General features: G+C 44.6%; 4 protein-coding genes, 1 long non-coding RNA gene and 2 other non-coding genes across 14 annotated transcripts; 5 read left to right on the forward strand and 2 right to left on the reverse strand.

The window, feature by feature from the left end:
* Positions 1 to 37,851: 37,851 nt before the first annotated feature.
* On the forward strand, positions 37,852 to 37,956 carry LOC118590466. The gene has a single exon (XR_004945768.1). It is a non-coding gene; the product is annotated as a U6 spliceosomal RNA (small nuclear RNA).
* A 293-nt stretch (positions 37,957 to 38,249) lies between these two features.
* LOC118590502 lies at positions 38,250 to 38,379 on the forward strand. The gene has a single exon (XR_004945796.1). It is a non-coding gene; the product is annotated as a small nucleolar RNA SNORA70 (small nucleolar RNA).
* Positions 38,380 to 40,916: 2,537 nt separating this feature from the next.
* Positions 40,917 to 50,790, forward strand: Cdkn2aipnl (CDKN2A interacting protein N-terminal like). Its single transcript, XM_036197231.1, has 3 exons — positions 40,917 to 41,230; positions 43,259 to 43,358; positions 49,255 to 50,790. The coding sequence occupies exons 1-3, from the start codon at positions 40,992 to 40,994 to the stop codon at positions 49,264 to 49,266; spliced, it is 351 nt and encodes a 116-aa protein (XP_036053124.1). The 5' UTR covers positions 40,917 to 40,991; the 3' UTR covers positions 49,267 to 50,790.
* Positions 50,791 to 59,497: 8,707 nt separating this feature from the next.
* Ube2b (ubiquitin conjugating enzyme E2 B) lies at positions 59,498 to 78,526 on the reverse strand. Of its 2 annotated transcripts, none has more exons than XM_036194494.1 (7): positions 78,481 to 78,526; positions 74,130 to 74,198; positions 71,825 to 71,905; positions 68,887 to 68,912; positions 64,689 to 64,778; positions 62,386 to 62,474; positions 59,498 to 60,803 (listed from the first exon to the last, which is right to left on the reverse strand). In XM_036194494.1, exons 2-7 carry the CDS (start codon positions 74,171 to 74,173, stop codon positions 60,675 to 60,677), a joined length of 459 nt encoding a protein of 152 aa, XP_036050387.1. In that variant the 5' UTR covers positions 74,174 to 74,198; positions 78,481 to 78,526; the 3' UTR covers positions 59,498 to 60,674. The 2 variants fall into 2 exon arrangements, with proteins under 2 accessions (XP_036050387.1, XP_036050388.1); XM_036194495.1 differs by lacking the exon at positions 78,481 to 78,526 and adding an exon at positions 74,600 to 74,617.
* On the forward strand, positions 78,493 to 165,125 carry Cdkl3 (cyclin dependent kinase like 3). 7 transcript variants are annotated; one of them, XM_036194489.1, is made up of 14 exons: positions 78,493 to 78,727; positions 79,337 to 79,519; positions 85,427 to 85,621; positions 94,284 to 94,462; positions 95,548 to 95,660; positions 99,569 to 99,708; positions 101,451 to 101,539; positions 103,105 to 103,264; positions 103,355 to 103,683; positions 105,845 to 105,938; positions 109,306 to 109,468; positions 110,521 to 110,618; positions 143,617 to 143,726; positions 162,142 to 162,200. In XM_036194489.1, the coding sequence occupies exons 2-13, from the start codon at positions 79,355 to 79,357 to the stop codon at positions 143,683 to 143,685; spliced, it is 1,794 nt and encodes a 597-aa protein (XP_036050382.1). In that variant the 5' UTR covers positions 78,493 to 78,727; positions 79,337 to 79,354; the 3' UTR covers positions 143,686 to 143,726; positions 162,142 to 162,200. The 7 variants fall into 7 exon arrangements, 6 of the variants coding, with proteins under 6 accessions (XP_036050382.1, XP_036050381.1, XP_036050384.1 ...); XM_036194488.1 differs by having other exon boundaries at positions 79,340 to 79,519; XR_004945587.1 differs by lacking the exon at positions 143,617 to 143,726 and adding an exon at positions 164,949 to 165,125 and having other exon boundaries at positions 78,494 to 78,727; positions 79,340 to 79,519; positions 162,142 to 162,262.
* Positions 165,126 to 174,947: 9,822 nt separating this feature from the next.
* On the reverse strand, positions 174,948 to 176,947 carry LOC118589341. Its single transcript, XR_004945662.1, has one exon. It is a non-coding gene; the product is annotated as an uncharacterized LOC118589341 (long non-coding RNA).
* Ppp2ca (protein phosphatase 2 catalytic subunit alpha) lies at positions 176,330 to 202,511 on the forward strand. Its single transcript, XM_036196547.1, has 7 exons — positions 176,330 to 176,787; positions 192,115 to 192,324; positions 196,349 to 196,522; positions 197,050 to 197,139; positions 197,454 to 197,615; positions 198,626 to 198,744; positions 200,954 to 202,511. Exons 1-7 carry the CDS (start codon positions 176,686 to 176,688, stop codon positions 201,024 to 201,026), a joined length of 930 nt encoding a protein of 309 aa, XP_036052440.1. The 5' UTR covers positions 176,330 to 176,685; the 3' UTR covers positions 201,027 to 202,511.
* Positions 202,512 to 230,826: the final 28,315 nt, after the last annotated feature.

Raw genomic sequence — 230,826 nt, forward strand, 5'->3', positions numbered from 1 at the left:
GGAAAATTTAGGATTATGGTCAAGTCCTGAGTGGAATATTCTGTGAGGCTGGATCATCTCAGCCAGCAGCTTTGAAGTTGTTCTGGATACAGAATTCAGAGGAAATTGCAACATTGAATATTGAAAATGTTGAAAATCTGAAACATTGAATATCCTGGGCCATCCATTCCCATCAGAGATTATGCAGGGGATCTTCCTCAATCAAACATTAACCCAAAATGAATCCAGAGCCCCTCATTTCCCGTGGAAATAAAAGCAGAACCTCTTTCCCACAGTAACATATCTTTTGACTTAAATTTTGAAGTCAAGATTTTTTTTAAATATATAGGTTGGTTTAATCTAGCAGCTTTCATAATGAAATGTCTCTTAGCAGTTATCATTTGATCATTAGCAGTCAAAAAAATTTAAAGATGTGGGCTGGAGAGATGGCTCAGTGGTTAAGAGCTCTGGCTGTTCTTCCAGAGGTCCTGAGTTCAATTGCAGCAACCACATGGTGGCTCACTACCATCGGTAATGAGATCTGGTGTCCTCTTCTGGCCTGCAAGCATGCGTGTAGGCAGAACACTGTATACATAATAAATAAATAAATCTTAAAAAAAATTTAAAGATGTACAGTGTCCAGACTGTGAATTTTCCATCTTTTTTTTTTTTTTTCAGAGCTGAGGACCAAACCCAGGGCTTTGCGCTTGCTAGGCAAGCACTCTACCACTGAGCTAAATCCCCAATTTTACATGGTTTATTCTATATCTTCGTTCGTTCCTTTCTTTCTTTCTTTCTTTTTTTTTTTTTTTTTTTTTTTTTTTTTTTGAGACAGGGTTTCTCTAGGTAGTTTTGGTGCCTGTCCTGGATCTTGCTCTATAGACCAGACTGGCCTCCAACTCACAGAGATCTGCCTGGCTTTGCCTCCTGAGTGCTGGAATTAAAGGTGTGCACCATCACTGCCCAGCTATATTTTTTTAATATAAGACTGTATACATTCTTTTTTTTTGTTTTGTCAAATGCAAATGGACTGTATGTTGTTAATGTAATTCTTGCCTGTATATGTATGTATATAGTTATTGTACTTATTGTATAGTTTTTTCTATGTTAGTTAAAACATTCACTTTTTATTTAGACAAAAAGGGGGAAATGTTGTGTGACATTTTGATTGTGTTCTGAGAAATAAAGCTTGCTTGAAGTCAGAGGGCAGAAACTAAATAGGATCTCTTGAAATGTTATGTGAATTTAGAATTTGTTTTAAATATTTATATTATGTCTATAGGTGTTTTGCCTGCGTGTTTGTGCATCATGTGCATGGCTGGTGCCTGTGAGAGCTGGAAGAGGGCATCAGATGCCTTGGGACTAGAGGTATAGGTGGTTGTGATCCACCACGTGGGTTCAGGGAACCCAAGTGTCCTCTTCAAGAGCAGCAGTGCTCTTAACCACTGAGCCATCTCTCCAGTCCCAATTTTTTTTTTTTTTTTCGAGACAGGGTTTCTCTGTGTAGCTTTGCACCTTTCCTAGATCTCACTCTGAAGATAAGGCTGGCCTCGAACTCACAGAGATCCACCTGCCTCTGCCTCCCGGGTGCTAGGATTAAAGGCATGCGCCACCACTGCCCGGCCAGTCCCAAATTTTCAGATGGAATTATATATTTCTGAAAACTTGAGATTTTTGGTGTTTGTTTTTGTTGTTAAAACAGAGTCTCATGTAACCTAGGTGGGCCTTGAACTCTTGATCCTACCTGCCTCTACCCCTTCAGTACATCCTGATGTCCAGTTTGCATTTGGGGTTTTGACAATGATTTGACAGTGATGATATTCTCCTGTGTAATTTTAAGGAGAGCCCAGACTAGCTAAGGTACTCCAAAGTAGCCATGAGGGAAATGAGGGTGAATTGTGGTCTGAGCGGATGGGGAAGGTTCAGCCTTGGCACATCATGGTGTGATAGCAAAGGGCTGTCCTTTAGGATGCTCAAACCTCTGGGGTTTGCGAGACTTCCTCCATCAGAAAGGGGGCTGAGGGTGGGAGATGGCCAGGAGATTGTCATCATCATAATGAACACTGTGTGCCTATCATTTTCCTCCCTTTATCCGGTTCTTCAGCTCTTCATGTTCCTTGTTGGTACTGGAACGAGAGCTTCCTGTCTAGGCTCTCAGAACTGTGAGTGAACACCTGACAGCAGCAGCAGCTGCTAGGGAGGCTTTCCTTGCATCCATGGTTTAAGAGTGCATAGTCTACTACGGCAGGGAAGGCATGGTAGAGTTCTTGACAGCAAGAGTGTGTGACTTAGATCTCTCACATGTTGATGGATCAGGAATCAGAATATTTGGGCTGGGGATAGGTTGGGTCATGTCTTAGTTAGGGTTTCTATTGATGTGAAGAGACACCATGTCCATAGCAACTCTTACAAAGGAAAACATTTAACTGGGGCTTGCTTACAGTTCAGAGGTTTAGTCAATTATCATCCTGGCAGGACATAGCAGCATGCAAGCAGACATGGTGCTGGAGAAGGAGCTGAGAGTTCTACATCTTGCAGGCAACAGGAAGTAAACTGAGACACTGGATGTGGCTTGAGCATATATGAGACCTCAAAGCTAACCCCCACAGTGACACACTTCCTCCAACAAAGCCACACACATAGTGCCACTCCCTTTAGTGACCATTTTCTTTCAAACCACTACAGATTATAACCCTCAAAGTCTCATCCTTAGAGAACCACCTCCACCAAATCAGACCTTACTCTCCAGAGGTCTCATCACCTCCAAAGCCAGGACTACTATTGCACTTTGTGTTCAACTGTGTGAGCCTGTGAGCAACCCTTCACAATCAAATCACGACAGTGACCCTAGCAGTGTGTTTGACGTGGATGGACATTCTGTGATACCTCTAACCTTTAGGTCATTCCTGTAGTCAGCCAGCTGCCTTGCATGTCTCCTCAAGATAATGGAGGAGGCTGGCGTGACCTCCATGAGAGAAAACTTGATCTACCTGTAAGAGGTCCTAGATTCCATCTCCAGCACAGGATGAACACACACACACACACACACACACACACACACACACACACACACACACACCACTATCAGCTCCTAACCCTGACAGAGTGAGCCAGGAAGAATCACTTGCTGAAGAATCAGACAGGTAATAGTATCATGGTGTGTGTGTGTGTGTGTGTGTGTGTGTGTGTGTGTGTGTGTGTGTGTGTGTGTGTGTGTGCATGCCAGAAATGCAAGTGGACCTCACATTTGCTAGATATTTACTACAATGGATCTCTACCCCCTAGCCCCTGGGGTGTCTTGTAGGATCTCATTAGGTGATGCTTTCCTGCGGTAGTGAAAGGAAAGGTTGCCACAGGTGGCCTTGTACACCCTATACTCTTGGGAGATGACTCACCAGGCCCTAAGCCAGACCTCTGGCTCAGCTTCAGAAAAGTTGCAACACAGCCAACACACTTAAGAGGCAGAGGTCCATGACCTACACCATAGGCTGAGGGCGTAGCTCAGTCTCAGAGTGCTTGCCCAGGATGTGTGAAGACCAGGGTTCCAGCTATTTTAGACACGGAAGTAGAGCATCAAGCATTCTCCCCAATTCAGAATGAACCAATGGTGTTGTGGAATATTACTTTAACTATGTAATGATGTGTTATATTTGCTTATATTATGGGGTATTTGTTTAACTGGTCAGAGATGTGTTTTATTTGTTTATGCTGCATTTGTTTAACGGTGTAAAGATGTGTTGCTTTGCCTGCCTAAGGCACCTGATTGGTCTAAAAAAAAAGCTGAACAACCAATAGCTAGACAAGGGAAAGATAGACGGGGCTGGCAGGCAGAGAGAATAAGTAGGAGAAGAGAATGAGAGAGAAAGAGAAGGAGATGCCCAGGGCTGGCCAGCCAGGCAGATACAAAGTAGGATATACAGAATGAAAGAAAGGTAAAATGCTGCCGACGGTGGTGGCTCATGCCTTTAATCCCAGTACTCGGGAAGCAGAGCCAGGCGGGTCTCTGTGAGTTCGAGGCTAGCCTGGGCTACAAAGCGAGTTCCAGGAAAAGCACAAAGCTACACAGAGAAACTTTGTCTCAAAAAACTAAAAAAAAAAAAAAAAAAAAAAGAAAAGAAAGAAAGAAAGAAAGAAAAGAAAAGAAAAAGAAAAAGGGGGGTCGGGTTGGGGATTTAGCTCAGTGGTAGAGTGCTTGCCTAGCAAGCACAAGGCCATGGGTTCAGTCCTCAGCTCTGGAAAAGAAAAAAAAAAAAAAGAAAGAAAGGTAAAATGCCCCAAAGCAAAATGTAGATGATTTAAGTTTTAAGAGCTAATGAGACAACCATAAGATAAGACTAAACATTCATAACTGATAGTAAGTCTCCATGTAAGGATTTGGAAGCTGGTTGGTAGCCCAGAAGAAAGCCTGCTATGCTTCAGCGCAGATCTAGAAAATTCTCACTTGGGGGAAAAGAAACCTGTCCAGTTGAGCTTTCTGTTTCTCTTTCATCTTTCTTCTTCTCTTCCTCCTCTTCTTCTTTTCTTCCTTCCCCCTCTTTTTTTCATTTTAAATTGAGGCAGTCTCTCTGTGTAGCTCTGGCTGGCCTGGAATTCACTATGTAGACTCGAAGAGATCCATCTGCCTCTGCCTCTTCAGTGCTGAGATTAGAGTGCACACCACGCCCAGCCTCCTTCTCCTTTTCCTCTTTTTAATATATTTTAATTAATTCTTTGAGAATTTCATACAGTGTATTTTTATCACAGTAACCCTAACTCCCTCCAGACATACTCCCACTTCCCCACCCAACCCCCAATTTTGTATCCTCTATTTTCAAATAATCCATTGAATCTGGTTTGTGCTGCCCATACCCTCCCCAGTGTGGGGCATCCACCAGAGTGTGCTGAACCTACTAAGGGGCTACATCCTTAAAGAAATGATCACTCGCTCCCTCAGAAGCCACCACCTGTTTCTCCATGGTTAGGGGTGGGGACTCATGACGCCCTTCTTCCCCCAGCTTGACCTTGTACAGGTTTTACACACCACAGTTTCTATGAGTTCATGAGTGCAGTGTCTTCTTTTTTTTTTTTTCAATTTAATATTTCTTTCTCTTTTTTTACAGTTTTTGATTCTTTTGTGGGGGGGGGGGGGGTTGTATGTACACATGCACCACAGCAAACACAAGGAGGTTGGAGGACAACTTTTCAGTTCTCTCCTTCCACTATGTGGATTCCAAGGATTGAACTCAGGTCTTCAGGCTTGGCAGCAAGTGCCTTTACCTGCTGAGCCAGCTTCTTGGCCCAAGCCCTTTTATTTTCTCAAATGCAATCTGTCCTTTGGTTTACCTGTTTACTCAGTCATTCATTCAATGTCTTCACCAGGGACAAATCCCTCCCCCCTTATCAGGTCCTGGGGATAGAGGTGAGTAGGTTGGGGAGATAGCAAGCCAGTGGACCACCTTGGTGAATGGGAGGAAGTGATAGAATATGGGACTTTTTTTTTTTTTCTGAGACAGGATTTCTCTGTGTAGCTTTGTGCCTTTCCTGGATCTCACTTGGTAGCACAGGCTGGCCTCAAACTCACAGAGATCTTCCTGGCTCTGCCTCCGGAGTGCTGGGATTAAAGGTGTGCGCTACCACTGCCTGGCTAGAATGTGGGACTCTTGACTCATAGCCTCTGACCTAGGAAGCCAGTGAGCTTTTTCTTGGAAAAGCACAAAAGGTAAGGATAAGCATGTACCCTGTAGACAAAGAAGAGAAAGACATTGAGTAGAGAGTGTGAGCAAAGGCCTTGGGGCTAGAGGTAGAGGCCTGGAGAGGAAACCATATCAAAATCACTCAGGGAACTAGAGACTTGGAGACTTTCATACTTACAGCCAATGCCACAATTTTCAGACAGCATCTGTTGGAGCCTGTTGACCAGTCAACTGAGTTGAAGCATGTGGATTGTAGAGAAGATAGAAAAGAGTTGAAAGGTCTGCCAGTCAATGTTGGGTAGCCTCGAGTTTATTTCACAGCCAGTTTATATACAATTTTGAAGGACAGAGGTAGAACAACGCACAGCACAGGCATTCAACTACTATTTATCCTACCTTGCATCAAGGAACGGGCAGTTTCATTTTCTATCTCAATGTACCTCTGGCCGGCATCAGCAGCCTGCATGTAGCTAGATAGTATGGTCCTTCCTGTGTGCTAATCAGGACTTTCTCACAGCCCTTCAAGGAGACTCTTGTGGGCTAATCAGGACATTTTCCCAGTTCTGGAGTAAACAAGCTCTATTGAACTCTATTGATTCAGAATAGACTTCAAAATCAGATTGGGAAACGGAGTCAGTTGTGGGCTCCCACAATTCCTCCCTTTTTATTTATTTAAGATTCCACTGAGTCTCTCAGATGATCATGCCTGTCTTAGTTGTTTCCTTACCACATTCCAATTTTACCCGTCTTGGGAGCATGAATTCCATCATTCACGTCCTGTCTTAAGTTGAAAGGAGGCAAAGAAAACTTACCCGTCTTTGGCTACCAGCCTCTGGTGTCAAGTTAGAGGACTGTATGGAGTTTTATTGAATGGAATCTGAGTCCAATCTCCATAACAAGTTCAAAATCAGCTTGAAAATCATAGGCAAACAGATTATGCCTACTAAGACACATGCTCCAATAACTACAACACTACCTAAGAGCAAAGTAAATGATGACCATGATGGGATAGCCTTTTTGACTTGTTCTGGAATATCTTCAGCTGTTTTAACTGCATCAAAATCCAATTTAGCCTTTTTTCATTTCTATAATCTCTTGATGTTATTTAGCCAAATTTAAGGATTCATTGAAATCATGCCAAATTCCTTTAAGATGTGCCTTAACCCTTTCCTATCCAATAGCACTTTCACTATACATAGAAGACTAACATAAATCCATTCATAATTAAAATTACATTTTAAATGTACTCTAGTTTTCAGGCTTTGGAGCTCATCTCCCAGAAATTGTACCACATCATACAAAGCATTCAATTTATGTTCCATTTTACATCTATATCTTCTTGAGTCTCTAATGTCATAGAAACATTCATAGACAATTGATTAAAAAACCCTGCTGTCTGAATGAATTGAGAAAAAGCCACTGAAGCAACAGTGATAGTAGCAAGTATAGTAACAAGAGCTACAATTCCTGCTATAACTAATCCAGCAACATGATTCTATCTGTTTAAAGCTTTCTTCATTTCTTCAATCACTTATCATCAAACCATGGATCATACATATATACTGGCAATATTACAAAAGAAGGTTGTTTTACCATTATTACACAAGTGTGACTGTCCATTTGAGAAATACAATTGGTCAGAATGCAATTATGATACAATACATTAAACAGAACTAGTCATAGAAATATTTGCTTAATGCTTCTGTGGGTCTAGGATCTATACCCTCATCCATAAAGCCTGAATCCTCTTCATTTCTCCCCTTCCCTTGCATGCTATATTGAATTCTAAGCTGGGACCCTGGTCTTGGCCACCACTTTCATTTACCTAAATTTGTCAAGCTTTTCTTGATGAATCTTGATCATTGGGACCAAGTTTTGACCTCTTGACTTGGCAGAGAAGGTATACATACCCCAATAGTTAACTCCACTTAATCACATCCTGAATTTCAGTTTCTACAATGTCTGTGGCCTCTCTTGCAGGAGATGCTGCCAACCCCTCATTGTTGTTGTTCTTGTTGTGTTTCTCTGTGTAGCCCTGGCTATTCTGGAACTCACTCTGTAGACCAGGCTGGCCTCGAACTCACAGAGATCTGCCTGCCTCTGCCTCCCGAGTGCTGGGATTAAAGGTGTGCGCCACCACCGCCACCAGATTATCCTCCCCTCTTCTTGGTCACTCTGCTTACTTCTCTTTTAAGTTTTAGTTGAGATGCTAACACCTTGGTTGAGCCTTCCAGGCCATCTTTAAGCTGGGGTAGAGTGACCTAATATGGTATTAATATAGTTCAGTCCCTTCTCCCTGGGAGAAGGACATGCCAGCACAGCTATGGTTCTTACATCCTCTCCTAAAGAACCTGCCCTTCTCCATCTCACCAAGTGACCACAATGAGAAAGCGGCCGAACTTAGAGTCAGCTCTGCCTAGGCTTGTTCTGGCTGGCTACACTACGCCAAAGGCATTCTCTGGAGACCTGTGTGCTTTTTGAACTTGAGTTTCTGGCTCTTGGATGAATTAGAATGCTTATTCCCACACGAGCTAGGAATGCCTCCCTGGGGCTCTGCGCTTTGAACTGTCTTGTAAAAGAAATCAAGGTCCCAAAGACTGACCTTGAGGGTTTTCTAAGTCAACCCATATCACCACACTCTGGAAGCTTCCACTGACTGATCACTTCCACCTACTCTGTTGTCCCACATCAAGTAGTTAGGGAAGGTCCCCAAGAGACCACCAGTCCCCATGTGTATATTCAGCTAACTGCAGTGAGTGCTAGGGAAAAGGAGGTCAGAATGACACACTTGTTTTACGGAGCACGCATCTGTAATGTGGGAATGTTTTTACAAGCCTGTATGGCTCCTGTAATTAAAGATGCAAATCCAATAAAAGCTCCAGCCCTTAGGCCATGGGTTCAGAGGACAGAGGATGACAAGAAAAACTTGGTAGGTGAGACAGTGCTAGAGCTGGGCCTGGTCAGGGGGGACAACTGATGCCAACAGTAACAAGAGTGCAATTAGACGTGATAAAAGAAAATTCAGGGCTCTGGGTGAATATGGGAGATCTTGGGGGAGGGGGAGGACAATAAACAAACAAAAGTTAATGCCTGGCTCAGCCTCAACACAAGCTCAGAGTCCAGCCCTGGAGTGCACATAACAAACCAGGAGTGGTTGTGTGCACTTGTAATCCCAGAAGTGGGAAGGCAGAGATAGGTGGATATCTAAAGCTAATTGGCCAGTCAGCCTAGTCAGAAATTCCAGATAAAAATGAGGGACGCTATCTCAAAAAACAAGGAAAAGGGTGGAGAGTGACTGAAGAAGCTACTCATGGTTGACCTCTGTTCTCCATATGCATTTGTGTGCGTACACACACACACACACACACACACACACACACACACACACACACGACTGCAGAAAGAGAATATGGGGTACTGGTGAGGTTCATAGGACAGCAGGTAAGGCCTTCAATTTGTTCCTGATTCAGAGGGATGGAACCTGCCCAGGGCCGCCAAGAGGCTGATTGCACATCCCAGTGAGAAGAACAACAGCCAAAAGAGGTTTTCTAGATGTCCAAGGGTGGCTCTAGTCTCACCTGCCCATCTTGACTCTCAGAGGACCTGGTGTCCTCTGGACCTCTTTCATTCTCTAAAATGATTTCTGAGAAGCCCTTCAGGTTGAAGTCATCTGATCACTTACCAGCATCTCACTTTCCTGGGTCTTGGAAGGAAAGCAAGCTTGCACAGCATATAAGGCTAGAATGTGTTAGCATGGACCTGGTCCTTTTTGTACTGTAGAACTGGCTGCAGGGGCCAGGGGGTTTGCATGGCTTCTTAAGGGACCTGAGATCTTGGGGACTGGATCTGATGACAAGAAGTAGGTCACAGTGGCTCATCTAATATACCTTCAAGCTTTGTCTCCTGTACCATTAGAGGTGGCTGTGCAGTTGGGCCTGAGAGTCTGTCTAGGTCCCTTGGGTGACTTCTATGGTGAAGGACTAGAACTCAGGAAAATTCCCCAAGAACAGATTCATCCCACAACCTTTTAAATTTACAGGTTCCTCCACCATCATGGTCAGATACCAAAGATCCAAAGACAACAAGAAGCCCAGCTGATAATGACAGACCATTTTCACCTTTGCCCCTCCCTTGACCCTGTTGGGTTGCTCAATGGCAAAAGATCAAGGGCACACTTACCCCCAGGGAACCAGAGACTTCAGAGAGCAAGGAACAAGGCAGGTCTGGGATTCCCCTAACCTCTGCCCTGGGGTGTTTGCAGGTGCAGGGATGCATGCTTCCTTAGATGCTGGTCTTTCCTGCAGGTGTCAAGTCCTCTGGGCTTCCTTCCCTCGCAGCTTCCCCAGTACAGATCCACCATTTGGGGGGCCTTGCTCTTAACCCATCTCTACATGTTACATTCTCTACTGTTTTCCTTTGTTTATGTGTCTGTAGTGATGATGATGTCATAGAGTTTTCCTCTATTCTGGGTCCCCAGGATATAGGATGTGGCTATTGTCTTTATCATTGAACAGGTGCTGTATAAACATTGGTGCAACAGAGCTGTAGACAGCAAAGGCCAGTCTGGGCTCTTTGCTCTCCTTCTCCATAGCTCAACTGCAACACTCTGCCAACTCAAGCACCCTACAACCTTCCGTTTTGCTTCTCCACAAGGTTGGACTCAGCCATTGACTGCATCTCTCTCTCTCTCTCTCTCTCTCTCTCTCTCTCTCTCTCTCTCTCTCTCTCAGTATCATATAGCTCAGGTTGGTCTCAAGTTTGCTATGTAACCGAGGATACCTTGGCTTTTTTATACACCCAGGTCCTGAGTGCTGGGATTACAGGCATGCACCCCATTCATGTGGAGCTCAGGATAGAACCCAGGACTTTACGCAAGTGAGGCAAGCCCTCTTCCAACTTAGCTTCAGCTCCAGCCTCCATAGCGATCTCTCTTGAAAGGACAATCTAATGAGAAGTCCACAGAGGGCCTCCAAACCTTGTTGGTGAACATGGGACATTGAGCAAGACAGAGGAAGAAGGATGGGAGAATGTTTGCTGTGGTGATTGACAGCCCAGTGTGTTGGGAAGTGCAAGTTTGGCCCAAGCAAACAGGGGAATACAGGACCTGACACAGATAGCCAGTTGGGGATACAGGACCCAGGACCTCATCTAGCTTGGGCCACCTCCCTCAATTATGGACAAGGAGCGTGGGCACAGTCAGGTAGGTAGAACACCCCACACTATCTTCCATACAATGAATATCACAGAGTCCTCACTCAGTCCATCCTCTTCACCCTCATCTTCAGTTAGCTTCCCAATGTTCATGCGCCCATAGCAGGACAACTAGCAGATCCACCAGAAGTGCCTCACCAAAGATCCTGCTGCCCTTTGGGTGCCAAAACTAAGTTTTCTGTCTGCAGATTTTGCTTTTTTCTAAGCCAGGGGGTTGCCGTCACTGGCCAGTCAGTGAAACCAGAACCTGGTCATCCTCCAGCTATCAGAGAAATAAAGAGCTCATCCTCTGTGTGGCCAGGCTTTGGTGTCTTGCACCGTTCCTGGTGGAGTCAGGCTGCTAGGGTCCTGGCTGTGGCCTCCAGAAGGTCTCAGGGCAACACTACTGCTCAGCTCTGAGCTTGCCTGCATTTGGTCTTTTTGGTTCATTGATCAGGAATCATATGATCTTTTTTCAAAACACAGCTGGTGGAACTGCCCATCTGCGCTTCTGCATTTGGATCTGTTACTTGGCAGCCTGGAATTTATTTAAACCTGCAGTTGTGAGTATACAAGGAAGCTGCTTTCACCAGGCCTCCTGTGATGGGTTTTCATTTGGGGAGCTGCTGCATATTTAGGACTACCCTGGGGCTGGGCTTCAAGAACTGGGTCTGTTTTGTTTTCATTGTGTGTGTGTGTGTGTGTGTGTGTGTGTACTTGCCATAACACCCATTTGGAAGTGTAAGAACAACTGGTAGAAGTCAGCTCTCTCCTTTCACCACGTGGGGCCCAAGGATTAAAATCAGGTCCTCAGGACTGTTGGAATCACCTGTGTCCTCTGAGCCATCTTGCCCTTCCCTTGTTTGTTTTTCATGCTCATTTGTCTCCTCTTTACATCAAGATTCATGAATTACTAATATGTACTTCTCTAACACACACATGCGTGTACACACACACACACACACACACACACACACACACACACACACACACGCCAAGAAAGCTCATAAATTCTTATCCAGGTCAGAAACCCAAGGTCTTTGATGTTCTTTCTGTCCCCCACCCCCTAACCTTGTAATCTACTCTGGAACACTGCCAGTGTGGCAGAGACTGACACTTGTCCTCTAGTGTATGGACTAGCCAAACATAGACTCTCCAAGAATAAATACTAAATTTTCCAGCCTCCTTTGCAGCTGTGTGAACAAATTCTGATTAATAAGATACATGTAGCATGTTGTGTCCAACATCTAGAAAGTGTCCTTAAGAGAAAAAAATGGTATGTCCTGCCTTCTTTCTTCCTTGTTCACCTTAATTGCAAAGCATTGTCTGTGACTGACAGCTAGAATGAGAGCAGCCATCTTGGAACTCTAGGTAGAAACTTCCTTTTGAGGATAGCAAATATGGTTGGCAGTTTCTAAGTTGACTCCCGGTGACCCTTGGTTCCTGATACTCTTTCTTATTCCGTTCTCCTCTCCATTCAGTAGGACTGGCCTGTGTAACCAATAACCTGAGCTATCACAGAAAGATAACCACAGAAAGTAGAGCATGTTACTTCTGTAACAGTATCATAAAATACATTAATTAGTTTTGCTTTTTCTCAGATTGTTTGCTCTAGGCCAGCGAAGGCCAGGGGCCATGCTTTAGGTTCACTCAAGTGAATGCTTGGATGAAGGTCGCAGGGAACCCAGGCTCCTGCCAACAGCAAAGACCAACTTCTCAGCATGTTGTAGCCCGACTCAAGCCTTCAAATGACCACAGTCCCCATCCTGACTGAAGCCTCTTCACACACACACACACACACACACACACACACACACACACACACACATGCCTAAGTCACTTCCGAATCCTAAGTCCACAGGAAGTGTGAGGTCAGTGATGTTTGGTCCTATTTGGAGGCCCTGACGTGCTCTCTTCTTTTGCAGGCTGGGATGGAAGCAGAGCCGGTGTGTGTTAGGCAAATGCTCTGCTACCAAACCACACCCAAGCCCACACCAGAGGGGTTAGGTTTTGAGACAAGACCTCCTGTAGTCCAGGCTGGCCCGGAGCTCACTGTGTAACTGAGTTCCTGATCCTCCTGACTCTACCTCCCAAGTTCTGGGAATATAAACATGGGCTACTACTATTTGTGTGTGTGTGTGTGTGTGTGTGTCTGTGTGTGTTTGCATATGATACGTGTGTGCATGCATGTGTGTGTGAATTCGGGCTCGTGCATGCTGTGGCACTCGTGTGGAGGTGAGAGCACAATCTTGGGTGTCAGTCAGTCCTTGCCTTCTCTCCTAGCTGGTCTGTGATGTTCTGGGGACTCTCCTGTCAATACCTCACAGCTTGCTATAAGAGCACTGGGTGGAGCGCTGAGGTCACGTATCCATGATATTGCTTCTGGCAAAATGCAGATTCCCAGAATCTGACTTCAGGTCCTCACGTTTGCACAGCAAGTATTTGACACACTGAGCCGTCTCTCCAGCAGTTTTTTTTTTCTTTGCTTACATTTATTTATTTACTTATTTTGTGCATGTGTGCTCATGCATGTCCCAACACACATGCCACTCACAGCACATGTCTAGAGGTCAGAGTACAACTTTAAGAAATCAGTTCTTCTCTCCATCTGCCATGTGGGTCCCAGGGATCAAATACAGGTCGTCACACTTGGCGGCAAGCCACCTCCCCCACCCTTGCCATGGTAGCCCAGTTTTTAGTGAGAAGTAAAATATAAATTTTTGTTTATAGCCGGGTGTTGGTGGAGCATGCCTTTAATCCCAGCACTCGGGAGGCAGAGGCAGGCGAATCTCTGTGAGTTCGAGGCCAGCCTGGTCTACAGAGCGAGATCCAGGAAAGGTGCAAAGCTACACAGAGAAACCCTGTCTCAAAAAAATAGAATGTGTTTCTGCCACTCTTTTCCTGTTTATATGGGGCAATACTCACTGTAAACTTCTAACAGTTCACACCTGCAAAGTACCCTTGACGGGCTGTCTCAGCTACCCTTCTGTCCATAGCGCATGGAAGCCTGCGTGTTTCTAAGATGAAGGCCTGTGTAGGGTTTTGTTTTGTTTTGTTTTGTTTTTTGTTTTTAATGTATTTGCAGCTGCAGTTCTAGTGCTTGGGAGGTTGAAGCAAGAGAATGATGAGCTGGAGGCCAGTCTCAACTATATTGTGAGATCCTGTCTCCAAAACAACTGGGGATGTAGTTCAGTTGGTAGAGTGCTTGCCTACCATGCACAAAGCCCTGGGTTCCGTTCCCTAACACTGCATAAAACCAGGCATGGCAGAGTATTCCCGTAATCTCAACACTCAGGAGGCAGAAGGATCAGAGGTTTAAGGTCATCTTCTGATATTATAGTGAGTTCCAGGCCATCCTATGACACAGGAGACCTTGTCTCAAAACCCAACAACAAGAGACTAAGAAGATGGTCCCGTGGGTAAGAGAAAACATGAGGATTTGGGTTTGAATCCTCAACATTCACAAGGAAAGCTGGTCATGGATGCACTGAAAAGCAGAGATAAGCCAGGAAGTGGTGGCCTACTCCTTTAATCCCAGCACTCGGGAGGCAGAGGCAGGTGAGTTCGAGGCCAGCCTGGTCTGCAGAGTACATTTCAGGACTGCCAGGACTACACAGTGAAACCCTGTCCCGTAAAACAAAAACAAACAAAAAACAGAGAGATTCTGGGAGACCCTGTCTCAAGACACTACATCCAATTCTAAAATCATGTGATTCTTTTTTTTTTTTTTTAATGGAAAAATGTACCAAATAAACAAAACTACACCTTCATATGTTGCTCCAAATTGTCCGTGGCAGTCACAGGGGTGGGGGGGTGGGGGGGCTACTACCTGTTGTGGCGTGCTGCCTGGATTCTGGTGAGACACTCAGGCCCTGACAGTCACCCTGCTGAATGAGCGACTGTGGTGGCAGGGTTTCCTCCCTGCTCAGTGCTGGCACAACAGCTGGCAGCCCAGAGCAGGGAACACCCCACAGAGGATCACACAGGAGTGGGAAGATGAGTCCACCTGCCCCTCCTCCTCCCGAAAAGCATCCTGCCCTGAGCAGCTTGCAGCTGAACCGGAGGATCACTGCCAAACCGCTGCTTGCGCAACAGCCCACTTCCGAGGAGGTACACCAAATATTTGTTGACTGAGTTGTGTCTTCCTCCTGACTTACACGATGGTCCAGATATGTGCTGGCATCCGCGCTTCGGGGGTAGGTCAGCAGCTGGGAAGGGCTCCAAGCACTTCCTAGTCCTCAGTCTTCCTAAGCAACCTACAAGACAGTATTTATTTTAGTCACTCATGGTGGTGCTGTCGTTAATCCCAGCACTCGGGAGGCAGAGGCAGGCGGATCTCTGTGAGTTTGAGGCCAGCCTGGTCTACATAGGGAGATAGGGAGACCTTGTCTCAAAAAAAAAGAACACCTTCCCTCCTTCCAGGAATTTCTTCATCAGACAAGCTGACATGCTCTTTGTCTCTGCCATTGTTTGATGCTTGCTTGCTTTGGCTTGTTTATTTATATTTTTGTTTTTTAAGATTTAATTTTTTTTTTTTTTTTATGTGTTTGCCTGTATGTATGTTTGTATGCCACTTGCATGCCTACTGCCAAAGGATGACAGAAGAGGGTGTCAGATGCCCTGGAACTGGAGTTACAGGCTGTTGTGAACGTCCATGTAGGTGACGGACGTTCAATCCGGGTCCTCTGGAAGAGCAGCTGGCACTCCTAACCATTGAGCCCTCTCTCCAGCCCCTTGTTCTGTTTTTAAATGTAATTTTTAAAAGGGATTTTTATTTTGTTTGTAATTACATGTGTGTGTGTGTGTCTCTGTGTGTGTGTGTGTGTGTGTGTGTGTGTGTGTGTCTGTGTCTGTGTCCGGTTCTGTGTACTGTGTGCAGGGACCCAAGGGGTCCAGAAAGGAAGTTGGATCCTCTGGAGATGGAGTCATGGGCAGTGGTGAGCTGCCTAATGTGGGTGCTGAGAACCAAACTCAGGTCCTCTGAAAGGCTGAAAACGTTCTTGACTGCTAGACCACATCCCCTTTTTGTAGGTCTTTCCAACTCTCTATATAGCTAAGGGTGACCTTGAACATCTGATTTCCCTGCTTCTTGATATCCATGTCCAGATTGTGCAGGGCTTCTGTATGCCAGCCAAGAACTCTATCAGCTGAGCCACATCCCCAGCCCCTCTGCGTGTTTTTTTTTTTTTTTTTTTTTTTTTTTTTTTGTGAGTAGCAATTTGAGAAGTTAGCTCTACTCACAGCAGCGAGACCCGCCCCGCCCCCCAGAAGCCTCTCTCCACCTCTGTGTTGCTGCCCCACCCACATTCGGTATCTCTGGTTATGGGTACTTAGATCATGAAGTCCTCTTGGTCAAAGCAGACAGAAAAGAAAGAACGTATGGCCAGGACTTACCCTTGCTGGCCTCTGCTCTCTGCTGCATGTTAGGTTTCCGATGCAATGACCCACCAAGTACAGAGCCTCCACACCTCCTACCTAGGGAATGGTGCAAAATGTGTGGGGAGGGAGAGTCTTAAACTTGCAGACACTCCTCAAGGATACTGGAGCCCAGACCGCCCTACCCCCCACCTCCAGCCCGCCACCCCATTGTCTGAGCACTTCACTCTCTCCTATAAGGCTTCCAGAGACTCCCAATTGCTTCCAGGATGCTGTCCAAGCTGCAGGTCTGGCCTCAGCGTCCTCGCCTCTTTCTCAATTTGGTCCTGGCTCTGTCTCTGGCACTACCTCTCTCCACCACTGTCTAACTATCCATTCACCCTGGAGTCCAACTCATGCATTGTCTAAAGGCTGCTTTCCAACTCCTCAGAGCTGCCAGCAATGCCTCCCTCCAACGGCAGGCAGCCTGTCTCTTATTAATGGATGCCATCAGGACGGCGTTCCGGAAGATGCTGACGCAGGCAGCACCCAGCTGGTTCAAGCACAGGGCCCCTCCCTGGGGCTCACACTGCCCTGGGACTGCACCTGGACAAATCTCATGCAGATTGATTTCCAGAATGGCTCCCTCCAAGGGAGCAGCTGCAGACCCCTCCCACCTCCCAAGAGCTCTGCTGCAGAGCAGAGGCGGTTGTATTAGGACACATCACAGCATCTTGCTGCCAAAGTGACAGCTACAATTATGCTTTGGCCGACAGCTGGAGATGAGAGGATGTACAAGCAGTCCAGGCCTCACGAGTGTCCATGAATCAGCAGTTCGTGCTGTGTACCCAGCTAGAGGTGGGGTGGGCTCCTCTTGCTCCTCTCCAGGTCCTCTGCTGGCTGACACTGTGTTGCCTACAGAACTCAGGGAGCACCTGGAATCCTCAGGAGAAGAGTAGAAGCTGCCCCAGGACCCAGGGGAGCAGAAGAGTGGGTCGTAAACCCCAGACAAGACACAGACCTGAGGGAGCAGGCACTTGGTTCCTATACAAAGCCAAAGACAGACCAAGCATGTCAGGCAGCCTGACGTGGGTGCAAAGGTCAAGTCTCCGCTGAGGCTCCATCATCAAGCCTGACCCTGTGCTATACACTTACAGCTCACAAATGTATGCACGTGTGTGTGTGTGTGTGTGTGTGTGTGTGTGTGTATGTATTATGTGTGTATATGTATTGTGTATGTGTATGTGTGTGTATATGTGTGTCTGTGTGTATGTATTATGTGTGTATATGTATTGTGTATGTGTATGTGTGTGTGTATATGTGTGTCTGTGTGTATATGTGTATACGTATTATGTGTGTGTCTGTGTCTGTGCCTATGTGTATGTGTATATATATTTAGTGTGTGTGTGTGTCTGTGAGTCTGTGTGTGTGTCTGTATGTGTGTGTGTGCCTATGTGTATGTGTATATATATTTATTGTGTGTGTGTCTGTGTCTGTGTGTGTGCCTATGTGTATGTGTATATATATTTATTGTGTGTGTGTGTTTGTGTGTCTGTGTGTCTGTGTGTGTGCCTATGTGTATGTGTATATATATACTTATTGTCTGTGTGTGTGCGCATGCGCGCATGCGCGCGCTAGAATGCACAGAAGCCGAAGGACAGCACTAGATCCTTGCTCAATCATCTTCCCGCTTATCCCGAGACTTGTCTCCCTGAACTGGAGGCTGCAGTTTTTCAGCTACACTGCGGCCAGCAAGCCCCATAAATCTCTCCCTGAGGCCTCATAGCACTGGGGTTACAGGCACACGCGGTCACCCCTAATTTTTCATCTGGGTTCTGGGGACTCAGACCTAGGTCTTCATGCCTGTGTGGCCAGTGCTCTACCCACTGGGCCACCATCCCACACCACCTGCTCTTTTCTCTTTACCACACCCCAATGGTTGGTTTGTAACTGTTCCCACTGTGCCAGTGAGGAAGAGACCAACAGCATCACGCTAATTTGTTCAATCTGGCCTTGAACTTGTGATTCTCCTGCCTCGGCTTCCTGAGTAGAATGGATTTTTTTTTTTCCTAAAGAAAAATTAAGGCTTGGCATTGGTGGTACACACCTTTAGTCCCAGCACTCAGGAGGAAGAGGCAGGTGGATCTCTGAGCTCAAGACCAGCCTGATCTACAAAGCAAGTTCCAGGACAGCCAGGGCTACACAGGGAAACCCTGTCTCAAAAAACCAAAATAAATAAACAAGTAAGTAAATAAATAAATAATATAAATAAAATCAACCCAAACATAAACAGATAAAAAGCATAGCTGTTTTAATCTATTTTTTCTTTTCTTTCTTTTTCCTTTTGGTGTTTTGAGGGTCTCACTGACCAGACTGTCCTCAAACTCACAGAGATCCACCTTCCTCTGCCTCCTGAGTGCTGGCATGGTGGCCCAATGCCACCATGCCCGGCTTGACTCAGTTTTTCTTAATGATCTTCAGATTTATCTATTTATTTATTTTGTGTATGAGTGTTTTGCCTGCATGTGTACACGTGTGTGCCTGTGAGTACCTGGTGCCTGTAGAGGACAGAAGACAGTGTTGGGCTAGGCATTGGTGGCGCATGCCCTTAATCCTAGTGCTCAGGAAGCAGAGGCAGGTGGATCTCTGTGGGTTAGAGGTCAGCCTGGGCTACAGAGCAAGTTCTAAAACAGGCACCAAACCTACACGGAGAAACCCTGTCTCGAAAAATTAAAAAAGAAGAAGAAGAAGAAGAAGAAGAAGAAGAAGAAGAAGAAGAAGAAGAAGAAGAAGAAGACGACGACAGTGTCTGGTCATCTGAAACTGGAGTTGTGGATGTTTGTGAGCCACCATGCGGGTGCTGGGAATTGAACTCAGAGCCTCTGGAAGAGCAACAAGTGCTCTTAACTGCTGAGCTGTGTCCCTAGGCCCAGCTTTTCTTTGAAACACGGTCCCATTGTAGCTCACGCTGTCCTGGAAAGCATGGCATTGCTCTGGCTTCTACCTCCAGAGACCTGGATTCCAGGAGTCCAGCTCGGTGCCTCGCTCTGGTCTCTGAGTTTGGTTTGTGATTCCTTGTCCTTCTTTGGCCCTTTGAAAGCCATCTTGGGTGCAGGGAAGGGGGAACCATCCAATGCAGCCTCATGTTGGGTGAGAAGAGAAGAGGAGGGCCTCCAGGAGGACATTGACCTGGGAGGGAGATGTGACCAAGGGCAATCAACAAGCTAGTTCGGGTGACAGGTTCGGGGCCGTGGAACTGGAAAACGGTTTGGTACATGTTTGTGTGTTCAGTATTTACAGGGCTCTACAGGATGCTCTGTAACCTGTGTCCCCTGAGGGGACAAAAACCAGGAGCCCTTTCTCTCTGTCTCCCCTGCCCTGTCCCTCTGGGATGACCTCTTAATTTAGACCCAGGTTCTAGCCCCAGTGTCTGGAGGAGATGGGCTGAGGTCCCCAGAGCCACCCCAGAACTGCACAGAACCAGCACAGACAGCCTAGGTTGTGACAATATTCTTCTCAACCCTCCTCCCAATGGGTGTGAAAGGCCTGCGGGGTTGGAGAAGCAGGAGTGTGTTTGGATTTCAGCTGGCGGCTGCCCATGAATCACCAATTTCATTTTGTGCTCTCAGCCTGCAAAGGCATCATTTCCACCCAGCCTCACATGGAGCTGGCGGCCAGAGCCTCTTAGTGGGGCTATAAATAGCAGATCATCAACTCACCTCTTCTGAGCTCATCGTAGGCTCCATTTACTGTGCGTCTTCCAGCTGCCTGCACGTCACCTGTCACTCAGATTTCCCAGGTGAAGCTTGCCTGGGAGACTCGGGGCATGCTCTAGGTTTGGAGACAGGCTTTGGGTTCAGGGTGACAGCAAGGGCAACAGCAGACTTTTGAAGAGCTTGACATTTAAAAACGTCTTAATTACAATCTCGGGTCTGTGTGCTCCTCACCAGTTAAATGCAGCAGCAAGGGACTGTCATTTCTCTCTAAATCCTGGAAATCAAAGTCACCAAACTTACACCTAGAAAAAGCCACAGAGACAGAGAGGAACAAGTGAAAGGGTTTATGCTTTCCTGGGGACTTCTCTCCTAGTGCTGAACAACGGAGACATGACTCTGGCTTCTGCTGCGACATGACATTTCTCAGAATCCTTCCTAGCATGACCGTGCAGGGTACTCCCTGTGGGTCAGGCACCATGCCCGGCATCTCAGAGAATCATCACAAAAGCCAGATGAAACTAACAGCTTGTAGACTTTGCATTGGGCGGGGAAGAATCTGCTGTGCGTACAGGTGATTCATTCACTCACAGACAACATTGCAGTCCAGCTGGAGAGCCTCAGCTCCATACTGCCATCCTCTCTACCTCCTGGGGATGAGGGCTGTGTGTGTCTGCCTGTGAGAGACCCCAGAGAGTTCTACACACTCATGACGGCAAGTGGGAATGAGATGCCCACAGATTCATCCAGTCCACCTTGGCATCCTTAACATCCCGCACCATCATTTTCTCCCAAATTTGATTCCGTTCTGGCTTTACATGCAGGAGAGGCTCCAGTCTCCCTATCCAGAGTCATACCCCGTGTTTGAGGTGAGATGTTTCCAGAATGCAGATTCCGAGTCTCCTCCAGACCACCTGCAAGACAATCTCAAAGCAGCATCAGGCAGGTGTGGTGGTGCAGGCCTCTAATCCCAGCACTCAGGAGGCACAGGGAGGTGGATCTCTATGAGTTAGAAGCCATCCTGGTCTACAAGAGAGACAGACCAGTCTGGTCCGCAAAGTAAGTACCTGTCAGCCAAGGTAACACTGTGAGACCCTGTATTAAAAAAAAAAGTAAGTGTGTGTGTGTGTGTGAAAAGAAAAGGATGAACAAGAAAGAAAATCTCAAAGGGTAGAAACTAGGATCCAGATCCTTGTGTCTGTGTGTCTCTCTGTGTGTGTATACCTGTGTTGGGGTAGGGGATGCACTAGTGCACACAGGCGCACATTCATGTGTGTACCTGAATACGTGGAGGTGTGTCATTCTCTGGAAACACCCACATTGTGTTTCGAGACAGGTGCTTTCACTGGGTTCACTGACTTGGCTAGGTTTGTTGGCCAGGAGCCCCAGGGATCCTCCTGCCTCCACCTTCCCAGCGCTTTAGAAGCATCCACTACCACCCCTGGGTACTAGAGATCAAACTCCAAGGTATCTCCTTAGCTCCAAGGTCTGGATCTTTAAAAAGCCCTAGGAGCTGTCTAGTCAGGAAACCCCTTTATCTAATTGCTCTCCTAAGCCTGGTCTTTCCCATTCGGAACCTCTGGTCCAGTAGAACTTTCTTAAAGAACAGGCTGTCTTGTCAAATGGCTTGGGTAGCTCCCTGCTGCCCGAAGGTAAGCCGAAGCCATTGGTGTGGCATTCCAGGCCCTCCACTCTCCCCTCCAAGCCTCTCAGGCTGGGTTCTGCATGCCTGGGTTCTGCATGCCAGCATCCTTTCCCTGTTAGAGCACATGGCCTCTCCTTTCCCTCCCCAGCTTCTCTAGGCTCCAGGCTGCACTGCACACGGTGGCGTACAGTGGAACACTGGTGTTCCCTTCTAAAACTCTGAGACCTCAGTGCAAGGCGTAAGGAACCACTGCAGAAATACCCTTGTGCTGAGCACTGCATGAAAGCCTATGATGTCATCACTGGGGAGGCTGAGGCCAGTGTGGCTGACAAGTACAGGGAGTTCAAGGTCAGGCTAGCTGCATAGCAAGACCCTGTCAAAAACAGAAAAAAAGTTCTTCCTTAGTCTTGAGTCACATGATCAAAGGGACTCCCCAGGCAGACAAGGCACCAGAGCAGGAGTGAACATAGGAGGGGGGCATGGAAAGGACTCCACACTTCCACTTCAAAACCCCTCTCAAGCTCCAAGCTCCTCCTCTTCTCAGGTGGATGCCACTGTGGGTTTTGTTACTGTTGTCCAAAATGTCCTGTGACTTTCTAATACCATTAGTCACTGGCGCCATTACCAGACATCTACCCAGAAGAATGAAAGAGAAACTTTGCAACAGGCATGTCGGCGTTTAATCCCAGCACTTGGAGGCAGAAACAGGGAGATCTCTGTGAGTTCAAGGACAGCCAGGGGTACACATGTATGTACGAACGTATGTACGCTCATATGTACATAGTGAGACCCTGTTTCAAAATTTAAAAGAAGAAAAAAGAAAAGAAAAGGAAGGAAGGAAGGAAGAAAAAAGAAAGACAGAAAGAAAGAAAGAAAGACAGAAAGAAACGAAAGAAAGAGAAAGAAAGAAAAAGAAAGAAGGAAGAAAGAAAGAAAAAGAAAGAAAGAAGAAAGAAAGAGAGAAAAAGGAAAAGAAAGGAAGGAAAAGGAAAAGAGAAAGCCTTGCTGACTGAAAGCCAGAGTTCCCGCACAGCAGGCCCTGGAAGTGATCTCTATGAAATGAGTACAAAGCGACCCTAAAGGACTTCTGAATAAGAGGCCAGGACCGTGGGTGAGCTGATGGAGTGCTCCCAAGCATGAAGCCCAGGTTCCATCCCCAGCACCTCATAAACTAGGTGTAGTAGTACAGGTCTATCATCCTAACACTCTGCAGGTGGATGCAGGACAATAAAGATTTCAAAGTTGTCCTTGGCTATGTAGGAGAGTTTGAGATCATCCGAGCTTAAAAACAAAAACAAAAACAAAAAACAAACTTGTTTCAGTTAGGTTTCAAACCTGGGACAAATGGCTGAGGTGCCTGTTTAACATATCAAAGCAGATGCTGGCTGCCAGGTTCTCCAGCATCCCCCAGTCCCTACCTGTTCCAGGGCTCTCCTGGATGGAACATCCTGCCCCCTACCCTGAATTCTCCAACTCTGCGGCTGGACTGCCCTTCTCTATATAGCCAGTCATTTTGATTACCTGGTCCCCCCACCCCACCCCGCCCCTCCATCTACTCTCTTTTGGGCTTTCTGGCTGCTGCACCTGGTTCCCCTCCCCCACATGGCCCAGCTCAGTCTGGTCACATCTACTCTGGACTCTGCCAGATGTCCCTGCCTCTGGCTATACTCTCCCATGTATATGTGATAAACTGTGTCCTCCACCATACCTAGGAGCAGTCAGGCTTCTTTTCCTCTTCCTTTTTTCCTTCCTTCCTTCCTTTTTTTTTTCTTCTCATTCTTCTGTTGCTGAAAACCTGGGAGCAGTCAAGTCCTCTTCTTTTTTTGGCAGATGGGGGGATGCCCCCCTTTTTTCTTTTTTCATTCAGTTTCAAAAAAAAGGGAAACTTTCAATTAAATATAGCAGAAGTGTGCCCTGTGAATCTGACTGTTCTGTCCCCAAACCATACTAAAAAAACAATCACAAAGGAATCAAAAGAGAACTAAATCACATGACCTTTGAAAATAGAAAAAGAGGGGTGGCAAAGATGTCAATCCGGTTTTCGATGTCGGAAGGGGACACCGTAGTGACATGCACAGCATCCAGGAGGGAGCAGAGGCCTGTGGTTTGCAGAGGGGTTTGTGGGGGACTGCTGGGAAAGGGGAGCAGGGCTGTAAACAGAGGACTGGTGGAGGTTGGGAAGGCCAGTGAGAACAGCAGGGGGCTGCTCCCTAGGGAGCCTGGATCTGTACATCAGGTGGGTGAGGGGCAGGGGTGGTAGAGAGCAATGGAAGGGCTGAAAACTCAGCCTGGATCCCTGTTCATGCCTCCCCCAGGCTGCAGGACCAAAGAGCCCTTTTCTGTAAGACCAAGGAGACTCCAGGAAAGACCTATGGGGGCAGACTCGGGACGTCCCCAGTGGAGAAGCAAACTGAAGATCACTGCCCTTGGCCAGAAGGCTCCATCAGACAAGCTCCACCCAGGGGACTAGCCATCAGTCGCTCACCTGACAGTCCTACAGTGTGGCCGGGGCCGGAATCTCCAGACTTTTCAGGAATGCCTGGGAGCCAGGGGTGTGCCTGTGTGTGAACGGTGGAGGCAACAGAGGAAGAACTCATAACTTCTGGAAGAAACTTTAAAGTGGTATAAAACCCTCAGAGAGACAATTGGACATCTCAAGCTTCACTATCAAAAACAGCAGGGATTAAAGAAAAAAAAAAAAAAAAAAAGACCCGATTAGCGTCGAGAGTTCCAGGACAGCCAGGCCTACACAGAAGAGAAGAGGAGAGAGAAAAGGACACTGGTGGGTGATGTGCTGAGGCCCCCAGAATCCACATGAAGACAGACATACAGTAGTGCATCTCTGTGGTCCCAGACCTTTGGCAAGATGGGAAACAGACTCTTCTGGAAGCTCATGAGCCAGCAGCCATCCTGGAGCAATGGAGAAGAGATTCTGTCAGACAAGCTGTGGTGAGGACCAGCGGATGAAGCTGTCCTCTGACTGAACGTGAGCTTTGTGGCTCACACACCTGCACCCCAAATTCAAGGAAAGAAGAAAAGCAGGCACAGAAGGAAAAACAATGAAGGGGAAGGGTGTCTGGAGGGATGGCTCGGTGGTTAAGAGCACTGGCTGCTCTTCCAGAGGACTTGGGTTCAATTCCCGGCACTCACATGGCAGCTCACAGCCCTTTGTAACCCCAGTTCCAGAGGATTTGATGCCTTTGTCTGCTCCACAGGATCACCCCAATGCATGGGGGGTACACAACCACACACACACACACACACACACACACACCCCTAAAAATAAAAGATAAATAAATAAATCTTTTTTAAGGAAGAAGAGTGGCACATAGCTGTAATCCCTGCACTCGGGACGCTGAGACAGGAGGATGACAAAGAGTTCAAGGTCAGGGCTATAAACCAAGACTGTCTCAAAAAAACGCAAAAAGCAAAACCAAAAGTGAGGCCGTTTACTACCTACCAGTAACACCAACTTACTTACAGTCTAAAGGAAAATACATGCAGTGTAAAAATATGGAAAAACCATAGCTACGATCAAGGAAACAGAGACCTGATTTTGCTGGTGACATAGCATGGGGGTCTAATGAGACCTGATTTTGCTGGTGACATAGCTTGGGGGTCTAATGCTCGACTGGCATGCTCAAAGCCCTGGGCTGGATCCACAGCACTGCCAGTGTCACCGACTTCACTGAAGATGGCAGTGCCCAGTGTTGGGAGGGCAGTGAAAGGAAATAGATTCTCACAAACTGGGGCTGGGACTGTAACTCAGTAAATTGGGCAGACACAGTCCTTGGGTTCAATACCCAACATAAAAATCAGTTCTTTAAAACAGAGTAAGTAGGCCAGGCAGTGGTGGCACACACCTTTAATCCAGCACTCTGGGTTGAGTTCCAGGACAGCCAAGGCTACACAGAGAAACCTGTTTGGAAAAACAAAAACAAACAAACAAAATTTAATTATTAAAATATTAAAACAGGGACTGGAGAGATGGCTCAGCAGTTCAGAGCACTGGCTACTCTTTCAGAGGTCCTAAATTCAATTCCCAACAACCACATGGTGGCTCACAACCATCCGTAATGAGATCTGGTGCCCTCTTCTGGCATGTAGGCAGACATACAGGCAAATATTGTATACATAATAAATAAATAAGTAAACAAACAAACAAATAAATAAAATATTAAAACAGAATAAATAGGTGAATATTCCCATCTCCTATAACAAAAAGAAAATGATCAATGTTTCTTAAGCTATCAGTCTGACAAAATAGTAGTATAAAAGTGGAGTTTTAAGGTCAGGCATGTCAGTGCACATGTTTCATCCCAGCACTCTGAGGCAGAGGCAGGTGGATCTTTGGAAATCTGAGGCCAGCCTGGTCTATAGACCAGTCAGGGCTACAAAGTGAGATCCCTGTTCTAAAGAAAAGGAAAGCACAGTGGTGTAGCGGTTGGGCAGGTCTTTAATCCCAGGGAGGCAGAGCCAGGAGGATCTCCGAGTGTGAGGCCAGCCTGGTCTACAGAGAGAGTTTGAGGACAGCCAGGGCTACACAGAGAAACCCTGTCTCGATAAACCAAAAAGAAAAGAAAAGCACCATATTTAGAAAAGAGAGGGAGGCTAAAACTGAGGGAAATAGTTGAAATGGTTGAGTACTGACTTGGGCATCTCTGGGGATCAGAGAGAGCGCCAAGTTGGCAGGATAGAAAACTGCTGTCCCACTGTGTGCTTTTAGTGATGTTCAGCTCTCTCTCTCTCTCTCTCTCTCTCTCTCTCTCTCTCTCTCTCTCTTACACACACACACACACACACACACACACACACACAAAACTATTCAATGTTTTCATAAGTGATTTTTTTTTTTTTACTTTTTCTCCCCCTACCACACAGCGGTAAAGATTAAACCCAGCCTTGGGTATACTAAGTAAACACTCTACCACAGAAGTAGCCCAAAAAGTCAGTTTTAAAATAAAAATGAATTGAATAGTTGCCTAATGTACACAAAGCCCTGAGGTTAGTCCTCATCTCCCGCCCCCTGACTCTAATTAATTTTCTTAGAAAAAAAAGGGGGGCCTAAAGAGATTGTTGTGAGTTAATTATCTCTAGTTTGGTGTGCTGCTGCTGCTGACCTTGTCTGTCAGCTTTCTAAAGAGGCCACACTCTCTTTAGGGCTCTCTCAGGCTGATGGATGGATCAGAATTTGTGTGACTGAGGAGAGCTGGAATGTTCCACATGGAAAGCCAACATTATCTTGGCCTATCTGAAGTCTTCCTAATAGCCATTGGTTGCCCAAATCTGCATCTAACCTAACATCCTTTTGATCATCAAGTGAAAATGTTTGGAATGTCTTCTTACCAAACCGGGCTTCAAGATAGTGTCTGTAGCCAGCTGTGGTGTCTTATGCCTGCAACTCCAGTACTTGAGAGGCTGAGACAGGATTGTTGGTTGAGGGCCAGCCTGGGCTACAGAGTGAGACCATGCCTCAAGAAGACAAAACACCACAAAAATGTAGCATCTGCAACCTATAGCAGAGACTTCCCTGCTTTGCACCAGGTCCCTACCAACATATTTAATAAATGCCTCCATATGTGGTTTCCTTTTGTTTTGTGACCTAAAAGTTCTTGTGACTGCTTCTGTGGTGGCCTGTGTTATTTAGAGAAACCCAGGTCCTCATTCAGGGCCACAGTCACTCAGTTTTGGCCCAGAGTAAAATCTCTTATATTCCCTTTGGGGGTGAGAACTGTTTTACGTCAACATCTCTGTCTCTGTTTATTTTCTTTCTTTCAAAGACTAAATCTTGACTGGAAAATGAGGTAACATTGCCAGATAAAATACACTTGGGATATTACTTACACTAAAAAAATTATCACTGCTTATCTGAAATTCAAGTTTAACTGTGCTTCAGCAGCATGTAGACTTCAGTTGAAATGATACAGAGAAATTTATGAAGTGTTCCGTATTTTAAGTTAACTGAGCCAAGCATGATGATACATGCCTTTAATCCCAGCACTCGGGAGGCAGAGGCAAGAGGATCTCTGTGAGGTAGAGAAACCAGCCTGGTCTGCAGAGTTCCAGGACAGCTAGACCTACACAGTGAGACTCTGTTTCAAAAAAAGTAAAATTAAATTAAATTAAAATTAACTGAGCCAAGCATGGTGGCACATGCCTTTAATCCCAGTACTAAGGAGACAGAGGCAGGTGGATTTCTGAGAGTTTGAGGCCAAACTGATTTATATAATGAGATCCAACACATTTAGGGACAGAGATCCTGTTCCTAAAAAGAAGGAGAAGGAGAAGGAGAACCTGAAGTGGTTTTCTTTGGGGAGGGGCATGGGGTGGTGTTAGTGATGGAAGCTGACACGAAGAGGGTAATCTGTTACTGAGTGATGTCCCTAGAGCCCATCCTGTAGTCACACTGGATACATCAGGCTGTAAAGGCAGGAGGTGCCTTCACTAGCCCCACAGGTTAGAACTGTGACCAAAAAAGAGGACAAACTGCCAAGTTTCACTCTAGTAAACACTCACCATGTGAGAGATGTGGACAGAAACTGGCCCACTCCTGGTCACGAGCTGATGGTGATTTGGGATCGTGACTGGAACGTTAGCTCCTGCTACAAGCGCCGCTGCTGATTTCCCATCAACAAAAAAATCGGAGTTAGGCATGGGGGCCAGTGATGGAGCCAATCTCCAGCACCCTGGGGGTGAAAGTCTGGGGAGACAGACCTACCTCTGAATATGTGAAGCCAGATAGCTAGTCAGATGTAAGTAACTTGAAAGTCCTTAGGATGGGCCCCTTCCTTGCAATCAGTGGCTAACCAACTGAGGCCCTAAAACAGCAAGACTTGATTGCTGGTCCAAACAGGGGCATGTGAATTGTATCTCTGTTCTGGGTGGAGATGTGACGTTCTGAACAGTCCAAAAGATCGGAGATCTGTACCCAGCAGGAAGCATACCTTGTCTCCTCCCTTAAGAGTTAAGGCAAATGTGCACAATGTGGAGTTTGCACCCTGTACACACACACACACACACACACACACACACACACACACACACACACACACATTTAATTTAAGAGAGTTACGGCGAATGGGACTGTCAATCTCATGGAGAAAAGAATGTTTCCCAGGAAAGTTGTGGATTCTACAGATTTCAGCAGAAATGTAAATCCTACCTAAATAGAGTTGGCACAGTGACTTACCCAATGCCCATCCTCACCCTGAGAATCTGTCCTCTATACTATGTATCTCACTGGGATTTTTTTTTCTCTTTACCCCCCTCTTTTTTTAAAATAATATATTTATATTTATTTTATGTGCCCTAGTGTTTTGCCTGCCTAGTGTATGTCTGTTTGAGAGTGTCCAGTCTTGGAGTTATAGACAGCTGTTAGCTGCCATGTGGGTGCTGGGAATTGAATCCTGGTCCTCTGGAAGAGCAGTCAGTGTTCTCAACCTCTGAGCCATCTTTCCAGCCTTCTCTTTTCTGGATCTCACTATGTAGCCTTGGCTAGCCTGAAATTTACTATGTAGACCAGGCTAGCCTTGAATGAAAGATCCATCTGCCTGAAGAGTGCTGGGATTGAAGGGCTCTATCACCATGCACAGCTGTCTGAATTATTTGGATGGGATCTGGGTGGAGTGATGAGGACATAGAGTGAGATCTGGGTGACAAAACCATCTCTAAATATGTAAAATAAAAATGCCTTGGAAACACATAGATGCAGACAGAGAAGCAGCTACAATCTAGATTTTGTTTTTGTTTTTCAAGACAGGGTTTCTCTGTGTAATAGTCCTGGATCTCGCTCTGTAGCCCAGGCTGGCCTCGAACTCACAAAGATCCACCTGCCTCTGCCTCCCGGGTGCTGGGATCAAACGTGTGTGCCTACATACCTGACCTTAAAACTCTGCTTTTATACTGCTATTTTGTTGGACTGGTAGCTTAAGAAGCATTGACTACTTTCTTTCCATTATAGGAGATGGGGAATATTCACTTATTTATTCTGTTTCAATATTTAAATTTTTTTGTTTGTTTTTGTTTTTCTTTTCTTTTTAGTTTTTTCTGGAGCTGAGGACCGAACCCAGGGCCTTGCGCTTGCTAGGCAAGTGCTCTACCACTGAGCTAAATCCCCAACCCCAGTTTTTGTTTTTCAAAACAGCTTTTCTCTGTGTATCCCTGGTTGTCCTGGAACTTGCTCTATAGACCAGACTGGCCTCGAACTCACAGAGATCTGCTTGCCTCTGCCTCCTGAGTGCTGGGATTAAAGGCATGCACCACCATTGCCCAGCTTGATATTTTAAAATACAGAAGAGGGCTGAGGTTGTAGCTCAGCTGCCAGTGTGCTTTTCTACATACATGAAGCCCTGGGTTCGATACCAGAACCACTCACACTGAACATCGTAGCACACATGTAATCCCTGTACTTAGGAGGTGGAGGCAGGAGGATCAGAAGTTTGAAGTTGGATAGCAAGATAGTTCTGTGGGAAAAGGCATTTGCTGTCCTAGGATGTAAGTTCGAGACCTGAGTTCACATGAGAATGAAAGGTGAGAACAGACCCACACAAGTGTCCCCTGACACTTGCACTCCTTGGCATGTATGCCTCCCCACACATCACACACGTACACACATGCATACACACATGACACACACAAAGCAACAAAAACAGGCAGAAGAGCACAACTGTGAAGCATCTTTAGTGTTTATTAAATTTATTTTTTAAAATTGTGTTTGTTTGTATGTTCACGACACGTGTGTAGTGACCTTGAAGGCCAAAATAGGGAGTCAGATCTCCCGGAAATGGAGTTACAGACAGTTGTGAGCTGCCATGTGGGTGCTGGGAACTAAACTCAGGTCCTCTGGAAGAGCAGCCAGCTCTCTCCAGCCCCTAGATCTACTTCTGGTATGCATTCATTTCAGAACTGCAGGTTAACATCCAGTGATGGGATGGAGAAGTGGGAATGAGGGTGAGAGGTATGTGCAGTGGGGGTACGGGGAAATTCAATGTAGGCGTCATTTTATATTTTCGGATAGTTCTAATTGTTTATAGTTATTTAAGTCTCTTTATATTGGTGGGTATATGGGTTGGTGCTCCCATGCGATCCCACTGATACAAATGCTGAAGCCGGGGGATACCCTCTAGTTCAAGGCCAACCTGGGCTACAAAGTGTGGAAATGTAAAATGGAATGGCCTGTCTTTGGCCAGGACTCTGACCAGTCAGTGAGGCTCAGGAGCTCTTTGTTTTAGGAATAAAACCCAGTGGGACCCTACCCTGGTTGCTTGCTGTCAGGGTGTGCTTGCTTGCTGAAATACAGCCCTGCAGGCTCCTGCGGAACGAACACTTTGTCTTGCTGAAATAGTTTGGATAGTATAGTTCTTTTCTCTGGATTCAGACCCATTTCTAGTAACAGTGAGTTCAAGGCCAGCCAGGGCTACATGGGGAGACTGCCGCAAAATAGCACAAAATCCAGACAAGGTGGCATACACCAGCACTCAGGAGGCAGAGGCAGGTGGATCTCTGTGAGTTTGAGGCCAGCCTGGTCTAGGAGGAAGCCTTGTCTCTAAAAACCAAACCAAGCCAACCAAAAAAACAAACAGCCCCCACACAATAAATAAATTATAAAGATATAGGCTACTCAAGGAGTGGGGGGTGGTGGGGGATAGTGGGGGATGGCACATCATCTCCTTAGTATGCAGAAGTCCTTGACTTTGATTTCCACACCACGACCAGGAAGGAAGGAAGGGAGGGAGGAAGAAAGGAAGAGACAAGATCTGGCTTCATAGAGCATGCGCTGGCCCTCTGCTTGCCTTGAGGAGTGATGGGGAACCAACAGCTCTTCAAAGCTTCTCTCATTAGGTCCTCTGCCCACTTGTAAGCCAGCTCCGCTTCCCCTCCTCTGAGTACTTCAGTTCATCAGTGCTGTGCTTAAAATAAGACACTCAGTCTGAAGTTCCCCTGGTACGGCCCCAGGCAAGCAAAACAGTAAGGCAGCTTCACTCCCTCTGATCACCAGGATGAAGGAGGCAAGCAGCAGCAGGCACTAGCTCGATCTTCTAAGAACACCCTTGTGGGGTTCTGGTGGAGAGAGACTTGTGTAACCCAACAGAAAGACAGTTAAGTTTGCATTTGCAAAGGTTGAACCAAATGTCTGACCAATTTGATACTGAAAATGGCATCTTTATTTATAAAAATTATTTCATGCACATTGGTGTTTTGCCTGCATGTATGTCTGTGTAAGAGTGTTGGATCCACTGGTACTGGAGTTACAGACAGTTCTGAGCTGCCATGTGGGTACTGGGAATTGAGCCTAGGTCCTCTGAAAGAGCAGCCAGTGCTCTTAACCTCTGAGCCATCTCTCCAGCCCCTGAAAAATGACATCTTATTAGAAAGTAAACAATGCTTTACAGGATGTTGCTGGCAGAGGGTCCTCAAATCTAAACCTCAGACCTGTGCTGTAAGAAGCAGACAACCAAGTAAAATCAACAAACAAATGAGCAGAAAACAGAGAAGAGTTGAAAGTACTGGGGATAGATAAAAGCGAGCTAGCCTCATGTTTCAGTGTTAGAGCCTCTGGGCCACAACAGAAAAGATAGGCTGAATGACCCTGGATGGTCAAGAACATGAGACCAGTGACTATTGTAACTATTCACCGGCTTTAAAGGGAAAGCCACAGTCCATAGCTATGGAAACACTGGCATCAGCTTTTTAAAGTGGGACTTGTCAAAACATAGCAAAAGCTTTGAAATCAGAGAGAAACCAAATTTATCAGGAGGAAAATACTCAGTAGGTATCCATAGAAATGTAGTTGAAACTATGACTCACAGAGGTCTTGATAATGGTGTTAATGATGGCGATGATGATGGTCATGGTGATGGTGTTGATGATGGTCATGGTGATGGTGTTGATGATGGCCATGGTGATGGTGGTCCATGATGATGGTGGTGGTGGTGATTCCCATTATTCCTGTTATTATCATCATTATTTATTTTCTGCAGTACTAGGGGTTGGACACAGGGCCTAGCCTATGTTTCACTGTTTCCAGCTGCTGGCACTATTTAAAAGATGGAGTCTTGTTGCAGGAAGCAGGTCACTAGAGGTAGACCTTTGAAGGTTTTGTTAGTTTCTGGTATGTGCTGAGTTTTCTGCTTCTTTATTGGTCAAGATATAAAAAGCTACTACCACTGCAAGCTACTACCACCAAGAACTCATGTGTTATGCTTGGCTGTCCCTGCCATAATGGATGATCTGAGGCCCTATAGAACCATGAGCCAAAATAAACCATTCTTCCCAAGTTGGTTCAGATCAGTATTTTGAAAATAAGGACAAGAAAATAAATCTATAAAAAGTCCTTTATGGACAACAAAGGGTGGTCCTCCTTGACTCTTCCAGATCAGAGGAACCCATCACTCCCTGGGGCATCAAAACAGGAGTTGGGCCTTGCTAGGATGGCTGCATACAGTTAAATAAGGCACTGTTAATGGTAATGATAGGCCTTCATTGTTAGCTCTCTTTTGAATGCCTCTCTCTCTCTCTCTCTCTCTCTCTCTTTCACTAAGATGCTTGTGGCCAGGGCAATTTGACTTTCTAATTGACAGTTGTTAGAAGTTTCCCTTCTGCCCAGGCTGCCTTGAGCCCAGGCTTGCTAGCCAAGCAGCCCCTATTTGGCAGCCAGCTGGACAGCCCTCATGCCAGCAGGCTGCTTTGAACACTTCACGGATGTCTTGAGCAAGCTACACTGCGACCACAGCTGCTTGCTGCCAAAGCATGGCCCCAGCTCCAAAAGGCACTCTTCCAGATACTTCTGTTTCAGACAGCTTGGGCCAGATTCTTTGTCACAGCAAGCCTTGGTGAATCCTCAGTTGTTTGTACCCAGGCTAGAGGGTTAATGCTTCCTGTAGGCATAGAAGAAGGCTTGTGATTGGTATAATCGTGGTCTTTCATCTGAATGAACTGTGCTGTGATTGGTGCAAATACAGTCTTTCATTTGTATGAGAGGTTATGCCACACTGCAAACACTTGTCCATCCCTTTCTGGTTATGTGAGCAGGCTGTTCAGTATACTTTTGAGTTGGCCAAGAGATCCCCTTCTGTGCTGCCCCCTGGTGTTGCGACATTAGGCCCATTTTTAAAAAAAAAAAAAAAACTCTCTTTTTTAAAAAATAATTTATTTATTTTTATTTTATGTGCATTGGTGTTTTGCCTGTCTATATGATTGTATGAGGGTGTTGGATCTTGGGAGTTAAAGACAATTTTTAGATGCCATGTGGGTGCTGGGAATTGAACCTGGGTCCTCTGGAAGAGCACTCTCAATGCTATTAACCCCTGAGCCATCTCTCCAGTCCCTTCTCTCTCTCTCTTTTTTAAAAAATTGTTTACTTTTTGTTTTGTTTTGTTTCTTGAGACAGGGTCTCACTATGTAGCTCTGGCTGTCCTGGAACTAACTATGTAGACCACACTGGCCTTGAACTCATCCATCTGCTCTGCCTCATGAATGCTGGGATTAAAGGCATGTGCCACCACACCCTGCTTGCTTGGTACTTTTCAACGTTAAACAAATGAAATGTAGATTTACATGCCTGTTTGTATGTATGTGTGTGTTTCTGCCATGGGTGTTCAGGTGTGCTCAGAAACCCGAGGAGAGCACCAGATAACCTGGAACTGAAGTTGAAGGTGGTTGTGAGTGCGCTGACCTGGCTGCTGGGACCTGAACCTGGGTCTTCTGAAAGAACAGGAAGTGCTCTCAACCCCTGAGCCATAGCTGTCTTCCACCTTTAAACAATTTATTTACGTGCACGGGGGTGGGGGGTGGGGGGTGTTTTACACATATTGTGTTTTGTGTGTGTGTGTGTGTGTGCAGAAGCAACACTCATATACATAAAAATAAACAAAGATTTAAAAAATATTTATTTAGTTTACATCTCAACTGGTTTCTCCTCTCTCCTCTCCTTCCAGCCCCTTCCTGCACCTACCCTCTGCCCACCTCCCATCCACTCCTCCTTCATTTCTATTCAGAAAAGGGCAGATCTCCCATGGATATCAACAAAACATGGCATATTAAGCTGCAGTGAGACTAAACATCTCCCCTTGTGTTAAGGATGGACAGGGCAATCCAGTATGAAGAGAAGGGTTCCAAAAGCCATCAAAAGAGTCAGAGACAGCCCCTGTTCCCACTCTTAGGAGTCCCACAAGAAGACCAAGCTACATAACTGTCACATATGTGCAGAGGGCCTAGGTCAGTTGTTGGCATAGTCTCTGTGAGCTCCTATGAGCCCAGGCTTGTTGTAGAATATTATTTTAAAATGTGTTATACTCATTTATGCTGTGGAATATTTGTTTAATGATGCAAAGATGCCTTACATTCTTTTATGTTGCATTTGTTTAACTCTGTGAAGCTGTGTTACTTTGCCTGCCTAAAACACCTAATTGGTCTAATAAAGAGCTGAATGGCCAATAGTTTTACAGGAGAGGGATAGGCAGGGCTGCCAGGCAGAGAGAATAAATCAAAGAGAGAAGAGAAAGGAGAGAAAAAGAGAAGGAGAGGCAGACTTCAGGGACCAGCTATCCAGCCACACGGCCAGCCCAGAGTAAGAAGGAAAGAAAGGTAAATAGAATAGAGAAAGGTAAAATCTAAGAGGCAAAAGATAGATGGGATAATTTAAGAAAAGCTAGCTAGAAACAAGCCAATCTAAGGCTGGGCATTCATAAGTAAGAGTAAGCCTCCATGTATTTGTTTGGGAGGTGGGTGGTGGGCCTCCAAAGAGCAAAAAGTAAAAAAATAAAAAGTAAAAAAACCAACTACACAGGTTAGTTGTTTCTGTGGGTTTTCTTGTGATGTCCTTGATCTCTCTGACTCCTAAATTCTCCCTCCCTCTCTCCAGCAGGACTCCCCAAGCTCGGCCTAACGTTTGTCTGTGGGTCTGCATCTGCCTCCATCAGTTGCCAGATGGTGCCTCTCTGATGACAACTGGGCTAGACACCAATCTATTAGTATAGCAGAGTATCGTTACATATCTTTACATTGACATTTCCCCCCAGTTTTGTTTAGTTCAAAATACAAGTGACAGCTCATGTTGGAGAGGATGTGGAACAAGGGGAACATTCCTTCATTACTGGTGGGAATGCAAACTTGTACAGCCACTTTAGAAATCAATATGGCAGTTTCTCAAAAAATTCGGGATTCAATCTACCTCAAGACCCAGCTATACCACTCTTGGGCATATACCCAAAGGATATTCAATCATACCAGAAGGATGCTTGCTCAACTATGTTCATAGCAGCTTTATTCATACTAGCCAGAACTTGGAAACAACCTAGATGTCCCTCAACCAAAAATTGGATAAAGAGAATGTGGTACATTTACACAATGGAGTATTACTTACCTGTTAAAAACAATAACATCATGAAATTCACAGGCAAATGGATGGAATTAGAAAAAAAAAAAAAAATCATCCTGAGTGATGTAATCCAGACCCAGAAAGACAAACATGATATGTACTCACTTATAAGTCAATATTAGCTGTAAAGTAATGGATAACCATGCTACAGTCCACAGCCCCAGAGAGGAGAAAGACAAAGGAAAAGGGGCTGCATTTCGGGGTCAAGATTGAAACCTGGTGCAAGAGAAACTCTCAAGAATCTGCAAGGATGACCCCAGCTAAGACTCCTAGCAACCGTGAATATGTAGCCTGAACTGTGGCCAGGCTAGACTTCCAGTGGAAGGAGTGGGACACCAACCCAGTCATACAACCTTTGACCTGTCTGTCCTACCTATGGGATGTGCTGGGTTAAGGGTGGCACAGAGATTGTGGAAGTGGCCAACAAATTAATGGTCTACCCTGAGACCCATGCCACAAGAGTGAGACCACCCCTGACACTGCCTGGAGCACCAGGACCCAGAGGCTGGATGACCCAGAGACCTCAGATAGAACAAATAGTTTTTATTTTTATTTTTTGGTTTATTTTATTTTATTTTGAGACAGGGTCTCATTATGTAGCTCTGGCTGTCATGTAACTAACTCACTCTGTAGACCAGGCTGGCCTAGAACTCATAGAGATCTGCCTGCCTCTGCCTCCCAAGTGCTGGGATTGATAGTGTTTGACACCCACCACATTCAGCAGTGAATCTTTAAAAAAAAAAAAAAATTGAAGTGTGGTCTGGAAAGGTAGCTCAGCAATTAAGAGTACTTGTTCTTATGGAGAACCCAGGTTCAATTCCCAGTACCCACATAACAGCTCGAAATTGCCTCTAACTCCAGTTTCAGGGGACCTGACATTGTCTTCTGCCTTAAGCAAACACTCATACACAACAAGATTTTTTAAAATTTAAAAAAAAAAAAATTGAAGTCTAAAACTTTGCATTCTGAAGAAGCCTGTGTGTGCTACCAAATGTCCAAAACAACAATAAACAGTGTGACCAACAGAAAAAGATTAGCTTCTAATCTGTCTCCTAGAATCAGCTCTGGGTTTTCAGGTCTGCAATCCAAAGAACTGGTGAGAATATTCTAGAAGATAACCTTGGGAGAAAGAGAAAGACAAAAAAGAGAAGGAGTAGGAAAAGAAAAAAGGAAACAAAAACAAAGCAAAACAAAAACCCTAAGGCTGGTGAAGCCTAAAGTTCAGTGGAACACTACATAACCAAGGGTGGTGGTACATATCTGAATCCCCAGCTCTTGGGAAGCAGAGGCAGCAAGATCAAAAGTCAAGGTCATTTTTTACTATACAATGAGTTAGGGGCTAGCCTAGGCTACATAAGACCCTGTCTTAAAATAAAAATTAAATTTAAAGTCGGGTGGTGGTGGCACACGCCTTTGATTCCAGCACTCGGGAGGCAGAGCCAGGCCGATCTTTGTGAGTTTGAGGCCAGCCTGGGCTACCAAGTAAGTTCCAGGAAAGGCGTAAAGCTACACAGAGAAACCCTGTCTCAAACGCCCCCCTCCCCCAAAAAATTAAATTTAAATAAGTAAAGGAAGTAAGATTTTTGTTTTTAAATTTTGTTTTTGAGACAGGATCTCACTTAAAAACCTCTTTCTGGCATAGAACACCATATGTAGATCAGGCTGGTCTTGAACTCACAGAGATCCATCTGCCTCTATCTCAGTGTTGTGATTAAAAGGATGTTTGAATATTAAATTTTCAAGTACAAAGAAGATAAAACCAGCTAGGTGGTGGTGGTCCATGCCTTTAATTCCAGGACTCAAGAGGCAGGTGGATCTCTGTGAGTTTGAGGCCAGCCTGGTCTACAGAGCTAGTTCTAGGATAGCTAAGGCTACACAGAGAAACCCTAAAAGGAAGAAGAAAGAGGAAGATGAAGCTGCCTTTGCTTGGGCAATATACTTGCTAAAACTGGAATGGATACAGAGATGATTAGCATGCCCCTGTGCAAGGGTGACATGCAAATTTGTGAAGTCTTCCGTATTTTTGATTTGTTACTAAGGATTCTTCTTTCGAAACTGATAATGCTGACTATCTTAAGTGACATGTTAAGCCTACTTTGTCCGTTAATGTAATGGAACTTAAGAAGATCGTGTAAGAAAAGATACATTACTGCTTTTCCTACTTTGATCATTTCCAGTGAGTAAATAGATGTTCTGAATAAAATTTTAAAAAAAGACAACAATCCAGATGGTGTAAAAGATATGTGTAAGGAATAACAAACAGGTGGGAATGGGTGTGTCAGTCCAATGGCTCATGAGACTGTCAAAATACACTACCTCTGCAGCCAACTCAGCCAAGCAGCTTCTTCTCCTCATGGGGCCTATGTGCAACATTGCAAGCAGCAGCCTCCTTGGGAGTGTGCAGCCTGTACCTTGTTTGGATTGCCCCAGTGGGCCTTTGAGATAGATTTTTCTGGTGGAAATTAATGTCTCTGAGCTCATGCTGTCCCTCCTCCATGCTCCAGACCTGACCCAGTGGCCAGTTTCCCACAAGCCAGGTCATCATGTCCATCTGCTTCAAGCTGCAGAATAAGGAACATATTTTTGAGGCTCTGGGAAAGGTCAGGTTCAGGTTCCCTGGCCACCAGGAGATCCACGTCTCAAAGAAGCAGGGCTTCACCCAGTTTAATGCATATGAATGTGAAGACGTAGCTGAGAAGTAGTACATCCCTGATGTCTGTGGGGTCAAATGCATCCCCATTCATGATCACCTGGACAAGTGGTGGCCCTGCACTCCTGAGGGCTACCGCTGTGCTGAGTTCCATATTCTGCCAACATGTTTGCTAACAACTCTTACATCCAAGACAAACCAACCAACCATAAAGACAGATGTAGTGGCTCATGCCTGCAATCCTAGCACTTGGTACGTGGAGGTGGAAGGATCAGTATTTCAAAGCCAGTCTCAGCTACAAGAGGAGTTCAAGGCCATCCTGGGCTATGTAAGACCCTACTTTTAAAAAGTGCTCCTGCGCGCGCACACACACCACAACAGTTACACAGAATTTAGAAAGTTAAGGCAGGAAGGTTGAGGTTTCAAGGACACTCTGAGCTGCAGAAAGAGACCTCCATCTCCAAAACTAAGTAAATAAAATAACAGTAAAGAAAACTATATACACACTAAGCCTAAATAAATGGAGAGATATATTATTATCATGTTTGTAAACTAGAAGATTCAACATGATAAAATTTTAATTCTCCTCAAATTGATCTATATATTTAACATAACCCCCCAAGAAATATCAACAGTCTGTTTTTCTAGAAGTCAACAAAGAGATGTTAAAATTTATATCAAAAGTCAATATCACAGAGGAGCACTCTTAAAATAACAGCACTGAGGAAGCTGAGGCAGAAGGATCTTAAGCTTATGTCTTCTATTATTGAGAAAGAAACAACAAGTCACTGTAGTTATGGATGGTTGTAAGCCACCATTCAGGTGCTGGGAACCAAACCCAGCTCCTCTACAAGAGCAGCCTGTGTTCTTAATGGCTGAACCATCTCTCCAGGCCCTGTGTTCCATTTTCTAGACCAACCACTGCAGTATACAAGCAAGGGACCAAGAATGTGTAGCTCAGTGAACCCCAAACAATGTTTTTAAGAGATGGTCTTTCTGTGATAAGGATGGCTGCAAACTTTCAGGCTCAAGTATTTCTCCTGCCTCGAATATGGAGTAGCTGGGACAAAAGGTGTCTGCCATTGTGCCTGGCATGGTGAATGTTTTCAAAGTCTGGTCCGCTGAATTTAGAATCAGAATTACCTAGAACCTTGACCCTGAATGTCCAAGGGTTTACGTGGGAGTCTGCCACTGCAATGAGCTTGTCAGGGCATGTCACCTGCACTTTGGGAACTCAGCTCTGGTTACTGTTATCCTTAGGTCCCTGATTGCTGGGGAGAAGTTGCTTCTGTCTTTGGGTTCTCATTTTTAGTTCAGATGCTCCTTGCCAGAGTGTAAATATCATGCCTTCCTAAGATGAAATGGATGTATATCACCCAGCATGGTGCTGGTCCTTCACTACTCTGGCATTGTGAACTACATGGCATTTCTACCTGCTGGGGTCCTAACAGTGAAATAGAAGCTGTAGGAAAAGCAGTGTAGGCCAGCCTGTGCTATGCAGTGTAAGATCCTGGTGGAAGAGGACATCTGCAGTAACAAACATTATATAACGAATTCTTACCCTGGGGCCCATTCACCACTTAAGACCTTCATTGGAGCTTGAGATCTAGGCTTTCCTCTCTACCCAACTTTATATTTTATATATTCACATTTATTTATTTATTTGTTTGTTTATTCTCTCTCTCTCTCTCTCTCTCCTGTGTGTGTGTGTGTGTGTGTGTGTGTGTGTGTGTGTGTGTGTGGTGTGTGTGGACACCCACGTACACAGCTTGCATGTGGAGGTCAAAGGACAATTTTCAGGAGTTGGTTTTCTCCTTCCACTACGTGGGTTCCAGAGATTAAACTCAGGCGCTCTTCAGTTCTCCAACCACCACTTCCATACCTCCAAGACCGGAGCGGTCAGTCCCTTGCTTCTTCAGGCTGTGGCAACCTGACTTCTTTAATGATTTGCCAACGTCCCATTTACTTGTTCTTTCACGAACATTCTTTAGAGCGAAGCCGGCTGAGCATCAAAGTGCTTGGTAGGTAGGTACTCATTGGATGGATGCCTCTGCAGGAAGGCAGGGCATGAGCTGATACCACAGTCGATCACTCTCCAGGGAGATCCACAGAACTTAGGGCAAGCCTCAGCTGTAGCTGAGGATACAGAGGTGCCTTGGGAACACCCCAGGGCAAAGGGGTACCGCAGAGCCCCAGCGGGTACTTGTGGGCCTCAGTTTCCCAGCAGTTGACCCAGCGTCGGCCCTTGAAGCCCTGGGTCACACTTAGGCCTCCGTGCCCCTCGAGGGCGCTCCAAGTCAGTCCTCCGGAGCAGTCGCGTTCAGCCGCGGCCGCTCTAGCCGCGCGGTGGCGGCGCGGGGCGTGTCGGGAAGGCGGCGGGCTAGTGCTACCTTTGGTGGCGGCGGGAGCTATGGTGGGTGGCGAGGCCGCCGCCTCAGTGGAGGAGCTAGTTTCCGGGGTGCGGCAGGCGGCCGACTTCGCCGAGCAGTTCCGCTCCTACTCGGAGAGCGAGAAGCAATGGAAAGCGCGCATGGAGTTCATCCTGCGCCACCTGCCTGACTACCGAGACCCACCCGACGGCGGCGGCCGCCTGGACCAGCTGCTGTCCCTATCCATGGTCTGGGCCAACCACCTCTTCCTGGGTTGCAGGTGCGGACCCCCGCCGGCCGGCTGACCCTGTCCCCATCTGCCGAGCCTCAGTTTGGCCACACCCTGCCCCACGCTGCACGCGGCCCAGCCCCCTACTGCCTTGGCTGATCCCCCCCCTTTCCGTTCCCTCGGGGAAGATGGAGCTCTTCTCTGAGCCTCGCTTTCCTCTGGCGAATGAGTGGTTGTGATGGAGAGTGCAGTGTAGGCGGGCTCGGAGAAGGATGTGTTGCTGTGGTCATTTTTTATTACTGTTTATTAGCCCAGAAGATTGCCTTTGCCGAGTGTGTTTGAAGTCATTAGTTCCTGTCACCCACGTGGCAAAAGTGCCGACAGAAACTGAGACTTTCCCCTCCCCCTCTAGGTGAAGACACCTAGCAAGAGGATGTGATGTATCGCACCGTTGGTTGGTGGATTTAACCGCGAAGGCAGGATGTGATTTTTACCTCCTCATTTTCCTCTTTGTTTTCCCTCTTAACAAAGTAACGATTTCTTCTTGTTCCTGCCCCAAAGCCCCCCTGAACCTTTTCGATCACACCAGGAGGGCAAGAGACTGGCCCTGAGATTCCTGGCAAGGCGTTCCCTTTACTTCACCGGGGAGAAGCACCAGGTTTTTACACTCATTTATGGTTTTTTATTTCATTTTCATTTTTCAACTTTTAAGGCAATCGCCCTTTATAACTGAGGCTGGCCTCTAGTTTTTATGTAGCCAAGGTAATGCTGGAACTCCATATACTGAGATTATGCATGCATCTCCAAGCTCCTATAGGCTTCTAGAGTTTCTTGAAGTTGTGTTAAAATAGGAAAACCTGACTCAGATCTGATTTTTATATCCTCTAGCTGGTCACATGGCCCCTCCAGGACAAACTACTTGGTTTGCTTTTGGGATTTTGTGCTAGGGATGAAACCCAGGCCCTTGCACATATCAAATAAGTACTCTACCACTGAGCTACCTCCAGCCCTGAAGGTACTTGGTTTCAGATCTTGGGATATTTGTTAGAACAAAATGTGGGGGAACTGTACCAGACATACTCATCATGCACGTATGCCCATCCTCCCTTCTGCCTTCTAGGTGCCCTCTAAAATCCTAGTTTACAGGAGCCAAGTTCAGTCAAATAACAGAACTAAACAAAGGAATAAATGATGTTGTTTTCATTAGACCAATATTCTGTGTGTTTTAAAAATAATCAAATTTTTGGCCCTCAAATCTCATCTATGAATATGCACTACCAGATGTATGGTGCTCCTGTTTTATAATTTTATTTATTTATTTACAGCTATTTTAAACTTTATATGTATGGGTGTTTTGTCTACACGTACTCCTGCACCCCATGAGTGCCTGATAATGGTGGAAGCCAGAAAAGGGCATTGGACTTCCTGGGACTGGAGTTGCATATGATTGTGAGCCACCATGTGGATGCTGGGAATCGAAACTGAATCCTCTAGAAAAACAGCAAGTGCTCTTAACTGCTCCTGCTTTTGTAATTTAAAAAAACAAAAAACAAAAAAAAACAAAAAAACAAATTTTTTATTTTGTATGTATGGATATATAACAAATATGTGCCCAGTATCCTCAGACTCTAGAAAAAGGCATCAGATCTCTGAGAACTGAAATTATAACTATGTAGGAACTGAACCCAGGTCCTCTGCTAGAGCCTCAAGTGCTCGTAGCTGCTGAGCCATCTCTCCAGTCCCTGTTTTCATAATTCTTCAAATATCTGCTATATTGGCATTCTTCAAGCCCTGTTCTGTACCCAGAGGCAGGGGGAGCCACTTGTCAACCATGTGCCGAACACGGTAGTTTCCCCTGCTGAAGCAAAGCAGTAACTTGCAGAACTTGATAGTGGTGTGTGTCCGTAGTCCCAGCTACTAAGAAGGCTAATGTGAGCCTTGCTTACACCTCAGATGGCCTAGTGTGATGTCACCAACGATCAAACAGGTCTGTCTTCTAGGAGTTGCCTTGACACTTTCTTATTAACTCATGACAGTGCATCTTCCCAGGGTTTTACCTTACTGCTTTTTATTGTGCAGTTACAATAAAGACCTCCTGGACAAGGTGATGGAAATGGCTGATGGGATTGAAGTGCCAGACCTGCCACAGTTTACAACCAGAAGTGAATTGATGAAAAAGGTAATGAGAGGAGATGACAGTCCCAGCTTCGACACTGGGGCATGTTGGTTTTGAGCATTCTGGTTCCTGCTCCACAGCCTTAAGCCCTTTTCATTATTGCTCACAGTTGGTGTAAACCTTTTCATAACTAGGTAACAACTCAGCATGATAAATTATGCATTGTCAGTGGAGTAACACACAGGCTCAGCCTCTGGTTCGTCTAGAACACTTTTGGTGTCAGGGATTGGACTCAGGTCCTCTATCTGGATAAACTGGGACTCAGTAAGGAGGATCCTCAACAAACGGAAGGCATTTTCCAGCTGTACTGCTCCTGGAGGACAGAGTGAATGTAGCAGACTTTATACATCGGTGTTTATTGCTGTGCTGTTCACAGTAACCGGCCTCGGTGTCCATCACTAGACGGGTGGATACACACAGTGAAGTTGCTGCGGGCTGCAGGAATGTATCGTAAGAACTCAGCTGGTTATGGCAAAGTCACTACCTGGAAGGATCAGGGAATTCCTCCAGAGGAATCCAAATTCCAAGGAGTTTCTGGTGTTACTTGGCTTGTTATCTATCAGCTGTCTTCTGTTATGAAAATCATGTGTGCCTTCATAGTTTTCCCAATTGACTTTTCCCTAAGAAGGGCTAACAGTGTGGACTGATCACTCTCTGGACATACATTTTCCAGGTATTTGGAGAACAGCCTCAGGAAAGGCTTTCTCTGAAATTAGATATCTCCCTTGGCCACTTTCAAGGACTAGCAGTAACAACAGTCCACATGCAAGTCTCCTGATTTAAGGTAAATTCCACAAGGAGACACTGCTTAGGTCAGGTGGACGTTAAGTAATAGCTTTACACAGTTTAGCTCAGACCCTCCTTTCTTACAGCCCTACTAACTTTATAGACCTTTAATCCTTACCTAACCACTTCTCGGAATATTTAGATAACCTTCTGCGCTGACAGCTATACCCAGCCAGAACCCCAGTTCAAGTCTCCCTGTAATTATCATCATTGGCAGCATCTGGCCAGGTTCATCCCCAGATGGAGGAAAGTACCTTATCAGAGATACCTCTGTACTCTCTAAGAACAGACTTAAGCATCCAGGCTACCTGTTTGAGAAGGCCTGGCGGATGTGCCAATTAAACTTTACTTCCTCCTTTCCCAAATCTTACCTCTAGTTCCAGATCTCCCTTTAACTATCACCAGAGGCTTTACACAGGTTGCCTAGCGACTGAGCACACTTTCCCCCACCCTGCAGAAAAATGGCAGATAGCTTGCAACTTATAGATTCTTAACATTTTCTACTAATCACGTTTAAGGCTATCGTTGAGCACATAAGATCCCTCTTCTTAGATATTACCCGAATTTAGCCTTTAGTTAATTCATTTCCCCATTGGTCATTTCCCTTTGGGGTTGCAAATGATAATTAACGGTTATTGCCCCTCTGTGTGATTCTTATCACCCCTCCGTTTGACCCTGGAAGCCTGGCTTCGCACTGTCAAGGGATTACTGCTTGTAAGTGTATATATACCAGGACTTCCAGGGCACAGGGGGACAGAGAAGAGAAAAGAGAATGGATGAACTAGATGGGTAAGAACTCGAGAGGAACAAACTGAGATGGGGAAGAACTAGATTGAAGGACTAGAAGAGAGTACTAGAGGAATGAGATGGAAGATGAGGAAGAGGCAGATGAGGCAAGAGAAGGAGATGGGAGAGGAGATGATATGGGAAAGAACAAGATGGATGAGAACCTAGAAGGGGCAGAACTAGATGAAGGAATTTAGATAGAACCTGGAGGGGAACCGCAGATAAGTGTAGAGAGAAATCAGGCAGAAAGGAGCTGAGTATGAGAGCAGAATAGAAGCTTGTAACTGACACAGAATAATGAAGTGTGTGGACTTAGGAGTTTCATGTACACAGATTCATTTCTTTTCATCAAAGATTCATTATCAGCTGGTTGTAGATTCTTCCCAGACCCTGGGAGGGAACTATCGAGGGGCTGGACCCCTATAGTCTCCGATATGAAGTTCTGTGCAGCTGTGAAGAAAGATGAAATTGGATGTTCATGGATAGAAATGGAGATCGTTATGTTGAGCAAAGTAAGCTAGAGTTCAGAAAAACAAGCATCATGTTTTCCCTCAGGTAAAATGTAGGGTTAAGTGCATCTGTTACTTTTGTGTTAGCGAGAATTGAACCTAGAGCTTTGTGTGTGCGAGGCAGGTGCTCCTCGCCTGAGCTGCACAGGTTTTCTTTTTACTTTTCACACAGAGTCTTGTCCAGGCTGACCTTGAGCTTCAGTCCTCCTGCTTCTGCACCCCCCGCGTGGCCTGGCAGCCAGATCTGCTCCCAGGAACAGCTAGCTTGGCGTGTTCATTATTTATTCATTCATTCAGTTCTTTTTGTTTGTTTTGGTTTTGGTTTTTTGAGACAGGATCTTGCTCCACAGCCTTGGCTGGCCTGGAACCCGATGTGTACACGAGGCTGTTCTCAAACTTGGTATGATCCTCCTGCCTCGTCCTCCCTAGTTCTGGGATTGTAGGAATAAGCCCCCAGATTCGGCTTATTTTTTTTTTTTAATCTTGTTTAGAGTGCTAAAGTTAGAAGTCTTTCATTTTAGACTAATTCACACAGAGTATCTCTGCTTCTGAACCAGACTGGTGTGGACTGTCTGACTTGCTGATAAGGAATGTGGTGGGGTAATGTAATGTCCAGACACCACAGCTGTGCTCTGCTCTTCAGGGCTTAGTCTTATGGCTGTGGCCTTGTACACAGTGAGCTTTGCCCTAGAGTTTTATGTCTGGATCATTGATCCCTGGGGCCACGGAGAGGCAGAAGGAACTTTGGAGGATGGGGCTGTCCGTCCCAGGTAAGTACTCCAGAATATTCGTTTTTCTCACATCTGTCCTTGGTCTCTCCAGGCAGTAGATTGCTCCCTTGTTTCCTAAAGTCCCTTTGATATCTATCCAGGCCTTTTATATAAAATTTCAAGTTATTTATTTGGGTAGAGTATAAGATTCACTGCTGATCATGATTCAGGAGATAGTGTAGCCATATAGGAACCAAGAGTTCAGGACCTGCCACGATACCACAGATGTACGTGGCTGCTGACCTGCTCTTCAGTCACCAGGTCTTCAGAGTTCCTTGCATTGAACTTGGTAAAGCTCCACTTGTGTCGGGTGTGGGTTTTCTAGCAGTTAGTGAAATTGAACTTGACCTTATGCAGTGCTCCCATCACATGCACCTTGTTCTTAACTTAATGCAGAGGGACATGATGACCTAGCCAGTGTGAACCCAGGCCACTGTGTCCTGGGGCTTCCCAGAGGCATCCCAGGTATCTGTCTGGAGCCTGGAAGCCCCAACATAGAACAGCAAGTCAACATCTTGTAGATACGGATAATGTGGAAAGGGTGGACTCATGCTCACATGTGAAAGCCATATTTGTACAAACATACTTGACACTTGGACTCCAGGGCTTTGAAGGAGACAGTATGTGGAGATGAAATGGGAATTCTTCCACTTGTCTTAGGCCTGTGAGATAAAGGTTCAGCAGATAAAGATGTTTGCTGGCAAGCTTGATGACCTGAGTTCAATACCCAGAACCCACATGGTAGAAGGAGAGAACTGACTCCTGAAAGTTGTCTGCTAACCTCCACACATGTGCTGTGGCCTGCACACATACATGAGCACACAAATGGAAATAAATAATAACAGTGTAAACTAAACAAGAGATTCTTCTAGGAGGCTGGGGATGTGGCTCAGTGGTAGAGTGCTTGCCTAGGTTTGGTACTGTCTAGTAACCCCAACAAAACAAAAACTGTGTAGATAAGCCCCTCCTGAGACAAGTCATCTATCTGTACACTGACTGGTTTGCATGCTATTGAAAGCCGCTCCTGAGAGTCCTCTGCAGAGAGCCCGGGGTCTTCCAGTCGTGTGTCCTTCAGTTCATGTCAGAGGAAGCTGAAGAGTAGTAGGCCAGAGTTCTAAAAGCCCCACATTGTGCCAGCCAGAATCGATCCTGAGCTCTAAAATTAGAGTTAGCTGGGTTTTAGAGTTAGCTGGTGTGTGGAATTGAGTCACACAGCATCATTGGCACCTCGGGTCCAGACAAGATGATAACGTAGACATAAGCTCTGTGGAGTAAAGTTTTAAAATACATTTGCCCTCCTGCAGCTTTTGGGCAGGTGTATGTCTGTCTGTCCAACTCTCTTTCTTAGTCTGAGGAATGAGTGTGACAGAGAGGATTTGCTCAACAGTTGGAGTGTGCTATTTTCTGGAAGGGGCATTCGGCACAAGTATATTGAGCAAACTTTGCCTTGGCCATCTAAAAACTACCCCAAGATCCACCTGCAGCCTGCAGCCCCGTCACTGAGTTGTCAGGTGTGGTAGCCTTTAGTCCCAGCACTCTGGAGGCAGGTCGATCTCTGGGAGTTTGACGTGAGGTCAGTCTATATATCTAGTTCCAGGTCAGCTAGGAGACTCTGTCTCAAAAAAAGCAAAACCAAACCAAGAATGACGGACAAAGAAGCCATCATTGTTGGTTCACAGCGGAAGTTGTTAGCATCTCATTGTGGTTCTGTGAACCCCGAGAACATCTGTATCCCATGAGGGAAGTCAGCAGTGTGAAAGTGACCATAGGTAACAATGGGAAAATCATCTGTACAGTCCTGGCCAGCTCTGAGGCCCTGTTTTCATGAAAGCCATAACCAGACATGAGGTAGATACCTTTAACCCCAGCACTCCGGAGGTAGAGGTGAGAAGGTCAAGGTTCACAGTCGTCAATGACTACAAAGCCAGTTGGAGACAATCTTGGGCTGTGTAGATCCTGTCAAGGGAGAGGGAGAAGGAAGAACTAGATCCGACCCTGTGGACCAGTCTTGTCCTGAGTCCAAGATATGTGGATCACCCAACAGCACTGTGTGGAAAAACTGTAGCCTGGATCTGTCCAGTTGAAAATCTAGCAGGGGCTCAGTGGTTAAGAGCACTGGTTGCTCTTCCAGAGGCCCCGGGTTCAATTCCCAGCACCCACATGGTGGCTCACAATCTTTTGTAACCCTAATCCCAGGTATCTAACTCCCTCTCCTGGCACCTCCTCAGGCATACACAGGATGCACAGATATGCAACACCTATATACATGAAATAAATAATTTTTAAAGAGAAAACCTAAGTGAGATGGCTTGGGATGTCTCCCCTGGACTGCAGGTTGTTTCTTTGGTCATACTGCATTCTCCTGAGAGGAGAAAGACTGGTATTTTATCTTTACTGAGGATTTTTGGCTTAGCTAGAAAATAGGTCATACCTTGAAATCTCTGATTACTAAAAAGACTTTGTTGCTTCCCTCACGCTGCTCAGTGTTAAGGGAATCCATTCAAACACAGGGTGACAGTCAGTGATTTCGTCACATGCTCCTTGAAAGTTTTCTGAAGCTAAGTTTAAATTTACCACAAGTGTTAGAGAGCGCCCGGAAGGAATCTGTGGGCTCCAGGTCACTGGTTTGCAGACTCACTTTTTTTTTCAGTTTCCAGTCGTGTGAACTCCAGAAATCTGTAACCTTCACATCTCCTAAGTGCCCTGACTCAGTGTGGAGTGCTGCGAATTGCCACCTGAATGTGGCTGTGTTGGATTTAGAACAGGGAGTGTCTGAGAGCAGAGGCCGGTGAAAGGAGTAGCGTTTTAAGTATCTCCGTTATCACTTTAAATTGTGAACACTTATAGACAGCAAGCCACAGAGTCTGGATCGTGCGGTCAGTGTTGAGCTGTATATTCTTAGGTAGTAAAATATTAATAATTTCTTGAGTAGACTTGCCATCTGGGTCGAACATAAATATTCCATTACTGCTTTATTTGAATGTGTGAAAATAAACTTGATTCATGGGACTCGACGGCTGGGTAACTTCTTCTTCTCTCTTTCCCCAGCATCAGAGCTAAGGCCACATTGCCACCCCTAGGGACAGGCCTAGAAAGGAGGCCGGGGTGGAGGTGACTGAGCCGCGGCAGCTCTTGAGCTCCTGCTGTTTGCAGCACAGAAGCATCTGGAATGGAAGGGTGTGTCTACAAGGGCTCCAAAGAAGTCTCGGCCCTTCCAGAAGCTGTTGCTGTAAAAATACATGTGCATGTTTATGTATCCATAAATGGCGAACTCTCCGAAATTTTATCAGCTTCGTCCAAGCCAAAACTTTGTTTGAAATGCCTTTTATGTTGTTATAATAATGACAGGTGATGAATTTTATAATTGGATTTTTTTTTTTTAGCGGAGTACCTTTAACTGTAATTCTGGCTTTTGCCCCACCCCCACCCATTTTTGTCCTGAAGTAAGCCAGATTCTCCTTACTTCTATCTGAACCCACTCTATACTTGGACCTCACTGCCGATAGCCACCGAAGGACTGTGCGCTAACCAACTGCATCACCGGAGCACCCCTACTGCTGGACTCTGAGATCTTTGTGTAGGAAATGGGAGTCATGCTACAGGCCTGAAGTAGCCGAGCTAGCTCATAGGAAGGAGGAAGCTCACACAAAATCATCTGGCCTCATTTTACAGTTCACTGAGAGCCAGAGATGTAACTCAGTGGGAGAGTGCTTGCTTAGCATCTTGAGATCCTGGGCTTGGTCCCCAGTATGGCAGAAAGACAGAGAAAGAAATAGCTAGTCAGATGATAAATGCCTGGGAGTTTATACAGCTTTGTTCAGCCGGCTAGCTGATTTCTAGACTCTAGGTCTCCTAGGCTGCTCACATGCCTGCATTCTCTTTGTTTCTAGAAGGCTTTCAGACTTGAACTGCCTTGCACATCGCCTCTAGATTGTAGTGCAGTCTTGCTTTGCTCTGAGATGTGTTGATATTCCACCTGACAGCTGATCTGTCTGTTCTGAACCCCCTTCCAGTTCCTCTAATTGGTCTCCCCATCAGGTAAATGCCCGAACTGGGCGGCAGTGGAACAGTGTACCACAGCAGGACTCGTCAATGTCAGGCCCATTATGGTCAGTAAGACAGTGGGGTCTACCTTGGCTTTATCTTCTGGATACAGGAAATTAGATACTCAGAAGCGGGGCCAATGGTGTCTGGTGTCAGAGCAGTGGGATGACATTCTTGTTGGTGACTTGAGATGAAGGCCACATCTTTGTGCGGTTCCTAACTCCAGTCCCCAGTGACCAGGATAGATCAGTAGTCAAGATCATTGATCTGCAACCTTGGACAAACTCCCCAGGCAATGGAGGTCAGGTCACAGGTTACAGAGGCCTTGGCAAGGTAGTGACTGATAGAGCTGAACTCTGTACTCACTGAGACTTAGCTTTGTCTCCTCCTCAATGCATCCTTGTCCTCTTCCATTCTGATTGTCAGATTTGTGAGCAAACAAAATGAGCAATTGTGATGGTTCACTTTAAAATGCACTTTCCATAGCTTGGTGATTTTATTTTCTGTATACAACCCCCAATAAAACAGCTTTTCCTTAAATGGCTTGAGTTGTGTGATTTCATCCCATGCCCCTTCAGTTTCCTTACTTACATGTAGGTAGGTGGACAGCCAGAATCCTGGGAAGCGGAGCTGGCTTGCAGGCATGAAGTTTTGGGGCCAGCATAGCCCAGTTCTGTCACCTTGCAGTCTCTCTTCCTCCCTCCAGCCTTCTCTTTTTTTCTTTGTTTCTGGTGCTGATGATCAAACTTAGAACCCCACATGCTAGGCGAGGGCTCCATCATTGAGCTACTTGCCCAGGTCCCCCAGGTTAAATTTTCTGGTTATATTAGTGAGTTTTCTCCATTTTCTCAGTCAGGCTGCCTGCCTTTCTTCTGTCTTTATTTTTACCACTCATTGGCTGACTCACCTATACAATTAACTAGTATTTTTTCTTTATGTACTTCTTCCCAAGCTTGAAGTGAGAATGTATGAGCTCGTTCAGAGCATGCCCAGGAGAGGACTTTCTCTGAGAGTGTGTATCAGGCCACGGGAAGTGAGCACCAAAGCTTGAGAGACGCTCAGATTGGTCATGCTGCACCCAGGAAGCTGCTCTTTCCAATATGCCAGAGAAGCCTGGGGCGCAGCACAGGCTGGGCGTGTGGCTCAGTAGTGGAAACCCTGGGTGTGCTCCCTAACACCTTATAAACTGGATATGCTGGTGCATCCCCGCAGTCTCAGCACTAGTGCAGACCATTCTCAGCTGATACTGAGTTCAAGTCTAGCCTGGGCTACATGTGACCTTGTCTTAAAAAAAAAAAGTCCACCTGATGATGTCGTTAAAGGTAAGGATTCCCTCTGTGCTTTTCTAGGATCAATGTGGACTACTGGCTCACCTGTGTGAGCAATGGCAGAAATAACTGCCTACCGGAGAACTCTTTGCAATGTGTAGTAAAATGTTGCCCTAGCTGAAGCTAGACTCCCGTGCTGCCCACTTGAGCTCTGAAGGATCCTGTCTGGACGTTAGTCATGGTGGCACCAATCAAGGAGATTCAGCCTGCTATCTGAGGTCTGAATGCTTCATGAAACCCAGTAACATGGCCATCATGGTTAGTGATACCAGTTACTTTGGGAGAGTACACAGAGATCTTGAGAAACAATGATTTCAGATCACAAACCATAGTCATAGAGAAGTTGCTTCCCTCAACAAATGCTGAGTGCACAGTGAAAAAGGACCCTCTTCCTTGTGTATATGAGTGTGTATGTGAAATGAACTCATTCTTCCTTTCTGAAAGATCATACTCTTGGGTCAGGTGGAGGAAAGGTGGCTGCCAGCAGCTGGGCAGTCTGTGGCATGTGCTCGTCAGTGATGGAGGGGACCTCCACTGCATCATCTGAACAGATTCAGAGTCGGGCAAAACCACAGACTAGAAACTAAGGAGGAGTCTGCTGCTCCTGTGGACTTGTGCTGCTCTGTCCTAGAAGTGAGCATGTGAGCCGGACATGGATGCCTAAATACAACCCAGCAGCTCTTCTGCTTTCCCAGCCTTGGTAGGCTAAGGCTTAAAAATCCTTCACTGTGGCCTTCCAATCTCATTTGCCTGGAGGGATGTCACTGTTGCCACTGTTAGGGGGTTAAGACCCATCCCAGTCTTTCTCTGGTTTAAATTATTAATATTAATATTATTATTATTTGTCTTTCAAGATAGGGTTTCTCCATGTAGACCTGGCTGGCCTGGGACTCACTCTGTAGACCAGGCTGGCCTCCAACTCACAGAGATCTGCCTGCCTCTGCCTCCTGGGTGCTGGGATTAAAGGCGTGTGCCACTACTGCCTAGCTTAAGTTTTTGTTGTGTTTGTTTGTTTGTTTTTTGAGACAGGTTTCTCTGTGTAGCTTTGCACCTTTCCTGGAACTCACTTTCTAGACCAGGCTGGCCTCCAACTCACAGAGATCCGCCTGCCTCTGCCTCCCGAGTGCTGGGAATAAAGGCGTGTGCCACCACCGCCTGGCCCAATTTTTTTTTTTTTTTTTTTTTTGTTTTTTTGTGTGCGTGTGTGTGTGTATGGATATTTTGTCTGCATGTATGTCTGTGTACCACTTGCATGCCTGATGCTCTTGGAGGTCAGAAGAGGGTGTTGGATCCTTGGATCCAATCTCCTGGAACTGAAGTTACAGACAGGTGTGAGCCGCCATGTGGGTGCTGGGAATTGAACCCAGGTCCTCTGGAAGAGCAGCCAGTTCTCTTAACCACTGAGCCAGCCCTACTTCCCTTGGTTTAATAAAGGAGCAATTAGAGGTCATCCTTGCGCTGTGTGGGGATGGTGACGTAACAGCTTTGCTGTTAAAATTGACATCAAAATGTATTAATCTTGGGCCGTGTTCCCTTCACTCTTGACGGTTTTTGTTTGAGTCTTGCTATGTAGGTCCTGGCCAGCCTGGTGCTCCACCTGCCTCAGCCTCCCACGTGGTTAGGGTGACACATGGGATTCATCAGAGGTTCATTCAGCCATCCACAGTGAGTGTGACTGTAGACACTTCCCATGGGCAGTGCCCTTGGTGGAGGCATCTGCCAAGTAGGACTCCCCTTATTGGAGGGTTCTGGGGAAACCAGTGTCCACTCATGCTTGGCATGAGTGTATCTCTGCTTCTGTCCTGTCCTAGTTTCCATGGAGGCCAAGCTGCAACATGTTGGAACCAAAGCTTTTGACAAACTTGGGCTCACACAAAAGAAAAACAAGTTTCCACAGGAGCCCTGCTCTCCCACCCCCACCGCAGGGCTGCAAGAAGAAGGACCTTCCTCAGGAGAGGGAGTAGCATGTTTCTGGCCCTCAGCTACTTGAGGCTGACAGATGGTGGGAGGTACTGAGCAACAGGCCAACCACCAAATACAAACCCTCCAAAGTGGTAAGTCTTCGCTAAAGCTCTGGTGGCCACGTGCAGTCCCCAGCTCCAAACACTGGGTATCCTGGGACCTGTTAGCTCTGGGTCTAGGATCTAGAGCTCCTGTGGTGTCTCAGCATGCTCCTGCCCTGCGCTGTGTGCACAGCCTGTGACAGGAGGCCTGTCCCACACAGTCCTGCAAAATGCCAGATTTCCCTTTGTGGTGATATTTTGTTCCTACTGAAACAAATAAAACTTGCCTGAAGATCAGAGGGGAAGGCCAGCCATAAGTAGTTCACCACAGAGGCCAGGCAGTGGTGGCACACACCTTTAATCCCAGTACTCACTCTCTCTCTCTCTCTCTCTCTCTTTTATGGTGGCTGGAGCGACAGCCATGGGTGCTGGGAACCAAACGCCTATATTTTTGGTTGTGAGCCTAGCCTTTAATGGCAGAGCCATCTCTCCAGCTCCCAGTACTTGGGAGGCACATGCCTTTAACCCCAGCACTAGGGAGGCTGAGATAGGAAGTACTATGCCCGGGCGAAGACAGGAATATAAGGTGAGAGGAGACAGGAACTCAGTCCTTTCCGCTGAGGAGTTGGTGAGGTGAGAAGTCTCTCTAGTGGCTGGCTCTTTTACTGATCTTTCAGCATTTACCCGGATATCTGGCCCCAGCTTTTTATTATTAAGACTAATTAGGATTGGTGCTACACCTGGCTAGAGTTCTGGGCTGACCTGACTTCTGCTTAAACCATCGGTTTTCAGCATCTCAGGTGCTAAGTTGGTAATCTGTGAACCCTCTACTTTATTTATCTTGTTAAATTCTGTTGTTGTTGTATTGAGACAGAGCCCCACTCTGTAGACCAGGCTGACCTCATAGAGATCTCTCTGCCTCTGCCTCCTGAGTGCTGGTATTAAAAGTGTGCACCTTGGACCCCAAAAATCCTCTGCTGTCTTCTAGGCTTCCTGTCCAGCCAAGTCTGTGCCTGCAGAGACCAGCTGCAAAGAAAGCGATTCCTTTGGTATACCAGATCCTTGATGCTGATTGTGGCTACTTTTCTTTCTTTCTTTTTTTTTTTTTTTGAGCTGAGGATCGAACCCAGGGCCTTGCGCTTGCTAGGCAAGCGCTCTACCACTGAGCTAAATCCCCAACCCTTGTGGCTACTTTTCAAGCTGCCCTGAGTTCATCCCCAGCAGTGTGTAAGCCAGGTGTGGTGGTGCACACCTATAATACAAGCACTTAGGAGAGGGAGGCAAGAGGATCATTTTTATTTTTGTAAGATTTTATTTATTTATTATGTATGCAGTGTTTATTATGTATACATGTATGCCTGAACACCAGAAGAGGGCGCCAGACTCATTACAGATGGTTATGAGCCTCCATGTGGTTGCTGGGAATTGAACTCAGGACCTCTGGAAGAGCAGCCAGATGCTCTTAACTGCTGAGCCATCTCTCCAGCCCCAGGATGAGACATTTAAGGTCATCCTTGACTGTATACCAAGTTCAAGGCCAGTCTGGGCTAAGACTATCTCAAAAAACAACAAAAAGTGGGGCTGGAGAGATGGTTCAGTGGTTAAGAGCACTGGCTGCTCTTTCAGAGGACCCGGTTCAATTCCAAGCACTCACATGGTGGTTAACAACTGTCTCTAACTCCAGTTGAAGAGGATCTGATGATGCCTTCTTTTGGCTTCTGCAGGCATCAGGCACGCAAGTGTTACAAAGACGTCTGTGCAGGCAAAATACCCATACATGGAAAAACAGCAATGTAGCTCATAATGATAGCATCATCAAGATGATGGCACCGGCTATTACTAGCACTTGGAAGTTTGAGGCAGGAGGATTCTAAGTCTGAGGCTATCAGAGTTCTAGGTTTGCCTGGGTTGTAGGAGACTGTTTCTAGCACACACACTCAAATAATTGTGTGATGACAAAGCCAGGAGTGAGCATCAGTGTTGGCCTTGCAAGTGCTGCTGGCTTGCAGAGGACCCCAGGGAAGAGCCCTCATGCCCAAGGAAACCTTTCCGTTCCCATTCTGCTTGATACCTCATCTTTGTGTGTATACAAGGGGGCATTTCCAGGACCAAGGCCTGTCACAGCACAGTAGGATGCAGGCTTCTCTTCTATTTTTCTTTTTTTTTTCTTTTCTAAGTTTTTAGTTTTTGAGATAGGGTTTGTGTAGCTCTGGCTGTCCTGGATCTCACTCTGCAAACCAGGCTGGCCTCGAACTCACAGAGCTCTGCCAGCCTCTGCCTCCCGAATGACAGCTTTTCTTGGTATAAGCATGTAGCTGAAGCTGGTGACCGGCTGGCATCTCCAGAGGCCTCCATTGTCTCTGGTGGTATGTAAGTTATCAATCAGGTCAAGCAAACACATCTTTTTTTTTTTTTTTATGGAAAGGGAGAATAACTCTCAGGCTTGGAATGAGGTGGTAGGTAGGTGAGGGCTTTCCTGTTTCTGGTTTTCTCTGAACCAAATTAGAGAAAGTTATGCTAGAAAATTCCCAACTCTGTTTTCTAAAAATGACTTTGTGCGGACCAGCCAGAGCTTCAAGCCTCTTTATTTGACACTCTTTAGAAGCGCCACTGTGCCAATTCAGCTGGTGGGCAGTGGTATTCTTGGCAAAAGATCTTGTTTGTAAAGGGGCAACTTTCTCCTCCGGGCTTCAGAAAGGCAGCAGCTGTGGGAAGCCTTTGCTCTGAAGAGTTCTGCTGACAGAGCAACGCCTATTCCAGCAGCTTTCAAGACATGGTGAAGTCCTTCTCAGATTCTAAGGATGGTGACTAATGAGTTCATGGACACTCCGATCCTCTCTGAGTTCCCAGCCCAACCACATTTTAGGGACTGACTTCCATCTGAGCTAAGCAGCATAGTATGTGTAGGCTGCCGGGGATCACCCACATCCTTAGACTAGCTCCAACAGGTGCTCTACCAGCGACCCACACACCCAGCCCACAGGTGCTGTTTTGTAACCATCACTCTGTAAATTCCTTCTCTAGTAAGCTTGGCTATCTGCTCTCCCCAAGTCACTGTCAGGTAAGTGCCATGTGGCCAGAGCGTTAGTTATGTAATAAATGGCAGTTAAGTCCTTCCACAGGCAAGTTCCTCATCCAGGTCTGAACCTTCTAGATACCAAGGAGGATGCCTGGAGCTCATGTTGAGCTGTGTGTGGACTGCCAACATACCCATTTGTAAAGGACACAGGCCATTCATCTTTTTGACCCAACTACAGTTCCCTAGCTGTCGTATGAGCAGAAACATTAAAACCTCAAGACTTTACTAAGATTATTTTCTAAAACTTTACTGTGATTATAAGTTATCATAATGATGTGAAGGATTTACTAAAAATGGCACATGTATTCAATTATCTCTTCTTTCCTCAAAGAATAGAGGAAAGGCCAGTCCTTTCAGTCAAATGACTTCTGGTATCTTTGCTTTGTCACATACTGGAACAGAGAAGAATCTCTATTGGACAACAGCTCATTTCCTCCCTAACTAGATGGAACTAAGCATAACCCTGGCACAAGTCTCTCTCCTGACAATTTTGCACAACTTCAACTACTAGATTTCTATTTACACATTTAACCCATATGGCACATCCCATGGCTGGACACAAATAGAAAGAACTGTGACCCACACTGTCTACTCCCAAAATTAGGAAAATTGAATCAAATCATCCTGGGGCTAGGCAATACAGCTTTCTGACAGAACACTTGCCTAGCATGCCTGAGGCCATTTTGACTTCCAGTACCTCAAAATTTGAGTCCAAATGTTTCTTTCTAGAGGCAGGGACTCTGTGTAGTCTGGCTAGCCTCAAGTTCATGGTAATGCTCCTGCCTTGGCCTCCCAAACACTGAACTATAGACATGAATCATACCACACATATTATTATACCCATGTTCTTTTAAAATCTTCACATATGTATGTGTCCATGAGGGCTGGTGCCCATGGGTCAGAAGCTTCAGGTCTCCTGGAGTCACAAGTGGGATACCTAGTGTAGGTGCTGGGAACTGAATTCGAGTCCTCTGCAAGAGCAGTGTGTGATCTTAACATTGGGCCATCTCTCCAGCCTCCAGTGTTATTTCTACAACTAGCCAATAGGAACTAGGTGTGTAACTCATAAGTATAATGCTTATCTGGTACTCACAAGGACCTTAGTTCAATCCTCAGTTCCTCCAGAAAACAATTCACTGAGTAGGTGTTCACTGAGCACAAAACAGACCATTAGTAATCAGAGCATCCCTCTTAGCTTTCTTCAACACTTTCCAGAGTTTAAAAATCAGTCCTCAAAGACCTTAAATTACATTGGTTTTGTATTTATGTGTATGAAAGCACGTGCCATGTATGGTTAGAGGTCAGAGGACAACTTACAGGGTCCCTGAGATCAGACTCTGGCTGCCAGGTGTCAAGCACCTTCACCTGCTGAGTCATCTCAGCCACTGGAAGTTATTTACATTAATGGAACCATTTTGTTGTGAAGAGGGTGAGGCTTCAGCAGCTCACCTCAAGGATATTTCCTGGAGGAGGGAAATGGTTTATTGAGAAACTGGTCCTTTATATAGAGACCTGGGAAGTTTCTATATCCAGACTTTTTAACATGAGGTATATGTGTGAAGGTGGAAAATGAGGACAAAGAGAACTTGCCCACTGGATAGTCCCTGTGGGCTATCAAGCAAAGTTATTTCTCTATAAGTGAAATCCCCTGAATATTACTTAATGGTCCCAGGGTCGGACTACTCCAAAGCCAGCTAATTTCCAACTGGTTGACCTGAGTGAGACACCTCGTCTATGTGTACTTAGTTCCCTGATCTATAAAGAAACGAAGTACTGGGAACAGTGCCATGTGGGCAGCTCTCTGCCAGCCATTCCCGAGGAACTGCATCAAAAGGACATCTAAACCCCAATGTAAATCTACCTCAATTACTTCTAGTTTCTTGCCATACAAATGTAGAGAGTAAAAACAAACATTTAAAAAAAAATTTTATTTTATGTGCACTGGTGTCTTGCCTGCGTGTATGTCTGTGTCAGATCTTGGAGTTACAGATACTTTGGACCTGCCATGTGGGTGCTGGGAATTGAACCCAGGTCCTCAGGAAGAGCAGTCAGTGCTCTTAACCACTGAGCCATCTCTCCAGCCCCAAAAACTTATCAGTCAGGCCATGGTGGCACATGCCTTTGATCCCAGGACTTGGGAGGCAGAGGCAGGTGGATTTCTGTGAGTTCGAGGCCAGCCTGGTCTACAGCGTGGGTTCCAGGACAGGCTCCAAAGCTACACAGAGAAACCCTGTCTCAGAAAAACCAAAAACTGAAAGAGAATAAATCTGGTGCTGACACAGTATTAAGGAATAGTCTTTAGCTAAATAGGAGAGTGCCTCACAGGTATTGCTTACTGTCCAGGTCACTGGAGGGAAAGAATTTGTTTTAGAGCTAAACACGTGGGTCTCTATGTAGCCCCCAGTGGCCTGTGTAGACCAGGCTCAAACCCATGATCCTCTCCAGCCTCCTGAGGATATGTGCCACCATGCTCTGCTTAATAGCTGGAAATTTTTTGTAGTAATTTTCATTAGGTGTGCATCTGTGTATGTGAGTGCTAGTGTCGGAAGCTTTGGATCCTCCCAGAGCTGGAGTTACAGGTAGCTGGGAACTGTCTGAAGTGGGTGCAGGGAAACAAGCTTGGATTCTTGCAAAAACAGTACACGCTATTAACCACTGAACCATCTCTTCAGCCCCTCAGAGTAATAACTTCTGAAGGGAAGTACCGTTCTTATCCATCCCAGCTTTAAACTTTGCTTGTAAGCAGAAGCCATGGTCATTCTGCAACCCAACTTTCCAGCAGCCAGGCTCCAGAGCACGTCTCTCGAAGGCTGGTATGGATGACAAGAGACTCAGGCTCACTGCAATAGCTGTTCCAACTACCAGAGAGACTACACAAGTGGTTCAACAGAATTTACTGGTATATTTTCCATTTTCTATACTATTTGAAGGCATAGGATAGCTTCGTAGTAGCTTTCTACAATACTGTGTTTTAAATCTATCCAGTAAACTAAGATGCAGTACAACTGGTATACAACTGAGGAGGTGAGAAGCAACTCGGCAGGCCCTGGTGCTCAACAATTCCAGAATAAACAGGTAGCGCGCAGCTGCATTAAAAGGTAGTTTGCAAATATTCAAGTCACACCAAGATTCCTTCCAAATATCTGCCTTGCTCAAACCAATGCAACCGGCCATTGCTAATACTGTGGCACGGTATTTAGTAAATGATGATGCTTTTACTTTCTTCTTAATCAAAAGCCTGTGAAGGTGCTGCCACGCAGCAGAGTAAAGCAGCTCCGCTTGTGGTCGAGGTGCCAATTGTGAAGTCACATTAGGTACAAGTTTAACATGAGAAACGCACGTTAACAAGTGGCCCAAATACAGAGCTGGACAGAATCAGACCAGTAAGTCTATAATTACTCAACTGAACTAACATAAGTACATTCAAAATAAAGCCGGAGATCAGAATTGGTTTAGATTCAAATTTGCAGACTTTCTTGATAAACTAGAAGTATGCTCTTCTGCAGTTGGAAATGAAGCTCTCACCTGGCAGAGAGCTAGAGACTTCTCAGTCCCTCCTGCACAGATAAGGAAATAAGTGACAACGTCTCTTGCACTGAAGTTATGTATTTTAACAGCTTTACATGTAATATTCATATATAAAAAACTTTAAGTGCTTTTCTCCAATTTAAAAATCTAAAGAATTCAAAAATAAGGCATTCAATATTTGAAAAAAGTACAGATTTACAAAATGTGTATATTCTGTCATGAAAACTCCACACCAACATTATACACTTGGAAAAAAATACAAACAGGATATATTACAAATTTATGCAGCAATAACTTAGTTCACACCATGCAATAAAAAGTACATTAATCAAGATACACAAGCTTTTGTAGGTTCTAAACTGAAGGACTTTTTCTTTTTTCTCTGCAGAATCCTTAAAACCCGTGGCACTTAAAACTTGCTAGCCTTTCTACTGGGAGGTAAATTATACACAACAACGATGAAAAGATGAACAGACCAGATGTCTATTAGGAATCATTCCAGCTTTGCTCAACAATGGCCGAAACTCTCTTCTCATATTCCCGTTTGTTTTCCTGATAAAGCTGTGCTGCTTGGCTATTCGCTGGACTGTTTGGATTCGGTTCATCCAACAGAGACTAGAAGAGAGAAGAAAATGCTTTTCAGTTTTGTGTTATATTAATAGGGCTCAGATGAGGACAAAAAATTACTCAAAATAACAGAATTATTTGGAAGTTCCTATGTCATCTTTTAGATCTCAAAACCTTCAGAAATGGCATGAAACAGGTTTCTGCTGCTAAAGAACTTCCACTTCCAAAACAATTCCAAGCTGCCTTGAGACCTCCCATTTCAAGGAAATCAGCCAAGAACAATGTTCATTAGCAAATAAGAACTTCCTCACCAGGAAATAAACAGCTGTATTTGGTTAAACTATAATGCCTGTAAATACCTTAGTAATTGTTATTTTCATAAATTTTTACTGCTCCTAACATTTTTTTGGTGGTGCTCAGGTCTCCAGCATGCTAGTTTCTTAGTAATTTACTCCTAACCACACCCCCAGGCCTAAACATTATGGTTTAGGTTACTGAGCAAATCTGTAGGCAGGCTTGCTCCTTTGATAAATAAAACACGTATGTTTAGCAGGGAATGAAATAGTAAAGGTGATCGGAGTGGGAAGGGACGAGCATGGAGTAATGAGTAACCAAGGGAACAGCTGCTCTTCTATGGAGACTAGACCTTTAAACACATGGAACATGGGAACGGAAGTGGATTATGGCAGAGGGTTATGGGGGGAGGAGGACACAACATACAGGGATGGGACAGATGGACACAGTGAGCAGGACAGACAGGTAGTGGGGAAGCAGGTATGAATAAGGGTCAATGACACAGTATGAAACATCATAAATGACATTCTCTAGAGATGAGCAGAACTAACAGCAGAGTAAAAGACTCACAAAGATGAACATAAATTGAAACATTTTGTGCTACTCTCAAAATCAGCACAGCTACTACAGCAGTCTCCCAAGACTCACTGGCAAACAGTTCCTGCCTCTCTCTCTCTTTTTTTTTGTTTTGTTTTTTTGAGACAGGGTTTCTCTGTGTAGCTTTGGAGCCTTTCCTGGATTAGCTCTATAGACCAGGCTGGCCTCGAACTCACAAAGATCCTCCTGCCTCTGCCTCCCGGGTGCTGGGATTACAGGCGTGCGCCACCACCGCCCAGCCTGCCCCTCTTTTACACACACACTTTCCTGGATGGGACAAACATGGTTCTTTGACTCAGCAGTTCCTAAAGGTCCCTATGGTTTTCTAAGCAATCATCTTTACTTCTCCACAGATACCATGTGGATGTGAGTAAGTCTGACCTGTGAGAATGTGTAGCACATGATTAGGGAACAATTGTGACTGACTAGGCGTGGTGGCACATAGGCCTGTACCTGCAGCACTCGGGAGAGAGGCCGGAGGATCAGAGGTTAAAGTCATCCATGGGTCAGCCTAGGCAACAAGAGATACCACCCCGACTTCCAGAGGAAACAGGTTGTGGATTAGACCTCATATGTCAACTAACGAAGTGCAGAGGAGTCTAGGGTTCTTGTCTGAGTGCTGCACTAGCTCCTGGATGCTGGCTGGTGGTTTGTTTCCTTGGTTGCTAGACGGTTCTAAGTAACTGGTCATGTCCCACCGAATACAGAGAAGTTGTGATACTTTTGAAGACACACGTACCTGAATTGAAGTTAAGATGGAAGAGACATCGTATGTGGGACTCCATCGATTCTGCAGGATATCTAAACATATGCTACCATCAGCATACACTGCAAAGACAACACTGAATTAGTTACACCACCAGCTCACATCCTAGTTAAGGTAACTTGTCAACACACACACACTACCTGACCAAGTCACACATCTAAACTCTTTCCTTCCATCTTATGGGGAGACTTGGTTTTAAAAGTCACGTCTGTCTCACTTCAGAAGGCTGAGGGAGAGATTTTTTCCAAGCACAACATATATTAATCACTCCATTTCAGGTCCAAGGTTGTAGCTCAGTGGTAGAGTGACTCCCCAGCACCCACACAAAACTACCCCACACTTAGGTCTCATACAGAACTCTTAAAAACCCTACTCCTAGAGATTATTCTCAGGAGATTATTAAGAATACATAAGAGGAACAGTAAACTCCCTTATGGTCCAAAACAAAAAGTGTCTGGCTAAACAATAGCACAATCCTGCCTGGAGGTGGAGCTTTTATACTCATGGACAAAGTCCTGGGTTAGGTTCCCAGCATCCTAAGAATAGTAAATGATGACACATTCAAGGAACATTACTAGTGTAAACATCATAAATGGCATCTAGCTACTGTGTTTGTCATAAAAACAAGAGGTTTTGTTTGTAGACAGGTTCTTACTAAGTAGCCCTGGCTGGCCTGGAACTCATTACATAGGTTGGCCTTGAACTCATAGAGACTGGCCTGCCTCTGCCGGAAAAAAATCTAAAAATTTTATCTAGTAATTCTGTATTTTGTTTTTTAAAAAAAGTATATAAATACCCTTATTTTGAGTAAATGAAGTAACAAATATTTGTAAAATTATGTCAAAATATTAGCAGTTAAGACCGTCAGCTGACTTTTACCCTTCCCTGTAGTACACCCCACCCCCCAACCCCTGGTCACACACAAGTGGAAGAAAAAGACAGAATCTAACCACCCAGGACACACCTTCTACCTCCTAGGCCAAGGTTACAGGTACTGCCAATGTACAGGACTTTTCATTCTTTTAGAAGAGTCTCATGCAGCCCAGGCCTGCTGTGGAGCCTAGGACAGCACTGCGTTTCTAAGCCTCCTGCCTCTCTCTACCACCCAAGTGCTGGAATTATAAGCATGCTCCACTACTCCTGGCAATATTGCCAAAATTGCCAAACCGAAAAACCCCAGAACCATGATGTTCTCCATAGCAACAGTGTTAAGGAGTGTGTGTGCCTTTCCTCAGGGCTTCATCCTAGGGTTTCTCTTCTTTCCATCCCCATTGTTCATCTCTGGGCAATAGTATTTACCCTTTTGGCCTCACCTTGTTCTCTGTGTGCTCAGTATTATTAACAGCTAACCTCAGTCTAGATCTTTGGGCCTGAAAGTACAAGTCAGCCACTTCTCATCTGTCCTACAGAACCAAATGTCACACCCCCAAGCCTCCCCTCCCTAAGTAGCATTTGGTAATTTAAAGTTTTAAACTAGTTTTGATTTTTTTGAGATGCCAAAAGGAAACTTGAATCCAAATGTCCATCCTTTGATCAACAGGTAAACAGAATAAATCCACATAGTAAAACATTATTCAAGCAATGAAGACAAAGTACAGTTATAAGGCTGGGTATGTAGTTCAAGCACAACAGACAAACCAAAAGGTTTATGTAGGCAGAAAAGTCAGTAAAGAACCCATTAACACAAAATATCCAGACTGTTGTTATCTCACAAGAGAAAGGGAGATTGGCCATTTTGATGGTTTTACTGTGTCTGTGACTTTATCAAAACTGATTTTGAGGTTGCTAAGTAGCTGAGGATGACCCTGAACTCCTTATTGCCCATCCCCTGGCTTGCATATGTGGTTTTGTTTGTTTGTTTTTGAGACAGGGTTTCTCTGTAGCTTTGCGCCTTTTCTGGATCTCGCTCTGTAGACCAGGCTGGCCTCGAACTCACAAAGATCCACCTGCCTCTGCCTCCCGAGTGCTGGGATTAAAGGCATGCGCCACCACCGGCTGGCCGCATGTGTGGTTTTTAAGAGCCAAATTTCAGGTGAAATTTTTGTTCTTTAAGCAAATAGATGTTTATTACTTTTAAATCAGATGTTATTACAATTACTTTACCTCACACATGGAACCTTGTTGGGATTCTAGCAACAAAACTGTGGCTAACATGGGTATGGAAGTGGTATCTGAAGACAGGCCCTAACTATAAGAATAAACTATACCCAAGGGGGGGGGGAACCCTCCCACACCCTCACCCACCACTGACAAAAATCTAAGCAGCTGCTACTTACCATTTGGATGAAACATTTTGGATAAAAACCTAACTGTTGGTGGTTTATTTGGATATTCTTCAGAAAATTCTATGACTAGTTTAAAAGTACCTAGGTAGAAAACAAACCAAATTACAGTAAGGTCACACATTACTTTTAAACATCTTCATCAAATAATTCTTAATTCCATATCAGATTTTGCACACCCACAGTTGGCTGGAGAACTCCGATTTAGCATGTAAAATATCTAACACACTTCTGTGTAGACTGTGGACAAGTGATCTGACAAGCACTTGGAAGACAAGCACTTTCCTGGGCTACCACACGAGTGTGGAAGTGGTAATGGTCCTATCTAGCTAGCTGACTGACTGGGGGTGTGTGTAGATTTGTGTGTGCAGACGGGCATCGCACCAGGGGGGGTGTGTAGATTTGTGTGTGCCGACGGGCATCGCACCAGGGTGTGCGTGTGTAGGTCAGTGGTCAACTTCATTCTGTAGTTCCTCCCATCTTTACCAAAGTTCTGGGAGTCACTCAGGTTGCCAGTTTGTGGGGCAAGCTCCTTTACCCTCTGAGCCATCTCACCAGCCCCAACTGTCATTATTTTTGAAAGGTAAATGGACTCTAACTACTAAAAATTTTAAAAATTCACGTTTAAGGAACTAGAAAGTTTTTTATAGCATAAATGGAGGATGCCAAAGGATTCTGAAAGAGCTGACTACCACCTGACAAAGGGCAGCTTAGGCCTGGGTGCTGATGGGAAAGTAGTTCTGTCTCTTTCATTGGAACATGCTAAAAACAAATTGGATAGTTTCCATCTTTACTCATCACAGATTTGGAACACAATCTCCATTTCTTTACTTTTTGTTGTTGCTGTTGGTGGGAAATTTGGCTAAAGATATAAGCCAAACAAACCTAAGTTCTATTTCCTATGTGCACATATAATAGAGGTAACTCAGACAGTTAATGAAGTTAGCCTTAACTAACTACTATCCTGAGGATTAAACCAAGGGCCTCACATGTATCTCAAGCATACACTGTTTGCTGATGTACACCTCAAGCCCTTACATATTTTAAGTTTACATTTTCATTTTTGCAATAATAAAAACAGCTGGACCATATACAATTTCAAGAGCAAGTATGGGATGGTTAATCTTAAACTTTTTGGTCTCAGGACCACTTAGCAGTATTAATCCCACTATGGGCAAGAAGTGGATTCATAAAACTAAGGTGTAGAGAACAGCATACACTACGATAACTCACCATGGCAACAGACACAAGAACTCTAAGAGCCCGATAGTATCAAGTGGCAGAACAATTAGAAAACAACTTTGTGGTTCAATCATCACCACCTTCTGATTTCTAGAATGTTGGTTTTTCGAGACAGGGTTTTTCTATGTAACAGCCCTGTCTGTCCTGGAACTCACTCTAACTGTAGATCATGTTGGCCTTGAACTCACAAAGATCCACCTGCCTCTGCCTCCTGAGTGCTGGGATTGAAGGCATATGCCACCACTGCCCAGCTAAAACGTTGTTTTTAAAAGCAGCATTTAATTAGAATAGTGGCTGCAAAACTCTCTGAGATTTCAACAACTGGCTCTTATGTTTCTGTATATACTGCCTCCAGTAAGACACTGGTGACATCTACTTGTACTTGTACTAGAAATTGTCATTTGAGAGCTGAGGACATAGTCAGTGGCAGAACACTTGCCTAGTGAGTGGGTACAAGGCCTGGGGTGGAGTGCATGGGAATTGTAACCCCAGCTATTCAGGCAGCTGAGACAAGAGGATCTCAGGTTCTACGCCAGTCTGAGCAACTCTGCCAATACCTTGTCTCAAAGTAGAAAGGGGTTGAAGCAATGTCAGCTCAGTGAAGAGAGCTAGCCTGACACACTTGGGGTCATTCTCCAGCTATCAAAAACAGAATAACTGAGAAAATCCTAGAGTTCATCAAAAAGTAACTGAGCCTTATTATATATTAACCTAAATAATATACTTAAGAGATGTGCTAAATAATCTACTTAAAGACATGCTAGCGATAGTTATATCATTATTCTTCATTTTTTTACAATTCTCTTTAAGGCTTAGTTTAAAGAAGACAGCTGGGTTCTCTTATCTACACGCAATCTGTTGCAATATATTGGTTTTGTGTTTTGTTTTTTGTTTTTTTAGACAGTGTTTCTCTGTAGCTTTGGAGGCTGTCCTGGAACTTGCTTTATAGACCTGGCTGGCCTTGAACTCACAGAGATCCACCTGCCTCTGCCTCCTGAGTGCTGGGATTACAGGCATGAACCACCACCGCCCGGCTGCAATATGTTGTTTGATTGAAGTATAGTACATGAAGAAAATCTGGCCTCACACAATATGTAACTGAAAATTTTCATAGCCCTTTTGGATAACTAGACTGGTCTGCTATTGCACAAGATCTGTTTAAAGGTTTGTTGCAATGGAGCATCTACAATCTTAACAATAAACATCCTGTGCTCAGTTATATTCAACTCTGCTGTACTCTGGATAAAGTTTTGTTCTGCTTTTGTCTTCCTTTGACAATGCTAGACTAGACCCAAGGCCATGCCAGGCACAAACCCCACCACCTAGCTACTTCCCTTGGCCCGCCAGTCCTTCTTTCAAGTAAAGATCTCCATGATAACCAACTCCCAAGTGCACAAGTGCTTTTGTCATGTTCCTCTGTCACACACACACCAAGGAGCAGACTGAGAGTCCACACTGAATGACACTAGCAATTCCAACTGTCGCCAAACATTTTAACATGCAGAGAACACAGCGACTGTTAGTATAGTGTGGATCAAGGTCTCAACTTAGTCTTAGATACTCGCTTACTTAGGTAGACTTAGCTTGGACTACTTCTGTACCTGCAAAGGTCAACAAACACTGGTATCAAGATGGTCACACGGTCTCCTGAAAGGGGACTCAAGATAGCCTGAAGGATTTGTGGACTGAACACAACTGAGAAGTCCTGAGATAGCTAAAAAACAATCTGCTAGAGTCATTCAGTACCTCCTTGGATTCCTATCTAGAAGTGTGATGACAGTGTGCCATGTGTCTCTGACACATGCATACATGTTAGTGCCATGTGTCTCTGACACATACATACATGTTTAGTAAAAAAAGATAATCCTAGCACTTAGAAGGCAGAAGCAGGATTTTCTGTGAGTCCAGGCCAATAGAAGGAGATCCACCTCAAACACAGATTTAGATGATTCTACAGGATTTCTGTCTAAGACTTATGCCCAGATGAGCTTCATTATTCAACAGGTAATATTTCCAAGTACAGTACCCCCTGCACATTAGGCTTTCAGGTTACCCCTGGACAAATAGTCCATAGTAGTTATTCTTGTCAAATATGTTAATAGATTAAATCCTGAAGTCATGTGATAATTACAGCAAAGCTGTTTAATTTTTAAAGATCCACTGTAATTAGGAAAAATCTTGCAGTACCTGCTTAAAATCAATTTAATAAACTTAATTGTGATTATAGATTAGAACCATTCTCCCATTTCCCTGGCTCCTGTTAGAAAGACCCAACTTGAGATGCAAATGATTGTGCAGAATGCTTTGGGTGTTACATGCTAAGTAGGGAAGCTACTGGGAGCTATGGACTCAGGACTTGTGGAGAGCTTGTTTAGAACACACAAAGCTCGGGGTCTGATTCCTAGCACTGGGAAAAAAAAAAGACAAAAAGAGAAGCTTTTATCACAAGACCATTATCATGTAGACAATAAGTAGAAAACTACAATTATCCTCTTGGTATTACGTCAAGAACACCTTCCACCAGGCTGCCCAAACATAAACTACTTGTGACACAGACCCACTACCTAGTCCCACAGCTCTACAGGCCAATCATGCTAGACAGGATGATTGGCAGAGGTGTTCAAGCTGATCTGCAAGAAAGGATCCTTAAGCCAGGCGGCGGTAGCACACACCTGTAATCCCAGCACTCGGGAGGCAGAGGCAGGTGGATCTCTGTGAGTTCGAGGCCAGCCTAGGCTACAAAGCAAGTTCCAGGACAGCCTCCAAAGCTACAGAGAAACCCTGTCACGAAAAAAAAAGATCCTTGTCAACTATAAATTTTCATTCGCTTGCTTAGTCTCCATGGAGTTTATTAAGAGTAAAACCTGACTTCAAATAGGTGTGCTGGTGTTTGAATCTGACTTAAAAGCACCTTTTAATATCCTATAGAAAAAAATTAAGAATTACTCACCATCTTCAAAGGGTGTCCCTTCTGGTCTGAAAACAAGAAGATTTCTGATTAAAACAATTTTTTTAAAAGATTATTTATTTATTACATATACAGTGTTCTGTTTGCATGTGTCCCTGCAGGCCAGAAGAGGGCACTAGATCTCATTATAAGTGGTTGTAAGCCACTATGTGGTTGCTGGGAATTGAATTTAGGACCTCTGGAAGAGCAGTCTCTTAACCACTGCTCTTAACCACTGAGCCATCTCTCCAGCCCTAAAACAATTTTTTTACTCTGTCTTTTCTGTCTTCAAGGAAGGAAGGATAAACTGGGAAACCAGAAAAGACCACAGTCATCCTTTATTGCCTGGAAAGCTGTACAAACTGCCGCTGAGGGCACAGTACAGTCTTAGCTTTTCACTGATAGAGCAGAAATGACTTTGAATGTTCAAGTCTATCCATCCACCCCCACCCGCCAAGTATAATTTTACTCAACAAATCTGTCTATGATTTTGCTCCGAAAATAATACAGTGCAGCTAGGTCTCTGAGTTCAAGGTCAGCCTGGTCTACAGAATGAGTTCCAGGATAGCCAGGACTATACAAAGAAACCGTCTCAAAAAACCAAAACCAATACCAACCAAAACAACAACGACAATACCCAGAACAAGAGTATACAAGTGGGCATGGTGCCACACACTTGTAAACCTAGATACTCAGGAGACTGAAGCAGGAGGATGTCAAGTGTGAGGCTTGCTTGGCATACATGAATGGTGAGTATGAGGCCAGCCTGAGCAACTTGGCAAGACCCTGTCTCAAACTAGAATTTAAAAAAGGGATGGTATAACATACACAGGTAAAAAATAAAAAAAAATAAAAAATGAAAACTGGGTATCACAGCCCAGGCTGGCTTGACCCTGCAGCAACCCCCCTGCCTCAGATTCCTGAATGCTAGGATTAATAAGTATGAACCAATACACCTAACTATTTTGATTTTCTTCAGACAAGGTCTTGCTAAATAGCTAAAGGTTGGCTTTTGTGATCCTTCTGCCTCATCTTTCCAAGGTGTATGATTACAGATGACTGAGCCCAAGGCCTCTAGAATGCTAGGCAAACACTCCATCAACTGAGCTATGTTCCTAGTCTGCCAGCAGGCTTTCAATGTAGACTCTCCTGCTGTACGGTGGTGGTGCACGCCTTTAATCCCAGCACTAGGGAGGCAGAGCCAGGCGGATCTCTGAGTAGGAGGCCAGCCTGGACTACAGATCGAGATCCAGGACCAGCACCAAGACTACATGGAGAAACCCTGTCTTGAAAAAGCAAGTGTACACTCTTCTAAGCTGGTTCAGTGATCGAAACTCTTACAGGAGTGCCCAGCACCCTCATCAGGTAGTGCACAACTCTACAGCTTCAGAGCTAACCCCCCACCTGCCTGTATTCCACAGCACCCCTTCAAACCCTAGGGTTTTGGTTTTGATTTTGTTTTTTTCGAGACAGGGTTTCTCTGTGTAGCCCTGGCTGTTCTGAAACTCTCTTTGTAGACCAGGCTGGCCTCAAACTCACAGAAATCTGCCTCACTCTGCCTCCCGAGTGCAGGGTTTAAAGGCATGCGCCACCACCGCCTGGCCCAAACCTAGTTATTAGTCAATTACCTAGACTGACTGTAAAATACCACAGCCTGCTGTAGTGGCTAATTCCCACAATCTCACTTATCAACAGACACACGTCATCAAAAACAAGCGTTTAAGTTTTAAATAAAAAGGATATGCAGGTCTAGCAAGACAGTCCTTCAAGTACAAGTGCTCGCCACATTCTCCCTGGAACCCATGGTGGAGGGAGAAGCGACTCAATAGTTGCCATCTTACCTTTACATTTGTACTGTGGGTTACAGGCACCTACACTCACTCACAGTCATTCAGTCACATACACCCCCACATCAAGAAACAAGAATTTAAGGAAGTATTAAGTATGGCGGTCCTTGCCTGTGATTCCAGCACTAGGGAAGTGGAAGCAAGAGGATCCTAAGTTTGAGGACAATTTGGGAAATTCATGGAGATTTTTTGCAGTTTTGTTTTGTTTTTGTGACACAGGGCCCCACTGGACAGCCTGGACCTTATTTTCCAATGTTTAATCAAAGGGTTGCACCCCAACCCTTGTCAACAGTCCACCTCAAAATAAAATTTTAAAGGGGCTGAGTGTAGCTTGGCGATAGAACACCTGCCTACAATGTGGAACGAGCTCCGGTTCAATCCTACCAACACGCAAAGTAAACTACACAGATGATTTTTAGCTGAAATTCTTGTCACAGCAAAGTTCTCATTATTTTGGTTCCAAGCTTTTTACAGCTCTGATTTGTGCATAAGAACTTACTTGCATGGCACATTTTGCATGAGATAATTTATTTCATCTCCTTTATTTAACTTAAAATATTTACTTATTTTTTAGTGCTGGGGATCAAACCCAGGGCCATATGCATGGTAGGCAAGCATTCTACCAATCAGCTTCAGTCAAAGCCTTTGAGCTCGAGTTTTTATCAATTACCTGGAATGGCTGGAAAACCATCATAGCCAGGTACGGTGTCATACTCCCACAATCCCAGGTACTGGAGGGCCTAAAACAGGAGGATCCCTGCAGCTCAGTTCAAAATCACCTGGGCAACATTTCAACACCCTGGCTCAAGTGAAAGATAACCAAATAGAACTATATATAACAGCAAGGAGTAAGTCGATTTTATATAACTGTCCTAGACTCAATAAAATGTTTCAGGGGTTGAGTGTACAGCTTAGTGGTGGAGCACACATGAGGCCCTGGGTTCAATCCTCAGCTTCTCAAAAGTGGCACCCCCCCCCCCGACCCTGTCCAGTGAGCTCCAGACTCTACCTCCACCTCTTTCCTCAGTGCTTATATACTTACTTTTCTGAAGGAGTCCCCACACACCTATCACCCAGTAACTATTTCAACTCACCCAAATATAACTGCGTTCCACTGCATGATGTTGTTTTCAGATGGTGCACCACTGACCCCCACCGGTGGGTCCTCCTGCAATCTAGAAATCCAGAGTGTCATTTTCAGAGTTGAACATAAAGGTCAGTGAGGTCAAATTCTACTGACTTTATTCCAAGAGAATGACTAGACTGACTTTGTTATTGTTGGAGCTGGAATGAACCACATTAAATGAATCAACCAGGTTAACACACTTGTGGTATTACCACAAGTGATCTCTAAGTCCAAAGGGCTAAGAGATCATCTCTCTTCAAACAGCAAAATTTAAGATACCATCTCCTGAAGAACTCATGTTTTCAGACTGCACTCAACCCATTAAAGGTTTGCAATCTCAGCAGTAAAAACTACTGCTAGAGAATCAGCAACTTATCCTGGGCAGTGGTGGTGCAGGCCTTTAAACCCAGCACAGAGGGTTTAAAGGGAAGGCAGAGGCAGATGGATATCTTGTGAGTTGGAGGCCAGCCTGGTCTACAGAGTGAATTCCAGGACAGGCAAGGCTACACAGAGAAACGGTCTTGAAAAACAAAACCATAACAAAAGAGAGAACCTCCAACCTTCCTACCTTAATCATGCAAGGCTCACTAGTCCTAACCACAGACACTGCACAATACAAAAATGTAGTAAATCTCTGTATACTGTAAATGACTAAAACTCACATTCAATTTAATCAGAAAGCAAGTTTTACTTTATGCTCTGTGCTTCAGACAGTGGCTTTCCAAAGTGGCCAGAAGCTCCAGCTAGTTTTTCTGGCAGCTTCTTTTAAAAGCTGTTCGAAGGCTAGATCTACCTCTCAGACCAGGAGACTTCATAAAAAGCTTCCAAGAGATGCCATCACCAAATTCTTGTAACCTGAAGACCCTTGGAAACTCACCAAAGGCATTGTGTATTCAACTCAGAAGCAAGTACAGGAATTGCAAAACCGAACAAACAGTAACAATGGACGTGACTGGGAAGATTTATTTGCATTTTTGGTCAGAGCTAATCAAATATAGTGACTTCAGGCCTTGGGTGACTTTTGCACCAAAAAAGGGCATCCTTGCCTGTCAGATTAAAACAACAACAAACCCTCTCCATTTAACACACAGAAATATGTTATTTCCAGGTGGTAGGGCATTTGGCAATCAGTCCACATAAGAAGTGTACTGTTTCGTCAACATCAAGCAGATTAGGCCGCTGACGGGAACTACTTACTGCTCGTCTCCCCACTTTTTAGTGGCTAAAAGCAGCAACGAATGAATTAAACGATGACGCTGTCCAGGGCGCAAGACAATGGCTTCCAAATGCCTCACACAGGGCTCTATCATGGCCAAGTTAAGAGGTTACTTCCTGAACGGCAAATCTAAGTTTTTCTATTACAGATTTGTCTCAATCACGGCCAGGTCTGCCCCAGAAAACTTAAGAATATCTCGACGCTGGACTTCAGGTACTGTGTCTGCACTTGTACGTTTCCAAGGAAATAAAGAATTGGAAGAGGAGGGGAGAGGTCATTTTCTTCCTCCAAGCCCCGTATTTCCTAACAAACCCGTATTTTCCAAAAGGAGGCCCAGGTGGAGTATCAGATTAGCTCCGGGCTGAGGGAAGGCATTTTTCCAGGCTGGGGAGGCTATAGATAGGCCTTTATTCCGCGGCCAGATCTCGGTTCCAGAAGGCACTGGCAGCACGAGTGGCCATCTCCCTCCCGGTCCAGGTTTCCTGAGCCAGTTCTCAAGGTCCTTCCAGGTGGGCGGGGGCAGGGTCGGGTTTCGGGGGGATGGGCTAACTACCTCCGGACCTCGCGCTGCAGACCCCACCCTCATCCTCTGCAGAAAGGGAAGGGACGTGGGGCAGTGTTCACCCGAACCCGGCTCCAAACCGGAGGCGGCGGGGCGCTGTAACAAAGCTGGACGGGTCGGCCCGGCGCGGCCCGAGCCTCCGGCGGAGCTCCCTCGCACCGGCTGGGGAGGGGACGCCTCAGGGTGCAGAGGCGGGAGACGAGGCGTCGGCAGCTGGCCTAGGTGGGCCTTGGGACAGCTAGGCCCAGCGATGGCCCCCTTCCTACTTTGGGTATGGGGGGAGGGCAGGAAGCAGCATTACCGACCATCTTTACTCAAAGGGAGGTACCAGGCAAGGGAGTGGGAGCCGCCGGTAAGCCGGGGCTGCCGCGGATCCCGCAGGCCCACAGTCCGCCTCCCCAGGGTCACCAGGGGAAGATGTCCCGGCTCGCCTCCCTGCAAGGCCCGCGGATTCGGGAAGGGGCCGTCATCCTGGACTAAGGCGAGGGCCCTTACCGCTTGAAATCCCGCATGAGCCTCCTACGGGCCGGGGTCGACATGCTCCGCAGCTGCCCCGCGGTCAGTCTGAAAGAAAAGAGTCCCGTTCGGCCCCCCCACCCCCCGGCACAGCGGCCGAATCACTGTGGGTCGCCGCCGCCGCCGCCGCCGAGACTGCACAAACAACCCTGCAATGACGTCTCCCTCCGCCGCCTCCAGATCCCTCCGCCCTCCGCCAGTACCACCGCGGGAGGAGGGGGGAAGGGGCGGGGCCAGCGGGCGCGCGCGCAGCTCCGGCCCGCGCGAGGGGCCGTCTTCCGGGCTGGTTTCCTGCGGGGCGTTGCGGACCGTCCGCTCCCTGCTCACGCTGGACACGGCAGGCCCCAGGCCGCCGCGGGCCACACTCTACCTTGCCTCTCTCTCTCTCTCTCCCTCTCTCCCCACCCCCCACCCCCCACGCCCGTCGCTAGTTTCAGATTCGGCCGGACCGGGAGAGTCGGGCGCATCCGGAGCCGGAGCTTTCAGGGAAAGGAGGTGGGATGACGTCGGGTCACGTGGCCGCCAGCGGCGTTGTCAACAATCCACCCCCTGAGGGGGAGGGAAGCGAAGTCTCTAGAACCACGTGTCCCTGTGACGCCATTAGAACAGGTCACGTGACAGCGCCACCTGGCTCCGGGGTTGGGGTCTAACGAGGCAGGTCGTTGAGTTTAAGGGCTTGACACCTCGAGTCATACCTTGTCCTTTCGGTCCCAAGTACAGGGATTTAGCCTAAGGAGACGTTGTGGAAGGAGCCGCTTGCGTTCTAAGTCTTTAAAACGGAACAACAACAAAAAAAGAATCTGGATTTAATTCTCTGTTTCCAGTGACTTAGCAACTCGGGGACGTGGGGCAGGTACCGAAAAGGTCGCGTAGACTTAATAATAAACAGCTATGAATTGCTAAGGCCGGCACACCCGGGCTCGCGGGCATTGGGACCAGTAACCTTGTTCCTGCTAGTGGGATTTCTATACTTCCCTACGGAAATGAGAATGGAATAAATTGTCCGAGCCTTAAAGACTGCACAGAACTAAGGAAATTGGAATCTGAATTTGCCTGCGTTTGAGGCACAGTTGTATTTCTAGAGAAATGTGGGGGTGGGATTTTAGAGCGTATCAATGGGCTGCTGGTTGTCAAACCTACAAGATGATTCAGATGGGGGAGAGACCCTGCAGACCTGAGATAACTCATTACAGGTTTTGGATAGTGGCAAGGAGGGTGCCAAGTGTCTGGTCATCGGGTGGTGATGTGCAGCAGGTCCAGAAGCCTAGACCCTGCAGGCTCCTCCTTTTCCGAGTCACAGAATACTTACTCACCCTCAGCTTCTATCTCCAGTTGTGAGGATTTGTTAGTCTGGGGTACCCAACATTTTAGTAGATGCGGAATTCTTAGCTCTAGAAGGAGGAAGGGAATAGGAATCCACCTCTCCACTCCTGCCCATATTTCCTTGAAACCAGGAAGGGTTTACGTTTCCCACTGTCCTTATCCATCCTTCTTCAAACTCTGAATAATTTTGACTTAAAAAGTAACCTGGAAGGGCTGGAGAAATGGCTCAGAGGTTAAGAACATGGCTGCTCTTCTAGAGGTCCTGAGTTCAATTCCCAGCAACCACATGGTGGCTCACAACCATCTGTAATGAGATCTGATGCCCTCTTCTGGCGGGCAGGCATACATACAAGCAGAACACTGTATACATAATAAATAAATAAATCTTTAAAGAAAAAAAAAAAGTAACCTCGAGAACCCGATGTCTTGGTGCATTCTGCTAATCCCGCCATCAGGTAGTAGAACGGATCAGGAGTTTAAGAGTAGCCTTGGTGACGGTGAAACGGTGGCCATCCTGGGCAGCCTGAGGTAGTCTCATCCTTCCATCCCCACCCCCCCCCCCTTACCCCTCCTACCCCACCCCCCAGCCCCGGAAAAAAGTAACCTTGAGGATTGTTAGGTAAGTCTAACTCCCTAGCTGCAGCTGTGCACTCACAATGTGCCTAAGATAAAAGTTAAATATTGGCTGGAGAGATGGCTCAGTGGTTAAGAGCACAGGTTCAATTCCCAGCACCCACATGGCAGCTCACAACTGTCAGTAAACTCTAGTTCCAGGGGATCTGACTACCTCATACATACATGCAGGCAATACACTAATGTACATAAAATAAAAATAAAGAAAAAAACTAAATGAAAAATAAATATTAAAGAAAAGTTAAGCATTCTCACCTTTGAGTTTTTTCCCTCCCTGTTAAGTATGCCAAAGAACACCAGGGTTTAAATTTTATTGAGCGGGATGGATAGTACACACGAAACCTCAGCACCAAACAGGTGGTGGGAACAGGATTGCCAATTCCATGAGGCCCTGAGCTACATGGAGAGGTTCTGTCTCAGGACAAAACAGTGAGACAGACTCCTTAAGTTCCCCAGGCTGGCTGGCCTTAACTCCCTCTGAGTAGCTGGCATAGGTAACAAGTGTCTTGCCTTTTTTTTTAAAAAATTTGCCATCCAGCCATACCAATCCTAATATTCCACATGGTTAAGAAGGAAGGCAGACGGGGGCCTGTAATCCCAGCACTCGGGGGGGGGGGGGGCAGAGGCAGGTGGATCTCTGTGAGTTCGAGGCCAGCCTGGACTACAGAGCTAGTCCAGGACAGGCTCCAAAAAGGACCAGAAACCCTGTCTCGAAACCCCCCCCCCCAAAAAAAAAGAAAAGAGAAAAGGTAGGCAAATGTGGGGTTGCAGTGAAAAGCTAAAGAGACTGTAATTTTTTTTTTTAAAATCTCACTCTGTTGCTTATCTAGTAATTTATAACTTAGAACTGGATGGGCTAGTTTGTTTTTTTCCAAAATAAAATGTTTTTACATACTCCATGTACTTCCCAAAGCATTAGAGGGCAGAATGTTAACAAAGTCTACATCAGTTCTTGATTAGGAGGCTCTCTGGAAACCTACAACCATAGTCTTAGAACTTAATTTTTTTTTTTTTTAAAGGGGTATGTGTAGCTCAGGCTGGCCTGGAACTTGCTATGTAGACCAGGCTGGCCTCAATCTCAAAGAGCTCTGTCTGCCTCTTTCCAAAGTACTGGGATTAAAATGGGCATCAGTGACTTTGTAGCTTTGTGAGTTAAGAGATGCCAGGAACTCAGTCTGGTTCATGCTTTGCTCCTTGCAAATATTTAGTTCATAACAAATAGTAAATAAACATAAAGCATAGTATTGTAAGACTTAATTATGGCATTTTGTTTTTCAAGACAGTGTTTCTCTATTTTACTGCCCTGGCTGTCCTTGAACTCACTCTGCAGACCAGGCTGGCCTCAAACTCAGAGATCCTCTTGCCTGCCTACCGAGTGCTGGTTCCAAAGGTATGCACTGCCATCACCTGGCTGACATTTTTTTTTTTTTTTTTTGGTGGGGGGATCCGGATGGGACGGACCTGAGGACAATGACAGGGACACAGGACAAACCCAAACCAGGTACCCACTCCTCCTTACTCTCATGCTCCAAAATCCAAGCTCTAACAGGATAGACAGGAGAGTAGCAAAATGAGATGCTTCTAAAGTGTTTCTTAAAAAAGCAAACTAGTTTCTCTTTTTTACATACACTACTCAGCACACTTCTTGTGCACATTCATTTATTTTTGTGTGTGGGTCAGAGGACAAGTTGGAGGAGTTGGTTCTCTTTCCACCAAGCAGACCCAAGAGATTGGTCTCAAGTCGTCAGGCTTTATAGCCTTTTCCAGTTGAGCTATCTTGTTGACCTAGTTACTATTCTCCTGGTTAAATCGGGATCTCTGGAAGTGGACCCATTTAAAAATTTCTTCGGGTTATTTAAATGTATATTCCGAAGTGCCCTTGAATATCACTCAGTCCAGTGGATTATTTGCTCTCCTAAAAAGTGTTGAGTTTCACAAGTAGTGAGAAATTTTTTTAAAGGACTGCTAGGGCTGGGCACGCCTCAAAGCAGGCAGATGAACTCTTGGGAGTTCAAGGCCAGTCAGGGGAGTAGGGAATGCTGAGTTTGTGGCTTACCCCTGAGCTATGCCCTGTGCCTAAGAACCACCTTGTCCCTGTTTACCGATCGGAATCAGGTGTATGGAATATTAATGTAGCGTTGGCAAACTGTAGTCACTCGGGGCTGCTTTGGATCAGTTGTCTCTACTGACAACCTCTTTAGGACCGGGCACAAGCAGGTGACCAGCAGTCACCCTGGCGACAAAACGCTCTTCTTTCCCACTGTGCAGACCAAGCCCTCGAGGGCGTTCAATCTGCGACAGAAACCGCCTCCCCCATTCTGCAAGCATGCGGGACTCCGGCACGTGCCCCCTCCCCCGCCCGGTCCCCACTTACATGTAGCTTCCGCTTCGTGTCACTTTCCCTTCCGGGTCGGGACCCCAGCGATTTCCAGTCTTGCGTACAGCGGTTCGAACGCCCCCGGCCCCGCCCCCGCCCCGTTGCCAGGGCATCCGGCGGCCCAGAGCCGGCAAGGTCGGCCGGGAGAGGAGGCGTGGTGTCCCGTGGCCGGCTGGGACTTCGTGGAGCCGAGCCGCCGGAGGACTACAGGATGGGCTGAGGCGGCAGCGGTTCTCAGGACGAGGTCGACAGCGGGAGGCGCGACTCGGGGCGGGGTTGCTGAGACTGGGGGTTTGAGGAGAGGGAGGGAGTGGGCGGCAGCACTACCCAGAAGGGGGTTCCCAGGCCTTTTAACTAGGGACCCGTAGTGTTTTTAGTTTTTGTTTTGTTTGGTTTTTGGTTTTTGGTTTTTCGAGACAGGGTTTCTCTGTGTGACAGCCCTGGCTGTCCTAGAACTCACAGAGATCCGCCTGACTCTGCCTCCCAAGTGCTGGGATTGAAGGCATGTGCCACCACCGCCCCTTGTTGGTGGGACTTTCTAAACCTGGCTTTCGTTGTAGTTGCTGTTCTCTGAAAGGGGACCTCGTATTCTAAATCCCGTATTCTAGAAGGATTCCTGAATTAAGCGCGAATCAAATCTCCCTTTAATTTTTCAGTCCCCAAATGCCTGATTAATGCGGGACACTGTCCCCTTCTCCGACAACTCAAGAGTTCCCACGAACAGGCTGTGCTATAGCCCGCTCTCCTAGTTTTTGTTCTTGTATCTGAAAGCAGGGGGTTATCGACTCTATACATTATCCAGCTTGGAAAAATTAAAGTATGAACTTTTAACATTTTCTTTATTTCTATGAAGCAGAAGCCAGGCTTGAAAATGGAGATGTATGAAACTCTTGGAAAAGTGGGAGAGGGAAGTTACGGAACGGTCATGAAATGCAAACACAAGGATACTGGGCGGATAGTGGCCATTAAGATATTCTATGAGAAACCAGAAAAATCTGTCAACAAAATTGCAACGAGAGAAATAAAGTTTCTAAAGGTTTGTTTCTTTTGCCTTTTATTATATATGTATTTAAAAAAAATTTTTTTTTCCCACTGGTACTCATCTTGCTATGAAGCCCAGGCTGGCCTGGAACACTTATTTTTTCCAGTGCTGAGATTTACAGACTACATTACAACCCTGGGTTTCTTTTGCCCTGAATGTGTAAGTCAAGAGAGAAATTGTTATAGAAGAATAGAAATAAAATGTATGAAAGAACATTTCCATTACATTAACAGATATACTAAGTAAGACCTGCATAGAGAAATCCTCATTGTCAACAGTTCCTAATTTTTTTAGTGATAAAAGATCTGTGTGCTTGTGTATAACAGAATTATGATAATATTGTGAAGTCACTCAAAACTACTCAAGTTATAATACCTAAAGAGGTCCCCTTTGTACAGGGGATTGTGGAAGAAGGTAAGACTAGAAAGAAGTAAAAATTTGTTCCTTAATGGCTTATAACTAGGCAGGAGGGTATATAAAAAATAATCCTGAATAAGAGTGACTCATGCTGGTCCAGGGAAATGGCTCTGTGGTTAAGAGCACTTACTGCTCTTGTAGAAGGCTAGAGTCAGTTCCCAGGACACACAGCAGGAGGCTCACAACTGCCTGTAATTCCAGCTCTCAGGGATCCTACTCCCACTTCTGGCCTCCAGGGACACAGTTGTTGTTGTTGTTGTTGTTGTTTTTAAATGATTAATATTAAATTCCAAAAATTTCTGTTTGGCAGGGTAGGTTTTTTTGCAGAAAGTATGGTATGTTTTTGTCCTTGAAGGATGTGTAGAATTTGGGTAAAGTGGAATTACTGCTGAGTTCCAGGTTAGGGGAACAGCATAAGCTCACAAAGACTAAAACAGACAGAGCAAGAGTGGAAAGGAAAAGAACAGATATTGCCTTGAGTTTCTTGTATAGAATTAGAAAGAGGTGTGATTAGTGCAGTAAATTGGAAGTAGATTTTTAAAGTCAAAACTTGGTTTGGGGGCTTGATCTGTAGTGGTTCAGTTGGTAGAGTGCTGGTTAAGCATGTGTGAAGCCCTGGGCTTGATCCCTAGAACCACATAAAACTGAGTGTATGCAACCCTGTCACCATCCTCTGCTTTGTATTGAGTTCCAAGCCAGCTTGACACATGACAGCCTGTCTCAAAGCACAAACCTGATTGTAGAGGGAGGTTTCTCTGGTCCTGCCAGGCCCTTTGGTCGGGACGAATCTCTCCCACCTGCATCCTGCAGCTGCTTGGTCCTAAGTGAACACACAGAGGCTTATATTACTTACAAACTGTATGGCCTATGGCTCAGGTTTCTTGCTAGCTAGCTCCTATAACTTAACTCAGTCCATTTCTATTAGTCTGTATGTTGCCATGTGGCTGTGGCGTTACCGGTCTGTGGGCATCTTGTTGCTCCTTGGGCAGCGAACTGGCGTCTCCTCTGACTCCACCCTTCTTCCTCTCGTCTTCAATTCGAGTGTACCGCCTAACCTTATCCTGCCCTGCCATAGGCCAGTGCAGCTTTATTTATCAACCAATCAGAGCAACACATATCCACAGCATCACAAAGACATCCTGTAGCACCTGTTTTTTTTAAGAGCTGGAAAGTGAAGGATTGAGTTTGTTGTAAAGAATTCCCGTTAAGTATTAATCTCCAGTGCTCTGTAGAATGTATCAGAAGACTGAAATCTAAAAGGGTCTGATGAGAATTTAATCCTGCTATGATATCATGAGGCCTCTTTTAGAATTCAGCAGTATAAATAGTATATAGAAAGGAGTCAGACGCCTTTGAAGTTCCGAAAATGCTGCAGTTGGTGTAAGTTGGGAGAGAAATTGAGAACTAGTTCAGTTTTGGGAATGTTGTCTTGGAGATGACTGGAATATTGAAGTAGAGACTGTTAGGCTTCTACAAACAGTGACAGTATCAGGAGAGATCAGGGCACTGTAGGTGTGATAGACAAAGAAGTGAGGAGGAGAAAAGGGAATGTGAACAGTCCTTGGGCACTGGGTCCAAAACTAGAGGCTGAAAACACTAATACAGGTGTTGTGTTTCACGGGAGTCTAGGTGCTGTAAGGGTTCTCTCCTTGACAGTGGAGCTCAGATGTCTTATATGTGAAGAAGAATACAGCTGTTCTTGCCCATCTTTATCTGGTATTGAAGAAGCATTTTCTTTCTTTTTGGTTTTCAAAACAGGGTTTCTCTGTGTAGCCTTGGCTGTCCTGAATCTCGCTCTGTAGACCAGGCTGGCCTTAAACTCACAGAGATCCACCTGCCTCTGCCTCCCATGTGCTGGGATTAAAGGTGTGCGCCACCACCGCCACCGCCTAGCTGTTGTTTGTATTTTAAGACAGGGTCTCACTATATAGTCGTAGCTGCCCTGGAACTTCCTATGTAGAACAGACTAACCTCTAACTTTGAGAGAGATCTGCCTGCTTCTGCCTCATGAGTGTTGGAATTAAAGGCCTGTGACATCATTACCACGACACTTTACTCTCACTGACTTAGTATGGGATGTCCCAGCTGCTTTCCCTCTCTCTCTGCCTTTCTTCCTTTAAAACATTTTTGTGGGGGGAGGGGAGGGGACTTTCAAGACACGGTTTCACTGTATAACATCCCTGACTGTCCTGGATCTCGCTCTGTGTACAAGGCTGACTTTGAACTCATAGAGATCCACCTGCCTCTGCCTTGCCAGTGCTGGAATTAAAGGCATGCACCATCACTGTGCCCAGCTACAGTAGTTTTTAGACTTAAAGATTTTCATTTTATGTCTATGGGTGTTTGTACTGTGTTGGTGCAGTGCCCACAGAGGACAGAAGGTGGTGTTATGTTACCTGGAACTGGAGTTACAGAGCTGTGAGCCTGAGGGTTCAGGACCAGAGCCCTAGGGGCTGGAGAGTTGACTCAGCAGTTAAGGGTACTTGTTGCTCTTCCAGAGGACCTGGGTTCAATTCTTAGAGCCCACATGGAGGGATTTGATTTTTCTCTACTGACCTCCCTGGGCACCAGGCATGGATCTGTGTATAGACATTATATGCAGGTAAACTCATACATAAAATAGTAAAATCTAAAAGAACTAGAGTCCTCTGGAAGATCAGCCAGTTCTATTAATTGCTATTTCATCTCATTGTATGGCTCAGGCTGGCCTCAAACTCTTCCTCATTCTGCTTCAGCCTCTGGAGTCCTGGGGTTACAGCCACATGCCACCACATACCACTTTTCAACTTAACATAATATAATAGGAGATTTCTTGGATTTGTTAATACTCTTAAATATCTTAACATGATAACTCAACTAAATTTTTATGGTAAACTCTGATTACCAACAGAGCAGTTAGAATATGTATGGAAAAATTGTCTAGTAATAGAGAAAAATATAATTAAATACATTAAAAAAGAAGTTCCTGGGGTTGGGGATTTAGCTCAGTGGTAGAGAGCTTGCCTAGCAAGCACAAGGCCCTGGGTTCGGTCCTCAGCTCTGAAAAAAAAAAAAAGTTGCTGCTGTTTTTGTTGGCTCCTTACTGCCTCCTAAAGACTAAGGTCTGGAGAGATGGCTCAGCTGTTAAGAGCACTTCTTTCACAGATGGCTCACAACCAACTGTGAGTCCAGTTCCAGGGGTGAGCACCAGCCACGCACATGTGTATAGACATGCAATGCATGAAGATCAGACACCTACACACATAAACAAACCTATCAAAGCTATAAAATGAAGACCAGCCTGTAGCTGGAGAGTTCCTCTCCAGATCCCGTCAAGCCTCAGCAGTCCTACCAGACAAAGCCAGTCGTGTTCCTTAGCTGGGCCGTTCTTTTGGCGCCCAAGAGCACTTCACCCTTCACTATCTCTGGGTGGCTGCCAGTGTCCGTTGCTGCAGCAATGCTGGGGCATCTTGTGGAACAGGGAAGTTGAGAGCAAACATAGGAAAGGAACCTGGCTTTGCATTTTGGCAAAAATTTCTACCAGTCATGTTTCAAGGATTTTAGTTTTTGTTAATCACAGGAAAGTGGAAAACCTGACATTGCACCACTGGAATAAAAGCATTTAAAAAAAAAGTTATAGTTTGCTAGTGAATCTAATCATGAAAATGCATTCATTTTTATCCAAATTTAGAAATATTTTTGCTAATTTAAAAAAAAGTTAAATATTTCAGAGTTGACTGTAGTAAGGACAATAGTAGCTTATTCTGCATAAAATGTTAAGCTTCATTTGTGTCCTGCACTGATACATGGTAATTATTTAAAAGCATTTGTTTTGTGTATGTGTTTGTGCGAAGTGCATGTGTACCTGGATGTCAGAGATCCATGTTGGGTGTCCAGCTCTTACCACTCCCTACCTTATTTCTGAAACAGAATCTGTCATTGAATTTGAAGCCATCAATTGAGCTAGGAATGGCCAAGCAGTGAGCTGCCCCTCCATCCACCCATCTCCACCTCAGTCAGTGCCAGTCACAGGCACTCACTGCTGTGTCTGGCAATCTGTGGTTGCTGGGGATTGAACTCAGGTTCTCGTGTGTGCATACCAAGCACTTTCCTACTGAGCCATCTTCCCAGCTCCTTAAAACCATTTTGACCGTGGTTGATAGGAGTACAAAAAGGATTTTTGTTTTATTTTTTAAATTACTTATCTAATTTTTGTTTGGATGCAATAAAGAGCTCACCCTGTTGCCCAGGCTGGCCTTAGATTTATCTTCCTGTCTCAGCCTCCCAAGTAGCTGAGACAAAGGGTGCCTTGTGGTTAGTAGAATTATAGAATAGACAATGAATAAAAATACCATCAATATCTGCATATTTATGTCGTTTCTGTGGTTATAAATTATTTCACATATTTGAAGTTTTTAAAAAACATTTTTATATTCTTTTGATTATCAAATGAATCAATAAATGACCCCCAGAACTTATGGTTTATTCTCTACAGTTTAAGATCAAAATTAGAGAGTACGTTGTGTAAATTTATAGCACATGCTTAAAATGTTGTTTGAAATATATGCTTGGGCTGGAGAGATGGCTCAATGGTTAAGAGCACTTGTTCTTACAGAAAATCCAGGTTTGCTTCTTAGCACCCATGTGGTGGCTCATAGCCATCCATCACTCCAGTTCTAGGGGAGCTGACATCATCCTCTTCTGACCTCTGGGTACATGTAGACGGTGCACATATATACATGTAGACCAACACTCACACATACATTTTTAAAAATGTGAAAATTCACGTTCACTTGAAAACATGAGGACCTTGGGGCTAGACACCTTCATGTCAGCGTGTAAGAGGATCTCACGTTCAGTTCCCGGAGAACAAAACAGCTACAGACTGAATATGGTGCCTGTCTCTTTAATCTCAGCACCCAGTACTCCAGAAATGAGACAGAGAGGTGGTGAGTTCTGGTCTAGCCTGGGATACCACCGCAAGCCAAGTAAGAACAATAGCTACAAAAATAACAAACATGAAACAAGGTGCATTTTATTTTATTGATTGATTTTTATTTGTTTTGTTTTGAGACTTGCTCTCGCTCTGTAGCTCTGCCTAGCCTGGAACTCCGTATGTAGACATTGAACTCAGGGATTGGCCTGCCTCTGCCTTCCAGTACTGGGATTAAAGGCTCATGCCACTATGCCTGGCCCATGAAGTCCTGTTAAATTGTTAAGTACAAAACAAATTAAAAGATAGCAAAAACATTTCTTATTGCATTGTGGTACATTAGTTCTAAATTATTTTAATAAACCATCATGTCAACATGTCTTACCTTTACAGAGAGCAGGAAATCACTTCGAGTAATTTGGACACATTAAGAATGTGACAGATCACTTGAGACATTTCTGTTGAAAGAAAAGAAGTTGAAACTTCCTATTTTCTTTCAAAATTATATAGGTGTTTGAATGAATTACTGTTTGAAACAGTTTTATTTAAAACTCTGTTTCTTTTGTTAATAGCAATTTCGGCATGAAAACCTGGTCAATCTGATTGAAGTTTTTAGACAAAAAAAGAAAATTCATTTGGTATTTGAATTTATTGACCACACAGTCTTAGATGAGTTACAGCATTACTGTCACGGACTAGAGAGTAAGCGACTGAGAAAGTACCTGTTCCAGATTCTTCGAGCAATTGAGTATCTTCACAATAATAATGTAAGTGCTTCCGAGAGAGCCCAGCTGGGACGGGTATGACTCACCAGTGCCATTTGAATAGTTCTATTTTTATGAAGCTTGTTAAGATTTTTCTCTGTGTAATACTAATAGACTTCCTGAAAATGAGAAGGGGGGATTGCCTTTCAGTTTATTTGCAGAACCCCAAAGCATTTATTTAGTACTTAGTTATTGTAATGACAAGGTAGACTGAGTCTGAGGTACTGTTTCCATAAGCTGTGACCAGAACTACTGTGAGGACAACTTAAAGGGAGGAATTACTGTCTTGCCTCATGACTTCAGAGGTTTCAGCTCATAATTCTCTTCGAGCATCATGGCTGCAGGGGCATGAGACAGTGTGCTTGTCTCATGGTAGACAAGGAACAGAAAGAGAAAGGGTCCCAGACAAGGTATATTCCCTCCAGGACATGCCCTGGTGACCCACTGACCCACTTCTAGCTAGAAACCCTCCTGAAGTTTCCCAAGCCACCTCCAGCAGCAGCAGCAGCAGCAGCAGCAGCAGGAATATACCCTCCCATGAGCCTTTTCGACACTTTATCAGTGGCAGATGCTAAAAGCAGCATCAGTAAAGAACTTCTCTGAGAAATGCCTCAGAATGTTGAAAGTCAGAACTGTGCTTTCATGGAGGAGTCCTTTCAATGAAGGGAGGTTTGGGGTTGGGGTGGATATTAGGTAAGAGAATGGCAAGTCAGTGGATGCCTTTTGGAGAAGAAGGCAGAGCCAAGTGTCCATCACTCAACCTGTAAAATATATGTAAAGTCAACTCTCCTGATTACTATTTTAGTACTGACTTCAGTAGTATTTAAATAGTAATGTAGCACATCAGTTTTTTTATAGCCTTGAACTTTTTTTTTAAAGATTTATTTATTATGTATACAGTGTTCTGCCTACATGCATGCTTGCAGGTCAGAAGAGGGCACCAGATCTCATTACAGATGGATATGAGCCACCATGTGGTTGCTGGGAATTGAACTCAGGACCTCTGGAAGAAGAGTCAGTGCTCTTAACCTCTGAGCCATCTCTCCAGCCGTGCATCAGTTTTTTTGAGACACAACTTCTATGTAGTCCTGCCTGTCCTGAAACCTGCTAGGTAGACCAGGCTGGCCTTGAACTCACAGAGATCCTCATGCCTCTGCCTCCTGAATGCTGGGGTTAAAGACATGCCACCAAAGCTCAGCCTAGCTCAGAAGTATTTTGTGGCAATTTATTATTTTTTTTTCAGATGGCTGTACTTTCTTGAAAGTACATATAGTCAGGAAATAGCAATAAATTATATGTCCAGGAAAAAGTCATAATATCCTCAAAAAATAATTTTGTTTTTTGAAACAAGGTTCTCAATGGGTAGTCCAGGCTAATGCCAAACTCACTATGTAGTCAAGGTTAGCCCCAAGTTCCAGGTCTTTCTGCCTTAGACTTTAGCATACTGGGATCATAGTGTGAGCTGCTGGCTTGCATTTCAGAGATCATTTTGTTATGAAGTTGATACTAGTACAGCTGATTTCTCTGATGGCTTCTACTGCTTTGATTTGCTAATAATGCCACATATTTCATGGCTTTGAAAAGTATTGTGATACCAATTGGAGTTCACATGGTGATGTCCTTGCCAGCTAGATCTGCGAGGAGGCAGTTATGAGGTCATCAGGAGCATCTAGAGCTGGGCATGTGGTGCACACTGCACTCAGCTGGCCAAGGCAGGAGGATCACTGCAAGTGCGGGCCAGCAGACTCCATGACAAGACCCTGTCTCATGAAATAGCATGTACAGCCTTAAATCACACTAACCAATGTTTCACCACATGTTATCTCTGAAAACCTATGGGATTTGTGGAACCAGAGCTGACAGCTTTGAGATTCCATATCCTGGGGATTTAACATTCTTTGTTTCACATGTTTGTTTTGAGAAAAGATCTCTTCACATAGTTCTGACTGTCTGAGAACTCTGTCTGCAGACCAGGCTGGCTTCAAACTCACAGATCTGCCAGCCTTTGCTTCCTGAGTGCTGGGACTAAAGGCCAGCAACAGAACACTTGTCAAGACTTAACCTTCTTAAGCTTCCCTTTCTTGTTTGTAAAATACCACGACTTTGCCTCACTGACTTTAAAATACCAAATAACCAGCCAGGTGGTGGTTGTGCATGCCTTTAATCCCAGCACTCAGGGGGCAGATGAATCTCTGAGTTCGAGACCAGCCTGGTCTACAGAGCAAGTTCCAGGACAGCCAGGACTACACAGAGAAAACCTTGTCTTGAAAAACCAATAGTAGTAGTAGTAGTAGTAGTAGTAGTAGTAGTAGTAGTAGTAGTAGTAATAATAATGATAATGATAATAAAAAATACCAAATAGGCTGTAGGTAGAATGTGTGCACCCCCTTCACACACACACTCCAGGTAAATTGAGAGTGTCATGCATGGTGTCTCCAGGGAGTGGGACAAACAAACAGTGATAGCTTGAGGATGGGGTGAAGTAGCTAGGAACTCATTAGAGAAGGGTACACAGGTTGCTACTGGAAGATGGAAGTCGACCTGAGCGGGGGACTTAAGACTTGAGTGGTGATAAATCAGGGGGAGGAGACGACAATTTCACAGTTGCCCTGGACAGGGTGTGCTCCAGAGCACACACACGGGCACACAACATAAATGAAAGTAGATAAACATTTTCAAAGTCATGAGGGACAGTGAAGATGGCCTGCTGGGTAGCAGCACTTGCTGCCAAGGCAGACACAATTCCTGATGTCCTCTCGCACACTGGCACACATACACCCTTCCACACACAGACTCACTAAAAAAGGAGTGTCCTGACGTTCTGCTTTAATCCCAGTGCTCTGGAGGCAGAGGCAGGCAGACCTCAGCTTGGTCTGTATAGCTAGCTAGTTTCAGGACAGCCAGCACTTCAAGTGAGAAGACCCTGTTTCAGAAGACAAAAGAATGTCATAATGAGACCCACTATTTTATCCAAGTGCTATATGCTAACAAAAAAGGAATAAATAAGTAAGCTGATTCAAAGACTGTTCAGCAAGTACAGTGTTGGCATTTTGGAAATACATCGACTGAGTTACTGAGTGCTGTTTCCTGATTTTTTTTTTTGCATGCTCCTAAGTTTTTGTTAAAAACAGGATATTTAAAATAATGTGGCAATTACAGGATTAAGAGTTTTCCATCCCTCTCTGGGCTTAACTCCCCTCCCTACACACACATACATCCCTGCTAAGTAGATGTGGCTGGTCTGGAACTCATTATGATGATCAGGTTGCCTGTCACTTGCTGAGATTCTCCTGCCCCGTGTATCCAAGTGCTGGCATGATAGGAAGGTGTGAGTCATCAGACCCCACTCTGCCTAGGTTTTTCAGTTAATTTTCCTGCACTTTAAAGTTACTTTTTTTTAAATTTTATTTATTTCTATTTTAGGTATGAGTGTACTGCATGTATACCTTTATGCCAGAAGGGGGCAGCAGATCCTATTATAGATAGTTGTGAAGCACTGGGTAGGTGCTGGGAATTGAACTCAGGTCCTCTGGAGGAGCACCAGTGTGCTTAACCTCTGAGCCATCTCTCCAGCCCCACTTTAAATTCCTGAGTCTGCAGTCTTTGTGGTGTCTACTCAGTTCAGTGGTCAGCTAATGAGTGGACAGGTTTTTTTTTGTTTTGTTTTTGTTTTTGTTTTTTGTTTTGTTTTTGGAGCTGAGGATCGAATCCAGGGTCTACCACTGAGCTAAATCCCCAACCCATGAAAATTTTTTATAAATACATAAAAGCAAACAGTGAACAGTCTTGCGCATGGCTTCCTTTACCTTAGTGCAGAATCCAGAGTCATCTTTGTTGGGACGTGTATGGGTGCTTTGTTCTGCTTAGATGCTGAGTGCTGCTCTGCAGTGTGGATACAGCATACACCAGCTGTATGGTGGTGGTGCTTGTTTTAAAGAAACTGACACTGGGCGATGGTGGTGCATGCCACACCACCAACACTCAGCACTTGGGAGGCAGAGGCGGGCAGATCTCTGTAAGTTTGAGGCCAGCCTGGTCTACAGAGAGTTCTGAAGAAACTCTGTTTTGAGGGGGAAGAAAAAGAAAGAAGGAAACTGCCCGGCTGTTCCCAAGTGACAGGGTCATTTTGGTGTTTTGGCGCTGGAGCTCGACCCCAGTCTTGTGTGTGCTGAGCGGGGTGGGGTGGGGGGGGTGAGAGGGTGGGAGGGTGAGGGTGGGGTCTGTACCCAGCCCTGGGACTGTCACTTTTATTAGAGCTAGTGTAGTAGTTATGACATGGCGAAGTATACTGTCTCTATTCGCAGATAACATGTTCATTTACGTAGAATATTCCCACAACAAGACTTTCTGGATTGTAGGAGACAAGATGAACATTCCTATATTCCCAAATCCGTTGTTTTTCCTCCCCCTTTCTTCCATTTCTTTCTTTCTTTCTTTCTTTCTTTCTTTCTTCATTCATTCATTCATTCATTCATTTATTTACATTTATTTATTTTTTGTTTTTGTTTTTTGTTTTGTTTTTTGTTTTTTCGAGACTGGGTTTCTCTGTGTAGCTTTGCACCTTTCCTGGAGCTCACTTGGTAGCCCAGGCTGGCCTTGAATTCACAGAGATCCGCCTGCCTCTACCTCCCGAGTGCTGGGAATAAAGGCGTGTGCCACTACCGCCTGGCATATTTTTTGTTTTTTCAAGACATGAATTCTCCGTATAGCCCCAGCTGTCCTGGAACTTGCTCTGTAGACCAGGCTGGCCTCAAACTCAGAGACTCTGCTGCCTTTGCCTCCCAGGTGCTGGAATTAAAGGTGTGTGCCATTACTGTCTGGCTGTTTTTCTATACATTAGCAACAAATAATCAGAAACTAGAATTTTTAGGGTACAATTATGGCCTGGTAATGTCCATTAATTGGTAGAGTGCTTGCATGTGTTTGGTTTGATCCATTCCAACACCACATAAAACTGAGTGTGGTGGCACACTCCTGAAATCCTAGCACTTATGAGGTGGAGACTGGAGAATCAGAAATTCAGCATAACCTTGACTACATAAGGATAGGATACCCTGCCTGAAGTAAAATAAAATGCCATTTATAACATCAAAATATTATATAACCTAAGAAACACTTGACAAAAGATGTGTGAGATGTGTACATTGAAAAGTAAACATTGGGATTCGCCTATAGAAAAATGTCTGCTGTAAATCAAACAGTGAAGGGGAAGATGAATAGGAATCTCACTTCCACAACTTAAGTAAAACACAGCTCTCTGAACAGATGAAGATAGGTCTCTTCTGTATCCCAGAATCTAATCAATATTTATATGTATAATTCAGCTATCATTTGGCTTAAAAGTGCTTATTGGGAAATATCGTTTTTACTATTTTCTACAGAGAAAATATTTTACTGTTTAAAATAACCCTGGACTTTTGAATTATATCCTGTTTTTATGTTCAAAAAAAAAAGAAAGAAAGAAAGAAAAGAAAACATTGTAGAGAAATACTAAAGATAGTCTAACCAAATGGAAAGACAATTTTTAAAGGACTGTCAATGTGACAAATGACAGACCAAAGTTTCTAAAGTCCGTGAACCATATTCAAAGTCAACTTAAAAGTGAGGCTAATGCTGAAACAGTTCTGTGACACTATGGGGCAAAGATTCCCTCCCTCCCTCCCTTCCTCCCTCCCTCCCTCCTCTTCTTCTTTCCTTCTCTCCCTTTCTCTCCCCTCATTCCCTCTCTCCTTTCTTTCTTTGTGAGATAAACCCAAAGCACACGTAGGAAAAGCAAAAACAGACAATGAACGAAGATGAGACCAAGCTGAAAAGCTTGTGTGTAGCCAGAGGAAAGATGTACAGCATGAAGAAGCAGCTTCCAGAATGGGAGAGAAATGGGAGCCAATACAGAGCTCAAATAACTCAGTGTAAGTAAACAGAGTGATTAAAAATGAGCAAAGGGCCGGGCAGTGGTGCACGCCTGTAATCCCAGCACTCGGGAGGCAGAGGCAGGCGGATCTGTGAGTTCCAGGCCAGCCTGGTCTACAAAGCGAGTTCCAGGACAGCCTCCAAAGCTACAGAGAAACCCTGTCTCGAAAAACCAAAAAAAAAAAAAAAAAAAAAAAACCAAAAAAAAAAAAACAAAAACAAAAACAAAAAAAACCAACCAACCAACCAACCAAACAAACAAACAAAAACAAAGGAAAGCTGCATTTTGAAGTAGACTAGGTATATGAAGGTAGGCAGGTATATGAAGAAATGTTCAGTCATTATCAGAGAAATGTAGATTAAAATGATGGATGTCACTGCTCAAATGAAGATTTCAAAGGCAGAAATTAGAATGTGGAGGAAAGGAACCCTTTGCAGACTGCTGCTGGTAGTGTAAATTACTTGGACATTATGGGGAACCGTTTGCAGGGTCCTCAGTGATTTAAAGCTAGAACTGTCGGTAAGCCAGCAGTAACTTGTGGGCAGGTATGGAAAGGGAACAAAGTGAGTTTGTCTGAGATATCTGCAAGTTTGCATTCACTAGAGCATCATTCACAGTGGGCAGAGCGTGCTGCCGTTGATCTAAGTGTCCAACCATAGATGAATGGGCCCAGAAAATACAGCCAAGAAAATTTGGTGTACATACAGTACTGAGACTTGGCATAGGGTACAATACCATCTGTGTCGTGGGTAAGTTGCGCAGATGTTACATGTAAAATCTAAAAGAGGAGGCTGAGAGATTTCTGTCAAGGTTACCAAGTTTCAGATAGGAGTAAGTTCAAGAGATTTTTTTTTTTTTTACAACATGGTAACTATAGTTATTGACTATTGCGTTATTTAAATTGCTGAGAGTAGCCGGGCAGTGGTGGCGCACGCCTGTAATCCCAGCACTAGGGAGGCAGAGCCAGGTGGATCTCTGTGAGTTCGAGGCCAGCCTGGGCTACAAAGCAAGTTCCAGGAAAGGTGCAAAGCTACACAGAGAAAACCTGTCTGGAAAAAAAAAAAAAAAGAGGTTAGTCAGTCTAATTCCTTGGTCGGAGCTTTGGGTTTGGGTCCTTTTTTTTTTTTTTTTTTTTGAGGCAAGATATCTCTATTTTAGTTTTGACTGTCCTGGAACTCACTGTGTAGACCAGGATGGAATCTAACTAACAGTGATCCTCCAGTCTCGACCTCACAAGTGCTAGAATTAAAGGCATGTGCCACAGCTTTGTTGTTATATTTTAATAAAAAAATTAATTAAATATATGAAATTAATATGTATTTATGTCAGTTAAAGTATTTTCCTTTAAAAAAATTACTAAAAAGAGGGGTGCTGAAACTGAAATGGATCAGTCAGTAGGTGGGAAGAAACACATGGGTTTGTTGATCTCCAGAACCAAGTGATGAAAATGGTCCATAGCTCGAGACAGAGAGAGCTGAGTGTGGTCGTGAGCCTGTGATCCCAGAAGACCAGGAGTGGAAAGTTATGCTATGCTTGCCTACATAGTTGAAGGATAGACTGGACTCCATGAGACCCTGTTTTAAAACAAAACAACAGAAAACCAGGGTGGAGGGCAGAAGGAGGGAGAGAGAGAAGAGCATGGGGTTAGAGAGGGGAAGTGGGAGACAGTCCTACATTTAAGGGGTAGAGAAAGGAACTTCTAGGGCAAGAAAAGACTTTTTGGCTGGGCAGTGGTGGTGCATGCCTTTAATCCCAGCACTCGGGAGGCAGAGCCAGGCAGATCTCTGTGAGTTCGAGGCCAGCCTGGGCTACCAAGTGAGTTCCAGCAAAGGCGCAAAGCTACACAGAGAAACCCTGTCTCAAAAAGCCAAAAAAAGACTTTTTGGTCCCAGGACTGCAGAATAGAGGAGTGTTTGGTAACATCCTTACACTAAGAAATCAGTGAGGTAAAGGACTGAGAGGTATCCATCAATGTGCCAGTAGCATTGATGACTTTGTCCAGGGCAGTTGAACACAGCATGGGAAGCAGAGGATGGGCTAGTATACAGTATTTTTGCAGAAGATTGGCTGTGAAGACAGTGGATACCAACTGGGTCAAGGCAAAGTTGAACCTTTTCTTACTAGATCCCTCTGATCTTAGAGTGTGACTTATGTAGCAGGCTTTCTTGGACTGCCAGCCCCCAGATCATGACACAGAGACTTATTGTTAATTATGAATGCCCAGCCTTAGCTTAGACCTGCCCCACTAGCTCTTATAACTTAATTTAACCTGTTTCTCTTCACTTATATTTTGCCTCAGGGCTTTTTACCTTTTTCTCATTCTGTATGTCCTGCTTTTCCTGCTTTTTCTGTGGCTGGCTGGCTGGCCCTAGGTGGATCCCTCTCTTTCTCTCTTGTTTTCTCCTTTCCCTTCATGAGCCTAGATTCCTCCTCCTGCTTACTACTTTCTCTGCCCTACAGCCCCTTCTATCCCTCTCCTGCCTAGCTATTGGCCATTCAGCTTTTTATTAGACCAATCAGGTGCCTTAGGCAGGCAAGATAAAACAGCAACACATCTTTACATGATTAAATAAATACAACATAAAATGTAACCCATCTTTACATAGTTCAAGTGACCTTCCACAACAGATTTACCCTTTCACTGTCTGTTTTGGCTTCATTCCATTTGGAAGTGATGGATGGAGACTATGGAACATTTTACCTGTGATTAGGAAAACCCTGTTTCAATATATTAAATTTTCTGTTTGTTTTTAGATTATCCATCGAGATATAAAGCCTGAAAATATTTTAGTCTCCCAGTCAGGAATTACTAAACTCTGTGACTTTGGGTTCGCAAGGACACTGGCGGCTCCTGGGGATGTCTACACAGATTATGTGGCCACACGCTGGTACAGAGCTCCGGAACTGGTGTTAAAAGACACCTCTTACGGAAAGTATGTATACTTTGGGGACCCGCCTAGCTTCTCCCAGGTGTGTTATTTTTTTCTCTACTCCTGACACTCCGCCATCTGTGTCTGGCTTTGGTCAAATAAGAGGGACACCTTTGAAGGTACCTGGAAGATGTGGGCACCTGATCTGCTGGCGGCCCTGTCTGTGCAGACACTGGAGGGTGTAATGGCTGCAGCAGCTGCTGGAGCCTGTGCACATGTCCTCACATTGTATCCAGGCTTGCTTGAGGCTGTGCCACACCTCTGCAGTGCGGCCTCCTCTGTTGATGTTCTGCTCCTGTGTTCTGCAATGGTTAAATGATTTAGAGTTTATTTATTTATGGGGTGGGGCCCATGGAGGCATGTGGGGTCAGAGGACAACTTGCAGGAGTCAGTTCTTCCCAACTATGTTTGTCCCTGGGATCCACCTCAGGTTTCAGAACCAGTGGCCGGTACCTTTGCCTGCTAAGCCATCTTGACAGCCCCTCCAAAGACTCTCCAATCATTTAGCATAATTCTGTGTTGAAATAGGATCTACCAAGTTTCCTGTCTGATTGAAAAAGTCACATCTTCCTTATAAAGACTGAAAGTAATGATTTTTTTTAAAATTGTGTTCTAGATGGCTCAAAAAGGAGCACAGTCTCATAATTAGTGAATATTCTTCAGTGGAGACTTGTAAATAACACCACTTAAACGTTATCTCCCCTGCCCCCCACTGGTTTTGAGATAGGGCCTCACTGTGTAGCTTTGGCTGGCCTGGAACTCAATATATAGACCAAGCTGGCCTCAAAACCACAGATATCTGCCTGTTTCTGCCTACCGAGCACTGAGATTAAGACATGCACCATCACTTGTGGCTGTCCCCCTTTGGGGCTGTATTAATCAGATAACATAATGGCATATATCAGGACGTTTTCTTGCACGTACAGTTTGATCATGGTCGTCTGCCTTAGTTCCCTCCTCCTCCCCACTTCTGCTGGCAGACAGCCTTACTCTTTAGCTTTGATCTGATATAAAATGTGTTTAGACTAGTTACCACATATATTGGTGCCTGACAAAGTAATTTACCTCTTTTTTGTTTGTTTTTTCAGACCAGTGGACATCTGGGCTTTGGGCTGTATGATCATCGAGATGGCCACTGGTAATCCCTACCTTCCTAGCAGTTCAGATTTGGATTTGCTCCACAAGATTGTTTTGAAAGTAGGTAGGTGGTACTGAAATACTCTGCTGTGTGTCTAAGTGACTTCATCAGTTGTGCTCAGTGCCCATGGGTAGGGAACGAACACTGAGGAAGCAAGCACCCTGTGAGGCCAGTGATGGCAGATGGGGTTCCATGCTGGTAAAGAAGGCAGAAAATTGTTTTGACAAATGACATTTTCTTTGCAGGAACTCAAAGCCACATGTTAATCATTGCTGCTAAGAAAAGTGATATAGTAGTAGTCTACTTCACTGAGTTAAGTCTCCAACCCCACTACTCTGTTTTCTAAAAGCTGTGCTCTTCTAGAACTAAAAGTTGGCCTCTGCAAATACTTGCTCTTATAGACAAGGGCTTTTAATAATAAAGTTGAGTCAGATGCTTTTTAAAAGTATTGGAGATAGAAAATCAATTATTTGCTAATAAATTATTTTATTTTTAATAAGATCTATTTTGTTTTAATTGTGTGTATATATGCATCTGTGTGTGGGTATGTGCATTTAAGTGCTGGTGCCCAGAGACCAGAGGTGTTGGATCCCCTGGAGCTGGAGTTACAGCAGTCAACTGTAAGCCACCAGAGGTGGGTTCTGGGAACCACACTTGGGTGCTGTGGAACTGCAGAGTGCCCTTAACCCCCGAGCCATCTCTCACAATCCTCTTAAATCACCCACTGTATCAACAACCACCATAAACCACAGTAGAAAACCATGTAACTACATAATGTATTTGGTAATATAGTTGATGAAAAGTAACATTTTAAAGTATACTTGATAAGAGTTTAATTATCTTACAATCTGTTTTAACTACTGTTAGTATTTATTTGGCGCTAGGAACATATCCCGAACACGACAAAACCACAGAAGAGTTTTATTAAAGAGGATAGAGGGGACAGGCCTGTGTGAAACACACATGGGTGAAGAGATAAGGAGAGAGAGAGACTGAGAGACTCATGCAAGATGGCACCGGCTTTACACAACCACGTAAAGCCACAGAGTCCCAGTCCTGTGAGATGTCTGACCTGGAGATGGCTATTTTGAACCGGAAATAGGCGGTCCGCCAGGCAAGCCCAACCGTGTGGACATGTAATTATCTATCAACTACTGTCTCAGATGCTTTTCTTGTTGCTCTGATAAAATATCTGATGAAGCAACTTGAAGGCAATCAGGGTTATTTTGGCTCACAGTCCCAGGTTCTAGTCCCATCATGGAACTAAAGTCACAACCGGAGCTTGAGGGACTGATTACATCACACCCACAATCAGGAACAGACAGTAATAAATATATTCATGTTGCTTGCCTCCCTTCTTCCATCTTTCTTTCTTTCTTTATCTATCTATCTATCTATCTATCTATCTATTTATTTACTTATTTATTTTTGGTTTCTCTGTGTAGCTTTGCACCTTTCCTGGGACTCACTCTGTAGCCCAGGCTGGCCTCAAACTCACAGAGATCCGCCTGACTCTGCCTCCCGAGTGCTAGGATTAAAGCAATGCACCACCACCCTTCCTCCATTTCTACAATCCTGGACCCAGCCAGGGAGCCATCCACAGTAGGAGGTCAATTAATGTAATTAAGATAATTCCCCAGGGCGTCCCCGAGGCTTCCAGGTTGACAATTTACACTGATCACCATAACTACTTAGACATTTTGGTAGTTAGCTTTGCACATGGTATTTTAATCCGAAGGAGGAGCTTGAGGAGCCCCAAGTGTGCTGGGGAAACTCTTCATAAACACATAATTGCAGGATTCTGAGGAAGAAGGTACAGTGAACAGTCATTAAAGCAGTAAAACCTGGATTAACATTGATTGAAGATGACTTAAGATTAATAAAAGACAAGTCGAGCCTTGAAGCATCCATTTTATGTGTCTTTTTAAAGCCCTGTTCTGAGACTGTGTTAGAAGAGAGCCTGGAGGTGATGACATTAACCCTGTCGTCTTACAGAGGGAACCAAGCCATGAGTGACGAAGAGCTTTGCTCCACGGCACATTATTAGTGGCGGTGAAAGGTGCCAGAGCCTGGTCTCCATGAGCGTTTACAGTTCTTTGCTTCTCACCTTCCTGAGACTGCCGCCCTTTGATAGAGTTCCCCATGTTGTGGTGACCCCCCACCCCCCCATAACATTGTTTCCATTGCTACTCCATAACTGTACTTTTGCTGCTTTGATGAATTGTAATGTAAACATCTGTATTTTCTTATTTTCTGATAGTCTTAGGCAACTCTCTTGTTTGTTCAACAATACCAAGGGATCACAGCCCACAGGTTGAGAACCACTATTCTACACAATACTTTGGTTTCTTTACTGTATTTTTGGGTTTTTCAAGACAGGGTTTCTCTGTGTAGCTTTGGCACCTTTCCTAGGACTTGCTCTGTAGACCAGGCTGGCCTTGAACTCACAGAGATCCACCTGCCTCTGTCTCTCGGGTGCTGGGGTTACAGGCATGCACCACCACTGCCTGGCTAAAGACTTAACTTATTTTTATGAATATGAGTGCTCTGTCTGCATGTGCAACTTCATGCCAGAAGAGGGCAGCAGATCCCATTATTCATGGTTGTGAGCCACCATGTGGGTGCTGGAAATTGAACTCAGGACCTTTGGACATGTGGCCAGTGCTCTTAACCACTGAACTATCTCTCCAGTTCTTTACTATGGTTTTTGTTTGCTCTGTAGACCAGGCTGGCCTTGAACTCAAAGATCTGTCTGCCTCTGCCTCCTGAGTGTTAGGATTAAAAGTTATATGCTACTGGGCTGAAGAGATGGCTCAGAGGTTAAGAGCACTGGCTGTTCTTCCAGAGTTCAATTCCCAACAACTGCATGGTGGCTCACAGCCATCTATGATGAGATCTGATGCCCTCTTCTGGCGGGCAGGCAGAACACTGTATACATGGGGTAAATAAGTAAATCTTTTTTTTTTCTTCTTTTGGTTTTTTGAGACAGAGTTTCCCTGTATAGCTTTGTGAAGTTCCTAGAACTCACTCTGTAGCCCAGGCTGGCCTCGAACTCACAGAGATCTGCCTGGCTCTGCCTCCCGAGTGCTGGGATTAAAGGCATGTGCCACCACCGCCACCCGGCTGTAAATAAGTATATCTTAAAAAAAAAAAAAAAAAAAAAAAAACTACCACCACCTGGCTCTATTGTTTTAGCTGCTTTGAGTAAGGTTTCAGTCTGTAAGGATGATGAACACTTGACAGTTAAACCATTAAGATACAAATAGAGAAACGTCAAATTTTAAAGTTCTTTTGATGGTAATTATTTACTATGCCTTAGAGTTTGGGGGTAAAAGAGCCATATGGTTTTATGTATTTTGCTGTCTGTCAGCAGCTTACTGGAGGAAACTTCAACTTATTTATTTATTTATTTATTTATTTATTTGGGTGACATAGTTTTTTTTTTGGGGGGGGGGTTTCAAGATAGGGTTTCTCTGTGTAGCTTTGACTTTGAGCTTTTCCTGGAACTTGCTTTGGAGACCAGGCTGGCCTCGAACTCACAGAGATCTGCCTGCCTCTGCCTCCCAAGTGCTGGGATTAAAGGCATTCGCCACCACCGCCTGGCTCTTTTTTTTTTTTTTTAAATTAAAAATTTTTCTATTAATTTTACATACTAACCACAGATCCCCTCCTCTCACTCTCCAGAAACTCCAGTTTTTAAAACTTTTTTTTTTTTAAACAGAGTTAGAAACTGAACCTAGGGCTTTACACTTGTTAGACAAGCACTCTACTGCAGAGCTGTGTCCCTAACCTAGAGCCTCCGTTTTTATGACATATTTAGATATTTTCTTTCCACTGTAAAAATTGGTGCTCTTCCCTTTCTCCACATTCATAACTGAGAGTGGATGGCGTGCGGTCCTCACTGAGAGCGGATGGCGTGCGGTCTCCACTGAGAGCGGTTTCCTGACTCAGACACCTGGTTCTTGTTGCAGGCAATCTGACGCCGCACCTGCACAACATCTTTTCCAAGAGTCCCATCTTTGCTGGGGTGGTTCTTCCTCAAGTTCAACACCCAAAGAATGCAAGAAAGAAATACCCAAAGCTCAACGGATTGCTGGCAGAGATAGTTCATGTATGTTAAGACATTAAGAACAACTAAGAATTTGCAGAAATCATAATAACACTGAGTCTTGTCTGCTCTTTGGTGTTAGAAATGGAGCACACAGCTGGGCGACCATTCTATCCCTGAGCCACACTCCCAGCATTGATACAGTTTTAAAATGTTACTTGAAAGAGATTCCAGAAAGACTCCTAAAGTGATATTAACATGTTACATACTATGTAGAAATTAATAGAGAGAAATTAAAATTTAAGATACTGAGGGATAAATTGGGAACACTTGAGGGACTTTCTATGTTTCCTACCTCCTTCAGCATCTGGTCTACCAAGCTAGGCTGTTTTTTGTCCTGTGCTGTCCTAACTTTCTACAGAGGCATCTGTTGGCACCTATCATTTGAATGTTACTGAGAGTACACCAGTACCCAAATTATATATTAGAGAAAACAAAAACTTTTTTTTTTTTGCTTTTTCGAGACAGGGTTTCTCTGTAGCTTTGGAGCCTGTCCTGGACCAGCTCTATAGACCAGGCTGGCCTCGAACTCACAGAGATCCTCCTGGCTCTGCCTCCCTAGTGCTGGGATTACAGGCGTGTGCCATCTTATGTATGTTTGTGTTTTGCCTGCCTGTATGTGTGTGCATCATGTGTGTAGTGTCTGCAGAGGCCAGAGACAGGTGGAGCTCCTGGGACTGGAATTAGAGGTGGTTGTGAGCTGCCATCTGAGTGCTGGGAACTGAACCCGGCTCCTCCGAAGAGTGTTCTGAGCTGCTGAGCCGTCGCTCCAGCTCCAGAAGAGCTGCTTTAACGCTGGGCTTTTGGAGGACTGAGAGTTGCAGTATACACTGAGCTGCCCTATGCCACAAAGGGCACAGCATTAGGAGTCAGCTGATACAGGTTCAAATCCCCATTTGACCAATCATGCTTCTAGATCCGCACAATATAAATTATTCCCTGTGAACTTCTCCCCTATACAGGGCTGACAGAAGAGCAAAGCTAAATTATTTCTGTTAACCTAATGCAACTTTATGATTTTATTACTGCTTGTTTGTAAGAGAGATGCTAGGGATTGAACCCAGAGCCCTAGCTCTGGTGGGCTAGCACACCACCTCTAAACTGTACCCTCAGTTCCTAATTTCTGCTAACTACAGCACCAGCAGGCTGATTTTATTTTGGCTAGGATCATGTAACTTTTAACCTGTAATAAAAGTTTCATGGCTGGTTAGATGGCAGCTGGTAGAGGCACTTTAATACAGGCCTATTGACCTAAATTCAATCCCCAGATCCTACAAGGTCTCAGGAGAGAACCAATAACAGAGTTGTTCTCTGGCTTCCCCATGTGCCTGTGGCATACACATATACAATATAACTTTTAAAATAAGTTTCGTGAGAGTAAATTTCTTAGAACTTAACTGTTGGAAATCTGCATATTTCAGGCAGATCTCTGTGAATTCGAGCTAGCCTGGTCTACAAAGTGAGTTTCAGGACATCTAGGGCTGTTACACAGAGAAACCCTGTCTCCATAAAACAACAACAGAGAGAGAGAGAGAGAGAGAGAGAAGGAAAGAAAGAGAGAGAAAGAAAGGGAGGAAGGAAGAAAGAAAGGAAGAAAGAAGAAAGAAAAGGAAAAGAAACTTGCCTGTTCTGTTAGCACTGAATAATTACTTTGTCATGTGTCAAGTCAGTTTTTTACCTGTTAAAGACTTAATTTTAGAGCAGAGCCCAAAGCTCATCTTGTATTAAACCTTTTTCTTTTCTAGGCTTGTTTACAAATTGACCCTGCAGAGAGGACATCATCTACTGATCTTTTGCACCATGATTACTTTACTAGAGATGGATTTATTGAGAAGTAAGCATGTGTGCTCTTTCTAGAAGGGGAATTGCTAGGTAGAATAATGTTGCAAACCAAAAATATTGAGCTTAACAGAAAGTTAACAGTTACTGCACCAGGTATTGATCAGGTACATGGTAGTCTGGCAGGTGACATGGGTGAGAGATTTAATGCCAGTAATTGCAACCAGCATTCATTACAGGGATATGGGACTATAGGCAGTGTAGCAAGATCCCATTCTACAATTGCAGCCTCACCTCAGATCAGAGGTCACGTTTAATACAAGAATTAAGGATGTATTTTCTTTGTATGTATGTGTATGTGCATGTTTGTGTGGGTGCCTACAAAAGTCTGAAGAACAGTAGATGCCCTGGAGGTGGAGTTACAGGCAGTTGTGAGCTGCCTGAGTGGTGGGAAACAAGCTCTATGTAAGTCCAGAGATACAAACATGTAGATGTAATTCTAAACAGTCTTATTAAATAAGAAACACAGAGCCAAATAAAGAGTTAAAAGCCCAAGAGGTCAGAGCACTAGCAAATAGCCTTTAGCTTACCAGTCACTGCCGTCCTTCCCCTCAGAGAGAGACCTCCTGTGTGTCTGTATTTTTATTGCCTTTCTGGTCTGCCTTCTCATTGCCTGTAAACCCAACCACATGACTTCCTCATCACTGCCTGTCTATACAGACCTCCAGGTCTCTGTGGTTGGTATTGGGATTAAAGGCGTGTGTCTCCATGCTGGCTGTGTCCTTGACCACACAGAGATTCTGCCTGCCATGTGATCAGATTAAGGGCGTGTGCTACCACTGCCAGACTTCTGCTAAATGGCTTGCTATTAGCTCTGACCCCCTGGCAACTGTATTTGTTAACATACAAATAAAATCACATTTCAGCACAAAATATCACCACAAACAGCTTCTGTATTAAAACCCAAATTGACAGTTCATTAAATTCACATCTCAAAGGGAATCTCATGTAAGTCTGTTCTGTAAGTTTGTTTTTGATCTATTTTTTGAGACAGGGTTTCTTTATGTAGCCCTGGCTGTCCTGGAACTAGCTTTGTAGTCCAGGCTGGCCTGGACCTCACAGAGATCCACCTGCCTTGGGTTTTTTTGTTTTGTTTTGTTTTTTGTTTTTTTGAGACAAGATTTCTGTGTAGCCCTGGCTGGCCTGGAACTCTTTTTGCAGTCCAGACTAGCCTCCAGCTTGGAGATGTGCCTGTATCTGCCTCCAAGTGCTGGGATTAAAGGTGGTGTGCTACCACCACCTGGCCTGTTTTGTAAGTTTTATGTGGTAAATTTCCATAGCAAAATGTCTACAATTATTGTTAGGTAAATATTTACACCATCTTGGGCAAGTATGGTATGGTAATGCCTGTTATCCTAATACTCAGGAAGCTGAGGCAGAAGGATTTTATGCTTGACACCAACTTGGGCTACACAGTGATATCCTGTCACAAAACAAATCAAATAGTGCCATCTCTTGGCATCAGTTATTATAAAGCACTGTTTATACTTGAAAAATGCTTCTAGTAAGATAAATCATGTAAGTTAAAAGATGATGGGTGAATATTGCTTGATTCGTCAGATTCATACCAGAGCTGAGAGCTAAGTTATTACAAGAAGCAAAGGTTAATTCCTTCATAAAGCCAAGAGAGAATTTTAAAGAAAACGAACCTGTTAGAGATGAGGGGAAACCAGTTTTTACCAACACGCTGCTTTATGGAAACACGTCACTTTATGGAAAGGTGAGCTGCACCTAGCTTTTTGTTTCAGCCTGTGTAGTTAGGTCCTAGTTAGGTCTCTCATGACTCAGATTCTCAACGTACCTATTTCAGGAAATGGACAAAGACAAAAGGCCCAAGGAGATCAAAGTCCGAGTTATTAAAGTCAAGGGAGGGAAAGGAGATGTCCCAGACCTGAAAAAGATAGAGTGTGAAGGTGACCACCGCCAGCAGGGCCCAGCCGATGACATGCACAGCTCGTCTCAGGACAGAAAGCCTGCCGTCACCGAAGTGCCAAATCCTGTCAACCCCAGCACGAACTCTGATGGTGTCAAAGAGGACCTGCATGCTGGAGGCTGTATGATAATGCCACCCATCAACCTGACAAGCAGTAATCTGATGGCTGCTAGTCTCAATTCAAACCTCTCCCACCCCAGTTCACGGTGAGCAGAGAAGAGGCCCAAATAAAACAGCTTCCTGTATGATGGCATTTCAAAGAGTACTTCTGTGATGTCAGTGCAGACTGAATTTGAAAAAGATCTGTTGAAATTACAATCATATAGCAGGGCATTCACTGAGTAGTTTTGGGGAATGCCATATGAGAAGTTTTTTCCTAGCTATATAGGTATTTAATTTTTTTTTCTTTTTTTTGAGACAAATTGCCACAGAGCTCAACTAACCTAGAACTTGGCTTTGTAACCCAAGCTGGCCTCCTACACATGGTCTGCCAGGCTCAGCCTCTTCAGTGATTAGATTGCAGATGTGTACCGCCACAACCAACTTAGATGTTTAATTGTTCACTGGTATCTTTGGCATAGCTTTAAAAATATTTATTTTATGTTTGTATGTGTCCCTGAGTATATTTATGTGTACCACATTCATTCAATGTCTATGGAGGCCACAGGGCATCAGATCCCCTAGAGCTGGAGTTATAGGCAGTTCTGAGCTACCCAGTGTGAGTACTGGGAACTGAACCCAGGTCCTCTGCACGGATAATACTCACTCTTAACTGCTGAACCTGGAATATCTTTTTTTAATGGTTTTATTTATTTTTATTTTATGTGCATTGGTGTTTTGCCAGCTTGTATGTATGTATGAGGGCATCAGGTCCCCTGGAACTGGAATTACAGACAGCTGTGAGCTACCATATGGGTGTTGGGAATTGAACCCAGGTCCTCTGGAAGAGAGCCAGTGCTCTCAACTGCTGAGCTATCTCTCCAACCCTGGAATATCTTTTTAAAAGAAAAATACCTTCTATTTGAAGAGAAAAGGGATGATTTGACTTATGTTTTGGCACCCATGTGCCTTGCTCTGTTATTGCACTTAGTATTGCTAGACAAGAACTGAGACATAGGATACTTTATAAAGAAGAGAGACTTGCTTGACTTGTGGTAATGGTGGCTGGAGAGTCCAACAGCATGGTGTCACCGCTTTGGCAAGGGCTCCTTGGCTGTGTCACAGCATAGCAGAGAAGGACACAGGAAACTGACCACATGTAGGAATGACATGTGTGTAAACGAGGGAGAGAGACATCAGGGGAGATGCCAGGATCCTTTATAAAGACCCTCTTTTATGGAGCATCCTTCAAGTGCGGGAATGCCTCCTGAGGAGGAGAAAAAGCATCAGTCCACCTTGAGATTTAGTCAACTCCTTTCTGAGAGTCCTCACCACTTACAGGCTCCACCCCTCTCAACCCTGCCCACTGGGAACAAGCTTCCAGTTGGTGGACCATCAGAGGACAAGGCATATTAACCATAGCACTCAGTACTGCAGAGTAAGTGTTATTCCTGACTCACAACAGATTCTCTCAATGGAAAAAGAATGGTCCAAAGTTAGTCCTTCACAGCAAATAGCCTTTCAATATTAAATATTTTGGTAGGAAAATGCTCTATCAGGCCAGTTTTAGATTTAGCTTCTGTTGTAGATTGAGAGACTGATACTGAGTCTGCTTAATCTGGGGACTGGTAATGAATAGTGAAGACATTAGGTCTCTTTGCAAACTTACACTGTGAGGGGCATTAGCTCAACTAGATTCTCACAGACCGATTTAGGCTACAGGTTGTGAGGATGAGCGGTCTGTAGATGTAGACCAGAGGACATGTCTGTGTGTAGTCCAGGTACATCAGGCCATAGACTGCAGTAATCCAAGGTGTTCTTGAGGTGACCCTCGAGCCACACTACAGTAAGCATGGCTGTAAGCCAGTCTCAGACAGCAGCTGAGAACCTCAGCGGTTAAATGAGCCAAGTTTAGAGCAGACCCAAGGGAGTAGATGGGCCACAAGAGTAACTTCAGGACGTTTTCACCGGCAGTTAGCCATGCGTTAGTTGTTCTGTCTCTAGAGTTTGGAGAACTAAAGAACGGACGGTTGCTTTGGGCACTCAGTGTTTTAACAGCACCATGGTATAAACCCTTTTCTTTTTCATAAGCTACAGTCTGGTTACGTTGCACAGGCTGTCCTTAAATTAACAACCCTGCACCAGCCACTGAAGTGTCAGGGTCACATGTGTTTGCAGCCAGGTCTGTCTACTATAACTTACTTGTTCTTAAAGCTAAAGCAAAGGCAATTCTGGGGGGGGTTCTAGTAACTTCTCCTTTGTTCATAGGTTAACTGAAAGAGCAAAAAAGAGACGCACTTCTTCACAAGTCATTGGACAAACTTTGTCTAATAGCAGACAAGAGGACACAGGTCCCACGCAAGTAAGGCAAGATGCTAGTCATTAAAATATGGACTCTTGGGGCCGGGGAAATGTCTCAGTCAGTAAAGTGCTAGATGAGCAAGCATGAGGATCAGAGTTTTGATCCATAGCACCCTTGTACAAAGCTGGGCACAGTAGTACAGGCCTGTAATCCTAACACTGGGGAGTCAGAGAGGAGGAACCTAAGGGCTTTGCTGGCATCCCAGTCTAGCCAATTTAGTGAGCTACAGGTGTAATGAGAAACACTGTCTTCAAAAATAAGATGAAGAGCTACCCAGAAAGACATGCAAATATGTACACACACGTACACACATATGAACATGTACACACATACATGGAATGAATAAATTAATTAAATATGACCTCTTTAAAGGTTATCTACCTTTTTTCTCTTAAATTTTCACATTAAAAATCTTCCTTCCAGGGGTTGGGGATTTAGCTCAATGGTAGAGCAAGCACAAGGCCAGGTTCGGTTCTCAGCTCTGAAAAAAAAAATCTCCCTTCCAGCCCACCCTTTCTCTCTCCCTTTTTCTCCTCTTTCCTTTTCCTGTGCCAGGACAAGTCCAAGGCTTTGAATGCACTGAATGAGTGCCCACTGAGACTCGCTTCCCCAGCCCCTCTTTCCTTCCTGAAAGTAGACTGTCATTTCCCTCAGGCTTCTCCTCAGGCTTCATGATTTGGGTTTGTCTCACTGTCTTTTTAAAAAAATTTCTTTTAGATTTATTTATTTTATTTTATATGTGAATACCTACTGGTGCCCATGGAGACCAGAAGAGGGTATTGGTTCCTCTGGAATTAGAGTTATGCATGGTTGTGAGTCACCATTTGGATGCTGAGAACTGAGCTCAGGTCCTCTGCAAGAGCAATACTTGCTCTTAACCATGGAACCTCCTCCCCAGCCCCATTTACTAAAATGTGACTTTGACCTTTCCAAATCACAAGACTTGTCTTCCAAAAATATCTTTATGGATTAAAAACACTTGCCAAATAGATGAAGTTTCCTTGCCCTAGAAATGCTGTGTCTTCTTTTTTTGCTCATCATTTCTTTACATAGTATAATCAGTTTATTACATTCGAGACACAGCATTATTTATAATAATATAAAGTTGAAAACATCTGAGTGTGGTGGCGCACGCCTTTAATCCCAGTACTCAGAAGGCAGAGGCAGGAGGATCTCTTGAATTCAAGGCCAATGTGGTCTACAGATCAAGCTCCAAGATGGCCAGGGCTACATAGTGAGACCCTGACTCAAAATAAATAAATAAAATATAAGGACTGGAGAGATGGCTCAGCAGTTAAGAGCACTGATTGCTCTTCCAGATGATCTGGGTTCAATTCCCAGCAACCACATGGTGGCTCACAACTACCTGTAATGGGGTCTGGTGCCCTCTTCTGGCCTTCAAGGACACATGCAGGCAGAACACCACTATACATGATAGATTTTAAAAAATAAAATATAGAAAACACAAACCTGTGTAAGAGCTGATAGTTTCTGAAGTACACTAGGGTGCATTTGCATGATGTGGTGCTGCATGTTACACTGGAAAGTGTTCCCTGTTTTAGAGAAGTTATTTTTGTTGTTGTTGTGGTTTGGTTTGTTTTGTTTTTGAGATTTCTCTGTAGCTTTGGAGCCTGTCCTGGACTAGACTAGCTCTAGACCAGGCTAGCTTCAAACTTCAAACTCACAGAGATCCACCTGCTTCTGCCTCCCGAGTGCTGGGATTACAGGTATGTGCCACCACCGCCCAGCGAGAAGTTTTTTATTGCATTCATTTATTTGGGGGGACATGCATGGGGAGGCCAGAGAACAATATGTAGGAGTCAGCCTTTCTTCTGCTCTGTGGCTCCCAGGGATGGAGCCCAAATCACCAGGTTTGATGACAAGCATCTGTACAGACTGAGCCGATTTACCACTCCCGAGACTTTAGAGAGCTCTGAAGGTAGCTCTGCTGGCAGGGTCCTGAGCATCACCCTAGCTCTACCTGAGCCAGGGGTGCTGGTGCACACCTCTATTGTCAGGTGAAGTTAGAAGAATCAGGAGGCCAGCATGGGCTACAGGAGACCTTAGCTCAAAAAAAGAAAAAAGAGGCCAGGTGATGGTAGTTCACACCTCCCAGTACAGAGACAGGCAGAGCTCTGTGAGTTCGAGGCCAGCCTGGTCTACAGAGTGAGTTCCAGGACAGCCAGGGCTATACAGAGAAACCCTATCTTGAAAAAACAAAATAAAATAAAAAGGCCGGGTGGTGATAGAGCACATGTTTAGTCAGGCAGATCACTGATTTCAATGCCAGCCTGGTTTCTAGAGCAAGTTCCAGAACAGCCAAGGCTACACAAACCCTGTCTTGAAACACACACACACACACACACACACACACACACACGTGCTCACTCACTCACTCACTCTGGGGTTCTCAAAAATCAAGAGCAGTAAAGACTAAAAACCTTGCTTGGGAAACTTCCCTGGGAATCTGGTCTTCTTGTATGGAGTAGTGACCTGTTCTTTTGGTTTGTGTGTTTGTTTTTGCTTCTGTTTTCTTTGAAACAGGCTCTCACTATGTATCTTAGGCTGGCCTAGAACTAGCGATCCTTCTGCCTGTCTTCCAAGTGCTGGGACTACAAGCATATCTACCAAACTTGGTTTTGTTGTTGTTGTTGTTGTTGTTGTTGTTGTTGTTGTTGTTGTTCTTCTTCTTCTTCTTCTTCTTCTTCTTCTTCTTCTTCTTCTTCTTCTTCTTCTTCTTCTTCTTCTTCTTCTTCTTCTTCTTCTTCTTCTTCTTCTTCTTCTTCTTCTTCTTCTTCTTCTCCTCCTCCTCCTCCTCCTCCTCCTCCTCCTCCTCCTCCTCCTCCTCCTCTTCTTCTTCTTCTTCTCCTTCTTCTTCTTCATCTTCTTCTCCTCCTCTTTCTCCTCCTCCTCCTCCTTCTGTTGGTGGTGGTGGTGGTGGTTTTTCAAGACAGGGTTTCCCTGTGTAGCTTTGCGCCTTTTTCCTGGAACTCACTCTGTAGCCCAGGCTGGCCTCGAACTCACAGAGATCCACCTGCCTCTGCCTCCCAAGTGCTGGGATTACAGGCATGCACCACCACTGCCTGGCCTGTTCTACTTCTTAATTATTAAGATAATCGCCGGTTTGTGATTCTACAGTTAATTTCACATGATTTTTTTAAAAAATATTTTAACTTTATTTTATGTGCATTGGTGTGAAGGTGTGAGATCTCCTGAAACAGGAGTTTACAGACAGTTGTGAGCTGCCATGTGGGTGCTGGGAATTGAACCTGGTTCTCTGGAAGAGCAGCCAGTGCTCCTAACCCCTGAACCCTCTCTCCATCCCCTTCCCATGGTTCTTCGTGCTAACTGGTACTTGTTTGTCCAGAGCCAAATGGAGAAAGGCATATTTAACGATCGAACAAGTCAGAGTGACCAAATGGCAAGCGGAAACAAAAGGAAGCTGAATTTTTCCAGATGCGACAGGAAAGAATTCCATTTCCCTGAACTGCCATTCACAATACAGGCAAAGGAAATGAAAGGAACGGAAGGTGGGTACCTGGAGGTGCACAGCCCCACAAAGCTCTGCAGGTGGCATAAGTAAGGGGTGGGATGCAAGGAGCTTACATGTGACCTTTTACAGAGTAGTGAATTGCTCTGAAAAGGCAGAGTCCATTGATGAGATTTTTTTTCTTTTATAATTAAGGGTCAGAATTTGTTTTGTTTTGTTTTGTTTTAGATAGGGTCTCACTATGTGTCTCTATTGTCCTGGAACTCACTATGTAAACTAGGCTGGCCTCAAACTCACAGAGATCCCCCTGCCTCTGCCTCTAGAGTGCTGGGACTAAGGGCACACCACTGCCTGACTTAATAGAGATAATTTTAAAGAAAGGTAAAGACAGCTCAAAAGGGTAAATGTTTTATTAGCTTGAGATGCTGGGGCAGAATTTGAAAAAGGTGAATTTGATTCAGTGTATAGCCTGTGCTAAAGTACCTTCCCTGGTTGTTTGCCCAAAATTGTTATAGATGCTTTGGGCATGCTGGGATTTGGTAGATTTTATAAATTTAAAATTCATCATAACCTTAAGATTTAATTTAAGGACTGATGAGATAGCTTAGCAGGTAAAGACATTTGATGCTAAGCCTTGGTGACCTGAGTTTGATCATGGGATTCACATTGTAGAAGGAGACGACTGGCCCCACCCCCAAAAAATGAATAAATAAATAGAATGTAATAAAAATTAAACAGATATTTATCTTGAAATGTGTTGATGTGAGCAAATATCCTTTCCTTTCCTTGGAAGACAGAGACCTGGTGAAATGTGGCACAGTAGCGAGGTGTAGAACGTGCGCCTTGTGAGGGCCACTCAGCAGAAAGAACAGACATGCCTTTGTGAGATCAAAGACAAAGATACAATATTTTCCAGCTCCAGCTACTCCGTTCCTTTGCAACTAACTTCATATGTGGGCCCACTGGCTGTTAGGGTACCTGTCTGCACTGCTTAAAAGAATGGTTTCTAGGCGGGCCGGCAGGGCCGACAAATTACGTTTTTTTCTTCTTTTTCTTCTCTCTCTCTCCTTTTTTTTTTTATTTTGCAAAAAGTTAAACAGATAAAAGTGCTGAAGAGAGAGTCAAAGAAAACAGATTCACCTAAAATACCAACTTTACTTTCTGTGGACCCAAATCAAGAAAAACAAGAGGTAACATTTTATACTATTTATAGAATGTTGTACTCAGTGCTTGGATTTAGTTGCTTTTGCTATTGGAAAGTTTTGTAAAAATTAAAACTTTTACAATCTTAAACTCTAGAACAGGTCTGTTTTTATTTTATTTGCATGTTTTTTGGCTTTTTGAGGTAGAGTCTCACTATGTAGCTCTGGCTGACTGGAACTAACTATGTAGACCAGGCTGGCCTCAAACTCACAGAGATCTGCCTGCCTCTGCTTCCCCAGTGCTGGGATTAAAGGCTTGTAACACCATACCCAATTATTGATGTTCTAAGTGTAAGTTTTTGAAGTAGTAAGCACCAGCCCTCATTTGAACTTTTCATGATTAGAATACACAGACAGCACCCAGGACAAATAGTAGCTATGTTATAGTCCTCATCCAGCCTTGTTCAGGTGACCCCTGCCGTGGGACAGGTTGTGGCTGGCTGCCCCAGCTGTGTTTGCCTTTGGCTTCTTCCCTTCTGTTTTCTCCATGTTTACAGTCTTTGTTCCCTGAACCTGCTTTCACAAATATCTGCTGTTGGCTCCCATGCCCACCCACCACAGCGATTGCTGGATTTTATTTGGAATTTTGTAGTAATCAGCATTCATCTGAATGCTTTCTCTGAAGGGAAGGAGACCGAATTGACAGTCACTGAGTCTCAGCATACGTGTGACCTTGGATTCCCTAGTGAGGTCATCTTCATGCATAATTTATCAATTTTATTATCCCCATTACAAATGAAAGTGACTACTTTTTAATTCATGATAAAGATATTCCTACTTTATTAAAGAAAATTGAGTGAATTAAAACTATGGAGGGCTGAGAAGGGACGAACTCAGTTGGTAGTGTGCTGGCCTAGCATTGACAAGGCCCTGGCTCCACATAAACCAAGTGTGGCAGTATAGATCTCTCCCCAGCACTTGGGAGTTAGAGGCAAAAGGGTCAGAAATTCGAGGTCATCTTCAGTGACTTTGAGGCTCCCCTGGACTGTGAGACTTCGTCTCAGAAAAACAAAGGAGCCATATATGCATTTTTTTTCTGAAACCCTATAAGGAAACATTTTAATTGTGACATTTCGAGGTATAGCTTTGTTTTGACAGCCCCAGGACTTCTTATGTATGTCACAATCTACTTTGCAAAACCAGCTCTGTTATAGAAGGGGAAAGCCATTAGTGACCATCTTTTAGTTTGTTATAAGTCACAAGATTCTTTAAGCTTGTGCATTTAAGGATGTACTTATGTCCTGGAAGCCTGCATAGCATACCGTTTGCAGATATGTTAACTAATTGGGTGAATTAGGGCTCCTGGGTTTGAAGAGAGTTGTGATGTTCCATCTGCTATTCCATGAGAGGCCCAGAAACCAAAACCACATATACATGCAGGGAAGGATGAATCAAAACAGTGCTCTCAGGGTTTACATGATGTGGAATTCCTGAAAAGACAGCCTGGAAAAAGAGTAACCCAAGCCAGTTGCAGTTCTTAGAAACCAGGCGCTGTCAGTGCTGCTCAGAGCTTATCTGCACAGAGCTGCAGACACAGCTGGAGTTTGTAACTGAGACTCAGGTAACACTAGTCCGAGCACAGTTTAGTGAGTTAATGTCAGAATTAAGACAGTTCCTGAGCTGGTGAAATGATTCAGTGAGTAAAGATGCTGCCAAGCCGGAAGACCTGAGGTCCAGCCCCAGAACTGACATCATAGAAAAAGAACCAAGCCCGGTGGTGGTGGTGGCGCACGCCTTTAATCCCAGCACTTGGGAGGCAGAGCCAGGCGGATCTCTGTGAGTTTGAGGACAGCCTGGGCTATAGAGTGAGTTTCAGGAAAGGTGCAAAGCTATACAGAGAAACCCTGTCTAAAAAAAAAAGAAAAGAAAAAGAAAAGAAAGAGAGAGAGAGAGAGAGAGAGAGAGAGAGAGAGAGAGAGAGAAAGAAAGAAAGAAAGAAAGAAAGAAAGAAAGAAAGAAAGAAAGAAAGAAAGGGAAAAGAAAATGAACCAGGCACCACAAGTCAGACCCTGACCCTGACATGAACATCATGACACACATTCATACACACAAAATAAATATATGTAAAATTAAAATATTTTCCTTAGCTGTGCACGGTTTCACATGCCCTTAATCTCCACACTTGAGAGGCAGAGAACTCTTGAGAGGCAGAGGCAGGTAGGTCACTGTGAGTTCCAAGGACAGCCTGTTCTACATAGTGAGTTCCAGGCCAGCCAGAGTTTCGTAGTGAGACCCTGTCTCAAAATCTTTCTTCTAAATTTTCAGTCTGTAGTTTGTTTTATAGTTTGGGACTATATGGAAACATGGGGTAGCAGCGAGGAGTACAGCAGTTGGTGCTCATCCAGCGTGGGCTTGCTCTACAGCACCCCAGAACATACAAAAGCCAGAAGACAGGCATAATAACTCGTGTTCTAGTCTTGACTCTTCCATTGGCTTGGATTTTTAACTACTTCATCAGATCCAAGCACTTCCTAGATGTGTAGTGAACCCTTTCAGGAGACTTAGCAATCCATTGCCATAGTGTAGGTGCACACTGAAGGGACTCTGACCAGAAGGACCCCACATGACTGTGAAAGGGTAGCATGGGCAAGAGAGAAAAGAGCCCTGATTGATGAGGAGGAGTCAGTCCTTTGCCACCAGGCTCCCTGGATCCTTGTGAAGCAACCCATCGCGCTGAGTACAGGTAGTTTGTCTCAGCTTGAGTTCCCTTAGCCAGTGACTCACCACTTCCTGTTTGTTTTTAGAACACAAGAAATGCACCAGCTAAAGGAGAGGAACCTGTTAGCTGTAGGATAGAAAGTCCGCTGATGAAAATCCAGGGAATCCCAGACTCACGTGTGGTTAAAACAAACCTTTTTGTTAATGTTTCAGGCACAGAAATGTTGACTAGCAATGCAGCCTGGATAGCTGGGTGTAGTATTTTTGCTTTTAAAATCATAATATTGTTCCTGTTTTATTTTTTTTGTTCCTGTTTTCTTACTTTCAACATTAAGCTCACAAATGCCCCACATCAAGTCTTGTGATTTTATTTAATCATCTATTATTTCTGGCATGTTGATTAGTGCTCATTCCTAGGTTTGGTTGAGAGCTTTATAAGTATATAAGGGAAAATTACTAAATATGTAACATAGAGTCCAATGCAATATGTAATACAGAGAGTCCTAATGTAAATATGTAATATATAGAGTTCCAATGTAAATATGTAATACTGACTCCCAATGTAAATATGTAACACAGAATCCCATTATAAATATATAACACAGAGAGTCCCAATGTAAATGTATAATAAGTTTCCCTCAAATATCAATATATATGAGTCCCCCAATGTAAATATGTAATAGAGTCCCAATGTAAATATGTAACACAGAGGATTCCACTGTAAATATGTAACACAGAGTCCCAATATAAATATGTAATAGAGTCCCACTGTAAATATGTGTAATAGAGTCCCACTGTAAATATGTAATACAGGGAGTCCCAATGTAAGTATGTAATACAGAGTCCCAATGTAAATACGTAACACAGAGGATTCCACTGTAAATATGTAACACAGAGTCCCAATATAAATATGTAATAGAGTCCCACTGTAAATATGTAATACAGAGAGTCCCAATGTAAGTATGTAATACAGAGTCCCAATGTAAATATGTAACACAGAGGATTCCACTGTAAATATGTAACACAGAGAGTCCCAATGTAAATATGTAATACAGAGTCCCAATGTAAATATATAATAGAATCCCAATGTAAATGTATAACACATAGAGTCCGAATGTAAATATGTAAGAGTCCCAAGGTAAATATGTAATACAGAGTCCCAATGTAAATATGTAATAGAGTCCCACTGTAAATATGTAATAGAATCCCAATGTAAATATATAATAGAATCCCAATGTAAATGTATAACACAGAGAGTCCCAATATAAATATGTAATACAGAGTCCCAATGTAAATATATAATAGAATCCCAACGTAAATGCATAACACAGAGAGTCCCAATGTTAATATGTAATATAGAGTCCCAGTGTAAATATGTAAGAGTCCCAAGGTAAATATGTAATACAGAGTCCCAATGTAAAGATATGATACAGAAAGTCCCAATGTAAATATGTGAGACAGAGAGTCCCAATTTCTAGGAGCCAAAGATTCCTAAGCAAAGAAGATAGCATGAGCGGGTGTTGGGTTCCACACTGAACATGCTGGCCAGACACTGGGTCCTGTCCCGTAGTTTGATTGAAAGGATGGGACTTAAACTGAGCAGCTCTTACCATTCAGTAGATCATCTGTAGTGTAACATTAGTACAGTCATGGCTTTGACAGCAGATATTCACATTTCTTATCCCTGGTTCTTACTGGCTTGGTTTTTAATTTTAGGGTGGAGATGGCGATTGTGAGGGGAAGAATTTGAAGAGGAACAGATTTTTTTTTTCCCGATAGTGTTTTGTCTTTTAAGTAATCTTAAAACCCAAGCTTGACAACTCTTTCTTTGTTGTTCACACACAATAGAAGGTAACATAGGCTGCTGTTAAGATAGCCACTCATCCTGTCTGCATCAGCATCGTCTGCTTTTTTGGTTTTGTTAGCAGAATTTTAACCATTTTTCTCTTTCCTCTAAAAACTGTGTTATTTTAATGCTGTGATTTAGAATTATAAAGTCACCTTACCTCTACCTGCTTCCTTCCTTGATTACTGAGTGGGTAGCACAGGTCACGTGATGTGCCCTGCTCACACTGCTCTCAGCCTGCTGAGAGTCAGCCCTGAAAGCCAGTTGTCTCCTGGAAAGCGTTGGCCCCTTCAAGTGAATGCTCCGTGAACCTTCTTGTCTGTTGTCTAAGTAACTGTCCATTACCATCGCATGATGAAAGACATTCTGTTGGTGGTGACTGGGTGGAACATAAAAAGTAGAAATTATTTAGCCCATAGTTCTGCACAGGCTGGCATCTTTCGGCATCTGGGAGGGCCTTGCTACAGCCAAGCATGGTGGAGGTCACCGTGTGGAGAGGCAGAGCAAGCCACTAATACATGGCCTCATCCATTCTGAATTACCTCCTGAAGGCCCCAGCTGCCTAAGGCCATTGGCATATTAGCTTGCGCATTACATTTATAACACATTAACTTTTTTTTTTCCTTTGAGGATACTGAGAAATGAATTCAGGATGCACAGGTGCAAGGCAAGCTCTCTACCTCTGAGCTAGAATATGGAACTCTTGTTGTTTTGTTTTAAGACAGTTTCTTATTAGATACAGCTTCAGCTGACCTAGTACTCTATATGTAACCCAGACTAGCCCCAGACTTGGAGTAATCCTCCTGCCTTAATCTACTGAATTCTCAGAGTATAGCCATGTTCTTCTACACATGGACTTTTGAAGGATATATTTAAACCAAAGTATTACCAAAATTCTAGATTTTTTTTTACCCTGTAAAATTGTCTTACTTGGTGTTTAACCAAGCTTCTAATCTAGTTTTCTAGTTACTAATAAATATGAAAAAGAAAAGAAAACACATGTTTGTTTTTTGAGAGAGTTTCTCTGTGTAGCCCTGGCTGTCCTGGAACTCACTCTGTAGACCAGGCTGGCCTCAAACTCAGAGATCTACCTGCCAATGCCTCCTGAGTGTTGGAATTAAAGTCACATGCCACCACACCCAGCAAGAAAACACAATTTATTTAGTATAACACTATGCTTAATTTAGGAAAATCTTTATTTATTTAGGTTTTTCAGACAGGGGTTCTCTGTGTAGCCCTAGTTGGCCTCAAACTTTCTCTGTAAATCAGGCTGGCTTCAAACTCAAAGAGACCCACCCACCTGCCTCTACTTCTCAAGTGCTGGGATCAGGCATATACCACTACTGCCCGCCAGGGAATTATTTTTTTGTTCAGATGTCATCTTTTTGAAAAATGTTTTTTATTTTTTCTTAACATCTATTTTATTATGTATACAGTGTTCTGTCTGCATGTTTAATGTATTTTATTAATTCCCTGAGAATTTCATGTATTTTGATCATAGTCACTTCCTAATCTTGTCCCTAACTCCTCCCAGGTCCATCCCTACCTTCCTATCCCACTCCCAATTTCATGTCATATACTTATTTTTATTTTTAATTACCGAGTTATCAAGTTCAATTTGTGCTGCCTATGTGTTCCTGGGTGTGGGGTCATGCACTGGAGTGTGAGCAACCTCCCAGGGACCACACCCTTAGCGAAAACTGACTCCCCTTCCTCCAGAAGCATCAGCCCTCCAAAGCTACACAGTTAGGGGCAAGGGCTTGTGAGCCCCCTACCTTCCATGCTAGAGTGACTGGCTTGGTACTGTGCAGGCATCCGCAGCTGCCGTGAGGTCTTGAGAGAGGGATTCTGACATGTCTAAAAGATAGCTTTTCACTCCAGTCCTCCCTGACCTCTGGCTCCTATAGTCTCCTACCCCTTCTCCCATGATGCTCTCTGGGCCTTGTGAGAGGCCGAGTGACATAGATGTTCCATGTGTAGATGAGTACTCCACTAACACTTATTTTCTGAACTCTGACCAGTTGTTTCTGTGGCATGAGAGACACACCAATCTATGGGTATAGAGACACAAATTTAGAGAGCAGTTTGATACTATGTCCATTTAGGAGATTAATAGTAGGACCAACCCAGGGATCTATGAGCTCCCCAGTTGTGCATTATTAGCTAGATGTACAGTACCAGGTATGCATTTCCTCCTTTGCAGGCCTTATGTGCAATCAGAAAGCAGCTGTTGATCCCCATAACAGCCGCTGGTGTACTCATTAGCATCTCTTGCCATGGCAGTCATTACTGTAGTGCACTGGGTCCAGAGCTAGGTGAGACTGCTGATGGGTTTGCCCTCAGCAGCCTGCCTAATGCTTTCTAGTACTATAATAACTAGCCAGCTGGGAGGAATCTGCCTTGGCAAGTGTGTGATGTCTTTAGCAAAATAGGGGCTTACCATTAAGTTCTAGTGTGCAACCAAGAACAATGGCAATAGCCTGTATGGTTTTGGGAGTCTTAGAAAAGTTTTGATTCAGGGCTGGAGATGTTGTGTAGTTGACTGAGTGCTTGCCTAGCATGCATGAAACCCTGGGTCCATGTGGCACACACGAGGCCCTATCTAAAAAAAACATACCTCACAGACTGGAGAGATGGCTCTGCTGTTAAAGGTGAGGCTCACAACCAAAAATATGAATTTAGTTCCCAGCATCCTTGGCTGTCTCTCTAGCCACAATAACACACACACACACACACACACACACACACACACACACACTCACGCCCTCACCCCACAAAAAGCATTTTGAGGTCTGGAAGATAGTCCAGTGATTAAAAGTATTTGTTGTTCTTGCAAAAGATCTCGGTTTAGTTCCTAGTACCTACACAAAGACTCACAACTGCCTGTAACTACAGTTCCAGGAGATCTGACCCTCATTCTCGCCTACATCAGTGCACAGATAGAGAAGCACCCTGCATCAGTACATGGACATAGGAGTACCCTGCATCAGTGCAGGGACATAGGAGCACACTGCATCAGTACATGGACATAGGAGCACCCTGCATCAGTGCAGGGACATAGGAGCACACTGCATCAGTGCAGGAACATAGGAGCACTAGGAGCACACTGCATCAGTGCAGGGACATAGGAGCACCCTGCATCAGTGCAGGAACATAGGAGCACTAGGAGCACACTGCATCAGTGCAGGGACATAGGAGCACCCAGCATCAGTACATGGACATAGGAGCACCCTGCATCAGTGCAGGGACATAGGAGCACACTGCATCAGTACATGGACATAGGAGCACACTGCATCAGTGCAGGGACATAGGAGCACCCAGCATCAGTACATGGACATAGGAGCACACTGCATCAGTGTAGGGACATAGGAGCACCCTGCATCAGTGCAGGGACATAGGAGCACACTGCATCAGTACACAGACATAGGAGCACACTGCATCAGTACACAGACATAGGAGCACCCTGCATCAGTACACAGACATAGGAGCACACTACACCAGTGTGTAGGACCATAAAGAGAAGGAAAGCTGCCCAAATTCAGAACCACACAGTCGGAAGTGCAAATTAAAGGTCCCTAAATGGAAATTGGGACATGTTACTAAAACAGTCACAGAACTGTACAGGGAAATAATCAGGAAATCTTAGGTGACATAGGAATTGTGGTTCAAGATGATTAAAAATGAGAAAATCTTTAAAAATTTGAAGAATAAAATTAATTTTTAAAAACAGATGACACATCAAAACACAAACACATTAATGCTGTGCTGTGTGGTTTCAAGAAAGCACTCTTTGGTTTACTGGAAGGCCAAGCACAGAAAGAAAACATTCCTATCACCAATCTCCTGACTACGCAGCTTGCTTTTCCTGCAGAGCTAGGAAAGCTGATAAACTGACCGTGGAGACAGGCCCACAGCAGCTCTTCTTTCCTGAAAAAGGATTTCTGAGGTCAGATAACCAGGAGTTTGCATCCATGACGGGTGACACTCAGGCCATGTTGACGAGAAAACCAGTCAACAAGCTCTTCAGGCTATGCTTAGGCTTGTTCAGTACATTAGTTTTTATTTTAGAATTTTTAGAAAGTTAACGTAGATTAGTTTTCATTTCTTCTGTGTGTGTGTGTGTGTGTGTGTGTGTGTGTGTGTGTGTGTGCATATTGTTGTTATCATTGTTTTTATTTTGTTTTGTTTTTGAGACAGACTCTCATGTATGCCTGTAGTTTTAATTTATTACATGGGCAACCTCTCCAAGGGCAAACTAGCATATCACTCTTCTTAAAAATGTGTTAGTTCAAGAGTGGCGGTGGTGGCGGCGGCAGTGCTGCTGCTGCTGCTGCTGGTGGTGGTGGTGGTGGTGGTGCACACCTTTGATTCCAACACTCAGGAGGCAGAGGCAAGCAGATCATTGTAAGTTCAGGGCCAGCCTGGTCTACATAGTGAGTTCCAGGACAGCAACGACACAGAGAAACCCTGTCTTGAAAAACAAAATAAAAGAAAAAAAAATAGTCTTAGATCACAAAAGAACAAATTGATTCCTCTTTAGCCTACATGGTCTCCAGACTCCACATTCAGCTTTTCAGGCAGAGGTCTCTGATCATGTTCCTCATTCCATCAGTGATTTCCACATCTCAGTTGACATCCACTCCATTCTTTTTGTTGTTCAGGAGAAAAACTATGGAGTAAAAATCTCCTCCTCTCCTCCTATCTACCTCCATCCTTTCAGGTCTTTTTCTGAAGTATTTCCAGGGTCTAACCACCAAGCCCTCTATTGTTTTTCATGATATCTCTTGCCCAGGCTTGGTAGAAATCCCCTAAGAGGTCTTCATGCTTTTATCCTTGTTCATCCATGAGTTTCATCCCAGTGCACGGCCAGAATGTTCCTAAAAAACCTTGTCAAATGTGTTGCTTTGTCAAAACTTCCTTTACTTAGAGTGAACCCCCAGAGGTCAGGTGACTGTCAGCCTCTGTTGCTTTTGGTCCTGTTTGTGCTTTCCTCCAGTCCACCCTAACCTACGAAAGGCAGCTGCCCAGTGCCTGTGGGTTTCTCTGCTTTGAAACCCCACCCTGATTGATGGTGTGACCGCAGGGTCTCCTTACCCATCTGTACTTTAGGTATGCGACACCCTGCGGCTTCCAGCTCTGTCCCCACTCCCATTTCCTGTTTGATTTTTTTATATAGCATTTAAGTCTGATAAGCTGTTCATGTTGTTTATCTAAGCACTGAAATCTTCCTTCGGGAAGGTGTGGATGTACTGTTTAATTCGCTGTTGTAGTCCTCATGCTTTGAGTAGTGCTTAGAAGACATTGGCATTCAATAACACTTGCTTTGTGGTAAACCCGTGTAAGCACCACACATACTAAGTCCTTGAGAAAGCCAAAGTAGCATGCCACCGTGTCTTTCTGTGGTTTGTTTGGGCAGTGTCTCACTGTGTAGCACAGATTGGTCCTGAATTCCTGGACTCAAGTGATCCTTCACTTTCTCGTGTAGCTTGGACTGCAAGCACATGCTGCTGAGCCTGAATGCCATGTGGTAGTATTAACTTCATTTTCTGCATCTCAGAATATAGATTATAGTAGGTCCTTACAGTAGCCAGCAGGTGGACTGCAGAGGCTTCCCTCCCCGAAGATAGTCTCCTCCAGAGGGAGCCCCAGGTCTAGCCTTTTCAGGACTCCTGGTCCCTGTTGGGTTGGATGAGGCTATGGAGATGCATCAGTGCTTTTTGCTCAAAATCTTCTAGATGAGGATGTAATGAAAGGCAAGCTTTGGGATTGGTTTCCTCAGGTGAAGGATTCCTAATCAAACCAAGCCCTGGAACAACTTACATGTGGTTCAGGCTGTGTTTACACTTGGGTGGCTCCTTCTGGGAATTTCTTCATGGTTACTAATTATTACATTGAAATGTGTTATTACCATGTTAAAAGCATCTGATGCCTCATGAAAAACAAGATTTATTATGGAATTGTTTTGCCATCAGTAGCCCTTGGATTGTGGTCCAGTTTGGAAAATCATTCCCTTTCATCTGTGTCTCTCCTGCAAAGAGACCATCTAGCACGATCAGAATATTCATTGAAACTATACCTATACAATTCTGCAGATCCTTTCATTGAAAACTCTCATTGAACAAATACTCCATTTTTATTAAAATCCATAAAGAGTGTAACTATCAGAGTCCAGATGAGCATCAGAATGAGTGAAAAGGTGAATATCCAGTGCTCAGCACCTTCACCATTTCTTTACATTTTATGTGTGGAGGTGTTTGGCCTGCATGTATGTTTGTGTACCACGTGTGTGCCCAGTGCCCACAAAGCTAGAAGAGGGCATCTGATCCCCTAGAAATGGAGACATCAGCCACCATGTGGGTGTTGTGAATTGAACCCCAGGTCCTCAGGAAGAGCAGCCAGTGCTTTTAACTGCTGAACCATCTCTCCAGCCTCCTTTACCACTTCTTCACTGAGGGATTGTGTGTGTGTGTGTGTGTGTGTGTGTGTGTGTGTGTGTGTGTGTTGTATTGCCTCAGCTTTTCCAGTTGGAAAAGGGAACAATAGTTTATTTACACACACACACACACACACACACACACACACACACACATACACACACACAGTAAATTAATATAAAAAGAATAGATATTTTTCCTAGTGATATTGGTTGTTGGTTTTTTAGTGTATATGAGTGTTTCACCTGCATGTATATATGTGCACCAACCCTGTGCTGGCTCATGCAGAAGCCGGAAAAGGCCTCAGATCCCCTCGGACCTGAGTTACAGGCAGTTGTGAGCTACCATGTGAGTGCTGAGAACTGAACCTGGGTCCTATGGAAAAACAGCCAGTGCTCTTAACAATTGAGCCTCATTTCTTGGAGCTATTGTGAGGAGTTCTGAGATGGACATAAGTTCAAGTGATGGACATAAGGCACAGTAGGTTTGGACCGACCAAAGTCAATTATTTGTAGGGCCTACAGAACTTCCTTCGAGAAGATGTAACTGTGGTCTTTATTTTATTTTGGTTTTGTTCTGATGTCTAAGTGTCAGAGTACATCCTGAATTCTTTACTTTAGGAATAAATTCAGTCCAGAAGTGCCCTCTGCTCTGTGGCATATTGTCTGAGTAGTTTCATTTGCTTCAGATATTAAGCTGGCACAAGTGATAACATACCCACTGTCTGTTCTGTGTGCATACAATGTTTCATTAAATAGAAGAAGAAACATTGTATTCAGAGGGGGGTTGGTTGGTTGGTTGGTTGGTTAATTTTGTTTTCAAAGTCTTATTACATAACCCAGATGGACTTCAATCTCCCTGTGTAGCCCAGGCTAGCCTCTAACTCACACTCTCCTACCCCACCTTCTTGTGTGTTTGAGAGCACAGGTCTGAGCTACCATACCCATAGGAATTTAGAATTTAAAAAGACAGAGCTGGAGAGGTGGCTCAGCAGTTAAGAGCACTGGTTGTTCATCTAGAGGTCCTGAGTTCAATCCCCAGAACCCACATGGTGGCTCACAACCATCTGTAACTCCAGTTTCAGGGAATCCAACACTCTCTCCTGTCTTCTGCCAGCACCAGGCATGCAAGTGGTACACAGGTGAAACACCCATATACATAAATAATACAACAATCCAAAGATGCACACGCATGCCCCTAGTGTTCGAGGGAAGGAAGTTAGTGTGAAGACACAGCGGCTCTTCAGTGTTGTGCCTCTACCACAGCAAGATGTTAGTGCTGTAGTTAGTTTCCATCAAGACCACAGATCATAGTTTTTCTTTGTTTCAGTTTACATTGTTTTGTTTTGTTTTTCCTCCAGAAGTTTTGTGGAGTTCATGGAGTTCATTGTTGTTATCTTGTTTGCTTGTTTTACAGGGTCTCACCCTGGCTGGCCTGGACCTCACTTTGTAGACTAAAGTGGCCTGGAACTCACAGAATCCACCTGCCTGTGCCTCCAGAGCACTGGGTTAAAGGTGTATGCCACCGCCCTGCTCATGGAGTTCTTGAGGTGGTATTACAAACAGGGCTATGGTTAGTGGATTGCCACTTAATTTAGGCGTCTCCAGGCTTTACAGAGGTTAAGGCTTTTAAAGGAAAATTCTTTCTGAGGAGAATTTCATACTTCATGAGATTTATTTATTTATTATGTATACAACATTCTGCCTCCATATATGCCCGCATGCCAGAAGAGGGCACCAGATCTCATTATAGATGGCTGTGAGCCATCATGTGGTTGCTGGGAATTGAACTCAGGACCTCTGGAAGAACAGCCAGTGCTCTTAACCTCTGAGCCATCTCTCCAGCCCCCAGAATTTCATACTTCAAATGCAGAATTACTGTGGCCCCGGAAGAAGTGTGGGCTGGTGATGGGTCACATGGTCTCTCAGCAGGCTGGCCTCTGCTGACAAGATTGTTTCCACTTGAGTCTCTGATCACTAACTCGATCCTGCAAACATGCTGTGTCAGTGCAGCTGAATCAGTAATCGGGTGCTTGGCTTTTGAAAGCTGTGGGGTAGGTGTTCACAGGATAAGGGCAGAAGTCCTGGCTCCCGTCCTTTGCCCACGGTTGTCACAGCAGAAAGGGTGACAGCTGGTGGCTCAGTGGCTATTGCTGTGTGGTACCCACTTCCTTTGAAAAAGAAACAGAGCCTGTAGAGGGGAGGATAGGCATGCCCTGCTGCACTAACACCCAAAGGATAAGATTTGACCCACTAAATTAGGGGTCTGGCTCCTGGTTAGCCCGTCATGAAACCTCACTTTGGGCTCCAGTGACCTCCTAAATCATTCAGTTCAGTGGTTTTCTTCAAGTGGCCCCCTGACCTTTGTGTCACCTTTGGCACCATGAATCATCTTCCCTTTCTGGAAGCATCCTCACCTTTCTTGTCACATGTCATCACTCTCTTCTCACCTCCAGTGTATTTCTGCTCTTCTGATAATTTTATCTTCCCACCTGTTTCCCTGTCAGCATGTTCTGGAGCACAGGTCTTCCGTTCTTTGTTCTTCCCATGTTCTTGAGAGCTCTACTCAGTCGCCACTTCCCAGGTACCAAGGGCAGAACCATGGAGTTCCCACGCTGACGTGTATTTGAAGCCCTAGCTCTGTCTGTATGCTTGCTAACATGTCTATTTCATCATCTTGAGGTCCCCACAGTTCTAAACAGGATTGATTTATCTATAAACCAGGGTTTTGGTCTAGCTTTTCGTGTTTTTCAAAGTGGAACTGTCATGGATTCCTGTGTGACGGGACATGCCTTGACTCTTGGTCAGCCTAACCCGGGGAACTTGGATCTGGACAATCAACAGTCACCAAAGCTGCCCCCAGCTTCTGTTTTTCTTTGGTTTGGTTTGTCTTATGCCCAAGAATAACAAGAAACATGAACAAGAAGTGAGAGAAGAAACATGGAACATAGAGTTTTTAAGGGAAAGGAGACTGACTCCTGAGAACGGAAGGGGAGGGAGGGTCCAGGAGGGGTGCTACTATGGCCCTGCCTGGTGGGATTCTGTGTGTGGTCAGAATTGGGTGGAGACTTGAGTGATCTTTTTAAAGATTGGTTATTGGTGGTTGATCGTTTGTATCAGGGCTGCACCTGTGGGGAGTCTATACACCCCATGCATGCTCCCTTGGGTCAACCAGAGAGGTGATCATTTGTTACTCATCCAGTCAGGGGAATGGTTGTGAGTGGTGACCAAACTTTTTTGTTTCCAAACTGCTTGACTAGCTCATGGTCCACTGTGGGCCCTGCCCTTCTCTTCCCATAGGAGCTGACTCCTGTCTCAGTCCCGTGGATCTCCTTAGCTTGGAACTTGGCATCAACTTGATACTTTTCAGTCTCTGTATGTCTGAAAGTCATTTAGGCACAAGGCCTACTTAATTTATTTTTGCTGTCACATTTTGGTTCTCCCAAATTATAAAGTGTTCCACACTTGAGTGTATATATATGTATATGTATGTATGTATATATATATATATACATACATATACATATATATACAGTCATCTCTTTTTCCTCTAGATTCTCACTTTCTTAAAATTGTTTTTTAACTGATTCACATCCTGCTTTGTGGCATGAGTTACCTCTTAATTTATGTTTGTCCTCAACCAAACCAGCCTTGAATTGCCTACTTTTAAAATTTGTCTATGTGAGATAAACATTGCATTATTATGCTTAGTTTTTGTATTAGAGATCTCCAGAGAAGCACAACAATAGGATAATAGAATACGATTACAAGAGGAGGGTTATTAGATTGACTTACATCATCACACATTGGAAAGCCAGGGACAACTGGTGGCTCTCAGTCCAGGAAGCTGGAAGCCTCAGCACATGAGACATGATGTAGCTCTAGTCTGAGGCCTGAAAGTCCCGAGGAGCCTCTGGTGCAAGTCTGTACTTAGAGGCTGAAGAATTGAATATCCATAGGGGACAGAAACGGCAAAACCACGTTCACTCTAGGAGGGTGGAGCATGCACTTACCAGCTCCCCACCTCTGCCGCTGTTTGCTCCATCTAATGCCTGCCTGTTGGAGATCCCCCGTGTTCATGGTCAGACTTCTCATGTCACCATCCTGCACACCAATATCTCTAGAAAGAACTTCACTGCACCCAGCTCTGCTTTCTCAGTCTTCTAGACATCACTCTATCAAGTCAGATTGACAACATACTAGCCATCAGCATTTCCCAAAGAAAGGATAAAATGACAAATGATAGAGAAAATCAAAACAGCAGCATAAATTAGTTCAGTATGGCCGTAATTTAAAAATTATCTAGGGCTGGTGAGATGTCTTAGCTGCCAAGCACTTGCTGCCAAGCCTGACAACCTGAGTTTGATTTCTGGGAGCCATATGATGAGAAGAGAGAACGGATTCCCACAGTTGTCTGCTGACCTTCACATACATACTGGGGCATACATGTGTGCACACACATGTACATACACAAAGACAGAGAGAGAGAGATTAGATAAAAATTTGCAACTAGCTAAAGTGTAAATATAAAATATAAGGTATTAATAGATACTGCCACAATTCATCAATTATTAGGACACAAAAATAGAGAACACAGCCAGGTGGTGGTGCACACCTTTAATCCCAGCACTCAGGAGGCAGAGGTAGGCAGAGCTCTGAATTTGAGTCTAGCTTGGTCTACAGAGTGAGTTTCAGGGTAGCCAGAGCTACACAGAGAAATCCTGTCTTGAAAAAACATACAAACAAAACAAAAGGGGGAGAGAGAGAGAGAGAGAGAGAGAGGGAAAATTTGTTAAAAGATACAGGGCAAATACTGAGGAAAGCAGTGTTTTTGTAACTGTGTTAATATCAGAAAAAAAATTTGAGGCCCAAAAGAAACAGCCTTCTGGATTCAGTAGGTAAGGGCGTTTGCTACCAACCTTGCCTAACTGAGTATGAAATGATGGTGGAAATAGAACAGACTGCTGCCAGCTGTCCCCTGACTCCACACAACACACGCACACTCACATACACACACACACACACACACACACACACACACACACACAGAATAAATAAGCATGAAAATTATAAAGAAAAAACTGAGTATACATAAGATGGGCACTATATATGATTAAATGCTAAAAAGGTTTGCACCAACTATCTGCAGCTGTAGCTCAGTGGTAGAGCACATACCCAGCATGCATCAGACTCTGGTTGCATGTCCAACACCACCCAAAAAGGTCTTGTATCTATCAGCTTATTTTCAGAATATATAAAAGACAAATTTAGTGAGCCTAAGGAGAACTTCTGAAGTCTGTTATGGAAACATGAGATTCCTTTCTGTTTGTTTGGTTTGAGGGTCTCTTTACATAGCTCTAGCTGTCCTGGAACTCATTATGTAGCCCAGGCTGACCTCAAACACAGAGATCTGCCTCTGCCTCTGCCAGAGCAAACATCAAAATGAAACAACAAACCAAACAAAAACGTGGATATGGATTTGAGCAATGCAGTGTTTAACTTTGCTATAATGGACATGTAGGAAAATTGTTTATCCAGAAATGAAAAATAACCCGTACACAGGAAATCTTAAATATATTTTCTAAATGTGTCAAGAAATAAATAATAACGAAAATCAGGAAACAAAAAAGGACATTAATGAAAGTAGAATCTTGGGGCTAGAGAGATGGCTCAGTGGTTAAGAGCTCTGGCTGCTTTTCAAGAGGAACCAGGTTCAATTCCCAGCACCCACATGACAGCTCACAACTGTCTGTAACTCTAGTTCCAGAGGATCTGATTCTGGCATACATACTTGCAGGCAAAACATCAATGTCTATAAAGTAGAAAGAAATATTTAAAGGAGAAAAAGAAAGAAAGTCAAATCTCCCTAGGGACAGGAGATCTGTGCTCCTGGGAGGATCTCGGTGGCTTAAAGCAGGACTAACGAGCTGCTGGGCCCAAGGGGCTGCTGCTCAGAAGTAAGCTGGACATGGTGGCCTGTGCCGAACCTCAGCACTTGGGAGGCAGAAGCGGCATCAAGTTCAAGGTCGTCCCCATTGCTGTACAGCGTGTTTGTGACCAATGTGGGGTATGTGAGACCCTGCCTCAGATCAGAACCCAGACAAAAAGCTGATGGTGAATGATAGTTTGAGGGGATATTTCAGAGGCGTTGTATGACACCCCACACTCCCCAGTTCTCAGGAGTATATATTGATTTTGAAACATGAGACAACTGGGGTTGAGGCTTCTTAGAGTGATAACATCCCTCCATTCCCCTTTCACAATCGTGTCCTAGCGGAAATGTAAGTAGGACTTCACAAGGACCAGAGGTGAATCAGATTAAAGAGCCGATGCCCTAAACCACTCCCACCAGACGGACAAGCAGTCTATATTAAGACACCTGTGACCCCCAAAGGGAAAATATAGAGAAAATGCAACAGGTGAACACTGTGGGAGACTCCAGCAAGCAAGTATACAGCCTCAGATAAGACCTAAAAAGCAAGAGAACTAACAACAGAACACATTCCTGCCAGGTTGCGCCTGACAGACAGAGGCATAAAGTGTGAGAGAAGAGAACTGTCAGCCGAGGTTCTACATCCAGTGAGGGGACTTCAAAGATGAGGGAAAGCAACAATTAAAAGCAGAGACAACATGTTACCAGCAGTCTAGCCTTAAGGCAAAAGCTTAAGGGAATTCTTTTTCTTTTTTTCATTTTTGTTGATGTTTGTTATTTTACTTACAATTTAAAAAACTGTGTGTTTGTGTCTGTGTGTGTGAATATATGCCACATGCTGGGGTGCCTGTGAAGGCCAGAAGAGGGCATCAGGTCCTCTGGAGCTGGAGTTAGGTGTCCGGGGTTTCCCAGTGCGGGCTCTGGGAACTTTCACAAGAGCAGCCAGTGCTCTCAACCACTGAGCCATCTCTCCACACACACCCTAATTTTACACGTGTGTGTGTGTGTGTGTGTGTGTAGACTCCTTTGAACATCAGAGGGACAGCTGCAGGAGTTGGCTCTCTCCTTCCACTCAGTGGATTCTATGGGTCAAACACATGCTGGAAGGCTTGGTGGCAAGCTCCTTTGCCTGCTGAGCCATCTTGTCATTCCCTGTAAGGGAATTCTTTAGATCAAAGAAAAATAGTCCCAAATAGGAATGGAAAGTTGGGGAAGAATAGGGAACAAAGGGGGAAAGTGTGAGTAAATATTATGTATAAATAAGAGGGTTTTGAGGGTTTAAAAGTGTGTGGAGATGTGGAAGTATGGCTGAGTGGTAGAATGTCTGTCTGATGTGCATGCGCCCCTGGATCCAGTCTCCAGTGCTGCAAGAATATAAAAATAAAAGAATTGCAATGCTTGACCACAGGAAGACCATGAGGAATGGGTAAATACAGCTAATGTGCTCTAAGCTTTCAGAGTGAGCATATTTATACTAAACCCAGACAAAGGCAACAGGAATAAACACAACTATATTAGTAACCATATGAAATGGGTCAAATACTCCAAGTAATTACCAGGATCATAAATTTATCAGGATAGATAAAAACTGTCCACCCCTGTGCTACTTCTGAAAAAACACTTTACATAAAAGACACTGGAATGTTAGAAATAAAAGATGGAAGAAATCTGGTATCCAACGTAGACCAAGTAGATCTTAAGGCGAGAATGAGACACAAGGGACATGTTATCATCACACCTGTGGCACCTGTCAGAAGAATATATCGATTTCAATCCTAAGTTAGTGTTCAGTGAATAGCATGGTTTCAGAACACAAAATGTAGAAATAGAACTGGAAGGAGACGATGGACCAGTCTACAGTAATAACAGTCAACATGCTTCTCCCAGATACTTATAAAACAGGCACACATGAATCAGTAATGCCATGCAAGGCAGAAATAGCAGATGAACAAGCCCCTTTCAACACAACAGAGCACTGCACACAAGATTAGAATACTATTACTTTTAACTGAATGTGGTGAGTTTATCAAAACTGACAATTAAGCAAACTTCACCAAAGTCTTGAAACATTGAGAATATGTCATCTGGCCACACTAGGACTAAGATAGAAATTAATGATAACTATAAAAAGTGGTTTAACTAGTGCACTTAAAAATAATCCACCTTAGTCTGGGCGGTGGTGGCACACACCTTTAATCCCTGCACTCAGGAGGCTGAGACAGGTGGATCTCTGTGAGTTCGAGGCCAGCCTGGTCTACAGAATGAGATCCAGGACAGGCACCAAAGCTACACAGAGAAACCCTGGCTCCAACGCCCCCCCCAAAAAAAATTTACATGTCCAAAGAGTAGAAATTAGGAAGTGCTTGCAACTCAGTTGAAGATGGGATGGAGATGCACTTTGAGATTTCTTGGAACATTTGCCTGCCTTGCACAAGCTTACCTCTTGGCAGCCAGGAAATGGGGAGTGGGGAACCAGCTTCCCAGGATCCTTTTCAAAAGCACCCCCATTAGTTAATTTCATCAGGTCCTACCTAGTGGGAATCCACACACACTGACTCACCTCCAGCACAGTATGTGAAGACCAAGCCTTTAAGCATATGGGCCTTTGGGGGTGCTTATTGATTCCAAAGCAACCAACCAGTTTGTACTTTAAGAAGCCAGTCAAAAACAGTAAACTAGCTGGGCGGTGGTGGCCCACACCTTTAATCCCAGCACTTGGGAGGCAGAGCCAGGTGGATCTCTGTGAGTTCGAGGCCAGCCTGGTCTACAGAGCGAGATCCAGAACAGGCACCAAAACTACACAGAGAAACTCTTTCTCCGAAAACCAGAAAACAAAACAAAACAAAAACCAAAAAACCCAGTAAACTACAAGAAATCAAACGAGGAAAACAAGATAAAAGTATTCCCAGATGAAGAAAACACGTTTTCCCAAGAACACTTAGGAGCTTTGTTTCCGCCGTGAGGGAGCAACTGTCTGATACTTGGTCTTGCTTGGTGACAAATTGGCCTGAGGAGCATCTGAGTGGAGAGTCAGCCTGAGGCCAGCCTTAGGAGCAGAGGTGAGCCTTAAGCTCACAAAGAGCTGCTACCTAGAGGCAGCTGCTAAACCACAAGTGACCCAAAGAAAGCCTGGGAGTTTGCTGAGGTGAAGTACGGGTGGAAGCTTGGAGAGGCTGAAGTAGCTTGAATCGAGGACACAGAGCACTGACAAAGGGAGAGGTCTGTGGAGAATAAAGAAGGGAGCTTCCACAGCCTGTTTGTGGCAGGACTGCAGACTCCTGACTGGAAGCTTCCTCCTCAGCATTGCCGATCTTCCTTAAAATTGCCCTGCAGTCCAGGTCTCTGCCCCTCCGCATCTCTCTCTCTCTCTCAGCCAAACATGTTCTGTAGTGTGGTGCCTCTATCTGGCACCATGGCTCCCTTCCCAGTTTTCTTACAGGTGTTTCTCCTGGCAAATCTCCTGAATTCCTAATTCTCTCTTTCAATCTATTCCTTAGACTATGTGGGCCAACACAGTGATGCCAAGAAAAAAAAAAATGTTAAGCTAGGATCTGAGACTAGCTGGCACACTTTAGGTTCGGTAGAAAGGACATCATTTTGATTTGTCACATGCACCATAAATAGGTCCTGGCACAAACTGGAGCTCCACAACCAAGTATTTCATAGTTGACGACCTGAAGGGTGTTCTGTTAGGGATTCTCTGTTGGATGCAGTGAGGAAGGCCTGTGAAAGACAGAAGGGGAAGGCAGAACACTACAGGGTAAGAGTTGACGGCTCCCTGAGCTGTGCTGACCCTAGCACAGGGACAGACTGAAAGCTCTTTTGAAGATTTATTTATTTGTGTGGGCGCATGCATGCACGGGTCCACAGAAGCCAGAAGACTGTGTCAGACCCCCTGGGTCTGGAGTTACAGGTGGTTTTGAGCTGCCCAGCATGGGTGCTAGGAACTGAACTCAGGTCCCCTGCAAAGAGCTGCAAGTGTCCTTAAGTGCCAAGTCATCTTTCCAGCCCCAGACTCAGAGTCCTTAAGGAGCTGAGGCTGGAAGTCAAAGCTAGTGGCCTTGGTGTCTTAGGAAGTCTCAACAGAAGAACAGATTCAGCTGTGCAGTAGGGGGTATGTATAATTGTTATGGTTGTAGACCTTCAGGGGCTCTGAATGCCCAGCATACCAGTGGAGGGAAAGCCCAGAACGAAGAAACACAGAATGGGAAGCTAAGTGTAGTGGTGCATGCCTTTAATCCCAGCACTCTGAGGGGCAGAGGAAGGTGGATCTTTTTGAGAGTTCCAGGCTGGTCTGATCTACAAATTGAGTTCCAGGGCAGCCAGGACTGTTACACAGAAAAACCGTGTCCCACTCCACCACCACAAATAAATATAAACTAATTAATTAATTGATTGATTAAATAAATAAATAAATAAATAAATAAATAAATAAATAAATGGAGGAGGAGGAGAAACACAGAATGGGAACATCTGGGCGGATGTGCATAAGGATGCTGGCGCTGGTGCAGCAGCCCTTGGTTCCTGTGGGCTTGTGGAGGTGGCAAAGTTCGTAAGAACTAGCTTGTCCACCTTGCTGGGTGCTGCAGATCTGCTTCAGTTGCTGCCATACTGTGATGTCAGTGACTTAGGTTGAATTGTAATGTAGCTCCGTTGAAACCATCCTGGGCCTGATGAGGAAAGAAAGACAACAGAAGAATTAAGAGAAGTAGCTTGCATGTGGCCAGAGCCAGGGGAACAAGAACCCTTGGAATTAGTTTTAGGGTGTTTAATCAGAGATGAGAATGCACCCTGAGATAAAGACAATTCATTGACTTTGACACATTTTCCCAGAATGTAGGTCATAAGGCAGATCCACCACTGAGGTGGCTCTAAGAAGCTTGGGAAAAGATCTCAACACTCAGGGGAATGGAAAGGCCTGAATTGGCATTTATAAATGGTGGAGGGAGGCATAAGGAGTTGAGTAGGCATGCTAGAATACATGTACTGTGTAAAGCCAGATGCCCAAACAGAGAACTGTTCCACATGAGGGTACAGAAGGCAGCACCCACTCACTGAGGCCATTAAGGAACAGACACAGATGCTTTCCCAGAGAAGACCAACCAAGTCGTACATGTCAGCCTCCTCTGTCCTGGGAGAACTTGGATTTCACACTCATGGGGACAATATAGAGCCTGTGTGTAGCTGTGTCTTGATTGCATGTGGATTCTTACCTGGGGTTCGTAGACTAATTAATCCCTGGATGGGGAATCCCACACCGCCCAGCACTGGACCTCTTCACAGTGAAGGAGGTAGGAGTGCTCTTGATCATGGTGTTCATTGGTACTGTCACATAGAGTCCCACCTAAGGCATCCAGCCTGTGGAATGCTGGGCCAGCCTTTGTACATCAGAGCAAGTACATGACAAAAATGCTGGGCTAGTCTGTGGGCTGTGCATTAAGTCAGAGGTCTTTTAGAGTGCTGGGTCCCCAGCAGGCAGGATACTTGAGTCTGGGAGTCTCGGAATGGAACCAGAAGTAGTTCCACTGACCATCACTCCCAACATTGGGGTTGACACCCCCAATTTAGAGGGCTTTGTGCTCCCAAACCTGTAATCTTGGGCTTTGGAGACTTGGAATTCCTTATCTCCAGAAGGCATGCGCCTGTCAGGTCAGCAAGAATCCCATTTAAAGTTACAGCTGCCAAGCTCTCCTTGTGTCGGGACCAGCCGACAGGAAGAAAGTCACTGTTCTCATGGAGCGAGAGCAGGTTGCTGTGGTCAGCCAGATGAGGCGATCTGCTGTGACATGGACAGGACTGAGTGGTGTGTGTGATGAACCCAAAGTCACTGGCTCTGTGTCTCTTGCTATTACCATACACTTCCGTTAACTGCGAATGAATGCTTGTGGCAGCCTCCAACTGGGAAAATACACTTGCCAAGAGGGGCGGACCACCTAGAAATAGAGGTTTCCACACTATCACATTTGCCCTGAAAGCTACTAAGGACACAGCTGAGTCAGTTCCGTGGGTCATGAGAAGGCTGAGGAACTAGCTGCTGGGATGTCTCTTTCCAGAGTTCCCCTCAGGAAGAGGGTAATGGGAACCATGGACATGCCCCTCTCCACATCTGGAGTAGATGTATTGTGGTGGATATTTGGAGGACTCCAAAATGTATCTCTTGGATGTTAGGGGAGAAGGTTGTTGCCTGATGGCCTCGGCTGCTGCACTCTGCAGTTCATTACTACATTTCCCCGAGGCCACACTGCCTGTGTTCATCGCTGACTGGCTCCTCAGGGATGAGAGGGTTGTCCTCTGGAGAACACAGGATGCCTGTTGGTGTCTTCCACTTGGCCGGCCTTCCTTCCTTCCTTCCTTCCTTCCTTCCTTCCTTCCTTCCTTCCTTCCTTCCTTCCACAAGGGTTGCCTCTGCATTGCAGCCATACCCTTCTGGTTGCCCCTGGCTCCTTTCTCACTGCCTTACTGCAGGTCCTTTGACAAATGTCTGAGGTCAAGTCCTCTTCTTGCCATATGGCTTTTTGTGCACTCAAGCTGACAACTCTGCCGAGGGTGGAATTTACAAAGCCAACCAAAGAATCAAAGACTGACTATGCTTGCCTTGTAAGCATGAGACCCTGAACTGATATCCCCCAACACCCTACATCCAAACGGAACTTTCTAGAGCTAAAAATATAATAGCTTAATACAAAAGAAGAAAGGATGTATCTCCTAAGACTGCAGTAGAAAGCATCCAGATTAAGTAATTAAGAAGACTGAAATGAAATGAACAAAATAAAAGGGAAAGTGAAGTTGGAACAATATTTAGGTAACATACTCTTGAATTGCAGAAAGAAGAGAAAGGGCAGAAAAAATGATGGCTGAAATGTTTCCAAATGTGAGGAAAACTGTCCATCTGTCTATCTGGAGAGATTTAAATTACTAAGAATAAGAGTATTAAAATGAACACAAATCACAAGATATGGAGGCACTCATCTGTGACTATGTCACCCTGAATGTTCCTGATCTCAGAAGCTAAGCGATGTTGACTCTTGAAAATACTTGGTCGGATGAAGGGGATATGCCACACCACAGGAGGCGTGTGGTGAAACACCAGGGCTGACCAGGAGACCTGGTGCATGAAGGGAAACCAGGCCAGACTGTTTACTATGGCGTCTTGAGAAGCAACAGGAGAGATGGGGTGAGATGTTTTAGGATGGCGGTTTGTCTTAAGACAGGGTCTTGCTATGGCTGTGCTGGCTTGGTACTTGATACACAGCCCAGGTTGGCCGTGAACTCATGAGCCTCCTGTGCCAGCCTTGGCTAGAATTGGTTGGTTTGAGTCGTTTTGGTGGATTTGTGGTGAAGCGGTGAAGCGGCTCACTTGCATTGTCTCCTGGCTGGTGGGTGTGGTTACAGTGGTAGAGAATGCTCTGAGTGTAAGAGGCTGGAGAAAAGGTGGATGCTTAGGCTGTGGGTGAGTTGTTTGCCTGTGGCTGGCACAGTTTCACGTGAGGCCTGCACTGTGAGGAATTGCCTCATGCTGGGGCGGGAGTCGGGCAATAGTCCCTTGAAGATAAGAAGACTCCATCTTGTCAAAGCATCAGAAATACAGAAAATATGGGTCTGGAGAGATGGCTCAATGGTTAAGAGCACTGGCTGCTCTTCCAGAGGTCCTGAGTTCAATTCCCAGCAACCATATGGTGGCTCACAACCATCTGTAATAGATATGGCGCCCTCTTCTGGCCTATAGGCAGACATATAGGCAGAACACTGTATCCATAATAAATAAAATAAATCTTAAAAGAAAAAAAACCAGAAAATATAAAGATAGTCTATTGAGATGGTTATGGAGAACATTTAAAGGGGTGGAAAACAGCTTCCAAAATGAGAACATATCTCTGCAAATCATATACCTGATAAGAGACTGGGATCTTCAGAGAACATATGAAGAAATCTACCACTCAACATAATTACTGTGTTAGTTGGTTTTTATTTTGAAGAGGGATCCTCAGTGAGGAGTTTCCTGGATTACAGTGGTCTTGACTGGTGATTGACGTGGGCGGACCCAACCCATAATGGGTGGCACCACCCTTAAGCCAGCTAGTAAACTGTCTTCTTCCGTGATTCCTGTTGCAGGTTCCTGCCTGGGGCTCCGGCTCTGACTTCCCCAGCGATAGGCTGTTTTCAAAAAGGATTAGCTGAAATTGACCCTTCCTTTCCCAAGGTGGTTTTTTGTTTGTTTGTTTGTTTTTGTTTTTTCTTATAGTGTGTATCACAGCTCAGAAAGCAAACTCAATGTATCCATTTTTAAAAATGAGCAAAGGACACTGACCCTATCAGATTAGGGCTCTGACCTTACAACTTCAGTTAGCCTTAATTACTTCAGCAAAAACCCTGTCTGCAAAACCAGTCCACATCTGACAGAAGTGGGAGCGGATGGGTTACAAATCAGCCCATGCAAATTCCTTTGCTCATGCAATAGACATTTATTTTCTCCTAATTCTGGAGGATGGGAATCCATGATCAGTGTCAGCCTGGAAAGGGGCTGGTAAGGGCTTTCCTGGTTTGCAGGGGTTCACTGTTCACTGTGTACTCACTCACATGGCCCTTCCTCAGAGCATGCTCAGAACCTGGAGAAACTGGACTCTTCATATACACTGCAGATGCGTTCTAGAGTGATTCAAGTGTTTTGGAAAAAAAGTCTGCTCAGTTCTCAACTGCTTGCCGAGAAGTCCTGCCCCTGTATATGTCCAGTAGAAGTGTGTGCATCTACAAAGAAACATGAGCTAAACTGTGTCATACCCATGGAATAGCGTAACATTTGCTCATCAAAAGAATAAAGGGGCTGCAAGACGGCTCAGCAGGTAAAGCTGCTTTCTGTCCAAGCCTGGTGACCTGAGTGTGATCCCCAGAGGGAGAGAATCAACTTCATAATTGTCTTCTGATCACCAGATGCATACTGTGATACATGCACCACCCCTCCACATCATATGTGTTTTCACACACACACAATAATGATAATAATAGCATTTCAAGGAATTTACTGATACATGCTACAATATGGAATAACCTCAAAAAAAAAAAAAGTGAAAGGGAGCCAGGTTTGGTAGTGCATATCTTTAATCCCATCACTCAGGAGGCAGAAGCAGGTGGATCTCTGAGTTCGAGGCCAGATTGATCTACATAGTGAGTGAGTCACGGGGCAGGCAAGGCTGCAGAGTGAGACCTTGTCTCAGAAAAAGAAAAAAAAAAAAGGAAGGAAGAAAGAAAGAGAGAAAGTTATAAGAGCTACTTACTTATTATTACAACTCTGTTCATGTGAAGTGTCCAGTTTAGGGAATTGTAGCAGGGCAGAATGCACGTTATCAGTTGTTTTTGGCTCAATATAAATGTGATGTGTGGGGAAACTGATGTTCCAACTATGTAAATGGTTACAGTAGATATAAATGGTTCAGGAAGGAAAAGAATATGATCAAAACAGTAGATAAAAATTTTAAATACATAAATGGTTCAAATACACCAGCAACAAAACCAAAAATTATCCAGTTAAAAAAGAGTACGATTCACTAGTAGTTACACTACGAGAAACATGCTTCTGTGTGAAGATGCATTGTGCTAACGGCAGTCATTGGAGAACTGAAGTGTCTTATCTGACTGAGTCAAGTCCTGGACAAGGAACACAGCGATAGAGATTGGCTGGTGATAAACGAGCCATCCTTAAAATGCAACTATTTCAAAAGCAAATGCGTTGTGAAGAGAGCCTTAAGATGCACAAAGCCACTGCTGGTAGGCGAGTTCATAAACATAACATGTTTCAATCGGTGTTTGGACCACTGAGGCCATGGCCTCACACGTGCTGGAGAAGTGCTCTACCACACAGTGACAACCCGCCCTCTTTTTGTTCCTTTTCTTTTGAAATAGAATCTCCAGCCAGGTGGTGGTGGTGGCGGTGGCAGTGGCGGCGGTGCACGTCTTTAATCCCAGCACTCGGGAAGCAGAGACAGGCAGATCTCTGTGAGTTCAAGGCCAGCCTGGTCTACAGAGCGAGATCCAGGACAGGCTCCAAAACTACACAGAGAAACCCTGTCTCAAAAAAAAAAAAAAAAAAGAATCTCATTAAGTGCCAAGGCTGCCCTTGAACTCAAGCCTCGTCAGTCTTTGAACTCATGCCCCTGCCTCGGCCTCCCAGGTAGCTAGGATTACAGGCCACACACCCTTCAGCGCCCTTTCAAACAAGTGACAGGAAAGTTAGTGGGGACACAAGTGATCTGAACAAACCAGACAGCTCGAGTAACAGATGCTTCTAGAATACTACACCCCAGATAGCCGAAATACACATTAAAAAATATTTCTTACTTTTATTTATATGCACTTTGTATGTCTGTGTACATGTATACTTGCATGAGTGCCCACTGTAGCTGGAAGAGGGCACCAGATCCCTTGGAATTGGACTTGCAGGTGATTGTGAGCCATCTAATGTGGGTGCTGGGAATGAAATCTAGTCTTCTACAAGAATAGCCAGTGTGCTTATCACTGAGACATCTCTCCAGCCCCAAGAACTACACTTTTAAAAGTGCAAATATAACCTTTACTACATGGACCATTGTGCTGGCTAGTTTATGCCAACTTGATACCAGCCTGAGTCATTTTGGAAGAGGGAACCTCAATTGAGAAATGCCCCACCTGATTGCCCTGTGGGACATTTACTTGATTGGTGGTTGGTGTGGTAGAGCTAACATTACTGTGCATAGGGAAACCTCTGGAAGGCAGGCTAAGAAAGCAGGCTGAGCAAGCCAGGAAGAACAAGGCAGTAAGCAACACTTCTCCAGGGCCTCTGTATCAGCTCCTGTCTCCAAGTTCTTGTCCTGACTTCCCTCAGTAATGGACTGTTGCCTGAAAATGTAAACGAAATAAACCCTTTGCTCCTAAGGTTGCTTTTGGGCCTGGTGTTTTATCACAGCAACAGAAACCCTGAACTGAGACAATCAAATATGGAAACATAAAGCAAATCTCAGTACATTTATAAGGATTGCTACCATACAACTGCTTTTAAAGGAATTAGTGAAATAAAGTGGAAGGGAGAGGGCCAACCAGATGGCTCAGCAGGTGAAGGCCCTTGTGGCCATCCTGACCATCTGAGTTCAATCCCTGGAATCCACATGGTGGGTCATCTAGAACACATCTGAGTACATAACTGCACACATACAAAATAAATAAATGTCATTTAAAAAAGAAAGTGTGGGGTGCAAAAGATGGTTCACTGTTTAAGAACACTGGGTGCTCTTCTAGAGGATCCAGATTGGATTGTCAGCTCCCACATGGCAGTTCACAACCCTCCATAAGTTCAGTTCCAGGAAATCCAACACCCTCTTCTGAATTCTGTGAGCTTGAGGCACACATGTGGTGCACAGATATACATGCAAGCAATGTATCCATACACACAAAAATAAAATAAAAAATACTAAAGAAAAAGAAAAAGTGAGAGGGAAAAAAAGAGAGGAGAGATTCAGCAGTATGTGGAATGAGGGGATGTAACTGCAGATTCCAGTCATGAGGACTTGAAGGTGAGCAGGCACTCATGTGGTCCAGACACAATGCAGGCAAAATGCTGTACACGAAGCATGGTGTTAAAAACATAAGGTCACCAGGCGGTGGTGGCGCACACCTTTAATCCCAGCACCCGGGAGGCAGAGGTAGGCGGATCTCTGTTGAGTTTGAGGCTAGCCTGGTCTACAGAGCAAGTTCCAGGACAGGCTCCAAAACTACACAGAGAAGCCATGTCTGGAAAAACAAAGAACAAAACCCAAAAAAATATAAAGGTATCTAGTAAACTTTGTGCCAATAAATTTGACCCCAGATGGGAACAGATTCCTTGGAAAAACAACACTGACAGAAGATTCAGAAAATCCAGGGAAGCCTTGGTCTGCTCTAGAGAGTCTAAAAAGCTCTCCCTCAGGCCAGCGAGGCCGCTCTGGGAGCAAAGTCACTTACCTGCCACTAAGCCAGATGGCCTGCCTTTAGTCCCCAGAGCCCACGTGGTGGAAGGAGAGAACTGACTCCTGCAGGTTGTCTTCTGAGCTCCACTTGTGTGCTGTGGCATGCACGAACACACACACACACACACACACACACACACACACACACACACACACAATAATCTAAAAATAAATGCCTTAAAAATGTTTCTTAGATCCAGACTGTGGTGTCACACTCCTTTAATTCCAGCACTTGAGAGGCAGAGACAGGTAGATCTCTGTGAGTTCAAGGCCAGCCTCGTCTACAGTTCCAGGACAGCCAGAACTGTTACACTGAGAAACCCCGACACTGCAAAAAAAGTTTTTTAGACTAGGCATGGTGGTGCATGCCTTTAACCTGATCACTTACGAGGCAGAGGCAAGCAAATCTCTGGTCTACATAGTGAGTTCTAGGCCAGCCAGGGCTACATAGAGACCCTCTCCTCCCCACAAAGTTTCTAGATATCATTCCTACATCCTTTTTTAAAAATGCTTTCCCATGCTTTTTACAAATTGCCAGTATGAATTTGACCCCATGTGAGAGGATCTACATCTAGCTAACCAGAGGGCCAAAGTTGCTTTTCTTGTCAAGCAATCTTAGCAACTTCACATCAAGGCTGTGCTGATTTACCAAGCCTAGCCGAAAAGTGGACTGTGTATGGCTAGTCACAAGTATTCACTCCTTCCCCTAAAAAGACTGCACATGCCCACCTTCCATCATGTGATTAGCAGAGATGCTTCTGGAACAAGAAATACCTCTATTCCAGCAGGCTGATATTTGGCCCAGTGACTTGCTTGGCCAGTGGTAGGTGGATGAATGTGACAAGTTCCTCATCTGAGCAGCAGTTGTGAAGGTCATGGTGTCTTTTGCCAACTCCTTGCTCTTTATCCTTCGATAGTGGAACCTGAGAACAGCGAGTCCTAGACTGAGGTTGCTCCTTCGGCTTGGATCCTGAACAAACAAACCACAGGCTGAAAGCCATAGCTGCCCTCTGCCCAGAGAAGAGCCACAGCAGATTCCCAGCTGACATGAGAAAGCAGGAATCTCTCTCGTCTTGAGTTACTGCAACTTGAGGGTTATTTGTGTCCACAACACAAAATGGCCAAATATATCCCAGGCTGGCCTGGAACTTAGGATCCTCCTGCCTCAGCCTCCCAAGTGCTAACAGTATAGGCATGTGCTACCACACCCAGTTGCAAAGTAAAACTGATACTGAAAATATCCCTTAAGGTTGGGAGTTTATCTCATTGGTAGAGTGCTTGGCTAACATGTGAGAATCCCTAGGTTCAGTTCCCAGTACTAAATGAAGTGTCCTTTTCTTAAAAAAGAAAAAAAATTGCCGGGCAATGGTGGTGAGAGCCTTTAATCCCAGCACTCAGAGGCAGGCAGATCTCTGTGAATTTGAGGCCAGCCTGGTCTATAGAGGACAGCCAGGGCTGTTATACAGAGAAACCCTGTCTTGAAAAACCAAATACATGAATCAGTCTCTGGGGATCTGGAGAGGAGAGGGGGCTCAGCTAGTCAGAGCATACAGTGCCCCTGCAGAGGACAAGACTGTTTGCCAGCTCCCACACCTGGAGGCTTGTGCTCCTCTGGCCTCCAAGGGCACCTGTATTTGCATGTATACACACAGACACATAATCAAAAGTAAAAATAAATCTTTTAAAAGCAATTATCTGAAAATTTTGTGAAACTTTTGTTACATCTCTTATTTCCATGATAAAAACCCATCAATTAAATGGAGTTCTCTTGGTGAAAGCTCACTCCCTTCCTCTTCTCCCCTTGTTTCTCCATTCTTTCTTACCCATCTCTTACTTTCTCCTTCCCTCTCCATCATCCCTTCCCTCTCCACCATCCCTTCCCTCTCCTGAAATCAAAGGTATGCACCATAACACCTGACTGATTTCATTGACTAACAGCTGCTGTTAGGTTCTGTTAATAAGAAACACATTGATGCCATGAATTTGCCTCTAGGAACAACTTTAGCTTCATCAGACAAAGTTTTTGTTTTGGTTTGGTTTGGCTTGGTTTTTTGAGACAGGGTTTCTATGTGTGGTTTTGGTGCCTGTCCTGGATCTCGCTCTGTAGACCAGGCTGGCCTTTAACTCATAGATATCCACCTAGCTCTGCCTCCCCGAGTGCTGGGATCAAAGGCGTGCACCACCACTGCCCAGCGACAAGGTTTAATATATGTTATTTTCATTGTTACTCAGTGAAAATATTTCCTCGTTTCCGCCACAGTAACTTCTCTGAATCATGTGTTATTTGGAGATTCATTTCCCAATTTTCAGGCACATAGGAACATTTGAAGCTGATATTTATAATTAGAGCATGGTCAGAGACTCTGATCTGGAGTATTTTTATCCTTTGAAATGTATTTTATTTGGTTTAAATACCATATACAGTGAGTGCTTGAACCTAAACTTGAAAAACTCATGCATTCTGGGTGCAGTACCCATTCGACAAGAGTGGAATTGCCTTCTTCCGGGCTCTATGACACTTTTGGTCATTTGACATGTGCTTACTCTAACGGTTTTCAGGGCTGTATGTTAAAAATCCCAAGTGTGATTGTGGGCTTATCTGTTTCTTCTAAAACTTTTTTCACATCTTTAATTTTTTATGTTGTGTCTGTGTGCATATGGAGATCAGAGGACAGCTTGTGCGAGTTCGTGTTCCCCTTCCACTATGTGGGTCCTGGGGATTGAACTTGGGCCATTAGGCTTGGTGGCAAGCACCTTTCTCTACTGATCCATCTTGCCATCCCCGTTTCTTTTAAAGCTTCATTAAGGCTTTCATACTAGGTGCATGAAATTGAGACTTGTCTTCTCTCCTTGTGGAGCTGTCCCTCTTCATTGTGTCTTTGATTTACCAAGGCTTAATATAAATTGCATTTCTATTCTTCAGGCACAGTGAAATGGCTTAGAACTTCTTCACCCATTCCTCTCCCTACTCTGATAACAAATACGTTCAAGTTATGTTTTTCTGAACACCTTTATATCTGTGTCCCTGCTTCCTCACCAGCACTGGCTATTGTTTGCTCCTCTGATGGTAGCTGTGAATGGGTGAGGGTGCTCACTGTGGTTTGCTCCTCTGATGGTGGTGGCTGTGAATGGGTGAGGGCGCTCACGCTCACTGTGGTTTTGAAATGTGTTTATCTTCCTAAACATCATCCATGTTGTGCAGGTACCATACCTTGGTGACCACTTACATATCTTTATTTTAACCTTCATTTTTAAAAAAATGTGGATCTGTGGGCCCAGGGAGAGCATATCTAAGGAGAATACGGTGGAAAGTGATTGAGAGAGACATCCAGTCTGTGTGTGTACATGCACATACATGTGAACAGCACACACAACACACAGACTGTTCTCCTGCTGAACTGATTTGCAACAGGTCTGTGTGTATTTGTGTGGTAGGAAAGGACTCTACACAGAATAACAGTACTAACAAATTAACCATATTATTGACTAACATGGCCATGCTGAGAAAAAAAAAGGCCAATCTTTTTCATTTATTATACTCTAATATATTTTGTGCATGTGTGTGTGTGTGCACATGCATGTGCCTGCACATGAGGAGATCAGAGGACAACATTTTATCTTACTTTGAGTGTGCACATGTGTATGTGTTGTGGAGATGCCCATGTCACAACATTGATGTGGAGGTCAGAGGACAACATTTTATCTTACTTTGAGTGTGCACATGTGTATGTGTTGTGGAGATGCCCATGTCACAACAATGATGTGGAGGTCAGAGGACCACTGGCAGGAGCCAGTTCTCTCCTTCCACAATATGGGTCCTGGGGATGGCACACAGGTCATCAGGCTTGGCAGTGCCTTTACCCACCATGCTATTTAGCTGGCCCAAAAGAGACTAATCTAAGTGAGTTTGGAAAAGAAAATGTTGCCTAGATACTGTAAGGCTAAAAACAAAAAGAATAGTGTGCAACTGTTGTACTCTACTTTGTAAATTTGTTCCACATCCGTATGTGTTAGTAGTTCTGAAATTGCATGTGTGTTCTAGGAAAGGGTTGGGCAAATGTATTATGGAATGAAGTCATGTTTTTATTAGATATAGTGGAAATGTTTTGTGCCAGAAAGCATGAGTAACTAAATAAATTATGCAGGCATATCAAAAGGACACAGAAGCCAACCAGCAGGAGCTCCCAATAGCCAAATGTGGGGCACTAAAATAATCACAGTTACAAGACTGGAGTAGACTGGCTCTCGCATAACAGTGAGTATCTATGAATCCATTCACAAATGGGTGATTTGTGCAGAGGCAATGTGAGAAGGCATCTGTAACTTTATCAAAGTGAGCATGCTTAGAAAAGGGTAAACTAAGGGCTTAAGAGATGCCCATTGGTTAAGAACTCTCCTCTTGCAGAGGACCTGAGTGTACCTGTGACCCCTCATCATGCATGAGGGCACAATAGACATACATGTAAATAAAAATAAAACATGATAAAACATTGGACAATGTGCAGCAAGGAGAGCAGCATTATAGCAGTATTTCCCTGGTGTTCTTGCCACAAAGTAAGTGACTTGACTCTAAATATGAGAAAGTATCAGGGGTAATGATGGTGGCCTGTAACACTCAAAGATCAAGGTCATGACTTTGTTTTGTCTGTTTGTTTGTTTGTTTGTTTGTTTGTTTGTTTGTTTTTTTTGAGACAGGGTTTCTCTGTGTAGCTTTGGCGCCTTTCCTGGAACTCACTCTGTAGCTTAGGCTGGCCTCAAACTCACAGAGCTCCGGCTGCCTCTGCCTCCCGAGAAGACCATCACTGTTAAGGAAAGACTGAAGAGAAATCCAGGACTAGGGTTATGACTCAGTGGAATGCTTGCCTGACATGCATGAGGCCTTGGCGTTTGGATGCCCAACACTCCATAAGCCCAGGATATACACCATCACCCGAGCACTCAGGAGGTAGAAGCAGGAGGATCAGAAGTTCAAGGTCGTCCTTGGCCACTTTCAGGCCTGCCTGGGCTACAAAAGACCCAATCCTAAGAGAGGAAGGGAGGGAGGGAAGAAGAGGGGAGGAGGGAAGGAAAGGCACATTTATATTAATCACTGCAGGAAAAAGTAGTTCAATATCTATTTCTGGTTAAAAGAAAAAAAAGAAAGCTCATGAATCTGAAAAGGGATCTACACTGAAACCCACTGAAATACGGGACATCTATCAAGGGATCAGCAAGAAGAGAAGGGTTCCTTGAGCATCCTCCTTCCTTCTTCAATAGGAACTCAATGTCAAAAAGGTGTCAGCATCTCACAGGGCATGTTAATAAAACCCAGCAGTTTGTGTGGGGATCTGGACTATTTTAGAACTCATACAGAACAGCCAAGGACTGAGAGCTGCCAGCATCTCATAAAAACCAGAGTAGAAGAACTTGTCTAACTAGACTGAAGACAGTTTTGAAGTTGTAATTAAGACATTGCTGAAGTGATGAAAGGGTAGAAAAATGAGCCAGTGAAACTGATGAAGAGAGAACAGGCCCATTCGTGCTCAGAAACTTAGCCATGGATAATCCAGATCACTGGGAAGATGCCACACCCTTAAAAGTGGGATTGGATTATGGTAAAAAGACAGAGGAACTGGGCTCTTTCCTCCTTAGAAACACCAAGTACGTATCAAGAATTGTGAATGGAGAAACCTGAAAACTGTAAAATGAAAATCTAGATGGTGTGTGTGTGTGTGTGTGTGTGTGTGTGTGTGTGTGTGTGTGAGAGAGAGAGAGAGAGAGAGAGAGAGAGAGAGAGAGAGAGAGAGAGAGAAAGGGGGGGGAGGGAGAGGGAGAAAGTCAGTGTGTGTGAGAGTATGCATTTGTGTGTGTGTGTGTGTGTGTGTGTGTGTAGGTCAGAGCGAGAACTTTCAAGAGTGCCCTTCCATGATGGGCTCCAGGTCAAACTCAAGCAGTCAGTCAGGCTTGCTGAGGGAGTGACTTTACCTGCTGAGTCATTTAACTGGTCTTAAAATACATTCAATGCTTTGAGGTAGATCCATATTTCTTAAAAGGGAGGAAATGATGGGCAAATTGAACTGTTAAAATTTCTAGTCATCTACTGGTGGTGGTGGAGCACACCTTTAATCCCAGCACTCAGGAGGCAGAAGCAGGCAGATCTCGGGGGTTCAAGGCCAGTCTGGCCTATGAAGCAAGTTCCAGGACATTGAGGGCTACACAGAGAAAACCTATCTTGAAAAACAAATTTTAAAAAACAGAAAAACAACAACAACAGAAAACCCAGAACCAACCAACAAACCAACCAAACAAAAAAGTGTCTCAAAACAAAAACAAAAACAAAAAACAACCAAACAAAAAATTGTTATGGTTATCTCTGGGCCCAGCTGTTAGAAACACTGGTTGGGGTTCAATTCCCTGCGTCTGAATGGTAGCTCTCAAATGTCTCCCTCCAGTCCCGGAGGATCCAGCCTTCACTCCTGGCCTGTTCAGCACTGCAGGAAAGTGGTTCACAGGCCAACAAGGCTGACCAAACACATCTACACTTAAAAAGATCTCCAAAAACTTTAAGTAGATGGTTCTTCTTCATTGCAGATCCATAGAAAGAATGGAAAAGTCACTACTTGAAACTTAGAGTTAACACATTAATCTCTAGAGTACAGTGAACTCCTCAAATCTCTAACAAAACAGCAGAAAGGGGGAGTTGATCAGCTGGGCACGGTGACCATCAGAGTACTCAATGGCAAAAGCAGGCAGATTTCCAAGTTCCAGGCCAGCCTGGACTACACAGCAAGTTCAGTTAAGGGCTACAATAGGAGACCCTTTCTTTAAAAAACAAAAACACCTCAGATAATAGAAGAAGATGAATGGCTAAATACCAAGAAAGGACTTTATTAGAAAGCAGAAAAGTAGATATGAAAATCGCGGATTCCACTTTTCATTCGCACCCACTTGGCAAGGACTAGTCATTGGCACACAGTGCCAGTGAAGGATTTCACAGAGCAGCTGGAAACAGTGCGCTGCTGGTGGGAGTGGCGTGTGGAAACCAACCTGGCATCGAATGCTGAAGCCCGGTCTACCTTAAAAAAAGCCTTGCACACCGGCTTCCAAAGAGTATGATGATGTTCCCAGCAGCGTTTATTACAGCAACATTTGTAAATGTTGCAACAGCCCATCAACAAATATATTAATGAATGGTTATTTCTACACCGTGAAAATCAACTGCAATGACAGCTATTCACATGCATAGAGCTTATATTTTTCATAAAAATGTAGTTATGAGAAAGGGGAGCTATGTCAAAGTTGAGGATAGCAGAGTAGCTCATCAAAAATGTATTATACTTGCAAAGAAATGGGCTTGTATAAATCAGTGTAAAATATTTAATCTAGGGGATCCAGGCAGTGGTGGCACACATCTTTAATCCCAGCACTTAAGAGGCAGAGGCAGAAAGATGTCTGTGAGTTCGAGGGGCTACACAGAGATACACTATCTCAAAAAAAAAAAAAAAATCTAGTGAGCTGGAGTGGTGGAGTGATGGCTCAGCGGGTGACACCTGCTTTTTCAAAGGACCAGGTTTGATTCCTAGTGCCCACATGCGCTCGCTCTCGCTCTCTCTCTCTCTCTCTCTCCTCTGTGTGTGTCTTCTCTCTCTGTTTCTCTCTGTCTCTGTATTTGTCTGTCTCTCTGTCTCTTTGTCTCTCTGTCTCTCTCTCTGTCTCTCTCTCTCTCTCTCTCTCTCTCTCACACACACACACACACACACACACACACACACACACTATTTTATTAAAAAGAAAAAGTATTCCTTGAAAGCCCTGGGGGACCCAGCACCCTCTTCGGACCTCCACAGGTAGCAGGCGTGCACGTGGTGCACAGACACACATTCAAGGAAACACTCATATACATAAAAATGTAACGATATGCTCTGGGGCAGCAACATGGGATTTGCCACCAACCCTGACAACCTTAGTTCAATCTCTGGGACCCATATAGGAGGAAAGAACTGACTCTGAGTTGTCCTGTGACCTTCATATGTGGACTGTGGAATGTGCACACACACACAATAAGTAAAATGCAATAAAGGTTTTAAAGTAAAAATAAATAAAAAACAAAAGCAAGTCATATTACGATGTCATGTGTCTAAGTTAAATGCATTTTAACTAAATTTTATTGAACCAGGGTCTCACTGTGAAGCCCTGACTGGCTGGAACTGGGACTGGGCAGCATCCCTGTGTTTGGGTCTAAGACTACCTGTATATGCATGTGCCTGCGAAAACTTACATAGGTTGTGTTGTTTGGCATCTTTGTTGTCATCTTATTTTTAATTGTGTGTATCTGTGTATGTGCATAGGGAAGCTCAGGGTAGACAGAAGAGGGCATTAGGTCACCTGGAACCGCTGTTACAAGTGGTTGTGAGGCACCCAGTGTGGGGCTTCCAGCTGAAACCAGGTCCTCTGCAAGAAGAGCAGTGCTTTTAAGCACCAAGCTGCTGTGTGTAGCTTTTTTGTTTTTGTTTTTTTCAAGACAGAGTTTCTCTGTGTAGACCTGGCTGTCCTGGAACTCGCTCTTTAGACCAGCCTGGCATTTTAATAATGGTATAATGTGGTACATTTGCAACTCTCTCTCTCTCTCTCTCTCTCTCTCTCTCTCTCTCTCTCTCTCTCTGTGTGTGTGTGTGTGTGTGTGTGTGTGTGTGTGTGTGTGTGTGTATGACAGAGAGAGAGAGAGTGATGGAATATGACAGGATTGTTTGTGTCCAGTTTTAATTTATGCATCCAATCATCCAAGATTTTAAAAACTTTTTACTATGGGTACTATGGGTACATGCTGAAGAAAATAGAATCTCATAATGACCCATCCCAAGTACTTACCACAAAGCTTTTAAGAATGTTTTACTTACATCTGTTCATTACATGTAATAATGGATTTCACTGAAACATCTTCATATGTATACATAATGTGTTTCTATCATAGTCACCCCTGTTATCCATGCCTGATAATTGCCTCCCTCTTGCCCACTAGCCCCCTTCTATTTCCATGTCTTTGTGTGTGCATGTGTGATCTGGTAAATTCTGTTAGGGTTGTTGATAGGAAGGAGAACGTGCACCTTACTAGTGGACACACCACTGAGGAAATGTTTCTTTCCCCATCCACCATTACCGGCATATAACATCTTCAGGAATCGGAAATGGTAGGGCCCTGTGAACCTTCCCCCTCCCGTGACGGGTGTGGACAGGTCCCGTCCTGTGCAGCAGCCCTTGTGCAGACAGTCACACCTACTGTGAGCTCAAGAGTGCAGCAGCATGGCCGGCTGCAAAGCGCTTCCTTCCACTGTTTCCACCCTCCTTCCACAGTGTCTCCTTAGCTTTCGAAGGGGTGACATTGGTGTCCCCTGTAGGGCTCACCACTCAATATCCCTTTATTCTCCATGCTTTGGACCAGTTGTGAGCCTCTGCAGACACTGCTGACTACAGGGACAGAAAAAAGCTTCTCTGCACAAAGCTGACAGGAGCATTATCGTGCAGGCATAAACATAGCTATGTAGAAGGCATATCATGTCCACTTAGAAAAAACAACTATCGGCACTTCCCCACTGGAGCCTGAGACCTCCCCAGCTATGGGATTTGGGCTGGATTTACAACACCAGGTGTGAATTAGTCCTGTGGAGTGGGCCTCAAGTCCGGTCAGAAAGCACTTGATTATCCCGGAACAGACTTAGCGCTATTGCGCCCGTGAGCTCACCTTGCCTGGCTGCGTAGTAGCTTTGCACGCAGGGCCCACAGCTGATTAGGCCGTTGGTGACAGTCCTCCCCAGCAGTGTGCATAGCACCTTCTGGCACCCGAGCCAGCAAAGAGGAAGCTTCCGGCCCACTCTAGTTGAATTTCTCTTAAGTTCTGTGACCAAAGCATGTAGAGTCTTATCATCTAGTTCTGATGGTCAGCCAACAGCAGTAGCAAATTTCTGTATTGCTTTGGGGGATCTCAGGGGCCCTACCTCAGGGAGGTAGCCCACTCCTTCACCATGTTGCTTTAACGATTTTCCACACACGGTCAGTTTTTGTCTCCTTTATTCTCTCAGGCATTTCCTTCTCTCTGTATTATTTTGAGGCACATCCTAGGTATCATATAGTTCTTCACTAACTTTGTTTTGTTTTGTTTTTCGAGACAGGGTTTCTCTGTAGCTTTGCACATTTTTCCTGGAACTCACTCTGTAGCCCAGGCTGGCCTTGAACTCACAGAGATCCACCTGGCTCTGCCTCCCAAGTGCTGGGATTACAGGCGTGCGCCACCACCGCCCAGCTTCACTAAATATTTTGAAATGTATCTCTAAAAGTTAAGTGTGTCTTTAAAAACATGTAATTGCTTATCCCAACAACAAATTGTTTTAAACCATCAAAACTCTAGTCAGCGTTTAAGTTTCCAAGTTTCTCATGTGTCATGTTTGACATCTGTTGGAATGAGTGAGGTTCCGTTGAACATATCTGAGGCTGAAGATGTCACTGTAAGCACAAAGTAGCTGGTTCATCCCATGGGGTAGGTTGTGATTCCACACTTCACAAAACAGCTCTTTCCACAGATGCCTGCTTTGTACATCTTGATGGGATGCATGTCAGATACCGTGGTTTGGTTTTCCTGCTTGGGTCTTGTAAAAAGGCCCCTTTAATAGACTGTCTCATTCCCATCTCTTCAAATGTCTCCGTAGTTACTTATCAAGTGGACAAACGATACTTGTTTACTAATGATTTATGCTAAACAAATACTGATTGCACAGGCTTGCCCTTCTTGCTTTTCCACAAAACTAAGGGTGTGGGCTGAGAAGACTGAGGTGCTGAGCAAATGAGATAACGCACTGAGAGTGAATTGCAGCCCGTGAGTGCTGCGCAGAGGTGTTTTAACAGAACAGGCAGCCTCATCTCTCAACCGTTTAAATTTGGTAACTGTGAGGAGGCTCCTCTCTGTTTACCCATCAGGGGGCTGGTCAGGTTCTCACCTACCATCTGGGCTGTTGTAATGGGGCATCCTCTGCCAGGCCATGATACAATCTTGCTAATTTGATCCCACTGTAAGCACTGTGATGTTTAGTGGCAGTTTGATTTTTTTTTCTCTTGTTTGAAAAAACAGAAATGAACAGGAAGAGACAAGGCCACTACAGGTACAGCTAGAAGCGGTGTCCACAGCAACGTCATTCTATCCACAGCAAGGCGCCTGGAGTCTCAGCTGAATTCTTGGTCACATGCCATTCTTTACATATTCCACTGCTAAGTATAATAAAATGAAAGCAATCTAAAAACATGGGAAATACATGGTTTGAGGCTGTGGATGTGGCTCAGTTGGTAGAGTGCTTGACTAGCGTGCATGAAACCCTGGGATTGACTTGCAGCACCCAATAAACTGGGCATGGTGACCACACCTGTAATCCCAGCACTGGGCAGGAGAATCAAAGTCACCCTTCGGTACTTAGTTCTAGGCCAGACTGTGCTATTTGAAAGAAAGTGGGGGGAGGGAGAGGGGGAGAGGAGAGAGGAGGAGGAGGAGGAGCAGAGGAGAGGAGAGGAGAGAGGGGAGGAGGGAGAGGGGAGGGAAGGAAGGAAGTGGGGAAGGAGGGAGCGAATGAAGGAAAGCTGGCCATTGTTTGATTATGGTTGGAATGTGAGATGTGTGGTGCTCCCCAGTGAGTCTAGCTTTCTGAGAATGACCGGTCCTTATAAGAGCTCATTGTTTGACTTCCATGTTTTAGAAACATACTATGTTCAGAAACAGAACTGGCCATAGTTGGCTAAAGCCTCCTCTCCCATAGTTCCTGGCAAAGCTAGACATCTGTAGATGGAGTGGAGCAACCAGGCAGACCCTCCCCCTGGGCCACAGTGGCCAACCAGCCTGGCATGGAGGCAGTGGCAGGAAGAGTGGGCAGCTGTGCCCAGCAGGCAAGCTACTTCTTCTCTGCCAGCCCAGGGAAGTCACTTGATGAGATGTCACTTTGATGACATGCACTCGGTTCACACGGTCAAAATATGCTGCCCAGGTGCATTGCTTCCTCTTGTGGTAGGCGTTGTGGGTGTCATCTTCTGGTATTTGGGTGAGGCGAAGCTTCAACAACCTTGCTCGAAGTCTTGATGACTCTGAGCACCTGGTGGCGACAGGGCATCATGTAATGTAAGGTACAGGACTCCTGCAGCAGGTAGAATTGCTGGCATGCTGTAGCTGAAGCCCAACCTAACCCTTTACCTCGTAACTTTGACTGTCTATAGACAGGATATGGATGGGGGTGTGAGGTGCAGCATAGCTGTGTAGATGACACCGCCTGTTCTCAGTGTCATGTATACACCAAGAAAACACATTACAACTGTATCATCAGCAAGGGAGGCCGGTAGTGATTTTAGCCCTCTGCTGCGTTGTAACTCCAACACTTGTGTCTTTCTTGTGTGAAGCTTTGGGAATGGGAAAGTCAGAGTTGATGGTATCCTTTGAACCTGACAACACTGATGTTGCTTTTCCCTTGACAGCTCATGGAGCTTTTCTTTGGTCAACTATAATTCACTGGTTTGGGGAATAAACTCTGCCTGATAGGAGGAGAAACAGTCCCTATTTGAAATTTAGCACTGACTGAGATTGTGTCAACTAAATGTCACAGAGACGACAGTGAGCCACCGCTTCATTCAGCAAACCGGTGAATTGTGCCCAAGTTGCTGGTGTCCCTCTGCTAATTAGATTTTCTATAGTTAAGGATCAAAGTTTCCTCAACTTTTTTTTCTTATAACATGTAACAAAGGGCAGGGATTCAGTAAAGTGTGTATGTAGGCGGAGTTTTTTGTCTCGATTGTTGGTCGGCTCTGTCCCACCAGCCACTCCCAAATAATCACATGGAGACTTATTAATTAGGAAAGCTCAGCGAATAGCTTGGGCTTGTTTTTAGCTAGCTCTGATAACCTAAATTAACCTATTTCTGTTAACCTATGTGCTGCCCGGTGGCTCATTTACCTCATCTCTATACTTTCCATGCTGGTGCTTCCGAGTCCAGCTGGCAGCTCCTGAGACTCCGCCCTTCTTCTTCCCAGCATCCTTTTAGTCTAGCTTTCTCGTCCAGTCTCTACCTGCCCACCTGTAGACCAGTCAGCTCTTTATTAACCAATGAGAGTAATACATATTACAGTGTGCAAAGACTGTTCCACGGCAGTTGTGTCTATAAATACTTATAAGGAGGCAGGGAGTAGGAAGAGAAAGGTATGAAAGAGCCATGAGATTCTGGGGGCTGTGGGTGCTGAAAGGCTCCAGAAGGAGTCAGCTGAGCTGAAGCTTGGGCAGCAGGTGGATTTAACACAGGCAATGAGTTATTGTAGGCTGGATGCTTATGTGTGGGGATGTTGGGCTAAGCATGTACCTGCCTGATCCAACTGAACCCTCCTGGCAACTCATTGAGATGTGTGTTATCATTTACCATTATCCCAGGTTAGAGCTGGGGAGATTTGTGTCAGACAAGTGGTTTTTTTCTCAGAGACACACAGTTGGTGAAAGACACAGGCAGGATTCAGTCCGGTCTGACATGAAAGGTGGCTTTGAAACACTGGGCTACCCTGTTCTTTGTTTTAGGAATGAATTCAGTGGTTCACTTCAGTGAGAAAACATGGCTGTGCTGTGAAAGCTTTGCTTATCAAGAGGCTAGGTGGCAGAGAGCAGTGGGCTCTTCTGTGAGTCGGGGGGATCACAGAGAACTTTGGGCGCTGTGTTAAGGAAGTGAGAGAATCTTAGAAGACAACGGAAGCATTAGATGCCTATTAATGAAGTGGAAGGACCAGATATGTGCATTAGGAAGACACCTTGGTGTGAAGGGCAGGATAGGAAGCATGAAAACCATTAGCTGCTCCACTCTACAACTTTAAAACTAGAATTTGGACAGGTGTTGTGGCCTATTCCTGCAATCCCAGCACTCAGGAGGATTGTCATGAGTTCAAGGCCAGCCTGAGTTACATAACTAGAGAATTCTAGAGAAGCCTGGATTAGTGAGACCATGTCTCAAAAACAAACAGAAGGAATGGGAATTTGTTCTAGAGAAACTTTTGCACATGGATGTTCAGGTGCTTCATGAGTAGATTTATTTATGTGGTATTCCTTAGGGCTCACTCACCAATCCTTGCAAGGAGTACGGGGAACATGCATGCAAGTATCACAACTAAAACCCTTTATGTGCGTGACTGTCTTCTTCTGTTCCTCATGAATGGCACTGTTATTACATGCCAAATAAGTGCATGTTCCTAGTTCCACGGAGACAGAAAGCAACAAAATTGGACTGTGCAAAGCTCTCACAGACTGCTGCTTCTCACCTGTGTTCTGGATGCGCATGCGACACCCTTGCCCTTTGTGCTGCTCACATTCCTGGGCTGTGTGTGTCCCTCTGAGGTAACGTGTGACACCATGGCATGGTGTCACAAAGGGGATTGCTCATGAAGAGACAGACATTCTAATATTTGTGTGGTGAGTGTGTCCCCATGACTTCCCACCCCAAGTGTAGACCGTAACACACATTGGACTTCCTGAAACCTCATAACCCAGCCTGGTGTCCTAGCAACAGATCTGACATGCCCTTCATGTAAATTAATACCTATGGGGATGTGGGCAGAGTTGAACACCGCTCATCCAAAAATGCAAAATTGGGGCATTTGTGGGTTTTAGACGGGGATGATGGACCTGAAAAGTCTATACAAATTTTGAAAACCTCTGCGGTCTGAAGTAGGTTTCATCCATATGGGAGAAGGGCTGTCTGACCTGCCCTTTACAGCTGCCCCTTCCCCAGTGTTTTATTTGCTGCCTAAAACTAAAATAGCTGGATATTATGGAGCTATTAATTTAAGTATAGAAGTGCTAGATTGAAATTTTATATTTTATCCTTTTGTTGTTGTTGTCTTGATGGAGGGAGTTGTTGGTTTTGTTTTGTTTTGTTTGAGACAGGGTTTCTCTATGTATCCCTGGCTGTCCTGGATCTCACTCTGTAGACCAGGCTGGCCTCAAACTCAGAGACTTGCCTGGCTCTGCCTCCTCAGGGCTGAGATTAAAGGCATGCACCACCACTGCCTGGCAAAATTTTATGTTTTAGAGACATATATTAAATATTTACAAGTGAGATTCCAATGCATGGGATTTACTTCAGAATATCCCAGGATGAGTGTCACGGAGGATGCAGAAAGTAATAATGGCTTTGAGTTTGATGACTGTGGAGCCAGATAATAGGGCCTTGCCTGGGGAAATGGAGTCATTATACTCTTCACAATATTACAGAAATTAGTGAGTAATTATGACCTTTATAGGTGTTTGAAATTATACATGTTACATTTGTTTAATTATATATGCATATATGCATATTATACATGTTTGAAAATACACATAATTTTTCAATGGTCACTCTTTAGGTAGAGGGCAGGATTAGTTGTGCTTGGATCTCACAGCAGTGCTGTGAGAAAAAGAACTACTGGCGATTGTTTCCAGAGACTCGTGTGCCCAGTAACACCTCATCTTCATGTGTGGCATTCTCTTCGCCCATCAGCCATCTCAGTCAAGCCTGGACTAACCTAAGCTGACTGAGTGGTGTCTAGTTATATGTGCATTTCTCCTCACCTCCCACCTGTCTGCTCAGAGCTCTTTAACTTTGGGTTCCTCTTGTTCTTTACGGGGCTTTCTACCTAATCAGCGCTCATCCTATGACCCTATCTGAATAGTATAGTGTCTGGAGGATTAGAAAATGATATATTAAAGATAAGACAGGGGGCTGGAGAGATGGCTCAGAGGTTAAGAGCACTGACTGCTCTTCCAGAGGTCCTGAGTTCAACTCCCAGCAACCACATGGTGGGTCACAACCATCTGTAATGAGATCCGGTGCCTTCTTCTGGCCTGCAGACATACATGCAGGCAGAACACTGTATACATAATAAATAAATGAATCTTTAAAAAAAATTCAAAAAGACATAAGACAGGATATCAAAGAATATAAGCTAATATTCTCAAAATGGTGATTATCTGGTGCTAGGTTCAGTGTCCAAAATCTCTGAGCTCATTCCAACACCAACAGCACTCCTCTCTGAAATCAGGGGATCACAGCATGTTTTGTTTTGTTTTTTTAATTCCTGCAAAATAGAAATAATCTAAAGACAATGTCTTAGTTAGGGTTTCTATTGCTGTGATAAACACTATGACCAAAAATAATGTGGGAAAAAGGTTAATTTCATCCTACAACTTGTCCATCTTCCAGGAAACTCAGGCCAGGAACTCAAGGCAGAAACATGGAAGCAGGAACTGATGCAGAGGTCATGGAAGAGTGCTGCTTAGTGGCTTACTCCTCACACCTTGCTTAGCCTACCCTTTTATACCCCAGGACCACCAAGCCCAGGAGTTCCTCCACCCACAATGGGCTGGGCCCTCCCACATTAATTACTGTTGTTCAAATCTTAGATGGTCTTATAATAAAAAACCCACAGCCAGATACTAGGGTGAAAACTGAAAGATCAGAGAAACAGAGCAAGCCACAACCAGCCTCACCTCGACAACTCCTCAGCTGATCTTATTTCCTCAGACTGAAAGCCTCTGAGTCCTCACTGGAAAGGGTCATAGCTGAACTGCTTTACTTCCTGTTTCCTCACGCCTTATATATCTTTCTCCGCCCTGCCATCACTTCCAGGAATTAAAGGCATGTGTGCTTCCCAGTACTGGGATTAAAGGTGTGTGCCACCACTGCCTGTCTCTGTTTCCAGCATAGCCTTGAACTCACAGAGATCCATCTGGATCTCTGCCTCCTGAATGATAGGATTAAGGGTCTGTGCCACCACTGTCTGGCCTCTGTGTCTAATCTAGTGGCTGGCTCTATCCTCTGATCCTCAGGCAAGTTTATTACGGTACACAATATATCACTACATTTCCCTTTTTTGTCTAAAATAATAAAAGAAGGTTACAACTAATATAAGAAAAACTATATGTAATAAGTACAATAAGTATATACAATGTATACAATCAAGAGTTACATTAACAATGTGCAGTTCATAAACATTTGACAAATTCAGAGTAAATACTCCATTATTTATCCTATTTTGGTGAGTCCAAATTGTTGTACCTAATTTATTTTCTATCCTAACTTGTATTATCAACCAAAAACTATCTTTTGATGTCTTCCGATTTTATACTTTACACATCTTTAGTGAATTTCTTTTCTGAATTTGTTAACAAGGAAAACTATAACCATCTAATCTTCAACACCCTCAGAGACCCGAGAAGGAAACAATATTACCTAAATAACCAGGAAGTGCAAACAAGCAACTTACAAAACATTATGAGAAATGACAGAAACAGCTGGCTGCCTAGACAGTCACCCAAGGTTCCTCTGCAATGTTTGGGGCATCCATCTTTGGCCTACAGGCCTAGTATATCTGAGAGACTCATCTGTGAAGAAGGATTTTCTAAAAGGCCTTCCTACCTTGTCTTGGCAAAGTTAGGCAGTCCTTTCCTTTGTGTCCTGCTTGTCCACTTGAGAGCATACTGTCAGCAGTCCATTTTCTTGCCCAGTGGATAACTTGCCACAAGAAAGTAAACTCCATATGGAGTTTTTCCGATGCTTCATCTTCTTTGGAGTATATTGGTGCTACCAGGAGCAGACATGTCTCATTGTCATTTAAAAAAAAGAAGAATTTATGTTATTAAAACATCTTAAATGCCATATTCTGAAGTGTTTGAAGATGACTTGTTTATCTAAAATATATTTGTTTGACCTTGAAAACGTACCTAATATGACTACAAGTTTGATTGTAATGACTATTAATTTGCATTTCTTATATCCTGTTTAGTTGGTAATAATAACTTTCAAGGACTAGCAATTTGCATTACATTGTTAAATGAACTGTATAGGTACAATACCTTGAACAAGATTAGAAATATATGTACAGTATTTTCTAACAAAGTCAATCTCAAATTTGTATCAATATACATAATTTGTATACAATATACAAAAATCCAATCCAATGTAAATTATTTAAAACTAGTAGTAGCCTTTTAGAGGTAGTTTCAATAATCTACCTTTTTATGTTATATCTATGTCCTCTTTTTTTTCTCTTCAGAGTAGATTCAATAATCTACCCTTTTATTCTATCATTTCTGTATTTTTTAGAGTAGATTCAATAATCTACCTCTTATCTATATCCTTGGGAGATTTCCATACCTTAGCCTTACTTTGTTCATTAAACTAGTTAATTTAAAAAAGGCACCACAGGCTTGCCTACAGGCCACTCTGATATGGGCATTTTCTTGATTGAAATTCCTTTTTCCAAATTACTCTAGTTTGTGTCAAGTTGACATAAACTAGCTAGTAGCATAGATAGGCATGGGGGCAAAGACCTGTCATCCCAACACTGGGGAGGCAGAGGCAGGAGGACCAGAAGTTCAAGGCCTCACAGTAAGTTCGAGGCCAGGCTGGGCTACATGAGGCCCTGTATCCAAAATCCAAAGAGGGGTGGGATAATGTGGTCTTGGGTGGAGGAAAAAGGAGCGAGAGGTGATTCAGTTATTCCTACAGTTCTTTGTCCTCTTTTATCATAAAGTTGTAGAAGAAAATACTATAGCTAATGTCATAGCATTATCTTAAACATGATCCAAAGTCCTTAAGTGTACGGGGACTTTACGTGAGGTCATGCCAGGTCTCCTCCACAGTACAGGACCACAGCCAACCCCAACCTTGGGGCCTTTCTTACAGGCTGTGGGGGATCAAGTGATTGCTTACTAGAACGGCAAATTTTGAGAATTATGATCTCTAGTTTGGGCTTCCAAATAGTGTTTTGGAGGTAATTTATCTTTCGAGCAAGCTGTTGAAACAACCAAATGAATCACTGTGGGGAGTGAGTGACACTGTCTGCCCTGCCTGGTCCCAGGCTGAAACTGAGCTGGTAGTAAGGAAGTAGAGGAGGAAATATAGCTGACTCATCAAGACCTCAGAAGCCTGGTATGTGGAGCTAGGAGTCCCTGGCTGTCGGCAAGGCAACAGCACAAAACTTTCTCATCCAAGGGCTTGACCCAAGGGAGGGGACCTGCTGGTGCTGGGTGGACACGCATCTGTGCACTCTGAGGAGCTCATGGAACTGTAGGGACATCAGGTGTCCTCTCTGGTGTTCAGTTCTCCCGGATATTGGTTTAAAGATTCTGTGTGGGACTTCTCAATGTGAGTGCAGGTGCCCATGTAGTCTAGAAGGAGGCGTTGATTCCCTGGAGCTGGAGTCAGGCTGCTGTCATCTGCCTGATGTGGGTGCTAGGAACAAAACTCAGGTCCTCTGCAAGGAGGGGACAAAGCTATGGATAAATGGCACTTGTAATACTAGCACTGGATATGCTGAGAACTGGGATCCTGAGTTCCAGGCCAGCCAGGGCCACAGAGTAAAATCTTATCTCAAAAAGCCAAAACAAATCAATACAAATATCAAATAACTAACAGCAGATTTCTTTATGCCTAGATATTTCATTTCCTCCACATACAGTTACTTTAAGAGGGCTTAAATGTGTCTGTACAGTCAATAAGAATTTCTGCTGGATCTCCATCCTGACCAGTTTTAAAAGCTCACCAGATGGCTGAAGCCTGTTCTTTGGTGTCCTTGGGTGGAAACCACTCTTATTTGTTTCTGTCACAAGATTTTAGCAAGGAGCAAACATGGTGGCTTGGGGCCAGGTCTCCACACGTGGCAAAGCCACTTGGAGCTGCTGCTCAGTAGATGTGGTTCCCGTGTTGCCTGTGTCCACACAAGAGAGTGCAGCAGTGGTAGGGGGGCCATGTTTCTCCACCATCTTCAAGACAACGTGAGGCAGTGCTGGCCCTGAGTCCTTTGCATCAGCCCAGGGTATCTTGAGCAAGGAGCCAATGAGGAGAAGCCTTCACCTGTAGCGTCCTGAGTATGGAACCTACCTCAGCCAAGTAGAAGGACAGAGCCAACTCCTGAAAGCTGTCCTTTGACCTCCACGTGCACCGTCCGCACGCACATACACACACATGCACACATGCGCACACATGCACATGAACACACATCTACATACAAATGCACACATGATAATAATGATAAGTTAGAAAAAATGTAACTAAAAAAAAAAGAGGGAGCCAGGCAGTGGTGGCGCACGCCTTTAATCCCAGCACTCGGGAGGCAGAGGCAAGCGGATCTCTTGTGAGTTCAAGGCCAACCTGGTCTACAGAGTGAGTTCCAGGACAGGCTCTAAAGCTACACAGAGAAACCCTGTCTGGAAAAACGGGGGTGGGGGGGGGGGGGGGGAGAGAGATTGATTCCCATGTGGGTCTCATATGGGTCACTCAGATGGCTGCTCCTGGCAGCATTGGTTTGGGAAGAGAAATTGGAGGCACTAGGGTACCCATGACTAGGGAAGCAGAGATGACAAATATCACGGGTATATACTACAGAGGGCTGTTCAGCAGTTGGGATGATATATGAAATGTACAAAGAGAAACATGGACAGGCCTAGAAAACATATTGAGGGGGTGGGGAAAAAAAGAAGACAGAATGAGATGTGTAACTTAGTATTGTTTATATAAATGAAAATACATGCCAACCATAGTGCACACCTGACATGGACACATACAAGCCAGGAAACATCAAGTATATTAGAATGATTACTTGAAAGAGAAGGCCAGAGAAAAGAATGGGGCAAATACATGCATATGCACATACTACTACATACATACACAGATTCATGCATACACACATACTAGTATGTGTGTATGCATGCAGACATAATAATACACAAAATGAGAGGAGCCTTGCATGGACTGATTACAGTATAATGTGCTATGAACTGATAAAATGTGATGAATGCTCTCTGTCTGAGGTTTAATGAGTTAGAAAAACATTACATTTCAAAAGGAAATAAAATTAAGTGCCCAGACCACTCCCTTTGAGGCTTCCTCTCCTGGATGGTTCCTCCTGCCTCTGTTGGTGTCATCATACTGTTCTGACACTCTCACTGAGAGAAATTTTTGTTTTGTTTTGTTTTTCCAGACAGGGTTTCTCTGTGCTGCCCTGGCTGTCCTGGATCTCACTCTGTAGACCAGGCTGGCCTCGAACTCACAGAGATCCACCTGCCTCTGCCTCCCGAGTGCTGGGATTCAAGGCATGCGCCACCACTGCAGGCTTCATTGAGAGAATTTTAGCTTCTGTGGGAGTGTTTTGGTACTTGCCTGCCCTTGTCAGGTGTGAGGCATATGGTGCTATTCTGCTCTATCAAATTTCTGCTTAGAAATTGGGCTGCAGAGATGTCTCAGTGGTTAAGAGCATGTACTGTTCTTGCAGAGGACCTGAGCTGAGCAGTTCACAGCAGCCTGGAACTCTAGCTTCAGATGATCTGATGCCTTCTTCTGGACTCTGCGGGACCTACATTCACACATGCACAGCCTGCCCCCCCACATTCACATAATTAAAAATGCACCTTTTTAATGCATGGAAATTTATTTTTTAAATTACATAACTTATTTATGTGTATAGGTATTTTGTCTACATGTATGTCTGTGCACCACATGCATGCCTAGTGCCTGCAGAGGCCAGATGAATCCCTGGGACTAAAATTATAGACAGTTGTGAGCTGCCATGTAGTGCTCGAAATCTGACCCAGGTCCTCTGGCAGAGCAGCCAGTTGTCTTAACTATTAAGCTATCTCTCAGCTCCTAGGAAATTACTTTCTATTAGCTTCCTGACACCCAGAAGAAGATTGTAAGTACTTATTCTTGTATTTATCCCAAATACAAAAGCTATGCTAACAATTAATGAGGCCTGAAAAAATTAGTAAGGGAAAGGGAAAAAAAATGCTCAGTTATATTTGGCTTGGTTTTCTAGAAATTCTATGTCCATATTTTGTGTCTAACGTCCCTGGACGTTAGGGCATGTTGTCTCAACTTCTGAGACAGTGCTATAGCATACAAGACCAATAATACAGCAATAACAAGTGGAAGACCTATAATCCAAAAGTGCATACCATTTAAAAACAATATTTGAGGGCAGGAGAGATGCTCAGAGGCTAAAAGCACTTGTTGTTCTTGTGGAGAACCTGGGTTCGGTTCTCAGCACCCACACTGGATAGCTTGCAACCTCCTGTAACATTAGTTCTCAAGGATATGATGGTCTCTTCTGGTTTCTGGGCACACACACTCATGCACAAGCACACACATATAATTTAGATTTGAATTTATTTATTATGTATACAGTATTCTGCCTGCATGTGTCCCTGCAGGCCAAAAGAGGGCGCCAGATCTCATTACAAGTTGTTGTGAGCCACCATGTGGTTGCTGGGAATTGAACTCAGGACCTCTGGAAGAGCAGTCGGTGCCCTTAACCACTGAGCCATCTCTCCAGCCCATAATTTAAAGCAATATTTAAGTAATACAACTTCAAGTTTTATGGTTAACTAGCAGGTCTAGTTTAAGGTACAAAAGACCTGATATGCACCATCACAACCTATGTTCAATAGTTGCCCAGTGTCAGGAAGACACATGCATCTAACGGCTGCAGTCCATTGGGAACCTGCCGTCCTGTGGTGTCTAACATGAAGTGGGGAATACCCTTGTTCCTCTTGGAGATGGGGACACGGTACCAAGTTTCAGCTCAGTCAGCCCCTCAGTTGTCCAGGGTGCAGTGTGCACAGCTGTGGGATATGCCTGACTTCCTCTTCTCTCCTCCTCCAGGGTTCTTCTGTTTACAACATCTTTCCTGGTTGGTGCAAGAGAGGCAACCTCAACTGGCCATCCTGACCTCCCACTTGGTCATCCCCCACGTTCTGCTGGGGTCTTGCTACTTACTCTAAAGGTAGAGTTTGACCCATCCCACTGGACAGGGCTTGGGACTTTTACCCGCTAGAGCACAGCAAGACTGACACTAAGCTCTGAGATGTGGTCACAGAGAATGATACAGCCTCTGGCTTATTGGCTGGAATACTTTGATCCCCATAAAATATATCAAAACGAAACAAAAAGTCTGACTCTCTTGAATCCACCCTGCTGTCAGAAAACTAAGCCATAAGGAATGGCCGTGTCAGGGCTCTGGCTGCAGCCTTGTTCGGGGGTCATCAAACCTTCAGGTGTCATTAGATCTCAGCTGTGACATCATTGAAGACTCCAAATCTTCCCAGAGGAGGCCCCAAATAAGCATGGAACAGAGAGAAGCCACCCCCACAGTGCCGCCTTTCAATTCCCACCCATAGGCTCCAGTGTGTGCGATAAACTGGTGGTTACGTTATAGTGCTAGACTGGAGTAGTCTGTTAACTAGCCGGCCAAGCAAAAGACCTTTCAGTCCTACCAGAGAGTGGACGATAAGAAAGAGTGACTAGCCAAGCACGGTGGCTCATACCTGGGATCCCAGGACTCAGGAGGCTGGGGCAAGTTTACTCATGAGTTTGAGGCCAGCTTGGGCTAGAGTAAGACAGTTTCAAAAAGGAAAACAAACAAACAAAAAATAGTATTATAAGCAAAGGCAAGGGTGGAGGATGCTGTTACAAATTGAAACTTTAAAAATTATAAACTAGAGCTGGAGAGATGGCTCAGAGATGGTGAGAGATTAAGAGCACTGACTGCTCTTCCAGAGGTCCTGAGTTCAATTCCTAGCAACCACATGGTGGCTCACAACCACCTGTAATGACATCTGGCACCCTCTTTTGTATACATAATAAATAAATAAATCTTTAAAACAAAAATATAAACTAGTTGGGCAGTGGTGGTGAAAGCCTTTAATCCCAGTACTTGGGAGGCAGAGTGAGTTCCAGTCCAGCCTGGTCTATAGAGCGAGTTCCAGGACAGCCAGGGCTGCCCCCAAAAATTACAAATTAAAAGTAACTAAAACCATAAACAAAGACTGGATCCTGCTCTCTGCTCGGCCTAGCGATGAGCTCCATCCACAAATGCAAGAGGTGTTAGTGTGCTTTCATTTTAGTTAGTTAGTGTTCCGGTGTGAGATCAGGGGTCTCTCCATTGAGTAAGTTCCTGGGCTTGGCAGCAAGTGTCCCCAAGCTAAGCCATCTTGTGGGCCTGTTCTTTTTTTATTTTTGTTTTTGTTTTATTTGTGTTTGTTTGAGACAAGGTCTCAAGTAGCCCACCCTGGTCTGGGATTTGTTGTGTATAGCAGAGGATGAATGGCCTTGAACTCCCTAATCCTCCTGCTTCTACCTACAAAGTGCTACAGTTACAAGTTACAGATTTCCCCCACTCCAGCTGCTCAAATGGCATTGCTTTGCTCTGAGTCAGACCAAACTATTGCAGGAAGTCAGCGAAGAACAAGAAACACCAGATGAGTTTGACCTCTGACCCTAGATGACACTAATACATCATTGTTTTTTCAACCTCAATACAGTAATTGTTGAGAAAAGTCAGTGTTTCCTGCAGGTACATATAAAGTGTGTAAAGGTGACAAGGACTCTGTTTGCTCTAAAATGGATATGTGGGGACGGTTAGTATGGATGGGATGAGACTGACATATGTTGGTAGTCACTGAAACCAGACAGTAGCTAATGGAGTTGAGCTCATTGTCATCTGTACTTCTGGACACACTTGAAACTTCTCATAAGAGAAACGTTAACAAGAAAGAGTGAGAGGACTCACACTTTGCTGCCCAGTTCTTCCAGACCTGGGTTTGTGCTAACTGGTGCCAGGCTTGGATAGATCTGAGCATGCCCTTTCTGGGTACCTGAGTCTTCTGGAGCCCCCTCCCCAACTATGGCGGGTTTCTCACATGGAAGCAGACTAGTAGAGAATAACTTGTTCTTGGGTAGTGCTCTGACACTCCTCAACTTAGCATCATTTTTTTGGTGACTAGGAATCTCCTGAGGACAGAACTGTCTTCCGTGACAGTTTGAGTGCAAAGGACACAGGGGACATCAGCAAATTCTTGCATTTGACTAAGAAATCCAAACTGAGCCTGGTGGCTCAAGCCTGTAAATCTCAGGCCTGGGGTGGTAGAGGCAGGAGGATCAGGAATTCAAGGCCAGCCTTAGCTACAGGAGATGCTTTCAGGAAGGGGGTAGCTGTCAGTTCAGGATTAATCCCCCAGTTTCTTTTGAATGTTAAGTAGTGTTTAGTTTTTAGTCTTGAAATACATCTGTCAGCAGAAAGATAGACAGATGGGCTGCGTGTTGCTATGCAGAAGCCACACGTTTGAAGGTTCTTTTGCTGGTGGATCCTCTCTCCCCTAAAGAAAGCTATTAACTCATGCTGCAGCCTGCAGTTCTTGCTCGGTTTTGGCTATGTCACCAAGCCCAAAATAGAAAGTTCTTTTACTGCAGAGCATAGCAGCAGGTTTAAATTTATCAATTCAAGAACAAAGGGCAGCATTCTACTGGCTTTCCTAGGATAGGGAGTAGGGGGAGAGAATACCTGTTTCATTAGGAGTGATCTGACACTGGCAGGGCTGGGACCAGGAGACAGTCTTCCACTGTGGTAAGCTGGGCACGTTTCCCACCCTGGCTCCCTCACAGCCTCCTTCCAACTCCATCACCCCTTTCAGCACATGGGAAAGCAGCTGAGCCATTGGGAAATGCGGCCCAGAAATCACTGCTGTTATCAGACTGGAGACAATCCTTAGAACCGAAAACCTCTTCTCAGCTTTAAGAGGACTCAGGACATGGCCACAGAGCCAAGAGAGGTCACCTTTTGTCCGTGAAATGGTCGAAATGGCTGAAATGATCCTGTCATTAGGAAGAGTGTGGGAAGGTGCACATCCTGTTCCTGGAGGAGGAGCAACAGCTCTCTCCGTCTGGAGAGTGGCCTGGCAGCGTGGCTCTCAGGCCATACAAGTATGAACACTGGGAATGAGTATCCAGAGGGTCTGGGCTGTGGCTGGTGCAAGTGAAGGAGATGTTGATGACGCCACAGATGTGCTGTGTGGAAGAGGAAAGCCTTGGAAATGGTGTTTGCCAGCCGTGGGAGAGTGACATTTTTGCTTTGGATGTCTCTGTATCCATCAACGTGAATAACCCACAGCAATGTGCAGTGATATAGTTGGATGTTAGTCAGTTAATATTAAACACAGAAAAAGTCCTAAACAATGACATACAACATGATACCCTATTTGTAAAAAAAAAATTATACTTTAGGAATACATATAAAAACAATGAAACAACATAAAAAGAAAAGCAAGGAAATGAACATAGATCAATATGGTGCTCTTGGGTGGGGGAGGAGAGGGAGATGACAGGCTGTGTTTAAATACTGGTTACTGATTACATTATTAAATTAATAAATTTGTTGCCTAAATCCATAAGATCGGACCATCCACTGGTCAACTATGAGAATGTATGTCATGAGCCCGGAATTATGATACAATTCTGCATACGTAATATTAGCAAAACAATAACAGAGTAGAGATGGCCACTCCTAGGTATCTGTCTTGAAGAAATAGAGCCAGGGACACAAGCTTATGAGCAAGGACATTTACCACAGCACTGTATACAGAAATGAAAACAGGAAGCAATTTAAGGGCCAAGATCATGCATTATGAATTGTATGAATATCAACATATTAGAAAACCAGATAGTAGCCAAGTGGTGGTGGCAGCAGTGGCGCACGCCTTTAATCCCAGCACTCAGGAGGCAGAGCCAGATGAATCTGTGTGAGTTCAAGGCCAGCCTGGTCTACAGAGCGAGATCCAGGACAGGCACCAAAACTATACGGAGAAACCCTGTCTCGAAAAACAAAACAAAACAAAGAAAAGAAAAGAAAGAAAAATGTGATTGTCACATAGTAACTAAGTACATGAGGCAGTGCTCATGATCCATAAATGAATAAAGCAGGTTACACAGTACAAACCCAGCTTTCAATTTCCTCTGAGTATATAGACACACACAAGCACACACACACAAGCGCACACACACACACAAGCTGGGAAGGTGGACATAGTGGCTCATACCTGTCATCCCAGCATTTGAGAGGCTGAGATGGGACAATTACTGGTTTGAGGCCAGCCTGGTCTATAGAGAGAGACCCCACCTTAAAACAAACAAAACCCAAAAAAACCAGAAAGACACAACTGTATGTGGATATGTGTGGTATGAATGTGTGTGATGTGTATGTTGTGGTTTTTTGAGACTCTGTCTCAGAATAATGTTAAGAACAGCTCATATAGATGACGTGCCAGCCACAGGCTAAAAGCTTCACATGGGCTTTATTTTTATTTTTATTTTTTATGATATATATACATATGTATATGTATACATGTATATATATGTATATGTGTGTGTGTGTGTGTGTGTGTGTGTGTGTGTGTGTGTTTCTGTGTGTGGGTATGTGCAGGTGCCCTCAGTGTCCAGATCTTTAGGAGCTGGAGTTACAGGCAATTGTGAGCTGTCTGATGTGGGTTCTGGAAATTAAATTTGGGTCTTCTGAAAAAGTAGTGCATGCTTTTAACCACCAAACCACCTCTCCAGCTTAGGCTATTTGTTTATTCATCTGTTTGTTTAGGACAAACTCTCACTACTTAACTTTGGCTGTCCTGGGACTCACTGTGTAGACCAGGCTGGCCTCGAACTCACAGAGACCAGCTTGCCTCTGCCTCCCCAGTGGTTGAATTAAAGGCAAGCATCATTAAGCCCAGTCAGGCCATTTATTTAAAGAGTAAACTAACCCTATGAGGATGGTGCTGCAGAGAAAGTGCTGAGGTTTGGGAATTAAATAAGCTGCAGAGCTGGGTAGTGGTAGCAATTACCTTTAATCCCAGCACTCAGGAGGCAGAGCCAGGCGATCTCTGTGAGTTCGAGGCCAGCCTGGTCTACAGAGCGAGATCCAAGATATGCACCAATATTACACAGAGAAACTCTGTCTGTCTTGTAAAAAAACAAAAAACAAAACAAAACACACACACACACATACACAAAAAACACAGAGATCATTAAAAAAAAAAAAAAGATGCCTTCACCATGGCTTCAGGGGCTGTTCAGAGTATGGGTCTGCTAGGAGTCAGTCTGTGGTAGAGTGTGGTCTCTGTGAAAACAGCTGAGAACTGAGCATCCTTATGGGGAACCTGAAGCCCACACAGAAATCCCTGGGGTGTCTGAGCCAGAGTACATAGGAGGGAGCTAACTAGCAAACACCGGGAAAACAGACATGAGGGGTCAGGACCCCCATCCCTCTGGGAGGTTCTGATGAACCCTTGATGAAAGGGATAACTCAGTAATCATCGGGCTAAGATGTTTTATTCATGCCTTGACCAGCTCTGACTCCCACCAACAGTTGAAGGATTGGCTTCCAGAGTCTTCAGTAGAGAGGAGGAGGGTGGTGCCACCATGAGACAGAGTCAAGGGCATAGCTGCGGTCTTTTCTCATCTCTCATGCTTTAAATATAAGCTCTGATGCGATCAAAGCCCCAGAGATAAAATGCCTTTCTCAAACTAAGCAGGCAGGATCTGGTGTCCAATCTGGACAAGACAGTGGAAAACAGACTCAAGGGGGAAAAATCTCTTGGCCTCGCACTTGCACAGAGGGGTTGAAGAATTTGACACCTTGACATTGTAAACAAATGTAGACATGGTTTCCTGTGTTCTCTCCAAGCACTGAGAATAGACTAGATATGATTGAAAAGGAATGGTTTTCAACAGTTCTTTTCAGCTAGAGAATTCCGGGCCCTCCTTCAAGATGGAGCTCATGCATCAGCTTCTGCAGGAAGACTTTCCCAATGTCACCAAGCAGTGTCCTCTCTTTTGGGGACATGATTAATAAATGATCTGTCTGCTTGTTGGAATGCCTGCCTCCCTGCTGGGACCCAAGCTCAGTGGACTGTGTAGTAGTTCCGTGTCTTAGCACTGTGCTCAGTGGACTGTGTGGTAATTCCATGTCTTAGCACTGTGCTCAGTGGACTGTGTGGTAGTTCCATGTATTAGTACTGTGCTCATTGGACTGTGTGGTAGTTCCATGTCTTAGCACTGTGTTCAGTGGGCTGTGTAGTAGTTCCATGTCTTAGCACTATGATAAAATATCTGATAGAAACAGTCCAAGGGAGCAAAGATTCATCTGGGCTCATGGGTTCAGAGGGGTACATCTCTAAGGTAGGGAAGGCAGGAGCAGCTGAAACCAAGGTCTGGGCTGTTACTGCCTAAGGCCTGCCCCTTGTGAGCTATACTAGCCTGGCTCACCTTCTAAGGGCCCTAAAGTCTCCCAGAATAGTGCCAAGAGCTAGGGAAGAAGCACTGAGATTGGCTGGGCATGGTGGCACATGCCTACAATCCCAGCACTTTGGGAAACAACAACAACACTCTCAAGAGCCTGTGGGGCACATCTCAGACTTAAATCATAATGTTCTGCCACAGCCCCACAAAGGGTTATGGCCATCTCTTGATGCCAAGTGCATTTAGTTCAACCGAATATTCCACATAGTGTAATGTCCCACCACTGTTCAGAAATCCCAAGTTTCTTCTGAGACTCAAGGCAATCTCTCACCTGTGAGACTTTGTAGAATACAAAAGTAAGTACTTCCAACACACAGTGGCACAGAGTAACATTACCATCCCCAAAGGGAAGAACAGGAATGGAGCACCACACTGCAGCAAATCAAGACCCAAAGTGAGCCATCAAGCAAGTCCTGCGGCTTCATGGCCATGTGGTGGCATCACATGAGCTCCTAAGGCTGAGTTGTCCCTGCCCCAGTGATACCAACTGGGGATGAAGTGTTCAAAGCCATGAGCCTATGGGGGACATTTCTCATTTAGACCACCACAGCGGTGGGCTAGGAAGCAGAGAAGGTTGGAAGCAGAGTCTGGGTTAGAATCTTCAAAGGCCTGTCTCTAATAAGTTACTTCTACCAGCCAGACCCACCTCCTAAAGGTTCCTGCCAAAACAGCGCCCTAGCCAGGAAAGAAGTATTTCAACAAGAGCCTGTGAGGGACATTGTGAATTCAAGCTATGACAGGCTATGCATTGTGCCTTTGAATTTTCCTTCCTTTCCCCCTGTCTTCCTATCACCTTTTACCCACTGCATTCCTATGCCTGTCATGGTGGCACATACCTGTAGTCCCAGGATTCAGGAGGCTGAAAGACAGGAATCACAAGTTTGAGTCCAGCCTGGGCTATAGAGCAAGTCTGAGGCTAGTCTGGGCAACATAATGGGACATTGTCTCAAAATGGTTTGGGCTGATTTTTGGAACTGAGAGCTGTAGAGGTTTTGGGATCTTAGTCTTCTAGAATCCCCAGAGCTAGGAGCCAAATTCCTTTTTGGAAATCAGGTACTTGAGAGAATCATAATTGTGAAGATTAAGGTCCTTTTTACAGAAAGAAAAAAAATGTAGATGCAAAAGAAAATGCCAGCTGGTAGAACACTATATAGAGACTAACACACAAATGTGTATCTAAAACTGGGGAAGTGTGAGTCACACACACTGGCTGAGTCGATGACAGTATCCAAGTTGTAGCATTGTATTATAACACTGCAAGATGTTGGTGTTGGGAAATGGTGATCTCTTCATATTATTTTTAACAGCTGCATATAAATCTAAAATTTCTCAGGGCTGGAGAGATGGCTCAGCAGTTAAGAGCACTGGCTGCTCTTCCAGAAGATCCAGGTTCAATTCCCAGCACCCACACGGCAACTCAACTATCTGTAGCTCCAGTTCTAGGGGATCTGATGCCCTCACACAAAGATACACACAGACAAAACACCAATGCACATTAAATAAATAACTAAATCATTAAAATTTCTCAACAAAAATGTCTATTAAACAACAACAAGCCAGGTAATGGTGGTGGTGCACACCTTTAATCCCAGCACTCGGGATGCAGAGGTAGGTAGGTGAATTTCTGTGCATTCAGACCACCCTGGCCTACAGAGCATGTTTCAGGACAACCAGGGCTACACAGTGAAACTCTGTCTTGAAAAACCAAAAACCAAACCCAACCAAAACAAACAAAAAACATCACCAACAAAATCCAACCAGGTGTAGTGTTGCATGCCTATAATCCCAACTCTTGGGAGGTTAAAGACAGGAGGGTCAGGAGTTCCAGTTCTTTCTTGGCTACATAGTGAGTTCAGGGCCAGTTTGGGCTACATGAGACCCCAAGGAAAGAAAGAAAAGAAGAAATAAAGGAAAAGAAGACTAAATTGCCAAACATCCTCTGAGGGTGGAGAGACTATCTCTACATGAATTAAAGAACTGAGAATTTGCCAGGAGGTGGTGGTGCATGCCTTTAATCCCAGCACTCAGGAGGCAAAGTCATGTAGATCTCTGTGAGTTGGAGGCCAGCCTGGTCTACAGAGCGAGATCCAGGACAGGCACCAAAACTACACAGAGAAACCCTGTCTAAAAAAACCACAAACTAACAAAAAAGTAAACAAAAACCAAAAACAAATGCTGTCTCTTCTTAGTGTTAGTGATGGACAGAGGCTCATGGCTGTTTATCTGTTCCCCTAAAGATGAGGCAGATAATTAGCATGCTTCCTCAGAGAACTGACCACCGGCTCGTAGACACCCCACCACTTTTGTCTGCACACATTATCTGTTCCTTCTTTTCTTTGGGGACTCAACTCCATTGTCATCCCCCAGAATCAGAATTTAGGGATGAACACAGAAAGACCAGGGAGGCGACTCGGTAGATAAAGGCCCTTGGCCACTGAGCCTGACCACCGGAATCCCACCCCAGGGTTCCTCATGGTGGAATGAGAGAACCAACCCCTGCAAGTTGCCCTCTTACTAATGCTCACATTTTACATTTGAATAATGAGGGCTGGGGACTTAGCTCAGTGGTAGAGCGCTTGCCTAGCAAGCGCAAGGCCCTGGGTTCCCCCTCAGCTCTGGAAGAAAAAAAAAAAAGACAAAATGAATTTAAATAATGAATATGTAGTAATCAAGGGCCATCTTGCCTGCTGGCTCCTCTGTCAACTTCAGGAGAGCTATATGGACCTGGAGTGTTAGAGCATTTGCCTGGCATGGGAGAGGCACTGGGTTTGATGCCCGGCACCACAGAAAGGAAGAAAAAAGCATGAGAGAGAGAAAGGGTGGAAGGGAGGAAAGACATGAGGAGAAGAGGAGAAAAGGGGCATAAAGAAAACAGAAAAGATGAGGAAGAGAGACCAAAAGTCAACAGAGAAGTTCAAACTTACTGTGGACAGCTAGGCCTCATATAGACACAGGGAACATTCTAGAGCAAAGGCTGAGCTTGGGAACATGGTGGGCAAGAACAACTTGGGTGGTGGGGGCTGGGGTTGGGGGTAAGGGAGCCCAAGAAGTGAGGACAGAGCCTGCAAGAGGGAAGACAGGAGACAAGACAAGTTGGAATTCTCTCCCCATCTCTCTTTCCCTCCCTCCCCGCTCCTCTTTGGTTTTTCAAGGCAGGCTTTCTCTGTGTAGCCCTGACTGTCCTGGAGCTTACTTTGTAGACCAGACTGTCCTCGAACTCATGTAGATCCACCTGCCTCTGCCTTCCAAGTGCTGGGACTAACTGCCCCATGTGCCGGGACCGCCCTGCAACAAGTTGGAATCTTGGGATGCCTGGTGAGGAGGCAAATGAGAAGACCCTAAGAGAGCTGGGATTCCTTTCTATATGGAAGTGGGGGCCATAAATAATGGCACGGTGCAATAGTTAGCTGGCCTCCTGGCTATGAGGTTTTACATATTCCTTTATATATTTACTTTTCATCTATGTGTGTATTTGCACATTTCACAGCACACATGCTCAGAGGACAGCCCTCAGGAAATCAGTGCTCTCTTTTCACCCTGTGGATCTCAGGATCAAACTCAGGTCATCAGGCTTGGTAGCAAGTGCCTTACTTAACTCTGTGGCCCCTAGCCATGAGTTCTTTGAACCTGTGACTCTCTGAAGATATGCCCTGTCTACTCAGATATCCTGGGTGTTTTGTTTTCATTGTCATAGAGGTAATATGTACTCATTACAGAAGAATCAAGTAAGCACAGGTTAAAAAATAATCCCACTCAACGATTACCACCTCCTGTATTTGGGAAAGATGCTTCATACAAATAAATGGCTGTCATTTTTTGTTTGTTAGCTTTGAGTCAGGGTCCCATTGTACAGCCCAGGTTGGCCCCAAGCTCAGGATCCCACTGCCTCAGCCTCCTGAGTGCTTGGGATACAGGTATGTCCCACCACACCCTGAGATACCTATTGTTTCCTAAGGTACTTTTTACACTATAAATAGTCACCTCTGTCAGTAAATAGACTTATGGCAGGGCTCCTGGGAACTGCAGGGCTAGTGGCAGTGTTCCTGAGGCTTGGCCTGCCTTCTGGACAGTGAACTTTGCCTTCCTTTTCCTGTGCTGTTTCCCTGTGTAACTGAGAACTGCCTGGACGTCATGGGCATCAGGCAGCGACGTGATCCTCTCTCTGCCTTTAGTCAAGTGACAGGAGTTGGGAGGAAGGTCAGTAGTGTTTCTGTGACAAAGTTCCTGGCCACAAAACTTTGGCTACATCTATAAAACTCGGTGTAGGTGAAAAGGCATATTTTTTTCCTGAAGACTACAAAAAGGAAGAGATAGATATCTCTGGTAGCCTTGGTTATATGGAGTGCAGAAGGCTGGTGGGTGAGCATCCTAGGCCTTCTTCCCTGAGCAGGGCCAGTAAGATGCTGCCTGGGGCTTCTGAGGCCTAGGAGACGTAGGTGCAAAGAGTATGTTCTCCTTTTTTGGTCTGGTGATCTTTTTAGACACAGGATTTGGAGCTGAGAGGATCATGAGCCTCTCATGTATTAATTCTTGGATTTATTTCTAAGTAACTGTCTCTATACAAGAGGTCTCCTGATGACGAGGGAATTATTCTATTTCTACCTCTTTCCTTGCTTGAATTTCCTCTCCCACCTCCACTTCCTGCTATGATTTGATTATACATGTTTTGATATACCTGAGGGATTCTAATGGGTAATGGACATGTTTAAAATCGGATTTGCAATAAAAATTATCTAAAACATGTATTAGCTATGTACTCTGTGCTGCTCAGTGCTATACCTTTATAATCTCACGTAACCCTCAGAATAGACTTACCTGGCTATTACAATTATCCTTACTCTATAGCTAAGGGAGCCAGGACTTAGACTCTAGATGACACTGGGTGTGGTGGCTGTGCCTCTAATCCCAGCCCTTGGAGGCAGAGACAGGCAGAGCTCTGTGAGTTCTAGGCCAGCCTTGTCTACACAGTGAGTTCCTGATGAAAGAAAGCAAGAAAAAGAGAAGAGAGTGAAGGGAGGTAGGGAGAGAAGGGGGAGGGAGGGTGCCCCCCCCCCGCATCTGCAGAACAGGGATTTGAACCCAGTCCCATTGACCCTAGAGCTGGTCCTTCCATGGCTCTGCTTTCCATGTCACTGGGTTAAGTCAGGGAAGCAGCACCAACAAGAAACTACAGTGTAGCAGGACAATGCTGGTGAAGTGTATCTTATTTCTTCTCCATGCTCACTGTCAGTTTAATGTCTTGGCTAAGAGTGTCTATTATACCGCTATTTGTTCAAGGTTATCTGCCTCCTACCCCACCCCATCATCACATGATTTTTATTTCTAGCTGTGTTAAAACATCCTGGGCAACACAGACTCGCTCTACACTGGATTTGTCATCTAAGCCATGATCAAAGCTGTCTTAATGATTTTTTTTTGTTTTTGTTTTGTCCAGAAGTTAAAAGGATAATTCTATTTCTTTTTAAATTATCTTTTGGCTTTCAAGTCAGGGTCTTACACTGCAACCCCACTTGCCTTGGACTCACTGTATAGCCCAGGCTGTCCTTGAAATGAAAGAAATCCTCCTGCCTCATCCTCCTTAGTGATGATATTACAAGCATGAGAAATCACTCCCAGCTGTTTTAAATTTTTTGTTCCAAGTATATTCATCAGCTCTCAGATTGAGTCGTTTGGGTCAAATTAGTTGAGACCAGATTAATCAAACCCAACTTTCAGCTCCCTTGATTATTTTGAGGCTCTACAGAGTACGAAAGCATTCTCAGTTCCCGCTGAGAGAAAGGCACCCCGATTTGCATGGTTCTGTATTGTTTATGATCTGGTATGCCTTATTTCACTGCCTGAATACTAATGAGAGCTTCCTAGAAGTCATTCCTCAAGAAGTTAAGTCAGAGCATCTAATTATTTGGCAGGATGTTTTAAGTACATATAATTATATCTTCCCTCCATTTTGTGAGGGTGGTGAGCCAAGTAACCTGCATCAAGAGAAAATAAATAACACATTAACGCTATCAGCAAGGAGTGCCTAGCTAGTTACTTTGGAAGAACCCTCATTATATAACCTTAGCATATATAATGGGTATTTAGTACTTTTCAGTCTGCCAAACTAACATCATCACTGTCTACAGGTGAAAAATGGAGGCAAAGGGATGCATGCTGATCCTCTTCTGTATTTCCGGAGCTGTATGACTCTAGCTGAGACCTTGGCAGTATCCTGCCTGCTTCCTACTCTTCAAGACAGGCCCAGTTCTCACAGGGGTCCAGGGCAATGGTGAAGAATAAGAAAAGCAACGCAGTGAACATAGCTGTATAACTATGGGCACCCAACAATCATTTCTTTATTCCTCTCACACAGTCTTTAACTCTTACACCTCCGTCTGCTATTTGGCGTTGTTCACTGCAATCCAGTCAGAATTTGAGCTGAAATTACCTTTCTCCACTCTGGCAGAACAAGTATGTAAGTAAGCTTCTAGAAAAGTAGATCTCGGGTACTTTCTTCAGGCACACTAGAGGGAGTTACCCAGGAAAAGCAGAACTGGTCAAGCCAGTTCACCTGGCCAAGCAGGTTGTCCTTGATAAAGGAGGATTTTCAGCCCTGCCGTTTGTGGATGGGGCCACTGAGGCCCTCTCTTAGCTTGTGGGTCAGGGTGATGCCCTCAGAGCTGTGTCTTGCCCAGCATGATCAGGTTTGACTGCTCCCCACAGTAGAGCTTGGAAGATCAGCTCTTGCCTTGCCCTTCATGGTTAACCATCCTTTGACTTCTATACCTCTCGAGCTCGGGGAGAGCAGTGTATAACTTGTGTCCATTCCATCCATTTCCCTGGTACTCAAGCTCCACTAGGGCAGCAGCCCTTGTTTGTCTGCATGACCCCTCTATCCTCTAGACATGGGATCTGGTTAAACAGCTGGCGCTCTGTGGAGCCAAGTATCTCTGTAAGTGCAGGGACAGTACAATGTGAAAATGTTTCGCAAACCCCAAAGAGATTCAATAACCAGGTCAAGGGCCAATCCTTGAGTATCAGCTTCCTTTCCTGTAGCTGCTTCTCCCAGCACTAGAACGCAGCCAGGACCGATATGTTCACGTTCTACCGGCTTGTCCTCTAGAAAGTAGGCCAGGATCATTTACAGTGGGCGCGGGACTTGGAGAAAAGTGCACACCGGAGCTGCGGAAGGCCCCAGGAGAGGAAGCTAGGCTCGGGACGAGGCCAGGATCGATGGCCTGGCCTCGGCCCCTCCATCGCGCTGGGACAGGTGTCTGCTGGGGGTGTCAGCTGAGCGAGTGACACACTCAAGCAGGTACACCTTCCCCCGCCTACGAATGACCTAATTACAGCAGCCTGCAACGCCCAGAGGTGGGGAAGGTCACTCCAGGCAGCCTGCCACTAGGCGTCAGTTCTAGTCTTCAAAGATGTGGGACTCTCATGCGGTTCCCAGGGCTGCAGGACTACGCGCCTTAGTGTTGTGACTGTTGTTTCAGTGATCAGGCCGCCAGGCCCAAGACCACATCTGAGAGGTGTCACCCGGCAGCAGAGAGACCAGGTCACGGAGAGCCAGCCCTCGCCTACTCGGACTGCTCATGCGCGGAGTCCGCGCAGGCGTCTTTCGGAGCCTGGAGCTCCGGGATTAACAGGGTTCGCCGCTTCGAGCACTGCGCTTGCTCCAACTCCGTTCTTCCCTTCCCCCGCCGCCCTCCCCGCGGGAGGACCACGCCCCGAAATCGAAGGCACTTCCTTTGGCAGCCAGCTCCGCTGCGCCTGCGCCTGGGCCTCAAGGTGCGCCGCTTCGGGTCCGGGCCCGGCTCCGACGCCCTCCCCGCGGCCCCCGACGCCGGCGTGACGTCACCACGCCGGGCGGCCGCCATTACAGAAAGCCGAGTCCCGAGCTAGGGCGAGCGGAGGAGGAGGCACAGCGGCCGGCGGCCCAGCACTGCGGAGCGAGCCAGCGGGCCGGCGCCAGCGCCTAGCAGCCGCCAGGGGCCGCAGGAAGCACCCCGGGGAGCGGCGGCGGCGTGTGCGTGTGGCCCGGGTGCGGGCGGCGGCGCGGGAGCAGCGCGGAGCGGCAGCCGGTTCGGGCGGGCGGGCGTCATCATGGACGAGAAGTTGTTCACCAAGGAGCTGGACCAGTGGATCGAGCAGCTGAACGAGTGCAAGCAGCTCTCCGAGTCCCAGGTCAAGAGCCTCTGCGAGAAGGTGAGCTCTTCTAGGCCCCAGGTGCGGCCGCTGCCCGGGCCCTCCGATCAGGAGGCCGCGGGGACGGTGCAACATGGCGGCACGGCACGGAGGCCGGGCCCCTCGAACCTCGTACACCGGCGCCCGGCGCTGCCCGCGGCGACTCGCGAGCGACCCGGCGCCCCCCGCCTCCCGTGCGCTGATTGGATGGCGCCGCCGCCGCCGCGGCCCTAAGATGGCGCCTCGCGCCGGACTCCGGGCTTCCGAGCCTCCCGGCCCGGCCCGACCCGGCCCGACGCTGGGGAGCGGGGCAGCAGGGCAGCCGGGACCCTGCGTGGTCCGGCCAGGGACTGGCTCTGCTTTGGGCCCAAGAACGGGACCTGGACCTGCAGCGATGTGGAGGAAAGGCATTGCGCTTGCACCCGGGCTGGCTTCTTGGCGCCGGCGCTGGGCACAGGGTCCCCCAGAGGCGGGCTTTTAGGGCAGACCCCAGCGCCTGTGGAAAGGTCACATCGCGTTTCTGTTGGCTTCCATAAGCTGTCTTCCTCGGAGCCCCGCTTAAAATGCGTTTAACGATTATGAAAAAAGTCACTAACCCGATTTCTACGAAGGTCATAGTGGGTTTCAAGGGGGTAGTATAAAGTTTTCTTAGTTGGAAGAAATGGAGGATTTGGTGAGTCATACTACACGAAGAGCTTTGGGATTGGAAATCCAGTGTCATTTTAATTTATGATGTATATGCTGACTCAAATTGGGTAGTGTGAAATCCTTCTCTGTGTAACGTACTTTGGCATGGTGCCATTTATGTTTAGAATGAGCAACACAAACTGGAAGAGAGTTAAATTTTGTGCCCTCTCTTGGTTGGAAAAGTTTCTTGATTGTATTTTTGTGGCTACAAGTAGTGTTAGTAATCCCCCGAGTTGACCTCTTTCTGTATTTCAGACATGGTGCTGGGTCTACTCAGCAAAGTGATAACTACGATTTGTATCTCAGGTTATCTGGTTCCATTGGTTTTTCCCCAAGAATTGGGAGAACAGGTTAAGCTTTTGGTCGTGTTGTATTTTTGAAGTCTTATTAGTGCAATTTTCTAATATAGAATGTTCGCCTCCACTTCATTTTGGGTTCGTTTTCACAGTTAATTTTAACAATTTTGCCGGGCGGTGGTGGCGGCTCACAACTTTGATCCAGGCACTCAAGAGGCAGAGCCAGGTGGATCTTTGTGAGTTTGAGGCAAGGTCAGCCTGGTCTACAGAGTGAGTTCCAGGACAGGCACTAAAACTACACAGAGAAACCCTGTCTCGAAAAACAAAACAAAAAACCAGAACAAAACAAAACAAAACAAAACCCAATTAATTTTAGTGCAAAATTAAGGATTATGTTAGTATTTGTGTTGGGAAGACTTTTTGGAGCACTGTATGCTTACTCCTTTGTGGTTTAGTGTAAAAAGGAGGTTTTTGTGTTTGTTGAATATTTTCTGACGACACAGTTTTTCAGAAACTGCTGAGAACAATTGGAGTGTGGATTTATTTTTCTCAACAAGGCTTCCTGCCCTTCCAGGTGCCCTTGGCTGCCTTGGTACTGGTTCTGTAGCAAGGGTACCTTTGAACTTGTGGCAGACCCTGCATCTCATCTTCCCAATGCTGGGTTTATATTTGTGTGCTACACCACACCCCACTTGAATCTCAGTATTTTAATCTCGCATCAAATGAGGTTGCTGTTTTAAAATTTAAAAGGAAGTTTTGCCTGGCGGTGGTGGCACACGCCTTTAATCCCAGCACTCGGGAGGCAGCGGCAGGTGGATGTCTGAGTTCGAGGCCAGCCTGGTCTCCAAAGCGAGTTCCAGGAAAGGCACCAAAGCTACACAGAGAAACCCTGTCTCGAAAAAACCAAAAAAATAAAAAACAAACAAACAAAGTAAGTTTTGTTTGTTTGTTTTTTGAGACAGGGTTTATTTGTATAGCCCTGCCTGTCTGAACTTTAGACCAGGCTGATCTTGAACTCATGGAGATCAGCCTGCCTACTGCCTCCCAGTGTTGGGATTAAAGGCAGGCACCACCACTGCCTGGCTAGGAATAAGCTTTTTAAAAATTACTTACTATACTCAAAAAACAAAACAACAATATATTGCCAGGCCTTAGTTTCTAGGTGCTGACTGTGAACATTTTGAGTCAGCTAGATGGCTGGTCATCTGTATGGAAAGAGTAAGACCACTCCTTGGGCTGTTAGACTAGACACTGCTACTTTTTGTTTCCCAACTAAGTGATTGTAACTGGTTTTCAGATGACCATTTACTGTAGAATAGTTAAAATGTGTTCTGAGGTCACCTCTAATCTGATAGGATTGTGTCCTAAATAGCACTTGTGTTTCTGAGTATCCAAAATGGCATGCTGTTATGAAGGGAATCAGAAGACAGTGAAGAATAAATTATACATCTTTTCAAAAAAATTTTTTTTCCTGTTTTTTTGTTTGTTTTAATGTGGAGCTGAGGATCGAACCCAGGGCTTTGTGCTTGCTAGGCAAGCGCTCTACCGCAGAGCTAAATCCCCAACCCCCCTAAAAATTTTTTTAAGATTTATTATGTATACAGTGTTCTGCCTGCATGTATGCCTGCAGGCCAGAAGAGGGCACCAGATCTCATTACAGATGGTTGTGAGCCACCATGTGGTTGCTGGGGATTGGACTTTGGAAGAGTAGTCAGTGCTCCTAACCTCTGAGCCATCTCTCCAGTCCTCTCAAGAAATATTTAATCTAGTTGGAAAGACTAGAATGCTATTTTCAACATGACATGTTCTAATCATTGATTCTCAACTTTCCTATTATGCTGCAACCCTTAAATGCAGTTCCTCATGTTGTGGTGACCCCTAACCATAAGATTATTTCTGTTGCTACTTCATAACTGTAAGTTTGCTGCTGTTGTGAATCATAACGTACATGCCTGATATGCAGGATGTCTGGTATGTGTATAATCCCTGTGGAAGGGTCGTGACCCACAAGTTGAGAACTGCTGCTCTAGAGTCACCAGGAAAGGGAGTTTCAAAAATTGTCTAAATTAGGTTGACCTGTGAGCATGTTTTAAGAGTGCCTTTTATGTTGAGATGGGAAGACACAACCATTGTAGGTGGCACCATTCCCTAGATTGCAGGGAGGGGGGTGGTACTCAATTGTGTAAGCATAGAGGAGGCTCTCTATGGTTGAGGTCCCCCTACATGGTAGAAACAACTTACTCCTCAAGATGTCCTCTGACCTGTACACACAAATAAATGTAATTTTAAAGGTGTGAGCATGCATTCATTGCTCTGTGTTTCTGATTATGATGTGAGACCTTCTTCAAGCTCCTGCCACTGACTTCCCTGCTGTGATGGACTGGGACGGGGACCCAACCAACCTGTCTCCAAGCCAGGCATGGTAGTGTGTCCCTGTAATCCCCAACACTAGGGAGAGTGTCTACAGACAGAGCAAGTTCAAGGACAGCAAGGGCTACACAGAGAAACCCCATCTCAAAACAGCTAAAATAATAATTGTTGTATAAATGTGAGTTCACGAAAGTTTGTGGAAAGAGGACCAAGAGCACTGATTTTTTTTTTTTTTTTAGCCTTTTCCAGCTGCAGGGGGATCAGTCTCTCCAGACTGACTCTTCACTCTTAGCAAAGGGCTTTTTTTCTTCTTCGAGACAGGCTTTGCACCTTTCCTGGGTCTCGCTCTGTAGACCAGGCTGGCCTCGAACTCACAGATCCATCTGGCTCTACCACCAATGCAAAGGACTTTTTTTATTCTCCAATTTACACGTTTAGCAAGTTAATTTCTGTATCCCCAAACCTCTTATTTAAACTCCCTAAAGGGACAATGCCAAATGCAGATTCTCAGTTAAGGAATGTCTCTGTGTTTTCTGGGTTGTTCCTCAACCAAGTTTGCATAGGCTTTGCACCTTTAAAAAACTCTCAGACAAGATACACATAGAAGAAGGTACCAGGAGACAGAAGGCAGCAGTTACAAAAGGCAGATTAAAGCTAGGTGCTAATGCTTCAGAATCAAACCAGCTGCAGCTCTGTAGGAACTCCCCCAGCAAATAATTCTTGAGCCTGGTGGTGGTGGCACAGGCCTTTAATCCCAGCACCTCGGGAGGGATCTCTGGGAGTTCGAGACCAGGCTGGTCTCTGTGAGTTCCAGGACATCCAGGGCTGTTAGGCAGAGAAACCCTGTTTTGACAAACCAAAAAACAGCAACAACAAAAACTTGATTGGTGCATGCCTTTAATCCCAGCAGAGGCCAGCCAGAATTTTTAAAGTTTCCTTGAAATTCTTTTGATGAATGTTGTTGCCTAACCTCCTTGCTTTTAATTGTATTTCACCTTTTGTAATTATGTACACCTTTTAAACAGTATTAAGATGTTTTAGACTAGGAGGTGCAGGCCTTGGTACACCTTGTACAGGTCCTAGTAAAACAGAACAGACAATGTTTTATTACCAATTCTCTCTTTAGGTTAAAACTGTGTTTGTTTTTGTGTGTTTGCCTTCTAACTATTATTTGTTCGTTTATTGTCTTATTTTATTTTGAGACAGCTGTGTTTCTGTGCCGAAGGCCAACCTCAGACTCACCAGCCTCCTGCTTCAGTCTCCCAAGTGTTGAGATTGTAGACGTATATTACAGATACATGTGCCACCATGTCCAGCTTTTCACAGAAAATGTAAAAATAATAAGCTAAATTTTCCACCAGTCAAATAGTGCTTGTTAAAGAACTACTGCCCATCAAAAATAACTACTGATGATCTCATTATAAGAAGGGATGATAGCATCAGAGTCCTCCCTTGTGTAAAGATAGAAATAAACCCTAGTGCTCACTCTGATTGAACAGCTTGAAAACTGTTCTGGTACCTTGTCCACAGTAGCCGTGTTGCTTCAAAGCAGAAAGGATCCAAATGTGTATCATAATGGTGGTGAGCATGGTTTTTGTGTTGCTGACTCATTAAAAAGAAAGATGGGCTTTAGGTTCCTACCCAAGCTAAGCTTACTGTGTGTCCAAGTCTGTACCTTGCTGTGTTTGGGATGAGCATGTGCAGTTTCATCTTAGGCACAGTTCCATCAACAGATCAAAAAAAGTAAATACTATCTATCAACTTGCTGAGTGTGGTCATGCATGCCTGTAATCCCAGCACTCTGGAAGCCAATGCAAAAGGATGGCCAAGAGGAAGAGGCAGAGGCAGGTGAACTTCTGTGAGTTTGAAGTCAGTCAGCCAAGACTAAATATATAGTGAGACCCTGCCTCAAAAATAAGTAAGCCCATAGTGGCCCACACCTTTAGTCCCAACACTTGGGAAACTGGCAGGTGGATCTCTTGAGTTTGAGAATAGCCAGAGCTATGTTTTTCTGGTCGTGCCATCCCCCTCCCCCACCCCACTAGACAGGATTTCGCTTGTGTAGTTTTGGAGCCTGTCCTGGATCTCACTCTGTAGACCAGTCTGGCCTCCCACTCACAGAGATCCACCTGACTCTACCTTGAGTGCTGAGCTTAAAGGCGTGTGCCATCACCAAACAACTCAGAGCTATGTTTGAGAGATCATCCTGCCTCAAATAAATAAAGTATCAGTTTGCTTTTGGACTAATACAATACAATGGTCTTTTATTATATGACTTAAGCAGTGTCTGGGTTGGGTGCCAGTTTGGCTTTGTACTTTCAGGCCTTCCAAATACATAGAGAATAAATGTTCTTTCTTTTTTCCCTAAAGGAGTTCTTGATCTAGGCATGCAGTTGCCCATTTCTTTACAAACATTATAAATGAAATAGTTGTTATGGTGTCATTTAGTTTAACATTTGCTACATGAGTATGGGAAGAGGAAACTGCTTCTTTCCTAATTTATTTGATACTCTGAACTTTTTAACCAGTTCTTTAAGATTTATGTGTATGGGCGTTTTGCCTGTGTATATGTATGTGCACCATGTGCATGCCTGGTGCTCTTGGTCAGAATTGTGGCTAGTTGTAAGCCATCTAGTGGGTTCTGGGACTCAAACCCAGGTCCTTTGCAAGAGCAGCAAGTGCTCTAAACTGCTGGGCCATCTCCAGCCCCCAAGATTAAAGTCTTAGATGAAGTAATATATTTCTGAGTTTAATTTAAAAGGCTGTTTGGCTGTCTCCATAGCACTAGTTAAAATAGTAAGAACAAACAGGTGGGAGAGGCATGATAGGATGTTTTCCTTAGACTTTGGTGTGGTCACTGTTGTAGTTATAAAGCCAAGGCTCAGAAAGGTAAAGAGGCTGGTGAGGGAGGCTGGAGAAAGGTTGTGTGGACATGACTTCTAATCCCAGTTTTCCCATCTTGCTTCCAGGCCCTTGTTGATGTGTTAATAATGAAGGTGTATGTAGATTGGGCCAGCTTGAGTGATTTGAATTGAGAGGCTCAGTGATTCTGTAAACTGAGCGTTGTGTTCCCTTTGCTGCAGAGCTCCATTCATCAGATAGTGTTGTCCCACCTCTCTTGGAAACACAATTATTCCATTTGCATTTGACTAACTTCATTTATCCCTCAAATAAGTAAGATTGGTAAAATGAAGCTGGATGATGGTGGTCCATGCCTTTAATCCCAGCACTCAGGAGGCAGAGCTAGGTGGATCTCTGTGAGTTCGAGGCCAGCCTGGGCTACAGAGTGAGTTCCAGGAAAGGCACCAAAGCTACACAGAGAAACCCTGTCCCGAATGAATGAATGAATAAGATTGGTAAGGTGAAAAATGTAGGCCATTTTTTTTGTCACATAATATAAATGTCATGAGGTGAGATTAAATTGTAAAATGGCCTCTGTTGCAATTGGCACTCAAAATAATGTTCTTTTCATCTCTGAATCCTCCACACACACCTGTGAGTTTGTTCCATGTGCTAGCAGATAGGGTGTGTTGCAGCTTGGGTTATAACTGAATGAGAAAGCATAGTCATGCTCACATGCGGATTCCTCTGTCCCCCCTGTCCCCTGCCAGGGGCCCAGAATTCTCTGTCTTCAAATACTGGCTGTAAAGATGAATCTCATGTAGTATCAAAAATGATGAGCCTGGAAACCAGACCTGGTAGTGCAGTGTCTCAGCTATTCAGAGGTTGAGGCAGGAGGATTTCATGTTCAAAAGCAACCACTTAGTTTTGAGAGCCTGTCTGGAAATAATGAAGAGAAAGCTAGGGGTGTAGTTCAGCCATCCAGCACCTGCCTGGCATGACAAAGCCCAGTCACAGGAAGAGGCTTTATTTGTTCCCACCCTGTAGGAGTGGATGGGACAAACTCATTTCTGTGTTCAGTGTGTTGTGACCAACATTTTCCCTTTTTCATTGTAAGCTGTTGTCATAGTTAGCTCTGGAGTATTCTCATTCCTGAGGTGTAACTGAGTTGGCTTTAGGAGGGGAAATATTTTGTTGGTGGTGTCAGTGTTTCAAAAAGCTTTCTTTCTTCATAGGAGTAGGGTAGGCTTAAGAAGGGAACTCTCTAGCTGCCAGTTTGGGAATGAGAGGTGACTTGAACAGTCTGCAATTAACTGCTTCATTTCGTCACAGTATAATGCTTTTACTGATTTATAAATTGAGGTTGTGTATTGGAATGGATGAACACAGAGAGGGCATGTTTCTGAGTTCTGGGATATTTGTAACTGCATGACCAGCTGGTTGGTTGCTCCTCCATTCCCTCTCCCTCCTGTTCCAGTCAGTTTTAGTATAGATGACATTTAAGTACTTTTTGGTTTTGGTTTTTCAAGACAGGGCTTCTTTGTGTGGCGTTGTTGGTGCCTGGATCTTGCTCTGTAGACTAGGCTGGCCTCGAACTCACCTGGCTCTGCCTCCTCAGTGCTGGGATTAAAGGTGTACACCACCACTGCCCAGCCTTAAGTACATAATATTTCTGTTTTCAGGTTACTGTGTATCTCACAGATGGTAGTTCTAACCCTTGTGTTGGGGCAGAGCAGAAGGCTTCAGACTTTAGTTCTAGACCTGCGCAGTTGTGGAGTTGAGTCCACAGACTCTGCAGAGTTTGTTGTGCTGTTGAGGTCTGTGCCTCTGCTTTGGATTCAGTTGGCTAGTCCTTATTAGGCTTTCACTGCTGAACTTTGTCTAGATGGCATATCTGCACAGATTTAGTTTGATTCCCCCCCCTTCTCTAATTAATAGCAAACTTTTAGCAGGGCAGTGGTGGTGCATGCCTTTGAGGCCAGCCTGGTCTACAGAGCAAGTAACAGGACAGTGAAGGCTACACAGAGAAACCCTGCCTCGAAAAACCAAAAAAAGAAAAAAACCAACATAAAATGATTGATGGTTAGTGTCTCCTTCTAGAGACTACTCAAGGCAGAATTTGTGAAACAGAATTATTTCTGCAGTAAAGCATCATTAATATCCAGTGCGCTGCATCACATTTTCCTCAGTAAAGCCTTTAAGAGTCTACTTTTGATCTATTATAGGAATTGCTTAGAGCACCTTTTAATTTTATTTTTTTATTTTTATTTGTTTATTGTATGAGGGCGTTAGAAGATGGTCTTACTGTATGGCCCAGCCTGTCCTACAATTCAGGATCTTGTTGCGTTTGCCTCCTGAGTGCTGGATTTACAGACATATTTCCCCCACACCCTCCCAGGAGTATATTATTGTTTTAAAGTAAAACCCTATAAATATCCACCTTTAAGAAAATGCCTCTAGGAGCTGGAGAAATGATGGCTTAGCAGTTAAGAGCACTGGCCGTTGTTCCAGAGGACCTGGGTTCAATTCCTGACGTCCACACGGCAGCTACAACTGTCTGTATCCAGTTCCAGATGTGGTGCATGAAGGCAGAAACATAAAATGCACATAAATTTTTTTAATCGTAAAAAACAAAACAAAACTTAAAAAGTGTATCTCTAATTATAACACGGTAGGCTTTAAGGGTCTTTAAGTTAGAGGCTCTCCCCATCTCAGGGCTATACAAATACTTAGTCTTAAGAAAAGGAGGAGGGGCATCTGAGCTATGTGAGGCACTGTTAGGGAAGCCCTGTGTTTGATTCAGGGGGCCCCTGTCTCCAAAAACAAAGTCAAGGGGTGGGGCAGAACCCTTAGCTTAGAAGGAAAGAAGGTTTCTACTTTCATCATGTTTAAATAGAACAAACAATAGCATTATATGATTGAGCCAATATTGGGAACAAGGGGTTTGTTTTGTCTGGCACACTGAAGTATCATGATTCTTACTATGTGATTCAATGGTTGGTTTGTTTCTGAGACAGGTTTTTTGTTTGTTTGTGTTTTGTTTTTTGAGACAGTGTTTCTGTGTGTAGTCCTGGCTGTCCTGGAATTCAGATCCCCCTGCCTCTTCCTCCCAATTGCTAGGGATTAAAGGCCTGTGGCCATCGGCCTGGTTTGAAACCATCTTAGTATATTGTCCAGGACTTGAACTTTTTGGAACAACGTCTCATGGGTTTAAGTAACCCAGTAGCCAAGGACAGACAGCCTTTAACTCCCCATCCTCTTGCCTCTGCTTCCAAAATGCCAGGCATTTGCAACCACATACAGCTTTTATCTTCTTTTTCTTTCTTTTTTTTTTTTAATGGTGGGAAAAACAATGTCTGTTTAAACTTAGCCAACTGAGATGATCCCAGTCTAAACACCTGAGCATCATATCATGGTCAGGAGGCAGCTGAACATAGCCCTAGTCGGGGCTGTGTGGGGTTTGCTTCCTTGGGAGTCTTTTGGATCTGGTGTTTATTTATTTCCTTGACATCACAGTTAGTACAAGTGTGTTGTCTTCTGTCTTGGCTGATTCTTGGTTAAGGAGAGCTTGATGATGCTGTGCTGAACAAGCTTGCTTCTTCTGTGGGAGTATTCTGACAGTGTTTGACTACCTATAGAACTGTGGCTTCTTTTTGCCTCCCCCCCCCCCCCCCCCCCCCGAGACAGGCTTTCTCTGTCCTGGATCTCGCTTTGTAGACCAGGCTTGCCTCGAACTCACAGAGATCTGCCTGGCTCTGCATGTGCGCCCCACTGCCTGGCTGAACTGTGGTTTCTTGGACTGCTGGAAAGTAGGGGAAGGTGAATGACAGGCATGGTCGTGGATCCACCTGCCTCTCTCTCCTGAGTGCTGGGATTAAAGGTGTGTGCCACCACTGCCTGGCTCAATTTTTTTTTTTCCCCCTATAATTATCTTGAACAATTCTGCCATGGATGAGTTACAAAGTTTAATTCACATAAGCCTGCTTTCATTTCATCTTATTTAATGATTGGGATGGCCCATATTTAAAAGTGGTGACACACACCTTTTATCCCAGCACTAAGGAGGCAGAAGCAGGTAGATCTCTTGAGTTCCAGGCCAGCCTGGTGAAACCTTGTCTTGAAAAACGAAAAGTAAGAAGGTCTAGTCTCTAGGTCTCTTAGAGCAAGCAGGCTGACAGTAAAGTTGTGAGATACCTACCTGAGCCCAAACATTCTGAAAGAATGTTGTTGGTAGTTAGATAATGACCCCCAAAGATGGCATCCTTTCCAGAATTTCTACGTTGTTTTAACTGTCACATTTCCTGATCATAAGGTCTTGTTTAATAAATAGCCTGTTTCTAGTTTTAACCTTATTTTATGGTGTTTCTAACAGATTTGATTGTTCCAATCTATGCTATAACTAATTCTTTTTTGGTTTTTGAGACAGGGTTTCTCTGTAGCTTTGCGCCTTTCCTGGAACTCACTTGGTAGCCCAGGCTGGCCTCGAACTCACAGAGATCCGCCTGGCTCTGCCTCCCGAGTGCTGGAATTAAAGGCGTGTGCCATCACCGCCCGGCTTAATAATTTATTTGTGTTTTATGTACATTGATGTTTACCTACATATATGTCTGTGTGAGGGTGTTGAATCCCCTGGAACAGAGATTATAGACAGTTATAAACTGCCATGTGGGTGCTGGGAATTGAACTCAGGTCCTCTGGAAGAGGAGCCAGTGCTCTTAACCTCTGAGCCATCTCTCCAGCCCTGTAACTAATTCTTTCATTTGTTTTGTTTTTGTTTTTGTTTTTCGAGACAGGGTTTCTCTGTGTAGTGCTGGCTGTCCTGGAACTCTGTAGACCAGGCTGGCCTCGAACTCAGATCCATCTCCCTCTGCCTCCCGAGTACTGGGATTAAAGGCGTGTGTCGCCACAGCCAGCAAAACTTTTTTTGTCTTTCATCAGCTGAGAAATTTGAAGGCTGGGTGTTTGTTTCTGTTTTTGGAGACAAGGTCTCTGTTATATAGCTCTGGCATCTGACTCCCCTTCCCTAGTGCTGGGATTAAAGTTCTGTACCACCACACCCAGCTTGGGGAAAATGTTTTGGTGGAAGCAAAAAGTGGGTCAGCAAGATGGCTCAGTGGGAAAGATATCAACTGTCAAGTCTGACTGCCTGAGCTAGATTCCCCAGGCCCCACAGATGGGAAGAGAAACTCAGTTGTTCTCTGAGTGCTGAATGCATTCACACCATGGCTCACAGGTGTGGCTTCCCTTCACTTCACTAAATACATGTAATAACTTTTTAAATATTTTCCTTTGCTTTGCCTACAAGAGTAAAAATGCCGGCATGAAATTGATTATTGTAAACACCCCAATGTTCTAACATGAATCAAATTACTTTGAAAAGCTCTACCATATTAAATATATCCCCCTTTGAAAACAGATTGATGAAGGCCTATGTCTCTGGGGGGTGCCATTAAAGGCCATTGAGGCTGGGCATGGTAGTGCTTGCTGTTAATCTCAGCATTGGGCAAAGGCAGAAGGGTCTCTTGAGTTGGAGGCAAGCCTGGTATACATACACAACAAGACCTTGACTTGAAAAATAAATAACAGGGGGCTGGAGATGGCTCAGCAGTTAAGAACACTGGATGCTCCTCCAGAGGTCCTGAGTTCAATTCCCAGCGACCACAGTGGGATCTGATGCCCTCTCCTGGCATAAAGGGGTACGTGCAGACAGAGCACTCATACTTTAAATGAATGAATGAATAAATGAATAAATAGCAGTAAAAATTAGAAGGTCATGTTGGCTCTCCAGGCCAGCCTTCTTACATGTCTCTCCTAGTTTGCCTAGTTGCACAATAATCTTCAACACATACGTCTGCAATCTTTATTATCTTGGCATTTAAAATAATTTACTTTGCTGTAGTCATTATCTTAGTGTTGATAAACTTGAGACAAAAATAAAAAATACATAAAAAAAAAACAGTTCTTTGCAAATTTGCATTTTTGTTGTTTGTATGTAACTGGGACTAAAGAGATGGCTCACTGATTAAGAGCACTTGGTCCAAAGGACCTGATTTGGCTCCCAGCATCTATGTCTACTGGCTCATAGCCACCTATACCTCCAATTCCAGGAGACTTGATGCCCTCTTCTGACTTCTCTGGATACCCATACTACATGGCATACATAATAATACACAAATAAAAATCTTTTTTCAAAAAGCCTTATAAAAACATTTTGCGTGGTGTGTGTGTGTGTGTGTGTGTGTGTGTGTGTGTGTGTGTGTGTGTGTGTACTGGTCAGAGGACAAGATTCTCCTTCCATCATACGGGGTGTAGATATGGAACTCACCATCAGGCTTCGTAGCAAAGTGCCTTTCCTGCTGAGCCAGCCCTACAGCCCTTGTTAAAGCATTTTTAACATGTGGCTTGATTGCATCTGATACATAAACTTTTTCCCGTATTAAATCATTACTGTTTTGTGAAATTTGGTCAGTAGGGCAGAAAGAGAAAGCAGATTAGCTTTCTCAGGTTTGCTTATTAAAAAAAAATTTTTTTTTTAATGTATTGGGTTTGGGTATGTAGGTGGAAGTCAGAACAACTTGTTGGAATTGGTTTTTTCTTCCATCATGTGGAGTCCAGAGATCAAACTCAAGTAGTTGGAGTTAGTGGCAAGCACCCTTATCTACTGAGCCATCTTGCTGGCCTAATGTTCCCATATTTAGAAGTTAAAAAATTTTTACTTCATACTTTTCATTTTCATAGTGCCAATATTGAAATATGAAATTTACTGGACAATATGAGTAAGTTCATTTAAAGTTTGAAAGAACACAACAAAATGCCACTAATGATTATTTCACCTAAGAAATGCAGGATTGTGGTTTATGGGGATGTTTACTTTTATGTGTGTAGGTTTGTTTGGTTGGTTTTATTTTTATTTATTTTTTTTAATATAAGAGTATATCCTGCCTGGTATAGACCTTTAATCCCAGTATTTCTAGGAAGTATCTACTGAAAATATTCTAAACTTGGTGGATGTCTGGAAAAAGTCTTTGGAGAGTAGAAAATAGCGAATTTTTTAAAAACATGGTTGTACTTGTTAGGACAGCATTGGTAGGTGTGGGGAGGGACTTAACTTTAAATGTTACTGACTTGGATTCTATTTTCAAAGATTACAACTTTGGGGAAGAAACAGACCTGTGTTTCAAATGTGTAGCCTTAAACTGTGGTGATGCTGGTTGTCTCCAGTTGGCTCACTAGCAGCATTGTTCTCTATTTGTGTGTGGGTGTGTGGGGGGGTGTTCTTTGAGAGAGGATAGGCATATGTAATTGTCCAGGCTGACCTTGGCCTTGTGGCAAGCCTTCTGCCTTTGGCTTGAGGGCTGGGATTGCAGGGTAGCAAAATTTCAGTATGAGTAATTGGTCGTGTATGATTTGAAGTGGTCTCCCTTTTTCCTTTGTGATACTTAGGATAGTCTGCTTTGTTCAGTCTGTTCTCTTTTCTCCCCTTCTCCTTTGCCTTGGAAAAGACCTGTTTTGAATGTCAGTGTCTCTGGTGGTTAGCACAGGGCAGAGTCATTCAGTGGTTTAGGAGATAATTATCTTCCGGTATACATTTTAGCATATGTAGAGGTCTGGCTGAATGATGGTTTCTAAAAGCAGCCTAGAAAACAATGTATGCTTGCTGTGGGATGTTCTGTATGTCAGATGTGTTGCTCTGATTGGTTAATAAAACACTGATTGGGCAGTAGCCAGGCAGGAAGTATAGGCGGGACAAGCAGAGAAGAGAATTCTGGGAAGTGGAAGGCTGAGGAGAGAGACACTGTCAGATGCCGCCATGACGAGCGAGATACAAGGTACTGATAAGCCACAAGCCATGTGGCAAAGTATAGATTAATAGAAATGGGTTAATTTAAGATAGAAGAAGTAGATACCAAGAAGCCTGCCACAGCCATACAGTTTGTAAACAATATAAGTCTCTCTGTGTTTATTTGGTTGGGTCTGAGTGTCTGTGGGACTGGCAAGTGGGAGAGATATTTGTCCTGACCATGGGCCAGGCAGGAAAACTCTAGCTACATATGCTATATTAAATATTCTTTTTATTATTATTATTATTATTATTATTATTATTATTATTATTATGTATAGAGCATTCTGTCTGCATGTATGACTGCAGGCCAAAAGAGGGCCCTGAATCTCATTACGGATGGTTGTGAGCCACCATGTGGTTGCTGGAAATTGAACTCAGGACCACTGGAAGAACAGTCAGTGCTTTTAACCACTGAGCCATCTCTCCAGCCCTACATATTCTAATTATAAAACAAGAACTTTATATTGTTATGAAGAAATAGAACAAAATGAGAGAATTTAAATGTTTTAACCTCCAAAAAGTCAAGGCCAAGAAACCTCAAAGCCTGAGGAAGCAACATTAAGCACTCTTTTTCTTTCAAATTTATTTATTTATTTGCCTACATGTATGTCTGTACCACTTCTATACAGTGCCTTCAGAGGCCAGAAGAGGTGTTGGATTACCTGGAACTGGAGTTGCAAATGGGCGTGATCTACCATGTAGGTGCTGGGAATTGAACCTGAGTCATCTTTCCAGCCCACGTCCTGATGATTTTCATTGATTTTGTGTGGGTGTCACTGATGTCTTCAGTATTCTAGTGAGGTGGAAATTTGATCACCTTCACAAACTGGAGTTGTGATTGAATGTCCTCTTGTACATGCTCTCTAGACATCCCCCATAAAGTAGCCAGTGAGTAGACTGTAACCATATCTTGTCTTATAGATACAGCCAGTGGGCCAGTAAGGTGACCAAAGTCTCTTGCCAGTAAACCTGAGGACCTGGGTTTGATCACTAGAATACACATGGGTGGAATGAGAACTGTACATGTAAGATTTAAGATTTCAGGGGGAGGGGCAGGTCTTAAGACAGAGTTTCTTTCTGTTTAACAGTCCTGACTGGCCTCCCGAGTGCTAGGATAAAAGGTGTGCACCTCCACCAACCAGCACAAAATGTAAATTTTAAAATTAAAAATGTTAATGTTTACTTGGGTTGAAAATGTCTGTGGTTTCATATTTTACCAGGTCTGCCCTTTGCATTAATATGATCAAAAGCATCTTTTTTGGCACCATTTAATGCTGAATATATGGCTTTTTTTTTCTTCTTTATCTGTAGGCTAAAGAAATCCTGACAAAAGAATCCAACGTGCAAGAGGTTCGATGTCCAGTCACTGTGTGTGGAGATGTGCATGGGCAATTTCATGACCTCATGGAACTCTTTAGAATTGGTGGTAAATCACCAGATACAAATTACTTGTTTATGGGAGACTATGTGGACAGAGGATATTACTCCGTTGAAACAGTCACACTGCTTGTAGCTCTTAAGGTGATTTTACTCTTTTGTTTGGACTTTTGAACTGGGTGAGAGCCCTCTGGAACGTTCTTTTCCTGTGATGATTTGTTATCTTCATCTGAATGTTAAATTTTAGGAAAAAAACTTCCACATTTAGGAATGCAAATCATGCAAATGTCAAAGTTAATCATCATGTCAGGCATTTGGAGCCAGAAGATGGTTCAGAACATAGTGCCATGGGATGCCTCCTCAGGTTTGGTTTGGTTTTTTAAGACAGGATCTCAACATAGCTCTGTTACCTCAAACCCAAAGATTTCATAGTCTGCCTCTGTTTTCCAAGTGCTGTGGTTGGCAGACTGATCAAGGAGAAGTTTTCGTTTAGTACACTGGCTGTGGAAGTAATATAACTGCATTAGATATTAGGAGCGTTTGACATCTGTGTTGAGTTATTTACATCATTTGACAGTCTTATGAAAATTTCCCGGAGGAAGAATTGAAAGAAAAAGATCAGATTATAAAGTGAAGATTTTGTTGTTTTTAATATTAGAAAAGGAATTTGATCTAAATGTACAAGAGTGAGCAAATAACTAAACAATAGTTTATTCCCCTGGAGTAATAACAATTAAACATGCGAACTGAAGTCTGTAATCCCGGGTTTGGTGAAAGCCTAGAGTGTTGAGGCCAGCCTGGCTTACACCATAAGACCTTTTCTTGTACAAAACTCACAAAAGAAGGAAATGTTAGGCTCCTGACTTGCCATTTGTAGCTCTGAAATGTAGAGGTGAAGAGTCAACACTGATGTTTGAGTGGAGTACCGCCTCTGCCTTAGAAGCTGTTTGACTCTGGAGGGACTTTACTGCTCTTCCAAAGCAAGAGACTTGCTTTTTATTACAGAATATTCGGAACAAGAAATTTGCTGTCACCAATTTTCTAACTTTAGAGAAGTGGGGAGAGTGTCAGCCAGAGCTGACTGATGATTAGCTTCTGCACTGCTTAGAATGCTAAGTGGAGGGATTAGAGGAGATGGTGGGCACTTTGTGCAGTGACTCCAGATACTCTGAAAGAAGCTGGTAGCCCAAGTTCCCATGGAAGGAGTGGGTTGTCTTTAAGAATTCATGTGCCAGTGGACCTGGTTGACACTGCTTTGATCCCAGTACTCCAGAGGCAGAGGCAAACAGATCTCTTGAGTTTGAGGGTAGCCTCATCTAACACAAAGCTCCCACCAGCCAAGGCTCCATAGTGAGACCCTGTCTGAAAACAGCAACAAAAATATTTATGTACCAAGGGCTAGACTGCATTGTGTCCACCTAAATGTCATAGGCCCAAATCCTAATTTCTGTACCTCAGAGTGTGGGTGTGCTTGCTGCTAGCCCTTTATGTGGACAGTTAAATAAAATGAGGTCATGTGAGTGGGTCTTGTTCCTCTATAAAAGAGATTAGGGGCCTAGGGAAGTTGAAAGACCCGTGTTCAATATCCAGAACCCATTTTTTAAAACACCAAGCTTGGAGGCATGCACCTATAGTGCTAGCCCTGAGGAAGTAGAGACCAGAGTCCCTGAGGCTCCCTGGCCAGCTAGCCTAGCCTAGTGAGTTCAAGGTCAGTGAGATGGTGTCTCCAAGGAGGTAGATAGCCGTTTCTGAGGGTGACACCCAAGGTTGTCCTCTGGCCTCCAGGTGCACATGAACATAGGGAAGAAGATGAGAGACCACAGAGAGAAGACAGCTATTAGGAAATCAAGAGAAGCCTTTAGAAGACCCCGGCTCTTCTAACACCTTGAGGAAAGGCGTCTCTGTGGTGTGTGGACCCACTCCGAAACTCATGGCAGCCCTTTGCGAATGAACACTACGGGGAAGGTGGCCCTTCTCAAACGGTGTTTGAACAAATGCATCAAACAGATTGTTGGCCTAAATTAATAGCAAAGGCTCTAGAAAAAAGTATCTGCACGCTTGATTAGGCTCAGATTTCTCAGCTGTGTTCGTGGAACAATAATCCAGGGCTGGGGATGCAGCCAGGTTTCTAGAGTGCTTGGTTAGCATGCAGGAAGCCCTGCATTTGACCCCCAGCACATTCTAAGTGTATGATACAATGTGCATGTAATTCTAGCATTCAGGAAATGGAGACAGGAGAAGTAGAGAAGGAAACATTTGGTTAAACTGTCATTTTCTTGGTACTTCTGGTTGAATTCAGCCTCTTGCATGCTAGCACGGGTTCACCACTGAGCTGTAGCCTCACTTCAAATTTAAAACATTTTTACAGTTGTTTTGTGTAACTGGGGGGTGGGAGGAATGCATACATGCATGCCATCAGGCATGTATAGAAGTCAGTTCTCCTGCCACCCTATGCGTCCTAGAGAGCAAACTGGTAGCTAACACATGAAATGTAGCCATAGCTTGTCTGAAGGCTATCTTGGGCCAGTGAGATTGCTGAGTAAAGACAGTTGCCATTAAGCCTGATGTCCTGAATTTGGTCCCTGGCACCCACATGGGCAGAATGAGATGACACATACACATGCACTTAAAATAAATGAAATGTAGTTTTCAAATTAGGCTTGATGGCAGGATACCTTTACCCTCAGCCATCTCACTACCCTGCACATACCTTTTTTTAAAAAGCCTCTTTTAAATAAGGTGGGGTTTTTGTTGTTTGAAGGGGCTTGTTTTGTTTTGTTGTTTTATTCTACAGGGTATCTAGCCAAGGCTGCCCCCAGTTGGTTTCAGTCTTCTTAGTGTTGGGATTATAAGCATATGAAGCCATGTCAAGATAGAATTTATTTATTTTATTTTATTTTTTTTAATGTTTGGTTTTTTGAGATAGGGTTTCTCTGTAACAGCTCTGGCTCTCCTGGAACTTGCTTTATAGACCAGGCTAGCCTCAAACTCCCAGAGCTTTGCCTGCCTCTACCTCTGCCTCCTGAATGCTGGGATTACAGATGTGCGCCAACACCACTCAGCTAAGACAGATTGCTTGAGACAGGATCATACTGTAACTTGAACAAGGCTCAAACTCTTCATCCTTCTGCATAGACCACTATGCCTAACCTTAGATAGATTCAATCATAAGAATGTGGTTAGTTAACATCGTTAGTCATTAGGAAATTAAAGTCACAGATACCAACTACTTCATGTCTCTTACTAATACAGTAGCTATAGTCAGCACCATAGATGAATATGCCAGGAAATTAGACTCCTCATCCATTCCTGTCAAGAATGGGAAGTGGTCTGACCACTTTGAAGACTTTTTAATAAAGTTGCATCTAAACCAGTCCTGTAGCCCAATAGCTACACTCTAGGAATATGTTCAAGAGGAATGGAAGGGTGTGAGCAAATGAGCGCAGTAACTAATGGAGCAAATACAGAAGCTATGGCGTGTGGCCGTCCTGGGAGCTAGTGTACAGCTGTGAAAGGTGTGCAACCTCATCTACACTCCAGCATGGTGACTTCAGGATAGTGCTCCAAGGAATCTGCAGCACAAGAGGCTATGTTGTGTAATTCTTCACTAATATTAAATGTCTAGAAAGGCCATTCTCAAGAGAGAAAAGTAAATTGGTTGTCAGGAGCTCGGATAGTAGGAGTAGTGGGAGGGATTGCAGGTAAGTATGAGAGATCTTTGTAAGTGATCCAAGGTGCTAAGACTGAGGAGGATGATTGTCACTTAACTATAAATTCAGTAAAAGCGATAGAAAAAATTGTATGATTTATTTCACACAAGATTTTAATTGAGGTGATATTGATAAACATTTTATTTTTAAGATGTTTATAATCACCAAATGTGGTAGGGCACACTTCTAATCCCTGAATTTGGGTGGTAAAGGCAGGTGGATCTCTGAGCTCTAGGCCAGCCTGGTCTACAGAGTGAGTTCCAGGACAGCCAGAGCTACACAGAAACCCTGTTTCAGGAAAAACAAGAAAGTTTATAATCTATGATTTCAGTTCATTGATGTGTAGAAATGTTTGTTTTTTCCTTCAGAATTGGAACTCTGGGTTTCCCTATAGAAAATTTTATGAACTATCGGTTGTTTTTGGAAAGAACTAGCCATCTGTTGTCCGTTTGCTTTAGGTTCGTTACCGGGAGCGCATCACCATACTCCGAGGGAATCATGAGAGCAGACAGATCACACAAGTTTATGGTTTCTACGATGAGTGTTTAAGGAAATACGGGAATGCAAACGTCTGGAAGTACTTCACAGACCTTTTTGACTACCTTCCTCTCACTGCCTTGGTGGACGGGCAGGTGCGTGCACCTTAAAACTTACTGCTGGCTTTCCTTTCCCAGTAATCGGCTTTCTTAGTATCTAGGAGCTGCTGGCTTTCCACACTTAGAGCTCACATCCCTTTCTGGTAACACTTTCTGGTAAATATTGATAGGTGTTTTAAGGTTTTTTCTATATATCAGGTGCTGAACTGTACAGAATGGGATCATGGAAAATGTAACTTATTCAGCTTTGGGCCTGTTTGTAGAGTAGTCTGAGAGAGAAGGGGCTGTTGGCTAGTCTTGGTAAATGTGTGCACACTAACTGGAAGAAAGTTCTGGGTATGAAGATGACTGCCAGTCTCTTGAGGGGCCTCCGGGAAGGAGAGTGGTACTCAGTGGTTGGGAGTAGGGCAGAACAGTGGCCAGCTCTCCAGAGTCAAGCCTCACGGAAACAGAGAGGGCCTAGAAACTGATGTGGCCAAATGGTGGGGGCTCCTGCCTAAAGTGTACCCCAAATACCTTAATTTCTCTTAGGTGTAGTTACCATTTGTAATCAATCTTTTTAGATCTTCTGTCTACATGGTGGTCTGTCGCCATCCATAGACACACTGGATCACATCCGAGCACTTGACCGCCTACAAGAAGTTCCTCATGAGGTATGACTTCTCTTTGATAAATTCCCCCCAGAAAGTCTTCAGGAAAAAGGAAACTTGTTTAGCTGTGGCTTAATTCATTATATGTTCACTCACATTTTCAGAGTGAAATGACATGTGGGCCCTCTTACATTGCTCAGAAGTTTCGAAGCCTTCTGGTCATCCCCATTAGCCCATACTGTCTGGTAGTGGCTACACAGGCAGGCAGGATAAATTACTGATGGAATGATTTTGTAGAGTTCGGCTTCTGATGAATTATTAAGTCAAGATTTTCCACTTTGGTAAAAGTCAGTTTGTAACTATTACCTGCATTTTAGGGTCCAATGTGTGACTTGCTGTGGTCAGATCCAGATGACCGTGGTGGCTGGGGGATATCTCCTCGAGGAGCTGGTTATACCTTTGGCCAAGATATTTCTGAGACATTTAATCATGCCAATGGCCTCACCTTGGTGTCCAGAGCTCACCAGCTGGTGATGGAGGTATGTATGTTCTTTTCTTTGATCCAAACCAGCCTGGGATACACAGTGAGGCCCTGTCTCATAAAAAAAATTTCATTTTAAAATCATGTTTAAGGTCATGTAAGTGGAAGACAGATTTACAGAAGCCTACTATATGAGAAGCAGTTTATTAATTTGTGATGGATAATATTTAAGTTGGATTTGTTTGTTTAATTAATTTATTTGGTTTCTTGAAATATAGTCTATTACATAGCTCTGGCTGTCCTGGAACTCTCGATGTAGATAAGGCTGGCCTCAAATTCACAGAGATCCACCTGCCTCTGCCTCTGCCTCTACCTCTGCCTCCTGGGATTAAAAGTGTATGCCACCATATTTGGCTTGTTTTTAAATATTAAAACAAACAACAAATACTTTTATTTTAGCAATGATGAATATATTCATGTACATTTTATAGGTTGTATGAAATTTTTTAAAAATTGACTGTAGATGTAACAGTCTTTTAAAATAAGAAACACAGAGCCAATGCAGAGTTGAGAGCCCAAGAGATCAGAGCAATAGCTAAGAGCTAAAAAACCTTACCCTTCACTGCTGCTGCTGTCCTTCCCTCACAAGAGATCTACTTCCTGTGTGTCTGTCCTGTGTTCTGCCCTCTCATTGGTTGTAAACCCAACTACATGATCTCCTCATCACTGCTCGTCTATACAGACCTTCAGGTCTTCTGTGGTTGGTATTGGGATTAAAGGCGTGTGTCTCCATGCTGGCTGTATCCTTGAACACACAGAGATCCGCCTAGCTCTGCCTCCTAAGTGCTGGGATTAAAGGCGTGCACCACCACCGCCTGGCTTGCTGTTAGCTCTGATCCCCAGGCAACTTTATTTATTAACATACAAATAAAATCACATTTTAGTGCAAATAAAATATCACCATAATTGACCTTCTTGGAGAGAAACTGTCATTTTTCTGTCTTAGTAGAGTCATATTTACTTGTGTAGGTAGGCAAGTAACTTTTTTTTTTCCTGCTTCTTTTACAGGGATATAACTGGTGCCATGACCGGAATGTAGTAACAATTTTCAGTGCTCCAAACTATTGCTATCGCTGTGGTAACCAAGCTGCAATCATGGAACTTGATGACACTCTTAAGTATTCTTTGTAAGTATCTACCCTGAGGTAAAACTGCATGTTCTCCAGCTCTTGGTAAACCAGATTGCAGGTTGACTTTAAGTTTTCATGGGAATGGACCTACATGTAACAGGAATAATAACAGCTTCTCTTATTTGGATCCCAAAGTGAAGTACTGGATCTTCAATTTCTTGTTGTTATTATTTAGAACAGGGTCTCATTGTATAGTTCTGGTTTTACTGAAGGGGCCCCATTATATAAAAATGTAGCCTCTGAAGTTGATTGTTCTTGAAGTACAGTTACAACACAGGTTCACAGTTCTAATCACTCAGAGAGCTATGTTTTACTTAAATTGTGTAAGTGAGATTCCTATTCATCTTCCCCTTAGCTGTTTGATTTACAGAAGACATTTTTCTGTAGGCTAATTCATAATCTAAATATATTTTAGCCTCCCCTCCTGAAAGTATGGCCAGCATTTTCTTCCATCAGCTTGATACAATACTTTTTTTTTTTTTTTTTTTTTTTTTGCCATTCAGCTATTTGAGATTCTTCTTTTGAGAATTCTCTGTTTAGCTCTGTAGCCCATTTTTAAAATTGGATTGTTTAGTATTTTGATGTCTAGTTTCTCGAGTTCTTTATATACTTTGGAGATCAGTCCTGTCAGATGTGGGGTTGGTGAAGAAAGATCTTTTCCCATTCTGTAGGCTGTCTTTTTGTCTTGCCGTGTCTCTTGCCCTACAAAAACTTCTCACTTTCAAGAGGTCCCATTTATTAATTGTTGCTCTCAGTGTCTGTGCTACTGGTATTATATTTAGGAAGTAATCTCCTGTGCCAGTGCGTTCAAGAATACTTCCTACTTTCTCTTCTATCAAGTTCAGTGAAACTGGATTTATGTTGAGGTCTTTGATCCATTTGGACTTGAGTTTTGTGCATGGTGACAGATGGATTCTTTTACATGTTGACATCCAGTTGTGCCAGCAACATTTGTTGAAGATACTTTCTTTTTTCCATTGTAGAGTTTTGGCTTCTTTGTCAAAAGTCGTATGTTTATAGGGGTGCAGATTAATGTCAGGGTCTTCAATTCAATTCCATTGGTCCACATGTCGGTTTTATGCCAGTATCAAGCTGTTTTTATTACTGTAGCTCTATAGTAGAGCTTGAAGTCAGGGATGGTGATGCCTCCAGAGGTTGCTTTATTGTACAGGATTCTTTTAACTATCCTGGGTTTTTTGTTTTTCCATATGAAGTTGAGTATTGTTCTTTCCAAGTCAGTGAAGAACACAGTTCTAATCTTAGTACTTCTGAGACTGAGGCAGGATTGGGAGGTTAGGGATATCTTTGACTACTTTTTCTGTTACTGTGATAAAATACACTGACCAAAAGCAACATGAGATTAAAGGGAGTGGTTGTTTAGCCTGTAGTTCCAAGTTATAGTCCGTCATTGAGGGGAAGTTACTCAATAACATCCACAGGCAAGAGCAGAGCTGGGTGTAGTGACGCATGCCTTTAATCCCACCAGAGGTGGGAGGATCACTGGGAATCTGAGGCCAACCTGGTCTACATAGAGTCCAGGGCAGCCAGGGCTACATCCAGAAACCCTGACTCAAACAAAACAAAAAAAAACAGAGATAAATAAATGTGTGGGTCCTTGCCTATGCTCAATCAGCTTTCTTCATTCTTAAACAGTTTGGGGCTCTCTGTCTAGGGAATATGGTATTGGCCACAATGGGCTTGGTGTTACTACATCAATTATCAAGACAGTCTTCCACAAACATGCCCACAGGCCAGCCTGATTTAGACAAGTCCTCAATTAAAACTGTCCCCAGATGATGACTGTCTTGTACCAGGTTGACAGTTAAAACTGTGCATGATCAGCACCCTAACCCTAAAAATAAACCAACAACTTGAAATGGAGTCTTGCTGTGTAGCTTTGGCTAGCCAGAACTCAATTCACTGGCCTCTGCCCCCCAAGTGCTGGAATTAAAGGTGGCTTCATTTTTTTGTATTTGTAGCCCAAGCTGGTCTAGAAGTGTGATCCTCTTGCCTCAGTTTCCCAAGTGCTGATGTTATTATAGTTGTACCCCAGTATTCCTGGCTCTAAAGTTGGGTTCTGGTCTGTTAAAATACGCTGAAATTGGATAGGAAATAAACCATAACATTTGAAAAATTGAAAGTCTTAATTTTGATAAATACATGAATGTATTAGAATAGGAACAGTGAATCTTATTTTGTTTTTCAGCTTGCAGTTTGATCCAGCGCCTCGTAGAGGCGAGCCACATGTCACTCGTCGTACCCCAGACTACTTCCTGTAATGAAAATTTAAACTTGTACAGTATTGCCATGAACCGTATGTTGACCTAATGGAAATGGGAAGAGCAACAGTAACTCCAAAGTGTCAGAAAATAGTTAACATTCAAAAAACTTGTTTTCACACGGACCAAAAGATGTGCCATATAAAAATACAAAGCCTCTTGTCATCAACAGCCGTGACCACTTTAGAATGAACCAGTTCATTGCATGCTGACGCGACATTGTTGGTCAAGAATCCAGTTTCTGGCATAGCGCTCTTTGTAGTTACTTTTGCTTTCTTGAGAGACTGCAGAAATAGGATGTAAACATTAGCACCTGCGAGTCCAGTTGACTTCCACTTAGCTGTAGCTTACTCAGCATGACTGTAGATGAGGATAGCAAACAATCATTGGAGCTTCATGAACATTTTTAAATAAGTACCAAGGCCTCCCCTCTTGTTTTGTTTCTTTTCAGGGATACCATTTAATTTAATTGTATGATTTGTCTGCACTCAGTTTATCCCCTTCTCCAATCTCAGCCCCACGCTGTTCTTTGTTATTGTCAGAAAACCTGGTGGGTTGTTTTGAACAGAACTGTTTCCTCCTGTAAGATGATGTTACTGCACAAGTCACCGCAGTGTTTTCATAATAAACTTGAGAACTAGAAAGTCAGGTTTGCATTGTATCCGTGGGGCACGACTGGTGCTGTTCATTAAACAAGATGAATCAGTCAATTGATCCATTTTGGAATTTGTAGAATTCCAGGTAAAGAAAAATAAAGATCAAGGCCACTGTGTAACCTCTCTGGCAACTCGTTGGCGTTCTTCAGAAGACCTTGGGAACTTGTTTGTCTGACATACTGCAGTTTGTCTTGTTGCTGGCCTGCGCTTGTGAAAGGAAACTGCTGCTTCAGTAGGATGATTGTTAAACCCCAGAACTGGAGAGTTTGTTTTTAGGACTTTACTTCAAATGGCATGTTTTCAGATAGAACTTAACAAACTAATGATGTGTCTACTTAGTGTAGTTTCTGATTATAAATATATTGCTGTGTATATTTCATGACTCTTTAAAATGATTGACAGAATGGTAAGTTCTTAACAAACATTTGTACATTTCTTGTCAAGTCATGTGATCCTAGAGTTAAATTTGTCTCAGATAAGCTGTTAGAACCTGAGCCTGTGTTAAGTTCCTTAAGTGGTAAATCAGTGAAGCCAAGTAGAAACCGATTTCTGGGTTCGAGTCTTGTCCCAGATCTGAGAGTGGTACCCGAGTGCCATGCTCAGTGAGTAATGAGTTTTCCCTTCTCTTCTTTGACTTGGCTTAAAAATGAAGACACTTCTGTGGGGAGTGAAGAATTGCTATTTTAAGCTACCTGGGCAAACATCAGGATGCTTAATCATTGCTGTGTGAGCGTAGTAAATAAATGTTTCCTTGTTTTGTACTGTGTTGGATTTGGAACTAACAGTGAAGTTACAACATTGCCCTGTATAAAAACAAACTGGTTCATGAGTTCGTTGTCCAAATCAAAAGGTTTTTCTAGGGACCTTCTTTTCTGAGTGAGAGAAACACAATTCTCCAGCCTGTTATTTTTGCTTCCTTTTCTTTTCTTCTTGGCCAAACAGTGTCTGTGTACAGCACTTTCTCTTTTAAAAAAAAAAAAAAAAAAAAAATTAGTGTGGGGTTTGGGGAGGGCAGAGGGCCAGGGTCTTACTGTGTGGTCATAAGTGACTTGGAACTTGTGTTGGCCAAGCTGTGATGGAACTCATGGGTGATCCTAACTCCACATGCCGCCATGCCCAACTTAATGAACAGCAGCATTTCTGATCCAATACTCAAGTGACCTGGACACCCATCAGCTGCTCGGAGGAACCTGATAATAACAGAGTGGGCTCTAACGGAGTCAGTGTCCTGTGGTTGACATGGGTTGTCTACATACAGTCTCAGAATGGGGCTTATGGCAAAGACTGGTGGATTTTCAAATCATTCCCTAGTTGGAGCAAATTCCTAGGATTCCCATCTAAAACTTGAAGATGTTAATACTTTAACCTGATTGTAAAATGTGTGAGCTTCGTAAATTCTTCTAAAAATCTAAGAGTCGGATGGGAATCACTAAAGTAAGAGTTTCTTAATGGATACCATAATGAGATTGCCATAATTTTTTTAGCTTCTTGATTAGGAGCAAAGACTTGTATAATGAGTGTTCCGGAAGAGTTTGGAGAGGGGCCTAGCGGTTAATCCGTTCTCAACTGCCTGTAACTTTAGTGTCAGGAACTCTGATTCCTCTTCTGGCCTCCACAGCATCAGGCACACACATGGTGTACATCCCTGCAGACAAAAACACTTGGGTATATAAAATAAAAATGAATCTTTTTCAGAAGTGTTCATGGCTACAGCTATAGTTCATTGCAGTTGTCTAGCATGTACTATGACCTGTTCCATCTCTAAAAAGTCACGTATGATGGATGGCACACACCTTTTGGAGGCAGATGATGAATGTCTGTGCTTAAGAATATGAGTACTCTAGGGGCTGGAGAGATGGCTCAGAGGTTAAGAGCACCGACTGTTCTTGCCAGTCAACCACATGGTGGCTCACAACCATCTGTAATGAGATCTGGCGCCCTCTTCTGTATATGTAATAAATAAATCTTTAAAAAAATAAAAATAAAAAGAATATGAGCACTCCAAACAGAAGTTTACCGGAGCTGGTGAGACAGTAAAGGCACCTTACCACCCAACTTGAAGACTGAACCTCTGGTCTGTGGGACCCCGTGGAGGAGGAAAGAACCAGTTCCTGCCAGTTGTCCTCTGCCCTTCGTGCACAAAAACAGTGATGCATATACTCAACCCAGACGTTAGAAAAATGGGGGCTAGAGAGATGGATCTGTGGTTGAGAGCTGGGACTGTTCTTGAAGAGGACCACACCCACATCTGAAGCTTCACAGTTGCCCATAACTCTACTTCAGGGGATCCAGTGCCTCTGGTCACCACGGACATCAGCATTCACGTCACATACATACATACATATGCATCATTTTTTAATTAAAAAGTTTGAGACTGAATTTATAAAGCTCATTGTTGGGTTTGAATATTTTAAGAAAATATACATAATTTTTTATTTTAAAGCATACATAAAAACAATGTCATATTAAAAGGACACCAGGTGATATTTTGAGGCTTGTACACTGTAATGTTTTAAGTCAAACTAAGTATACCTCAAGCATTTATCATTTGGTCATTATAGCTGTTTGAATGAATGTATAAGTATAGTGTTGTGGTTGCTACCTGCCCTGTGTACTGGGACATCAGCCTCTTGATACAGTTTAACCATCAGTGGCCATTGGAAAACACTTTACCTTTCTTCCTTACCCATGCAAAGGGCTTTCCCTTGGCTGATTAGTGTATCTATGTTGATTTATTTTATTTATGTGTGTGGTGCCCACAGACCCCAGAAGACTGGGGCTTCAGAGTTGCGAGCTGCTGGTGTGGGTGCTGAAAACCAAATTTGACATGGGAGAACATCAAGCCATCAAGTACTCTTCACCTCTGAGCCATTTCTTCTTCCCTCCTGGCTACATATTAAATACTTGTTGGTTTTAGTGGGGGTGTTTTGAATGGAAATGTAATGTCTGTATCTGTTCTTTTTCAGAATGACCTAGCTTCATTGGAAACAATAGTTATCTCTGTGAGTTTCAATCTTGATGTCGTAGAGATTTTAATTGGTTTGGAGGAGAGCCTGGGCATAAGTACATGTAGGGTTAAGAGCCTCTGCTTAGCCTGGCATGGTGACATCACCATGGTGATCTCACTTTGGAGCCAGAGGCAGGTGGGTAGATCTCATGAGTTCCAGGGCTACATAGTGGAACAGTCTTACTGTGTAGCTCTGGCTACCCTAAAACTCAATGTAGACCAGAGTGGTCTTGAACTTAGATCCACTTGCTTCTGCTTCCCTGCTGCTGGGAGTAAAGATGTGTATTACCATGTCTAGCATGAACCTGTGTTAAAAATAAAGAACCACCAGGCGGTGGTGGCGCACACCTTTAATCCCAGCACTCGGGAGGCAGAGGCAGGTGGATCTCTGAGTTCAAGGCCAGCCTAGGCTACAGAGTGAGTTCTAGGACAGGCTCCAAAGCTACACAGAGAAACACTGTCTCAAAAAACCAAAACAAGGGTTGGGGATTTAGCTCAGTGGTAGAGCGCTTGCCTAGCAAATGCATGGGCCTGGGTTTGATCCTCAGTTAAAAAAAAGAAAAGAAAAAGAAAAAACAATATTCTGATGACCCAGGAATGTAGTGTTTTGTTTGTCCAGTGTTACATGGTTTATGTTGTGGGGTCTTTCTCCTTGATTAGGTTTGTTGCTGGATTTTTTTTTTTTTGAGACTTGTGAATGAGATTATTTTCCTGATTTCTTTCATAATAGGTTACTAGTATATGAAAAACTCATTTTTTAATAAAAATTTTATCACTAGCATGCAAGATGTATTTTCAGGTATAGGCACGCCAAGGTGTACCTATGTTGGTCAGAGGACAACTTGATGAAGTCCATTATTCCAGTTTTAGGTGGATCTGGGGTGAACCTCAGGCTTACCTGTAGAAAGGGCTTGCTGGTTCCAGGCAACTGGTTTTTAAATGTTGGTTTTGTAAATAAATCTTAGTGCTTAGCTGAATTTATTAGGTCTAAAAGTTCTTAGTCTTCAGGGTCTTTTGAAGTGTAGGGCCGTATGCTCTGCAAATTGGAAAATCACATTTTATTTATTTATTTATTTATTTAGCTGGTCTCACTGTAGAATCCTGCTGACCTGGAATTCACTGTGTAAATTAGGCTGCCCTGAAATGTAGACACCTGCCTCTGCCTGCCAGATGCTGGGATGATTAAAGGACTCTTGATTTTATGTTATTTTTTTTTCCTCCTTCTTTTTGAGACAGGGTTGCATGTAGCTGGAGTTTTCTCGTACTTGGTATGTAGCTGCAGATGACCTTGAACGAGACCTAACCTTGCCTAGGGCTCCCAAGTCCTAGAATTACAGGTCTTTGATTTCTGTATTATATTTACTGATTTTTTTTTAAAGCCATCTTTGTATTCCCGGGATTAAGCCAGTTTGGTAGTGAATTATCTTTTAATACTGAATTCTGTCTGCGAGTATTCTGAGAGTATTGAGGATATTGGTCTATAGCTTTCTAGTTTTGGTTGTGTGGAGCCATCTCTCCAGCCCCATCCCTCTATGTATTACATGTGTTTACTTACCTATTTAGGGGACAGGTTGGGGGACACTTGCCATGGGGTGTATGGAGGTCAAAGGACAAGTCGCAGGACCTGGGATCAAACTTGGGTTGACTGGCTTGGCCGCAGGTGCTTTTAGCCCCCAAGATGACTTGCCAGCTCCTCATTTTATTTATTTCTTGTTTTTTTGTTTTGAGTTTGGAACCAGCATAATCCTTCATAGAATAACTTTGGAGGCAAGTCTCAGTGTTTTATGCGATAGTTTGAAGTTACCTACCAGTGTCTCTCACTTTATGGTCAGTCCTTTTGTGTGTGCCTGTTCTGCCATTATGTGTGTGAATGCACCACGTGCATGCCTGGTGCCCACAGAGGCTAAAAAGAAACATGGGATTTCCTGGGAACCAAACCTGGGTCCTCAGCAAAAGCAGTGAGTACCATTAACCACTGAGCCATCTCTCCAGCCCCATCCCTCTTTGTATTACATGTGTTTACTTACCTACTTAGGGGACAGGTTGGAGGACACTTGCCATGGGGTGTATGGAGGTCAAAGGACAAGTCGCAGGACCTGGGATCAAACTTGGGTTGACAGGCTTGGCCGCAGGTGCTTTTAGCCCCCAAGATGTCTTGCCAGCTCCTCATTATTTTTTTTATTTCTTGTTTTTGTTTGTTTTGTTTTGTTTTGTTTTTCGAGACAGGGTTTCTCTGTAGCTTTGGAGCCTGTCTTGGACTAGCTCTGTAGACCAGGCTGGCCTCGAACTCAAAGAGATCCTCCTGCCTCTGCCTCCCAGTGCTGGGATTACAGGCATGCGCTGCCACCACCTGGTTTATTTCTTTCTTTTGATAGTATCTGTTTAGTCTTGGCTGTTCTGGAACTCATTATGTAGACCAGACAGGCCTTGAATTTAGAGACCTGCCCACTTCTAGCTCTTGAGTGCTGGGATTAAAGGCTGAACCACCACACTAGGCTAAGAAGTTTTGTTTTTTCAGGGGATGAGAGGTGGGGTGGGTGGGTTGTGTTTTATTGTTTGTTGCATATCTTGATAAATTGTTCTTACCAATATATGATGGTGGTCTTTATTTCTTCTAATTATGCCTAAGTCTGCTTTTCTAGACTGAGTTTGGCTATTTTAACTGGTGTTTGGATTCCAGCTACTTAGAATCTTTTTCTTGAAAAAAATTTTTTTTCATACAGTATACTCTTGAGTACACTTTTCCCCTCCCTCAACTCCTCCCATATCTTCCCCATCTCCCCCTATCTACCCAACACCATGCCTTCTCTTAAAAAAAAAAAAAATAGGAAACACATACACAAAAATCCACAAAACTAGAAACCAAAATAAAGAAAACACCAATAAGACAGAAAATACCCCAACAGAACAATATGAGCCATACATAAAGCTTACAAAAATACTGTTGAGTTAATTTTGTGTTGATGATTTGGGATCCTTTAAACTTTTTTATATTTATTTATCTTCATATTTGTATGTATGTGTTCACTTCGTATACATGTATGCACGTGGAAGTCAGAAGACAGCTTGGGAGAGTCTCCTGAGGAATCAGTTTGTTAGGCCATTGGGGCAAGCACCTTTACCCTTTTTAAAAGATGAGAACCACCTATGAGGTTTTTTATTTTCATTTTATGTGTATGGGTGTTTTGCCTGCATATATGTCTGTGTATCACATGCCTGTCTAGTGCTTGTGAAGTCCAGAAGAGGGTGTGGGGTTTCCTGAAATGGAGTTACAGATGGTTGAAGCCAATATATGGGTGATGGGAATTGAACCTGGGTCCGCTGGGAGAACAGTGTTCCTAACTGCTGAGCTGTCTCCAGCCCCTCTGGTTTTGTTTTTTGGGATTTTGTTGAGATAGTTTTTCTGTGTAGCCCTGGCTGTCCTGGAACTCTGTAGATCAGGTTAGCCTCCAACTCAGATCCACTTGCCATCACTGCTGGGCTGGTTTTGTTCTTCATCCGTTCGTCCAGTCTGACTTATTTTGGGTTTTGGTACTGAAGATTCAGCCCAAGGTCTCACAGGACTAGGTAATGGTGTTCGCTGAACTATACAGCCCCAGCCAATCTGTCTTCTCCTCATTGGGCTGTTGCCGTTGGGATTCTAGTGGGAAGGTCTGTACTAACCCCTAGCATGCTGTTTGTGAAGTAGTCCAGTTTCATCTAGTTCTCACATGCTTCTCGAACTGCTGCATGATTGTGTTGGGCTGCTGCTGTGGGGAGGATCCCCTTGTCTTAGCACTGTTGCCTTAGTTGTTGAATTCCTGTGTGTTTATCTTAGTCCGTTTCTCAGTTGGCTGAAGGATACCTGCTGCCTGTAGTGGTCTAGGTTGCCTGTTATTTTTTGACAGCTTGAAATCTGTTTGACAGAGTGTTAAGATCTGTTCAGATTTGTCAGCCTTTGTAAGGGCAGTGGATGGGGAGGGTCTTTCCTGCAGGTGTATGAAGTTCTAAATGCCTCCTACACATGGGGATCTGCACCTCCCCAGAAGAGAACGCTCATGCGTTCTGTCTTTGGTGTGTTTCTTGAAATCTTTTGTTTAAGTCCTGTGTAGGGTTTTGCTTTGGTTTTGTTTCTGGTTTTTCAAGACATGGTCACTGTGTGGCCCTGGCTGTCCTGGAACTCATTCTGTAGACCAGGCTGGCCTTGAACTCAGAGACCTTCCTGTCTCTGCCTTCGGAGTGCTGTGATTAAAGGCATGTGCCAGCATTGCCTGGCATAGGTCTTGTTTTTGTTTGTTTGTTTTGTTTTTTGGTTTTTGTTTTGTTTTGTTTTGTGGTTGGGTTGGGTTGGGTTGGGTTGGGTTTGGTTTTGGTTTTTTTGGGACAGGGTTTCTCTGCATAGTTTTAGTGCCTGTCTTGGATCTCACTCTGTAGCCCAGGCTGGCCTCGAACTCATAGGGATCCACCTGCCTCTGCCTCCTAAGTGCTGCAATTAAAGGCATGCGCCACCACTGCTTGACGTGGGTTGTTTTTTCTTACATGTCTGAGATCTAGCATGATTTCTTCATCGTCCTCTCTTTTCTTACTGTCTCACTAACCTTACTTAAGCTCGAAGCCTGACTCTACCTATCTAGTCTATTCGGCTTCCTCTCTGTTAATTCTGCTTTATTTTTGAGACATAGTCTCAGTGTATCCCAGGTTGGCCTCTGCTCATTTTCCTAACTGCCTATCAAGTGCTTTAATCTTTTGTTTTTAATAAGTCTTTTTTGATAGACTCTTAAATTCCTTATCCTGAGATTCCTCTAGCTAAATATCTGGAGTAGAACTTTATTTTGTGCATAGGTTCCCCTTCACTCCTCGAGTGATGTGTATTTTGACACATTGTATACAGTATGGCTGCTTCTGTATTCCCAGGTTGGTGCCTTGGTAGATGAGGCAGCTAGGTTTAGACAGTGATGTCTACCAGCTTACTCCTGAGATTCCTCCTGATCTTGTGAACAAGATGGTGGGAAGGGGTATGGAGGCAGCCTGCCCAGTGGTTCTGCACAGATCAGTAGTATCCTGTCTTACTGTTTGTTTCTCCCTGCTCTTGCTGGTGATCCCCATCCCCCTTCCTACTTCCTAGTTGTTCCCACTTGGATTGAGTCATTGGCTTGGGGTTTTATGTGCCCTAGTCTTTAAAATAAAATACTTGACATCGGAGTGGAGTAGGTGCATGACTGAACAAATACCCGAGGAGTGAGCTATTATTTTTTAGTATATTTTTATTAAATCTTTGAGAATTGCATACAATGTATTTGGATCATATTTATAGCCTCTCCTGCCCCTAACTCCTAGATCTACCACATGTTCCTATCTCCCCAAATTTGTGTCCTTTAAAGAAACAATAACTCATCCAGTCCATCTATTTTTGTTGTTCATGGAGTGAGCTATTCTGATCTAGCCTCAGGGGTACAGTCTGTCATGGTGGGAAAGGACAGTGGTTAGGGCTGCCCTATCCATGACAACAGACAGAAAGCAGAGAAGGTAGATGCCTCAAAGGCCTGCCTCTGTGACTCACTCTGCCAGCCAGGTCTCTCTCACAGCCCCCCCCCCCCCCCCAGAACACCACCAGTGAGGACTGCCTGTTGAGGCATGATCTGTCCATACTGGGTGCTGTGTAGAGCAAGGTGAGGTCTGAGAATACAGCTAAGTGGCAGAGCTGCTACCCAGCATACCAGAAGTGTATGGATGCCGATGAGGACAGAAGCAGGCAGGTGAAGTGAACAGTCACCATATACCACCAACCACAACAGGAATGATGGGGTGTTCACAGGGAAAAGAGTGGAGTGAGAACTAAAAGAGCCAGGCAGGGAAGGGGGTTCACCACAGTACATAATTCTCAGAAAACGCTGTTAGGCCCTCTGCTGCAGCTGGTACTCCAGTTGCAGCCCAGCCCACAACTCTCCTACACTGTACTCAGTAAACGTCATAGGCACATGCGCCACCCCCTGGTATTCCTGTGTGTCACACACTGCCCCTACTGTGGTGGACAAGCAAGGATGACCTCCCTTCTGCCCATCTTGTCTTGACAACCCTTCCTTGTTTTCAGGCTGCTGGCAAGAGTAAAGGCTGGGGAATATTCACCCCATTATCATCATCATTTGGCCCGTGCAAGTGGTGGGACCAGGGCTGGCTGGAGTACTTTATGGTGTCCCTGTTTCAGAACTGAAGTTCCCTCGGTGGGAGTCAAGTGACCCTCAGGTGCCTTCAGAGATACAAAGTGGAAGAGAGGCATAAAGGACCCAGGGTGCTAGAGTACCTTGTGCTTTCCACCACCCACAATGTAGGTGGGTTTTAAATCACCTGTTAGTGTGGGTACATAGGTTTGTTCACAGGAGTGCTGTGACCAGAGGCCAGAAGTGGGTGTTGTTTCTGCAAAAGCTGGAATTAAAAAGTGGGTTGTGAGCAACCATGTGAGTGCGGGGAGCCTCACCCAGGTCCTCTGCAAGAGCAGCAAGCACACTTAACTACCAAGCCATCTCTCCACCCCACCCATGTGGTTTTCTATGACCCTGCACGGAGTACAGGGTGCCTGTTCTACCCCTCTGCAGCAAGCTTGAATGAAACCGCTGTCTCCACTTCACAGCTTCCAGCTTAGCCAGGCTGAATGATGCTGGCTGCACCTGTGTCTGCTCCTCTTCCCCACTGTCTCCCTCTTTCCTGGGGCTCTGTGGGCTCAGCTGATGCACTTTTCTCATGCTTCCTAAGACAGCTAGAGTCTCTGGGTCTCGTCTCGTGCACGGTCAGGAATGTGTGCCTCTCCATCACCAGCCTCGGTAAGTAGCTGGTCTCAGTCTCTGAGCTGTCAGAAGCTGGAAGGTTGCTTGGAAGCCCCATCTGTGTTCTTTCTTAAAAAGATAGTCTCCCCAGCTGTCCTCAAACTCACTATGTGGCAGAGATAGTCTTTGAATTCCCAATCCTGCCTCCACCTCCAACAAGCTGAGATTATGATGCATACCACTACAACTGGCCTCTCTTACATATATATTGGCATATATTGTGTGTGTGTGTGTGTGTGTGTGTGTGTGTGTGTGTGTTGGTCTCAATATGTAGCCTTGGCTGGCCTGGAAATTGATATGCAGCACAGGCTGGCCTTGACTCACAGAGCTGCTTCTGCCTCCCGAGTGCTGGAATTAAAGGCGTGCACCACCACCACAAGAGGCCTTTTTCCCTTTTATTTCATTTATTTATTTATTGAGGGGAATGATGTGTTCCTGAAAGCCAGTATCCATAGAGGCTAGAAGAGGGCTTTGGGTCCCCTGGGAGCTAGGGTTATAGGTAGTTGTGAGCCCCAGGCATGGGTTCCGGGAAATGAACTTGGAAGTAAGAGCTATCTCTCCAGCCCCTCTCATAGGCTTCCTTAAAATAGAATCTTACGGGTTGTCTTGTAGGTCTTTTGAGTTTCCAAGTTCATCTCAGATCCTGGGGGTAGGAAGTACTTGGAGTACTAGGCTAGAAATCAGGAGCCAGCACTTTAAAAATAGGGCTGGGGGTATGTGAGTTTTTCAACATGAGATTATTTGCTTAAGCTACCTAGAAACTGGGACATTCTGTCTTCAGCCTGAGTGGCAGATGGCCCTGCACCATTCACCGCTTCAGAAGTGCAGCCTAAGTGATTTGCGGTCTACCAATACATCACTTGGACGCTGCAGATCCTGAAGGCGCAGCTCACATCAGTCCTCGGTGCCGAAGGAAGAACCCCTGAAGAGGGTTGAATTGAGTGCAGAATCCTGCGTGTTTGGTCCTGAAATGGCAGCTGAGAGTGAAGGCTGCGTAGCTCTGAGCTTGCCGTGTACCAGACATTCTGTGTGGCACACTTCAGTTGCGGTGTCTCCACACAGTCTGGTACAGTGAAGGAAGGGTCTGCTGCTAGGGAGTCTTGGATTCCCTGGAGACCCCTGCTAAGAGTTCTGGAAACCAATCTCGTCCTTTGCAAGGGCAGCAAGTGCTCATAACCACTGAGCCCCTGTCTTAATTGAAATTTGTGTGTGCTTACTCACATAATACATGCACATACTGCACATGTGAGTGCAGCTGCCTGAGGAATCCAGAAGAGGGCATCAGATTCCATGGAACTGGAGTTTCTGGCTGTTGTGAGTTGCCCCATTTAAATGCTGGTCCTGTATAAGAGCAGTGTGTACTCTTCACTTTGGGGCCATTCTCTCCACTTGTCACTGATTAATATTGCAAAGCACAATCACACAAATGCCTTTCTCCATCCTTCCATCAGAGCTATCAGTCTCCAGCTGCTGTACCACCTCCAACCTTGACCTGCATTGGACCATCCTACGAGTGTGCAGACAGGGCTCTCTTTGCTCCTGGAAACAAACTCCTTAAGCACCTGCCCCTTTCTGTGCTCCTATAAGCAAAACTTAAAGGAACTTCTTGTGGGCTGGGGCTGTAGCTCGGTGGCCAAGTACCTGCCTAGTGCGTGCAAGGCCTTGGTTCCATCCCCAGCTCTGTGGAAAGCAAATATCATCCCACCTTGTTGTCATCTGTTTGTTCTTTTTTAGATTCTTTACCTTTTTCATTGTTTGTTTTTTTGGGTTTTTTTGTTTGTTTGTTTTTGTTTTTTCGAGACAGGGTTTCACTGTGTAGGCCTGGCTGTCCCGGAACTTGCTCTGTAGACCAGACTGGCCTTGAACTCAGAACTCCTCGTGCCTCTGCCTTCTGAATGGTGGGATTAAAGGCCTGAGCCAGCATCACCTGTGGATTTATCTAATTCATGTTTGTGTTTCTCTACGATGTAGATGTGTGTGTGTGTGTGTGTGTGTGTGTGTGTGTGTGTGTGTGTGTGCATGTGTGCACACGTTGCTCATGGAGGCCAGAAAAAGGCATCAGATTCCCTGGAACTGGAGTTGCTGACAATTGTGAGTCATCAGGAAATCAAAGCCCGGGTCCTCTTAACCACTGAACCATCATTGCTTCTGCCCCAGGCCCTTCCTCTACTCTCCAAGAGAGGGCTGAAGCATCCCAGGTTGTAGCCTCAGACCAGCTTCTCCCCTGAGCTCCCGAGCTACATCACCAACTATCCACTTGATGTGCTTCATCTGGCCAGCATCTCAAAAAGAGTTCCTGGGGCCAGTCAGCTGGTTCCCTGGGTAAAGGTGCTTGCTGCCAAGCCTGTTAACTTGAGTTTGATCCCCTGAATCCATAGCGTGGAAATCAAGGACGGATTCTTACAAGTTGTCCTCAGACCTTCTCAAATAAATATATAGAAAGTGAGTTCTTTACCTCTTGCCCAAACTCTGGCATTTCCTTCGCCCTTCACACAGCTACCCTTGACATCTGTCTCTCCTTCTCCACAGTAGACCAATAGCAGGACTTATAAGCCATCTTTCTCCTCACCATTCACCCACCCTAGCTCAAGCCTCCTCAAAAAGTCCACCTGCAGCCGGGCACATGCACTCGGGAGACAGAGCCAGGCAGATCTGAACTCACAGGTACCAAGCCAGCCTAGTCTACAAATGGGATCCAGGACAGACTCCAAAACTACACAGAGAAACCCTGTCTCAGGACAAAAAAAAAAAAAAAAAAAAAAAGCCCACCTGCCCCTGCTGCCCCACCTAATGTGTACTTGTTTCACAGAGGGACACTGGCCCAGCGCTGAAGGAACCACACCACACTGGTTATTTGGCCCCTGCTATGGTGATATTTTATTTGTACTGAAATGTGATTTTATTTGTATGTTGTTAATAAATAAAGTTGCCTGGGGGTCAGAACTAATAGCAAGCCAGGTGATGGTGGTGGTGGCGGCGGCGGCGGCGGCGGCGGCGGCGGCGGCGGCGGCGGCGCCGCGCACGCCTTTAATCCCAGCACTTGGGAGGCAGAGCCAGGTGGATCTCTGTGTGTTCAAGGATACAGCCAGCATGGAGACACACGCCTTTAATCTCAATACCAACCATAGAAGACCTGGAGGTCTGTATAGATGGGCAGTGATGAGGAAGTCATGGGGTTGGGCTTACAACCAATGAGAAGGCAGAACAGAAAGTCAATAAAAAGGACAGACACACAGGAAATAGGCCTCTTTCTGAGGGGAAGGACAACAGTGACAGCTAAGGGTAAGAAGGTGGTTTTAAGTCTCAGCTCTCAGCTACTGCTCTGACCTCTTGGGCTTTTAACTCTGCAATTGGCTCTGTGTTTCTTATTTTAAAAAGTCTGTTTCATCTACACCTGCTCATCAGACTCTGGACAGGACTCTCCTGAGATCTAGACAGGGTGGAGGAAGCTCTTCTGAGACAGCCAAGTAGCCCTCTGGCACCCTCTGCTGGGCAGACCAGTGAGTGCTGGTGGTTCTGGGGCATTAGCTAGGATTAGGCTGCTCAGCTACAGTTCCTGTCTCTGCTTTCTATGAGCATTTGCAGGGTATCCATCATCTGTCCCAACAGATTCTCCACTCTGGGGCAGGGTGGAGCAGAGTAAAGGCCATTCTCTTCTGAGAAGCTCTGACTGCCTGTGATGAGACAGCCACACCCAGGTTCAAAGCCTGTCTCCTCACTTTTTTAATTGATTTTTTTTATGGGTTTCACATCATGCACCCTGATCCCATCCATCTCCCCGATCCCTTCATATTCACTCTCTGCCCTTGTAGCCTCCCCTGCAAAACAAAACAACCAAACTAAACTCATTCATACACACACACACACACACACACACACACACACACACACACACACACGAGTCTCGGCATGGAAGCCGTAGTGTGGCCCAGTGAGTCGCACAATAAACCCAGTTGTTACTGTTCATTGCAGTGAGTCATTGGTCTGGTTCGAGGCCTCTGGCTTCTGCACTCTTGATTCTGGGACATCTCTTGGATATCCTGTTGTGGCCTTGTGTCATGGAGATCTTGCAGCTTTAGATATTCAGGTCCAGCCCCTTCACATGTTCCTGCAGTTCATAGATGAGTTGGATGTTGGTGGGCCAACTCTTAGGCCTGGTTCTGGGCCTGGATGGTAGCTGGCTTGGTCAGCCTGCCAGCTTTCCCTCATCAACACCAACAGGGAAAGTTCTCCAGCACTGCCCTGGCTAGCTCACCCACTGCAGCAGGCAGTAAGGAATGGGCCAGTTCTGCTCTGACCCACACCCACACCACCAGGGCCAGCTCTACTGCTTTGCCTAGGCAAGGTGTAAGGCCCACTTTCCAACTCTTGTGCCCTCTCGTACTCTGACGCCAGCTCTCCTGCCTTCCTCAGGTGGTGGTGGGGGGCATCTTTCCCTCACCCAGGGAAAGCTGGGTCAGCTCTCCTCTCACACCCTCAGGGCCGGCTCACCTGTTGACCCCCACCAACAGGGTCAGCTCTGGCTTGTCTGGGCAAGGTGCAAGGCCTGTTCTCCGAAGTGCTGCAACTGGTGAGGGGCAGGACCAGCTCTCCCACCGGCCACAGGTGGTGAGGGTCAGGGGATGGGAGAGGGCATCTCTCCCTTACCTGCTCCACCATATGGCAGATAAAGGGTGGGGCCAGATCTCCTGCACCCCCATCAACAAGGTGAGCTCTACTGTGCTGCCAGGGTGAGGTGCAGGCCCACTTTCCTGGGTGCTGCAGCCAGTGAGGGGCAGGTCAGCCCTCCCACTCTTGTGACCAGTTTTCCCACCTGTAGTAGGTGTCGAGGGGCAAGGGGGGCATCTCTCCCTCACCCACTCCACCATGTGACAGATAGTGGGGCCAGCTCTCCCACTCTCATGCCTGTAGGGCCAGCTCACCTGCACCCCGACCAACAGGGTCAGCTCCACTGTGCTGCCCAGGCAAGTGAGGTATAGGACCCACTCTCCTGAGTGCTGCAGTTAATGGGGCAGTGGTGAGAGGGCTAGTTTTCCCTAGTGCTACGGACAGTGGGGCCGACGGTGCAGCCTTATCCTCTCTATCTTTGGTGGGAACAGAAGCCACAGACATGGCCCTTGGCAGCAGCCCAGGCCCAGCCCACACTATGGTCCCAGGTGGCAGCGTAGGCTACTCAGATCTGTATGGCCCAGGCAGCAGCATGGCCCTAGGTGGTGGCTCAGACCCCAGTCATATGCAAAATGGACCATGGATATCAACACAGACCCTGACTGCTATTGTATCACAGACCCAGACATAGTCCTTGTCAGTAACCTGGCCAGGATGTTACCATGGCCCTGGGTGGCAATGCAGGTCACTCAGATTGGGATGAACCCCAGTGGCTGTGTGGCTCTTGAACACTTACATGGTCTGGGTGGCAGTCCAGATCCCAGGCATCTGCTCGGCCCTCAATGGGAACAGGAGCCTTGGACATCAACACAGATCCTGGCTATGGCTGTGCCCAGCCGGGGCCCCAGATGCGGCTTGGCCCATAAGATGTCCAGGCCCCAGTTGGCAGCCCATGTCATTCAGGTCTGTATATAGAATATCTGAGAGACTTTTCTGTGAAGTAGGAATTTTGAAGGACCATCCCATTTTGTCTTGGTAAAGTTTGGCAGTCTTTTTCCTTTGTGTCCTGCTTGTCCAGTTTGTACAGTATACTATCAACAGTCAAGGCAAGGGCAGTTTCTTGCCCAAATGGCTAATTTTGCCACAATGAAATGAACGCCATATGGAGGTTCTTTCATGCCCATCATCCTGTTATGAAGTAGATTGGTGCTGCCAGGAGCAGCAATGTCTCACTGCCGTTAAAAGCTTTAGGTTATTAAACATTTTAAATGCCATATTTTGTAGGTCTTGGAAGCATTTGAAGATCACCTATCTATTATATGTTTGATCTTGAAAACATACCTAACATGACTACAAGTTGGATTATTATAGATGACTAACTACTAACCTGTATCTCCTAATTATCCTAAACAGTTTGTTAATACTAGCTTTTAAGTACTAGAACTTTATATTACATTTTTAATGAACTGTATAGGTACAATACCTTAAACAAGAATAGAATATGTATACATATAACAAAAATAACCTTAAATTTGTATCAATATACAAAAATCTATACCAATGTAAAATATTTAAGATTAATAGTTGCTTTTTATCTTATATTCCTATATCCCCAGTAAATGATGACAAACATTCATAATCCACCAAATGACCAAAAACCACTCATTCCCACATTCTTGGGAATGTGGGCATTGTATTCCCTAGACTGTTTCCTGTTGTCTGGGAGCAACAGCATCTTTAGGGGACCCTGAGAAAATTGAGATATTGACCAAGTCCTAGGAAAACTAGCTATAACATTTGTCCAGTTTCTGTGTAATGGGAAAGTTCAGGGCTTATCTGAAGTCCTGTGAAGCTGGACCATCTCAGCAGCAGCCTTGAAGTAGTTCTGAAGACAGAACTCTTAAAGAAACTGCAACAGAAACACTCTGAAAGGCTGGATCACCTGGGCCACCCATTTTCATTAGTGTCTGAAAACACAAACTTTCAAAGATAATGTACATATCTGCATTAATACAAGTATGGACTGCACATTGTATGCAAGCCAGACAAAGATGGTTTTTTGTTTTATGCTTGAGCAGGTAAAAGACATCTGCCAACTTTATGTGTTGGGATTGTAATATCAAACCTCTATCCATGACATAGGAAAGGATGACATGTAAATAGTAAGTCATGAGGACTCTGTAACCGACAAGATTTATCATGTCTCATCCAGTCTTGGAGCTATTCCCATGCCAAGGGATCAGCATACATGTCACCTGTCTTGTAGTTTTTCTATGTTTATTTCTTTATATCTGTAGCCAAGATTTTCAGGAGATCTCCCCCAGTCAAATCTGGTGTCTATTAATTTTGAAGGAATCCACAGCCTTTCATTTCCTGTGGAAACAAGTATAACCTCTCTCCAAACAATACATTTTATGAATTCCATTTTAAAGTTAAGACATCCCTAAATTATCTAGGCTGGTTTAATTCAGCAATTCCTGTTATAATCCTATTGTTAGTTATTTATTTTGACGCTCTTACCCCACGAGGAACACATCCCAAACACGACAAATCCACAGAAGAGCTGTTTATTAATATAGGATAGAAAGAGATGTGGCAGGCCTGTGTGAAGCACACACTCGAGTGAGGAGAGGAGAGGAGAGAGAGGAGAAAGGAGAGAAGAGACCTGTGCAAAATGGCGCCGGCTTTTTAAAGAGTGGGCCGCACATGCGTACAGGACCACATGTGGCTACTCCACGCATGCGCGTAGATTACATGGCCACGTGCGCGCACTTTACACAACCATGTAAAGCCACGGAGTCCTAGCCACATGAGATGTTCTGACCTGGAAATGGCTTTTTTGAACTGGAAATAATTAGGCGGTCCTCCAGGCAAGCCCAACCGTGTGGACATGTTGTGATTTCCTATCATTCCCAACTCATTTCTTCTTAAAAGAAGGGAAAAATGTGGATGGGTGGGTATGGGGCGCCGTTTCTCTCAAAGACTGCTTCAGGCTGAATGGTGGACGTTGATTGGTTCTTGGGGGGAAATGGGGAAGCTGGCTCCTGAAATCCTGAGATGAAGTCCTACAGCTGTTTCCATCCTTCATGGTGTGGCTGGTCCTGGGACGAAGTTCTGTCATGCCTTGTTCTGCAGCTGTCCGTCCTTCATGGTGTGGCTGGGAACCTTCTATCTGACAAAACACTGGTGACATAAAAAGCTTAGAGAAAAGACTCATTATTATTTTGTTTTTGGAGTTGACATTTATCTGAGGTGGATCTGGCCTGTCTGGATGGAGACATGTTAAAAAGGCGGCTGTGATGTTCTAGTACTCTGCTTAATTTTTACCTGAGACAAGCCTTATTTAAGGCACCTGTTTGTTTTGTTAATTTAGCATTTAGGAAACACAGGTGATCAGTTGTTAGTATTGAACAGTGATAGACTGTTATATACTTATCGCCTGGATATTTTGATGGTCCCTTTTGCCTCTGGCCCTGTGTAGCCCTAGTTGGGAAAGGAAGGGGTGATACCTTATTCCTCTGGAACTGGTGACAAGGCAGTGGATCCTGGTGTCCTCTGGAGCTTGAGAGTGGAAGAGAACTTATTTTTTTGAATTAGGGACAAGGCAAAGATCATGGCCCTGTCTGTATGCACATGAGAAACACAGGCGGTAACTTTGAAGTGAGACAATGAGCTCTTATCTTAGTTGGAAATCTTTCTCATTAAGTAACTCTGAAAGTACAATTAAATCTGGTGAGGGAAGTAAGGCTGTCCTCTGTTCCCGACAATAGAAAGGAGGAGTGACATCCTAAAACTCCCAGGACTGAGTCAATGGCTCTGGTGTCCAGAAGGAATGAAACTGATCGCTTCCCTGAGTTCTGGGTTCCCTGCTGTGTCTGTAGCCAAGCCTAGGTCTGCTGCAGGTCTTAGCTTGATGTACCCATGCGTCTTGGCTCCTGGGGGCAGTCAGCTGACTGGTTGTCTTTCTAGGTGGCACCTTTAACAAGGCTGTTGATGGCCTGGCAGGGCATTCGCTAGCCTGTGGCCTTTTTCACTTAAAACAGGGACCCAACAGCTTTTGGGAGTCAGCGAGTGCCAGCACTTGGCAATTTTGTTTCCAGGCTTTTATCTCTTCCCTGGCATACCTTAAACGCCACAGATGACTCTTTTGCCCGTGGGGTCAGGGGCATTGCTCTTCAGATACTTAACTTTTAGCCGGGAACAAGAGACGGATTTTACTCTGTGTCCTGAATTTTTCCTGACGATTGGTGGCTAAAGGACAGCTTTTGGAAGATCTGCCAGTAGGCAGACTGTAAACCGATCCTTTTGGAAGACTTGCCTGAGGCTATAAGCTGATTTTTTTTGGCTTAGGAGCCATCCTGGATTATTGTAAACTTAATTGTTTAGATCTCAGCTGCTTTTAGACCCGTCTGTGGTTCTCAAGGCAGTTTGAGAATGAGTGGGTGGAGTTAAGGTGAGTTAGGGCAAGTCTTAGAAACCGCCCAAGCCCGCGCATTTGAGCCCGCCCACCGCTGGTGCGGAGGTCAGACAGAAAAGGTTACACGTGGCAGACGCCGAAGTGGGAAAGGAAAGAAAGGGTTTAGAGTTTTAGCAGAAAGCTTGGAGATGAAGTAACTCTTATTTTCCTGTTCGCTGGCTGAAGTACCTGCCACACTGTTATGCGGTCAGGTTTATGCTGTTATGTGGCCAGGTTTACCAGTACCCACCTCTATCCACCAATGTAGGTGGTAAATGTATCTGCCCCTTTGTCCCATGGCTGTAGCCAAGAGAAAAATAAAAAAATTAAAATAACAAACCGGGATCAGACTCCAATCTTGGGCATCCCCAAGGAATTGAGAGAGATCTAAGAATCAGCTCAAGTTCGCCATCCTCTTCGTCAAGGGATGGGAAGGGCTGCGACTGTGCTGCAGTGGTCTACCTGGAGGACCCCAGATGACATTTTTGCTCCTTCTCGTTGGGAGCAAAAATGTGCCTGCCGTTGCCAGCACAGCCTGAGGACAACCCCCGGGATTATCCGTCGCAAACATATAGCTCAGACTTCAGCCATTAGAACAGCAGACTCACTGTGAAAAATCGTGGCGGTATCAATAGTGGAAAGCTGCGCTTCTCATGGCTGGCCACCACCCTTGGCGGCCAGCTGGAAGTGCGTGCTGGTTGGCGGAAGAATCACAAGCCATGGTTACCTTTCTAGAGCTTTATTGAGAGAAAAGAGAGAGATAGGGACAGAGAATCTTTTGGTTTAGGCATAGCTAGGAGCACATGAGCAGGAGAGAATGAAGAGACAGTTTAACATAGAGAGAAAGAAAGCTAAGATAAAAAGCAACTCTTTCCATTTGCCTGTTCGCTGGCCAGAATTAGATAACTCCCGTAAAAGATTGGGATTTTTTGTTATTTTCTAAAGCATACTTGGGCCATCTCTCAGTACAGAGACGGATAAGCTTAGGAATCTTTAAGCAAGAAGACATCCTAAGGGAGAGGAAGGCCTGATTGGGTTGGAAGCCTTATTTCCCATGTCTGCAGCAGAGAGGCAGAAAAAAACAAATGTGATTGGGAGCCAAGACCTCCCAGAGGCGGGACGGATCTCGGGCACAAGCTGCCTTATCAGCTCATCAGCTGATAAGGGAGGGGGGCACTATGTGAAGCAAGGACTCCCTGGGAGCCCTTAACACTCAGCCGCCCCATGGGGCACGAAGAATGTGCCAGCTTCACACAGCCCCAGGATGCACCTGATGGTGGTAGTCCTATCGTGAAAAACATCTCAAGCTGCAGACGTGGGAGGTGGCTGGAAATTTGGACCTTTGATAGGGGCCGACCATAGCCAGTGAAGACCGTGGCCAGGGGATCCCCGGTTTCAAGAATAACCAGCGAGGCTCAACAGTCGATCTCACCAATTCAGGAAACCGTTTACGCTAGCCGGAAAGGGGAAAACTCACCAATCAGAGCAGCGGTGTTGCATGCGGATTTGTGCAACCAGGCTAATGGAGAGTGATCTGTCGCAAATGGAGCAGAGTTCCTGGTTTGTGCAGCACAGAGTTTCCGTCCCTGGTTCCCGGGTTTCCAGGCGCAGAGTGCCCAGAAGCGCCCGTTCCCTCACAGCACCAATGTTAGTTATTTAGGTGGCGCTCTTACCCTGCGAGGAACACGTCCCAAACACGATAAATCCACAGAAGAGCTGTTTATTAATATAGGATAGGAAGAGACGTGACAGGCCTGTGTGAAGCACACACTCGAGTGAGGAGAGGAGAGAGAGGAGAAGAGGAGAGAGAGGAGAGAGAGAAGAAGAGGAGAGAGAAGAAGAGGAGAGAGGAGAAGAGAAGAGAAGAGAAGAGAAGAGAAGAGAAGAGAAGAGAGAAGAGACCTGTGCAAAATGGCGCCGGCTTTTTAAAGAGTGGGCCGCACATGCGTACAGGACCACATGTGGCTACTCCACGCATGTGCGTAGATTACATGGCCGCCCGCACTTTACACAACCATGTAAAGCCACGGAGTCCTAGCCACTCGAAATGTTCTGACCTGGAAATGGCTATTTTGAACTGGAAATAATTAGGCGGTCTGCCGGACAAGCCCAACCGTGTGGGCATGTTGTGATTTCCTATCATGTCTCTCAGCAGCTATCATTTGCTCATCAGCATTCAAAAAATTCAAAGTCAACAAAGCACCACACAGGATGCAGACTCCCTGTGTATTTCCCATCTTTACATGACTTTTTAAATATTACTTTACTCTTTCTTTAAAAACTTTACTAATTATTTTTAAAACTATTTATTTATTATTAGAAGTAATTTGTTAGGGACCAAGATTTCAGGAACCACACATGAACCATGGAAAGTACTAGCTAGGCCAGAGAACAAGTCATAAGCCCACTGCCCTTCCTCAGAGCAGTAACACCTGTTTGCTAACTGGAGGCTCCCAAAGATAAGAACATTCCACAGTCAGGTGCCATGGCAACCGAATGTAAAGAGCATTCCATGGTCAGGTAGCCTAGCAACAGGACAAATGGCCCCTGACCAGTGACCTTAGCAGACATCTTGCAGTTGCACGACCTGCTCGTCTCCCACGTTCTGCACGCCTTCCATGTCTCTTCCCCTTCCTTCCTTCCTGCCCCCTCCCCTCCTATGCTATATAAGCCTTGCAAAGAGAAATAAATATTGCAGCTTGATCAGAATCTTGTCTTGCTGTCAGTCTCTCGTGCCCTCTGTCTCTCATTCGCTTCCACAGGTGGGTCGCACCCCCCTCACCCCCCCCCCCCCCCCGTGGAAACCCCCACTGCCCGGGGCAGTAATTATCTTTAAAACTATTTATTTTTTTCCTATGACTGTACCCATTTTTTTCTTTCTTAACCACCTACACACACTGTAACCTGTTTAAAGTTTTTTTCAGTCTGGACCTGTTTTCCTGTGCAGCTGTAGCATTCTCAGCCAAACTTTAAACTGCTAAGTGGCGGCGAGGCCCTCTGACATATGGCTCTGGTGGTTGGCACCTGCCTCCTCCTTGAGTATGTGAGAGCTGAGCCTTAAGCCCATTGGCCTGGCTGAGAGCTGTGTTTAGTTGGGAGCCGCATTAACTGCCCCAGCTCCAGGAAGTTGGTGCCTGCATTGCAGCAGGAGTTTTTACTTACCTTTTCTGTTTCTGCTTGGCACGCTGGCTGCTCAAGTGCTCTGGTGCACAGCAGTGCCTCTTAAAAGACCTGCATCCATTCTTTTGTTTGTTTTTCCCAGCTTTCTCAGGTCCTATGTGGAAATTTGGGCTCCATGTTGGGTGCCTCTTGTATATTATTAAAAGACCAGCCTTAATAATACACTTCCCTGGGGCTCAGGAGAGAAACTACAAGTGGCAAGAACTATTTTTGGGAATAAGAATCTCAGCACAATGAGCTCTTATTCCATTGGTTTATTCCTCCTCTCCCATCTCCCCAATTTACAGTTATAAAACCAAGCCACAGCAATCCTCCCCCTCAGGCCCGAATTCCTGCAGGGTCGTAAAGGCAAGTAAGAATTTTTCTCAGGCAGCGACTGTCAGGCTTTCTTTTATGACCTTAAAATGGAGTGGTTAAAGGAGGAAGTTAATTGAGAGCTAATGATTGGTTAGTATATCAAAAAGGGAATTTATGTGCTCAGTCTACATTCCTAGAAGTGGTTAGGTAATAAGTTAGGAGTCTATAATGTTAGGAAAGGACGATCCGAGTTAAATTGTGTGAAGCTATTACTTAAGGTCCACCTGGCCCAGGTGGTGTCTCCTTGTGGAATTTACCTTGAATCAGGAGACTAGCATGTGGTGGTCTGGACTGTTATTTCTCTTAGTTCTAGAATGTGGCTAAGGGTGATATCTGATTCCAGTGCTGAAAGAGGAGAAACGGATGGGCCTGAGGGAAGGAAGCCTTTCCTGAGGCTGTTCTCCAAATACCTGGAATGCGTATGTCCAGAGAGTGATCCGTCCACACTGTTAGCCCTTCTTAGGGAAAAATCAATTGGGAAAGCTATAAAGGCACACATGATTTTCATAACAAAAGACAGCTGATTTATAACATGCCAAATAGCACCAAATACTCCCTGAGATTTGGTTTCCTCTGAAGGAATTCCTTGATCCCTTCAGGTAGTGGCTTTGCCATAACCAGCTGAGTTCTTATGATGTTTTCCTGCGGCCCATAGCAGGTGCCATTTATAGTTGGAATTTTCTTTGGGTCACCAACCAGATCTCAAATAAAGACATGGAGACTAATTATTAATTATGAATGCTTGGCCTTAGCTTAGGCTTGTCCCACTAGTTCTTTTAACTTAATTTACCTTTTCCATTCATCTACATTTTGCCTCAGGGCTTTTTTTTTTTTAACCCTTTCTTTCATTCTTTTGTCCTACTTTCCTGCTTCCTACATGTCTGTCTGGCTGGCTCCTGGTGTCTCCCTGGTGTCTCTTTTTCTTCCTTCCCTGAGCCTAAACTCCTCCTCCTACTTACTCTCCTTGTCAGAAATTCCACTTATACCTCCTCCCTCGCTCTTGGCTGTTCAGCTTTTTATTAGAGCAATCAGGTGCCTTAGGCAGTCAAGGTAGAACAGAAACACATCTTTACATAATTAAACAAATGCAGTACATCTTTACATAGTTAAACAAAATGCAATACCTTTTTGCACAGTTAAATAACTATTCTGCAACATGTCTCCTTACTTTTCTGATGTGCACTCTGGCACAGCTTCTGTAGTCAGAGGCAGCTTTGCAAACTCTCCTAGTGTTGTAGAATTGAGCTCACTGGTACAGTAGTATCAACAATGTACTTCTCAGTTCCTGCATCGTAGGGAGGCCTGCTTTGACAAGACCTCCTGAGCCAACCTGAGCCTTTGGTGACATGGAGTACAAATGGTGTCATCCAATTTTCTCCTCTGTTACTTAGGGGTAGACACCATTCCTGCTTTGAGCTTGCAAAGCAGCACCCTGAGGTTAGGTATGTCATCCATCAGGAGGCACTGCATCAGGCAGCCCAAATAGACACATGAAAGCTGTCTGATGGACCTTCCTGGAGCTTTGTACACCTCTTGCTGCTCCTCCAGCTTTGGCAGAAAATGATTGGGCAGCCATTCATGAATGAGAGGACACAGAAGCTCCAAAGTCCCTCAGGAATGAACACTAACACCAATTCAAGAACACAGCATCTATTATCACATTGCCATGTCCTAAATAATCTTTTAGGGCCTGGAATAATGTTCAGCTGCTAAGACCACTTATGCTATTCCAGAGGATAAAGGTTTGGTTCCCAGCACCCATATCAGACAGCTCACAACCAGGACCACAACCACCTGCAACTCTGGATCCAAGGGATCCAGCACCCTCCTCTGGCCTCTGGGAGCATCTGCATACATATGGTACACATGCATACATACAGGTACACACACATAAATAAATATAAAACAAATACATAGATTAAAATGCTTAGCACTTATTTTATAAAAATTTTAGCCAGGTGGTAGCGCATACCTGTAATCCCAGCACTCGGGAGGCAGAGGCAGGTGGATCTCTGTGAGTTTGAGGCCAGCCTGGTCTACAAAGCGAGTTCCAGGACAACCTCCAAAGCTACAGAGAAATTCTCTTGGGGGGGAAAAATTTATACCAGTGGTGGTGATGCACACCTTTAACACCTTTAATCCCAGCACTCAGGAGGCAGAGGCAGGTGGATCTCTGTGAATTCGAGGCCAGCCTGGGCTACAGAGTGAATTCCAGGACAAGCTCCAAAGATACACAGGGAAACCTTGGGAAACCTTGTCTTAAAAAACCAAAAACAAAATCAATCTCTCTCTCTCTCTCCTTCCCTCCCTCCCTCCCTCCCTCCCTCCCTCCCCTCCTTCTCTCTCTCTCTCTCTTCTCTCTTTTTGTGCGTGTGGTGCGCGCGTCCCTATCTGTCATGGCATACATGTGAGGGTCAGAAGGCTGCTAAGCCATCTTGCTGACCATGAAACATTAAAATTTTTAGATTTTCTTTTGTGTGCATGGTGTGTGTGCATGCCATGTACACTTGTGGAGTCCAGAGGACAGAATTTGGGAGTCAGCTCTCTCCTTACAGCATGTGGTACCTGGGTTTGAACTTGGGCTGACAGAGTTGGTGGTACTGAGCCATCTCACCCACCCACACGTTCTCTGCTTTTGACTTACGTCCAATAACGTTTTCCTGTATCCATACATGAAACCACCACCTGGATCAAGACAGAAAGAACTCGATGTCCCAGAGACCTCCCTCAACGCCTGTCACCTGCTCCGTGTCATCGTTGGCTTCCCCCACTGTCCTTTGTGGTCTTTGTTGAAATGGAGACAAACAGTAGGTCACCTTGCATCCAGCTGCTTTCATCTAACATTGAGGTTCATCCATGGTCTATCAGTTTCTCTTTCAGTTTAAAATTCTATGGCATGAATATCCTACAGGCTATTTGTACAACAGATGGATTTGTTATTTCTAATTTTTGATTCATGAATAAAGCTGTTGTCATGACTCTTGTCTGGGTGTGGTTTGATCATAACCACTGAGGATTCCCACCCTGGAAGTTCGGTCCTCAATGGGGTGAAGCTTTTAGTGACTCTTTAGCCCTTAAAGTACCTAATGTGAGGGAATTAGGTCCTGGAGCACTGCCCTTGAACAGGTTAATGCTGTTCTTGCAGAATGAATTAGTTTTCCACACAAAGTGTCTGTCCTTAAGTAGAATCATCCTAAGCAACTGGCCCCTAATACAGTTGTTACGAATATTAAACATAACCTGTGGTGAACACGAGCACTTATTTCTACTGGATATATATTCAGAACTGGAGTTGCCTAACCACTGGATTCATTTATGTTCATCTTTAGTAGATACTGCCAGTTAGTGGGGCTCCCCAATTTGTACTTCCACCGACAGTGTTTTTGAGAGTGTCAGCTGTTCCATGTCCTTGCCAGCACTGACATTCTTTTCAGGGTAGCCATTCCAGTGACATAATTTCTCCAAAACCATGGCATGTCATTGTGATGAAGGTCTGACTTATAGCTAAGAGTGACACACAGGGGGAACACTATCCCACATCACATGAGAAGTTTGAAGCAAGTATGCAGCAGCAGGGTTTTGTGATTCCTGTGCACCTGTGATTGTATGACCTTGAGACTGCTCGGACTTGGGTATGTAGAAATGGCAGTGCTCCTATTTCACTAGTATGGGGGATTGAACCCAGAATGTGCTGGGGAACGACAACTCGACAGGATCTAGAATCATGTAGGCGGCCAGCCTCTAGACCAGTTCTCAACCTGGGGGTTGAAGGACCCTTTCACAGGGGTCACTTAAGACCATCCTGCATATCAGACCTTCATATTACAATTGTTATGACAGAAGCAAGATTACAGTTATGAAGTAGTAATGGAGGTAATTTTACGGTTGGGGTTGGTCACAGCATTAGGAAGGTTGAGAACCACTTCTTTTAGAATATTGTGGGTCATCGGGAGTGTCCCTCAAAGAAGGAATGTTTTATTTCTGAGGACATTGGTACCCAACCACTGCTTAGCTGAGGTGCTAGCCTCTGGCCTAGAACACACCAAGCATCTGCCTATCGGGTGGAGGGCCTAAGAAAGGGAACATGAACTGAGTTCTGAGCTGTAGAGTAGTTTTGATTGATTTATTGGTTGGTTGACTGATTGAGACAGGGTCTCATGCATCTCAGGGTGGCCTCCAGCTTGCTGATAGTAGCCTTGAACTTCTGTCTTTACCTCTCAAGTGCTGGGATCAAAGCTGTGCACCACTGTTTCTAGTTTGTATAGTGCTCGAGACTGAGTTCCAGGGCTTTGCGTCTGTTGATGAGCACTCTACCAGTTGAGCTACAGTCCCAACCCCAAAGTCCCGGTGTGATTTTGTTGTGGTGGTTGTTGTTTTGTTTTAAATATTTGTGTGTGTGTGTGTGTATCTTAGTTAGGCTTACTATTGTTATGATGAAACACTATGACCAAAAGTAACTTGGGAGAGAAAGGGTTTATTTGGCTCTCAGTTTTGTATAGTACTTCATCACCAAAAGCAGTGAGGGCAGGAAACTGGAGGCAGGAGCTGATGCAGAGGCCATGGAAGAGTGCTGCTTACTAGCTTGCTCCTCATTGACTTTCTTACAGAACCCAGGACCACCAGCCCAGGGGTGGCACTGCCCACAATGGGCTGGGCCCTTCCCCATTGATCGCTAATTTAAAAAATGCCTTACAGTTGGATCTCATGGAAGCATTTTTTCAACTGAGGCTCTCTCTTCTCTGACTACTCTAGCTTGTGTCAAGCTGACATAAAACTAGCCAGCACAGGGTGTTTGCCTGCATGTATGTAAGTGTAGTGCCTCCTGCAGAGGCCAGCGAGGCCACTGAATCCCCTGAAACTGGAGGTACAGACAGTTGTGAGCCACTCAGGTACTAGGAACTAAACTCGAATCACTGCAAGAGCACCAAGTGCTCGTGTGTGTATGTGTGTGTGTGTGTGTGTGTGTGTGTGTGTGTGTGCGTGCGCGTGTGTGGTGGTTTATGGAGACAGGGTTTCCCTCTGTGTAACCATTCTGGCTGTCCTGGAACTCACAGAGCTCCACCTGCCTCTGACTCCTGAGTGCTGGGATTAAAGGCGTGCACCACCACTGCCCACAGCAGCAAGTGCTCTTAAGTGCTGGCATCTCTCTAGCCCCCAAATCCCTTTTAAAACCCACTGAGAAGGCTGGTCCTTACAGGGATCTTTCTGTGAACCCTTGACAGCAGCGGAGACACTCTCACTAAGGTGGATCATTTCCAGAAACTATGTGTCAAAAACAACTACATTTCCCAAGTGCACTGCCCGATTCCCAGGCTCTCATTTTGCCTAGAGGTTGTATCCCAGGGAAACGGGTGTGTGTCAGAACTTGTCTGTAGCACTTGAGGGGTGGGTCTGTGCTCTGGGCTGTCACATGCATGTTGGAGCCACAGCTCTGCTTTTCAGTTGCTGCTGAGGAAGTACCTCCTCTCCGGCTTGGTTTCCTTCCTCTCTAGCTAAAGGTTTGTTGTTCTTTTCAAGGCAGCATCTTTGAGTGTACTCAGGTTGCTGCTCTACAACTCATTATGTAATCTAGACTTGGCCCCAAACTGCTGCCTCTCCTGCCTCTCTTCCTGAGTGCTAGGGTTTCATGTGTGTATCATCAGGCCTGGCCAAACAAGGAGTTTTGATTACACGTATCTGGGGAGAATGAAGATGACACCTCAGCCTCCTCAGGGCTATCTTTGGAACACACACACACAGACTCCGTGGAGCCCGTTCTTTCTGATGTAGGCTGACAATTACTAATAAACTGGGTGAAGATGCATCCATCTTTCGAGCCTATATCCTGCAATCCTGCAGGCATCTGGCTCTCGAGCAGGTTTCCAGGAAAGGTAGGGTTGATTCAAAAAGTGTGGCACTGATCCAATCTTTTCTGGTAAGTGCAATGGCTCCTTACTGGCAATGCATTATCACTAAAGCCCCACTACAGAAGTTTATCCTCTTACCCTAAGCTTATGAAGCACTTTGGGTAGTTTAAAAGGCAGAAAACCTGCTCCCAGGTTAGATTTATTATACTGAAAATGGACTCAGCTGCTTTTCTTTACAGTAGGCCAACTATTTTCTTATTCACTTAAAAACATTAAAAAAAAAATTCAAGTTCTTGCTATATAGCCCTAGCTGACCCAAAATGTAGACCGGGCTAGCCTTGAACTCACTAAGTACAGAGGATGACCTTGAACTTCTGGTTCTCCTGCCTCTGCCTCCTGAGTGCTGGGATGACAGTTTATAGGGATGTTGGGAATCAAACCCAGGGCTTTGTGCATGTTGGGCAAACACATCACCCATTGAATCACATCTCTAGACCCAGAGAACAGACTTTTCAATAGACTGTGGTGGAGGAGCTGAAGTGCTGTGTCTAATTCATTGCAGGGGGAACATTAGTATGTGACACATTCCCGTGAATCCATAGCCAAATAGCAGAAAAAAGTATAAAAATCACCCAACTTTTGCCCCAGCTGCTTAGTTCCGTTTCTTTTAGGCAAACAACTTCTTGTGCATCTTTTGTGAAATAATTTGTATCTTAAACAGTCTAGATGTGGCAAGGATTAAACCCAGGGCCTGGGCATGGTAAGCTTTGCCCCAGCACCAAGATCTCTATTTTCTCCTCCAAGCATCTCTTGGTAATTCTAGTATCAGAGGCTCTCATACATTCCGAAAAACATAGACCTATTTTGTGCCAAGGCCTGTGCTGGGTTCT

This window comes from Onychomys torridus, chromosome 8 (genome assembly GCF_903995425.1).
Source record: "Onychomys torridus chromosome 8, mOncTor1.1, whole genome shotgun sequence".
NCBI lineage: Eukaryota > Metazoa > Chordata > Mammalia > Rodentia > Cricetidae > Onychomys > Onychomys torridus.

Coding starts and splice junctions, on each gene's coding strand:
- Cdkn2aipnl (XM_036197231.1), top strand. CDS start 40,992: ATGGTGGGTGGCGAGGCCGCCGCCTCAGTGGAGGAGCTAGTTTCCGGG. Junction 41,231..43,258: donor CACCTCTTCCTGGGTTGCAG/GTGCGGACCCCC, acceptor TTTATTGTGCAG/TTACAATAAAGACCTCCTGG.
- Ube2b (XM_036194494.1), bottom strand. CDS start 74,173: ATGTCGACCCCGGCCCGTAGGAGGCTCATGCGGGATTTCAAGCG. Junction 71,906..74,129: donor CTCATGCGGGATTTCAAGCG/GTAAGGGCCCTC, acceptor CTGGATTTCTAG/ATTGCAGGAGGACCCACCGG. Junction 60,804..62,385: donor CCATCTTAACTTCAATTCAG/GTACGTGTGTCT, acceptor TCTCTCTTCTAG/TCTCTGTTGGATGAACCGAA.
- Cdkl3 (XM_036194489.1), top strand. CDS start 79,355: ATGGAGATGTATGAAACTCTTGGAAAAGTGGGAGAGGGAAGTTACGGA. Junction 79,520..85,426: donor GAGAAATAAAGTTTCTAAAG/GTTTGTTTCTTT, acceptor TTTTGTTAATAG/CAATTTCGGCATGAAAACCT. Junction 103,265..103,354: donor ACACGTCACTTTATGGAAAG/GTGAGCTGCACC, acceptor TACCTATTTCAG/GAAATGGACAAAGACAAAAG.
- Ppp2ca (XM_036196547.1), top strand. CDS start 176,686: ATGGACGAGAAGTTGTTCACCAAGGAGCTGGACCAGTGGATCGAGCAG. Junction 196,523..197,049: donor CTGCCTTGGTGGACGGGCAG/GTGCGTGCACCT, acceptor CAATCTTTTTAG/ATCTTCTGTCTACATGGTGG. Junction 197,616..198,625: donor CTCACCAGCTGGTGATGGAG/GTATGTATGTTC, acceptor CTTCTTTTACAG/GGATATAACTGGTGCCATGA.